Source organism: Pseudorca crassidens, chromosome 14 (genome assembly GCF_039906515.1).
Source record: "Pseudorca crassidens isolate mPseCra1 chromosome 14, mPseCra1.hap1, whole genome shotgun sequence".
NCBI classification, from domain to species: domain Eukaryota; kingdom Metazoa; phylum Chordata; class Mammalia; order Artiodactyla; family Delphinidae; genus Pseudorca; species Pseudorca crassidens.
This window is the reverse complement of record NC_090309.1, coordinates 33519239-33787244: the sequence shown is the minus strand read 5'-3', so window position 1 is coordinate 33787244 and position 268006 is coordinate 33519239. Positions and strand designations below refer to the sequence as shown.

Sequence of the window (268006 nt, the reverse complement as noted above, 5' to 3'; positions counted from 1 at the left end):
ATTGGGCAGAAATGGCCAGGAACTGGCACCCACCTCTATATTCAGTCATTAGCAAGAGCATGGCTTCAGCTTAAAAACGGAAGTAGAGCCTAAAGATGCTGCCAGGTGGCGGCTCTCAGTCAACTGCACTTCTACTACAGAACGGTAAATTCTTTCTTAAAGGGAGATCTGAGGGGCACATTGCCTGAACTGCTGTACACCTAACCATCAACACCACAGTAGCACCACAATCCCATGATTTGTTCAACAAATATTTACTGAGTCCCTATTAAATACCAGACTCTATTCTATGTCTTATAAGTAGAGCAGTGACAAAAAGTCTTTCCTTGTTATGGAGCTTACATTCAAATTTACAGCTGGGAATACCTCCCCCTCTTCTTTTCCTCCCCTTTCTTCCACTTTACTTTCCTCTTCTTTTCCTTCACCGAACTTTTTTCTCCTATAATTACTGATTTCAACATTTAAAACTTCCAGATGTATGCTTGAGTATTGCTGCCAGAGAATGCTCAGATGGTGAGATTTTCTATCTTGAAACCAAGGGTAGGAGTTTTTAGAGGATGAGGAATTGATGCCATCACCATCTCTACTGTTTGCCTAAATAACTTCAATAAATAAGCCACTTCCTCTTTTTTGCCTTGTCTTTCTTCTTTCCTTCCTTCACCCCTGCCCACCACCCCGTGTCAAGGAGTACTTGACTGATTTGAAACATTCTGGTGGGATGCGAATATTTAAATAGGTTTTCAGCTCATGAGTCATTCTAAAAACACAGAAAAATGATATTTGTTCCAATACTGTCTTAGCCCCTTCAGGCTGCTATAACAAAATACTACAGACTGGGTGACTTATAAACAACAGACACCTATTTCTTACAGCTATAGAGGATGGAAGTCCAAGATCAAGGTGCCAATATGGTCAGGTGAGGGTTCTCTCCTTGTTGCAAACTTCCAACTCTTTTTTTTTTTTCTGAATTTTATTTTATTTATTTTTTTATTCAACAGGGTCTTATTTGTTATCCATTTTATACATATTAGTGTATACATGTCAATTCCAATCTCCCAATTCATCCCACCACCACCAACACCCATGCTTTCCCCCCTTGGTGTCCATACGTTTGTTCTCTACATGTGTCTCTATTTCTGCCTTGCAAACCAGTTCATCTGTACCACTTTTCTAGGTTCCACATATATGTGATATTTGTTTTTCTCTTTCTGATTTACTTCACTCTGTATGACAGTCTCTAGATCCATCCACATCTCTACAAATGACCCAATTTCATTCCTTCTTATGGCTGAAAAATATTCCATTGTATATATGTACCACATCTTCTTTAACCATTCGTCTGTCGATGGGCATTTAGGTTGCTTCCATGATGTGGCTATTGTAAATAGTGCTGCAGTGAACATTGGGGTGCATGTGTCTTTTTGAATTATGGTTTTCACTGGGTATATGCCCAGTAGTGGGATTGCTGGGCCATATGGGAATTCTATTTTTAGTTTTTTAAGGAACCTCCATACTGTTCTCCATAGTGGCTGTATCAATTTACATTCATTCCCACCAGCAGTGCAAGAGGGTTCCCTTTTCTCCACACCCTCTCCAGCATTTGTTGTTTGTAGATCTTCTGATGATGCCCATTCTAACTGGTGTGAGGTGATACCTTGTAGTTTTGATTTGCATTTCTCTAATAATTAGTGATGTTGAGCAGCTTTTCATGTGCCTCTTGGCCATCTGTATGTCTTCTTTGGAGAAATGTCTATTTAGGTCTTCTGCTCATTTTTTGATTGGGTTGTTTGTTTTTTTTAATAATGAGCTGCATGACCTATTTATATATTTTGGAGATTAATCCTTTGTCTGTTGATTCGTTTGCAAATATTTTCTCCCAATATTTTGTCAGTTGGGTGTGTTTTACCAAGTCATTATGACAACCTCATGTGGCCAGCGAGAGAGCCAGCTGTGAGGGTGAAATGCAAGTGTTTCCAGCTGCTCCTCACTAAGTGTTAATAGCTCCCTTAAACGTACCATGATGGGGAGTTTCTTCATGTCCCATCATCAGTGTTTAATCCTCTCTTTTGTTTGGGGATTTTGCCCCAGCAGGTCCCCTGAGGATTCAGGAATTCTAATGCTCTATTTCCCAATATTCCCTAGTTCCTCTCTCTCACCCCTTCAAAGGAAGAGTATCTGGAAAAGCTTCCACTGCAGTCAGTGGCCTTGATTCCCAGGACCACTGAGAAGCCAGGGACATTTATTTATTTATTTATTTTTGTGGTACGCGGGCCTCTCACTGTTGTGGCCTCTCCTGTTGCGGAGCACAGGCTCCGGACGCGCAGGCTCAGCGGCCATGGCTCACGGGCCCAGCTGCTCCGTGGCATGTGGGATCTTCCCTGACCGGGGCGCGAACCCGTGTCCCCTGCATCGGCAGGCGGACTCTCAACCACTGTGCCACCAGGGAAGCCCAAGCCAGGGACATTTTTAATGGAGCTCCACAACTGCCTTCTGAAGGCTCTGGAGCAGCATGAATTCATCTGGACAGCAGAGACACATTTAAAGAAATGCCAAAGTGTTTTATTTCTTCACGAATGATATCTTCACCATTTCAGTGAACATTTTTTTCATTAGTCTTTGCTTCGTAGGGCAACATTGGTTCAGTTCTCACAACTGAAATTCACCCAACTGCATGATGAGTACATGGAGATTCATCATACTATACTTTTTAATATAAGCAACAGAAAAATACAGTTTCAGGTAGTTTCCAATATAAGTTCTTTTTTTAAATTAATAATTACATAATTAAATCGAAATGTGATTTTTAAGGAGAAAAAAATAAGGGAATGATGTAAGTTCCTTCTGAACTTAAACGATGTGTTTGCCATCTAGCAAGTATTTGGATTGGAAAACTTTTGTCACCTTTCACATTTGATAGTTGCTCTATCTTAGCCCCAGCATCACACTCGCTACTCAGGATTCATCACTGTTCTTCAAGGGGCAGGAGGAGACATTTTCTGTAGAATAGACTGCTTGATTTTGCCCCATATTCTCCACCCATCCAGATGGGGGCCATGTTGGAAGTGTCAGTACTTAAAGCACTAATTGGAAACAGAAAATATAAACACCTGTTTCAGAAGCATAATTTAGAAGCCACGACTCCTCACACTGCTTCTAGTTCCCTGTCTCTGAGCTGCCAGTCCTTGAAGCTTATTAAACTACATAAAGTACCTACCAGCAGGCAACCAGAATCTTATGCATGGACTTGCATCCAGCCCTCACATAACCTTTAAGGGCCTTATTCATGGCATCTCATTTATTGAGCACCTACTATATGCAAAGTCTTCTGTTATAAGACTCCATGTGGTAAGAGACATGGAGATGATTTGCCCTCCTCTCTCCTCCTCTGAAGTTCCCAAAACAAGTTGATGTGTCTACTTTGGGGCCACCCTTGAATCTTTGTCACTAGGAGAACTTCAGCAACATATCCGGTTTTTCTTGGTGGTTCTGTAGAATTCCCACCTCTTAGAGCTTTAGTGTCCAAGTCTTGCAAGTGGTTGTTTAAAAGACCTAATCATTTCATTTCTACTTAAGAACTAAAAGTAACCTAGCTGGTTATTAACCCCAAACTGCTGAAACAATGGCTGTATTAAATAACCCCATTAATAGAATATCATGCTGCATTTCAATATACTAAAACAACAAGAACAACAAAAAACCTGTTTTATTTGGACTTGAAGGTCTACTGTAAAAAAAAAATCTCAAGAAGAAAATTAATTGGACCATTGACCAGGTTATGCATTCTCATGTGTTCTTACGTGTGCGTAAGAAATTCTTCAACTTCTGTTAAAAAAATTAAAGTAAGTTCCTCATTGCGATGCAGTTTTGATACTAACTATGCAGAGTTAGATCAAATTTTAGCTAAGGACACAGTAAGCAGACTCCCCTCACCTCAGACACCAGCCCAATCTCCTGGGTTCTTTGGCCACTGCATTTCTGACAAACTGGCCACAAATTTGGAGGTTTCCACTACCCCCTCAGTCTCAATAATTCACTAAAATAAACTGACAGAAGTCAGGAAAGTGTTATGATTTCAGTTTTATTATAAAGGATCCAAATCAGGACCAGCCCAATGAAGAGACATATAGGGCAAGATCTGAGAGGCTCTCAAACACAAACCCTCCGTGTCCTCAGAACAGGTCACCCTCCCAGCACATCAGTGAGTATAACCAACAAGGAAGCTCACCTGAGTTCCAGGTGTCCAAAGTTTTTTATCGGGGCTTGATTACATAGACACAAATGATTGAATCACTGGCCACATGACTGAACTCAATCTCCAGTTCTCCTCCCATATGGCACTGATAGGGCCTGGCTCAAAGCCCCAACCCTCTAATCACATGGTTGACCTTTCCAGCCTAGCCAACCTCCATCCTGAAACTATCCAGGTGCCCACCATGAGTCACCTCATGAGCATAAACTCAGGTGGGGTCTGAGGGGTTCACCAAGAACAGCAAAGACTCTCCTCCCACTTGGGAAATTCCAATAATTTAGAGGCTCTCTCCCAGTAAACAGAGACAAAAGCCAGCCAAATTCTTTGTTACATAGCACTAATAACAACTAATAAATAGTTCAAATAGTACTTGGAACCCAAGTTTCAAGCAAGGCTGGAACTGTTTACCGAAACTCTCTTCTGTTGACTTCGTATGACTACTTTTAGCAACAGTGATAGGACAACAATCCCAAGACCTGGCCTGGTGAATTAACTCATGATGAGAAAGTACTTTTGGCTCCTGAAGTGAATGGAAAAATGGGTATGCTGCTAATTATAATCGTGGTTCAGTAACTGGGCTAATTTAGATGGGAAGTTTGGGTTATCCAACAGTTTCCACGGGAGGATGAATTTAGAGGAAAACTTCTGGAGAGGCAAAGCTCACACATCCCATAACTTGGGCTTGGGGAATAACCGAGTGAAGACTGCTGGTCAATACAAGGGTCCTCAATATAATGGGAATTTGGAGTGTCCATGCCTGGAACTCAAGCCCCAGAAGCCCTTATCAAGCCAATTAACTTAGAGGATTATAAATCACAACAACTATTTGAAGAAGTGTTGAGTCCTTTCCCTAAGAAAGGCTGGGACGCTACAGGCAAAAGGAACTTGGAAGGTGAAAAAATTATCCAGACAAACTCAAAAACCTGTTTATGCTAACAAAATAAACTAAAACACGGAAACAATTATCCTGATGCAAAAGAGACTGAAAATGTTTGAGCAGAGACATTTGTAGTAATTTGCACTATTTTGGACTTGCTCTATGCCATGACTTCTGCTAAATGGAAAATAAATAGCTCTCTGTGGAGAGGACCCTACTTTTTGGTAAATCTTCTGTAAAACCCCTGTCCCTAGAATGAAATATTCGCATCTCGATACAAGAGATAATGAGCTTGAAAATCCAAATTACCAAAATTGGCTTAATCTCAACAATATAATTAATGTCCCACATTCAGAAATTAAGTACTTAATATAAAAGAAGCGTAGGGTGTTACGACGTTCTATTGCTTGTTTTCTTTGTTTTACAGGGTGGGTAGTAGAAATTTCTCATTTTCATTAGCAACCGCTCTTGATGTGTGTTTCTTTCATTCCAAATGGGAGAGGAATCTCTGTTTTTATGTCTTATGTCAATAGCGTATTTTTCCTTTCATATTAAATAATAAATGATATCTCACTACCTTATTATTATCATTCCCTCAACCGCCTGTTAGCCTCACTGAGCAAAAAGCTTGAAGAAATCAAGTCACACTGAATCTCTTCCCTTGGCAGCCGACACACAATGGCCCTGGGGGAGCTTCCCCAGGCCTAGAAGTATAATGTGCAGATCAACATAGCAAGGAATTTGATCTGCGTTCAGATCTTGCACTTCTTCTGTAAATTCGTCAGCTAGATTTCCAGTTCTTAAGGACACTGACCTCTTTTCTCCTTCTCTAATTTCTTTTTCAGTGCCTGGAACATTACTATAACCCTGTCTAGTCGTTGATTAGCTAGTTGGTATTAAGTTCATCTTTTTACCTATTACATAAAGAAAAGCCTAGGAAATGTGTAAACTGGTTAGTATAAAGAAAGAAATCTGACATCGTTTTCCTCTCAATGAACAAAAACACAGTGGAAATGTTATACTAACAAAGTTATTAGCAGGAAGAAGCACATCTATATTTTGAAGGAAAAAAAAATGCTCTGTTCAATCGGTACATCTAAATGTAATGTGTATAGAATTTCAGGAAAAAATATGTAGCTATATTAGGTCATGGCATTTGGGTGAATTTTTTATTCTATTTTCCAATAGAATTATTCTTTTCTGTGAAAATTTTATATCATGCTAAAATTAAGAAATACAAAGAAAAATCCAGACAGTTACAGTGTTGTCCATTAAAAATGTCTTAACTCTTTAATTAGAAAATTTTAGAATAAAGTATTCCATTTAAAAATAAATGGACGGGGCTTCCCTGGTGGCGCAGTGGTTAAGAATACTCCTGCCAACGTAGGGGACACGGGTTTGAGCCCTGGTCTGGGAAGATCCCACATGCCGTGGAGCAACTAAGCCCGTGTGCCATAACTACTGAGCCTGCGCTCTAGAGCCCGCGTGCCACAACTACTGAAGCCCGCACGCCTAGAGCCCGTGCTCCACAACAAGAGAAGCCACCGCTATGAGAAGCCCAGGCACCCCAACGAAGAGTAGCCCCCACTCGCCGCAACTAGAGAAAGCCCGCGTGCAACAATGAAGACCCAACGCAGCCAAAAATTTTAAAAATAAATAAATTTTAGAAAAATAAATAAATAAATGGATGGGGGGAAAGTCAGCCTTTAGAAACTTTACACTCTGAAAAGGGAAGAAAATTATATTAATAAAAATAATTTTTACCTTTGGTTTATTGGTAGCATTTATGGCTATGACAGCTTCAGAAGTCTCAAAAATAGACTTTGTAAAGGCAACTGCAGCTACAGCCACACTATTTTAGATAAAGTAACCTTTCTAAATAGGTAATATTTACTTCAAGCCCTTAACGTAAATCAGTGAGTGAACAGTTTAGCTGAATATTGAGTACATATGTTTGTCTTTTCTCTGTTTAAATGTTTGCCTCAACCCAAATCAATTCAATTATGCTTACCCTGTAGAACTTGGCCTAGATCAAGATAACATGATAGACAAGAAAGACAGGCAAAGATTCCAGACTTATGGCCTAAGGAAGAGAGGAATTTGTTGAGATGACCATGTTTATGAGGCCAAGTCCTACACCTCTATATTAATTTGTGAACAACGGTTATACATTGACTTGTGTCCCCCACCCCAAAAGATGTTACAATCCTAATCCCCAGTACCTATGAAAGTGACCTTATTTGATAATAGGATCTTTGCAGATGATCAAGCAAATATGAGATCATTAGGGTGGGTCCTAATCCAGTAGGACTGGTGTCCTTATAAAATGGGGGAAATTGGGACACAGAGTCAGAAACATACACAGGGAGAAGGCAGAAATCAGACTGATGTATCTCAAGTCAAGGAGCACCAAAGACTGCCAGCAAACCACCATAGGTTAGGAGGGGGGCATGGGACAGATTCTCCCTCAAAACCCTCAGAAGGAACTAACCCTACCAACACCTTGACCTTGGACTTGTGGCCTCCAAAACTATGAGACAAATTTCTGTTGTTTAAGCCACCCGGGGACTTCCCTGGCGGTCCAGTGGTTAGAACTCCGCACTTCCACGGCAGGGGGCACAGATTCCATCCCTGGTCAGGAACTGAGATCCCACATGCTGCACAGAACTGCCAAAAAAAAAAAAAAAATGCCTTGGGCAGTTCACTCAGGCCCCTTTCCAGTCAACCCCCCAGACTGGGCTCCCAGGCAACTAGTACATTTTTTGTCACTATAGATTGATATCACTTGTTCTAGAACCTCATATAAATGGAATGGAATCATGCAATATGTATTCTTCCTTCTCTGCCTTCTTTCACTCGGCATTTTTTTTTTTTTGACATCTATCCATGTTGTTGGGTATCAGTGGTTAATTCCCTTTTATTTTATGGATGTATAACAGTTTGTCTATCTATCCAGCTGTTAATGGGCCTTTGTGTTGTTTGATTTTTGGTTATTATGAATTAAAAAGTTATAAACATTCAGGTACAAGTCTTTGTACAGACATGTATTTTCATTTCTCTTCAGTAAATATGTAGGAGCAGTACTTCTGGGCCATATGATAAATTTATGTTTATGTTTTTAAGGGACTGTCAAACTGTTTAAAAAGTAGCCATAGGGCTTCCCTGGTGGCGCAGTGGTTGAGAGTCCGCCTGCCGATGCAGGGGACACGGGTTCGTGCCCCGGTCCGGGAAGATCCCACATGCCGCGGAGCGGCTGGGCCCGTGAGCCATGGCCGCTGAGCCTGCGCGTCCGGAGCCTGTGCTCCGCAACGGGAGAGGCCACAACAGTGAGAGGCCCGTGTACTGCAAAAAAAAACCAAAAAACAAAAACAAAAAGTAGCCATAGAATTTTATACTCCTACTGTTCCTACAAGGGTCAGCAAACTTTCTGTAATGGGCCAGAGAGTAAATATTTTCAGCCTTGTGGGACATGTAAAGTCTCTGTCACACATTCTTTGTTTTATTTTACAACCCTCTAAAAACATAAAAACCATCTTGGCTCAGGAGTGATACAAAAGCAGGCCTTGGGTTTGATCTGGCACCACTGCCAATTTGTATCAGTCAGGGTTCAAGCAGGAGCCCTGGGTGATACAACCATATATAGATGGCCCTTCATATCTGCAGGTTCCACATCCGAGGATTCAATATAAAAAAAGAAAATTTTTTTTAATTCCAGAAATTTCCAAAAAGCAAAACTTGACTTTGCTCCCCACTAGCACCTGTTTACATAGCACTTACATTGTATTTACAACTATTTACATAGCATTTACATTGTATGTCATATTATAAGTAAATTCAGATGATTTAAAATATAAGGAAGAATGTGTGTAGGTTACATGCAATGTTATATGTCGTTTATATCAAAAAATTTTGAAATTAAAAAAGAAAAAATGTAAGTAAGGATTTTAATAATGATTGAAAATATGACCCATATGCTAGAACTATTCAATCACACCTTGAGGCAGAGACAGCATCAGGCAAGGTGTGATCAATCTTTGAAGAATGAGTGAACTTTTTAGAATATAGTACAGGGGCTTCCCTGGTGGCGCAGTGGTTGAGAATCTGCCTGCTAATGCAGGCGACACGGGTTCGGGCCCTGGTCTGGGAGGATCCCACATGCCGCGGAGCGACTGGGCCCGTGAGCCACAACTGCTGAGCCTGCGCGTCTGGAGCCTGTGCTCCGCAACGGGAGAGGCCGCGATAGTGAGAGGCCCGCGCACCGCGATGAAGAGTGGCCTCCACTTGCCACAACTAGAGAAAGCCCTCGCACAGAAACGAAGACCCAACGCAGCAAAAATAAATAAATTAATTTAAAAAATAAAAATAAAAAATAAAAAAAAATTTAAAAGTACCTATGGTACTTAAAAAAAAAAATATATATATATAGTACAGCTGGCCTGGTTGGTAAAGCCTATCCACGTGATAAAACAGGATGGTTAGGAAATAAAGCCACCACTGTGGATACACAAATGCAGTGATTCTCAAACTTGCGTGTGCATCAGATTTACCGGGGAGGCTTGCTGCAATACAGATCATTGCTCCCTCTCTCCTCCCCGCAGAATTTATGATTCAGCATGTCTGGAGTGGGGAGCTGAGAATTTTCATTTCTGGCAGGTTCCCAGGGGACACTGATACTGCTGGTTCCAGCCTGCATTCTGAGACTCACACAACTCATGGTATTTAAGTGAACTCTGGCAATATATTGCCGATCGTATTTTAACAGATGTAAATTCATTTTGGTTTCAGGATGTAAATAACTTCTCTCCCTGATATTGATTACTATTAAAAATAATGGGGGAGATGTTTTCCGAAAGACAAATCTTTTTGCCTATCTGAAAAGTTATTTAAAACCAGTCGAAAGACGTGAAGCTCAAACTGCTATCTGGGGACTCCCAGAGCATATATAAGCAGTCATGAAGAAAATGATACACACATTTAATGTTGAATGAGTTACTATTAAAAATCAACCTGTCTTGGGGCTTCCCTGGTGGTCAGTGGTTAGTACCCTACCCTTCCACAGGGGGCCCAGGTTCGATCCCTGGTGGTGGAACTAAGATCCCGCAAGCCACGTGACGTGGCCAAAAAAAAAAAATTTTTTTTTTAAATCAGCCTGTCTTTACCATTTAGCCTTGTCTGGACTAAATATTCCTGGGCTACAATATAACTCAGGCCTGAAATAGATTTTAAAAAGATGAATTACAGGGCTTCCCTGGTGGCGCAGTGGTTGAGAGTCCGCCTGCCGATGCAGGGGACACGGGTTCGTGCCCCGGTCCGCGAAGATCCCACATACCGTGGAGCGGCTGCGCACGTGAGCCATGGCCGCTGAGCCTGTGTGTCCGGAGCCTGTGCTCCGCAACCGGAGAGGCCACAACAGTGAGAGGCCCGCGTACCGCAAAAAAAAAAAAAAAAAAAAAAGATGAATTACAAATCGAAACTGAAACTTGTTTTATTTCCCCATTTCCATCCCTGTTTATTCATTTCTCATCCTGATGGATCTTTCTTTTTCTGCCCTTTCTTTATTATTATTATTTTTTATTCAATGACTCTACTTTACTAAATACCTACAAATACTTTTTCTCTTTTTGTAGGGCCGCTAAGTACTTCATGTCAAGTGTAACAAGCAGGATCGACTGTACAAAGGAATCTATTCTAAATAGCCAGACTTAGTGGATTTGAACTAAATCCAGTGTGTTCTCTACGCGGCTCCAGATAATTTTTCCAAGCTAATGCTATTATGATGTCAAGTGGAAACGGCTCCCCTGACCCCACTTCATCTTATGAAATTATCACCCTCTGTCCTTATCTAATAATGGGTATAACACAGTTAAGTTTTCTGTGTTTAGCCTACCCACTCATTCAAACAGGAATAGTGAAAAGTCATTGGGGCAGGGCTGAGCTATGAAAGAAATATCAATTCCTCGTGTTTAGAGGAGCCCAGAAATGATGTTGATTTGTCAGCGTGAGCTCTAGTGACTGCATTTTCCCATTATCAAAGCCAGCTCACAGAAGCTTAGTCTCTCCTGGGGGAGAGGAGTCACTGAAAATATAATACTTTATTGCTTTCACATATTTGATGTCTATACAGTGACTTGGTGGATTTTATGAGACTCACATTGATGTGATTTGTCAGACTCCAGACAGCTAACTCTTACAGAGCCATGTTGAAACCCAGGCATCTCAGTTTGCTGGAGACGGACGGGGTTCTCGGGATGCAGGACTTTGACTTTTAAAATGGGACAGTCCCAGGTGAACTGGGGCAAGTTGATCATCCTAATAGATCTAGCACATGCGGATGCTAAAGCGTCATTTCTGAAGGTTCAGATGCCTTCTACAGCGCTCTGAAGCCCCACCAGAGGAGATGGCATTCATGTGAAACCCAGAGCACTTGAATAAGGAAGGTAGTTTCTACCTCCTGACTGACCAACCTGAGGACTCTAGCATCACAAGTGTCCTCCCAGAGGAGGTGGCTCCTGTCATCCTGTCACTACTTGTGGGTACACAGCTATTTCCTCACAAAATTTTTAGCCATATTTTAGTCTGCCGTTGGTGCTTCTCACCAGAACCGATGGGGTCAGAACTTCAGCTGCCTCAGTTCTCCCTTGTAAGGTGAGGCTGATAATACCAAACACTTTAGGTTCGCTGTGGAGAGTAATGAGGTAACGAATGAAAGCAGCTAGGAGCGTGCCTGGTGCACACGTGTCCTGCAAATGTGAGGTTCACCCTTCTTTGAGTTTCTACTGATACCTATAATGGAGAGGAAAATGAATCTTTTAGAAGAGGCAACCTCTAAATGATCACTTCCTAAAGCCTAGGATTTATTTTTGTCAGCCTCTTTCATCTTTTTTTAAAGTTTTCTCTTTAACAACTTTATTGGAGTATAATTGCTTTACAATGGTGTGTTAGTTTCTGCTGTATAACAAAGTGAATCAGCTGTACATATACATATATCCCCATATCTCCTCCCTCTTGCGTCTCCCTCCCACCCTCCCTATGCCACCCCTCTAGGTGGACACAGAGCACCGAGCTGATCTCCCTGTGCTATGCAGCTGCTTCCCACTAGCTATTTTACATTTGTTAGTGTATATATGTGCATGCCACTCTCTCACTTCATCCCAGCTTACGCTTCCTCCTCCCCGTGTCCTCAAGTCCATTCTCTATGTCAGCCTCTTTCAATGGAAACATTCTGCGAGAATATTTTAACTGAACTTGTATATTGAAAAGGTGCTGGTTTACTATGGTAACAGATTTTTTTCCATCCTACATACATAATCTGAAACAGACCCGAACAGAAGATACAACTTAGGGCACAGAAACCTTGAGATCACTGAGATGACCCAGATTGCACTTAAAGGGTTTGCCTCAAAGTATTAGACGTAAGAGACACTCCCTGACTTATTTACTATGAACAATAAATTGGTGCAGTGGGTGGGAAGTTTTTAAAACACTTTTTTCTATGAAAAATTTCAAACACGCACAAAAACACAATAGTACAATGGAGGGAGTTGTTTTAACATAGCTGAAGTTATATTGCAACACAGGGAGCAGAGTGATTAAAGGAAAATGTTTGAACCTAAGCTTATGCCTCTAGTAATGAAGTAATAATTTATTTAGTAGTCATAGGATTCTGTTTAAAGTGTCATATGGTACTCTCTCTCTCTTTTCTTTTTTTTTTGTTTTGTTTTTTTGGGGCGAGGGTGATAGTGTTTTTTGTATGATACTCTCTTATCAGCAGTGATTAGCGCAAACCACAGTAAAAAAACAAAACAAAACAAAAAAATTTTACCTCGTGACTCATACTTTATGTATGACCAAGAGAAAAGTTTTCTAAAAGAATCCTTACCATTTGCAATGAACTTTGATTCATTCACTTATTCCTCCATTTGTTCAGTATATGTTTGTAATGTTATATAAAATAGGTGGAATAACATCTGTTTAGAGAACAGGGATGTAGAAAAGAGAACAAATACCCCATTTGTCTCACTTGATCTCCTTTCTGAAGATCTAACTAAAATTATGCAGGAGACATAATTTCTTTTCTGCCATAGGAAGCCCACAAACCTGATGTTCATGTAGCCTGATTATTATAAAGGAAACTTGGAGTATTTTTCTTGAGAACTGGAGAACCGAGGCACATATGTGTCATTTAGATCCTGTGACCTGTCCTGGGTCAAAATGCATAATCCTAAAGGGACTGCAGAACTTCTGCCCCCAGGCAACAGCCTCCACTCCAGTGCTCTCTTATGCCCTCTCCTGGTGGATTTTCTGCAGCAAAGTATACATCCAGGCAGCTCAGAGTCCCAAATCCTAGACAATTAAACATATCCTTTGCTTAAGCAGTGGGCAGACTACTTGAACTTCCGTTCACCCTGGACCCAGCAGAAAAAAGAAAAGGAAAAGGATAAGGAAAAAAGAGAAGAAAACATTTGGCTATGTCTAGCTTTGGTAACTCCAATTAAATTAGAATTAGAATTATTTCTCATCAAGCCATCTACCACTTAGTCTCTTTTTCTTTTCTTTTCCTTTTGTTCCTTTTTCAAGAAATAAACACAAAATAGCTCATCAAAATAGCAATGACTAAGGGGTTGGGAAGAAGGAGCCCAAGTTTGATGTTGCTTTGTTTCTAACAGAATGAAAAAAAAATTCTAAACCCAAACCCTATAATTCAACCCAACTTGTCGTGACCCTCTGATTAAAGCATTTTTTAAAAATAACAGATAGACGTAGAGATCTGCACTGAGATAAGGATGGTTAGCATAGATCAAAAGGAGTTGTACATATGTCAGTTAGATTAAGGGACAGGATGTGGGGAAGCGGTGGGGTCCATATCCAGTTACTTCATGCAAGAGTACATTTGTTGAATGCAGGTACTCTAACGGGAGCCGCACATAGACGGAAACTGGGGAAATGAATGGAAGGCGACCTATAACGGTTAGAGTGTTTGTTCTAATACGGATCCAGGACCACATTTCTCGTAATTGGTAATATTACTGTAATGTTTTATAACTGTCTATCTTGCCCCGCCCAGGATAGTAAATTATCTTTGAAGCTTTCATCTGGCATTTCTGAGAGGTCAGCATTATGTGGTAAGTACTCTATAGCCCACATATATAAACTTAGTCATCAGATATAGACAGACTACTTCCCCAAGCCTAAGAGAAGGAAAAATATTTAAAATCCTCCCCCTCTCCACACACACACAAAGATTCCATCTATGGCATTTTAGGGAACAAAAGGGGCAAGTAATGTAGAAGAATGTCAATAGCAATGGATCCCGAAAAAGAAGAGTCAGGAGGCTTTATGGTGAGGTGGGGCTGGGAGATGAGAGGATGAGAAGGAGAAATAGTAAAATGGGAAAGTCACGCCGTGTTTATTTTTCTGACAGGGAAATTTGCAATAGAAGAGTGTTGCTAAAGAGTATAGTTAATGCCACGTATTTCTTTGGGATGCCATTCATACATTACGTTTTATAATGAAGATGATCTTGGCTAACTGAGGCCAGGCTATAAATCAGAGAAGTTAGAAAGCCATGTTACAGAAGTTCTGTGCAGCTTAACATAGGGGTTGCTTCCTTATTTAACTTAGTCACCAAAATCTAAAATTCTAGAGCTGGAAAAGACCTTCTCATTTACCTCCACCACGCTTAACTATTCCTCAGCTTAGTAATACTCAAATCGAATCACCTTTTAGCTGAAACGATTCCACACCCTTGATAATCCAACAGGTCAGGACTAGAGTGAGGGGACTGAAGTCCTTGCCTGGGGCACAAAATTTAAGCGAGATGCCGCAAACCTCAGTAATCAAGATAGACAAGATTTTAACTTCCTCTACGCAAATCCCATCTCTGTTGGATCCTGTCTTTATTTAAAATTTTGATACACTGTTCATCATGGATTTTTTGCACTGATTTTTAAAAAATATTATTTATCTTGATTACTGAGGTTTTTGACACTCAAATTATGCACCCAGAGGCCAATGCTTCACTCACCCCACAGTAGTCCTGGACCTGTAAACCCATTCCACTACTTATATAACTCCAAGTTCAGAAATTTCTTTCTTACATCAAACCCAGAGTTTCTCAACTTCAACACTATTGACATTTCTGGCTCAGATAATTCTTCGTTGTGGGATTTTTTCCTGTGCATTGTAGGATGTTTAGTGGCATTCTGGGCCTCCACCCACTAGATGCTAGTAGCACCCTCCCTTTTCCGTCTCCTTACCATCATTGCCAAATCACCTCTGGTTGAAAGCCACTGATCTAAGCAAAGTCACCTCATTTCTTCCCGTTCTCAGGCGAGACAGAAAGCAGCTTTTCATCATCCTGTAAATAACAACCCCATGAAAGTCTTTGCTTTGTAGAGTGTGTGTTTAATTTACAACCTGATTAGAGTGACGATAATCATATTAGTGTGTCTAGACTTACGAAGGTCAAACCCCTGGCCTCTGCAAGGTTTATTCCTATCTTATATCTGACATCTCAGTAGACCACTTGGCCATCTGAAGCAGTAGCTTCTTCCAGAAGTTCAGAGATGCCTTGTAATTATAAAACCCTTTGTCAAACGGCAAATTCAACTCTCTCATTGCATTAGGCCAGAGAGATTCGTTACCCGGCAACCACATTTCACTCTCTTCAAAGTGAATTCCATCTTGGAATTTATCAGTAACTTTTTTGTAAGCTATCGTATCTTCTTCCATCTCAGAAGCTAAGCCTCTAATGAGTCAGATTACGTTAAATAATTCAGCAGTTCAACTTCCTCTGTGATCTCAGTTTTGTAAGTACTACAATTTGAGGAGGCCATTTTGCTTATAACAGCAGGAAAGATATGTAGTAATTTTCTTTCTTACTATTCAAAGGCCAAATTCATCACAAAATTTTTAAAGCACAGAGTCAGACTTGGAAGTCAATTTACACTTGGAAGGTAAAAGTCCACTTCTGGACACCGGTTTTGTAACAACACGCTGAAAAATCCCATAATCGTCCATGCACACTGCAACGTGAATCATAAATAGATCAATGAGCTAGAAATTGTTCCCAATGATCCACCATCTTCCGCCTTCACCCTCTACTCTGTTGAACTCTCATAAAATTCTGGGTCCATGTGTGTTTTTTCTTCCAGGTGGGAATGATGTATGTTGGAGTCAACCTACATTAAAGATAATGAGTCTATATATTATACCAGTCAGGGTTGTTGGCTGCAAGCAACAGAAACTAATTCTGGTTGATTAAGCAGAAAAAAAAGCATTCGTTGGTGACTTGTGAAATAGTTCCAGGACTTTCCAACGTGATTGGAACCAGGCAAGAAAAGGAAACCAGATGAGGGAAGCTTTGCCGCAGGTGGACCCCAGCCAAAACACATCACCTAACCCACCTAGTAGGGAAACCACCACCACTGATCCACCATTGAAAACTGGAAGCCACAGATTGCCTGGCAACCACAGACACCGGACTTTAGATGATGCTCCTCCTGCTACCACCCCCCTGGCACCTCTGGATTCTCCACTGTCTCTGCCTCTTTAATGTCACCAACTCCCAATTCAGAGTCTCTAGCAGAGGCATCTGTTTAGTCAGGCCTGGGTCACCTGCCTGCATTCTAGCTGCAAGAGAGGATGGGACAATGTCTGGACTTTTCAGCTTCTAAAATAGGAGGCAGGTCGCCAAGGAAATGACAGGTGTCCATTAGAGGTGTGGTAAAGGGAGGTGGTTAATAATAACAGATGAAGTTTTGGTCTCTGAAGTCGGACTATCTGAATTTGAATTTATGCTCTATTACTAGTTACGTGACCTTGGGCAAATTACTTAAACCTTTAATCATTTCTCTTTCCTTATGAGGATTAAATTAAAATATCCCTGTATGTACAGTATATGGTACATAGTAAGTAGTTCTATCTATCTGTATATGTGTGTGTGTGTATAGACACATATGTGTGTGTATGTGTGTGTATATGCCAGCATGCAACATTGATAACAGAGATAGAGTTCCTCCACCTCCATTCCCTTCCCTCTTTTATAAACACCTACCAGATACTGAGACCGTACTTGCCTATCTTAGACTTTTCATTTAGTTTAATGCAGAACAAGGAAATTCAGTTTAACTTTGGTCTCCCCAGTTAAAGCATACGTGATCTAGCAGAGTGAAACCAATGAAGGAATAATTATAATTCAACATATGCTATAGTAGCATGAAAATGAAATTTCAGAGAAGGATAGGATTAATTTTATCTGGGGAGCTAGAAAAATCATTATAGAAGGAACTTCCCTGGGAACATAATGAATGGGTAATAAGATTTTTCCAAAGAGTTGAGAGAGAAGGATTTCTACCAGGCAGCGAGAATACCCTCAGCACAGCTGTGTAAGTGCAGGGTGTGCCTGGGAATTGGGAAGAGTTCAGAAGGACAAAAGCAAGGAATTGATGGGAAGGTGGGAAAAGATGAACTGGGAAAGATAGACTGGGGCCAGATGGTCCAAACCCTCAGGGTCACACCAGAGTGGTATCTTTTCTTCTGCTAACACACATGCCAGCAAGACTGCTAAGAACTGATCAAAAGCCCCAGCAATGTGTCTCATCACTGCTACCAACATGTTAGGTCAATATTTATTCCTGGTAAGATTTTTAATTCATTATTCAGAAGTTCAACCTATCAACTGAAAAAAGATGCACAACTAAAAGTTGAGAATTATATTTTATTCAGCAGACTTGCTGAGGACTTAAGCTTGGGATACGGCCTCTCAGATAGCTCTGAGGGAATGTTCCAAAGAGGTAATGGAGGGGCCAGGATATATTGGAGGTTTTGCAACAAAAAACGGGTGGTCAGAACATCAAAAATTAATTACTGTTAATTAAAGAGAAAGCAGATATCTCAAAGTAATGAACTTAGCACTTTTCCCTGTAGGGGAAGATGCGAGAGTCTGGGCTCATTGAAATCATTCCTTTGATATGCACCTTAACTACCTAGGACCACTGTCCTGCTTTTCTCCATCCTGAATCCCCTCAGGGTGGGTGCACAGTCGGGGCGGCTGCAGTGGTTGACAGTTTGATGGTTGCCCCATCCTTTGTTTACTGATATGGCAGGTGACATTTTTCGTCCACAAACCCCAGGGACTAAGGTTGGCTTAAGGGAGACAGGGGAACAGGCAAAGCTTGTCCCAGTTCTTCATTTTGTTAAGTCTTCCTGTCCCTCCTAACCTAGGTCCCCAAGGCCACCTGGAAGCCTCTGCCTGTACGGGACACCCAATGCTATACTGCCAGAGGTTTCAGGCTCTCGCTTGTGCTCCCAGCTCCATGTCCTGCCATTCTTCTTCCCCCACCACTCATCAGAGCCCCGATTTCTGTCCAGGACGAGATTGAGAATGGGCCAAACAGCTAAACCAGCCTCCACGGCAGCCCTGGTCCATGGCCATTCTTAGTAACACATTGTGCTCATCGCACAGGTCTCCCCAGAAACACGATGAACAGTTCTCCAACCTCAATTTCTGTTTGCTCCTAGACATACATTTTTCCCAACCTCTCTTCCGCCCACCCCTGCCACAGTTAGAACAGATGCTCTCATCAGATAGAAGAACTTCTATCCACCACAAAATAAGGGTGCTCGAAAGAGGATTGCTCCAGAAAGTCTAAAGAGAGTGGCTGCTTCTTCGTTTCTCCTCAGGAAATGGAAGCAGCTTTGGGCTGGGCCTGAATCTGCTCTTTCCTTCTGCACCTAGAGTTGGGTCTCAACTTCTCCAACCCTATGAACCAACAGATCTGAGCCCAGTGGCTCCAGCCTCCGCAGGACTGGAAATGGAAGGGTTTGGCCCCTTGCTATGAACTGGGGCTTCAGCACACTGATTGCAGAGCCGAGTGGGTTTCTTCCAGCTTTTGTTTCAGCTGCCAAGAGCCCGGGGGCTCATGACCTGGGAGAAGCTCAAGAATGTCAGGGAGGAGGGGTGAGCCCAGCAAAGGCAAGGAGGCCTGGGGCTGAGGGCCATCCGCAGAGCTCAGGCTGAGAGGCCTCTGTGCTGCGGGGCCAGTCTCTTTAGTAACCTATTCTGGTAAGACACGAGGGATGGATAAAAATGAGCCATTATACACGAGACAGATCCGTTCCTCCAGTGGCAATATATTTTCCTCACATGCTTTTCTCTTCACAGCAAGTAAATGCATGTGAAGCCAGTGACTCTGAAGTCGGTCATATTGAATTTACTCAGTTTTCCTCAAGTCTTCAAGCGTGAAGTGTTACAAACCTTCATATGTACACTGGGGAAAGAAAGGATGAAAAGAAAGCTCCAAGGCAAGGCCTAAGGAAAAGCCTGTGAAAGAAAACGGTAAGATAAAGCAACACAATTTCAAATCTTAATCTCTTGAAATGGTGCCTTGAAAGCCACACTTTCCCCATTTCTGAGTGGAGCCTTCAAAACTCCGTGTCAAATCACGTTATAACCTTGCTTCTTATCTGTTTGTGAGAGATTTCAAGGGCCAGTAATTCCCCCAGATGTGGCAGAAAAGTTCACAGTAGAGATTTGCACACTTGACTAAGCTTCCTGCATTGCTTTTTGTGAGGACTGGTGAAGGAGAGAGATTCGTTCTCCCTTTCAGAACTAAATCATGCCACCGCCAAGGACACAGTCTCGAAGCCAACTCCCTTGGTCAGATACTCTCCGGGACAATGACTTAATACTATATACTCCCTGCTTTGGTCCAGCAAAACACGTAGCCTGCGAGAATGTCCCTGCATTTTTTTCTACCTCATTTTTTTCTTCTCAAGTAAAAACTAAGAGACAAGACCCCTCCTATGAGGCACGCCTTTGGGTGCCCTCTCCCCAGACACTCTCCTGTGATACCCCATCCCATAACCAGTGATGGCCTGGATATTTGGGTGCTGGCTGGAGGCTGCGGTGATGACAGTGCAGGGGGGCTTAGGAGAGAAGAGTCACGGAAACACTAATAGCTGTGGAGAGAGGGTGTCACCTGCCATAGGAAGGGCGGGAGACAACTTATCTTGTCTTCTCCTCCCGCCTGGTGGCACTCTGACCGGCCTGAGGCTTCCACAGGAAGAGGCAGGCGTGATGAGCTCTCAACAGCATCCTCAGGACCAGGCGTCCCAACACAAGCGTCAACTGGGGTCAGGCAGGTAATGTCAGTGAGTGACTCACCTCAGTCGGTGAGGTGTAAGGCTGTAAAGATGGCTGGAGTCTAGAAGAGAAAAGAAAAAAAAAGAAACATCTACTGTGTTATTTGTTTGTTTGTTAGAATAAAGTTAACTTTCTGAAACAAAACCAAAATTAGTGCTTCTTGGCAAACTAATATACTTTCTTGTAGGCATGACATTCATCATTCCCTTTTCCTCTTGACTGTCCAGAGGCTCAAAGCTATATTTTGTGCTTCTCTTTGATTTTTTGATTTTCCCTTTGATTTTTTTCCCTCTCCTTCCCATCCTCTTCCTCTCCCATACACACACACACACACACACACACACACACACACACACACACACACACACACCTGCTTGGTAGTCTGTAAAGATGTGACATAGATAACATAGGAGTAATACTGGTTAAGTATTTCAGAGTTCTTAATTCCTTTTTATTAAGCATTAATATATGCCAAGGTCCTGTTTTTTATTTTCTTCTGTTTTATGTATTTTCATGCAAAACTCTCTCCTGAATGTCCAGACTCAATAGAAAAGACTGTTAGGTTAATTCTAAATTCTGGCTCTGCCAGTGAACTCCAAGGGATTCTAATTTTAAAAACATCCTGTTATCTTCATTTTCAGGACTTAAAGTATCTCCCTTTGGAAGCTTTTTCATTTTGTTGTTGTTGTTGTTGTTGTTGTTTTCTTTCACGCACTATCATCTCTGTCTGCAAGCCAAGGTCATGAATAGAGATAATATATTTTAGGGAGGGGCCGTAGATCAAAAATTAATCTCTACCAAAGTTAATTCCTGCATAAATTAAGCTGAATGTGTTTTTCAACACCATAAATCCTGTGTAATAGGTATAAATAAAACATGAACGTGGGTTTCCTTATTTATAACTTCGTATCTATGACACTCCAGTGCAGAAAGGGCAAATTTGTTTTTTCTTTTTTAGAGCTGTGGGGCTAGCCATCTCAAAGGTGGTAGCAGACAGTGTAAAATTAGATTTCCTCTCTATGGCTGAAACAGCTAATAATCAGAAGCTCACAGAAAAATTTCCTCTGTGTACTTGTGCAATACCTCATGACCCTCCTCTCGGAACCAGCAAACCGGTAGAACTGACAGGGATGATTTGAGAATGAGGTGGGAGAGAAACCAACATCTCTGGGGACTGGGAAGTTTGTTCTGCTCCATGAAGTCGGTGGCCAGGTTGTTGGCTTCAGGTTATTCTGGGACTGTAATTCAGTTCTTAGAGAATCTGTGAGGTAGTATGAAAATAGGGCGTCAGGATAACCCAGTTGATCATCCTGTGACCTGCAGGGGGCGCGCTAGTGCCTCATCCGCTTTACTTGGCCAGAACGCACACCCCACACCCCTCGACTGTCTGAATGTCCACTGCTAACAGTTTTTTTTAAAAATTTTTATAGAAATAGAGTTGATTTACAATGTTGTGCTAGTTTCAGATGTACGGCAAAGTGATTCAGTTATACATATATAAAAATATATATATTCTTTTTTTACATTCTATTCCATTATAAATTATTACAAGATATTGAGTATAGTTCCCTGTGCTATACAGTAGCTCCTTGTTAGTTACCTATTTTATATATAGCAGTGTGTATATTTTAATCCCAAACTCCTAATATATCCCTCTTCCCTTTCCCCCTTGGTAACCATACGTTTGTTTTCTATAACGTCTTTACAAAACATAAATAGACTCACAGACATAGAAAGGATCTGTTGATTAAGAAGAGAAATGTAGAGTGAAAAGCACTGCTAACAGTTTTGCCTGGGAAATTGTGCTCTACCTACCCTCCCACCAAAGCCAGGGCAGCCCGTAGCCAATGAGAGCACAAGACGCTCACCCCTTCTTCTCAATTCTGATTTGACGTTTATACTCCAGGACTGCGTTGTCCAACAGTAGCCATGACTCTTATGTAACTATTTACATTTTAATTTAATTTAATTAAAAATTGTATGTCAGTTACACCAGCCATATTTCAAATGCTCGATGGTCCTATGTAGATAGTGGTAACTGTACTGGATTGTGCCAATTACATAGAACATTCCCCTCAGTACAGTAACTTCTACTGAACAGCACTGCTCCAGAGTCTAGCCCTATGGATCCCACAAAGGCCTATCCTGCTTCCATATCTGACTTCCCTGCTTCCCTTGTATTTTTTTATTTATTTTCTTTTTTTTTAATAGTTCACAGATTTTATTCTAACAGCTGTAATTATAGTGCTTGTTTGTCGAAATGAAAACTGAAAACAAGTATACAAAACGGTTGATTATTCATTGTGTATTGAAAGCCGTAAGAAGTTCCATGACGCCAAATAAACCAGTTGGGAGGTTTTCCCCAAGACAAAGTTTAACAGCTCCAGCTTCTTCCGTGTTTATCCAAATACAAAAGAAAAAAGTAGAGGTTATCGTTTTCGATGGCAAATCTGACGCTTGCAGGCTGAGGGAGTGAAAGCACATGTAGACAGGGGCTCCGAGGGGCTGGGGCTCAAGGATGACCACCTGCGCCCCTGCTGGTGAGACCCCAGAGCCCGGAGCAGGCAAGCAAGGGGACTGCAGGGCTCCCGCTCAAACCAGAGCGTTCCAACCAAAGTGCCCATGCTGACCCAAGAAAAGGCTGGGGTTCCTCCTAGGGGTCTGAGAGTGGTGGATGCAGCCTCCAGCCCATCTCCTGGGAGGCCATGTAAGCACAGATACAAACACAAATGCTGCGGTGTATGGGATGACCCGAGACAGAGCAAATCACAGGGACTCTACTGTGACCATGCAGAATGGATCATGGCTGGTTCTGCCCCGTTTCACGTTCCCAATGGGAAGCAGACCACTGGTGGACTCAGGCCATTACTGCAGAACCTACACTAGGCACATTGCTCCCTTCTGTGTGTTCAAGTCTTCTCCTTATCTTGTATTTGTAACTGTTTTTAAAAATGCACTGCGGGCTTCCCTGGTGGTGCAGTGGTTGAGAGTCCGCCTGCTGATGCAGGAGACACGGGTTCGTGCCCTGGTCCGGGAAGATCCCACATGCCGTGGAGTGGCTGGGCCTGTAAGCCATGGCCGCTGAGCCTGCGCGTCCAGAGCCTGTGCTCCGCAACGGGAGAGGCCACAGCAGTGAGAGGCCCGCGTACCACACACACAAAATAGGAATACAGTTCAATTCAGAGTAGCCGCATTTTTTTTTAATCAACGTGTAGTTGACTTACAATGTTGTGTTAGTTTCAGGTGTACAACAAAGCGATTCAGTTATACATACATATATATCTTTTCTTCTTCTTCAGATTTTTTTCCCTTATAGGTTATTACAAAACATTAAGTATAGCTCCCCAGACTAGCCACTTTTCAAGTGCTTGCTGTCACCGTATTGGGTATTGCAGTTCCAACCATGGCCTTAACTTAAAATCTGTCCATCTGTCAGTATATCAGGAATGAGTTCCATGAACAAGGACAAATAAGTTTGTCTTCGGGGGCCTCATGTACAACTACTTGATCTCTAAAAACCCCTCAAGCTCTAAAATTCTTAAGCTCTGTGATGTCTGTTTCCAAAGTCTCCTCCAGCTGATTTAACCAGTGTGACCTACTGCCTATCAAACCAGCAAGATTTGAGGTAGTGAGCTATCCATTCGTGTGTGTGTTTGGGCCTGTGTGCAAAAGTCGGCCCGTTTTCAGATGGCATAGGCTGTCTGCAACTGGGAAAGGAGACTGGCCTGTGAAAAGAGTACAGTTTGGTTCATGGCTTTTAAAGATAATTAAATTAATTTTTAAATCATTTTTTAATTTAGTTTAAAAGCAGTGAGCTTTACCCATCTGTGTGTAAAATTTAACTGTATATCCACACAACTATTAAGTAAATATATACATACACACAGGGATATTCATTGCAATAGTTTTTAATATAGCAAAATATTGGAAATTAATTTTGTCTACACAAAGGTAGCTATTAAAAAAATAATAATAAGAGGCAGTTCTACAAACTAGTGGTTACCAGTGGGGAGGTGGGGAGGGGTAATATAGGAGTGGGGCAGTAGGAGGTACAAACTATTGGGTGTAAGATAAGCTATAAGGATGTATTGGACAACACAGAGACGATAGCCAATATTTTGTAATATCTGTAAATGGAGTGCAGCCTTTAAAAATTGTATTAAAAATTGAACATGCATGAAAATAAAGCCATAAATCAACTAAAAAAAATGAGGCAGTTCTAGACTGAAGTGGAAAGATCCCCAAGAAATTTTATAAAGTGAAAAAAACTAGATGCAGTACAATGTATACTCTCACGTATAAGGGGAAAAGAAAATACACGCACATGTTGCAAGTGCATAGAACAGTTCTGGAAAGTTGCAAAATCAACTGGTAACAGTGAACAGGTGGATGTCTGTGAGGAGGGCAACTATATAGTTTCCTAAGGAATAGAAGAGGGGAGAGATTGACTCTTACTCTTGCTGTATACTTTTTCATACACCTAAACTTTGTGCATATATTATCTACACAAAATAAAGTACAAATGATTAATTTTAAGTGAGATTAGAAACAAAATAATTTAGAACAAGTGTTTCCAAACAATTAAACGTGTCCACCTTACAGACGATTTTAAGGTCAAATAATATTGCTCACGTGGATGCCCTGCACAGACTGCCATGGAGTAGGTGTGAAATAGATCATCAATAAGCGTGAATTAAAACAAGAAAAATTACAGCTACCCTCATTTACATTAAATAGTGAAGTCCTTTAAAACCTATGGCTTTCCAACTGTCATGACACTATTTCTTTGGAAGGAGCGTGATGGGCTGGAAAAAAAGAAGCCGGTGGGATTAGGTGGGCTAGACTGGAATCCCACTCAGCCACTTCCTAGATGGGTCACTTTTGACAAGGTGTTTCACTTCCCTTTAAGCTCCACTCCACATTTGGGAGTGAGGCGGGGAGGGGGGTGGGAAGTCTGCCAATTTGTAGATTAACCGATTCTGTGCATGGGTTTAAAAAGACAGAGCCACATACAGAAAATCTCACCCTCTCTTAGGAAAGCCAAATGGGACACACTTTAAATGTTCTCAGCGTTGCCCAGATATATGCTGCATTCACTTCTCCCTCTTGCTTTCCCTTACTCTTCTCCAGTGGAGCTCCTTTGCCATCAATCAGGCATCCAGCCTGGGGATTTGTATCAGAACAGGACACTCCATCTGTATGATAACGGCTAGGTTTGTCCGTGGAAAGAAGGAAGAAGTAGATAAAGCAAGTGGGGTGAGACAAGGAGGGCAGTGTAGAACCACCAGTTATCTGGACAAGAAACTTCCTAGTCACCAGCCCAGGAGAAAAGAAATCTGGATAGGTGGATAGGACAGTAATGAACTCTCCTCCTACAGAAAAGCGTAAAGGAAAGCCTCTGGATTCTCTTTTGCAAAAACATTTCATCTGGTTCCGGAGTATCTCCCCTGGGATTTACGATGGCCCTGGGTGTGGCCCCAGGTATGAGAAGCAACCTCACTGCAGAGGCTCTGCCTGTAGACTGGTCCATAAGGTCATGCAAATAAACATATTCTTCAAAGGCTGTGGTCTGAGACCACACAAAATGCAAGGTGTTCGCAAATTGGAAATAACAGGATAAACTTTAAACAGTCATATTAGTTACTTTTTTAAGAATCAGCTCAGTATGTTTTCAGGTGAAATATCTCTAAATTTAAAGCAATGGGCCCAATTTTTAAAAATCCGGGGCCCAATTTTGAAAAAATTGCAGTAAGACCTCCATTTTTAATGTGTTTCTCAGACTTGTGAACACCCTTTGGAATTTCTGGAATGTATTCACAGTAGTCCCCCACCTTATCCATGGTTTCTCTTTTTGAGGTTTCAGTTACCTCGGTCACCTGAGGTCTGGAAACGTTAAATGGAAAATCCCAGAAATAAACAATTCCTAAGTTTTAAATTGCATGCCATTCTGAGTAGCATGATGAAATCTCACACCATCCCTCCCCGTCCTGCCCAGGGGACCCCAACCACCAACATCATCTGCTCCTGATTTGTAACCATCAACATCATCATGTCTTAATGATCCAGGATCACCCAAAGTCGATGATCCTCCTTGATGTATTTTTATGTTTTGTTCTGTTTTGTTTTTTTGCGGTACGCGGGCCTCTCACTGTTGTGGCCTCTCCCGTTGCGGAGCACAGGCTCCGGACGCGCAGGCTCAGCGGCCATGGCTCACGGGCCCAGCCGCTCCGCGGCATGTGGGATCTTCCCGGACCGGGGCACGAACCCGTGTCCCCTGCATCGGCAGGCGGACTCTCAACCACTGCGCCACCAGGGAAGCCCCCGTGATATATTTTTAGAAGGTCAGTAGTAGCCTAACGCTCCGTCACAATGCCTACATCATTCACCTCACTTTATCTCATCAAGTAAGCATTTTGTCATCTCACAACATCATGAAGTACAGTGAGTCCAGTACAATAAGATATTTTGAGAGACCACATTCACATAACTTTTATTACAGTATATTGTTATAACTGTCCTATTTTATTATTCGTTACTGTTTTAATCTCTAACTGTACCTAATTTATAAATTAAACTTTATCATAGGTAGGCGTGTATGGGAAAAAACATGGTATAATATATATAGGGTTTGGTACTATCCACGGTCTCAAGCATCCACTAGATAAGGGGGGACTACTATATTACTTTTTTTTTTTTTTTTTAGAATTGTATTGAATTGTCAGGACACCCAGCTGGTGTCTGGAGCATTGCTTGGTGGTGTGGAGGAAACCCCCTTCTCATGTTGGAATCGGTAACAATGCTTTTAGTAAATTAACAGTAAGTTTATCCTATAATTCCCAACTTTGAAGATATCCTACTGAACCACTTGGTTAAAAATGCAGACTCCTGTGCCGACTCCAGACCTACTGCAAGCGCGTTTCTGGGAGGGTAAAAATTTGCATCAGTAGCTGTCCTTCTCTCCCAGGTGATTCTTACATATACCCAGGTCTGAGAAAAGGACCCCTCTGGACGGGCTGCACAGGCTACTGCATAGCTGTCAGCTAAGACAGATTCTGAGGGCCGACCGCAGTCCATCACCTTTGATGGGACTCACAGCAGAACGGGCTAAGAGCACCAGCTCTGAAGTCAGATATGCTGGCCTGAATCTTGGCTCTACTGAAACCACACAACTCAGATGGCATTCGAACGCAGCCAGAACTCAGATTGGGACTCAAACCCACTGTCTTTTAATTCAGCCCCCAAACTTTTTGGCACCAGGGATTGGTTTCGTGGAAGACAATTTTTCCACAGATGGGGGGGGTGGGTGGGTTGGGAATAATGCGAGTGGTAATGCGAGCGATGGTTCAGGCGGTAATGCAAGCGATGGGGAGCGATGGGGGCAGGCAGATGAAGCTTCGCTTGCTCGTCTGCCGCTCACCTCCCGCTGGGCGGCGGGATCCCTAACAGGACTTGGACCAGCACCTGTCCTCGGCCCTGGGGTTGGGGACCCCAGGTGTGTAATTGAAATCACACACCTGGTCTTAGGACTTAAGAAGTTCAGGTTCTTTATGTCTCAGCGCAGAAAGAATTCAGCAAGAGGCAAAGTGATAGGTAAGAAGTAGATTTATTGAGAGATAAACAATCCATAGACAGAGTGTGGACCATCTCAAAAGGAGAGAGCGGCCCTGAAATAGGGGGTGGTTAGTTGTTTTATGGGCTGGGTAATTTCATAGACTAATAAGTGGGAGGATTATTCCAACTATGTTGGAGAAGGGGCAGAAATTTCCAGGAATTGGGCCACCGCCCACTTTTAGGCCTTTTATGGTCTGCCTTGGAACGTTCATAGCACCTGTTGATGGGGCATTTAACTAAGGTATTACAATGAGCATATAATGAAGCCAAAGGTCTATTGGAAGTCGAATCTTCTGCATCTTGAGCCTAATCAGTTCTAACCAGATTTTGTCGTGTTGTCAGTGGCTATGTCATCCTTTTCAAGGTTGTGCCCTGCCCCTTCCCTCCTGTCTCACTACAGTTAGTCCACTACATAAGAACCTTCAAGTTGCAAACTTTCAAAGATGCTAATGTGCATTCTTGTGTCCAATCATGGAAGTTAGTTCACGTATCTGGCGTACATTGTCACTTGTGTGCATCCTCGACAAGTGGGGTTGTGTTTTTGTGTACTTTCCTGTACAGTACTATATAGAGTACAGTAGTACAGTGTCTTTATTTCAAGCCCAGGATGTCGGGAAAGAAGCATAAAAGCACAAGTGATGTAGCTGGTACTGCTAAGAAGTGCCAGGTGTTGTACCACACTACTGTACTTTTTAAGGTACTGTAATGTAAGATTAAAAATGTTTTCTTTACTTTTTGTGTTTGTTTTTTATGTAGTATTTGTGTGAAAAGTATTATAAACCTATTACAGTACAGTACTACATAGCCGATTGTGTTTGTTGGGTACCTAGGCTAACATTGTTGGACATATGAACAAATTGGACTTATGAACTCGCTCTCGGAACAGAACTCGTTCGTATGTAGGGGACCCATTGTACCACTTTACAGCTGGGTGACCAAGAGCAAGCTACTTAGACGCTTAACCTTTGTTTCCTCATCTACCAGGTAGGGTTAATGATTGCACATAACTCGTAGGGTTGTAAGGATGCCATCAAGGGAAGTGATAGTTAATTCTATGTGTCAACTTGACTGGGTGACAGGATGTCCAAATAGCTGGTAAAACGTTATTTCTGGATGTGTCTGTGAGACTGTTTCTGGAAGAATTGGTAGGCTGAGTAAAAAAGGTCATCCTCACCAGTGCAGGTGGGCACCACCCAATCTGTTGACAGTCTGAATAGAACCAAAGGGCGGAGGGAAGGTCAACTTGCTTTTTCTGCTTGAGCTGGGATGTCCATCTTCTCCTGCCTTTAAACGTCAGTGCTCTTGGCTATTGGGCCTTTGGACTCAGACTGGGACTTTCACCATTGTCTCCCCCCTTTCTCAGGCCTTCGGGTTGGGACTGGAACTACCGCACCAGCTCTTCTGGGCTTCCAGCTTGCAGAGGGTAGATGGTGGGATTTTTCAGTCTCCATAATCATGTGACCCAACCCCTCATTCTAAATCTCTCTCTATCTCTATAGATCCTATTAGTTCGGTTCCTCTGGAGAACCCTGACTAATACAGACTTCAACATATCTTTTTTAGGGGGGCACAGATCAATCATTTATTACATGACACATGGCGACAGCCAGAGAAGATCAAAATCTGAGGAAGAGTTAGGAGCTGGAAGCCATGGACAGAGGACCAAGTCAGGCATCAGGCATCAGGCCGTGGATCGTACTTCCTGAAGTTAAGGGTTTGAAGGAGAGTGAAGGCGGTTAGATATGAGCTGCTATTTCTGTCTGTCTCCAGCCGAGGAAGCCAACTGCAATTCCAAAGAACACAAAGGGAAGCGCTCTAAAATGTGCCGCAAAATGCCCAGTTCCTGAGCCAGACGCTGTACTGGAGCTAAAAAAAGAAGAAAGTGGGGGCAGAGGGTGGCTTTGTACTTATTTTCCTCCAGTCCCAAGGGAACAGACAGTTTTAGCTGGAGACTTTTACTGCCGAGATTCTAGCAAGGTTTTTCAGAATGCTCCAGTCATCAGCACATCCATTATTGCTTGGGAATCCCAATTTCTTAGGCATTTTCCACAACCCATTCAGACTCCGTCAGCAACCAAATCCTCCTACAGGGATGTCTCTTGATTTAATTTCATCAGACCTGAATGACTTGGCTGGAGCCCTCAGGATGCTTCACTTAGACATTACGCATTCAGAGTGAACATCCAAAAACATTCTGACGCACAAGCCACATCTGCTGGGCATTAACACAAAGATTCTGGCCCTTCATGCTTAGAATTCCCTTCTTGGCATCCATATACGTGCTTTTAAATGCTTTGTCGGACAAGCCTTGGCTATCGCTCATGCTGATGCTTGTGAGGGGGGCGTGGAGAGGAGAGGGTCTGGATGCTAGCATTAAAGCCGAGATGCACTGGGGTCCTAGAGGTGAAAATGAGTGGATTACACCCTGACACATGACCATCGATGAACCTGATTGCACACAGTGACCAGAGGGAGGGAATATCCAGAAATAAAAGTAATAATAATAATTGCTCCTTACATTTTCTGAGCATTTACTAAGTGCTCTACAAATATTATATAAGCCTCTCAGAGATAGGAACTTATTGCCCCCATTGTAAGGGTGAGAATACTGAGGCTTGAAGGAGTTAAGTGATTTACCCACTTACAACCAGTTAAGTAGCAGTGACTGAAACACAGGCAATCTGACTTTGAAGCCAGCCCTACTCTCACTATTTTTTATTTTGTTCTATAATAATTGATACTTACACATACACACACACACACACACACACACACACACACACACACACATATATGGCACATATGTTACAAAGTGTAGTAGTGACGTACATACTCATAAACCCACCATGCAACTTAAAAGATGTGTCATTACCAATATCTTTGAAGTGAGCCACATGTTTCCATATGTCCCATCTCCTGCCTACCCCCAGCAGAAACCACCATTCTGGGATTTTGTGTTTATCACTCTCTTTGTGTTGTAAAACAGCTTTTATCTAATAGGTATATATCCTTAAAATTAAGTTTAGTTTGGTTTTGAGCTTCAAAAATGGGGTTATATTATATACAATCTTCTGTGACTTGCCTTTTTTTTACTCAACATTATGTTTCTAAATTTCATCCACATTTACTGGTTAGCTGCCCTTTCATCATTTCCACTGTTGGGCTCCGTTTGTTTAAATAGACCACAATTTTTTTTTGGATGAATAAGTGTTTTATTCACATTTTAAATTATAATTCACATTTAATTGCATGGAGAAACAAGGATCTTATATTGAGAAAGATAATTCAGGATAACCTGCTTGAAACTAATTACTAAGTTCAACCTATAATCTCTATGCAATTTCTTTTTTTATTGAAGTATAGTTGATTTATAATGTTACTGCTATACAGCAAAGTGACTCAATTATACACACATATACATTCTTTTTAATATTCTTTTCCATTATGGTTTATGCCAGGATATTGAATATAGTTCCCTGTGCTATACAGTAGGCTCTTGTTGTTTAGACCACAATTTATTTATACATTCTTCTATCAAGGAACATTTGCATTGTTTCCAGTTTTTGCTGTTACAAACTATGCTGTTATGAACAATTTTGAACTTGTCATCAGGTACACATGTACAAGGATTTCTCTAGATATTGTAGGGCCAAATTATTTTCCAAAATATTTGCATCAAAATACACTCTTCAAGGAGTTCTTGCTTGTCCACATTTTCACCAGCGCTAGGTATCGTCAGTCTTCTTCTTAGTGTTTACTAAGTTGGTGGGTGTGTAAAATGGTGTCTCACTTGGTTTCAATTTGCATTTGTATCTTATTATTATTATAAATCATATTCAGACAATGTTTGTTTACATTTACCTCAATTTAGCCTTCAGGTTTACTAGGTATTTTTGCTCATCACTCCTGCTTATATTTCTGACCTTGCTACTGAGATAAATGTTGCTTCTTCTTGAATTATATCCTTTAGAAGTTCATGTTGTTAAGAGCCATTGGTTGTAAATCCTCTCATTCTTTGCTACTCTGAAGATGCCTCTACTTATTCCTTGTTCTTAAAAAAAAAAATCTGGAACACAATCCTATTTTGACAGTATGTTAACCAACTTGAAGATATTCTTCTATTGTTGTCTGTTTTCCTTTGTTATAATTGAGAAGTTTGCCATCAGCCAATTTGTCTTTACTTTGTGGGTGATCCTTTTTCTCTGGTTATTTTTGAGATCTTCTCTTGGGCTTTGGTATTTGGTAGAATCATACGGATATGTGTCTAGGTGTGGAAATTTTTATCCTGCTTGATACATGTTGGTCTAAACTCCACTTGATCATGGTGTATGATCCATTTAATGTGCTTTCGGATTCTGTTTGCTAGTATTTTGTTGAGGATTTTTGCACCTATGTTCATCAATGATATTGGCCTGTAGTTTTCTTTCTTTTTGACATCTTTGTCTGGTTTTGGTATCAGGGTGATGTGGCCTCATAGAATGAGTTTGGGAGTGTTCCTCCCTCTGCTACATTTTGGAAGAGTTTGAGGAGGATAGGTATTAGCTCTTCTCTAAATGTTTGCTAAATTCGCCTGTGAAGCCTTCTGGTCCTGGGCTTTTGATTGTTGGAAGATTTTTAATCACAGTTTCAATTTCAGTGCTTCTGATTAGTCTGTTTATAATTTCTCTGTATTAGTCTGTTTATAATTTCTCTTTCTTCCTGGTTCAGTCTCGAAAGGTTGTGCTTTTCTAAGAATTTGCCCATTTCTTACAGGTTTTCCATTTTATTGGCATATAGTTTCCTGTGGTAATCTCTCATGATTCCTTGTATTTCTGCAGGGTCAGTTGTTACTTCTCCTTTTTCATTTTTAATTCTGTTGGTTTGAGCCTTCTCCCTCTTTTTTCTTGATGAGTCTGGCTAATGGTTTATCAATTTTGTTTATCTTCTCAAAGAACCAGGTTTTAGTTTTATTCATCTTTGCTACTGTTTCCTTCACTTCTTTTTCATTTATTTCTGATCTGATCTTTAGATTTCTTTCCTTCTGCTAACTTTGGGATGTTTCTGTTCTTATTTCTCTAATTGCTTTAGGTGTAAGGATAGTTGTTTATTTGAGATTTTTCTTGTTTCTTGAAAACAAGAATTGTATTGCTATAAACTTCCCTCTTAGAACTGCTTTTACTGCATCCCATAGGTTTTGGGTCATCGTGTTTTCATTGTCATTTGTTTCTAGGTATTTTTTGATTTCCTCTTTGATTTCTTCAGTAATCTCTTGGTTATTTAGTAGTGTATTGTTTAGCCTCCAAGTGTTTGTATTTTTTACAGATTTTTTTCCTGTAATTGATATCTAGTGTCATAGCGTTGTTATTGGAAAAGATACTTGATACGATTTCAATTTTCTCAAATTTACCAAGGCTTGATTTGTGACCCAAGATATGATCTATCCTGGAAAACATTCCATGAGAACTTGAGAAGAAACTGTATTCTGTTGTTTTTGGATGGAATGTCCTATAAATATCAATTAAGTCCACCTTGTTTAATGTGTCATTTAAAGCTTGTGTTTCCTTATTTATTTTCATCTTGGATGATCTGTCCATTGGTGAAAGTGGGGTGTTAAAGTCCCCTACTATGAATGTGTTACTGTAGATTTCACCGTTTATGGCTGTTAGCATTTGCCTTATGTATTGAGGAGCTCTTGTGTTGGGTGCATAAATATTTACAATTGTTATATCTTCTTCTTGGATCGATTCCTTGATCATTATGTAGTGTCCTTTGTCTCTTCTAATAGTCTTTATTTTAAAGTCTATTTTTTCTGATATGAGAATTGCTACTCCAGCTTTCTTTTGAGTTCCATTTGCACGGAGTATCTTTTTCCATCCCCTCACTTTCATTCTGTATGTGTCCCTAGGTCTGAAGTGGGTCTCTTGTCGACCGCATATATATGGGTCTTGTTTTTGTATCCATTCAGTCAGTCTATGTCTTTTGATTGGAGCATTTAATCCATTTACATTTAAGGTAATTATCGACATGTACGTTCCTATTACCATTTTCTTAATTGTTTTGGCTTTGTTTTTGTAGGTCTTTTCCTTCTCCTGTTCTTCCTGCCTAGAGAAGTTCCTTTAGCATTTGTTGTAAAGCTGGTTTGGTGGTGCTGAATTCTCTTAACTTTTGCTTATCTGTAAAGATTTTAATTTCTCTGTCGAATCTGAATGAGATCCTTGCTGGGTAGAGTCATCCTGGTTGTAGGATTTTCCCTTTCATCACTTTAAATATGTCCTGCCAGTCCCTTCTGGCTTGCAGAGTTTCTGCTGAGAGATCAGCTGTTAACCTTATGGGGATTCCCTTGTATGTTATTTGCTGCTTTTCCCTTGTTGCTTTTAATATTTTTTCTTTGTATTTAATTTTGGATAGTTTGATTAATATGTGTTTCTCCATGGATTCTTCCTGTATGGGACTCTCTATGTTTCCTGGAATTGATCGACTATTTCCTTTCTCATGTTAGGGAAGTTTTCAACTATAATCTCTTCAAATATTTTCTCAGACCCTTTCTTTTTCTCTTCTTCTTCTGGGACCCCTATAATTCAAATGTTGGTGCATTTAATGGTGTCCCAGGGGTCTTTGAGACTGTCCTCAATTCTTTTCATTCTTTTTTCTTTATTCTGCTCTGTGGTAGTTATTTCCACTATTTTATCTTCCAGGTCACTTATCCATTTTCTGCCTCAGTTATTCTGCTATTGATTCCTTCTAGAGAATTTTTAATTTCATTTATTGTGTTATCACTGTTTGTTTGCTCTTTAGTTCTTCTAGGTCCTTGTTAAACATTTCTTGTATTTTCTCCATTCTATTTCCAAGATTTTGGATCATCTTTACTATCATTACTCTGAATTATTTTTCAGGTAGACTGCCTATTTCCTTTTCATTTGTTAGGTCTGGTGGGTTTTTACCTTGCTCCTTCATCTGCTGCATATTTCTCTGTCTTCTCATTTTGCTTAACTTACTGTGTTTGGGGTCTCCTTTTCACAAGTTGCAGGTTCATAGTTCCCGTTGTTTTTTGTGTCTGCCTCCAGTGGGTGAGGTTGGTCCAGTGGCTTGTGTAGGCTTCCTGGTGGAGGGGACTGGTGCCTGTGTTCTGGTGGGTGGGGCTGGATCTTGTCTTTCTGGTGGGCAGGGCCACGTCCAGTGGTGTGTTTTGGGGTGTCTGTGAACTTAGTATGATTTTAGGCAGCCTGTCTGCTAATGGGTGGGGTTGTGTTCCTGTCTTGCTAGTTTCTTGGCATGGGGTGTCCAGCACTGGAGCTTGCTGGCCGTTGGGTAGAGCTAGGTCTTAGTGCTGAGATGGAGATCTCTGGGAGAGCCTTTGCAGTTTGATATTACATGGGGCCGGGAGGTCTCTGGTGGTCTAATGTGCTGAACTCAGCTCTCCCACTTCAGAGGCTCAGGCCTGACACCAGGCCGGAGCACCAAGACCCTGTCAGCCAGACAGCTCAGAAGAAAATGGAGAAAAAAAGAAAGGAAAAAAAAATTTTTTTAATTATTAAAATAAAATAATAATAAAAAGAAGAGAGCAACCAAACTAATAAACAAATCCACTAGTGATAACAAGTGCTAAAATCTATACTAAGATAAACATAAAATTCAGAAATAAATCAGTCACAGACAGCAAACCCCAAGTCTACAGTTGCTCCCAAAGTCCACCGCTTCAATATTGGGATGATTCGTTGTCTATTCAGGTATTCCACAGATGCAGGGTACATCAAGTTGATTGCGGGGATTTAATCCACTGCTTCTGAGGCTGCTGGGAGAAATATCCCTTTCTCTTCTGTGTTCGCACAGCTCCCGGGTTCAGCTTTGGATTGGGCCCCGCCTCTGCGTGTAGGTCGCAGGAGGGCGTCTGTTCTTCGCTCAGACAGGACGGGGTTAAAGGAGCCGCTGACTCGGGAACTCTGGCTCACTCAGGCCGGGGGAGGGAGGGGCACGGAGTGCGGAGCGGGCCTTAGGCGGCAGAGGCCGACGTGTCGTTGCACCAGCCTGAGGCGCGCTGTGCGTTCTCCCGGGGAAGTTGTCCCTGGATCCCGGGACCCTGGCAGTGGCGGGCTGCACAGGCTCCCCGGAAGGGGAGGTGTGGATAGTGACCTGTGCTCGCACACAGGCTTCTTGGTGGCGGCAGCAGCAGCCTTAGCGTCTCATGCCCGTCTCTGGGGTCCGCGCTTTTAGCCGCGGCTCGCGCCCGTCTCTGGAGCTCCTTTAAGCAGCGCTCTTAATCCCCTCTCCTCGCGCACCAGGAAACAAAGAGGCAAGAAAAAGTCTCTTGCCTCTTTGGCAGCTCCAGACTTTTCCCGGACTCCCTCCCGGCCAGCCGTGGCGCACTAGCCCCCTGCAGGCTGTGTTCACGCCGCCAACCCCAGTCCTCTCCCGGCGCTCCGACCGAAGCCCAAGCCTCAGCTCCCAGCCCCGCCCGCCCCGGCGGCTGAGCAGACAAGCCTCTCGGCCTGGTGAGTGCCGGTCGGCCCTGATCCTCTGTGCGGGAATCTCTCCGCTTTGCTCTCCGCTTTGCCCTCCGCACCCCTGTTGCTGTGCTCTCCTCCGCGTCTCTGAAGCTCCCCCCTCTGCCACCCGCAGTCTCCCCCCGCGAAGAGGCTGCCTAGTGTGTGGAAACCTTTCCTCCTTCACAGCTCCCTCCCGCTGGTGCAGGTCCCGTCCCTATCCTTTTGTCTCTGTTTATTCTTTTTTCTTTTGCCCTACCCAGGTACGTGGGGAGTTTCTTGCCTTTTGGGAGGTCTGAGGTCTTCTGCCAGCGTTCAGTAGTTGTTCCACATGTAGATGTATTTATGATGTGTTTGTGGGGAGGAAGGTAATCTCCGCGTCCTACTCCTCCGCCATCTTGAAGGTCCTCTCTCCCAGCAAATGTTTTTAAAGAGAACAGGCATGCTCTTCATGCCCTTCCTTCCACCGTGACCTGGAGTGTGCATATCTGGAGCCCTAGCAATTCTTAGATCATAAGAACAAGGGCCCTAACTGAGATCTCAGAGGATGCACGGACCGGCAGGAAGCAGGTCCCTGACAAATTTGTGTTAAACCTGCTCTGGATACCTGCTTCCTGACTTCTTTTACATAAAAACAAATAAAACCATGTATGTTTAAGTCACTATGACTTTGGATTCTCTGCCAGGTGTGGCTAAATTTTGTCCTAAGTGACATAATCATTGCATCTTGTTTCCTTGTGTGTTTGGTAATTTCTTATTTTGATCTTTTTTTGGTTTTACATAATCTGTGGGAATCCTGAAAGCCTGAATTAATGACAGCTTCCTCCAAAAAGGATTTGCATTTACTTTTTCCTGGAGTCATGTGTCCTACCAACAGGGATTGGCTTTAAACTTCTTAATGAGGGCATGGGCCCTGGCAGCAGGCTCAGGGCTTAGCTTCCAATCCCTACGTTTGGGGCTGACACTGGCATTGATCCTCCAAGCCTTGCAGTTTGCTTCCCTCTCTTGATTCTAGTTTTAGCTCATTATGCATGTATGTGTATGTTCTATTATTTTGTTTTGTTGTCATTGGAAATTTCCCGCTGTTTCTTGTGAGAGTTCAATGTATTACAAAGCATGTTTCATCTGGATCTAATGCCATTGTAGCAGAATATTACATCAGGGCATCATTCTGCCAGCAGCATCCCAGTTTCACCCTTAAGATGTGCTGCAAAGGCTTCACATCTGCTTGGCCCACCCAACATTTGGGTGCAAATTTGGTCCAAGCAGAACTCTTCTGGAAGCTAGGTTAGTACCACTTTCTCTGACCACAGACTTGACTCTTTTATTTGTATCAGGAGTTCAGCTCAGTCATTAATTATGTTTTTTAGCATTTCTGACAGCTCTTTCAAATTACACAGGCTCATTTCTCTGTCTGCTAAGACTCTGATACATCTCCAGGAACATGTATAATAAAATGTTACTAATGGGATCATATACTTATTACAATATGTATAATATCCTGCGGCTTGCTTCTTGGTTTAAGAACATATCCTAGTCCATCTCAATACTTACAGTCGCCTCATGCTTCTTTCATAGATGCAATACTATTCCATCATATTACCACAGTGTTTGAACAATTGGATAATTGATGGACATTTAGGTTGTTTCCAATTTTCTGATATTATAAATAGTGCTGTGCTGTAATAAACGTGTGTGTGTGCGTACGTATGTGAGAGTCATCTGTAGAAAGGATTTCTAAGAATAAAATTTTTGTTTCAAAGAGTATGAATATTTCACATTTTGAGGGATGTCACCAATTTGTCTCCCTCCAAAACTGTGTTAATGTAATGGTGCTTGTGACAGAAACTACTAATGCCAATGCAGTGTCCATTTCCCCCTAATTCCTTAGTAAGAGATTCCCTTTTTCGTTTCAGAGTGGTGTTTTGCCTAACTAAAAGCTGCATTTCACAGCCGCACTTTCGTTTAAGTGTGACCACGTGACTACCTTCTGGCCACGGAACTGTGAGTGCAAGTGTTTGTGTGGAACATTCTGGAATACTGCTTACTGGAAGTAATGCCACTCTTGGCCCTTCTGCCTTTATTCCTCCTTCCAACATGCATGGTGGTTGGATGGCTAGCATCCCCCTAGCCATCTTGGACCATGAAGTGATGAGAATAGAAACCATGCACTAGGCATTGTGGAGAAGAAAGAAAGGAGGCAGAATCATGGAGCACCACCCTACAACCCTAGACTGCCTACATCTTGACTTCCATTGTATTGAGAATAAACCCAGGATTTCGTGGTCTTTGTTACGTGCAACTGAATGCAATTCCTAGATGACACCTTTCCTTCCAAACATTTAACCAACAGGCCAGTCTTTACTGAGTACTTGCTATGACGAGCCCAGTCATGTGCTGTGGATTACTATCACAGTGCCCTTGCCCATCCCCAAATTGGGCTGTCATTCTTGGAGGGGTAAGTGCCACCAGGTGTGTGGCCTTGTACATTGACTCCCCATCCTTTCTCCCTCAAAGGTGATCTCAATCCACAGGACTAACTGAGCAAACTTGACATTCTCATCTTTGGCTCAGATCACCTAAGGAAATCAGTCTATGGACGTGCACACACAGACACATACACAGACACACACACACACACACACACACCAGTGCATACAGAAAACCAAACAGCTTCTCGCAGGATCCACAAAACTTATCTTCCAGTCTCAGGAGTTTTCCAGAATAACCCTTCAGCACTCTTTAAGACAGGGGTCCCCAAGCCCCAGTACCGGTCCGCGGCCTGTTAGGAACAGGGCCGCACAGCAGGAGGTGAGTGGCGGGCGAGCGAAGCTTCATCTGCCGCTCCCCCATCGCTTGCGTTACCGTCTGAACAAACCCTACCCTCCCACCACACACCCCAGCCCAGTCCGTGGAAAGATTGTCTTCCACGAAACTGGTCCCTGGTGCCAAAAAATGTCGGGGACCGCTGCTTTAAGAGACGTCCTGCCTGATGACTAATGTGACACGTCTACGGAATAAAAATGTGCAGAGTTAATAATTCAAAACTACTATTGCATCAATGCAATTCTTGTTGGTTTGTCAATATGAACTTTTTCAATTAGACAGTTTTATTGCAGTGATGAATATCAACAGCACAATTAAGAGACTACTGTCCTAACTTAAGGTTGGCTTTGCCTAACAATCCGTATTTGCTATTGAATAAATGTGGTGTCTGTGGCCTTCCAAAGACTGAGGGGCCTTTATCAGCAGCTGAGCCTCTCCTGTCCCTGGTGAGGATCTGGCAGGAGTGACCTTGCCGCCAGGATCCTTCCTGACCGTTGTAGTGGCCCATCACCTCCCCTCCCTCCCCGGGGTCTTCTCTACTCTACGTCAGGAGCCCCACCCTGCTGGCGACAGGTGTCACAGAGAGCGCCTGACAAGTAAGCTCTGAGTCCCAAACCAAATCTCACTTTTCCTGGTAAATAAAGACAGCAAATAAAATTCCTTTTCAATCTCCATGGGGTCCTATAGAACTTGTCAAATGGGAATCATGTGTGGCAAAAGCTCAGTCAAACCAAGGGGATCTCTGTTCTGAGTAATCATTCATCGCCACCTGAGTCATTTTGCCTGTTTGTAGGGGAAGGAACAGAAGTCTGGGGACTGAAGCTCACTGGCCTGGCTGGGCCTGGGCTCTCCTGAGCTAATCGGGATGGTCAGAGAGAAGGAGTGCTTCCATCTCATGACCCAGGCTGATAAAAGAAATGAGCACATGCTGAGGTCTGGTGAAGTCATTCTGGCTTAGCCATGAGTTAACTTGAATTTTATGTCAACAAAAACAGCCCGTTTGGGGTCCGTCAAGCATACGGTGTACATGTACTTTAATTATTAAAGAAAAGGGCACATTGACCAGAAGTAAAGATGGTCCATGTTAAAAATAAAGATTAAATGCCTCCCTTCTGGGACACCAATGCTGGTACTCCTTCCGTGATAAGACTTCCTTTCCAGGTGCCAAGGCCATATGGACCCACTGTGTACGTGCTGATATGGTTTTTTTGTTGTTGTTGTTCTGTTTTGTTCTGTCTTTTTGAAACCTTGAAGGAATATATCCCTGACTTGTTCAATGTTCTTTGTTCTGACAACATAGAAAACTGTGCTGGAAACCATGCCTCTCCAGAGGACTTCCTCAGTCATCTGAGAGTTTGTCTCCCAGGCTATTGTCCTCCATTGGCTCAAATAAAACTTTCTATTCCGATTATAGATTGTTTATTGATTATTTTCATCAACAAGGCCCAATCATAGGCCCACAGATTCTAAGCAACGTGAAGTTTGGGGTGGTTCCCACAGCAAAGTCAGGCTGCACCCGCAGAGAAGCAGGCCTGCAGCTGGGTGGCCGGGACCGCAGATGTGTGTAGAAGGCTGGGTCACAGTATGCCCTGTGGACCCCGAGCTCCGGCATCAGACCTGGGGGCGGCAGCCTTACAGAGACTGCTTAACCAGCTTCCACAAGCTGTATGGTCACATCCCTGAAACAAGCCCTAGTGACTTCGCTTCTCTGATTGAACACCAACTGATACCCACCCCCAATCCCCCTAATAGAGTCCTCTTTAATATAAGTTATCTAGAGTCTATTTCTGTTGCTTGCAGCCCCCAAATCCCAAACCATACACATTGCATAATGCATGTGAAAATGTTTTCAAATTATAAAGCACTACATACATGCATGTTCCTGTTCCTTTTGCTAGTATAGACTGTGCTAGAAAGATGAAAACTCTAGGGTCAGATGGACAGATGCACATCTGAACTCTGCCAGGTAATACTTGGATGACTTTGGATGAAGATACTTACTCTTTCTGAGCCTGAGTTCCCCTTTGTAAGATGTGGGTGAAAGTCAGTAGTTAGCACGAGTATCCACGCATACAAGAAATTCCCAAGCTGTCTCTGGCTTAAAAAAGAAACAAGTTCATTTGTCTTCAGGCAGCAGTGAAAGTAAACAGGCTGGGGCAGGCCGTCGGCAGAGGGGGGGCTCCCCGGCCATCAGGCCCCAGGCTCCCCACATTCTAGGCTGTACCGTCTTCCTCAGGGTGCCCCCCTCCCCATGGTAGCCACATCTGCCTGAAAGGGAGGCCGACAAGTGTAATCTTCATTATGTGTTGTAATAAAGACTGGGCTCCTGTTATTGAGGAAGGGGGAAATCGTGGGCACCGGCTGTCGTTAGGTGCGGTGGAAACCGGTGCCAGTGTACCCGTGAGGGGTAGTTTTCCTTCTCCCCTCCTGCCCTTACAGTGCTCCCTGCTCCCTTATGCTCCCACCAGAATCCCTCCCAAAGTCTCCCTTCACTCTGATAACAGTTTTGTTTTTTTTTTTTTTTGGCGGTACATGGGCCTCTCGCTGTTGTGGCCTCTCCCGTTGCGGAGCACAGGCTCCAGACGCGCAGGCTCAGTGGCCATGGCTCACGGGCCCAGCCGCTCCGCTGCATGTGGGATCTTCCCGGACCAGGGCCCGAACCCATGTCCCCTGCATTGGCAGGCGGACTCTCAACCACTGCACCACCAGGGAAGCCCTGATAACACTTTTTAACAGGACTTATATCCTTAAGTTAAAGTGGCAAAATTGATGGGAAAAAAAAAAAGCACCAACAGCTTCCACCAATGTATCAAAGAGGTGAGGTTCAGAGTTTGGGTTCTAGAGATGGACAAACCATGTTTCCACTTCCTGCTTCCTGGCCGTGGGGCTTTGGGCAAACCTCCTAGCCTCTTGAAGACTGTCCCTCAATTGCCAATGTCCACAACGACAGTGCTGACCTCAGAGTTCTGTGGTGAGGACTGAAGAATCTAATGCAGAAGGGGAGACACTTAGTATAGTGCACAGTAAATATCACCTGCTATGATTGTCAATATTACTATCTTTATATATGTTATCTCGGTCAAGTCTCTCTAGAAGCAAGCTAATGGTTTTCCCTCCTCGTTCACCCTTTACGGGCTTCTTCAGTTTCAGTAGCCTGAACAGTGAGAAAGAGAATGAGGCTTCTGACGTTTCTCCTAAGAAGCTTTACTGAGCAGATCTGGGAAATCCAGAGCAAGCCTGATGGCCCTTTGCAGATGAGTAGGGACTGTGGCCGCGAGCACTCCCGAGACTTCTGGGTAGTCCTCTTAGCCTGTGACCACCCCCCCCACAGGAGCTCAGCACCCCCTGGGCGGGTGTTAACATTTCCCCCCATCTATTGTTCCCGAGTCCATCGTTCAGAGCCATTGTTCTGTGGCTGTGAGGACCAGGCCAGCTCCACTCTTACTGCAGGCACAGGCTTCCTCGAGTGTGAATGTTATCTGTCACCAGATAACGGATGTGCTCAGCCCAGGTCAAACACTTGCTTATCTGCAGGCTGCTGAGCGCCAAGTCTCTGCTTCTGTTCCTCCAGGTCGTTTATTTGCTACCCTTATCGCCTCTGACCATGGTGTGGTTTGCACACCGGATCTCAGATTCTGGTTTGTGGCCTGAGAGGTGCCCTGCTTCTAGGGAACTGGAGTGTGGAGCGGCCTCCTCGGGCAGCGCAGGGAGAAGAGCCCTGGGCCAGGGGTCAGGACACGCAGCACCCAGTCTGTCTCTAAATGATCGGATTGGGCTCAGCGGTCTCTGATGCTTCTTCCAGAGCCAATATCCTGATTTACTACAAAAGGCCCAGCGTGAGCATTCTTAGGGCCTGTGGATGAGGAGTGTCGCCTGCCGTATCAGTAAACAACGGATGTTGCAGCCATCAAGCCCTCAGCCACCGCAGCTGCCCAGACTGTGCACTCTGAGGGGATTCAGGATGGAGAAGGGCAGAATACAGGCCCTAGATACTTAAGGTGCATGTCAAAGGAATGAGTTCAATGAGCCCAGACTCTTGCACCTTCCCATACAAAAAAAAAGTGCTAACTTCATTAATTTGAGATGTCTGGTTTTCTTGAATTAACAGTAGCCTTTTTTTTTTTTTTTTTTTTGCGGTACGCGGGCCTCTCACTGTTGTGGCCTCTCCCGTTGTGGAGCACAGGCTCCGGATGCGCAGGCTCAGCGGCCATGGCTCACGGGCCCAGCCGCTCTGCGGCATGTGGGATCTTCCCGGACCGGGGCACGAACCCGTGTCCCCTGCATCGGCAGGCGGACTCTCAACCACTGCGCCACCAGGGAAGCCCAACAGTAGCCTTTTGATGCTCCAACAACTGGTCTTTGTTGCAGAACTCCTGTGTATCCTGGCTACTCCCTTACCTCTTGGGGCAGAGTCCCTCAGAGCACGTGAGAGGCTGCCTCGTGGGCTTGAGTCCTCAGAAAGTCCGCCAAATAAAACATCATTCTCAAATTTTAGGTGGTGGGCTTTCTTTCAGTTAACAGGCCAAAGAAGAAACGTTGAAGAAGATTTAAAATGAGGAGCAGGAAGTGGGAGTGTCTTCAGCCTCCTAGTGAGGGAAAACCGTGAGTTCCTCTTGACCGCACTGTGGATTTGATGTTGCTTGTTTTAGCTTGTGTGGTCCACGGCGCCGAAAGTGGGCAGGTGGAGGCCTCCCGCTCATCGACTTGTTCATTCAGAAATAGCTTGCAGGGAAATTCCCTGGCGGTCCAGTGGTTAGGATTTGGCGCTTTCACTGCCGTGAGCCCGGGTTCAATCCCTGGCTGAGGAACTAAGATCCCGTAAGCCACAAGATGCGGCAAAAAAAAAGAAAAGAAAGAAATAGCTTGTAAAAACAATGACTATATCCCATGCAGATCCCAAACAAGGTGGGGGAAAATTCTAGAACGATTGCAGGAAGTTAAGTAATGGCATAAAGAACTCCTTACTTTAAGAAATACTTCACGTTACAAACAACTTACAGAATGAACTGGTGGGGGAGGTGGAGGCATATACTATTAATTTACTTTATAAGATGATTCCTCACTTTATAAAAAGCCAGATGTCTCCTCTTGGAAGTCAGCTCTCATGGTGCACTAAAAGTACGGTTGACACTATAATAAAGCTAATTAGACAACTTTTGAGTAATAAACCCATTGTGTAAAACAAACATAGCCATGTTATGCAGTGTTATATACGAAGTGTTTTGGGGTTTTTTGTAATAAACACACTCACATTTGGGGGATAAATTTCTGTTAAGATAATATCTTTCTCAAGGTCCAATGTGACTTGTGTGCCTACTGTGAATTGAACAGTGAAGATTTTTCAGGTGCACGTGAAGGCAAAATCCATTTTCTTCTGTGATGAAAGGTCTGCAGTGCCCACCTTTTTCCACAAGGCGGAAGCGTGCCACAGGGTAGGTAGTTACAGCAAAGGCCTGGGGTTGGGAATGCATAGCCTTGGGCGAGAGTGCCTCCTTCCCCGGGGAAGACAATTCACTAAAAGTTGAGCAGAGGCATATCTGATGGTGCCTTGGCAAACCGAAAGCCCAAAGTACAATATTTGCCAGGAAACTTTTGGCTGTTCTCCTGCAGAGAAAGGATGAAATCATTTTGTGTGATGGGCATTCCTTAGACAGAAACAAATTATTTTTCCTATGTAAATACAAAATTTGTCCACCTAAGTCATCAACAAATGTGATTTTAGGTAGATACCAATACACACTGAATCATAAACATATTGTTTTCCCTTCAAGTTTCTTCTGTGAATTTATAGAAATGCATGAGTTAAAATAATTCATTCATGTTCTAGTGCTTGTGTCTTTGGACAAGCCCTGGATGGAAAGAGCGCTTAAGACTTGAAGTAAATTGTTAGTAAAAATAAATTCCCAAGAAAAGAAATTTAGGGTAGAAAATTAGAGTTTGGCTCTTTGGTTTTTTTTAGGGAGAATTTCCATTTCATATTTTTGTACTGGGCTGTACTTCCATTGAATGTATGTAAAGGATAATAAAATGATTCAACAGGTCAGGAAAACAAGTGATTCTACTGTATCTTGTCTATACCAGCTGAAGGAGAAACCAAAGGGCCTATTAGGTGCCAAGACCCAGATCTGGCCTAAAGCAACATGAATTGATCACTCCATAGTTTTCACTTCATGGGAGAACTTAGCCGGGGGGACTTTATGCTTGACTATGTGGCAGAATCCACTTATGTCTCCTAATGCCCATTTCCCTGTCTTCCTCGGTACCAGAGCTCCCAGCTGTCAGCTGAGTATATCACTGCAGAGAATAAAGTCTATGTTTCTCAGACTTACTCTGTAGGTGTAACCAAGCTGTGGCCAGTGGGATGAAAGCAGAAGTGGTTCTTTAAAGTGGCAGGGCATTACTTTCCTGATGGTTGAAATGTGGATGTGATGGTTGGAGCCGGAGCAGCCACACTGGGTGTTGAGGAGAAAGGTGGATCATGAGGAGGGTGGAAAAACAAGAAGGAGAAACCCAGGTCTCTCATCATTATGGAGCCATCATAGCAGCCTGGACTGCCTACCTAGATTTTTATAAAAAAGAAAAATACAAATATTTTGTGTTCTTAGTTACCTGTAGCTGAACCTCTACATCAATAGAGGTATTTTGAGAAAACAGGTCAGAGGTAAGATGGAATTTTTACTCATTTTGTCATTATCTCATAATTTTTATCACCAATCAACGCTTAATTGAACATTGTGTGAAGGACAACGCTGGGTGACCTGGTGTTATCCTTAAGGATGGAGGTGGATCAGGACACCATAAGCAAAGGTCAGTTGCTAAAAAAAAATCCGTCAAGAAAATTGCTCCAGCACTACTGTATAAATGCCGCTATATGTGGTCACAGCCATAGCTGTGTTTTCCCTGGGAGCAGAGGTTGTGTTTATCCTGACTTTCTCTTTGTGATTTAAGAACACAAAGTCAAAAGCCTGTTCCTCCCTTCAAGGCTGATGTTTGATGCAAAACATGCAAAACCCATGCATACTGCATTAATAGCTGTGGCATTGTGAGGCCAAGATGCATCTGCTCCCTCTGTGCTGCTCTGATTAAGAACCCTTTTCTGATTCTAGGTTGAGGACGGGCAGGTTATTTTCCCTCTAGATCCCTAAACAGTGTCACAGATTCTAAATAAATGAGTTCTCGTGCTGTCCCTTGTCCACGCTAGCCCCACAGGGAAGATGGAGTGGGGAGTCCACGGGCCAAAGGATTTCTCACCACTCCAGGGGTGTGAGGTCAAGTGGGGCAGGGGACATCTTCTAGCAGCCTTGAGTCCTTAGCAGGCTGGGTGAGGGACAGGACTTCTGTCAGCAAGTCCCAACAGATCTGAGAGCGGCATGTGCCCAATGCCCAGGCGCTCTGAGGAGCAGGGTCAGGCCCTTATAGGGACTTATTATACGACTTAGAGGGCCTGCTGGGTCCAGCCTAGCTCTAAGGGAGAGTTCCGTGCAAACAGGGGTCTGGCAGCCTCATCTCATCCAGAGTAACACGGTGGGGCTGCACAACACGATGACATTCCAGGAGGAGGCTTCCTGGGCAGAAAGCAGCAACCAGTCCCTTTTAGACAGAGCTAAAAGCCAATGGCCCACTTATTTTCCAAACTAGCCATAGCATCTGAATGCAGATGGTGGTATTATACTCACGTTGCACCAGCCAGCTTTATAAAATCCAAAGGCTACATGCTTCACCTACGTCAGGGGACAATCTGGTGACCAAAGGAGAAACATTTTTCCATGAAGCAGTCCTTGCCTGGAAGGGCCTAGGCCCCATGGTGAGAATTATTCCTGGGGTTCCTTACCAAAACATTCCATAATTTACCACCCCACCTAGCAAAGTGCCACATGTTAACACAAAAGAAGAGTGGAGACAAACTTGCAGTAAGAATGTGCCCGATGTCCAAGGGACTCCCTGAAGACAACAGAGAAGCATGTTTTAAAGAAGTGTTCCATCACCAACAATCTGACAATATTATAAGAAAAAACACAAACATTAATGACTCAATTCAAAAATTTCTTCCTCTGAGTAGGAAGAAATTTGAGGAATACCATATGCAATTTATTTTGTATATATTTTCCTTTTAAAGGACGTACAATATAATGAAAAACACCTACATCTAAGTAAGTTTAAAAGAACATTCAATGAATATTAAAGAAATAAGAAGAAATAAGCGATAAGAATAAGCGATAAAGAAATAAGCGATAAGAAAGCATTGTATCAGTTTCATTGGCAGTATTTTTCTCAGTGGTATAAGATAACCTCACAATCAATGACATCTTAGATTTAATGAAATTCAAGTGTTTATTGTTTTTGACTTAAGCTTCTCTACTTATATCACCAACTATAAGTGTTCTAAAAGAATTTCACAAATTTTTCATTTTTTCTTTGAAAATTAAAAACAAAACCCATCAGGGATAGGCTTTTTTAAAGTTCAATTTAATTTTTACTTTCATAATTATGTCCATAGTATTGCTCTATAAACACTTTGGGAATTTCTTTTGAAGTTTAATTTTCTGAATTTAATATTCCAAACAAGTGACTTTCCAAGAACCCCCGAAATCACATGAATTTTATGAATGTTTTAGGTGATTCTCTCTTGAAAGGGGGGCGGTGCTTAATTAAAGGGTGATGAATTCAATTCCTCTGAGCTTAGCTACAGACATGGTGGGCACTGGAGAAACAAAGTGACTTAAGAGGTACCTATTAAGCATTTATAAAGCAAAAAAAGGGACTGTGTTGGCTTTATTACTCCTGTTAAAAGAATCAAAACTTCTAGGGCTTCCCTGGTGGCGCAGTGGTTAAGAATCCACCTGCCAATGCAGGGGACACAGGTTTAATCCCTAGTCCGGGAAGATCCCACACGCCACGGAGCCACTAAGCCCATGAGCCACAACGGCTGAGCCTGCACTCTAAAGCCCATGCTCTGCAACAAGAGAAGACACAGCAACGAGAAGCCCGTGCACTGCAACAAAGAGTAGCCCCCGCTCTCTGCAACTAGAGATAGCCCGTGCGTAGCAACGAAGACCCAATGCAGCCAAAAATAAAATAAATAAATTTATATATAAAAAAAAAGAATCAAAACTTCTACAGATTTCAAAAACAAAATTTATTCACAAAAATATTAGAAAGTTTGACAAAAAAACAAGGCTACAAAAGCCCCACAATCTTATACATCTCAAACAACATAACCACAATCAACAACCAGAAAGTCTCAGGAATTCAACTCCTGTTTTTTAAGTTAAAAAAGAGGTCTCTGTCAATCATAGTATTTCATTTTATGAGTTAAATGGTCGAAAACAATGGCCTAAATCTTGGCTGATCATGTCATTTTGGTATTTTATAAAGTAATGTTCTTTACAGAGATTTACTGACGCTGAAATGTCTCAAAGTGTATTTATTTATGAAGGTTAATTCACAATAGTCTTACCAAGGCAAACTATTTTAAACCAAATTAAGTCACTGCTACAAAACTGTAAACTCTAAAATGCAACACAAGTATTATTATAGAATATGGAACTTTGGGGATACAAAATGAATTTAAAATAATTAAATACAGAAAACTTTCAACTTTTTACTAGAAATAGAGGGGAGAGGAACAGAGTTGGCACTGGAGACTCTGGTGCCCCCATGTGCAACAGCAAACCACCATCCAGTCCGGTCGCTGGAAACACCATGTGGCCTTCACCCGGAGGGATGCTGGCCCAGAGGTTTGCATCTGGGTCCTTTTTTCATCAGGCAAATCCCACTTTGTTCAATGAGACTCAGAGGATCCCAGAACGTAGTCTAAATTCTCTGAGTGTTGCTTTGGAAGGTTTCAAGTCCAAAGTCTTCAGATCAAATTTTGTTGAGTTTTGTAACAATCAGTACTCTTACCATTTGATCAAATGAACTACAGATGCACAGACCCCTCTTATCTGGACTCCAGTCCAAACTTGAAATGGGCTGGGTAGACAATGTAACATTCTGCAGAAGGCTGACTGAACCTGCAACTCCCATCTCTACACCCTCGGAATCTTTCTTTGACCGCTGAATTGGGTATTCGCTGAAAACAAGATCAAAGTGGTAAGAGGAGATAAGTCTTAGCATCCGTCATTTTATTCTTATACATATACTCCAATAACTATTTTTATTTCTCACTTGACTACTGGAACTGATAAATACTTAAGGCATCTTTCTAATAATGAGTTGTACGGAAATAAGGAGACAATATTTCAACCTCAATCCCAGCCCCCCAAAGTCTCATAAAGAAGCATTCAATCTACTAAAAACGTTTAAACATCATTTCTGTTCAGCATGAGTAGGTATCTTTTCTTTTACTATGAAAGTCCTAGGTTGATCTAGCATTCTTTAATAAATTGACTTGGTGCTCTAGACATCATTGCCTCAAAAAAGAAAACAGTGATTCCTAGAACATTTGATTTTCTATCAGCTGAAAATATAAATTTATAAAATGATAAGGGCTGAAGGGTAACAGCTCATAACTATGACTTGGTCTAGATTTGAGAGAGGGAAAAATGGAACACCCCTCCCCCATGGAGGGATACAGGGGTATTCCTCCTCAGAAGGTCTTTTAAAGCCTGTTAGGTATCAACTATGATACTACCTTTATTTCAAAAGTGCTAATAAAGACCAAGACTTTAAAAGGCATGAAGCAACTCAGAAGCAGAACAGAAACAGAAGTAGTGATAAGCAGATAACATTCTATTCTTTCTTCCTCACAGACCCTACACCTTCTTTTGATTTTTTTTTTTTTTTTTTTTTTTTTTTGAGGTACTCGGGCCTCTCACTGTCGTGGCCTCTCCCATTGCGGAGCACAGGCTCCAGACGTGCAGGCTCAGCGGCCATGGCTCACGGGCCCAGCCGCTCCGTGGCATGTGGGATCTTCCCGGACCGGGGCACGAACCCGTGTTCCCTGCATCGGCAGGTGGACTCTCAACCACTGCGCCACCAGGGAAGCCCCTTTTGATTTTTAAAAGGAATAACACATTCAGACGGATAAACAGGTTACAGAACATTTTTCATGTCTCTTGGCAGAGGCTGCAGTTATTTAGTATTTAAAAGATAACATCAAGATTTTTTTTCTAATCCTCCATATCATCTATTAAAGTTTTAAGAGCTCACTGAAAACTAACTGGAAACTGGCAGAAGGGCTCCTGTACAACCAGGGCTGCAAGAGAGATACACAAGTAAGTGGGAAGGGAAGAAAAGCGATCAGGTCAGGACCTGTGCCCCTGGGAGGGGACTCAGGAAAAGGGAGAATACACAGGCGGACGCCCGCCCTGGGGAGTGACTGATGAGAGCTACAGATTGGGCGCCCCCAGTCCCCAGATCCTACGTTGGGGAGACCAGCCCCCTTGGCTGGTTGGAGGGCCGCTGGGACCAACAGGAAGGCTGTCAGAAGCCTAGGCTCTGTTCGTGAGGAGTGTCCACATGCTGGCTTGCCCCCAAGGCAGGGAGGAAAGGTCTGCCCTAGTGGCTGCTGGATTTCCCACAACTGCCTTGGCGTGTGCCCCAGCCCAAGAAAAGCGAACACGCCAGCCCCACTGACTCCACGGCACAGCACGGCACAGGATCTGGGGCAGCTATGATCAGGGAAAAGACTCGATCTTGGAACTCAGAGGCGAGCGGCCCCAGGGCGGAGGCCGGTGGGGCAGCAGTGCCTCTTGCTGGCTCTTCACTCAAGCAGCACACCAGAAGCGGCCTGTACCTCTGACGGCGGCCGCTGCCCCACACAGCTCACCCCTCCCGACACAGGCCAAGAGTCTACACAGGCCCCTCCCGCCCTGCAGTGTGGCTCCACAACAGCGTGGGGCAGAGGGGGCTGGGGACAGTGCTCAGCTGTGAGGGACAAAGGGGACTTGCACCCGTGGATACACCTGAACAGAGCAAGGGAAAACAACTGTGGGCGCCTACACAGGCAGCGCATTAGAGACAGCTTGGACCTTGGTCCGTGGCCAACACAAGCCGAGAGCCCGCACGGGCCGCACCTGCTTCAGCACCTTCCCACTCCAGGGCAAGGGTGCCGGTGGAGGAAAAAACACACTAAGAGAATAAAGCTAGTTTGGGCCGACCCTCCTGGCTTCTGTTCCAGCAACTTGGGATCAGATCCCTACCCTGATAGGGCAATAATGGCCACTGAACAGAGGGGACATCCCACCTCATACGTGGCTCCAGCTCTAGCCCCTCCATCTCCAGCTACATCTCCGACCAGGGTGATAGCTGCCAGCACACCCCAAAGATGTAACTTGTGTCCACGTCAAATCCAGCTCTCTCACCAAAGAGCCTCCCATATGAGAACACCCCTTTAAGACTTAAATAAGTAACTATTTCAACTAAATTCATAGAGGCAGAGAAAGTTAAGCAAAATGAAAAGGCGGAGGAACTGCACTCAACTGAAAAGGCAAGAGAAAACCCCTGAAAAAATAAATAATGAAACAAATAATTTACCAGATAAAGAATTCAAAGCACTAGTAATAAAAATGTTAACTGAATTAGGGAAAAGAATAGATGTACATGTGAAAAATTTAACAAAGAACTAGAAAACATAAAAAGACCCAATCAGGGACTTCCCTGGTGGCACAGTGGTTAAGAATCCACCTGCCAATGCAGGGGACACGGGTTTGATCCCTGGTCCGGGAAGATCCCACATGCCGTGCAGCAACTAAGCCCGTGAGCCACAACTACTGAATCTGCGCTCTACAGCCCGTGCTCCGCAACAAGAGAAGCCACCGCAATGAGAAGCCTGTGCGCAGCAACAAAGGCGCAATGCAGCAAAAAAAAAAAAAGACCCAATCAGAAATTAAGAACTCAATAGGTGAAAAAAAAAAAATACAATAAGGAATGAATAGCAGTAAGTGATACAAAAGAACACATAAATGATCTGGAAAATAGGATAATGAAAATCACCCAATTAGAAGAGCAAAAAGAAAAACAAATCTTAAAAAATGAAAACAGGGACTTCCCTGGTGGCACAGTGGTTAAGAATCTGCTTGCCAATGCAGGGGACACGGGTTCAAGCCCTGGTCCGGGAAGATCCCACATGCCGCAGAGCAACTAAGCCCATGCGCCACAACTACTAAGCCTGTGCTCTAGAGCCCATGAGCCACAACTACTGAAGCCCGCATGCCTAGAGCCCATGCTCTGCAACAAGAGAAGCCACCGCAATGAGAAGCCCGCGCACCGCAACAAAGAGTAGACCCCCCTCACCACAACTAGAGAAAGCCCACGTGCAGCAATGAAGACCCAATGCAGCCAAAAATAAATAAATAAAATAAATAAATTTATTTAAAATAAATGAAAACAGTTTAAGAGATCTCTGGGATAACATTAAGTATACAAACATTCTAAAGGCAGCAAGAGAAAAACAAAAAGCCACATACAAGGGAATCCCCATAAGGCTATCAGCTAATTTTTCTGCAGAAACTTTGCAGGTCAGAAGGGAGTGGCATGATATATTCAAAGTTCTGCAAGGGAAAATTCTGCAACCTAGGATACTCTACCCAGCAAGATTATCATTTAGAATAGAAAGGGAGATAAAAAAACTTCTCAGACAAGGAAAAACTATAAGAGTTCAATACTAAATCTACCTTAAAAGAAATGTTAAAGGGTCTTTTCTAAGTGGAAAAGAAGAAAGAATCTATAGGAAAGAGAAAAGCCCACTGGAAAAGGCAAATATATAGTAAGGGCTGACGCTCAAACACAATGACAAGGCTTTTCCTGGAGACCAATCAGGGTCCTCATGCTCTGTGTCCATTCTATCATAGTGATGTTACCTGAACTTGGGCAAGTCAATTATCAGGAACCGAAAATAAGAATTTCAACCCTCTTCCTTTCTTCTAGAGGTACTGCTCTAATGGCTGAATTATAATATTTCACAAAAGCCTTTGGTCAAAGTTTTTCTATTTTTTAAAAAAACTAGCAAAAAGCATGATTTCAAATATATGAAAAGAATTGTTCATAAGCTACTCTAATATATGGAAGATGTCACTAAAATACATATTTGGTGTGTCAAAAGAATGTTAATATTTACAAAGTATAAAATAAGTATATGAGTAAAAAAAAGGCTTAGAGAGTAATGCTTATGTAATACCATGAAATTTAAAATCATATCAAAATGAACCAAGTCAAAGGAGGAAAAACAGACAAAAAGTTTAATCGAATCCTACTTTACACCCACAAGTAACTTAAAAAGGAGCACTGTGCACTGGTAGGAACTTACTACTTCCAGAGGTGCAGGCTGCCGGCGCCTCCCGCTGTCAGGAAGAGCTCTCTGTTCTGTGGTAGGTGTCGGACCTGCCACACAGTTGATTTATGAGCCTGAACAGAATGAGAGGCACACAAGTGGTTTATAAGTTTATATGATAAAGAAAGACTATCCTACACAGAGAACAGATTTGTGGTTGCCAAGGGAGAAGAGGGGTGAGGGAGGGATGGACTGGGAGCTTGGGATTAGCAGATGCAAACTATTATATACAGGATGGTAAACAACAAGGTCCTACTTGTATTGCGCAGGGAACTATATTCAATATCCTGTGATAAACCATAATGGAAAAGAATGTGAAAAATAATGTATACATATGTTAACTGAATCACCTTGCTGTACAGCAGAAATTAACACAACATTGTAAATCAACTACACTTCAATAAAATAGAGGAAAAAAAGACCATCCTAGAAGAGAAACCTGTAAAAAAAAAAGATTTTTACCTCTATCACTTCAACAACAATTTCAACAGCTTCTATCACTTCAATTATAGTTACTATTATAAAAGTTAACTATTTTCTGGCACTTCTCTTTATAATGGCTACAGAGAGTTACAGGGGCTCATCAGGAATTAGGAAAAGAACCATTCCTCTTTACTGCTTTACAAAACAAAGTTCTGCTGGATTAAAAAAGATTATCAGATTAAAAGTCTTAACATTTAACCTTATAGTATCATACAAATTACACAAATAATTTAAATATCTCTAGCTCACTCTAAGGAGGAAAAAAGCCTCAAAATACAAAGAAATACTTCTTCCTAAAGGGAAAGAAAGGATAGATTGAACTTCTTTTTAATAAACTTTATTTTTTTAGAGCAGTTTTATGTTCACAGCAAAACTGAGTGGAAAGTACTGAGAGTTCCCATAAACAGAATGAATTTTAATGTAAAGCTCTCAAAGTCTTACCTTCAATTTACACTATTTGACTTGTCTAGTCTTCAAAATAAGTACCGGGAGGACTTATAGACGGTGTTTATGGTTATAATAAGCCCGGGCCTTTATCAGTCATATTAAACAAAAGGATAGAAATGGCAACTGGATGAAGGTTAACAGCTTGTAAATCAATCCTAATAATGCTACATTCACTGTGGAGAATTTAACAAGACAGGGAGAGGGAGAGAGAGAGAGGGAGGGAGGGAGGGAGGAAGGAAAGACTTCTGCTTTACGGAAGCAATGAGACCAGCCAACTTGAGCTAAGCCACACATAAGACACTTTGCATTTTAGTTGATGATCAGTCTTGACATTTGATTTTAATAGTCTTTTAAGAGAATTACCATTAGCAGAGAAAAACACATATCTCAAAATGCACACTTTAAGTGTGTGAGAGTCCTCAAGTGATTAGGTTCAAGCTGTTAAACCTTAATTTGTTTTGTAGCTTAAACTTCTCTTTTTCTCCTGGAAGTTGATAAAAAGCAAAAAGAGGGGAAATGACTTGTTAAAATATACCAGTCATGTATTTGACAGATTTAGCAATTACTGGATTAACTAAACGTAACAAAAAAATTTTGGAGACACACTATAATTTCCCGTTAATGAAACATGTGTTGCACTTGTATTTGGAACAATTTAGTAAGTGCTTTATGTTGTGGACAGATACTTCTGAAATGACAAAGGCAAACAATATTATAGTGTATAGTTAGTTACCTTAAGAATATAGTTCATCAGGCAGTAACAGTAATTTACATGCAATAATAATTATTTTAATAATGAAATAAGACAAAATAGGAAGGTCTGGGAAGTACTACTGACTCCACGACATAGGGAAAGGGAGCAAGGGAGTGAATTTTTATTTCCTGAGCAACTTACATATTTTAATCTTATGGAAACTACAAATCTATAACTGATTTTTCTTTATTTTTATATTCAAGAAAGCTCAGAGTGACATTTCCAACCCATCTCTTGCAAATGACAGGATGTTTCAGCACAAATTTTATGCAATGCCCTTACTCCAGACATCAACTTCAGTTTTTTAAACCAGTGTTTTCCATTTGTGCAGCTTTCTTCATCAATTTTTCTAATGTTGTAATACCAAATGTTTCCCTGTAAGCTACCTAAAATACTATTGGGAACAAGGCAAAGTATGCATATATGTATGTATGAATAAAAAAATTTATATTTACATTGCTACTATGTACCAATCACAGTGATTTGCACTTTAAATAATCTCATTTAATATATCAAACTGGAATATAAAATGTGATGAAATGACATAATGTATATATGTTGATATACTTTGCAAAGTATATAATTAGTATTGAATATATACTGGCATATACCTAAAAGTATATAATTAGGTATTACTACAAATATATATTTATTAGGAAACACCAGGCTAGGTTTTGTTGACCAAATTCCTAAACCAGCTAGTTTTCTTGCGATTGCTCCTAAACTACAAAATAAGAGTCATTACCAACTGAGGCCTTTATTATAATCAAGAAGTCTAGCAGAGAGTGGCACAACACTGTAAATCAACTACACTTCAATAATAATAAAAAAAAAAGTCTAAAATTGACGAACTTTAGAAAAGTACTCTTTGCACAGAAAAGCTTGTCAAGATCCTACAATATATTAAAAATAGTTCCCTTCATACAAAAACCTGGAAGGAACTTGGTGACGCATTCTATTTATCAGTCTAAAACAAGCTATAGCGAATATTCCTCTTCATAGAAAGACATTTCCCTCGTATTTACCTTTTCTGAAACAGAAGCAAAACCTTTGGTTGGATGCTGTGTTCTCATGTCAAAAACATGAAACTTTCCTTCCAGAGACGTAGCTACTAACTTATTCATACTTATGTCTTTTCTGTCAAACTCCAAGCTACATACCTGAAAATAGAGAATGTTTATTAGTGATCATTCATTTAATAATGATTAATTCAAGAGGTTCTTTCAAACTAAGTAAAACAACTTTAACATTATCAGTTCATGTGAAAGCATTTTAAACAATCACTTTATCTTTGAATCCATATATCAAATACTTGTAACTATAAAAATTTCTTCTTGGTTAATAAGATCCACAAAATCATCTAGGGTACCCTGTTCTCGTGGGTACATTTGAAAAGCCATAATTTAGCTTTTAACTGTTATTATGTAATTATTTTATAAAGTTAAGTCAAGGCTGACTAGAGAAAACAGGAGGGAACCACATTCTTCACTAAAGATGTACAACCTGGGAACCAAAAACCTGAAAGTACTTGGGAGGCTATTACAAGTTCAAGCTTCCTGATGTTAGCAGAAGGCCTCTTACTAGGTCATTTTAATACTACACTGCATGGTCCACAGGAGTCCACAGATGGGCCACAGGCGTAGTGACTCACCTGGTACATCACACCACATCTGGGTGTGTGTTCACTTTCTGATGAGAGCATCCCTGATTTTTATCAGACCCTCCAAGGTTAAGCCCCAAAAGGTTAAAACCATACATGCACAGAGGGGTTTTACTGAAATGAGTTATTAGAGGAGCTTTCCTTTTGTAGTAGTTCAGGGTGGGTAAAAACACATTCAGAGAATCTGGAAAGAATCCAAATGTACGTTACCCCATTTTTTATATTTGCCTCCCACCGTAAAGACATATTTCTGAGATCAAACAGCTTGATATCTCCGTTGTCATAGCCAGCACACACTACACGTTCCTCTTGATTGTAAGCACTGCCTGGAAATCAAAACACAACATTTCAGACCTTCATAAATGCTCATATGAAGACTGCTAAAAAAAAACTTACGAAACTACACAGATAACTTGTATCAAATCAGGTGAAGAAATCACATTAGGTAGAATCTCATTTTATTAACCCTGACAGGACATCAAGATTATTAATTTGGTATCTAATATTGTTTACAAGAAAGAGCTCATTCATTGAGATTGTACACTCAAGGGATACATAAAAGTGTTTATTGGATTTCAAATTCTCTCTATTCTCTATTTGCAAAGACTAACAGTTCAAATGGTAGTAGGATTTGGTAGAATAAATACAGCTAGGCTTCCATTGCTTTCTTTGGCAGTAACTATATTTGAATGCCAATAGAAACTACTTTAAACTTATTTATATTTTGCAAAATGTTGTTCTGGTGTTATCTCGTCTTTGCAAGGAAACCTCAGATAAGCTGTGGTGCACTGTGATGTATTTTTAGTTGTATGGATGACTGCACCCAAAGTAAATCTATAATCTGCAGTGAAACACATCCTGCTCGGATCCAGGGATTTTTTTTTCCAGAGTACCTCTTGCTGAGGAAAATGTGTTAGGTGAGAGGGAAGCCCCTGTTAACTGTGCCAGGCTCTGTGGGCATCTTAACCCAATGCCTTTGTTCTCTGCTGCTTGCAACTCCCTTTTTCTTATAAACTCCAGCCCTGCATTTCCACTGTAGGCTCCACCGAGATGACACGACAGCATCTGAAACTCATGATGTCTAAAACTGACCTCACCATCTTCCTTTACAAACCATCATATCCTCTGTGGTACTTCTTCAATTAATAACATCATTCACCCTACATTCAGCCTCAAAATTCAGTCACCTCGGAAATAATCCTTCCCCTTGTTCCTCATCTCAAAAAACCTGCCAAATTTTATTTCTTTTGCCACAATATTATCTTCTGAATCGACCCGCTCTGCTCCCTTCTTATTGCATCTAACCTACGTGTTTCCTGGAATATTGCAAAGAGCTTCGGAACTCATATTCCCTCTGCCACTCACCTCTCTCCCCTACATGACACCAGTTCAGTTTTCCTAAAGCTCTGATCACATCTCATCCTTGCAAAAGCCTCCAAAGGTTTACCACTACCTCCAGACCATCGAAACACCTCTGGCCATGGCCCTGTGCCATCTTTAAGGCTATTCCTACCACCATTCCTTCTCTGTACTTTCCTCCCAATGCTTGCAATCCCCTCCCAATTTCAGTGGTTCAAATGCTACATATCCTTGGTCTGAGGTTAGTATGTTCTTCCTCTCCAGTTATCACTCCCTTGGGATTCCTTCTGCATTTATCCATGCTTCTGTGACCTTTTATCACTCCTACCTCATACTATAATTAATGTAGATAGCATGCCCTCTTTATTAAAATTACAAGCTTCTTGAGGCAAGAATATGAGTCTGTTTCACCTTTGTATGACCACAGCTATGCACATACTTGGCATTTACAAAAACAAACAAACAAAAAATGGTCAAATCAATGGATAAATGTTCTTTCTTTAAATTTAATGTCCTACATTTAAAATGGAACTTACGTCCCTTAGATCAATGATAAAAAGCCTTTAATGGACCCAAAGTTAATTACTTTTTAATTACTACATATATTTTTATATGATGATTCTAAACACTAACTCTGAAATTTCTGCACAAGTGTGCATGTCTTCAGTTTATATTATTGCTTGTAATATATATACACACAGAGTAATTTTAATATACACACACAATGAAATCTCCTCTCAATTTCAGTGGTAATTTATTTTTAAAATCGGAAATCTAAAACTTTCCTCTGATTAAATAACAATTCAATTTAAAAATAACATAAAAAGCTAAACAGTTCACATATATCATTTAATCTCACTTTTATGTCTGTTAACTACACTGGATTATATAAGAAAATAAAGGTTTAAAATGAAATATGGCCCATATCCTTTCTTCCTTCTTTTTTTTTAAATCTTTGGCTGCACTGTGTGGCATGTAGGATCTTAGTTCATGGACCAGGGGATCAAACCTGTGCCCCCTGCACTGGGAGGGCAGCGTCTTAACCACGGGACCACCAGAGAAGTCCCGGCCCATATCCTTTAGTAGCAAAAATGATTGTAATTTTGGTGCTCAGTAAGAGATACAAGGGCAAACATCAATTAGTCCTACAAGATCAATATTCATTTTAAGTATATTACTAGAGGAACATGGCTAACAACTTTATAAGAAATAATTCTGTAATGGCATAACTATTTTCTAGAAAATAAACATACTCTGTACATAGCAAAATGTAGGATTTGTTAGGTTACCATTTGCATCTGAGGCTCTACTTAGTTTCACTAATGGCATTTGGTTCTAAACTAGGTCAATATTATCAAGTTAAACAGAAGTACACAATAATAGCAAACATTTTTGAGCACTTAATATCTAAGCACTTTACATGTACTAACTGAATCCTCACAAGAACACTATTATTTGTTACTTCCATTTTATAAATGAAGCAAGCAAAAAGCAGAGAAGCTTGATAACCTGCCCCAGGACACACAACCAATAAACAGCACAGTGAGGATTCAAACCTAGGCCCCAGAGGCTGCCATTAAACACCATGTCTATTTGCCTCAATAAACTGTCAGATAATCCACAAAACAGACTATAAAGAGACTATCAGGACTTTCTTGAAGCACTGTCCTTTTTACCATCTGATACTTCAAATGCAAGGGTACTTTAGTAATTTACCAAATGCCACCGTCCAACAGTCTCTCTTGTTTTCTCCTTGTACAGGTTCCATATTAGCAACAGGGTCATCTTTTTGCCTTGGGTCCCACACCTTCACGGTTCCTGACATTAAAAAAAGTGAGTTGGCAAAATTCAACAGTGAATGATGACATTTCCTTCTGCATTCTCTTCATACGGCTTCCTATGTACATGAAGATATTATAGATGTTACAGTATCTGAAAAATATTCACATTTTTCTGACTTCCAATTGGGCAAGTTGCACTTAATATCAGAGATATAACCCACGTGTTACTGCCTGATTTGGTTTCCGATTACTAGATACACACAAAAGCCAACAACTGTTCCTAAGTCATCATCAACAAGGTATGATTGACAAGGCAAACACAAATGTTATGTAATTCAAATCATGTCTTACTTTCTTGGTTTAAGACTAAAACAAATGTAGTATTTATTTAGAATAAAGCCGGCGTCATTTTAATGCTGTTTCCTTACTCTTCATATAATCATTGCCATTTTTCTTATGCAGATGAATAAAGTAATTTTTACGTCTACGATTTCTTATTTGGAGTTTTAGAATACCATTTCATATACAATTAAGTTTAATTTCCCCGTGGCAATAAAGAAGAAAGAAGGAGTTAATAAAAGTAACAAATAATTCTTCTCAATTTAATTTCAACTCCCTCATTTTAATGCAAATTACACGATAACTAACTAGCTAGTGTCACTAACTTTGAGAAACACAAAGACATAATAAAGTGGCTAAAAGGCCTAAGTGAGAACAGGAAAAGGGTAAAAAAATTATTAAAAAAGGATACTAAATCCAGGAAAAGGGAAGATATTCCACTAGACTTATCAGGGATAAAATAAAGTTGGTCATTAAAAAGGCTGCTTCAAGGAGAAATAAATTTCCTACAAATGTGATGAGTTACATCATTCTACAGGGTTCATACAAATTGATAACATTTATATTAAGTCTGTAACAGTTAAATGAGAAAAGAACACAAATAGACAATTCACAAAGCAAAATTAACTAATAAACAAATATAGAAAGAAGTTAACACAAGTCGGAATGGAATACCATTTTATCTCTAAAATTAGGGGGGAAAAAAGGAAATCAATGCTGGTAGGGTAGACTGGAAAGCTACCTCATCTACTGTAGCTGATAAGGTAAACAGGTACTTTGGAAAGTTTGACAATTTTTTTAAATCATAAAGTATGATTATTCCAAAAGACCTATATACATGATAATCTTTTCTTCATTATTTTAAAGTCACTCTCCCAAAATAAACAAAAACTTAAAGCAAATCGAATGCTCATTAACAGAGGCATGGCTAAGGACACTGTGACACATCCACAGGATGGAATATTATGAAGTCATTAAAATGATAATTATGAAAACCACATGGAAACAGCAATATTTACCTAAGGACAAAACATTAAATAAATAAGATACAAAATCGTATTTACACTGATAATACATGTAAAATTGTATCTATGACTGGAAAGGAAAACAAATCTAATAGTTATGCTGGTGTAGCAGACTGTTATTTTTCCTTCTATATTCCACACTGTTTCTATGATTGGAAAAAAAATACCTGATTTCTAAAACACAGCTGCTCTTGAGAAACTATTAGAAAATTAAATTCCACTTTTCTTTGGAAACAATTTCCTCATGGTCTTGAGCAGCCACTAAAAAACTAGCTGAACCAACTAAGGTACCAAATCACTTACATATCCCTTGTGAAGCAACAAAAATTCTGACTCTGTTACATTCAGAACAGCTCAGGACACCGAAAGACCTTCCCTTGTTCGTCACTGCAGGCGGGAAAAGCAGAGTTGGAGCTCTTGGAGCTTTCTACAATGCTCAGCGGAAAGACCACAGAACTGCAGTGTTCAAGCAGCTGTCAATATGACCATTTTCACAAGTACTAATTCTGCTTTGCAAAGAAAGAAAAAAGCTGCCACCCACAGTGTATCATCAGCTGCCTCAAAAACCTGTAGAGACATTTTAAATCCTCAAGGTTCAGGGGAAACTATGGTTGTTAATAGTTGAACTAGCTCAAAACTAAAATAGTTAAGTGCTATGCCTCTAACTTGAAATACCCCCGAAGTCTGAAACAACTGAGGGCTATGCAATCAAACCTGCCTATCAAAAAAGTAGAATGTTAGGTTTAGGGGATCAAGGATTGAGGAAGATTTCCACATAGAATATACTGTTGCACAGAGACTTACCTAAAAATAAAAAAAGTAAAATACACAGCATATTCTGACTTACCGTCTCGGCTGCCGGTCACAATTTCAGGTGCCCCTTCCCCGATTCCGAGTCCACCTACACCATCTATAGTATTTATAATTTCTTTATGGCCCTGTACAGAATATACTGGGATCTCTGGAGCTTCCAAATTCCTAAACAACAGAACACAGCTTCTTACTTACACATGCCCCAAATGTTTAGTATACTACTCAAATTTAAGAATGCATGCCATATTGAGATTTCTGTTTAAAAATAAGGGTTTTGCAGTTAAGGTAATTTACACACTTACGTCCACATTTTCCTCTCCACTTTAGCTTCTGTCAAGGCCTCAATGAGAGTTGTCATCATTCAACTTGGAATTCTAAATCCTGAGCCCACTTTCCTCAGTGGTCCTCAAAGATGATCGATCTAGGACCTCTGCACATGAATTACCACGTATGCTTGTTAATAAATGCAGATTCACGGGCTCCTCCCCAGACATAACGAATAAGTATCTCTGGGATGGGGCCCCAAATCTGCTGACTTTCTGGTACACTGAGGTCTGATAATCACTGCTTTAAATACAGAGTAAATGCAAAGTGATTTAGAATATTTCCAAAGTAGTCTTGGTAGTTTGATCTTGGGATCTTTTGAGAGATTAAAATATGAGCAGTGTTTACTTTGTATACCTTTCTTCCTTAATAATATATTATTTTCTCACTGAGTTCCACACTGATTTTCAACTAGTTATGTTTTTCAGTTTATCATCATGCTGGTCACAATAAATATTATAGTCAAACTGGATCAAGTTTGTCTAATTCTAGGTTAGTTAAGTGAAGGGAATGCAGGAAAGTACCCACTCCTATGTGTGTCTGAAGACTACACTACAGGGCTGGGTGAGCGCCTGAAGTAGGTTATGCTAATACACCCTTCTCTTGCCTCCCAGCCCTTGCCCCCCTCTTCTGCTTTTCTACTGGAGCCTCCTTCCACATTTCTTTTTAACAAGTCAGTTTTTAACAACTTATATTTCTTCTTTTTTAATGAACGTAGCTCTTCATGACACGTAATCCCAATTTATTACTGGGCCCAGATTTATCAGTAAAATCTTGCAAATCAAAATTTGAGAAGTTCAACCTAGTTTAGAGTTGATGTTTATCTTTGTGGCGTAATTGTGAAAGCATCAAGAGACTAAACAGGACTGAGGTTCTATTTAAAAGAACTGTTTCCACAGACTTTGAAACATCACTTCTTTTAACATGAAATTATGACTCACCAATGAAAATAAAGCAGTAATACGTGCACTAGACTAGGAAGCTCTAGTAGGGAGATAGTCAACCGTTATATTTGTTGCATATTCTTGTGTTGAAATATATTTATTTTAAAAAATAATACTCAGACTGGTCTCTCTCCCAAGTTCTTTGAAAGTTTATGACAGAGCAGGTAAAAACTAATGCATTCTAATAAATGCTAACTTAATTATTAAGTAGTTAAAGCAAGGGGAATTAAAATAGCTTCATTCTATGTTATATTATGACTCTAAGACAGATAAATATATCGATGTAATTTAATTACAAATAGCAAATTCTAAGTTAGAATCAAGAAAGGTCAGAATAGAAAACATAATGTAGGGAAGACAGCTCCTCTAGAACATTACTGTATACTTTACATGATTAAGAGATATTGCTGAAAAGTAATTAAGAGGAATTTCAATTTATTCAACTCTAATTTAAATATGAGGAAATAACTCTAGGTAAAACACGAAAATTAAAAGCACTTGGGGGATTTCCCTGGTTGCGCAGTGGTTGAGAATCCACCTGCCAATGCAGGGGACACGGGTTCGAGCCCTGGTCTGGGAAGATCCCACATGCCGCAGAGCAACTAAGCCCGAGTGCCGCAACTACTGAGCCTGCGCACCTAGAGCCAGTGCTCCGCAACGAGAGAAGCCAACTTAATGAGAAGCCCGTGCACCGCAACGAAGAGCAGCCCCCCGTCTGCCTCAACTAGAGAAAGCCTGCGCACAGCAACAAACACCCAATGCAGCCAAAAATAAATACATTTATTAAAAAAAGAACATTATAAAAGCATTTGGCACACTTGTGATTTTGCTCATTCGAAACAGGTTTATCTTGATTTACTCAACAGATGTGTTCCTAAAAACTTGTACTCAGCTAAAGCATTAAAAGAAAAAGTTTTAATGAATTGAGAGTTCTATGTTAAAAAATTAAAACACACAAAAATACAGTGTTTCATTCTGTAATGCCAAGTATCTTTTAAAAATGTAAATGATATCTAATGTTTTAGTGTTATACACGAGCATTTTTATATACTGTATCCTTCATGGTGGAGGGGAAGAGCCCTTTATTTACAAATATGGATCTTAAATGCTAGCACCAAACAGCATGTGTGGAAATAAATATTAAAAACATTATTTGAAATAGCTAAAGAAAAATAGGTTAGTATTTTAAAATGGATATTGAACATGAAATCTAAAAATATATATGAGGTAACTGTCATATTCTCATAAATAGTTAAAATTTAACAAAAAACATTTCAAAGTTAGAATTCTTTCAGAGGAAGAGTAACACAACTATCAAAAAAATTGCTTATCTCATGTCTTAACACTGATGAAATAATCTTACCATATATGAAGGTTTCCAGCAAAATCTCCAGTAGCTAAGTATCTCTGCTGTAAAGATGTGGCACCAAATGTTCCACATTTAATGGGTTTGGCCTTTTCAATCTTGATGTAAGGGAAAGAGAGAGGATACATTATTTATGTAAGCAGCTATCCATAATCCACGATATTTATGGCTCTATTATGGGAATTAAATAAGGCACACAATAAAAAAGGCAATTAAAACGTTTTCTGATTTAAAAAAATGATCATGCTTTTCCTTTAGTCATTTTTGTATAGTTTAAAAGTACAAGCAGACCTCAGAGATATTGCAAGTTCGGTTCCAGAACACCACAATGAAGCAAATGTTGCAATAAAGCAGGTCACATGACTTTTTAAGTTTCTCAGTGCATGTAAAAGTTATGTTTATTCTATACTGTAGCCGTGCAACAGCATTATGTCTAAAAAGACAATGTACATACCTTAAATAAAAAATACTTTATTGCTAAAAAATGCTAACCACTTTCTTTGCTCATCCATTAAGAAGCAACTCCTTATCCATTAATGTTCTCTCATAAGATTGCAGCAATTCAGTCACATCTTCAGGCTCCATTTCTAATTCTAGTTCTCTTGCTATTTCTACCACAACTGCAATTACTTCCTCCACTGAAGTCCTGAACCCCTCAAGGTCATCCATGAGGGTTGGAATCAACTTCTTTCAAACTCCTGTCCATGTTGAAATTCTGACCTCTTTCCATGAATCACTAACGTTCTTAATGGCATTTAGAATGGTGAATCCTTTCCAGAAGGTTTTCAATTTACTTTGTCCAGATCCATCAGAGGAATCATTAGCTATGGCAGCTATAGCCTTACGAAATGTATTTCTTAAATAATAAGACTTGAAAGTTGGAATTACTCCTTAATCCATGGGCTGCAAAATGGATGTTGTGCCAGCAGGCATGAAAATAATGTTAACCTCATGGGTACATCTCTATCAGAGCTCTTGGGTGACCAGGTGAATTGTCAATGAGCAGTAGTATTTTGAAAGGCATTTTTTTCCTGAGCAGTAGGTCTCAACAGTGGGCTTAAAATACTCAGTAAAATATGTTGTAAACAGATGTGCTGTTATCCAGGCTTTATTATCCCATTTATAAAGCACAGCCAGAATAGATTTAGCATAATTCTTAAAGGCACTACGATTTTCAGAATGGTCAATGAGCACTGGCTTAAAATTAGAGTCACCAGCTGTATTAGCCCCTAACAAGAAAGTCAGCTTGTCCTCTGAAGCCAGGCACTGCCTTCTTCTTTCTAGCTATGCAAGTCCTACGTGGCATCTTTTTCCAATAGAATGCTGCTTCATCTACACTGAAAATCTGTTGTTTAGTGTGCCCTCCCTCATGAATTATCTCAGCTAGACCTTCTGGATAACTTGCTGTAGATTCTACATCAGCACTAGCTGCTTCATCTTGTACTTTTATGTTATGGAGACATTCGTGTGTTCACCGGAGAACTTTTAACTTCCTTCGAGGACTTTTCCTTTGCGTTCACAACTTGGCTAACTGTTTGGTGAAAGAGGCCCAGCTTTTGGCCTATTTCGGCTTTCAACATGCCTTCCTCCCTGAGCTTAAACATTCTTAGTTTTTGATTTAAAGTGAGAGACCTATGACTCTTCCTTTCACCTGAACACTTAGAGGCCGTTGAGGCGCTAATTTCAATATTGTTGTGTCTCAGGGAATAAGGAGCCCAAGGAGAGGGAGAGGGACGGGGAAAGGCCAGTCAGTGGAGCAGTCGGAACACATACAACATTTACCAATTAAGTTTGCAGTCTTGTCGGGGTGTGATTCGTGGCACCCCAAAACAATTACAACAGTAACATCAAAGTTACAACAGTAACTGATCACAGATCACCAGAACAAATATATTGTGAGAATTACCAAAATGTGACACAGACACAAAGTGAGCAAGTGCTATTGGAAAAATGGTGTCGATAGACTTGGTCAACACAGGGTTACCAAAACCCCGCAATTTGTAAAAAATGCAGTATCTGCGAATGCAATAAAGAGAAGTGCAATAAAAGGAGGTATGCCTGTATGTCCAAAGGATGAGTTTTGCCTTTCCTCTCACCTCGCTAATGAGACATTCAAATGCTGGCACCTCTAACACCTTCACTGGTTTGCAAATATGCAGATTTCAGCATTTAATGTGGTATTCTTCTTTAAGATCCTCAAAGAATAAGGACAAAATGAAGGTATTATTCTTTCCAAGTGACTAAAGAAACAAAAATGCTTATGCGTCTCTTATAGTTTTCCCTGCAAAACCCTATAAACTGAGAATGGTTATGTCCTCTGAGACCCCTTCAGCACACAGAGGTTTGTATACCTGTGTGCACCAAAGGCACTGCTGTCAGCATGGATTAGCCAATCTTTTGAGGTTTCTTTAATTTGAAAGGCTATTGGGAGTTCCCTGGCAGTCCAGGGGTTAGGACTCTGCGCTTTCACTGCGGAGGGCCCGGGTCCAAACCCTGGTGGAGGAAGTAAGATTCTACAAGCCACACAGTGCGACCAAAAAACAAAAACAAAACTATTGGTCCAAGTATTATATATAACAGTTGACCCTTGAACAGCACAGGAGTTAATCCACATATAACTTATAGTCGGCCCTCTGTATCCGAGGTTCCTCTGCAACCGTGGATTCAACCAGCCTTGAACTGTGTAGTACTGTAGTATTTACTCTTAAAAAATACCTGAGTATAAGTGACCCGTGCAGTTCAAACCCATGCTGTACAAGGATCAACTGTAATCACATCAGTAAAACAACCACATGCAAACTCCACCTGCCCAAGTCACTGAATCAGTCAGTCTCTCTTGGAGTCTACCTGTCCGGCTGCCTTGGCCCCCGGAAACTCTAGGCAATATGGAATTGAGGGCTGCCCCACACCACACTCTAGATGTATAATAGCACCTTCCACTTACTGTCAGCCTAAACAGGGCAAAACAATTTCTCTTATTTAGTTTCTTACAATCTTTTTTTTTAATTTTTAATTAATTTATTTTAATTTTTTTATTCCTAACATTCACAAAAGTAATACGTGTTCCCTATAGAAATTCAAACAAAACTGTGGAATCTAGAAAAATGGTACAGATGAACCGGTTTGCAAGGCAGAAATAGAGACACAGATGTAGAGAACAAACATATGGACACCAAGGGGGGAAAGCGAGCAGGGGGGAAATGGGAGATTGGGATTGACATATATACACTACTATGTATAAAATAGATAACTGATAAGAACCTGGTATATAAAATAAATAAATAAATAAAATTAAAAAAAAATTCAAACAAAACCAAAGACTGAAGGATGAAAAGTGAGTTTCCCTTCGACACGCCTCAGAAGTAATCCCCACTCTTCTAGACCCTTTTCTACACATGGACAACCACATATGGATTTGTTTTAATATGCAGAGGGTCATAATATAGTGTTCGTTAACTTGATGTTTTTTCACTTAGCAGTATATCCGGATGAACTTTTTTCCCCTCCACAGAGCTCCCCAGTTTCTAGGGCACCTCCTCTTGTAACCCTTCAGTTGCTGAGCCGATCTTCAACCCCCCACTCCACCAGGTGGGTCCGATTCACATACTTTGTGAAAATAATTTCCCCGCCACTTTCAATGTTTGGTTGGGCAATTCCACATAGGATATACATAGCAATTTTCAAAGAAGAAAATAAAATTCACGTAACACAAACTATAACTGAACTTTTCCTTCATGATTCAAAAGCCATCAACATATGCTCCAGGGCTTTGGAAACTCCCACCTTGCTGAGCTTTATCACTGTTTGGGATCTGGATAAATTAGCAGTTACTATGTAGCCTGGTCTAAAATAAAGCATTCACAGCCTCCTTGGAATTGTCCGGTAAACTTTGATTAAATTGTGTTTAAACAGTCGCCTATAATAACACGGTTGTAAAAGACCGTATTGATGAGAAGCACAAAACCACAGAATGTTATTTTTCTCCTTTTTAATATAGGTGGTCCAGGAGAGCATCAGTTATTCACTACACCAGAAAACTGATATTCATTTATTTCAGCTATTTTTCCAATTTTATGAAAAACCTATCTCACAATGGGGCAGCATGGAGATCAAAATCTTGTCAATTTAACAAAGCAGACAGTTTCCAACTCCAAATCACTTATGTTCTCCTCACCATCCCCTCCCCCAAATAAAAGTACCTGAAATAACATATTAATAGTGATATAGCGGACTTCCCTAGTGGCGCAGTGGTTAAGAATCTGCCTGCCAATGCAGGGGACACAGGTTTGATCCCTAGTCCGGGAAGATCCCACATGCCGCAGAGCAACTAAGCCTGTGCGCCACAACTACTGAGCCTGCGCTCTACAGCCCGTGAGCCACAACTACTGAGCCCACGTGCCACAACTACTGAAGCCCATTGCCTAGAGCCCGTGCTCCGCCACAAGAGAAGCCACCGCAATGAGAAGCCCACGCACCGCAATAAAGAGTAGCCCCCGCTCGCTGCAACTAGAGAAAGCCAGCACGTAACAACGAAGAGCCAACACAGCCAAAAATAATTTTTTTTAAAAAAGGAAAGCTTTGCTTAAAAAAAAAAAAAAGTAGTGATATAGGTAATCATCCTTAATTAACTAATTAATCACTGTAGCTAATCACCTAATCACACTATTAGAACACACTTTTTTTTGGCTAAACTAATTCAGACTTCCAACTGAGGCCAACTGATAAAATAGCTACCCACCTCTTCCTCCCATTTGTCTCCCCCAGCACCAAGTCACTGATAATGGCTCCCATGATCTAAGGCAGAGGGTGAAGACAGGCCTCTCAGGCAAGAAACAGGCGGGCCCTGATGGACAGGAATATGCTTCCAGGGATTCGGGTATTAAGAGCTGCAGGAGGGCTTGCACCATACACTGATATAACTCTCTGGGAAAATTCTTCCCCAAGTAGCCCTGGGAAGACTGGTCACCCATTTTCTTCTCTTCCACCAGCTAGAGCATTCTGCTTCCTGTAATTCCACTGCTATCCCCGGGAGCCTCTGGTCGGATCTCTATTCTTCTTAGGCCATGGAAGAGATAAAAGCTGACCCCTACTTTTCAGTCCCTACAGTAAGCACACAGTTCTAAGAGTTTAGTGCTGCTAATAAAAAATTGGGAAGCAAAAGCTTTCCTGTTATGGCTTTACCTAACTTTTGCCTTTAGGCCCTTTGGAATAGAGAAACCATGCAACTGGAACCACTGATCTTCCAGTACCAACATAAATTCTCTTTCTCTCTCTCTCTCTCTCACACACACACAGCTAATGGATATGTTTTACTCAAATTTAGGTTTTCTTCAGTAATTTTTTTAGCTTGTCTATTAGGAAATACTAGCTAATAAAAACCAATAAGAAAACCTGGAAATGAGGATTAAAAATTTTATGTATGGTTACTTCTTGTGACCTAAAGATCAGAGTATGTATAATATAGTCAGATTTTTCTACTGGGAAAACCCTTCCTTGTGCAGAGATGGAACTGATTATTGCAATATTTCATGGTATTCTAAAAACAGCACCATAATGTCCAGATGTTCTGACACCTGAACACATCTGAGAATTCCTACCTTAGGAGAAACCAAACTGGGAACCATTCCATTACATGATGGGCCCTATACTAGTTTCACATTTGTCATCGCAGATTCTAAAAGTGGGTTTTATTGCAAATACAATGAATGAAATGAAACAACATGTATCTACATTTAGAGGCACAGACTCACAAGAGTAGTACAAAGGCCTGTGGTATATAAAATGTACAAAGCCCTTTGAAGTCTGACCTTGCCTGTCTCTTTGACCTCATTTCCTGTTTCTCCCCTTCCACACTCCAGCCACACCTGCGGCTTTTTGTTCTTCAGATTCACTGAAGTCATTTCTACCTCAGGGAATTTGCATTTACTGTTCCCACTGCCCCGACTGCTCTTCCCTCAGGTCATCATGTCCTCTCCCAACTCAGATTTCAGTTTAAATGTTACCACCTCTAAGAGGCCTTCCCTACCCTTCCAAATCTGAAGTGAAACCCCCAAATCACTATCACTTGCCCTCTTTAATCTTCATTTCACTTATCAACAAAATTCTTGTATTCATTCAATTACCTATCTCCTCCCTTTCTAGAATGAGTACCAGGGGAATGGGGCCGTGCCCAACTTGCTCAACATGTAGATGGTGCTCAACATTTGTTAAATGAAAGTATAAATGAACATGGATTAATCGCTCAGTCCTAGCGCTGGGGAGAGAGAAACCACTGCCAGAGGTCATGCTCCTATTTCTCCCACCATGTTTTCACCTGACAGACTGTACAGTTTCCGGTGTTGTTTATAGGCAATAATGAAAATGGCACCCATACATGGAACACTAATGTATCAGACACTATTCTGGATGCTCTTCTGTACTAGACCATCCTTTCTCTTTCTAACACATGCAACTGCAAACTAAGTGTTTGAGACACCCCTTTCCAGATGAGGGACAGGCTCGGAGGACTAAGTGACTTGCCCAAGGTCCCCAGAGCCAAGTAGATTCCAAGCTCCTTCTACTAAACTACGTTGTCTCCAGGCCTGTATGTAAATCAATTAAATAAACATTTTCTTATGTAGCCCCCATTCTGTCAACCTGAGTCATCAGAAGTACCAAAGAAATGTTCCAATCCTGAACTAGACTGGTGAAGTAAATGAGGCCTGAATTAAACCTACTTTCAGATTTGTGTCCTTTGGTTTTACCTTCATTCATGTCTTTATTTTTTTTTTTACATCTTTATTGGAGTATAATTGCTTTACAATGGTGTGTTAGTTTCTGCTTTATAACAAAGTGAATCAGTTATACATATACATATGTTCCCATATCTCTTCCCTCTTGCGTCTCCCTCCCTCCCACCCTCCCTATCCCACCCCTCCAGGTGGTCACAAAGCACCGAGCTGATCTCCCTGTGCTATGCGGCTGCTTCCCACTAGCTATCTACCTTACGTTTGGTAGTGTATACATGTCTTTATAAAATACAAATATATGGTATTCATGCTTCCCTGATTCATCCTTAAATCAAATCTCTTTTATCCTTGTATACTTATATCAAAGATTTATAGGTACTAGTGGTCTGTTCTGCAAGAATCAAATTAAACTCAAAATATAGAAAGCTACTGAAAAATAAACTCAAATGTATAAGCATCTTGTCATCTGCACTGCAGCGAGGGCTGCACTTTGCTCAGAAAGGCTGAGCTATGCTGGCAAGTGGACTTAAAAAAGCAGAGGTGTTTGCTCTTTCCTTAGACATTCATGGAAATCATAATAGTAGCTAAATTAAGAGGACACTGGAATGAAGCTAATTTTTTTTATAGTTCATAAAAGGGCCCCCTCCCTGTCCCTGTTAAATCTTTTACCTTTGGAAAAGGAAAGATGCAAAGAATTCAGCAAACACTTAAAACTTTTCTTGTTGGAAAACTGGGTAAAAAAAATAAAGATCTATTTTGCGAAATTTGTCCCACAAAGAAAATTAGTATATATTAACCTTTGCCATATGATACTGAAAATGACCATCAGTGATGAGCATATTTGACCTAGCTGTTGGTTCTCTTTGCTCTAATAAGTTAACCTGACTAAGGAAGCCCAGGATCCATAATTCCCAGCAGAGCTATTTTTGTTCTGTCTGTGGGTGGGTCTAGTACAGCTTGTCAGTGTCTCCTCCGCCACATCCTGGCACCACTTAATTAACGTTAAAAGGTTTAGTCACCCAAATGTTAACAAGCAGTGAACTCTGCTGCACAGGGGCTAAAAAAGCAGAACTTTATTAGCCTATTACTAATTTTTAAAGTGTAACCAACCCCAACTGTGATTCCACTTTGCAGGGCCACCCCTAGTCCTTTGGGCCAATTAGAAAAACAGGTGCCCGCTATGGGCTGAGGGAAGTCTCACACACGCAAGGCTTGATGAGAGACAGAGATGGATTACAGCTCTCTCTTGAACCCTTGGCCAGACACCTGTGTGCACTTCAACAAACTGCTTAACCATATATGAAGGCCCTGCCTTCACTCCCTATCTATCTGCTTAGTAACAAGATAAGGAGGCACCAACAAATACCCATTTGCTTCCTTCATTTTATCTTGGACAAGGCTTGAATTCTACAAGGATATGATCAAGTATGGTTCCTAATATTTTAACAAATAATTCATCTAGCCCAATGATAGTCAACCCTAGTACTTATTAGAATCACCTGGTGGAAGTTTAAAAAATACCGATGTAAAAAAAAACAAAACAAAAAACCGATGTCCAGGACTCACTCTAGTCTAGAGGTGAGAGTCCCAGTGCATCAGAATTTCTAGGGGTGGGACCAAGGCACGAATATTTTAAAACACACAGACACACACACACACACACACACACACACACCACAATAGCAGCAATACACATTTGGGTGCTCCTGATGCACAGTAAGAGTTGAGAATCACTGAGATTGTATTTAACCTATATTCTTTCCACTGCATCATCACAGCTAAATACAATGTAAGCTCTCAAATTTGTTTGTGCATTTGTTTTATCCTCTCTTTAGACAGTAGGTTCTTTAGGAGGAGGGACTCACCTTTCAAATATCTTTGGTTCTTCTTTAGCGTAGTACCTTGAAATGACAGGTTCTCAATGGACAGTTTATGGTAGAAAAAGAGAAGAGCCAAAGGATATAGGCAAAAATATAAAAAGTGGTTACTCCTAGTGTTGAGATGGCTGACATTACTTTTCTCCTTTTTCCTATCTATATTTTTGGTATATTCTATCATGAACACACATTACTTTCATTAAAAAGCAAAGTTATTAAAAAAAAAACGTGCTAGAATCTTTCAGAATCTCTAGAATAGACAAAGAGCACTGTTTCTCTTTACATAACAAGTGTATTCCTGAAATGTACCCAAGTCATACAGCCTTATAAAAAGAAGTCAGGAGTCTATAGATACTCTCTGGTTAAGCTTTGACTAGTATTTGTTCCTAATAATTCACTTTTCTTTCTGCAATTCCAATGTTTCCTATTTGTTCCAACTCCTGACCCCAAGTGATTAATGATCATCAATAAACCAATATTTAAATGTCCCAAGTTATATTTTTTTACAGACATAAATTTACTCATTCTTTTAACAAGTAATTTATTGAGTGGCTGCTTCTTACATAACACATTAAAGAAAGAACTACTGTCCTTACTCTCCGGGAGCTTACAATCTAATTAGAGATACATGGGACAGAATGATATATTTCTGGCACAGATAGTAAGTACCATAGGAATGCAATGTGAAGAAAAGTTACTTTGTGTTGACTGGGGACTAAGTGATGAACAACATAAGGAAAGGTAGAAAAGAACAAGCCATGTTTAGGAGTAGAGTGCCTGGCTAGAGAAGACAAACTGAACAAGAAAAGTGGCATTCATAGAAATTTAAAGTGGGATGAGCCTTATGTACCTTCGAATGTAATCCTTCCTATTGCAAGTGTATTCACCCTTTACCTACCAGTTTAAGCCCTAAAAGCCGTAACTCCTCCAAGCAGATTCTCTCCATAGCTTTTGGTCCCTGGAGTTACAGACTTCCCTGCAGTCTATTAGGACTCTAAACATCTGAGTATGACTGATCTTTTTTTTTTTCCAGGCAACCCAAATAAAGACATTTAAAAAACTGTAAACAGGTATAAAAGTGTTATTTAATATAGTTATTCTCCAATTCTTTCACTAGTAATCTTTTACAAAACTTGTAAACCTGATCGTGCCACACCCTGCTTAAAGCCCTTCAGTGATGTCCCATTTTTCTTACAAAGAAAGGCATAAATCTTTTAAATGACCTACAGCTCTTGCAATGTCTGGTCCCTGCTTACTACTCTTTTTGTTTCTGAAGGAGATAAATGTGTCACCTATCGCTGAGCTGCTTCCTCTGGAGCTATCCTCTACTCCTAATTTGGCCTAGTTAGCTTCTACTCAACCCAAATCTGTTTTTTTGTTTTTGCTTACTCTCAAAGAACCGTGTTCCTTTAGGTTAGAGAATTCATCTCGGTTTGTGTTTTATGTATCATTGGTTTGATTCTTTAACTGATTCTCTCTCTCTCACTAGAAAATAAAGTCCATGATATCGGGGACGTTGTCATTTACATGCCTGGGAATACCAGGCAATCAGCTGATACTTGTTGAATGAATAATTGTTGTTAGATTGTCTCCTCCGATTACATAGCAGGCAGTCCAGTGCCTGCTTTGGCTCTGCTTGTCTGAAAAAGCATTTTACTAACTTGTACCTATTAAGAGACTCTCGACAAACAACTGCGCGCTGCCCAGAAAGGCCTCGAATTTAAACAGGAAGTCGTTACGTCACTTCCACGGGCCTCGCGCTAGACTGGGCGAGTGGCTCTGGGGTGGCTGGAGGAAGGGACCCGCGGCGCGCGGATGAACTAGCCCGACGAGAATTCAAGTCTCCAACCAAAGCGTTTTGCCTCTGAAGTATTCCTCAATCTCGGTCAGCTTAGCTTCTCCCGCGCAGCTCGAGCGGAGCTCTGGGGGGACGCTGAGCAAACGCTTTGGCCAAAAGGAATACAGACTCCCCCCCCCGACCCCCAAGATCCGCACTCTCCCCCCAACGGCAGTCCCAGATCTTGGAACTGGGCAGTCTCGAGCCGGCACCTACCTCCCGAAGCAGCTTTAGGTCCCCCTGCTGGATCTCATACAGCTGAATGACGCCGGTGCCGCGTGCGAAGTTGCCCATGGTCACAAATTTGGCGCTGCAGGGCACCCACTTACAGTCAAACACCGTGTAATTGAGGCCCTTCTGGATATGGGTGATGATCTGAGGCTTCTCGAAGGCCGACATGGTCCAGCCGATTGATTTCGCCTCCGCCAACAGGCACACTGCCGACAAACCTTGACAAAACACTAACCTGGAAACCAGACTCCAAACGTCAAGAATAGTTTGTCCCTCCCGCTTGCCGTACGCGCCCGCAGACGCCCTAGCAAGTTGGTTTTAGGTGTCTCAGATAATGCCGGATGCTCTACTGAAGGCACAGAAGATTTTTCTTCACCAACAACACAGACTTGTTTATGCCTTTACCTTTTACCTTTAGTACATATACAGGTTAGAGATTACAAAAATTTTGGCTGCGAGCGGCGGGGCAGAGGGCGACCATAAGAATCAGTCATATTTTTGGACAGCCCTTCCCCCTGCCCAACAAACACACACAAACTCCTGCTCCAGGTCCCCTGCCTGGGACTTCTTAGGAAAGGGGGCGGAGCCCTAGGGCTGGTTGGCGAAGGCTGGGTCCTGCGAGGCGCGCCTGCGCTGTGCAGCCCAGCACGTGTTCGAGCAGCAAGCTTCCGCTGGAGTTTCTTGAGGATGCAAACCGAGATGGAGGCACAGAGTCCCTTGGCCGAGGCCGGCTTCACCCAGGTCACCCGAAAAGGTGGCCGGCGGGCGAAGAAACGGCAGGCTGAGCAGCTGTCCGCACCGGAGGAGGGCGGGGACGCGTCCCGCATGGACACCGAGGAGGCCCGGCCTGCCAAGAGGCCCGTCTTCCCGCCCCTCTCCGGGGACGGGTTTCTGGTACTGGCGGGGACCGAGGGACAGGAACGGGGCAGGGGCCAGAGGCGGGTCAGGACGGTGGCCTCTGGGTGATGTTGAAGCTTCTTCTGGCATGAAGCTCTTAGAGAGGTGACTCTCCTGATGTTTAATTCGTCCAGTTAAAGGGGTGTTTTTGATAATCAGCTGTTGTTTCATATCTCCACCCACCCCCTATTCCTCCAGACAACTCCTGAGTTGTGTTTTGTTGTATCATAGGGTGGGAAAGAAGAAACCAGAAAAATTCCAGTCCCAGCTAACAGATATACTCCCTTAAAAGAGAACTGGATGAAGATATTTACACCTATTGTGGAGCATTTGGGACTTCAGATACGCTTTAACTTGAAATCGAGGAATATAGAAATCAGGGTGAGGATAATGTTAACTATTTTCAAATGTACTGCGGTTTCTCTTTTCTACGGGGATGAAAAGGTATGAATAGACTTTCCTTAATGAGGCTTATTTTGAATGATTTTCTTCCAGTTTTCTAATATATTTTAGTGTTTGAACCTCTCAAATGCCTTCAAAATTTGCATACAACACAATTATTAGTTGAACTCATAAGTGCGGTCTGAAATCATACTAAAATACCAGCTGTGTCTTAGAAGACTTTTAATAATGTTCTGTTTTAATTGAGAAAAGGCTTAGTAAAGAGGTTGTCATGTTTCAGAAGTATTTAAATAAGCAACCAAAGTATTTGCTGCAGTACAGGTGCTATATATTTTAGTGGTATTTTTTTGAAAAAAAAAAGTATTAAGTGTAAATTATGTATAAGTGTGTTTATTTACTTTTTCATTTGTTCATTCCATGATGTCAGTCTAGGAGTTAGACAAAAGTAGTAAACTTTGGGGTATTTTGGTTTTTTGTTTTTAATTATTTATTTATTTATATTTGGCTGTGTTGGGTCTTCGTTACTGCATGCAGACTTTCTCTAGTTGCAACGAGCGGGGACTACTCTTCGTTGCAGTGCACGGGCTTGTCACTGTGGTGGCTTCTCTTGTTGGGGAGCACGGGCTGTAGGCGCGCCGGCTTCAGTAGTTGTGGTGCATGGGCTCAGTAGTTGTGGCACACAGGCTTAGTTGCTGCGCGGCATGTGGGATCTTCCCAGACCAGGGCTCGAACCCGTGTCCCCTGCACTGGCAGGCAGATTCCTAACCACTGTGCCATCAGGGAAGCCGGGGGGGGGGGTTCAGGGTGCCAATTTTGTATCAAAATCAGTGACCAAAAGTAATTATATCTTCCTTTTTAACGATTCATTATCAGGACTGGTATAGACTCATCTCTGTTGAAGGACTAGAATAATGGAATAAAGCAGGGAGGCACTGGTCTAAATAGTTGGCAAAGTTTAAAATACAGAACTTGACAGTAGAATTCCTCTTTGTTCCCATTGGCACTTTCATTCAGGTTTGTATGGCTTTCTGCCAAAACCTCTTGTTTGCTTATAAGTGTCCTTTACCTCATTGCTTTAAACCTCCTTTCACCACTCCATCCTCTATGCCAGAGCCAGATTAATTTTCTCAGACCACACTGGTTTTATTGATATCTTGGTATCTTCAGTAATTCTGAAAGATAAAAGTTTTTGACTGAATTTGCCTTTCAAGTAGAAGTCTCATTCCCAAGTTCTCTCACCATCTCTTTGAACATTTTTCTGTCCGTCATTATGGATGGATTTGCTCTCTGAAGGCCCTCTCCTCCCTACTCCCTTTTTCTTCCTCAGTTTCATCATCTTTCAGGGTCTAGCTCAAGTTCTTTCTCCTTTACCGTCAGTCCATTTTTCAGTCTTGTCTTCAGGGCCTAAACGTTTATTGTGCTTAACTGTCTTATGAATTGCAGCACCATCAATTTGGATTCCACTGACATTTGTTGATACTGCTTTGTGCCAGACACATAGCAGTGGTTTGGCAGGCACTACGTCATTTTGGTCTTCAGGACAGCCCTATGAGGTAGATGACATACCCCATCTAACAGATGTGAGGAAACTTGCCAAGGAGTTTCTTGGCCAAGGTCATCAGTGCTAGTAGGGACTCTTCCATTCCAACCTCCTTATTTTACAAATGAGAAAACTTAAGACCTAGAGCATTCATGGGACTTGCCTAAAGTCACATATAGAATTGCGACTGGGATCTAGTTTTATATGTGCCATTACACAACCCTGTATGGCTTCAAATTTGTCAAATATGTGGTCTCCTCAACTCAATTGTGAGTGTGTGTGGGGGAGGAGAAATGATGGTTTTGGAATCAGATCTGTGTTCAAATCTTATTTTTTTACTTTTTGGTACTTGAGTTTCCTCAAATACAAAAGTATTTATCTTACTTAAATTTAGGTTGACACGAAGATTAGAGCTATAGTGTGTCAAGCACCTTTGTAGTACACATCATTTACAGGGATGGGCATTTTATGAATAGCACCTGTATCTGTGATTATGGAATAAACTCTTTGAGGGCAGGATCCCCTGCTTAAACCATTCTTGGTAATTAGTACTAGAGTTGTGGCTTTGGGAAAGAAAAATCAGCACAGGAATGATGGTTGAAGTCGGGAGATTAGATCAGGACTCCCAGGGAGACTGCATTGAAGGAGAAGAGAAGAGGACCAGCTTGGGTGGGATGGGCCGAGGATGGAGGTCCTTCAGAATGGGAGCCATTGGAGGAATCTTGCTGGTAACTCCAGAGTCAGATCAGCCTTGGAGTACAGTAAGTCATTTGACAGTCTTTGGGGGGCACTGCCCAGTTCTGGAGTTAGCAAAGTTTTGTTTTGAAAATTAAACACGGTACTTACCAAAAACTGGGTCATAGAGAATATATTGGGGAAGAGTGGTAGCGAAGGAAATTATAATAATTGGAAAGGTCAGTCCTAGTAGTTCGTTAGAATATTATCTTTTTCATTCCGAGCTATAATTTGTGCTCCGTAGCCACACCTTTTTTTTTTTTTTTAAACAGACTTGTAAAGAAACCAAAGATGTTAGCGCTCTGACAAAAGCAGCTGATTTTGTGAAAGCCTTTCTTCTTGGGTTTCAGGTAGAGGTGAGTGATTTCATGATATCTGAAATGGGGGCTTGGAAAATATGCCATATGACTGTTTTGATGGATTTGGGCTTTTTTTTGTTTTGTTTTTTAATTTGAGTGTTGTAGTTCTACAATTTATGAGAGTTAGCTTAACACTCATTCGCAGGTGCCTGAATGGAAGAGCTTCACAGTGTGTATTTCTGTATTGTAGGACGCACTTGCCCTCATTAGGTTGGATGACCTCTTCCTAGAGTCTTTTGAAATTACAGATGGTGAGTGTATGGTGGTCTTTTCATATGAACTACTGGATGGTACTTTTCTGTTGCTTTGTCTTGTACCTGAGTCTCAGCTTTCCAGTCACATCAGTTGAGTTGTGTTATTAGCAGCTTTTCAAAAATGTGTTTTATGTCTTTCAGTAGGGAAATTTGGCTAATGATTAAACTTCCCATGGAAGTGGGTGATGCTGGGATGGCTTCCCTCCTGAGGTCTTGCTTTTCTCATTTAGTTAAGCCCTTAAAGGGAGACCACCTGTCGAGGGCAATAGGAAGAATCGCTGGCAAAGGAGGAAAAACCAAATTCACCATCGAGAACGTGACACGGACGCGGATAGTTCTGGCTGATGTGTAAGTATGTGATCTTGAGAAAATTATTGTCATAATTTATAGTTGATTGTTTGCTGGTTTCAAGAAGTGATAAAGATTGTATTTTACGTATAACATAGCCACTAAATCTTTGTCAGGATATGGTTCTGGATGAATAGTTACCTACTTTGAAAACAGATTTCGTTGAGAAAATCTTAGATATTATAGCCTTTTTCTCAATTAGTAATGAAGGAAATGTTTAGAATCACTGTTAAAAGAAATTATATGACAGGTGAAGATTGAAATAGTATCTCAGGAGAATCTATTAAATCAGTAGAGGAGAGCAAGGAGTAGGTGTGTTGAATGCCATCGTGAGACTTTCCTTTAAAAAAGAAAAACATAAATGTATATACACACACATGCACGTATATATAAAGGCCTTTCATAAAAGGAAGGTGACCATTGCACATTGTGGGAAAAACTAGAGAGCAGTTATATGTGAACATCAATAAGATGATACAGGCTTAAAATAAGGGTGCAGGAAGTCAAGCTGGGATTACCCTTCCCTGCCGGAGGTTGAAGCCGCTCTGTTGCCAGTTTGGGGTTACTGGCAGATGGCGCAGAGATTATATAATGCCGTGAAGTTGGGAAACGAAGCAGTTGACTGAGAGGAGGAGGGACCTGCCTACTGCTAAATCCAGAAATAATTTTATTTAAAATCATCTCATCTTTGCTCTGAACCAAAGTACTCACCATTATTTTCGAATCTGAATTTTAGACTATTTTTTATACTGTAAATAGAAAACTGTTAACACTATATTGGTGGCCCTGTTTACCTGAAGACAGGTGTGTTATAATTTTGACCTTTTATGACTTAAGCCTGGAGTTGGGACCACGGAGCCATGGGAAAAACTCTTTTGAACTAGAAATTTCAAAAATTGAAATGTTTACCACACTTTAAAATATCATAAACAGCCCTAAAAGTTTTTGTTAATTTAGAAATTTTAAAATAACTGATTTGCTAGTCCAATTATGGTTAACGCATCATATTAAGTTTATAATTTATAAATGTATCAGTGTATTTCTAAGGGTTAACTTAAAATTTACTCATTGAACTAATTTTTTAAACAGCTGTATTACAGTGTGGTTTACATACAATTAAAGTCACCTGTTTTAGGTATGTAATTCAATGGGTTTTTGGCAAATACTCTGCAGTCCTGTGATCCCACTGTGCTCATTTCCATCAACCCAAAAGTTCCTTGTGCATCTTTGCAGCCCCTCCCAATTCCCAGGCAATCACTCATCTCATTTCTGTCACTATGGTTTTGCCTTTTCTCGAAATTCATATGGGTGGAAATACACAATATGTAGTCTTTGATACATGGCTTCTTTTAATTAGCATGTTGTTTCAAGTTTCTCCATTTTGTTGGGGGTTAGTAGTAGGTTTTTTTTCAGTGCCAACTACTGGCAAAGAAATGTACTGTCTTGCAGTTTTTGCTGTAAATAGGCTAATTGGAATCCACATGTTCAACAATTTATATTAGTTGTGATACAGCCATAAGATAGACTGTTATGTACCCATAAATGTTATTTTTGATGAGTTGCTGAAAACCTGGCAAAGATCACAGTAGGATGTGAACAAAATATAAAACTGAAAACCATTTGTTCCAGATACATTCAGGATATCAAATGGGAAAGAATGTGACCTATATGTCCTGGGACCTGTATGCCATTCCAACCACTGCCCCATTGCTTTGGTTGTTTTAGCAGCAAAATTACTCACACTGTATGTATCCTTGCTTCTGTATCTCCTCATCTTTCATGCTGTACTTCACAGAATTTTGTTTTTATCGAAGTTACACATACACATACTTTAAAATAATTCCTCCTGTCTGCTTCCATTTCCCCCTCCTCTGAGGGAGGAAATTTCAAGTCTTCAAGTTCAGCTAGCTGACTTGTAAAAATTATTTTTCCTCTGTATTTCCAAATATCTTTGTATAGCAGCTTAATTTTTCCCCCTCAGATTCACTGTTGCTTTTCTCCTGTGAAAGATGAAGATTCCTCTTTTGGACTTCCCCACCTCCGCCCACATGCTCAACCTTTCCAGCGCTCCCGTTTGCTTGCCCCTCCCTTTACACTGTGGGTTTGGTTCGACTCAAGCTCAGTATTACCTGAGCATGAAATCGGTGCTCAGGGTATTAACAGCTGAGCCAGGTGGTGTACTGTGGTTACTTTATCTGTCCTCTGCAACTTTGTTGTCACATGAAGAAATAATTCTTATGTTTCTGTGTGCTTTCTCAATATTTCAGTGTACTAATTGAATAGAAAGCCATACATTGTCTGTATCTCCGCTTGGTGGACTCAGATGCATCAGACATTTTAGAAATCTCTCCTGGAACCTTCTGTTCCAGAAGCACTGCTACCCTCTGCCTGGCACACAGTTGCCATCCCGGCTCCTTCTTTCACCATTGCCCCTTTGGTGTTTGAATCCCTTGGTTCTTGGATTCTTTGTCCTGCGTCCTCCTTGTTTTGGTGGTAGGTAGTCCTGGAGCTTGCTTAGCACAGGAAGGACATTTTGTGAGACCTGGTTGGGAAGATGTCTTCTATTCTGGCCGAGTATACAAATCTGTTGTAAATCATTCTCATTCAGAATTCCTTCCTGCAACTTCATCTTCTAATCCTTCTATTCAGTTTTCTTAACATCCTGTTGTCAATTCATGAGTGCCTGGTTTGGGGGTTTGGGGGTTTATTTTGGTTTGTTTTTCTTCTTTTCTCCCTAGAGTTTCTGTTTCTGTACTGCTTTATTCCGCTTGCTGGTTGTGCCTTCTACTCTTTTGCACTGGGTGCTTTCCTCGGATTCTGGTTCCTCAGTGTGGGCGTCATATGTTAAGGGTGGGGCCGTAAGGAGCAGACTAGAAACCTGGGCTCGGGATGCCTGTGGGTGGGCTAGGGGCGGGGGGCTGGTGGCCTGTAGGCTTCACTTAGGATGATTGCCAGCCTGTTTCTTTGGGGAAGCCCTGATGTCAGTATCTTTAGTCTTTCCCAATGAGCAGGCCAGGCTCCCCAGAGAAGTATTCTCCAGTCTCTCTGCTGACAGACTCTGGGAGCCCAGTCACGAAGACAGTTGGAAGTCTCGCGGCTCATCGTGCAGACGTTTGCTTGACATTGCCCCTGTTTTCGTCATGGTGCTCCTACTTCCACTGTGCCTCGTGCCCCTGGTCCAGCCCCCAGGGCTTTCACCTTCTGCAGTGAGCAGCCCCACCCCTTAATTTTACCAGAGTTACAGAGGGGTAGTAAGGTGGTTGCCTGGTTGCCCAGAGTGGGGAAGGAAACCTGGGGATCATCCTGAACAGACTTAACTGATTCTCTTGTTTTTAGCCTCGTTTTTACCCCAATTTCAGAAATGCCTGAGCCTTTGGAAGGGAGAGGGTTCTGTTTGACGTCCCCCCTGAAGATTTTGGTGTCAGTTTACTAAGTTTACTGATATTTTGGAAGATGGGCTCAGAAAAGCAAAATGCTATGTTCTCAGTCTAATTCGAACTATTTGGCAAGGAATGCCCAGTAAAAAGGTCTGGATGATCTCCAGAGAGTAGTGAAGAAATTTAGAGAATCTTAAATCTTTTTTCTTTCTTTTAATTTATTTTTATTTATTTATATTTGGCTGTGTTGGGTCTTCGTTGCCGCGTGCAGGCTTTCTCTAGTTGCAGCAAACGGGCTTCTCATTGCGGTGGCTTCTCTTGTTGTGGAGCACGGGCTTTAGGCACATGGGCTTAGTAGTTGTGGCTCGTGGGCTCTAGAGCGCAGGAGTTGTGGCGCACAGGCTTAGTTGCTCTGCAGCATGTGGGATCCTCCCGGAGCAGGGCTCGAACCCATGTTCCCTGCAGTGGCAGGCGAATTCTTAACCACTGCGCCACCAGGGAAGTCCCTAAGTAATCTTCAGAAAGCTTTGCAGTTAAAATACAAATATGTTTTAACTAAGTACAGTATTACCTGCATCTGGGTACTTTAATATTCCCAGCTCTGCCAGTGCGTCATCTCGGACAGGTGTTTTGATTTCTCACTAACTTGTTTCCTCGTATGTAAAGTGGGAATAGCTTCTGCCTGATAAAGCTCATGCAAGGATTAAATGAGAACATGTATGTAAAGCCCTAGCGTATTGGAGAGCACTCAGTGGATAGGAGCCATTATTCACCAAGGGTCTTAAAGAACTGAGTTGTTTTTTAATTTTTTATGTCTTTCCCTCATAATTTTTTACTGGGATGTAATGCACTTATCATTCCCCTTCAGAGTGGTTTTCGGTATACTTACAGAGTTGTGCGGCCATCACCACCACCTTTATTTAGGCATCTGTATCTATCATGAGTGTCCAGAGTTTCTGGATCATGGGACTTCGTTAAGGAAATGCTTTTTGTTGCTAACCTGTCTCACTTTATCTCTTGCAGGAAAGTTCACATCCTTGGTTCTTTCCAAAACATCAAGATGGCAAGAACTGCTATCTGCAACCTCATCCTGGGTAACAGCAGTTTCTTCCTATGTTGTCTTCTCTGAAGGAAAAGAACAGGGAATTTAGGAACTCAGATCCCATTTGCAGGTCACTTTAGGGTCAGGGTGATGATAAAGGTAGCAAGCAGAAACTCTTGGGGGCTGGCAAATGTGGGCCCAGAGAGAAAGCAGGAATCTTTTTGCTTGGATTCCATCTGCAAACCCGAGAGAAAGGGTTTATTGGATTACATTGCTTACATCGTCGCCGCGTCCCCTGATGAGGTGCGCTAGGGAGCCCTTCCAGAATAGCAGGTAGCATTGTTTTAGGTTCAGCCAAAGGGGAGCTGCTGAGCAGCATCAGTCAGTCATCTTAATTGATTGACTTAGTCCCATTTTCAAACCACATGCGGTCAGAGCCATGGGTTGTAGCGCGTGCTCGAGAAATGTGTGGGATCCACCGCGGTGCCCAGGTCAGTTGTGCCCAGGTCTGACTGGCTGCTTTTCAAAACGTTTTGACAACTCGGAGTCTTTGGCTGTTAGGATTTAAAATGTGCTTTGGAGAATATTTATGTGGTTTCCTTTATGGTTCTTTTGTCGATTTAAGGTAGATCCAGCGGAAAATGTCCCTGTCCTTTGTAGAGTTGCAGACCATTTTCCATGTAGCATCTATATGTATACGTGTGGATAATCTTTTTTATTTTCTCCTGCAGGAAATCCTCCATCAAAGGTTTATGGCAATATCCGTGCTGTGGCTAGCAGAGCGGCAGACCGATTCTGATTTCAAATCAGAGACTTTTTACCTTGTCTTTGAATTCTAGAGAAAATGCCTTTCCCCTCTACAAGTGGTCACCAGACACCATGTGAAGAACTTTTCAGTCGTGGATACCATTATTTATACTAGCACATTAAGTATAATTTATTTTTTCCGTTTTAAATCACATATCGATTTGCATAGTTTATAATCCTCTCATTTGGAGGGAAACTTATTTAAAAAAACAGTTCTATATTAGCTTCCAAGTTTTTTGTTTATAAATTTATAAAAAGTTATTTCTTCTCTATGAGTTGTAATTAAAAGAATTATCTCAGAAAACCTCTCTTGACTTGTGACCCTTAATACTGGATGGTGTGTGAATATTTTAGACCCAGGTCATAGCAGCAGTTTGGATATACTCTGTGGACCAAGGAAGGCTAATATTTGTACCTATTTTTGCAGTTTGTAAAATTAAAGATTACATCACAAGGTTGATGTGAGGAAGTTGTTTTATTTTTTAAATAAGTGTTTAATGAAAGCAGTCAGACCTTACCAGTGTTTGGGTGTACTTCTTCTAAGTAGTAAAGGTGAAATATGATAAAAGAATATTTTTACCCCTAAGAAAACTACTATATTCTGCAAATGTAATAGATTGTTTTAACAGGTGTCTGCCTAAATGTTCTGATTTATATTATGCATTTTTTTAATGAAAGGAACCTACTTCATTAAACTGATGTTATTCTCTTGTACATTTCTGCAACCCTTGACCAAAACTTTAATGATAGGAGTATTAGAAAGTACATGTAAGAACTAGAAAAAGTGTTGTTTTAAAGTATTGCTATTAAGCTTTCTATTAGTTACATGTGCCACTATCCCAAACTATTTTGTACATTGCATTGGGATTAGATATACTTAATATTACAGTGGGAATCCAGTGGGAAATTGCTGGAAATGTCCCAGCAGTAATTTTTTTATCCTTTGGCAACACAACAGCATGGAGAGTGTATGTGTATGTTGATATCATTTTACTCACATCCTTTTGAAAAGGAATTTGTCGGGACTGCCTTATTCTGGAGCCTGCAAAGGCTTCAGGAGGTACTTGCCTACCCGCCACGCTTTGTCCGGGAAGTTATATGCAAAATTGTGAGTGCTTAGGGTGTACTTTTCTAAGGAATGGGTCCACAGTTTTAATCAGGTTTCCAAAGCGCTTGGCTGAGATGAACCATCGCTACGTAACCATAAATATTTTGTGCTGATTCTTAAAGAGCATCATTTTGATTGGAAAAACACGGGTTTTCTATGTTAAAGTGAAGTAATCTTCTGGTATTTACTTCCTTTTGAAGATTTCTTATGTAGTTAGAACTATCAGTAATATAAGAGCAAATATATTTCTTGGGCAGTTGCTAAAATTTGGGATACTGAACTTTTACCGTCTTGAGTTTTGGGCCTCTCCCTGGGCAAACATCCCCAACCCCCAGGGAATCAGCACTGCTTGGGGCTTGAAAGGGAAACAAAATGTTAGAGGAAACCCAGCTAATTCCTGGAATGGAATAATGAAGAAAAAATAGAGGTAATAAATCTGACTATATCACAGTGGTAGTTGCAGTGGGAGTTAATCTTGACCTGGATCAAATCACTTCTTCAAATTCTTCTCTAAGGCCTGGACATGAAATCTAATAACCAAAAACCTCAGCAATGCTTATCCGTATTTCTGTGGCGTCTGTCATGCTAACCTGTGATTATTTTAGTGTCTGCCTCCCACCCTAAAGCCTCCGATCTTTAGATTCTCAGTATCTAGTACAATTTCGGACACATCATGTAACAGTTTATTAACATATTAATTGCTACTTGGCTGGGGAATGGGCATGAAAGAGGAGTATTTTCTTAGATATTCAGTGGCCGGTAAGGGAAGAGAACTTGTTTCCTCCTAGTCGTTCCAGAAGATTTGGACTCCAATTCTCATCCTATCTAGAGAAGAAAGCTCATGTTCATTGAGCATCTGGGAAAGAGACCTGATTTTCCTGATTCCAGAACCATGGGACAGCATGCTTAATGTTAGATTATTGAGTACACGGTGACAGTGTACATAACCATCCTACAGCTTGCAAAATGCTTGGATTATACAAATGTTAATTACTCATTTGGTGAAAGAAATCATTCAGAGACACCAGTAATCTGAAGGAGGTTTGGGAGCAAACCTGAGCAAGGACTCGCTAATTTGATCTGGCTAGCTGATAAATTTATAATGCCCAAGGTTAGTAAAAGGTGGAAGTGGCAGTGGACTTTAGCTTAAAATGTGAGCTAATTTAATGAGTGATTTTTGAGCATGTGGGAATTTCTGAAGACTAAGAATTGTTTGAAGAACTTCCCTGGTGGTGCAGTGGTTTAAGAATCCGCCTGCCAATGCAGGGGACACTGGTTCGAGCCCTGGTCCGGGAAGAGCCCACATGCCGCACAGCAACTAAGCCAGTGCGCCACAGCCACTGAGCCTGTGCTGTAGAGCCCGTGCGCCACAACTACTGAAGCCCGCACGCCTAGAGCCCATGCTCCGCAGTAAGAGAAGCCTGCACACCGCAGCTAGAGAGAGCCCACGTGCAGCAGCGAAGACCCAATGCAGACAAAACAAAAATCCATTCTATAAAACAAAAATTGTTTCAAGACATATATGAGCTTGAACAGCATTTCTTTCTAAGTCCTGGAAAGTATCCAGAAAGATTTCTACCATCTTGTCTACTCTTTCTTTTAAACTGTGGTAAAATAGACATGATTCACCATTCTAGCCATTTTGAACTGTACCGCTCAGTGACACTAAGTACGTTCTCATGCAACCATCATCCACCATTTCCAGAACTTTTATCTTCCCCATCTGACAGTGTACCCATTCAACACTAACTCTACCTCCCCCTCCTCCTGGCCCTTGGGAACCACCATTCTACTTTCTGTCTCTATGAGCTTGACAACTCCAGGAACTTATATAAAAAACACAGTATTGGGCTTCCCTGGTGGCACAGTGGTTGAGAGTCCGCCTGCAGATGCAGGGGACACGGGTTCGTGCCCCGGTCCGGGAAGATCCCACATGCCGCGGAGCTGGGCCCGTGAGCCATGGCCGCTGAGCCTGCGCGTCTGGAGCCTGTGTTCCGCAACGGGAAAGGCCACAACAGTGAGGCCCGCGTACCGCAAAAACCCCCCCAAAAAACAGTATTTGTTCTTTTGTGACCGGCTCTTTTTTCTTAGCATGTCTTCAAAGTTCATGTGTGTTACAGCATGTGTCAAAATTTCCTTTTATGGCTGAGTAACATCCCATTGTATGTATATACCACATTTTGATTATCCATCTGTCATGGATGTTTTGGTTGCTTTCAAGTTTTGGCTACTGTGAATAATGCCGCTATGAACACGGGTGTGCCAACACTTCTAGTCCCTACTGTCACTTCTCTTGGGCAAGTATCCAGAAGTGGAATTTCTGGGTCATATGGTAAATCTGTGTTTAATTTGAGGAACCATTATACCATTTTTCCACAATGACTACACCATTTGATATCCACACCAGCAATGCACAACAAGCCTTCCAGCTGCTTCATATCCTTACCAACGCTTTTATTTGGCTGATGGCAGTGCTGACGGGCCTGAAGTGGTATCTTGTTTTAGTTTGCATCTCCATAATGACTAGTGATACTGAGCATCTTTTCACGTGGTGGTGGCAATTTGTGTATCCTTCTGGAGAAATACCTCTTCGCGTCCTTTTGCCCACTTTTTAATCAGGTGGTTTTTGAGTCGTAGTCTTGACATATTCTAGATAGCAATCTCTTAGCAGATACACGATTTACAAATGTTTTCTCCCATTCTGTGCATTGCTGTTTCACTTCGTCATCTTTTCTACTCTTAAGACCATTAGAACTAGGTAAAGAAAGGGAGACCTAGGGTTTAAAATGTTAACTATTGGTTTAGGCCTAACTAACCTATACTCCTAGTTCAAAGAGCCAAGGAATCCAGTGCACAGTATCTCATAACTAGTGCATGCCTGACAATATGGGTGTTTTGGGTATAAAACACCGAGAGCCCATAATTCACGTGGGCCAGGTACATCATTTCCCGTCACAAGAACCTCAAGTGCTTATTACAGCGCAGGCATGGCGTGGGAACCCTCCAGAGTTGCTGAATGAATAAAAGTCTCAAAATTATACTAATGCTTACCTTTTATGAAGTGAGAAAGTAGTGGATAGAATTTAACATCACAACCTGTAGAAACAAGGTGTCTCCTATTACCTAATTCATTGATTACGTATTCATTAAACACTAAGAACTAGGCAGAATCTAGACAACCAGGTCTATCAGTGAACAAGGGACAGAAATCCCTGCCCTTGGGGAGCTTTCATTCGTGTCATTTCCATAACCGGGGAAGACAAATACAAAATGCTTAAGTGAATCATGTCAGAAGAGGTTAAATGCTATGGAAGAAAACAGTGGGGTAAAGGAGAATCAGGTGTATTAGTGTGTTTAAATGGTGGCCAGGAGAGTTCCTGTTGAACCAGGACACGGCTGAAACCCTTGGAAGCATTCCCTGTGGGTAGCCTGGGGGGTGAAGAGACGGTGCACAGGCCTACAGAGGAAGCACGCCAAAGGCTTGGGGAAGCACGGAGGCAAAGGAGGCTGGAAGCAGAGGGAGGGTGACACACCGGGTTCTGCAGGTCACTGTGATGACTTGTGTTTTCACCCAGTGACAGAGCAGACTTACTTATGGCTCATAGTCAAAGATCAAATGTCAACTTACTAGAGTTTTTAAAAAATCTGAAAGAGTGAAAAAAGACTATCCAACGGCCGGGAAAGCCTGAAGACCACTGTGAATACACTCAATCAAGTTTCAAATATTTTATTTTCTTATTCATACAGTATGAAGTTTTCTAAAGATCCCACAACATGATGTTTCATGCAGAAGAAAAACTAAACATTCAACATAAACCATCCCTCCCCACCCACCCACGCACGCTAAAAAAAAAAAAAAAGAAAAAGAAAAAGAAAAAACCCTCAGTCCCCAGTAAGGAAATAATGTTTGCACTATTTTTCTGTAATGCCAGCCAAGATATGCACAAGCAAGAGAAATAGAAAGCATTTGCTAAAATATTTGTAACAAATACTTATGTACAAAAAATTCACAAAAGACTAGTTCCCCCCCTTGAAGCAGAGCACATGGCAGTTGACACTGGAACAGATCAAACCACTGGCTGGGATTATAAGCCACGTACTGATCCAGAGGAAGAAAGTTACATGTAGTGGAGATTTTCAGTTTGAACATTAACATTTCCAAAGTTTGGCAACATTATGTTTTAAAATTATGCAAATTATGTAAACAAGAGGTACATACTTTAAATCGATCTACATGCAAAACTCCATGTCATGCAAGGACACCAAGCACCGGGATTTCTCTCACAGACAGAGCCCATGGCGTGCAGCACTCAGCTGAAGGAACAGCGATGGCAGGCGGGTGTGCCCAAATTAAGATTCTTTCCTCTTGATTCAACCTGCCTTTTCCCACTCATGATTATAAAACCAGTTTTCTAGAAAAACTATATAGGGAAAGACTACAGTCCTACAAAGCTAACCAGAATGTCTTCTTCCAGCCAATAGTACCTTTGCAGAAAAGGGAAGGGATAATATCAAGTGGTGGAACATGGTAAACTACTTTTATATCACACAAATTTATTAAGTTACCTGTTACGTATGTGGGCAAATCAAGAACACCATTATGCACTCTCTATGCCTTGTGGTAAAGAAATTTAAGAGGTATAAGTTTGGATATAATTTTGCTCTTCTGTGGCATATAGATTAGTAAGGTTTCTCCCATGTAAGTCATAAATAAGTATATGTGGGTGTAGAGATACACACATGCACATTAAATATCACCAGTTTTAGATTAGCTGCAAGTCTTTTGAAACAGAGAAAGGAAATTTATGGTTTAAACGTAAGCTTAATGACAATTTACCACCCATGTAATGAAACAAATAAACGGATATCCTAAGCAGTTACATGATTATTTCAGGAACTCTTCAATAAGTCATGTCCGAGATAAATCAGGATTGCCTCAGATAGCTTCTGTCCTTTGCGAATAAAATCACAACAAACTGACACTTACTCAGGGACATCTAGTGAATGTAATGGCTCCTAGTTATGAAGTAACAGAATGAGGTGGCCATAAGCTCTGTGCTGTTGCTATATGAACACAAGAGCAGCAGCGCTGAACTATACTTTCTGCTCAAGCAGAGACGTCGTCAAAGCTGCGCAGCAATGAGACACAGTCCCTGGAAATATATCACAGGTATAAATAAAGTCACAAACTCCTTTGTTACAAAAATGTAATCAAGGTAAATAATAAGATGTTAACAAATGCTTTGTCAATCTCTCAAAAGAGAAAGGGCAGGACAAGGAAAATAGCTGGCCTAACACCTGGCTCAAATTGTACAATCTTCAATCTATATATAAAACTGTGTGAAATAAAAGTAAGGATGTTGAATGTTCTGCTTGGCACTTTTGTACTCTATCATTTTGCTTCTGAATCAAGTATATTAAATTAAAGCCAACCTACTACACATATAGAAAGCTACATATATCTATATATAAATATTTACATATGTATATATAGATACTTTCTTGTTATAAAAGATGAAGAAAAATAAATTAAAAAGCCAACCCCTTCCCTTTCTTCACCACATTGATATGCTCTTTTCATGCTGCTGTCCTTCAGCTTTAAAGTGCTACACTGAGTTATTGAGAGAACAAGAGTTCAATAACACTTAGTTGGCTTCATGAGGCTCATGTTGGAAAATGTGGCTTCACAGAGAAAAATACTTCCATTTAAATACACAGAGAGCATTGCTGGACGTCTTGAGCAGATCTTCAGAGATGGAGAAGAAAGCAAAAGTGTTGGGTGGTACTCTTTACAGAAGAGTCACACGTCTACCACCATCTTTTTGTGAATATCGAGGCCGCCTACAACCTGCAACAGAGAGAACAAATCAAACTTGACCAGGTTCGACGGACTCCCTTGTACTAGTCTAACCACCTTACCAAAACTACAGCTTAAAAAACATACTACTTTAGCCATTTCCAGAAGCTGTTGTTTTTAAAAACCTGCATTGTCTTTTGTTAGAACTTTCGTGGCTTCCTTCTCCTAGGATAACATTTTCTTGTGTTCTAGCACTAGGGCTGGCAAATTTTTCTGTAAAGGGCTAGGCAGTAAATATTTCAAGCTCTGTTGGCCATGTATAGTTTCTCTTGAATTCTCTTCTCCCATTTTTTTTTTTAAACACCACTTTAAAATGAAAAAACTTTTTTAGTTCAAAAACATACAAAACAGGCCACATGCAGGATTTGGCCCACTCTTTCGTCTGTCGTTTCGACATGGCCTTTAGTAGTTTAATATTAAATGATAACCAGATGTTACCATAAAAACTGTCAGAAACCAAATGCAGGCTTCACTGTCAGTCTGTTCTACAATATATCAAAAAGTAATAAATGAATAAAATTTTCTGCACATTACTTTCCCATGGAGTCAAATACTTGTAAAGTTGTTACAGACACCTCAGTGAATACTGACATGGCCATGTGAAGTGCAATTACCTGTATTATTATTTGGGGCATAAGTTTTATTAAGTATAACCTATATAAAGAAAGTAAACCATAAATGTTCACAGCCTGATGAATTTTCAGAGCGAACACCCAAGTAAACAGCAGCCAGGGAGGGCATCACTGGGGCTCTTCCGTGGCCCCCTTCCCGCACTGGCCACCTCCCTCCTCCCAAGCCACCGCCCGCCAGAGGTGGTCACTATCATGATTTAACACCATAGGTTACTCTGGTCTGCTTTTATACATTTTATAAATGAAATCTTTTGTGTCTGGCTTGTTTCACTCAGCGTTGTTTGTGAGATTCATCCGTGTTGTTCTGCATAGCTACATCTGTATTATTTTTAAACCTTAAAAATTTTTTTTTGAAAAAGAAAGCTTAAACAGCCAGCTAGTTCTACAACTTCTGTTATGAAAACAGCAGTTTGCTATCCTGCCCTCAAATTTCTTTTTACTTAGAGGCAATCATTTAGAATTTTCAGCTGATTCTCAGTATTTACCTATAGGTGTCCAAATAACACCCCTACATTGCTTTTTCTTGGATTCAAAGTTTTAGGCATCATCCACTGACTTCCCACCACAGAAGATGAAGATTATACTTTCACACACACCTCTCCCTTCTGTCTCCTACCACATATACTTCCCACCTCTCCCACGCTTCAAAAAATTGTATCTTTTTTTTGATTAGGCAGAAATTCAGCATTTTATTTATGACTATATAGAATACTACTTACAGCAGAAGAGAATTGTGTACTATAGTTACTTTTTCTTTCCTGCACATTTGTTTTGCTACAGTTAATAACTGATCTTTTTCTTTGCCAGGTGTTCTATGTATTTATCATTAATTCAACCCTAAACTTTGTTCTAAACGCACTTAAATATATTATGTAATTCTATCAATTTTACTGTCTTGAAATCACTCCCAGAGCTTTCCAACCTGCTCCCATCCAGGCCTGTCATCTATGGATCCTCCTTCACCATCATCCTAGAGATTTCCTTCTTTCATGTTGGACCTTCTGCTTCCTGGATCCCACATTGTCTTCTTTTTATGATTTATAACCTTTTTATAGTGGGAGCACATCCTCTAGTAGTTTCCCAGAAAGGGAGGCCTTGCATACCTAAAATGTCTTTATTTCCACCACCTAGTTTGAGTTTACTGAGAGTTCTCACTTGAAAATAACTGTCCCTCAAAATTGTGAAGGCAATGCTTCCATTGCCTTCCAGTTGCCAACTCTGCTGAGAAATTTGCCACCATTATGATTCTTTGTATGACACCCTTCCCCTACCCCTCTACTTTAGCTCTTTGGAAGTTTGTAGAACCATCTGTTTGTTTTAAAATTTCATGACAATGTGCCTAGGCCCACATTTTTATATACTATGCTGGGTACTCAGTAAGTCTTTTTGGTCAAAGAAGCTCATTACTTTTGATTCTGACATATTTTCTTGATTCATTTTTGACATTTCCTTCCTTGCATTTTCTTTCTGGACCCCTAGCATCTGGGTGTTAGACCTCCTAGAATCTACTTCAAAGTTTAAATGTCCGAGAGCTCTTTTATATATTCTCCAATTTTTGTTTCAAAAATCCAATATATTATATCCCTGAGGATAACCATGACAGATTTTTGTTCTACTTTGAAAGTTGTCACTGGCCTTGCATAGCCTGCTTCTCCAAGCTTCTTTTTCAGGTGTTATCTCATCTCTATAATCCATTTTAGAGGCTTTCCTTGAATGTCTGGTGATCCATGGCTCTCTGCTCCTGTGGAAAGGGCACTAGAGCCTCCACATACAAAGTGGGGCTGTTGACTGTGGCCTGCGCTTTGAGTGATCAGTTAAGACCATTTCTGGAGATCAGATTTCCCAAAGAGGGCTGTCCCACCTCTTGCCTGGAGGGTACAAGTCTAGCTGCCAGGGAATCAGGTTAGGGAACTGAGCCTTTCAGGGATTCCACTTATAAACCAAGTTGCTTCTCAGCTTTCCAAGTTTCTAGCTTAGAATTTTTACTCCTGTCTGCTAAACCAATTAACCATTCAACTTTATAAGTTGCCAAATCTAGTTAACTATCCTCTCTGCTATTCACTTGGTCCTTGTGGGTTTATAACCTTTTGTTTTTAACCCATTTAATTTCAGTGGAGGTTTGAGAGGAAGCAAAAGTAAATAGATGTGTTCAGTCCACCAACTTTAATCCTGTCACTAATCATTTATAATATTTGTGCATGGTAAAGTATTCTGAAAATGTTAAAGTAGGTATGTAGTATGTGATCTTATTTAAAATAACTTCCTTGGGACTTCCCTGGTGGCTCAGTGGTTAAGAATCCGCCTGCCAATGCAGGGGACACAAATTCAAGCCCTGGTCCGGGAAGATCCCACATGCCATGGAGCAATTAAGCCCATGCACCACAACTACTGAGCCTGCGCTCTAGAGCCCATGAGCCACAACTACTGAGCCTATGCACCACAACTACTGAAGCCCATGCGCCTAGAACCCATGCTCCGCAACAAGAGAAGCCACTGCAATGAGAAGCCCATGCACCACAACGAAGAGTAGACCCCGCTCGTCGCAACTAGAGAAAGCCCATGGACAGCAATGAAGACCCAATGCAGCCATACATACATACATACATACATAAACTGTCTTTCTCTTTCACTGTTATAGCTTAAGAAATCAGAATAAAGAAAAATCAATGAAGCCAAAGTTAAGAGCTTGATAAATGTTCCAAAAAGTTGGCTTAATACACAAAACATTTTTCTTCATTCCTGAACTATGCCCTCCAAAAATACAAGTAAAGGCAATTTATCACAAAATGCTGAAAAACAAACTCAAAGCTTAGCTTATGTCTTCAGTGTAAATAGTACCATTTCTATACCTAGGGATGTATTTTAATTTCCTTTCACTGGTAAGTGATTTACATGCAAGTTTTAGTTTATATTTACTAAATGCAAGTAGTCTTCACTTATATACATCCTTTCCATTAACACTCCAGTCAAGAGTTTCCCTTTTTTGTTTTGTTCCCTCAAGTCTTGCAATTATTCTTTTTTCCTTCTTTCGAAAACTGGCTGCTACCTATGATGCCACTACCAGCATGGTCTCAGGTCGCACACAATGCGATGTCCGTCCACGGGAGTCCTTCAGCAAGTACTGGCAACAGTGAAGGAGGAAGGACTTCCCTGGTGGCGCAGTGGTTAAGAATCCACCTGCTAATGCAGGGGACACGGGTTAGAGTCCTGGTCTGGGAAGATCCCATATGCCGCGGAGCAACTAAGCCCATGCACCACAACTACTCAGCCTTCGCTCTAGAGCCCATGAGGCACAACTACTGAGCCCATAGGCCACAACTACTGAAGCCCAAGTGCCTAGAGCCTGCACTCGGCAACAAGAGAAGTCACCGCAATGAGAAGCTCATGCACCGCAACAAAGAGTAGCCCCCGCTCGCTGCATCTAGAGAAAGCCCGTGCACAGCAACAAAAACTCAACGCAACCAAAAATAAATTAATTAATTTATAAAAAAACAGTGAGGGAGGAGACACAACGGAGGGACAGGACACAGAGCAGTACCACCTGGCACGGGTTCCAAATCTCAAGGCTCAAGCCTATCTAATCTCTTCCAAAAAGACCTCGAGTGTTCTTTAAACTAGAGCACCACCCTACTTTTTGAAACAAAATGCAAAGATAGTATTCCCTTGAGATGAAGAAAGATCCTTAAAGGATCACGTGAACTTCTACTTAAATGCTGAAGTAGATACTTAAGTCCTTATATAACACACAAAGTAATTTGTTTTCCCTGGTGTCATCTAAGTAAAAAATGAGAAGAAGAGGAAAGTCTTTTATAGAAAGATTTCCCAGTCATGACTGAAATTTTTCAAAACTTTTTCTTTGTTATCTTTGCCTTTCCTTTGCATTGCTCAGTATCTCTAGCTTACAGTTAAAACTGCTTTTAACACATCAAAAAGTTAGTATCTTTGCTTTAGGGGCAGGAGTAAAGAAGAGAAGTAGTAAACTGGAAGCTAAGCCGTTGCCCCAGTTTCCACCTAGAGCTAGTTGTCGAGGCCTTCCCACAACTGTAGCCCCTGCCTCTGTGGAGCCCTTGCCCCAGCGTACAAGGACTACCCATCAGTAGCTTAGAAAAATAAAATCACCCTTTTACAAGGCCTAGCTGCTGAGTTTAAGACGGACAGGGACTCCATTTCTGTTGTCCTCATGAAACCAAGCCTCTGGATTCCTAGCTGAAACTCATGAACTCATATTTCCCACAAAAGTATTTTCAAACAACCTAGCTGTTCATTTGGGAGGCTACCAATAATAAGTAAAAGTTACTAGTACCATTCTTGTGGCATTTTATCAGACAATCACTGAGAATAAAATCAGTAACACTTACAACAAAGAACATTTCAAAACCTTGAATATGGAGCAATTAGGCAAAATCAAAAGTAGAAATGTCTAGGGCAAAATAAAGGAATTCTCTATTAAGTGGTATTAAAAATGTTTTCATGAAGTGTAACTAATGAATGTACTTACAGCACAGAATTCTTCAAAGGATATTCTTCCATCTCCATCCTTATCTGCATTTATTATGGTTTTGTCCACGATTTGCTGTAACTGTGTATCTTTCAGATTGTTCCCCACCATCATCTTCAGCACCTGGAAGAGTTCCCCATTGGAAATATAGCCATCTTTATCCATGTCATAGATACGGAAAGCAACTAAAAAGAGAGTAAGGAAAATCAATGGCAAAATCAAAGGCAATCACAAACGAATACTTTCAATGAGAGAGAGAACAATAAGCTGCCAAACAATTAGAATTCTACTCTGAGGACAGCTCCTTCCTACACAGAGATGTCTCTAGGTGAAAATGGTTAAGAGTATATGGGCTATGGGACTTCCCTGGTGGTCCAGTGGTTAAGATTTCACCTTCCAATGCAGGCGGTGGGTTTGATCCCTGGTCAGGGAGCTAAGATCTCACATGCCTCATGGCCAAAAAACCAAAACATAAAACAGAAGCAACAAATTCAATAAAGACTTTAAAAATGGTCCACATTGGGCTTCCCTGAATCCGCCTGCCAGTGCAGGAGACACGGGTTCGAGCCCTGGTCCTGGAAGATCCCACATGCCGTGGAGCAGCTAAGCTCGTGCACCACAACTACTGAGTCTGCGTTCTACAGCCCGCGAGCCACAACTACTGAGCCTGTGTGTCACAACTACTGAAGCCTGCGTGCTAGAGCCTGTGCTCCGCAACAAGAGAAGCCACCACAACGAGAAGCCCATGCAGTGCAACAAAGAGTAGCCCCCGCTCGCCGCAACTAGAGAAAGCCCATGCACAGCAACGAAGACCCAATGCAGCCAAAAAATCAAAAAAAAAAAAAAAAAAAAAGGTCTACATTGAAAAAATCTTAAAAAAAAAAAAAGCGTATATGAGTCATGGAATCAAGACTGCTTTGGCCAATTAGTGTAGCCTAGTGGTAAGTTATTTACCCTTCCTAAGCTTCATTTTCTGCACATATTTAATTGGGGCTAATAATAGTTCTAACCTCTCAGGTTCTTTACAGTACCGAATGAGATAATATACAGTCAAAGACAGCAAATGCTATTACTATTATTCTCATTTGTATCAAAAAGAGTTCGTTTGCAAAGGATGTTTGCATATAGCCTGCACCTCAGAGAACTGTTATAAATACAACATCTCTCTAGTTAAGAGCTGAATGTTTTAAAAAGATATCAGATGTTCCCTATGATAGAGGCAGCCTATGTAAACCAAAATAGTGGACTTCTGGCTAAATAATTCTGAATACAACGAGTGTAAATAAAGTTAACCTAATCATATTAGAGCATTTCTTCTCACTTTCATGCCAACATTTTATAATAACTATAAATGGAATATAATCTTTAAAATTGTGAATCACTATATTGTACACTTGTAACTTATAAAACACTGTACATCAACTATACTTCAATTAAAAAAAATCTCTTATCTAAGACATGTAATTCATATGGCTGTAGAAGGAAATTCTATTTTCCTTCTATCCAACTAAAAGCAACAATGACACATCATTAAAAAATGCAAACTGCAAATGTCCAGAAAGGATTTTCTCCAGAATGTAAAATTTTTGTTATGTTTACTAAGGATCTAGAATAAAAGACATCTTTTAGAATATTTTAAAAGGAGGTTATAATGCAGTATGGGGTAGTGGTCTTAAGAGGGAGAATGAACTCAGTGAAGAGAAATACTTACACCTCAACTTCTGTTCCTTATCTCCTTTGACACTGAACTGAGAGACTCCCTCAATGAACTCTGAATAAGAATAAAATATGTTTACAAATCAGAAGTTTCAATTTTTTACAAAGAAAAACAACACATACCCACACACACACACACACACACACACACACAAACCCCTACGTGCTGACAAAAAGATATTTTCTTGCTGCAAAAGAAAATATTACTAGCTGTGTTTAAAACTGAAAAAGCCAAATTTGAAACTTCGTAACAAACGAGGTTCTATATATATACATTTTAATCTGAACCTGGAGTTCTCTAAAGTCAAATCAATTTAAACAAATATTTACTTACGCTACAGAGCATAACACTCAAAAAAAAAACCCATATTCTTTAAGCTATTTAACTCTTTTTTCTTAGAATATGACAAAAGGAGGCTTTAAAAAAATTTACATTGTTTGGCAGAAAAAAAAAAATTTTGGATTTCTGGCTCCAAAATTCAGAATCATTTAAATAAACTGTGGGATGTTTCATTAACAAATGGTCATTTTTCTTCACTGCCTGCTAAACACTAAATCATAACCAGTTTTAAAGCCCTTCACTTATAATCCAATTCCTCAAACTAAAATAACAAAATCTGTTGATTCCCTGGTGAAATGAAATGTTTATTTACTTTAAAGTGTAGAATCAAATGGTTAATATTAGCAAAAGCGCTACTGTCTTCGTAAAATCTTAGATTAACTAAATTAATCCTTTCTATGATAATAGTCATATCCTTATTACTTCAGCTTACTTTTTATTGCTGACTTAGTATTAAGTCTCATTCTTTTATAAAAGGTTTTAAAAATGTAGCTTCTAATATTGTAAGTTTCCCTAAAGTGAGATTAATTTTCGAACAACAAAAGAAATTCTAAATCCCATTTTTCAGATTACCTTAAAGGGCAATTTGATCATTTATGACCCCAAAAGTAAAAGATCTTATTAGCCCATTAAGGTTCATATATCACAGACTTTGAGGTTTTAATGTAATCTATCTTTATAAGAAAACCAGTAATACACATTCAAGAAAAACTAAATTTTTCAGACATTTTTGTACACAGAGCTGTAAGATGCTATTCACAGATTATCTAACTGGTAGTTTAAAAAAAAACTACTTCCTTACCTTTAAAGTCTACTTCTCCATTCCCATCTGTGTCAAATATATCTATTACTCGCTGTACTAAGGGATTCTGTTGTAACTCAGGCAGAGACATGAACTCTTCCACACTCAAAGAACCAGAATTGTCCAAATCGAGCTTCTTAAATCTCTTTCCTAGCCTTTTAATTTCATCAGCATCAACTAAAAGCAAACAAAAAGAGGCAGCAAGATTTAACAAACGATTTTGTGATAATTATAGGAAAAAAATTCACCACTTATCCAAGAGTTTAATTTCCAATTTAAAGAGTTGCATATACGATTGACTAATTTCTTATAACAAAGAAAATATATCATAAAATTTTTTTTGTTACCCTTTTGTTTGTCTGCACCTGCCATAACATACAACCAACTGTATGCTGAGTAAGATATTACAAGATTAACAATGCTAAGCTGATCATGGAAGTCACGTGGTTTTACCAGGCAGACTAAATCAATCTCTATGTACCAGGCACTCTAATTTTCACTTATCTTGTAAAATTTTAATTTAGTTTATTTCTAGCAGTTCGTGGTTCAAAATTTGAACATGGTTTGAACACAGTTCAATATTCAAAGCCTCCCTCCAACGTTGCCAGCTTCTTGAATATTCTTCTAAAGATATTCTTTGCAAATATGAGCAAAGAAAACCCAGCATTTTTAGATTTTAATCCTTTAATTAAATTTTTAAGAAAAAATTTTATAAAGGTTAAATTTTTAAAGGTTACTATCCGTTTACAGTTATTACCAATATCCTAAAAATCAGGCCCAGATCTTTAAAACAGATCAAACCCGCCTTGGCAGCACCATCAAGTGCTTCAGCTTTGCACTTCGTACAAGCTAAATATAAAGAATTCCAACTTTTGGCACCAACTTTCATCAAAGATTTTTTTCTGCTACTTGGGATCATACTCCCTTAAAACAGATGAACAAGGAAAAACAAACAAACCTCACCCTTTTGACTCATCTTGTGACTCAGAGATACTGTTTTTCATATGTTTTGCCAAGCTGAAACTCATGTTATTTTTCCACTTTTTGTAAGGATACCTTTGGGAGGATTATCTTTTTTAGTAGTTGGAAGTGCCTACATATTCAATTTACATTATATTATACAAAGTATTGTAATAGTTAATCTTATAGTCATACATATATGTATGTCTCTAAAATTTAAGATATTAAAAACTTAGATATTTTAGTCTGAGTTTATAATATAGGTATATATTATAATAATATAGGTATATATTATAATAATATAGGTATTACTATGGAATGTTTACATGGAAAACAGCAAATTAAATTGTTGAGACCATACCCAGATCACTGCACCCTTGAATATACTCAGGAATAAATGTGAAATCTAGATGGTTTCCTATTTTAACAAGTGATTTCAAGAATATTATTACCACATAAAATAATTAAGAAGTTGCCTTTAGAGAGCTCATGTTGCTACAGTAAGTTTAAATAAATATTTCCAACTGGACATATTAACGCTAGAGAGTATATAATATTAATAGAGATAGAAAGGTTGCTTATTCATTCATCATCTTCTCAGATGAAGAAACATTAACCACCTCTCTTTATTATACATATATTTTTTATCATTTAGAAAAAAAGAATGTAAGAGATTCCCAACAGTAGCAAAGAGATGCAGGCCTCTGGCTCTTCAAGCACTGTTATTACTATACACACACACCAAGCTGCTACTCCACTGTTAGGTGATTTTGAGGTTTCTCACCATGAAAAGGAAAAGGAATAAGCAGAATGGTAGAAAAATAAATTTTCCTCAAATTTTAGCCAATTCTCCAAATTTGTAAAGCAGTAATAAGTAGCAACAAGACTACTCCTTCAGGAAATTCTTTTAATAGCCACTTTATAAATAATTTATTACCTATTAGTCCATAAACAATTTAAAACAAAATAAAGCAAGTCTTATCAAATCCTCCTAGTGATAATAGTATCTTCAAAGAAACAACTAAATGCAATGTGGGATCCTGAATAGAATTCTGGAAAAGAAAAACTTTCCAGTGTCACAATTTCTTTTTTCACTAAAATATACAGTTTAACAGTACTGTAAAAATATTAATTTCTTGATTTTGATAAAGATAATTGCACTTTAAGTCTGTGAGATGTTACCATCAGAGGAAGCTTGGGTGAGTGATATTTGGGAACTCTATGATTTTTGCAACATTTTTGTAATTTTTCCTTAAGCCTCCTCCTATTTGTAACAACTCTTAATTTTTCTCCTTGTGTTTCATGACTTTGAAACTTCTGATCCAGTATTTTGTAAAATATCCCTCAGAGTGAGTTGCTGATGTTTTTTTCATGATTAGAATGCTTTGGGGCAAGAATACCATAGAAATGATATGTCCTTCGCAGTGCATCATTATCAAGGGGTTCATGTCAACATGTCTTTTCACTAGTGATGCTAATTTTGATCACTTGGCCAAGGTGGTTTCTGCCAGATTTCTCCACTATAAATCTACAATCTTTCCCTCTGTATTAAAATATATTGGGAGGGGGCTTCCCTGGTGGCGCAGTGGTTGAGAGTCCGCCTGCCGATGCAGGGGACACGGGTTCGTGCTCCGGTCCGGGAAGATCCCACGTGCCGGGGAGCGGCTGGGCCCGTGAGCCATGGCCGCTGAGCCTGCGTGTCCAGAGCCTGTGCTCCACAACGGGAGAGGCCGCAACAGTGAAAGGCCCGCGTACCGCAAAAAAAAAAAAAATATTGGTGGGGGAATACTCTGAGACTATTCAAATATCCTACTTTCTCCTCAAACTCTGATCTAATTGGAGCATCATCTAGGTAGGTCTTGTTTGCAAAATTTTATTACTGTGGTATTGCCTAATAATGATTTTCTTTTTCCCTCATTATTAACTGGACTGTTCCTGTCAAAAAACAAAACAAAACAAACCTGTCCCCTTTCCCTATTTGTTTCTTTATTCAATTATTCGTATCAGCATGGATTCATGGGTACTTATTTTATCCTATGGGTTAAAATCCAATGTCACATTACCGGTTAACCAAATTATTCCAGCTTTCTTCTTTAGGTACTACCTCAAGCTGGCTCCTGTGTGACTTTTCAACAATCCCCAATTTGAGCATTTCCTTATTTTCTGGCACCATAAAATGTTCCATTCTCATCCTGACTATGTATTTAAGAAGATATGCCCCAATCTCGTTTGTATGGCAGGATATTTAGAACTATGCTATAGAATGAAAACTATAGATCCCTAATAAGGGATCTTAGAGGTACTGTGGAAAGAGCCCTCAGATATGATAAAATTACCTATGGAGAAACATGTGTTTTTTTTTTTTAATTTATTTTTATTTCTGGCGGCTTTGGGTCTTCGTTGCTGCACGTGTGGGCTTTCTCTAGTTGTGGCGAGCGGGGGCTATTCTTGTTGCGGTGCGCAGGCTTCCCATTGCGGTGGCTTCTCTTGTTGCGGAGCACAGGCTCTAGGTGCGCGGGCTTCAGCATTTGTGGTGTGTGGGCTTCAGCATTTGTGGTGCGTGGGCTCAGTAATTGTGGCTCGTGGGCTCTAGAGCGCAAGCTCAGTAGTTGTGGCACACGGGCTTAGCTGTTGCACGGCATGTGGGATCTTCCCGGACCAGGGCTCGAACCCGTATCCCCTGCATTGGCAGGAGGATTCTTAACCACTGTACCACCAGAAGCCCCGAGAAACATGTATTGAATAACCTTGTAAAGACTAGCACAAGAATGAAGCCTTATAGTGTTGTCAATAGAAGCTATTGGGTAGTTTTTCAACATAAAGATTAATTTAAAAGTTTTAAAGTCTTCTGTAAAATTCATCTTCTACAAAAGTAATGACTGTATTTCCAATGTTATCCCAAATAAGAAATCAAAACCACTAGGGGGCGCAGATAAAACCTTCATAAGCAGCTCCAAAAAACTGCCTAATTTTGTAACCTTGTGATTACCCTAGCAGTCTAATATTTATATTCTACACAGAATACTTTAACAGAACAAAGCAAAGAAAGCTCCCTATTAATACTGAAAGAGAATCAAAAGGGCATATTATGAAAAATGGACATTTGTGCTGTGTCTTTTCCTTACAAATGAAAAACTTTCATCCACTTTAAAAGGTCTAGGTTCTAGAGGTATATCATAATTTTCTAATGCAAGAGGCAACACATGCTCTTGGTGTTTCTAGATTAAAATTATGACACACTTAAAAATTATTAATTATCAAATATACAAGAGCTACACATCAGCACCAACAAAAGAATTATCAAGTTGTAATCAAAACGCTAAAAAGAAATTTTAAACCAACTTTGGGAAATAACTGATATTCCAAAAAGGCATTATTAAATATACAATTCTACAGGTTTTGACAAACATATACACCTACGTAAGCAGCACTGCAATCAAGACAGAAGCACATTTCTATCATCCCAAAATGTTTCCTAAGGTCCTTTCCAGTCAATCACAAACACACCGCACCCCCTCCCCACCACAACCCTAGGCAACCACTGTCCTGCTTTCTGTAACTAAATTCTGTCTAGAATTTCACATAAATGGGATCATAGATACGTACTCTTGTGTCCATCTTCCTTTTCTCGTTAAGTTTTTGACACTAATCCAAGTTGTTTCATATGTCAGTAGCTTCTTCCTTTTTATGGCACAGTAGTATATATATAGTCCATTGTACGGATATACTACAATCAGTTTATGCATTCATCTGTTAACAGACATTCCTATTGTTTCGTTTGGGACTATTAGGAATAAAGATTCTAAGAATATTATACTTAAGTCTTTTTGTAAACAAATGTTTTCCTGGAATTGCTGGGTCATAGGGTAAGCATACATTTGACTTTCAGAAACTGTTAAAAAGTTTTCCAAAGTGGTGTACCATTTTACACTCCCACTGGCAATATCTGAGAATTCCAGGAGCTCTACACCTCCTTGCCAACTCGTGAAATTGTGAGTCTTTCTAAGTTTAGCCACTCTGCTGGGTGGCAGCACTATGCAATTATAGTTTCAGCCTGCGTTCCTCTGAGGATTAATTATCTTGAGCATCTTTTTCATGTGATTATTGGCAGCTGATATATCTTCATTTAAGTGACTTCAAATATTTTACCCTTTTAAAAGGTGGGCTGTCTTTAAAAAGTTGTCTGATTCTCTCTTTATACTGATTAGTGCAAGTCCTTTGTCAGGTGTAGGCATTTCAAGTATCTTCTCCCAGCTTATAAGCTGCCTTTAAGGAGCAAAAACCTTCAATTTTGTGAAACCCATTTTTTTCTTTTATGATTCATGTTTTACAAATAAACTAAAAATCCTTGCCTATGGTGGTCGTGAAGATTTTCTCTGATGTTTTCTTCTAGAAGTTCCATAGTTGTGGCTTTTATGTTTAAATTTTTGACCCATGTTTTTTGTACAAGTAAGGGTAAACTTTTATTCCAGTTATTTTGTTCAAAAGGCTCCCCTTACACTGGTACCTTTGATGTTTTTGTCAAAAATCAGTTAACTGTATAAAGTAACATGTTGTACACCTTAAATTTACACAATGTTACATGTCAAATATCCAATTAAAAAAAATTTTTTTAATCAATCAATGGACTGCCCTGGTGGCGCAGTGGTTAAGAATCCACCTGCCAATGCAGGCGACACGGGTTCAAGCCCTGGTCCGGGAAGATCCCACATGCTGTGGAGCAACTAAGTCCATGCGTCATAGCTAGTGAGCCTGCGCTCTAGAGCCCGTGTGCCACAGCTACTGAAGCCTGCACGCCTAGAGCCCGTGCTCCACAACAAGAGAAGCCACCGCAATGAGAAACCTGTGCACTGCAACGAAGAGTAGCCCCCGCTTGCAACAACAAAGACCCAACACAGCCAAAAATAAATAAATAATTAATTAAAGAAAAAAATGTTTTTATCGAGTATAGCTGAATAAAAGACTAGAGTTATTTAAAAAAAAAATCAATCGAATACACACACATGGGTTTATACCCTCTACTCTGTTCTACTGATTTATTTATCTTATGCTAATACCACAGTTTTATGTTTTAGTCTTTAAATCAGGGAACACTGTCCTCACACTTCGTTGTTCTTTTTCAAAATTGTGCCAGCTCTTCTAAGACCTGGGTTTTCCCATATAGAATTAACAATTATTTGGTAATTTTTATTAAAACCCTGCTGAAAATGATTGGGATTGTCTTGAATCTACAGATCAATCTGAGTAGAACTGATACCTTAACAGTGTCAAAGTCTTCCAATCTATGAATATGGTACCTCCCTCCATTTACTTAGGTCTTTTTAAGTTTCTCTCAGTGATGTTTCGTAGTCCGGTGTATAGATCTTACATATATTTGGTTAAATTTACACTTGAATATCCCAATGTTTTTATTCTATTATAAATGGTATTTTTGTCAATTTCATTTTGTTTTCAATTGTTCACTGCTGTTATAGAGAGATTCCACTGCTTTTTGTATATTGCCCTTGTATCCTACAATCTTGCTAATAAGTTCACTTCTTATTTCTAGGAACAGGATTTACTAAATACACAACCATGTCATCTGAGAATAAAGACAGCTTTACTCCTTCCTTTCCAATCTGAACGTATTACGTTTCTTCTACTGGACTTAATGTACTGGCTAGAACTTCTAGTACAGTTTTGACTACTATTGGTCAGAGTAAAAAACTACTTTTTTCCCCATGGAAAGCATTCAGTCTTTCATCATTAAATAAGTATGATGTTAGCTATAGGTTTTTGGTAGGTGCCCTTTATCAGGTTGATATAGTTCCCTTCTGTCCCTAATTTGCCAAAACTATTAATCATGAGTGGCTACTGAACTCTGTCAAACAAATGCTTTGCTACAACTATTAAGAAGATGTTTTTTCTCTTTTATTACATCAATATAGTGAATTACATTAATTGATATTTCTAGATAAAATCGTACTCCTGGGATAAACTCCACTTGACCATGCTTTACTGTCCTTTTTACATATTGTTGGATTTGACTTACAAATATTTAAGGATTTTTACACATATGTTCATGGTGAATACTGGTCTACAGTTTTCTATAATGTCTTTGGTACTGCTATTGGTATAACGCTAGCTTCTATTTTCTTAAGGATTCTTTATTTTTTTCCATTAAATGTTTGCTAGAATTTACCAGTAAAGCCATCTGGGCCCTGGAGTTTTCTTTGTGGGAAAGAATTCAATTTTATTAATAGATATAATGCTATTAAGATTTTCTATTTCCTTTTGTGTCAGTTTTAGGAACAGGCATACCTTGAAGATATCGCAGGTTTGGTTCTAGACCACTGCAAAATAGCAAGTCACATGAATTTTTTGGTTTCCCAATGCGTATAAAAGTTATGTTTACACTATATTGTAGTCTATTACGTATGCAACAGCATTGTCTAAAAAAAACAATGTACATACCTTAATTTAAAGGTAAATTAAATTATGCTAAGTTTAATTAATAAATTATGCTAAAAATGCTAACCACCATCTGAGCCTTCAGCAAGTCGTAACAGAAACATCAAAGGGGCTTCCCTGGTGGCACAGTGGTTGAGAGTCCACCTGCCGATGCAGGGGACACAGGTTCGTGCCCCAGTCCAGGAAGATCCCACATGCCATGGAGCGGATGGGCCTGTGAGCCATGGCCACTGAGCCTGCGCATCCGGAGCCTGTGCTCCGCGACGGGAGAGGCCACAACAGTGAGAGGCCCGCGTACCGCAAAAAAAAAAAAAGAAACATCAAAGATCACTGATCACAGATCACCATAACAAATATGATAACAATAGTGAAAAAGTTTGAAATATCGCGAGAATTACCAAAATGTGACAAACAGACGCAAAGTGAGCAAGTGCTGCTGGAACAATGGTATCAATACACTTGCTTTATACAGGGTTGCCACAAACCTCCAGTTTGTTTAAAAATTTTTAAAAAGCCAAGAAACAGTATCTGTGAAGCACGATAAAGTGAAGTACAATGAAAAGAGGGCTGCCTGTATTCGTTTTTTCAAGGAATTTGTCTTGTTTCATCCAACGTGTAGAACTTATTGGAATAAAACTGTTTATAAAATTCCCTAGTTATTCTTTTAACATCTGTAGGTATGTAAGTGATGTCAGTTGTTTCGTTACTAATATTGTTAACTGTGTTTTCTTTCTTTCTTCTAGAATGCTTCTTCAAAATGTGAATGCTATGTACCACTAACTTCCTCCTACCTTAGGTAAAAGATACAGTCAAAAATGATTCACCACCTCAAAACTCACAAAGGCAAATGAATACTGTCCAAAGATGTCACAAAAGAAGCTACACACTTAATCCTAAAAATACCTTCTTACAACTGTCTTCAAAGCTCACTGAGTTTCGGGAGAAAATCTGTAATAGAAAAGCCATGTAATGTAAAAAGTTGGAAGAAACCTTGGAGATGAAAAACTCCAGATGAGGATAAAGACCCAGAGAGTTAAGTAAGTTGCTCAGCCTGTAAAGCTTGATGGCAAAAGCTGGGCGACGGGATTTCTTGAAATACTTTCCGATCTAATTTCTTTCCTTGTTAGTTACATCAGAAGAGTTAACATAGAAGGTTAGGCTAAGAGATACTAAACACTGCTGTTCCTCAACCTGCACTCTTGGGCCAAGTATGGAGAAAAGGGAATAATAAGAATATTTCCACTTCAGGTAGATAAAAATCAAACAACATATTTTTAAGATGTTCTCCTACTGGTTTTCCTGCTGAAGGTGTTTGTATTACTGTTGTTCTTCTCTTTTCGGTTTATTTACATTGTGGTTCAAATGAGAATATGCAATAAGCATATATTTATAAGATCATAAAAGCACATCTTCAAGTTTTCTCACTAAGTTATTAATAACCCTGGCTTGAAAGTCACACACTTTTTTTCTTTTAACCTAAGTATACCGTGTAGGTCAGTAACATATCTTAATCAAAAGATATGGCTCTCAAAGAGTTCCACTGTTTTTGTACGTCAAATCCAACCCTAACCCATTATATCACATTCTCCAAGCTTTTCTTTTATCTTTTCCTATGATATGCTGCAGTTAAACATATTAGTTGCACTTTTCTTTAGCTTTGTTATCAGTCCCCACCACCAACTCCCCCCAAAATATGGTATTTTCACAAAAGCATGCATATTCAAGAGTCTTCTTTTACTTTCAGCCCCATTTAGTCAAAAGACTTATTTATGGCTGCTCGAGAGCTCAATCTGGTTTATCGCCAAGAATGTAATACTGCATCCCCAGTCTCTGCTTTTTTCCCTTGCTGCCTTGCCTTTTACCTTAACATTAAGAAATTCCAGCATACAATTTATATAATGACTTTTACTTTCTTCTTGATGACATCTTCCACGGACAATTCTGGCTTCTTGCTCTAATTTGAACCACCTGCTTTCCAGGTCCCTGGCATAGTTGTTATCCCGGGATCTTCACTGCTGTCTTAAGAGATTTAGTTTCTTGGATCTTGTTTCATCTTTTTTCTCTAACTGCTCCTTCATTTTTCTGGGTACATATTCAAGAAGGTATGAAAGGTAAATTTGCCAAGTCCTTACATTTCTGGAAATGTCTTTAATTTGGCCTCTCACCTGAGTAATCATTTGGTTGCTATCTAGATTTAGGAACTCAGAACGAACTTTGAATTAACTGCCCTATTGCTTTCTAATATCTATTGCTGCTGCTAAGAAATCCAATGCCAGTAGACTCTTATTCTTTTTGAGGCCAACCTTTTCCCTGTCTAGCAGCTCTTAGGATTTTCTTTTTGCTCTTGGACTTTTAGAACTACAAAAGAGGTTGACACCAAATGGAGATCTTTTTTCATCTAAACTTCCCGAGTATCAGAATGCTCTTTCAATCAGAAAATACGATTTTTTAGGTGAAGAAAATTTTCTCCTACTATTTCACTGATTATTTTTGCTTTTATTTCATGTAATATAACTTTTGAGATGTCTTTTAGACAGATGCTATTACATTCTGTATTTGTTCTCCAAGTTCCTCTTTTCTTGCGTATTTTTCCATCTCTTTTGCTCTAACATTCTGAGGGAGATCCAAGAATTTATACTTTTGCTAAATGGCTAGCTAGGCTTTCTTAAACCAGCTAAAGTAACTGTCTTCTACATACCAGCTACAAAATTACTCAATTTTGTGGTAGACTGTGAAATTACTACATGCCATGGACTTCACTGCTGAAACTACCAATTTGTTAAGTGCTACCATGATGCCAAAATTTGACAGTATGGATAAAGAAAACAGAGCTAGCACTTCACTTTTCTTAAGACTACTCATCTAAAAACCTGAAATTTTTAGAATACAGTAAACAATCCAGGCATTGTTTTTTAAAAAGGTACTGTGATGGCAAAACAAGGTAGCAACTTCAAGCCTAGGCGTTCAAGTTCGTGCACTATACTTCATTACTCAGCAATAAAGCTTTACTGAAAGAAAACAGAATATAAGTAATTCTCAGTGGACTAGGTGAAATAAATTAGAGTTCAGGATCACTAATTACTAAGTAAATGATAAATCATGGCTGGTAGATTAAGCAGCATGAATTATTTGATACATTTATGAAGATTTAAACCTAAAGTAACAAGTGTACAAGTCAATTTCAAAGTTAGTGACATAAAATTTTTATGGATATTAAAAGTTTCCTCCAAAGATTTCTGAGATGATAAATAAAGATTTGGGAGTAAACCAGAAATTACTCTTTAGAACACACATCACTGAAAAATTCAAGTGAACTGGAGGGCACGAGGCGCTGGCGGGACGTGGGCCTGCAAAACCATGAGCGAAGCGGGTTCGAGCCCTCGACGGTGGGCGCGAGTGTCCCGCCTGCTCTCCTTTAGCGCAACCCATCGGCTCCACAGGAGGCAATTATGAAGCCCCTTGATCATAAGAAGCTGGATCTGGATGTGCCATATTTTGTAGATGTCGTAAGACGACAGAAAATGTAGCTGTTTATATCTGGGAAGACCTTCAGAAATTTCTTCCTGCAGGAGTTCTTCATAAAGTAAAAGTATATGAGGGCTTCCCTGGCGGCGCAGTGGTTGAGAGTCCGCCTGCCGACGCAGGGGACACGGGTTCGTGCCCCGGTCCGGGAAGATCCCACTTGCCGCGGAGCGGCTGGGCCCGTGAGCCATGGCCGCTGTGCCTGCACATCCGGAGCCTGTGGTCCGCAACAGGAGAGGCCACAACAATGAGAGGCCCGCATACAGCAAAAAAAAAAAAGCATATGAAACTGACAATAATATTGTAGTCTATAAAGGAGAATAACTCTTAGAGGTTAGTACTATAGAATGATTTAATTTCTTTCCATATTTGAAGAAGATCTTCATCCCCTTGGACAATTAAGAAGTCATCACATAATTGTTACATCTCCGAATTGTGTTCTGGAGCACTTGATTTACCGGAATCATTGTGAGTAAGACCTGTTTTAAACTCAAATCTATCTTAAAACCAAATTGTAATGTATTCTGAGTATCATTTAAAGAGTGTTTCACCTATAGATTAAAATCATTTCAGCAACAAAAGAAAAAAATTAAAGTGAGTTAAGCTGGTACATATAAGAAAGAAAACATAAAAGAATGCAGAAAAAAATAAATGTAAAATATTTAAAGCAAACTCAAAAAAAAAGAATGCAGAAATGAAGGAGGAAATCAAATTAACTTTAGATTAACCTTTTCAGTGAAAAAGTTTTGTTTTCAAAACAAAGAAAAACCCTAGTCTAAGTAAAGAATATGAACATGTAAACCTCGCTGAGACAACTGACTGTGAGCAGAAATTAACAGCACAAATTGAAGTCAATATCTCTATGTTTTCAAGTCACTTGTAAGTATTTAAACCAGAAACAAAACTGATTGAATGAGACTGTTTACTCAAAATGAGAGCAGTGTCCTAATGGCTAAAGGTGTCTTCAAGGTTTCTACAGATAGTTCATTATGCAAAGGGAAACGTTCCTTCAGAGGCTGCCAAGCTCCTCTTGGTTCACCTTCTAACGAAAGAAAATTGAGAAAGCTCTTCAGATAAAAGACTGTTTTAGTCTTTCATCTACATTCAATCTACAAAATAGTCCCTCTGTTCACCAACTTTATCAAAATTATTCAGAATTATACTGGTTTTATCAACAGTAAAAAAATATTAGTTGAATCTGACTTTCCACTCATACTTCCTCCCGTGCTCCAAACTAGCCCTCTGCTGAACTATCTAACCTAGTATCTTGCACTCAGCCACTTTTCCAAATTATCATGCCAAGTTACAACCACAGTCTCAACTTTGAGCAAATCACCCCAACAGAGTATACATTTCCTACTCCAGACAGGCTAGCCAACAGACAGAAACAAAGTCACAATGGCCTAAAATAATTTAACTCAACAAAAAGCAAACACTCAATTAAGAGACAAAAAAAAAATCAGAGAATACCTAACTATGTCTTAGACAAGTCCAGTTTTGCCTAAAATCATTCATGTAGACAAACATAACATTAAACTTGTAAGAGTTACTATAAGAGAGGCTGTACAGTATTGTTATTAAAAATATAACTCTAGAGCACGACTGCTTGAGATTAAATCATGGTTTTGTTACTCTACCTGCTGCTGTGTGATCTCAGGCCAGTTATTGATGCCTGTTTTCTCATCTATACAATGGGGAAAGTAACAATATCTCTTTCATGAGGCTACTGTGAGGATTAAGACGGTAAATAAATGTATGTGAAATGCTTAGAACAGTGCCTGGCATGTGTTAATGCCATGTAAGTACTTGTTATTATTTATGAAAACAAGTGGGGTGATTGGTAACTACTGGGTTTTTCTAAAGACACAGCCTTTAAAATTATCCAACTAGCTGTCTCTACAGTCCAGCTCTGAGCTCTTACTAGCTTATTCAGTCAACAGATACTTACTCAGTATCTGCTCTATGCCAGGCATCGCACTTCCACTTCCACTGTCAATACCTCAAATCTTTTACGGGTGAAAATGAGTTCAACCGCCTCTTATTATTAAGGCTTGCTGTACTGCATGCCATACTTAACTATAATTGAATAATTACTTCTCCTTGATATTACTCTTAGTTATTTCCCGCCTCCTTTTTCCACTCATTAAAAAAAAAAAACAACTTTATAAAGGAAACTTTCAAACACGTACAAAGGTTGAGAGACTCATAAAATGAATCCCACATATCTATCACCCAGTTTCAACCACTGACACATTAGAATCTTATTTATACACCCACTTCAATTATTTTAGAGCAAATCCCAGACATACCATGTCCTTGTAACTGTTCAGTATTTATCATCTATCTCTAAGGTATTCTTTTACACCACAATATTATTACAACTAAAACATTAATTATTAATAATTAATTCCTTGATATTAAATAATCAGTGCTCAAATTTTCCCAAATAGCACAAATGATTTTACAGGTCTTTCCACTCCATCAGATTTAGCAATTAGGCAATGTGTCAATAAAATGAAGGTGACCATGGGAATTCCCTGGCGGTCCAGTAGTGAGGACTCTGTGTTCTCACTGCCAAGGGCCCAGGTTCGATCCCTGGTCGGTAAACTAAGATCCCACAAGTCACACGGTGTGGCCCCCCCCAAAAATAAATAAATAAAACAAAATAAATAAATACAAGGAAGGTGACCTTAATAACAACAGTGTCAGCAAAGTAGTAGGAGATGAAAGCCAGATTTGAGCAGGCAGAAATAAGGAAATGGAGATCACTGTATATGCTCATGCAAAGCTCAAATATGAGAAAGAAAGGAGAAGAACGGGGAGGCACGCGCAGGATCAGGATCAAAGGGGAGTTGATTATGTTTGTAACGTGAAGAAAAATGAAGACGCGGAGACACAGGTAAAAACAAAGAGAAACTAAAAACATAAGGTCCTAGAGATGAGAGGGGATGAGATCAAAAGCACAAGTGCCAAGGCTGACCTTGAATAAGAGAGGTATAACCTAAACTCTGATATTGAAAGGAAGGAGTTATTAAGCATGAGTACGAAAATGGGAAAATTTCCGTGTGTGGCAGGCAGGGGGTGATGGGGTGAGGAGGTAATGAGGTTAACACTTAAAAATGTTCTCGGTTTTCTTAAGCATTCGGAGATGAAAATCACTGATTAAAGGTAGGGTACTGGAAAGAATTATGCAGGGGGTTTAGATAAAACATTGAAGATCTGGATGGAATTTAAGGAAACTGAAAGGGACAAATGACCAGACAGGTGAAAGAATTAATCAGCATTCAAATCTTACGTAGATTTCAAAAAACAATTTCAAACATCACCCCTTCCATGAAGCTTTTCTTAATTTTCTTAACCAAAGGTAATTTTCCCTCCTTGGAACCTTTGCTTCTATTGCTCATAATGGTTTGTTTCCACTGTAAAAATTGATGCATTTCTTCTCTTTATCCCAGTAGCTAGACTGTAAGCATTCTGTGGGTACTTATCTGTGTGTCACAGGGTTAAAAACAGTACTTTACAGCATACAGTTTAGAATCTTACTACCGTTTTAAAAAAGAGCATAATTTAAATACTAAAAGAACATATGAGACAGTAACTACTAAGGTGAGAGGACTACTGAAGGCCTCACAGAGAACACAGACCTGAGCTAGGTCTGGAAAGGAAGAGAAAGCACAACTTGAACAGGGGAAGTGTAAAAAGTAAAGTGCCTCAAGGATTGGTTTTAACATTTCATACATGGTAACAGCTGTTTACAAACAACACTAAGCTCTCCCATTAATAAAGAAGTTTTGCAAATGAGCAAAACAAGACTTACTACAATGTGTGGGTGGGGAAAAAAGTGGTGGTTTTAATGTGAATACGTTCAAATTCATCCAAATCATGTATAAAATATATTCTAGTAAACCAATTAGAAAATAGAGGAAAACTACATTTTTACTGGATGACAGAAGAATTCAGACAGATTCATATCTAGTTGAACAATCACTGACAAGTACAGATCTTTAGTGACAAGGCTCAAATTTCATCAAAGCACAGATGAAGTCCTAAGAAAGAAGACTTACTAAGTTCTAAAGATAAAATGGAAAGAGATAGCTTTTAACACTGTATGAAATCTATTTCAAATACTTACTATTTAAAAAAACTTGGCTTTCACCATCCTGGATGTAGCGAGGGGAACATCCATCTTGCCTTTTGCCCTGGTACATTTTTCTTTGCAATCAGGTAAATGACCCTCAGTCCCAGATCTTAAAGGAGTGCAGAAGGTAAGAACCTGGGACATCTTGCCCCCTTAGGACCTCTGTTCCCTGACCAAGAAACAAAAACTAACCTCCTAGTACCTCATACTTTTCAGAGCTGTACTCCCAACAGCCTACCCCAACTCTATTTGCAGCCTGAATCCTAGCTAATTACAGGCTTCTACACCTCCTTCTTGCCCACTAGCAACAGGAGGAAAACACCACAGGCTCAAGCTGAACAGTAAGTGGCAAGGCACAATTCTGAGCAGAACTCTTTCAATTCTAAAGAAACTATACAACTGACATGTCAATTATGGCACAGACAAGAATTATAGATCTAGATAACACTCGGAGCACTAGTCTGTAAGTACTCTATCTTGACCACATTTCAGAGGTCAAACAAAAACAGCCATAGACAATGTGAGCAAATGGGCATGGCTGTGTTCCAATAAAACTTTATTAAAAAAACTGTAGGTAAGGCAGTAGTTTACCAACCTCTGGTCTAGAGAGTCATAATTAGGTTTGGTTTTGGTCAGTTCTAACAATACACTGGATACAACATTTTATCTTCATGTTTAAAACAGAAATACACACCTACATATGATCAAAATTATATAAGAAATTCATAAAGGAAAGCCTGGGAGGAAACAGTAAAATAAAATGTAAATAGTAGTACGGATGGCCAAACTATGGGTCATTGGTCATAGAGTATCACCATAAAAAAAAAGTTTAAGAAACTGTAGAAATTATAAAATGGAAAATAAAATGGATTAATAAACAAGTAATTTAAGCTTATGGTAACTGTTCTAAAGAAAATAAACAGGGTACTGCCCATGTCAGAGAGAATCTGAAGAGAGCATAGAAAGAGAAAACATCTCCGAAGAGGGGACATTTTATAGGAGACATTTATGCTGAGATCTGAAAGACGATGAAGTTGCTCAAGAAAAGAGCTGATGGAAGAGCATGTATCCAGAGCTCATAAGCAAGCAAAGGTGTTGATGAGAATGAAAGAAACTGACAAGTGTTCTGGGAAAATAAAGGAGACTAATGAAACAATGAGCAATGGGGAAATGGTTTTAATAAGACAAAAAAGAAGAGACATCTCATTGCAAAGTAAGATGTCTCCAAACAAGGCAGGACCAGCTTCATCAAACAGGGATGGCAGAAAGGGCAAGGAAGGTTCAGAAGACTTTGGGAATTCTGGGACCTCAGGACGGTATCTAAACTTACCAGCGTCCCCATTCCAATTCTCATGATCTCCCTCTTCCTCAATCATTGTACTTTCACACAAGAGACCTTTTGATTTTTATTTAAGCTCCCTGGTCCTCTGATCCTTGAATCAAGAATTTCTAAGATTGTCATTTTCTTTCTTTATGTTCTCCAGTATAGTCAGAACAGCCAGCCCACCCACACTTCTTATACTCCTCCTCCCCAGAAACGTCTTGTACGATAGCTCCTTAGTCTCTCAGTTTTGCCTTCAATAAGCACTTCATTTTACATAACCACAAGTTAAGTAAGTTAACTGTTTACTTGCAGCTTTGTTAATCTGAAAAACTTCAGTTGGGTTAAGCCACTGAGATTTGAGGGTCGGTTTGTAATTACAACATAGTGCAGACACTAATAATAAAGAGGTCTATAAAAAAATCTTTCCCTATTCTGGTAACTCAGAAACACTCTAAGTCAAATTCACTGCCATTTAAAATGGTTAAGGGCTAACTTCGCTATATAAATTTATAGAGGCGTAAGATTTACATACATACATATATAGAATGTGAAAATAAAAGAAGTTCTTGATAAGAATATTTGACTTACAGTGTGAGCACATTTCCAAAGGATAACTTGCCTCATTTCCCTGGAGGAAAAAAAAAAAAAAATTAGTCATAAAATTGGCACAAATGTCTTTAAAAGATTGAACTTAAATATTCTGAGTCACAAAACATCGGGAAATAAGCCATAAACGAAATGTGTCTAGATCTATAAATATTTTTGATGAAAAAATTATACAGTATGATAGAAAGAGCTCTTGCATTAAACAGGCCTGAGTTGTGGCCCTGTCACTTAAGATTTATGCAAAGATTTGATTAAAATTTATTTTAAATATTTTTAACACCCTAAACATACTGTATATCAAATTTTAACACACTACAGACTGTCAGTGCACTAAGCTGTCTTGCTGGATGAACTCATTTTTGGGTAGAGCTCAGAATAAAGCTTCTCCTGCCATTTCTATTTAATTGAAGAGTTTACTGAGACTGCAAAGCTGTTAAGAAAACAAAAATCCTTTTATACCTGCATTGAAACAGAATGTTCTGTACGCTATGCAACAAAAATAAGAAAAATATTAATAGGAAGGTAGGTCCAATGTAAGACAGCCAGCCACTTGAACTCCAAATTTTTCTTTTCATGAGAAGTCTTATCTCATGGATAAACTCTAATATAATTCGCCTGAACTCCTAATTTACAAAAAGTTTACTTAAAAGTGCTCTAGAAAAACTACAGACCTGACCCAACGCCTACATTTAAAATTCTTGATGACTGGGTCCAGGGAGGTCAAGTAAGCTGGTGAAAGATCACACCATTTGATTAGCAATGGAACCAGAAGTAGTTCTAAATCTAAAACTGTAAAAATTCCAGGTATAACAGACTCACACAAAGTAAAAATCATGAAGAAAATCTTTTTAAAAGTCTACAGAGTTTAAAGTAATACAAATTGAATTTTTAAAGTTCAACAACAGATTGAGTATACCATGCATCCTATATCCCATCTATCTAATCTTGACCCTGTCTAGCAGCAAGTGTACAATGGGATTAACATTTAAATATTGATATTTGAATATACCTATGTATCCTAAGAAGTTATTAAGTGCCACCTGAAATAAGAAGTACCATTTTAGTGTGGCTGGCTAGCTTTTAAACTCTTAAAAGTATCTCTTATTCTGAGTAAACTTAAGGTCTGAGAAAAGTTTATCAGTAAATTAGCATCTTTAATTCCTATCTTGCTGACAATAATTAGTCTTTTCCTTGAAAATTATAGCAGATAATTTAACTGGTTAATCTAGTTTTAGGTCACTTTAAACATCAAATATATATTAAAACAGAGACAGGAGTAGCAAACATTAATAAAAATGACATTATTAATTAGCAGAGATGGAGTTCTACTTATTTTGCACCTTACTTAATTGACCTTAAGATTCTTACCATGATTCCTATCTTTTACTGTCTCACATATTCTTTCATGTCTAAATTTTTTAAATACCCTTTAAAAAATATTATTCCAGGGCTTCCCTGGTGGCTCCCTGGTTGAGAGTCCGCCTGCCGATGCAGGGGACAAGGGTTCGTGCCCCAATTCGGTAAGACCCCACGTGCCCCGGAGCGGCTGGGCCTGTGAGCCATGGCCGCTGGGCCTGCGCGTCCGGAGCCTGTGCTCCGCAACGGGAGAGGCCACAACAGTGAGACGCCCACGTACCGCAAAAAAAAAAAAAAAAAAAAAAATTAATCATAAAAATACTCAATCCAAAAAAAGGCAGATAAATAGGAAGGATCAAAAATCAAATGAGGAAAAAAATACAAAGTAACTAGCAAGATGGTAGATTTAAATCCAAGCATTTTGAGAATTATATTAATTACGTTCAACGTAAATGGTCTAATAATTCCAATTCAAAGAAGATACAACTATATACTATCTAAACGAAGTCTACTTTACAGATAGGCTGAAACTAAAAAGACAGGAGGAGATATACCACACAAGTAATAATCAAAAGAAAGATACAGTGGCTAAGAATACTGGACAATGTAGAATTCAGAACAAGGAATATTACCAGGGATAAAGAGGACTATTTCATAACCTTAAAAGAGTCAATTCATTAGGAAGATGTAACAATTCTAAATATATTGTGATATATAATGAGAAATATCCTAGCACAAGAGCTCCTTAGAATGTCTCAAGTGTGGAGAGCTATAAAGATTTCTTTTGTTAATGAGGTGACTATAGGAAAGGACTAAAGGTAGGGGTTGGTGGCCAGAAGAACCAATCATGTGATTAGAGGTTGGACCTTCCAGTCCCACCTTCCAATCTCTAGGGAAGAGAGATAGGCTGGGGGTTAAACCATTCGCCAATGATTTAAGCTGGGCTGGAGACTGAGCTCAATCACCACTGATAAGTGATTTAATCAATCATGCCTATCTAATGAAGCCTCCAGAAAAACCAAAAGGATGGGTTGGAAAGCTTCTTGGTTGGGGGGCATGTGGAGATGCAGGGAGACTGGAGCACCTGGAGAGGGCATGGAAGCTCCACACCCCTTCCCATGCACCTTGCCCTAGATATCTCTTCCACCTGGCTGTTCCTGAGTTACATCCTTTTATAGTATGTCAGTGATCTAGGCAGTAAAATGTTTCTCTGAGTTCTGAGTGGCACTAGCAAATTACTCAAACTCAAGGTGGGGGTTGTTGGAACCTCCAATCTATAACCGGTTGGTCAGAACTTCAGGTTAACAACCTGGACTTGCAATTCGCATCTAAAGGAGCGGGGGAGGGGGCAGTCTTGTAGGACTGAGCCCTCAACCTGCGGAAGCTGATGCTATCTCTAGATAGTGTCAGAATTGAGTTGAATTGCAGGACACCCAGCTGCTATCTTGAGAATTCTGTGGATGTGTAGGGAAAAATACATTGTAACTGGGTCCCAGAACCCTTTCATATATAGTTATCCCTCAGTATCTACCGGGAATGGGTTCCAGGACCCTGGCAGATACCCAAACCCATGCATTCACTTGGATCATGTAGTATCGATGCTACAGTATTTATTGAAAAAAAATCCCTGTATTAGTGGACTCACACAGTTCAAACATCAGTTGCTCAAGGGCCAACTGTATATACTTAATAACAGGGCTTCAAAATTAAATGTGTCAAATACAGAGAACTGAAAGTTAAACAGACAGTCATATTTGGAGATTTTAACATTTCTCTCACAGTAAATAACAGAAAATAAGTAGACCAAAGGAAAAAATAAGTTGTGGAAGATCAGAACAACACACTATCAACCAAGATGTCCTAAAACAACAAAATATTCTTTTCTACTGCACACGAACATTCACGAAGACAAACATTATTCTGAGCCTAAAAAAAAGTCTCAATAAACTTTAAAGGTTTGAAACCATACAGAATATATTTTTTCATTACAATGGAATTAAGCAAGAGAGGTATTTAGAAACATCCAAATATTTGAAAATGAACAACACAATTCTAAATAACCCATGAGTCACAGAAGAAATGATGAGAGAAATCAGAAAATATTCTGAACAGAGTAAAAACGGAAGCTATCAGAATTTAAAGGATGCAGGTTAAGCAGTCTTTTGAGGAAAATGCTATTACAAGGGAAGTCCAAAACCCAGTGATCTGTTCCCACCTTAAAAAGCTAGAAAAAGAATAAATTAAACCCAAGGCAAGGGGAAAAAGAGAAAAAAAAGCAGAAATTAATGAACTAGAAAATGGACAAACAGAAAGAAAAATCAGTAAAACCAAAACTCATTTTTTGGAAAAGGTCAATAACTAACACCCCAGGCAAATCACTAGAGATTTTACAGACATTAAAAGAAAAATAAATGGATATTCAAAAAAAGTATGAAAATAAAATTTATAACTTAGATGAAATGGACAAGTTTCTTGAAAAATAAAATCTACCAAAACTGACTCAAGAAAAAAATAAAGTTGAACAGCTCTATTGCTATTAAAATAAACTGAACTGGAGTTTAAAAAGAACACACAAAACCTTCTTAACAAAGAAAACTAAAGACTTTGATGGCTTCACTGGTCAATTCTATCATATATTCAAAGTCTGAAAAACATACCAATCCTATACAAATTCATTCAGAAAGCAGAAGGGGAAGGAATAGTTCTAACTCATTTTATGAGGCCAGCTTACCCTGACAGCAAAATCAGACAGTGACATTACAAAAAAGAAAACTCTACTCCAATATTTCTTCATGACCATGGATGGAAAAATCCTTAACAATATTTGATGAAATTAAATCCAGAAAAATATTTTAAAGAATAAAAATCATGACCAACTGAGGATTATCCCAGTAATGCAAGGTTGGTTTAATATTCAAAATTAACATGGTTCATTATACTAACAGAATAAAAAATGCCATACCTATGGTCATCTCAACAGATAGAATAAAAGCATCTGACAAATTTAAATACCCCTTCGCAACAAAACAAGAACTCAGTAAACTAAGAATCTTCCTCAGTCTATAAAGGCTATCTACAAAAAGCCTACAGCTAACATCATACTTAATATCGTGAAGGAATGCCTTCTCCCCAAGATCAGGAACAACATAAAGTTATCTGCACCAGTGCAATAAGGCAAGACAAAAGAAATAAAAGACATACAGATTGGAAAGAGGAAGTTAAACTGCCTTTACTTGCAAATGACATCATTGTACATGTAGACAAATCCTAGACAAACTACAAAAAAGCTATGAGAACTAATAAATGAAACAAGGTCACAGGATACAAGGTCAGTATATAAAATCGAATGTACTTCTACATTCTGCAAGCGATGAAAAATGAAATTAGGATCCCGTTCACTTAGAAAATCATCAAAAATACAAAATATTTAGTAAAATATGTGCAAAGATTGTACAATGAAGACCATGAAACATAACTGAGAGAAATTCAAGATGATCTAAAAAAACAGAAAGCTATATCATGTGCATAGATCAGAAGACTCATTAAGATGGCAATTCTTCCCATACTGATTAACAAATAAAAAACAATCCCAATTAAAATCCCAGTAAAATATTTTATAGAAGTCAATACACTGATTCTAAAATGTATATGGAAATGCAAAGGATATAAACAGCAAACAAGCTGAAAAAGAACAATGTTGAAGGACTTAAAACTTGAAGAATTATTATAAATCTAAAGTCATCAACAGAGTAACAGTGGTACAAGAGTAGACATAAAGTTCAATGGAGCAGAATAAAATGAAAAAAAAAATACATAAACACCCAGAGTCAAGTGATATCTAACAAAGATGTCCAGGTAATTCAGTGAGGGAAAACCTCTGCAACAAGTGATGCTAAAACAAATAGATAGCAGTATACAAAAGAAAAAAAAAGAAAAAAACCCCCAAAGATCTGAATAGATATTTTACAACAAAAGATATATACATAATAAGCACACGAAAAGATGTTTCACACCATTAGATATTAGAGAAATGAAAGTTTAAACTACAATGTGATACCACTACATGTGCAACTAGTGTGTGTTTGTGTGTGGCTAAAACTTAAAAACAGAGATACCAAGTGTTACTGAAAATGTAGAACAAATGGTTGTGTGCGCAGAATCCCAGGATGTCCTGAAATTTCCAGCCTCTGGTATATAAACATCTCCCAGTTATTCAAACACTAATCTAGGTACCGCTGCAAAGTGATTTTGTATATGTAATTAAGGTTCCAAAACAATTAATCTTAGGATAAGATTATTCAGGTTGATCTGTTCTAGTCATAAGAGCCTTTTAAAAAGAGAAAGGGGAAGTCAGAGATTCAAAGCCAAAGAATTCAACACCAGGGAGATGGAGTGAGTCTCTAAGAGCTGAGAGTGGCCTCCAGCTGACAGTGAGCAAGGAAACAAAGATCTCAATCCTACAACGGCAAAGAACTGAATTCTGCCAATAACGTAAATAAGCTTGGAAACAGAATCTTCCTCAAAACCCCCAGATAAGAACTCAGTCTGGGGCTTCCCTGGTGGCGCAGTGGTTGAGAGTCCGCCTGCTGATGCAGGGGACGCGGGTTCGTGCCCTGGTCCGGGAGGATCCCACATGCCGCGGAGAGGCTGGGCCCGTGAGCCATGGCCGCTGGGCCTGCACGTCCGGAGCCTGTGCTCCACAACGGGAGAGGCCACAGCAGTGAGAGGCCCGCGTACCGCAAAAAAAAAAAAAAAAAAAAAAAGAACTCAGTCTGGATTTCAGCCCTGTGATCCCTGAAGACCCCATGCTAAATTTCTGACCTACAGAACTATGAAACAATAAATAGGTGCTGTTTTAAGCTACTAGGTTTTTGGTAATTTGTTACTCAGCAATAGAAAACTACCACCCAGACATACAGTACATGTAGCTAAAAGGAAAATGTTGACATATCAAGTGTCAACTAAAAATGAAACTCTTATACATTGCTGGTGGGAACTAAAATGAAAACATGGCCACACAAAGATTTGTACTCATATGTTCATAGAAGCTTTATTGTTAATAGCCTAAACAAGACACAACCTAAATGTCCATCAGCTGTCAAATAGATAATACTGTGGTGTATCCAAACAACGGAGTGCTACTCACTAATGAATAGGCAAAGACTACTGATACACATAACATAGATAATTCTCAAAAGTTACGTTAAAAGAACGCAGATACAAAAGGTTACATGCAGCATGATTCCATTTATAAATCCTAGAAAAGGCAAACTATAGTTACTGAAAGATCAGGGGTTGCCACGGATCGGAGGGTGAATGCAATGGGGTACCAAGTAACATCTGAGGGTAACAGGAATGTTCTACATCTTGATTGTGGTGATGCTTAAAAAACTATATACATTTATCAGGACACATTAACTGTACACATGAAATTGGTAAACTTTATTATATGGCAAGTTATACCTCAATAAAGGTGATTTTTATAACTTAATAAGGAGTCCCAGGTATAATGGAATTGTTTCAGAACACATAAATTTAAGTCTCTAGTTAAGATAAAAATCTTATCACTTCTTAAAAAATAATAATATAGTTTCCAGTCATGCTATTATTCCAAAACCATATGGGATCTTTAGTTTCATAAGACACATATGCATTTCAAGATAACAAATTATATATTTTTCAGATTATCTTGTAGTATCATGAGGAACCAGAAACTATTTATTAGTAATCTTGACCCTTATAATTTTTTTCATCTGTTATTTAGTCCCTTTCTCAGATTATAAAGTCCAGGATGGCAGCAATCTCTTATTATCTTTTTATATCCCTAGCCAGATTTAACATTATCCTAAATTTACTGAAGGAAGAGTTTTACAGGTGCATGTAAAAATCTACATAGCCTTAAGGAACTTGGTTTAAGTGGAATTTTAAGCATCAATGTGTTGAACAGTGAGCCTGTCACTTTGAGGAAAATAACTGACACATGAAACATGAAATATAGAAAACCTCAGCAAAGAAATAAAAGATATAAAAAAGAACCAAATAGCAATTTTAGAACTGAAAAACAATAATTGATACAGTAACGCAGTAAGTAAACTCAACAGAATAGAGCTGACAGAGGAAACAGTCAGTAAACTGGCAGATGGAGGAAAACAAATTACCCAGTCTGAACAACAGAAAGAAAAAAGACTGAAAAAAATAATCTACAGAGCCTCAGGGAACTGTGCGACTATAAAAAAGATTTAACGCTTGTCTTCTACTTCTGAGAATAAAGAATATCTGTTTTAAAAGTTACTAAGATGGTCTGATTTTATCCTAGAAAAAAAACTGATTTGTGGTAATTGGCAAACTTTGTCTTTCAGCAAATAAAGACATTTGGATTGATTCTAACTTTTTCCTCAAGTCCATATTATTCAGCATTTTAAAAATAAATTTATTATGCTTATCAATTGTGGTATACAAAAAAATCAGTAAGAATATGAAAATATGTTCTAAAGAAATTTTCTGGCAAAGAAATGAAAAAAATATTTTTGGATCTTTTTATCTCATTTTGTTTAGAGTTTCTTTGATCTTAAAGTGTCAAGATGTGAGAAAACCAAAATAAATTTTATAGATGCATACTGTAAAGTTTAGAATATTTTCAAAGGGCATGCTGTCAGAATATTTAGACATTCATCTTTATCTAGCAGACTTTAAGAAGTGACAGCATTGTCTTACTTGGTTATAGACTCTCCTTGTGAAGTATAAATATTATTTCAGTAATAAGAGTAACTGCTTGCTTATCTGAAGTGCATATAAATGCTTAAAAGATAAAAGTGAGCATCAAGGAAAGTAAAAATCTAAAGTTTTTTAATAACTGAAATTTTAAGAATTTGATTCTCCCAATATACCATTAAGGATAAGGTAGGTTTTTATAAATGTTCCTTATCTGAGTTAGCTCCTCCTAAGTATCTTTTTCCTAAATGTTTTTTTTTCAAATTATGAATGGGTCCTGAATTTTATCAAATGCTTTTTCTTCATCAACTGATATGATCATGTAATTTTTCTTCTTTAGCACGTTAATATGGTGTATTAGTTGATTTTCAAATAGTGAAGCAGCCCTGCTCCATCCCTGCCTGCAATGAGCCATAAATTCTATTTGCTTATATTTTGTTAAGGACTTTTGCATCTACATTGATATAGTAATACTGACCTACAGTTTTCTTCTTGGGATTTTTTTTTTTTTTTTGTATCAAGGCAATAGGGCTAAACTACCTAATTCATATTGGGTGAGATGTGGTGGTCTGTATTTTTCAAGAAACTGGTCCATACATCAAAGTTGTCAAATTTATGTTTGTAGGGCTTCCCTGGTGGTGCAGTGGTTGAGAGTCCACCTGCCGATGCAGGGGACATGCGTTCGTGTCCTGGTCCGGGAAGATTCCACATGCAGTGGAGCGGCTAAGCCCGTGAGCCATGGCCGCTGAGCCTGTGTGTCTGGAGCCTGTGCTCCGCAACGGGAGAGGCCACAACAGTGAGAGGCCCGCGTACCGGGGAAAAAAAAAAAAAAAAAAGATTTTTAAAATTTATGTTTGTAGAGTTGTTCATAGTATTCCCTTTATTATCTTTTTCATATCTGCAGGGTCTATGGTGATACCTTTCTCTTTTTTAAAAATTTATTTATTATTATTACTTTTTGGCTGCATTGGGCCTTCGTTGCTGCGCGCAGGCTTTCCCTAGCTGCGGCGAGCAGGGGCTACTCTTCACTGCAGTGCATGGGCTTCTCATGGTGGTGGCTTCTCTAGTTGCAGAGCACAGGGTCTAGGCACACAGGCTTCAGTAGTTGGGGCTCGCGGGCTCTAGAGCACAGGCTCAGTAGTTGTGAAGCACAGGTTTAGTGCTCCGCGGCATGTGGGATCTTCCCGGACCAGGGCTCAAACCCATGTCACCTGCACTGGCAGGCGGAATCTTAACCACTGCGACACCAGGTAAGTCCAATACCTTCTATTTCATTCCTGATACTGACAACTTCGTTTTTTCTTTAATTTCTCTCAGTCTTGCTAAAAGTTTGTCAATTTATTGATCTTTTTGAAGAACCAGCTCTTTCATTGATTTCCTTTACTGTTCTTCTGTTTTCAATTTCACTTTTCTTTATTCCCTTCCTTTGGGTAGATTTTTCTTTCTTTTTGGTTCTTGAGATAGAAGCCCTCTTTCTTCCTCTCTCAGGAATCCAATGAGACAAGTGTTAAATCTTTTTTATAGTCCCACAGTTCCCTGAGGCTCTGTAGATTATTTTTATCAGTCTGTTTTCTTTCTGCTGTTCAGACTGGGTAATTTCTTTTCCTCTATCTGCCAGTTTACTGATTCTTTCCTCTGTCTGTTGAGTTTACACACTGCATCAGTTTACACACTGCATCACTGTATCAATTATTGTTTTTCAGTTCTAAATTGCCATTTGGTTGTTCTTTATATCTTCTATTTCTTTGCTGAGGTCTTCTTTATTTCATGTGTCAGTTATTTTCCTTGAAATGACAGCCTCACTATTCATTTTTGAGAACGTGTCTGTCAAATACTCAAGTGTGAAGGACCAGATTTTGTCAGTTGTTTTCAAGCAATTTTGGTGTTCTATGAAAAAGATAGCTACTTCAGCTTAAAAATCACATAAGTGCTTGTTTTCCCTTAAAACAACCACCATAAATTACATACGCAGAAGTGATGATTTATACATATCATTTCGTCATACAGGGTATTAAAGATACATGTAGTGGTTAGATTTGATAAAATTAATACTTTTTACTGCTTTACCAAGGATATTGTGAAACTGGTATTTTTTAAAACTGCAATTGCATGGCAGTGAATACAATGATTACTGGTACAGTACAGTGTCACTGTTCTGATTCATGCTAAGGTATCAGCAGTTTTACCAGCCAGTGCTTTTGCACCATCAGTGCAAATGTAAACAGAGTGGATTAAACAAATATTATTTTTGTGTTATAATGAAAACATTTTGGCCTCATGGACCCCCTGAAAGAGCCTTGGGGATTTCCCGGGTATACATGGACCACTCTGAAAACTACTGATCCAATCCAAAGATCATATTTAAATTTTGCAAATTGAGAGTATTAGCATTTGAAGAGAAATTCACCAGTGAAAAAGAAAGCAATCCAATACAGCAACAAAACCAGTAGACTATGGATCTATTTTCTATTTGTTCTAATACTTTATTATGGTTCCATAATAATATTCTATATTATTCTACAATACATATGTCCCAATAGCATTCTTTATAGAAAAAAGAAATATTGGATCATGTATCGTATTCAATAGTCATGTCTCTCTTTAGCATACTTTAAGTCGGAACAATTCTTCAGTCTGTTTATATCTTTCATGACTTGTGTCCACCGCATCGGCAGGCAGACTCTCAACCACTGCGCCACCAGGGAAGCCCCCTTCAACATTTTTTACTTTGCTTCCTCCTGCAGGGAAAGATTTCTTTTTCCTTCCTATCTATATGTACTTAGGTATTTCAGTATGGACTTAATGGATTTTATTTCAATGGGTTATAATCTTTTATCATTATCTAATTTGATGTTTAAATTGTCCCACATTTGGCCAGTGGGAACCTTCCCCTTCAGGCTGGTTCCTGTGTCCTTTTAATATATTCCCATCATTCTATGGGCCTTCCTAACCTTCTGGCACAAGACGTTCCAAGCATACATTGTACTTTCCCTGCCCCAGTCCTGAAATCAGCTATTTCTCCAAGGAGCCCAAGATTCTTTTAGTGGAGAATGGTTAATGGTACCACTTGATGAAGAAAAGTTCTTAATTTTAATGCAGTCTAACTTATTTATCTCTTATTTTACACTATGACTAATTCATAACACACCAGATTATTCTTTTACTGAGCTGCCTGAATATAAATATAGCTTTACTATATGAATTTATAACTGTTTATATTGCTTTATTAATATTCTGAAATATTTTTCTGCACGTAAAGAGCCTGCTATTTATACCCTTTAACAGAACAATTAGTGAGGAGAGGGGGAAATGCCCATCCATGTGTCATACAACATGCTAGGCACGATCAAAGTATAAACACAGCAGATTCTCAAGTCCCTCAAACATACAATTTTGAAACTGTAAAGGGGCTACGGACATGCAGGTAGATATATCCAGCAAGTACAGAACCTGGGCTCAGGGGCCAGATCGTGACTAGAGATACGATTTTGGAAATATCAGCATACAGATAATAGCCTTCACCACTAAAAGGAGAGTCCATTAAAAAAGGGAAAATGAAATAAAAAATAGGAAAATACTAACACTTAAAAAATTATATGAGAAATTCACTAAGAATAAAGCAAATTATTAAATACAGAAAGAGAATCAGTAGAATACGGATCTATTTTAATAGTTTAATATTCCGTCATGGCTTTATCATAATCTATATTATTCCATAATGTTTTCTTAGACTATAATAGAGCATATATAGTATTTTGTTTCTATTATGGATCATATTCTTATATTGTTCTAGAAAGCATACAAGGAAAAATTTTAAGAGGGAGTTAAGAGTCATAAAGGAGACAAATAACAATTATTCCCATTTTGGGGTGTAGGTTCAGACTTTATAAAGTCATACTATTAAAAGCAAGGTGTAGGACTTCCCTGGTGGCACGGTGGTTAAGAATCCGCCTGCCAATGAACCCCAGGGGACACGGGGTCAAGCCCTGGTCCGGGAAGATCCCACATGCCACGGAACAACTAAGCCCATGTACCACAACTACTGAAGCCCACGTGCCTGGAGTGCACGCTACGCAACGAGAAGCCACTGCCGTGAAAAGCCCGCGCACCGCAACGAAGAGCAGCCGCTGCTCGCTGCAACTAGAGAAAGCTCGTGCGCAGCAACGAAGACCCAACACAGTCATAAATAAATAAATAAATACATTTTTTTTTTTTAAAAGGCAAGGTGTAACCTTAATTTGCTCAGTAACAACTCTTAGTTATGCAGATTGCTACACAAAGAGTAATTACCAACATTAGCCCTACAAAACTATCTCTAAAATGATCTTAATTGAGGGCTCTTTTCATCTGGTTTTATTCTAACAATGAAATTACTTTTCTTCAAATTAAGACAATTTACATGAAGTTCTAAAATCCTTCAGCTACTTTAAATGTACCAATCTAAATTTCAGTAACTACTTTAGCTCAAACTAAACATGCAATTGGGATTTTTTTTTAACTTTAGTTCTTTTAAAATTATTTATTATTTATTTATTATTTACTTATTTATGGCTGCACTGGGTCTTCGTTGCTGTGCATGGGTTTTCTCTAGTTGTGGCGAGAACGGGCTACTCTTCATTGCGGTGCACGGGCTTCTCATTGCAGTGGCTTCTCTTGTTGCAGAGCATGGGCTCTAGATGTGCAGGCTTCAGTAGTTGTGGCACACGGGCTCAGTAGTTGTGGCTCGCAGGCTCTAGAGTGCAGGCTCAGTAGTTGTGGCACACGGGCTTAGCTGCTCCATGGCATGTGGGATCTTCCTGGACCAGGGCTCAAACCCATGTCCCCTGCATTGGCAGGCAGATTTTTAATTTCCTTTAGAATTATTTTATTAAATCATAAACATACAACTGCTTCTTAACTCTACACACATACAAAGTTTTTCAAGGAATAACATTCTATCCTATTGCACTATGATCCTGGCTAATATTGTTTCAAAACTTTGAGAAAAACTGTTAAAAGTATTTCACATGTTACCACTTACACATTTAACATTATCTAAGAAGGAATGCTCCTGTTGCAACAAAAAATAGAAATGAGGTTTTTCCTCTCCTGGTAACAAGGAAAATAAAGGGAAGAGTGAACAGGCTAGGGAAGCAGCCTGAAAGAGTTAATCAATCCTAGTTATCTTGTAACTGTTACTAGTCTGTATTATCTGTAACTAGATTTGTCCTTCACAAAGCTAACCTCTAACACTCTGACTCTGTGTGAATTACATCCTGCACCTAACTGCAGGCGGATTCTTAACCACTGCACCACCAGGGAGGTCCCTGCAATTGGGATTGACACGTACACACTGCTGATAAAATGCCTTTCCATGAAAACAAAGAAACAAACTAAAAATGCAATACAATAAATGTTGTTACTCTGTCGAGTTCTAATAGATTTTTTTAAAGGTAAAAACTGATGGATCTAGAAAACAATCTTTAAAAGTTAGCTTTGTGAACATAAACGTGGATGGAAAAAGGAAAGTTAACATCACAGAATACAAAAAAAAAGTATTATGTGCTGGGTACTCTGTTAGAGACTTTATATACCTTCTCATTTATCCTCCCAACAATCTTCTGGGTAAATGGGATGTCAAGGTTAAACAGTTTGCACAAGGTCACACGGTTGGTAGTGGCAGAGATCAAATTTGAACTCAAGCTAATATAATTCCCATAGTATTCTTACCAATATATCATAAAGCCACACGCTTTCTGTATTATACAAGAGAAGAAGTAAGTTAGTGAAACTGTTTTCATCCCAACTTAGAACACTTAAATTCAAGTGGCTTGTTGCTGACAACTCACACAAAGCCATTTAAAAATGTGTTGTTCATATATCTAACACAGTAGTAACAATCACAGAAACATGACAATGAGAGGGTGTGAGATAGGTGGAGACAGCTGAGAAGAGGAGGAGTAAAGGGATGGAATACTTTACATGGAAACAAACTGTCCAACAACTTCTTGTAGAGAACAATACTAATTTGGTACTATATTTTAATTTTAAAACACACACAATCCCAAAACAAAACTCTAAAGTCATAGCATTTTCAGTAATTATAATTGAGAAAATAATCTCAAAACAGGAAATAAAGTCCTAGCTGTGGAAGAGTTCTGGATTATGGTAAGAGACCACCCTGCCTATGGCCATAGGATATAGTTTTAGTAGAGAGAAAGTATATGGGGTTATGGAGGTTAATGTTGCTAAAGCAAGGGTGTACATGAAGACAAAGTGATAGTGGAACCTAGAGGGACAATATGACACAGGTACTTAAATTCTGAATGAAAAACTGTAGTATCCAGAAAGACGTCAGATGATAACAATGAGAAGAAATAAGGAAGGTTCAGTCAGAAGAAATGACTTTGCAGGAGAAATTAGAAGTAATAATCTGTTAGGTAGCCAAATCAGGCCTACCACCTCAAGTATTTGTTTTTAACTGAGATATAAGTAATTGACATATAACATTATATTAGTTTCAGGTGTGTAACACAATGACTCGATATTTGTATATGTTGCAAAATGATCACCACAATAAGTCTAGTTAACACCCAACACCATATACAGTTAATAATTTTTTTTTCTTATAATGGGAACTTTTAAGATCTACTCTCCCAGCAACTTTTAAATATGCAACACAGTATTAACTATAGTTGCCATGCTGTACATTACATCCCCATGAGTTGTTTATTTTATACCTGGAAGTTTGTACCTTTTGACACCTTTACCCATTTCCCCCACCCACCACCCCTTGCCTCTGGCAAACACCAACTCTTACCTGTTACGGGTAAGTTTGGTTTGGGGGTTTTGTTTCTGTTTCTGAGATTCCACATATAAGTGAGATAAGGTATTTGTTTTTCTCTGACTTATTTTAGCAAAATGCCCTCAGGGTCTGTCCATAATATTGCAAATGGCAAGACTTCCTTCTTTTTTATGGCTAATATTCCATTGCATATACAAATAGATATACCACAATTTCTTCATCCATCCATCCATGGACACTTAGATTGCTTCCATGTCTTGACTACTGTAAATGCTACAATGGATGGGGATGCATGTATCTTTTTGAGTTAGTTTTTTCATTTCTTTTGAGTAAATACACAGAAGTGGGATTGCTGGATCATACAGTAGTTCTATTTTTAATTTATTAAGGAAACTCCATACTGTTTTCCATAGTGGCTGTCACAATTTACATTCCTACCAACAGTGCACAAGGGTCCCTTTTTCTCCATATCCTTGTCAACACTTGGTATCTCTTGTCTTTTTGCTAACAGTCATTCTAACAGGTGTAAGGTAATATCTCATTATGGTTTTGATTTGCATTTCCCTGATGATTAGTGATGTTGAGCACATTTTCATGTACCTGTTGGCTATCTGTACGTCTTCTTTGGGAAAATGTCTATTTAGATTCTCTGCCCATTTTTCAATCAGACTGTTTTTATGCTATTGAGCTGTATGAGTTCTTTATATATTTTGGATATTAACTCCTTATTGGATACATAATTTGCAAATACTTTCTCTCATTTGGTAGGTCTCCTTCATTTTGTTGACGGTTCCCTTTGCTGTGCAGAAGCTTTTTAGTAGTCCCACTTGTTTATTTTTGTTTTTGTTGCCTTTGCTTTTGGTGTCATATCCAAAAAAATCACGACCAAGGCTGATGTCAAGGAGCTTATTGCCTATGCTTTCTTCTAGGAATTTTATGGTTTCAGGCTTTATGTTCAAGTCTTTAAACAATTTTGAGTTGATTTTTGTGTATGGTGTAAGATAGTGGTCCAGTTTTCCCAACACCATTTATTGAAGAGACTGTCCTTTCCCCCATTTTATATTCTTGGTTCCTCTGCCATAAATTTATTGACCATGGATGCATAGGTTTATTTCTGGGCTCTCTATTCTGTTCCATTGATCTATGTGTCTGTTTTTATGCCAACACTACAGATTTGTAAGGGTTTTGATTACTACAGATTTTGATTTGTTTTGATCACTACAGATTTGTAAGGGTTTTTTTTTTACATAATAGCTTTATTGAGATATAATTCATATACCATACAATTCAACCATCTAAAGTGTACAATTCAGTGGTTTTTAGTACATTGACAGAGCTCTGCAGCCATTACCACAATTAAATTTAGAGCATTTTCATCTCCCCCAAAACAAGGTCCATATCCACTGGCAGTCACTCCCATTTCCCAGCTTCACCCCAGCCATAGACAATCACTAATCTAACTTTGTCTCTTCTACATATTTGCCTATTTTGGATATTATATATTAATGGAATCATACAATATGTGTTCTCTTGTAACTGGTTTCTTTTACTCAGCAGAATATTTTCAAGATTCATCCATGTTGAAGCAAAAATCAATACATTTCTTTTTACGGCCAAATAATGCTTCGTTATATGGATATACCACATTTTATTTATCCATTCATCAGTTAATGGACATCTGAACTGTTCCCATTTTGGGGGCTATTCTGGAACATTTGTGTACGTGTTTTTCATTTTATGTCTTATGAGTATATACTTAGGAATGGAATTACCAGGTCTTATGGCAACTCCATATTTAACATTTTGAGGAACTGTTTTCTAAAGCAGCTACAACCATTCACATTCCCACCAGCAATGTTATGAGGGTTCCAATTTCTCCACATCTTCAACAGTTACCTGGTCTTTTTGATTACAGCCATGCTAGTGGGGTGTTAAGTGGTATCTCACTGTGGTTTTGATTTGTATTTCCCTAATGACTAATGATGTTGCCCATCTTTTCATGTGTTTACTGGACATTTGTTTGTCTTCTCTGGAGAAATGTCTATTCAAATCCTTTACCCATTTTTTAGTTGGGCTGTCTTTTTATTGTTTAGTTTTAAGAATTTGTTATATATTCTGGGCAAAAGTATCTTATCAGATCTACAATTTTGGTTATGGTAAACTTGGTACAGAAAATATTTGTGTTAACGAGGCTGACAACATGGGGTGGCAGCTATGTATTGGTGAGGGAAGAGGTACAGTATAACATCAGAAGCCAGATATAATTCTCACTGCCAATGTTCCCATCAAAAATCTGGGACTTTTGTTCCGAGTACCAAATAAAATATTGATGAGGCTGTTTTTAGTACTATAAGGCCTATCCTCTGGTGATGTAAAGTAAGCTAGCCAGCTAATAAAAACTCAGCTGCCTGAACAAGGAATTTGGTCTTTTTTGTGGTATGCAAGAAACATGAAAAACACAACGAGACCTAAGAAAGAACTTGCTATGAGACTTGCAAGAAAGTTTTTCCTTTCTAATAAAGAGAACTTGAGTAAGTGTCCCCTGCTCTTCCTCAGCCAGATGGTAGTGTCAAATTATGACAGCCCTCTCCTGACATGCAGAGCTGTAAAGTACACTGGACTTATGTCTCTGATGAAACTGATGAACTGCTAAACTACCCTGTAACTGTCTGGCTCTGGGCTTCTTATTCTGTGAAATAATACATTCCTTATTATTTAGGCCACTTTTAGATGGGAGGATACTGTTACTTGTAATCCAAAACATTCTGATACATTTTCTACTTTGTCAATAAGCACATTACTGGATGGACAGAGCTATACAGAAATTAGAATGAAGTGATTATGAAAGCTAGATCTGCCTAGAACACTACATACTAGTTTTCAGTAGTTTGATTTTTAAAAATGTAAACAGTATTTTGCACTTTATCAAACATCTTAGGTACTAACTTACCCAATACCCACCAGAACTCTAAATCAGGCAGTCTGTGGCTATTTTACAGAGATATATATATATATATATAAAATCCTCCAGTATAGGTCTTCCAATTCTATATCCCATGTGTGTTCTACCACATCATAGTATGACTCTTAGTATCAAATACAATGCATTAAAAGCAATATAATCAATAAACCATAATGGAAAAGAATATAAAAATAGTATGTCTATACGAGTAGTATAACTGAGTGACTTTGTTGTGCAGCAGAGAGTGGCACAACACTGTAAATCAACTACACTTCAAAAAAAAGCACCATAATCAACAACAAAATGATTGCAGTATTCTTTCAGCACTTAAATAACTGCTTGACATTATACAACTCTATGAGATGAGTAATGTGACTAAAATGAATAATAAAATGTCCAAAGAGCTGCTATATGTTAAGTTTAAACTGGGCAAGCAGAGTGACCAGAAGAAATCTAGCACCTTCTAATAGCTCTACTGAAGCACTTACAGTGTATTAAAAATTTTCCCTCTACATGCCTGACTCAATCTATGCTGTGAAGTCTCTGGGGCTATTTATTTTTTCCTGACATCTCTGCACCTAACACTATGTTTGACATATGTAGTATGTTTGCTAAATTAAGAAATCAAAGATTTAGAGTCTCAGCCCCCCTTTACCAGCTGTTCTAGAATACATCTAGAAAATGTTAAGATAAATCAGTTTAAGTAAACAAAATTAAACGTTCTTTATAAATTTTGAGTGTTATTTATGAAAAAGTTTGCTTACCATTTAACAAATGAAAGTAACACTCACATATAACTGACACTTTACTCAGATATGTAAAAAGAATCTTAAAGCATAAAAGAGTCCTATAACTTTTAGAATCAACAGCAATTTCCTTTTTGGTAGCTTTCCCGTTGTGCCTAACACACTTGTGCTTTCTAAGTGTTTATTCACAGAACTTTCAAAGACATCGCTATCCCTAGACGACAGATATAACTAATTCAGTTGCACCTCAGCTTCCCAAGCCACCAGGACAAGTGCCTACCTACCCATCCTGCATTCGCATTTACATTCCATGGGAGATACTACACAGGGAACTGGCTTTACCAAGATGAATAAAAATGCATGCTCTGCCCATGGCTTGGCAGAGGAGGCAATGACACACAATGAAATATGGGGTGTACTATAATGACAGTTACTTACAAATGGCCACTGATTGCCTGGAGGAGCTGGGAAATGCAACTGGGACAGGATCTTGATGTTTGCCAGACAGAGAAAGCAAGCGGAAGGACATTCAGATGGAAAAAAAAGTACATACAAAGGCACCAATAAGTAAAAAATGATGAGGCACTTGAGAACCAAGTAGTTTGACTTGGTTACAGCATAAGCCTGGCTAGAAATAAGGATCAGAACGTGAGTGCCATGAAAAGGAGTTTAAATGTTTAATTCTGAAGATATGTCACTGACTTTTAAATAAGGTAGTGACACTAGATTTCCTTTTCAGAAGAAAACCTAGTGGCAGTATGGAAGACAGAATGAAGAAGAACTTGGGAGGTAAAAAGAGCAAAGCCTCAAGTAGGCTATAGAAATAGTCCAGGTGAGAAATAAATGAAACTGCAATGATGCCAGTGGCAGCGGGGATAAAGAAGAATTTAACTCAAGAGATATTTGGGGATCTAAATGACAGGACACACTTACCATAACATGATACTTATGTTCCTGAAAAATCTCCATGTTCTTAAAACTACACATTAAAACAAACAGTCGCACATTAAAAATAACATGGCTTAAGGAAAAGAGTTGGAAGCAAGACACTCAAAACCTGTGCAACTCTGTAACCAGAGTATTAACAAAACCAACAAGAATCCTAATAAGCATATTAACATAGTTAAAGATGTGCTAAGTAACTAATAAGCCTGGCACTTTCTAAAGGCACAGCTCAAACAAAGTACAGCTGTCCCTCAGTATTCACAGGGATTGCTTCCAGGACCTGCCACAGACACCAAAGTCCGCAGATGCTCCAGCCCCATAGTCGGCCCTCGGTATCCACGGTTCGCATCTGCAGGTTCAACCAACCCCCACGCTCGCAGTACTGTAGTTATTGAAAACAATTCAAGTGTTAAGTAAGTAGACACACGTAGTTCAAACCCACGTTGTTTGAGGATCAAATGTAATAGAAAAAAGTGTAAAGGGTATTTGAAGCTAAGTTACAGAAACAAAGAAAAAATGCACAAACATCTGGGGGAAACGTGCAATAAATTCTTTCAACACAGATAAATGGCCAAAATCAGTCAAGAGGAAGAATGTGGTATATGGACAGAGTACACAGAACTCTGTCCTTCAGCAGCTTGCTGCTGTCACCTGTGTTGGTGTACTTTAGATTCAGCTGCCACTGCTTACGGCAGCAAGCATTGATATGCTGGGAACGCTGTTAAGTACATTTTCCTCTTTATGGGCAGTATGTGAGCCAGACTGGAATGCCTCAAAAGCCCCTCGAGTGAGTGACTAAGCCTCCCACCTCCAAACCAGGTCAGGAGGTGTTCTGTGTCATACTTTTAGTACAGACTGTAACTGATGATTGCTTTAGGTACTAGTGAAGGGGAGTAAAACATATACACCAGGTTTCCAGATAGGAGTGAATGGACAGATACTGTTTCCATTAAGAAAAATTAGGGAATAATGAAGCATGAATATGAAGATAATATAATGCATGTGGTTTTTGTTATGCTGAGTTTGAGGCGTCTTACAGACATCCTTATTTAGATAAATATCAAGTAAGCAGTTAGAACTCTGGACTAGAGAAGAAGAGAATGATGTGGGCTGAAACTATGAATCATCAGTACACAGGAGATGATGAAACTTTGAGAATAAACAAAGAATTCATGCATTTACTCAGTTCACTCATTCAATAAATATTTATATAATATATACGAGCCTACACTGGCAGTTAGGGGGGTATAAGAGGGAAGAAGACAGCCATGATGCCCACTCCCACAGAACTCACATTATATCATGGGGAGACAGAAAACAGCCAAACACCCATAGAGCTAATTAATCATGTGCTACAAAGACATAAAAGGTACTAAAAGAGTATAACACAGGAACATGGCCTGACCTGGCATGGGGGTGGGAGGCTCAGTCACTTACTTGAGGCACTTTGGAGGCATTCCAAACATAGTCCATGCAAAAGGCTCTGAGAGTAGAATAAACAGATAGAAAAACAAACATAGCATAAAATACTGAATAAACGTAAGGTTTAAGTGGCTATAGTATAGAGAAAGCAGAACATGGTGGAAGAAGCTGAAGTAAACAGCAAGTAGAACGAATGAAGTCTACAGGCTATGCTAAGGATTAGTCTCTACAATGTATGAGAGTTTAAATGGGAAAGTGATACAATCATATTTAAGAGGGCCCTGGACCAAAGCCAGATGAGAGGCAAGCAACAAAGATCAAAAATGGTCAGAGAGGTAGAGGAGCCACTAGCAGAAAACGTTACAAAAGCCAGAAGAGGAGAGAATTTGAAGAGTTCCCTACAAGGCCCAACATAACAAAGAAGTCAAGTAAGAAGAATGAAGAACCAAATACATTTAATGAGTGATTTCCAGACACTCTCTATTGTCACCACTATCTCAGGTGCTGTGATTCCCATTTTACACATGTACTAAACAAGGTCTAGAGTTTATAGCATTTGTTCAAGGTCACTTAGCTAGAAAATGGCAGAACCAGAATCTAAAGTCAAATCTTCCCAACTCCCAACCTCATGCTGATAATTAGAAGAGTACTGCCAACATAGTAAGTTTCAGTGAAATGCAGATGCGTTATCATTCTAGACCAGTGCTGTCTAACAGACATTCATGCAATGCTGGAAATCTTCTGTATCTGCGCTAATGCAGTAACTACTAGCCATAAGCAGCTACTGAGCACTTGAAACGCAGATATTGTGAAGAACTGAATTCACAATTTTATTTCATTTTAATTAAAGTTTAAATAGCCACATGTAGCTAGCAGCTACTGAACTGGACATCACAGATCTAGACTGTAGAAGACTGAAAAACAGAAAATAAGCAAATACAGATGAGTCAAAAGTACGATGGTAAAGAAAGAATGACAGCTAGACAGGAAGGCAGAGCTGAAGTATACCTGTTCATTCATAAATTCACTATTTGAGAAAGATTACTATGAGCTAGTTTATAATTCATGAAATTCTATTTATTAGGAAAACAGTTGCAACGTGAGCACACATAAAATCACAGATTTCCCTTATTTACCTATTAGCACTTGTTTTTCCTGACATTCTAATTTTTATTAAAGATTACCTTATAAGCAAATAATTAAAGACTGCCTTACAATCTGGCATGCAATAAGCTGGATGCCAGCTTACTGCATGCCTATAATAGGAGGTTGCTTGTGGCACTGCACTCAGGAGCATATGAAAGAAAACCATCCCTGAAACTAGATAAAGTATAAATAAATAAAAGTGCTAACAGACAGCTCTAACAATGCCAATGGTAAAGGTTTGACTCTTTTTGTAGGTGGCTGTGCTTCACACCCTCATCCCTAGGTTTTAAACTGCATACCTAATTCTTTTTTTTTAATTAATAAATGTATGTATGTATGTGTGTATGTATGTATACATGTTTGGCTGCATTGGGCCTTCGCTGTTGCATGCGGGCTTTCGCTAGCTACGGTGAGTGGGGGCTACTCTTCGTTGCGGTGCGCGGGTTCTAGGTGCACGGGCTTCAGTAGTTGTGGCATGCAGCCTCAGTAGTTGTGGCTCGTGGGCTCTAGAGCACAGGCTCAGTAGTTGTGGCGCATGGGCTTAGTTGCTCCGTGGCATGTGGGATCTTCCTGGACCAGGGCTTGAACCTGCGTCCCCTGCATTGGCAGGCGGATTCTTAACCACTGCATCACCAGGGAAGTCCTGCATACCTAATTCTAACATACAAGTAAAAATGAATTCTCTGTATTGTTCACAAAAGTCAAGAGAGACCTGGCTAGAGCACAGTTGAATTTAATAATGCTCCCAGAACACAAGTCAAGTGCTATCTCATTTACAGAAATGTTTTCTGGGATAGCAATGGGGCTACCACGTGGCCCTCCTGATGATACTGGTAAGAAAGGGTTTTAACTAACAAAACAAAACTCTGAGAAAGTAACCTATAAGAACCTATGACTTGCTGAATTACCTGTACTAAACTTTAAAGGATTTCCTATAGAAATCTTCAAATGTTTTAAATATTTTTATAGTACAAGACTATAAAAACCAAAGACAAACCCAGAAACATTAATTAGTCACATTTCATTTCAAAATTTCATTCCTGCACCAGATCTATACATTAGCTATAATTACTGTCAACCCATGACCACAAAGTGGATATGGGAGTCCAAGGAAAAATGAGGAAAGGGAGAAAGTGAATATGGACTGTTGAATAAAAAGTTTATTTGGAAGGGCAAAAGTGAGGAAGAAATTTTAATCTGGCAAGCTTGAAATAAAATAGATGCTTTCTCCACTACACTTCAGAGATCATTTTCTCTTTTTAATTTAAAAAATTGTTATCCATGTTGTTAATAAGGTGCTAAGTGGAAAAGTAAGTACAAAAAATGTTCTAGTAAAATAGTATTTTCCCTAGAGTAATTTCATAAGAATATTGACATAGTTCAGACCCTAGCTGAAGTACCAACCTCAACCATTATGAAATTGCTAACTAATTTAAAAAATTATGCTGAGTTGTTTTTGACTCAATGCTTACCTTGGAATAAAACTGCCTGTAATCTGTAAACTACAGCATGACATCATTAAAAATCTCTTTAAGTCTGACCTTTTTAATCTTAATAAAAGCTAAATTATAAAAGATTAATAAATCCACACACTGGCATAGCTTAAAAAAAAAGGATGGGGGGAACACACCAAAATAAACTTCTTGGAAGAATATACAAGAAACCTAACAATGATCAACACAAGGAGAATGGATGGCCAGGAAAGACTTTCCACTGTATACCTTTCAGTGTGGTATTATTTTTTAAGCAAATGTATTGTGTGCTTAGAACTTTAAAAAAGTTTTAAGAGTATTAACCTTCAACTAGATGTTCCCCTTACCATAAAACCTGAACTCAGAAAACAGTTCCTTTTAGAACTGTAATTTGATCAGAAATTACTAACGCAAAGACTGACAAAGTATTAAGCTATTTTCTTGTTAAAATTCCTGTTTCCTAGATTAATTTCCTAAGTCCTGGGTCCACCTACTATTTAATAAGGTTTACTTAATACCCTGTTAACTGCCTATCAAATCTTTCAAAATCTATACTGTAATCGTTTGTTTTCCATACTCCTCACCCTCAACCTCACCTCATTCACCTCAGCCTCATTCTCAACTTCAGCAGATGATCTTGCCTCAAACTATCCCCAGTTGCTGAGGTGATTTTAGGTCACCTAGTTTGAACTCCATTATTAAAACATACCTGTCGTCATGGCCTACTCTCCTCACCTTGTTTTTTTCCCTCTTTTTTGATGTCCCTCCTTTCCTTTTACCCATCTTCTTTCTACCACTTCTAGGGCTCATTCCACTAATCATCCTCTTCCTCACAGATCCCTCTCCCTGCTTCTCTTCTAACTCTAAAGAATACTGACATTGGGACTTTCCTGGTGGCTCAGTGGTTAAGAATCCGCCTGCCAATGCAGGGGACACGGGTTCGAGCCCTGGTCCGGGAAGATCCCACATGCCACGGAGCAACAAAGCCCGTGTGCCACAACTACTGAGCCTGCGCTCTAGAGCCCGCAAGCCACAACTACTGAGCTTGTGTGCCACAGCTACTGAAGCCCATGTGCCTAGAGCCCGTGCTCTGCAACAAGAGAAGCCACCACAATGAGAAGCCCGTGCACCGCAACGAAGAGTAGCCCTCACTCACCACAACTAGAGAAAGCCCATACGCAGCAACGAAGACCGAACGCAGCCAAAAAATAAAAATAAAAATAAAAATACTGACATCTCCTATCCTGCAAAGAATTACCTCAACTGTAAACCACTAGAGTTAACTTTTCTTTGTCCATTTTTCCATAAATGTCTCAAAACCGACGCTCACTGCCTCCACTGTCTCATCAGCACTTACTCCTTTATTCTACTTATTTGTCCACATGTTCCTTCTTCAAACGCTACTTAATTATCTATCATATATCAAGTATTTGGAATATAACAATGAAAAGACAAAGACAAGGCCTCTGCATTCTCAGTTTACATTTCTTTGCAATTTTATTTTCATTACCTAGGGCTTAATTGAAGTTGCTGTCTCAAAGATTATAACCTCTATAATAGTTTTCATTTTTATCTCCTTCTCTCCGATGTTAATGGATGAGAAAAATCTCTCTTGTTGTCTAAGGAGACTCATTATACCCTCCTACCTCCCTGGGGCCCTCAAACTATTAAGAATTCCATCTTTTCTCTTTGAGTCTTCAACTGCTCCCTCCTTCCTGGCTTGTTCTCTTAACCCCCAAAATAAATTCTTCCTCAAACCTAAGTTTTCTAAATTTCATCATCTCTCCGTAAGTCAAAGCATTAAAGAACAGTCTATACTCAATCTCTGGCCACCCATTTATTACTCAACTCACAGCATCCTGGCTTTCCTTGCTACCAGTACAAAATTGTGTTTTTCTGTACTATTGCCAAAGTCACCAGAACTCTTCTGATCCCTCCAAAAGACACTTTTTTTTTTTAAAAAAAAAGGGAACCCTAGTACACTGTTAGCGGGAATGTAAATTGGTACAGTCACTATTTATTTATTTGGTGGCATTGGGTCTTTGTTGCTGCGCGTGGGCTTTCTCTAGTTGCAGAGAGCGGGGGCTACTCTTTGTTGCGGTGTGTGGGCTTCTCATTGCCGTGTCTTCTCTTGTTGCAGAGCACGGGCTCTAGATGCGCGGGCTCTGTAGTTGTGGCGCACGGGCTTAGTTGCTCTGCAGCATGTGGGATCTTCCTGGACCAGGGCTCGAATCCATGTCCCCTGCATTGGCAGGCGAATTCTTAACCACTGCGCCACCAGGGAAGTCCCCAAAAGACACTTCTAAGTTCTTCTCTTTCCTGATCTCTGCAAAATCTAGACACTGCTGACTCCTTCAAATATGACATCACTCTGCTAATTTTCCAACTACCTATTTATTCTCAGCCAACACTGACAGGTTCCTCATCTCCTACCTGCCTCTTAAATGCAGTGTTCTTTAGGGTTTGTCCTCTTCTCTTATCGTTTTATATTCTTTCTCTATGGGATTTCATTCAGCTTCATGACTTCAATTACTACCTAGAACAAATACACACAACACTCAAATCTTTAATATAAGCCCAGATTTCTCTTCCAGATCCAGATATAGCCAATTACCTGTTGGTCATATCCACCTAGGTGACCCATGACTACTTTATTTATTTATTTTATATAAATTTTTTTATTTTTATTTTCGGCTGCGTTGGGTCTCCATTGGTGCACGCGGGCTCTCTCCAGCTGTGGCAAGCGGGGGCCACTCCTCGCCGCGGTGCACGGGCCTCCCACCGCCGCGGCCTCTCCTGCTGCGGAGCACGGGCTCCAGGCGCGCAGGCCTCAGCTGTCATGCCGCACGGGCCTAGCCGCTCCACCGCACGTGGGGCCCTCCCGGACCAGGGCCTGAACCCTTGTCCCCCGCATTGGCAGGTGGACTCCCAATCACTGCGCAACCAGGGAAGTCCCCCCATGACTACTTTAAATTCACCATGTCCAAGGCAGAAATCATCACCACTCCTCCAAATCTACTTCTCCTGTATCTCCTAGACAGAGAATGTGCATTTCTAACAAGGTTCCAGATGATGCTGATGCTGCCAGTTCAGGATCCACATTCTGAGAATCACTGCTCAAACATATGCTGCCCCTTCCTACCTCCAGGCCGTCAGGTTCCCACATTCTGAGAATCACTGCTCAAACATGCGGCCCCTTCCTACCTCCAGGCTGTCAGGTTCCCACATTCTGAGAATCACTGCTCAAACATGCTGCCCCTTCCTACCTCCAGGCTGTCAGGTTCCCATATTCTGAGAATCACTGCTCAAACATGCTGCCCCTTCCTACCTCCAGGCCGTCAGGTTCCCATATTCTGAGAATCACTGCTCAAACATGCTGCCCCTTCCTACCTCCAGGCCGTCAGGTTCCCACATTCTGAGAGTCACTGCTCAAACATGCTGCCCCTTCCTACCTCCAGGCCGTCAGGTTCCCACATTCTGAGAATCACTGCTCAAACATGCTGCCCCTTCCTACCTCCAGGCTGTCAGGTTCCCACATTCTGAGAATCACTGCTCAAACATGCTGCCCCTTCCTACCTCCAGGCCGTCAGGTTCCCATATTCTGAGAATCACTGCTCAAACATGCTGCCCCTTCCTACCTCCAGGCCGTCAGGTTCCTTCTGCTAGCTCCTAGACCATGGTATCTATGCAGCAGGCACTGTTAATATTTCACAACACTCTATCTTATTGAACTTAGACTCGTGCAACATAGCATTCTAAGCAGTAATTACCAAATGATGAGAGAAGACTAGAGATGAAACAACAGTCAACCTAGAAAGCTGGATGTTTCTTGAGGGCGGAATAGCATTCTAGGGTATCCCTCGAATCAAATCTTACCCAAGTACATAGGCTCTTGATAAATATTTGCTGAGTGGATGGCAGTATTATCTATCCAGTCACCCAAGCCAGAAGCCACAGCAAGATTCACCCCTTCCTTCCCCATAATCCAAGTCACCAAGTCCTATCTTCTGCCTCCTAAATGTGTCTCATACCTGGTCCCTCCTCTACATCTGCACTGTTATTACGTTCTTTCAGGTCCTTAATATCTCACTTTACAGTAATAATTTTTTAATTGGTCCCCATGTCTACATTCAGCTACCCTATTTTATCCACACGACCATAAGATTGATCCCTCTAAAACAGTAAATGAGACGATGTCATTCTCCTGCTTAAAAACAATAACTTCCCACAGGCTTTAAGGAAAAAAATATTAATTCCCTCATGTGATATACAAACCCTTCTAGGATCCTGCATCAATCTACCTGACCACCCTGTCTCTCCATTCCACCCTACCCCCCTACCCTCCAGCCATGCTGAACTGGCTTATATATTCATTCCTCAGTGGCTTTAAACATAAAGCTTTCTACCTAGAGTGTCTTTCCCACTGGCTAAATATTCATCCTTTTAAGCCTCAGCTCAGGCACCATCTCTTCCATGAAGCTTTCTTTGAGTGACATTCATTCATCTCTCCATCCAATCCCCACCTCAGTTTGGATTACACCTCTCCCCTGCCATGTGCTCTTACAGCACCCCATGTTTAGTTTGTTAATAGCACATATCACACTGCATAATAATTGTCTTGTTCACCTAGTTGATTAAGTTCCTTGGAAACTATAATTATGTCTTCTGTTTGTATAGTCAATGCTAGGTATATTAACAGACACTCAACTAAAATTTAAATAAATACATTCCATGCTATTCTCTAAACAGTGGCTCTCAAAATTTAGCACAGATCAGAGCTACCCACAGGTATATAAATCTAGACTGCTTGGCCCCAGCCCCGGAGTTATAGATTCAGCTGGTTCAGGGTGGGACGTAACAGGCTCCCAGATGATGCTGATGCTGTCCAGGAATCACATTTTGAGTGTCAGTGCTCCAAATCTATGTTCTCTCTTCCTAGCTCCAGGATTTAGAGTCTTTTCCTAGCTACCTCCAACTCTGCCTACTGCAATGCTAATCTTTTTAGACCCAGCTCAATTGTCACCTCCTTCATAAAACTTCCCCTAATCCCCAAAGAAACTGATTTTGCTCTTTCCTCAATTTCTGTCCAGCTTTGTGTATATTATTCATATGGTAACATGCTAACTTTCTTTCACACCTATTGGCAGTTGTCTCATGTTCTCTACTTAAATGAAGGCAGGAAACCTGCCTTAATCATTTTGATATCCTCCACAACCTGGCAGAGTAACCAGTGAAATGCAGACGAAACCTACAAGTATTTGTTCATCTAAAGGAATCCCTGCAGACTGCCCTGACTCTGGGCCCACGGTCTGTCTGACTCGCTTAATCCTCCTGGCCCAAGCTGACTTCTTACACTGCCTTGTACTTTTGCTTGCCTTACAACCTATGACAGATGCCTGATCCTCGCACACTTGTCTGTCCCTCTCTCATTGCTGACTGACCCTTAGTCAGCTTCTTTGCCTTGTACTCTGAACGCTTTTATTTTCTTAACCACTACGGGACATAGTAAATGGAGAAATTTTCTCTTTATGATTGATCTGAATTTTAATTCTGCTGGCCATAAGACAGGTTGCTTGCTTTTTTCTGAAGTAGCCTTTCTTGGTCAGAGAATTCAAACTAAAATATGCTGTGTACAACTCCAAGTGCAGTTATTGTAGACAGCAATAAATGTGTTTTAGGTTCTATTTACAGATGGTGGAGATAATTGTAATACAAAGTTTAAAAACACAAAAACATAAAAAAGGTCACTTATGATATGTAAGGTTGGCCTAAGAAACAAAGCTTAAAAGAATAGCTAATTATTTATGCACTATGTTCATATATGCATCCAAAACAAAATTTGTATTACCTATTCCAATGAAAAACAGATACCCAAACACCTGGTCATATTTCTGAGTTACAGTAATGACATAGTAAAAACTACATCTGATACATAAAAAGTTAACTGTTTCTAAAAATGCCCCTACAAAATTTACTCCTTCAAAAATTACTGAGAGACTGTTTTCAATCACACCGATCTAAACATTCTACTTGATTATTTTATTCTTATTTTACCTCTGTGTGTAACACTTAAGTACTCTATCTAAAACTATACATACCTACCTAGAGAAAATATTGTGATGATATAGTTATTTCAATAAATAAACATCCATTTATTTAATCATAGACAACTGACCAGTAATGGTTCAAGAAAAATTCTTTGGAGCTCAGTACTCACATTTTTATATGCATATGCATAATTTTCAGCCCATCTGCTCAACAGTTTAATATGACCCAAATAGAGATGAAGGGATATAACAGGAAAAAAAGAAGTAGGCTACTTGTAAGGTAGCAAGTAAAATTAATACCTGTCAAAAAAGATTCTTGATAGGCTCAATTCAATCTCTAAGCCTTTTTACTTTCCCCTTACTTGAATTAATCAGATATTCATAAATTAAAATCTGCTGACAAAAATGTATGTCCATAACACTCAGTAAAAGTTATAAAGATTTTCCAAAGTGAATGAAAGTTTTCAAAACTGTATGCCCAATTAACAAGATAAATGAACCAGATCACTCCAAAGTCCAATTTATTTGAATTAATCAATATTCCATATGGCAGAGTTGAGCTACAGTCCTGACACTTTCGAACCAGTGCTATATTCAGCAGACCAACGTAATCCTAAAAGTTGAGGGGCCACTGTCACAACAAATTATGTCCTGAAATGTTATTGAGAGGACGGCAGGAAAAAAAGCCAAGAGTGAATCAGAAAATAAATACTAAAAAGGAAACTGTAAAGAAGAGAGAAATAATGACCTGGAAGAAAAAAATCTCATACGGTGATTTTAAAATATTTTTGAAAAATAAGGAAGCACTGAGTATCAGGAAGATAAATTTAAGACCTAAAAGAGAATTTTCAAAATTCAGCGTGTTGTTCAACAAAAAAAAACTATTTGGAAAGCAGATCATTCTGCTATACACTGCATAAACAACAAGACTAGGTCACTGTTCCTCAAAACGTATCATTTATAAATAAAGGTAAAAACACTGGACAAAGATCTTCAAGATCTGGACCTTCAGGTAAAATACATGTATAGAGAAGTTGTATTAAAGCACTAAAGTTCAATTCATAACTCCAAAAGATTATGCAAAAAAAAAAAAAAAAAGAAGGCTGCACAATGAATGGCTCCGCTCTAACTTGTTTTCTGTAAGTCTCGAAAAGCCTAAGTTTTGACTCGGAAGGCCAAAATCGTCTCTGAGCTGCCTCCGAAGTTGGCAGGGTAAAACTTCCTCTACATATCAAAACCACTAATCATTTATTAAGTCTGCTCCTAATCTGAATTTTAAGGACACTAATAGGTGCGCTTAATCATTTGTCCTGTTTTAAATAAAAGCTGACTTACTTGACTAATGTCACTTTCTTCCCCCCCAATCACACAAATTGATCCCAAGTTGCAGTCCACAGAATTTCTCTCTTCACTCACCCACCGCTCTATTTTGAAATGCTTAATATCTACATACAAGGTGAAATAAATGCAATTACAAGGTGCAAGACATTACGCCAAGCAATCCGTCGAAAAATCTTCGGACAACTGTTTAAAGACTTGTAGAAAGAGCCTAACGACCAAATCACCTGTTCGGATATCTGATATAGATGAAAAAGCACTGCAAACTTTTTCTACTATGCATGCAATTCTTGATTACAAAGAGGAAACTGCACCGGCTAGCCGGAGCGAGAAAACCGGTAGGGTAACAGGCTAAAAGGGCGTCGTTGATTTCTTGGCTACAGTGACAGAGGCGGGAGACACACCCCTAGCGTCGGTCGGAAACACTACAGCAGTGAATTCTACCTAGGGATTAATGTGAGGCTAAGGAAAGACAAATTTAAATCGCCATGATTCAAAAACAATCAGCACAGGAGAGACTTACGAAGGTAACAAAGAAAACGAAAAACCCTTGGCAGTAAGTAAGCACTAAAAAATAAGTATCTCCGTTTATCACAAACCAAATTTAGACTTGTTTTCATGAATCTACACCCTAGACCTCTCCGGTTCGCCACTGCAGAGTAAAGCAGCAGCGAAAAACAACCAAAAAACAAAACACCTCGTACGTTTGCAAACAGCAGTGAAATAAACACGAACTGGAGAGGGGGAAGTAAGGCAGAATTCCTTCCAAGGCTCGTTGCTTGAAAACAGAGTATGAGTGGGAGAAAGAGCAGCCCTGGAGAGAAAGTGGGTCTTATATAAAGGGCCATTTGCCACACATGATTTCCACAGGATTCCGGAATCTCCCCGAACTTGAGAGAGTGAGTCTGGGGGTGGGGGGGGGGCTCCACGTGGAAGAGGGTCCGGAGAAAGGGAAGGCAGGCCGAGCTGAGAGCTGTCCGGAGCGGACGGCCCAGGCAGCGGGGTGTCGAGGCCGGGGCGGAATCCCGGGGGCGCGGGGGGGTGGTGGTGCGGAGGGGCGCCCCGCGGAGGCCCGGGGGCGGGCGGCGGGGCCCCGCCGTGCTGTCAATAGGCCGCCCGCCGCCCCCGGGCCGCTGGGGCTCTCTCGGGTCTCTCGAATTTTCCACCGGGGGAAGCCGCCCCGGGGCGTCCGGACTCGCCCCCGCCCCTGGAAGCGGCGGGCGGGGAGCGATGGTGCGTGGGGAAGCCAAAGGCTCACCATTTTGCTGGGCGGTCGGCGGCTCGCTCGCGCGGAGGAGTGTCGGTGCTCAGACTGGCTCCCGCAGGAAGCTGCGGCGGCGGCGGCGGCGGCGGCGGCCCAACTACGGTCGGCTGGGGCGGCTGCGGCCCTCGGGACGCCCGCGGGGGAGGGGGTGCGGGCTGGGGGAGGGGAGGCGGCGCCGCGGAGACCGCGCCGGCCGGGTGACTGGGCACACGCGGGATCGGGCAAGGAAAAGAGAAATTAAGGTCGAGATTCAGAGAAGAAGAGCGCGGGAGGAGAGACGGCGAGAAGAGGGAGAGACAGAAACGGGGGGGAAAAGGGGCCAGGAGGCTCGGGGGCTGCAGCCTCGCGCTCGTGCTCGCGCCCGCGCAGGAGCCGTAACGGACTCACTGCAGTGGCTCGCGCTGACCCGCAACCTCAAGGCACGAAAAAGGGGGAGGGCGGGACAGGGAGGGGAAAGCGGAGCGCAGCGGCGCTCTGGGCGGAGGGCGGGGGCGCGCGCGGAGCCGGCAGCGGGGGCGGGGCTTCTGCGAGCGCCGCACATCCGGGAACCCGCGCGCCGGCTCGGCGGCGGCCGCCGTGGCGGCGCTCTGGCGAGCTCTGGTTGGGGAGCTCGGAGCGCGCCGACCACGTTCGCCCCTCCGCCGGTCGCCCCCTGCGTGCGGGGCGGGGGGAGCGCGGGGGTGGGGGCGCGGACGTTGGTGACGTCGTGTGGCGGAGCCCTTCCTGTCATGTGGCTGCAGGCGGGCGGGGTGGGAGGGTGAAGGGGGGAGAGGCAGGGCCGGGAGCAGAAGGAGGAAATACGAGGGTGCCCGGGGAGGGAGGAAATGCGAGGGGTGCGCGAGCACCGGGCGAAGGGAGCCCTGGACCCTGGAGTGGAAGCCTCGTTGGGGAGGAGGAGCAGATGAGCGGCCTTAAGGTCGGAACCACCCAGGTTCCTCACCACAAAAAAAAAAAAAGACAATCCCGGTCCTGGGGCTAGAGGGAATCAGTTTGCACTCGAAGACAGGTATCTTTGCACCAATGTGATGGCTTGGACCCCCTACAGAATGCATGTCGCATCTAGACAGTTGTCACCCCGGTGCAGCACCCGAAGGCCCACACTCCAATATGGGTTGGCAGTCAGGAGCCGGGTTGGAAAGACAGGAGAAGAGCCAGAGTTGGCCGCAGCTTGAGGCGCGGGGAGTCACAGGACAACCGAGTAGAGGGGCTGCTTCCCACTGCCGCAAAGCCCTTGTCACCCAGCTCTGGATTTTCCTTAAACCCTCCAGGCTACCTTTTGACACGGGGAGGCAGTGTTTGTTTTGGAAAAACGCTATAAAACAGATTGACCACTTGTCCCTTTAGTCGTGCTGTATCCACTGTGGTGGCAATTAGCATTCCCGGAAAATTCAGACAGCGGTGGGAAATGGAGTACAGAAAAGCATAAGGAGGAAAGTTATGAAAAAGCTGCCAGGAGAGGTGTGATAAACATAATGAAGAAAACATTTTGCAACAGTTTTAACCACTTCTTTTCAAGTCTGGATAATCTCCTGCGTGTGTGTGTGTGTGTGTGTGTGTGTGTGTGCGTGCGTGTGTGTGAGTGAAATAGAGCAAGAGATGTTTACTGAGTGGTCAGAAACTCCTTATCGACAAATCCTTTTGAGTAGTTTTATAAAAAGCTATAGTGTTTTTAAAGGCAGTCTGTTAAAGCTCCTTACGTGAGAGTTTTATTCTTATGCGCTGTGATAAGCACTCATCTTTTGTAACAGAAGCTCAGTGATGTGCGCTAGGTCTCCCCACCCCACCCCCGTTTCTTTAAGAACTACTTTGTTTCCGTGTCAGAATAAATAAGGAAAAGTAACTTTGATGACAAGCTGTATCACACAGTGAATGTATCAAGGAAAGGCCAAGAAATGACCCTGTTTCTTCCACCGTTTAATCTAAGAGTCTTGACTTAGATATATTGCTATTTAGATTCTAAAATGTATTCCAAAACGGGGAAATCCCTAAGGCAAATTGTCATTTACGTTTTCTAGGTATATTATTTTTAATTAGTTTTGCATCATATAATTAAGACAGGCTCATTTTTTTAAAGTGCAATATTTTAAGCATTCCTCCCCCTCAGCTCCACATCTCAGAGATAATATAATCACTGTAACTGCGTTTGTGTGTCCCTCAGACATATTTAGTGAAAATCAAATTTATCATTTTGACTGAGGATTAAATACTAAGAAGGAATTTGAGCTATATGGGATGCAGTAGGTTTAGAGTAACCCATAATTTTGTCATGATTTGAGCCAATTCAGAGTATAATCAGTTAACAGATATCTATTGTGAACCTAAATCAGGAATTCAGGAGCTCAGCACTGTGAAAGGTTGGTTAGCCTCTGTGACTGATGAAAGCAAGAGACACAAGGCCAGTTCACTTGTTTCTTCCCATCCTGCAAAGGTACCAGAGTTCACCACTTACATTCTCCCAGCTTTGTGTATACTGCATAAAATACAGACACGTAGCAGGTAACATCTCTGACACTGAAACAAATTATTCGGAATCCATTAAGAGAGGTAAATCCAAAATGCACCTTTAATATCCTTGTTTTTCCCCTGAGGTCAAAAAAGAAAGTATGATAAATAATCACTCTCCTTTTTGTCATTTTCCACTAAGGCAACAGGTACCAAATAGCCCTGCCAAAAACGCACATGTTTTTAAACAATTAGAAAAGTGAAGAGGCAAAGGACATATCTAATAAGTGGATTGTTATTCCTAGAAAACTTAGCAACCAAAAGATGATTCTTGGGAAGCATTATGGAGGTGAGTTGGAAGGAGAGACACTTAAGATAGAGTTACCAGTTACAAGAATGGTAACAGCTAGACATGCAGTAATGAGACGTACCAATGGTGGACAAAGGAAGGGGTCAACAGGAAAGACATGGAGTAAAAATGGACTGACTATGCAACCTAGCAGGTGTAGGGAACAAGAAGAGGGAGAAATATAAGATGACTAGTTTTAGTTTGGATGACAGAAAATAGTGTTACCGTTGAGAAAAATAAAGAAATCAGGAGAAGTTTGATTACTGAGTGAAAGAGATGAGATTGGATTTTAAAATGCTAAATCTGTGTTGCTGGTGAGATATCTTTGTGGAAGCACCCAAGTAGAAAGAAGCCGGAGGTGCAGGGTAGAAAGGCAGAGAGATGTGGGAATCAACTGGAAAATAGAGATTGTAACTGAAATCTTCAAATGTCCCCTCACTTAGTGATAAGAAAAAGAAAGGACCCCAAGATCGTAATAAAGTTGCTAAGTAGAAAAAAATTTTTTTAAGTTTTAAGGAAAAGAGAGAGTAATGTTTACAGTCATATTTGACCACAGCAGCTTTAGGCTTCAGTATCTCCATGGTTATCTTTAAGAAGTTAGATATGTCACAGGTAATTTTATCCAGATCGTTGTGATATCCAGAAATCTGCCTAATAATAAAGTACTGATTGCTGTTATTTACTTATATATCATATATAAGAGTGGCAGAGGAGCTAAATTACCACTTCTGTAGTTATTTAAGACATTCCAGTGCAGTATTACCCTAAAATACCCACTTTCATTCATGATTATATTGATTAATGTCAACGAGAAACCACATTTAATTTTATATGCGTACATGGGAAGAAAATGCCAATTGAAAAAGAGACTCAATTAAAACAACTTATCAGTAATGTCTGTTCCTTTTTAGTACACGTCTGTTAACATACATTTAGAGGAAACGTCTACCTCTCCTCCTAGATAAAATATATATGTCCCAGCTCAAGAAGCCAAGATTTAAGAATATTTTGTACCTTTCTGCCACCTAGTTTCACACACAATTCTCTTTACTGTGGGCACCAAGGTTGCATGGGGAAGAAATCACCTTCCTTCCCAGAATCCCTTTTTATACTGAGAAGAAAGCAGGGATGCCAGCTAGCCCCCTGCTCCAAGGTGTGGTTGAGCAAAGGTTCCTTGGCACCTGAGATGGCAAGGGAAGTGGCTAGCTCCCCTCTTGCTAAGCAGCAGAGGTTTGAGCCAAGGATTCTGAGTTCCATCTGGGAAACTCATTTCTCCATAGAAACCATTTCACAGAGAGTTCTATAAACAATGGCCTTCTTAACAAAAGCCTACTTAAATTATAATGTAGCTGAAACTCTGTATTTGCTATTAAAAACACAATGATAGAAAACAGTGCTGTTAAAAATATATAGCTTTATGAATTAATGAGTTTAAGGGAAATGTATACCAAGTGCTGGATGGAATTTTTTTTTTCAATTTTAAGCATAACTACTTTTTAAATTATGGAGCATATGCAACTTTAAAGAGAATTAATAATATTGAATCTGTTCAAAATAAAATCTTCTCTATCATTTACTTTTCAGATGAAATCCAGATTAGAAATATTTCTTAATTAGGAAAAGTTTCCAAAAATTATGTGGTAAATTGGCTGTATAAGTTATTCCTGTATTATATACTGGACAAAAAAGGAAAGGAGGTGAAGGAGCTTCCAGGGATTGATTCCTGAACCTCTTAAATCCACATCTAATTCCACGTGCTGAACAAAAAATCCACAGTGTTTTTAAAGGCAATATGTTAACACCTTTTACATGATGCACTTTATTATATTTCTATACTGATTATTTTTCTATATGATAAGTACGTTACAATTGAGTAATTATATGCATAAAGATGACAGTTGAAACCATGAGAAAGAGGACAGAAATCAGAAAGCATAGAAGCAATAGGGCCAGACCAAGGGCAGAACCAAAGGTAACATCTACATTTAAGTGGCTGAAAGAGAAAGAAGTGACAGAAAAGAAAATGGACTAGGCAGAAGGGCAGGAGACCCAGCAAGGATGCTCAGGAAGCCGAAGGAGAGGGGTTCGAGAGAAAGGGGTGGTCCAGCAGTGTTGTCAAAGAGGACCAGGACAGATGGAGTAGCGCAGGGAATTGGTTTGCATTCATACATATCCACTGAGATGTCCTAGAGTGTGTCTTGAAATAGTTTTTCTGAATTAGAATTCTCACTTATTTCTTTGCTCTCTTACACATAAAAATGAGGACCAAGAAAAAGCCATTTATTTGGACTCTGATAGTATTTCCATTTCACTAGTTTACGAAGAGTATTTACCTTATAGCATTTACCTAAACAGTATTTACCTAAACATAACAGAAAATATGATTTAAATGAAAAACAGATATAACACTAGAGAAAACCTGTTTGTCATACTTGTTAACTCTCATATATACTTGCACACTCACATTATCCCCACATGCTCCACACAAGACCCTACTTCTGATCCCACCTCTGGCTCAGTCCACTTCTGAATGAATTATGAATTTTCCGTTTATGAATTTTGGGTAGTTGTTTAAATCTAAGTCTGTGTTGTGTAGTGTGGTAGCCTCCAGCCACTTGTGGCTGTTTACATTTAAGTTAATTAAAATTGAATAAAATTCAGTTCTTCTGCCTCATTAGCTACATTTCAAGTTCTTGATAGCTGTATATCTAATGGGTATCATACTGGCCATCACAAAAAGTCCTATCGAACAGCACTCATCGAAGTCCTTTACCTGAAAATATTCATCACCAACCAGTAAATAATGTTTGTTTATTAGGAGGGTAAGCAAATTTCAAATACAAGTTAATTGAAACTAGCTTAGGTGCCCTTGGCATTTGAACAAACATGTAATAGACACACACACACACACACACACACACACACACACACACACACAAAACAGAAAAGTATATCTGGACAAATGAAAATGTACTAATCTCAGGAAAAAACTGCAATGTGGATATATTAGAAAGAGAGAGAGACTGAAAAATTAAAAATTTAAAGATTATTGTCAGTACTTATACTGACAAAAAATGCATATATTCTATATTAAAATGTTTAACATAGCTTTTTCAACATCTAACTGTATTGCAACAAACATAAAAAATTTAAAGTTATAAAAATATTTTTAGCAACTGCATAGAATTAATAGTTAATTTACTTTGTTTTCATTAAAGACATTTTTAAAAATTTATTTATTTATTTATTTTTGGCTGAGTTGGGTCTAAGTTGCTGCGTGTGGGCTTTCTCTAGTTGTGGCAAGCAGGGGCTACTCTTCATTGCGGTGCGCGGGCTTCTCATTGCGGTGGCTTCTCTTGTTGCAGAGCACGGGCTCTAGGCACGCGGGCTTCAGTAGTTTTGGCTCATGGGCTCAGTAGTTGTGGATCATGGGCTCAGTAGTTGTGGCTCACGGGCTCTAGAGCGCAGGCTCAGTGGTTGTGGTGCATGAGCTTAGTTGCTCCGCGGCACGTGGGATCTTCCCGGACCAGGGCTTGAACCCGTGTCTCCTGCACTGGCAGGCGGATTCTTAACCACTGCGCCACCAGGGAAGCCCAAAAGAGTTTTATTTTTTACTGTAATCTGATCTCCATATTTTACCCACAGCATTAATACAGATTTCAGGTAGCAATCAGGACACTATAGAGAAGTTTTAAAATGCAAAGCAAATGTATAAGGGATAAAGTATGAAACCTGTCATCTCACAGAGATTCCTAAGAGATCTTTAGTAAATAAGGGATCAGGGTTTCAGTTTTATAGTCCATCTAAAAATAACATTCCTTAGTGCTGAATCAGGACTTTGAGCATACAGCATACTGAATCCTCTTCTTTCAATGACCGGGGTTTTTCTCAGGGAATTTTCAAGGTAGGCCTTGGCTTCCAAAGGAAAGGAAAGGAGTAAGCTGGCAAAACAAGATTGGTTTGGCATAGAATATCCATTCACTGACTTAACCCAGCTGATATATGAAAAGGTAGGCACACAAGGATCAGGCTAAGCCCTCAAAAAGGGAAGAGTGTTTTGCAGATTATAACCCACAGGTACTAGGGATTACTCATTTTAGATGGCAGATCTCAGAAGTGCCCCCAGACTTCTCCTGGGAGTGAGGAGGCAATGCAATGCCATTGCAGTGCCATTAAGGGAAAACCATGCCCTTACGGTATGGTAAACCATACCTGGGGCATAGCTTAGGATGGCATTTCCTAGACGGATGTGTGGAGAGTGGGGAACTCTGAAGCTCAATACGAGGCATTAGTAACCTGTCCTTTACCTCCATTGTTTCCACTAGAGGGAACTACTCTGAATGGTCCACTTTTGAGCAAGCCTGGTTCTCGCTTTTGCGTGCCACTGGACCCTGGGTAATTGTTTAGTGACATAAATGGAAGAGCTTAATTCGAAAGGGCCCCTGGGGGAAAACCATTGGATCAGTAACATGGTTATTACGGAAAACGTTTTACATACAGAAAATTACAAAAAAGAAAAATCATCTGTAATCATGTTAGCAGGAGATATCATTATTTATATTTGGATGTGTATCCAATCTTTTTTCTATGTATATACACAGGAAAAAAATTATGTATGTATAATATATAAATGTATATGATATATAAGTATATTATATATATGTTAAAAATTGGGACCTACTGTCTTATATTTTTCTACTTACTATTTTGGAAATGTTTCCCACAACTATACATATTCTTCAAGAATGTGATTTTTAATTTTTATATATTCATTAATGTTAATGTATGCCATAATTTATTTAATGACTCCAAAACTTAATTTTGATTTTGGTTGTTTTCAGTTTTTCCTATTACAGACAACAGTATATTAAACATTTTTGTAAATCTTTGTGCACATCTCTGATTGTTTTTTTAGGATACATTCATAGTAGTGGAATTATAGAACGAAAGGGTGTAAACATTTTAAAGGTTTTGTATCATATATATATAGAGAGAGAGACAGAGAGAGTCTCAGATTACTCTCAAGAAAGTTTGTACCCATTGTAGACTCCCACCAGCAGTGCACATTTCCCAACAACTGTACAAACTATGTATTGAGATTTCTTTTTTTTTTTTTTTTTTTTGCGGTACGCGGGCCTCTCACTGTTGTGGCCTCTCCCGTTGCGGAGCACAGGCTCCGGACGCGCAGGCTCAGCGGCCATGGCTCACGGGCCCAGCCGCTCCACGGCATGTGGGATCTTCCCGGACCGGGGCACGAGCCCGTGTCCCCTGCATCGGCAGGCGGACTCTCAACCACTGCGCCACCAGGGAAGCCCTGAGATTTCTTTTAAATGTAGGTTTTTAAAAAACTGGCACCTCATCATAATTTGCATTTCTTAGTTTACTGGTAATATTGAACATTTTTCTTAAGTTTTGATCTTTTAACTCAACTGCTGAGAATATATTCCTGTGACATACCTGTTCATTGCTCACTTTTCTTGGGGAAATTTGTCATTTTTAGTGATTTATAAAAACTTTTTGTATATGAAGGATATGATCCCCTTATCATGTGTTAGGGTGATTCCCCCCAAGCTTGTAGTTTGACTTTTGATTCTATTTGTGGCATTTTTAAAGATTATTTTTCCATTCTGCATATGAGGGGGAAATAACATATGGATGACAATTAAAATGTTCATACCTTTAATATATAAATATCCTTCTAGTTAAGTAAGAACTTTTTTCATATAATTAATCTATCTTTCCTATGCTGAACATTATAGAATATATAATCAATGGTTAAACTGGAAGGTAGACTAGTAAATTACCAACCACTATTTACTTACAGAGTATGTGTTAATTAAGGCTGACTTGAAAGTGGCTACTTACTCTGTTTTCTATGGAATAGCGAATCCAATTCATTCAAAACTTCATTTGACCTTAAGGAGAAGCAAAACTGATCTGTCAATCATATTCTTCAATGAAGAGGAAAGTAACGTATGAAAATGTTGCATCAAAGCCACGTAATGAACTATACATGCAACCAAAAATTAAATCTTCAGAGACTGAAAATAGCTGAAGATACCTTCTGAAATTGTCAATGACCTAGGGTCAACTGTGTGCATTATTTTGTCATAATTTTGTATCAGTTGCACACATAGCCTATACAATGTATATGGTTATAAAATGGTATGTGGGATACACATTACTTTATGTTTTTTCTCTATCAAGTACATACACTACTCAAAAAATTACACAAAATTGTATATTGTATTTTTCTTTCTCTCCATGGTATCCTAAGTAAGGTAAATTACAGAAAATTAAACCAGCCTATTATTTGTACATAAATGTAACTGCAACATAGTTCCTCTACATTTACATTTTATGAATACATGAAAACAATCTGCTTCAACAAAAGTAACATCATAACTAAATATAGTCATAAGCCCAAGATCCATTCTGGGTAGTTAATTCGCATTCTGTTTTTCTGCTGGAATGGGTTCTTCCTTGTGCAATATTTTAAATTAGAAATATCTTTTGGGGACTTCCCTGGTGGTCCAGTGGTTAAGAATCCTCCTTCCAATGCAGGGACATTGGTTCGATCCCTGGTCGGGGAACTAAGATCCCACATACCGCGGCACAACTAATCTCTAAAGCCCATGCACCACAACTAGAGAGAAGCCCACGCGCCCCAATGAAAGATCCCGCGTGCCACAACTAAGACCCAATGCAGGCAAATAAATAAATAAAATTTTTTTAAAGAAATATCTTTTTTATAAAAAAAGAATTGACTAGTTATTTCAGTTTTCCTTGTAATGATTAATTTATCATAGAAATTCGCTTTTTCAGGACAAACTGGTTGGAACAAAAATTTGAATTTTTCACTAGCATATTCTCTATAATGCTGTTCTTCCAGAAAATGTAAGAGTAAACAAAAAGGCATATTTCATTTTTTAATTTTTTTGCGTTACGCGGGCCTCTCACTGTTGCGGCCTCTCCCCTTGCGGAGCACAGGCTCCGGATGCGCAGGCTCAGTGGCCATGGCTCACGGGCCTAGCCGCTCCGCGGCATGTGGGATCTTTCCGGACCGGGCCACGAACACGTGTGCCCTGCATCGGCAGGCGGACTCTCAACCACTGCGCCATCAGGGAAGCCCAAAAAAGGCATATTTTAAAGAAATAAAAATATACAATGTAATGTTGTAAATTAAGAATATTCAGTAAATGAACCATGCCTGCATATTCAAGACTGTATCATTAAAATTGAGTATGCTTTTTAAAAAGTAATTTCCTCTTTTGAAAAGAATTTATGAACATATATGAGATACAAAAAATTTATAATACTATAAAATAGAACTTGTTCCATAAAATTGGCAAATTAAACTAGTGTTAAAATTCTCAAGGTCATAGCTTGAAATTGCAGTGTAGATATATTTTATGCATTTTGTCAGATTGGGGAAGTTGACTGTATTTCTAGGAAAGTGTTTTAATTAAAAAGTTGTATATTTTTGAGTAAGGCTGAAATGTTTGGTAAATAAGTTTCGTCCAGTGAATTCTGTTTTCTGTGATTTTAAAGAGCATCTTCAGGTCTTCATAAAATCAGATAACATTCTCTTAACTACTCTGAGTGACAAATCAAAAAGAAGAGAGATGTTAACATACAAGCAGATCACCTTTGCCCGGAAGCAATTGAGTTTCAGGACCCATTCCACCCTAGACACAAATTTTGTCAATGATGATTGTGCTTAGTCTCTATTAGCTTTTTCCATTTTTTTTCTTAAATAGCTGCTCATATTAGTTCCAAGACACTACTATAATCATTAATTACTTCTTCTCAGCAGACAAGACTCTCTCTTTCACTATCAAAGCATTTACAATTAGCAGGATCTTTGTCCTCTTCCAGCGTCAGCATCAGTAGCCTTAGAAGCACAGTTTGCCAAGAAACAAAAGGACTCTGCAAAAGGCAGTGGGGAACAGTGAAGAGTAATAGAAGGAGGAAACAGTAGAGCCTCCGGTCCAGCATAACAACTGCATCCAGGTCCACCCAGAAATCCAGATTCTAACTGTACTCTTCCTGTTCACCACCTCCTCCTTTCTCGCCCCTACGCTAATCTCAAGCTCTGAGCTTTGATATCCTCAACTTACACTCTCTTCCAACCCACAGTCAGTCCCTGGGTCTCCCTGTTTCCTTGTTTCCTTTTATGGGATTCTATAAAACACTAAAATTAGCAATTAGGATGTATCCACCCAAGAGCCAAAGGATAGTTTTATTTGCAGAAAGCAGGTTACAGAAATTTCTTTAAAATTGATTGCGATGTCTAAATGCTGGGGAAATACTTGGCTATGACTGAACAAAACCTGTCCGTCATGCAGTTGAATAAATTGCAAAGTAAGAGCACAACCCACCATGATATATTTTAATCTGCTATTCACTACAAAACAACCTTGATGCTATAGAAGAAAGACTTTCTTCTAACAGAGAAGGCTGAAACCCTATGGTCCTTTTAAACTGTGACTATATCTCTCATTTTTACCTTTTCTAAGTTATGCAGCAATACAGGAAACTCTTCTTAATGATATAGGATAAAGAAGGGTTTGATAAAATGAAAACTTTTTGCATAATAGTAGTCATTTTAAGTTAACTAAATATGTCAAGATCTGATTAGTAATGGATATTTTCAGTGTAGACTAAAACCTCATTAATCGGGACACCAGAGATGTTGAAATTCATCATTTGCCTTTAGCAGATGCCTTGAGGAAAAGACTGGTCTTTGGAGGATGGAGACAAAGTGGTCCTGGTGCTCAAAGGGTGTGTGTTTAAGAGTAAGGACTTAGAGGGTTGAGATCAGGAAAGGGGGCTCAGCAGACTCAAATCAACTAGTGGCTGAAGTGCGCATGTTTCTGTCATAGAATGAATAGGCGTTGGACAGGCAGGGTCTGCAGGATGTTTACACAGTGGTGGGTGGAAGAATTAGGCCCTATAAAGACTGAGTTTAAGAACTGTGAACCCCAAAAGAGTGCTCCAGTACCAAGCGTTGGTGAAGCAAGGAGGGATCTGAGCTTGGCTGTCTAGCAGGGTATAGAGAATCATAGGTGTTACTGGAAGGGCATGGGAATGAGTATGAACAATTTGTAAAGATACAGACTTAAGCACTTTGAAACTCGTACCATATTTTTAATCTTTTTAGTTGACTGAAAATAATTTTGTGGGTCTAAGAAGAGTGGAGGTTAAGTTCTGGGCCTGGAAGTAGAACTCAGGTCTGTGTGATGCCAAAACTCAAGCTTTTCACCACTATGTTATACTGCTGTTTGGTGCATAACCATGGTGTATGCCGGTGTGAGTGTGTGTGTGTGTGTGTGTGTGTGTGTGTGTGTGTGTGTATGCACACATTCACCGTTTTTATGTGTTTGATTTTCCTTTAAAATAAAATAATAACTAGGCTTCCCTAGTGGCACAGTGGTTAAGAATCCACCTGCCAATGCAGGGGACACGGGTTTGATCCCTGGTCCGGGAAGATCCCACATGCCGCGGAGCAACTAAGCCCGTGCGCCACAACTACGGAGCCTGTGCTCTAGAGCTCGTGAGCCATAACTACTGAGCCCACGATCCACAACTACTGAAGCCCGCAACCCTAGAGCCTGTGCTTCGCAACAAGAGAAGCCACCGCTATGAGAAGCCCGTGCACCGCAACGAAGAGCAGCCCCCGCTCACCGCAACTAAAGAAAGCCTACGCGCAGCAACAAAGACCCAACGCAGCCATAAATAGATAAATAAATAAATAAATTTATCAAAAAAATAAAATAAAATAGGATCTAAATGCTGGAGAGGGTGTGGAGAAAAGGGAACCCTCTTGCACTGTTGGTGTGAATGTAAATTGGTACAGCCACTATGGAGAACAGTACAGAGGTTCCTTAAAAAACTAAATATAGAAATACCATATGATCCAGCAATCCCACTCCTGGGCATATATCCGAGAAAACCGTAATCTGAAAGGATACATGCACCGCAATGTTCATTGCAGGAGTGTTTACAATAGCCAAGACATGGAAGTAACCTAAATGTCCATTGACAAATGAATTGATAAAGAAGATGCAGTGTATGTATACACACACACACACACACACACACACACACACACACACACACACACACACAATGGTCAGCCATAAAAAGAATGAAATAATGCCATTTGCAGCAACATGGATGGACCTAGAGATTATCATACTAAGTGAAGTTATTCAGACAGAGAAAAACATATCCTATGATATCATTTATATGTGGAATCTAAAAAATGGTACAAATGAACTTATTTACAAAACAGAAATAGAGTCACAGATATAGAAAGCAAAGTTATGGTTACCAGGGGGGAAAGGAGGGGAGGGATAAATTGGGAGATTGGGATTTATATTTACACACTACTTTATATAAAACAGATAACTAATAAGGACCTACTATATAGCACAGGGAACTCTACTCAATACCTGTAATGACCTATATGGGAAAAGAACCTAAAAAGAGTGGATATGTGTAGATGTATAACTGAATCACTTTGCTGTACAGCAGAAACTAGCACAACATTGTAAATCAACTATACCCCAATAAAAAAGTTAAAAACTAATAATCAAATAAAATAAGGTAATTCTGTCTTGTAACTCTTTTGTTCATGTAACACACTAGGCTTTGGAGAGCTCTGGTAACAATGGTTCCAGGGCCCCAACCCTAAGCCTAAGAAGCATATTTAAACAAAGGTCAATTCCCTCCATAAAGAATCATCCCAGAAGGCCATACTAAAGCTACCAATGACTTGAGCCTTTAGTCTGTCAGAGAGCAAGCCCAGAAGTTGAGATGAGGGAAAAGACAATGGTCCAACTTCTCTGACTTTGTAAAAACAGCCAAATCATGGATACATTTGGGAACATTCATGACCACAGACTCACCAACTTTTTCTCATTTGGAATTTTTTTCTTATTTGGAATGGGGTATTATGTAGAAATAGCAGAAATATAATCTTCTCCTCTGTCTTCTCAACTAGTGTTTCTACCTAGTAGATAATCATATGTAACAGTAAACTTTAAAAAAATCACAACTTTGTTTATACAGTAAATAAATGTGTTTCCAAGATACACAGGAAGCAGATATATGAAGAAAGTGAATTTTTAAACTATCTTTTTTTCATTTTAAACCCAGCTATGGTTTCCTTGCTTGAACACGTAGCCCTCCATAATACTGTTTTATTTTTATATTTCATGTTTGGAGTTTGTGATTATATAAAGTACATCAGAGAGTGTATTTTATTAATATGGAAGTTGGTGAATCAGATCCAGGTCCTTAAGTTTTGTCCAGAGTTTTGCTCTGCATTTGCTCGCTTTTTTCAGGGGAGCAAAATAGTCCTTCCCTCCAATTCCTCCACCATGTGGATGGAGTAATCACAACAAATTTGGGGGTCCCTGTGTGTTAGTAGGGTATAAATATTGTTGAAATGAACCGCAATTTTAAAAATGGCTTTAGAAAAATAAAAATAGAAAACATGCCTCTCAAGATCACAATCCCTACCTGGGATGCATTTTCACATCCCTAACATGAAGGATTTAGAATAAATGAGGACTAAGCCTCATTCCTTCCAGCTCTAAAGGTCTATGCTTCCATTGTTTCTAACAGACCTTGTGAACCTGCCAGAACAAAACCCAGCAAACTCCAACTGCAGCCTCGGAGAGAACAAAGAGGCTCCTCTTTATTTCCTGGGCTCAGTAACTATTTCACTTCAGAATCTCATTTTAGTGGCTGCAAAACTGGGACCTGCCACTTTCATTTCAACCAGGATCACATGGATCAAAGTCAGAGAGAATCGGGCATTCTTATTCAGGATATACACCTGAAAATAAATTTAAAAACTAAAGCTAGGGAATATACTGATAGAAAAAAGTTCCCATGACAAAATAATTTTTTTAAAAAATATTTATTTATTTGGCTGCACCAATTCTTAGCTGTGGCGTGTGGGATCTAGTTCCATGACTAGGGATCGAAGCTGGGCCCCCTGAACTGGCGGGCGGATTCTTAACCACTGCACCACCAGGGAAGTCCCCTGGAGCTTTTTTAAAGAAGGAAGTCTACTACTAGATTAGACTCTAATGTTCCAAGAGAATCTTTGGCGTAGAAATAATTTACAATGCCCGTACTACTAGAAGAGTAGGTGATAAATGGGAGAGAAAACAGTTTGAAAATCTTTATAAATAAAGGTCTCCTAAGAAAGCACACACACAAAAGGAGAATTAGTTAAAATTTCATGTAATCACTTAAGGTATTTAAAGGCTCTGTTGTCTTCCTTCACTTAAGCCCGCATAAATTTCTAGAGTTTTAAAAACTCAAAATACTTAATTTATTCTGTATTTATTTTATCTGTATTCAATTATTACGCAATGAAAATGTTTCCTGAAGATTCCATCAGTGACACAGTGTGTGCATGGCACACATGCCATAGTATAAATTGTTCTTAATCGATGCTATCAAAAATAAATCGAATCCACAACCTAAGAACCAATCTGGAATCTAACTTCTCTGTGGTGGAATTAGGTGTGTTTTAATTCCAGGTAATTGATTAGGTCTAATTACCGAAATAGAAAACTTCTAATTTGCCAGCAGTCAGTGTTATAACTGGGGTACACCACCGGAAGGTAGCACTGGAATTAAAGCATAGACCTGAATGTTAATTCACCCACGTTCTGCCTACTAGCCCCATTCTCCTCCTGAACTACACCCCCATGTGCCTTTTGCATGCAGAGCTCTCTTTGAAGCTGTAAGAGCTTCATGCGTGGGAAATCAGGGGATTTAAGCTGCCTTATACAAAAGCATATGATTTGGAGTCCAGGGGATGCTGAAAATTACTACATATTAGTAGTCTCCTTCTGGGGAGCTCATCTGAGTATGAGACCCTCACATTTTGCATTCCTTGCACCTAGGGTGTTTAAATTGGTGGCCTCAGTCCTGTAGCACCAGGGTTTGTTTTCACACTTACTTAGTTCCCCTGGATTTTTTTTTTAAACCTACTTTGACAAAAAAAAAAAAAAAAGGAGCAAAATAGGAAAAGAAGGCAGGGGCGGGGAAAGAATAAATCATTACACAGCTCTCAACCTCCACGGGGAAACAGCAGTACAAACCCACAGATCCAGAATTGTCAAGCAATGGGGCTGTTTGTTTACAAGTCTTAGAATCAGTTATGTAACTAGATGAGTTAAGGAAATCAAGTGAGTGTTGGAAGGGGAGGGAAGGCCAATACTTTCTGAATTAGTCAAAAGACTTGTCTCTGAAATAGATTCATAAAGACTTTCTGTTTACTTAATTTTAGTTTCTTTATGAATTTCATTTTTGAGTTAATTGTACCAAAAATACAGTGTTTCTATGCAGATAATGACCCCTCATTCTTGATCATTGATTTTGGATACTTGAAAGCACTTTCCCACCACGGGATTTGTAAAAGTGATAGCAAGCATTTATAAGGGAAATTGGAATAGCTTTTTATCCACTGACCTGGAATTCCTCTGTCTGATTTAGCAGGAGGACGTATTATATGACCAATGGATTAATTCTAATTCCTCTCCAACCCTCACCCCGTAACTTCTTTTTTAAATTGGTTATTTGTTTTATTTTTTAAATTCTGCGACCATATAATGTTTACAAAATGAAGACCTTTAAACCTATTTCTTTTTCTTTTATTTATTTATTTTTGGCTGCACTGGGTCTTCGTTGCTGCACGCGGGCTTTCTCTCATTGCTGTGAGCGGGGTCTACTCTTTGTTGCTTTGTTGCGGTGCGAGGGCTTCTCCTTGCTGTGGTTTCTCTCTTGTTGCGAAGCACGGGCTTTAGGTGCGCGGGCTTCAGTAGTTGTGGTGCGTAGGCTCAGTAGTTGTGGCTCTCAGGCTCTAGAGCACAGGCTCAGTAATTGTGGCGCGCCGGCTTAGTTGCTCTGCGGCATGTGGGATCTTCCCAGACCAGGGCTCGAACCCGTGTCCCCTGAGTTGGCAGGCGGATTCTTAACCACTGCACCACCAGGGAAGTCTCAAACTTATTTCTATATAAATAAATTTGGGGGGGAACTGAAACAGTGTAAAAATTTCAACTCTAAAGAGAAGTTAGAAAATCAAATGATTTAAATAAGTCATTATATTGGACTATAAATTTCATAAATAAGTTACTCTCAACAAAGCTCTTAAATAAAAAAGTTTTTATGATCTTTTAAATACCTGCATTTATATTTAATACTCTTTAAAAGTATGATTTTTTCCCTGAAATCTTACAGCCAGGATTTAGTGCTATGAGTATAATTAATCAACTTCTAATAGCAGGTTAAATTCAAACTACTGAGGTTTCAGTCAGTAAGTTTATGGAACATTGTTTTTTTTCTCATCTAGCTAACTTGTCCTTCAAATTGAGTTGGTTTAGTGTTATATGTTACTCCCTGGGGAAAACCCTAAGGGAATTGTTGGAGAAGAATTATGTTTTTCACCAGGCAGACAAAAGATGAATTCAGGCCCTCAGAGGATCTCCTCGGGGTGTTTTCTGCTAATGGTGCCAGAGCCCCATGACCAGAAGGGAGCTGCACAGCTGAGACATGGTACCCAGAGGGCCGCTTAGCTGTTGCACCTGCCACAATAGACACTGAGAATAGGGATTAAGTCCAAGCCAACCTTTCAAGGTAGTATATGGGGAATGGCTACTTTGTTTTCATTTAATTTGAGTCTTGGCATAGGGCAGGATATTTGGTGGCCTATGTCCTTCTACCTAAGTTAAAGGTAGGGTTGAGTTGATTCATTGTCTAGAGAAAAGAGGAGTGCAACCAACTACAATAAAAGACCTCTGCTCATGGGTAATATTTCAATAAACATGTGTTCCCAGTCCAGGAGCATCACTGAGTCTCCGTAATTGGGGGTCTGATATTTACCAGCCTCCAACAGTGATGTGAGTTTGATAAAGGGTCTCCACCCATTTAATTGTGAGTGACTATTAAACAGGAATATGAGTCAAAATGAAAGGACAAAGATGAATATCTACTTAAGACTGACTTCTCTCAATTGCTATTCAAATTCTTAGGTACTTCTGCACTTTAAGGCCATATCATTCCAATAATAGGCAATGAAGATGATTTATTCCATTTACGTGGAGGTAAATTTTGTGCATATTTATACATTGTATAGGTTGTTAATCACTGTTTAAAGATAGTGATAGTGTGCCTACAACTGTTTAATTATCTTTATCTTGTCTTGCCTGCTGTCCAAAGACATAAGAAAATATATTATTATCATGTAAGTGATAATCACAATTATAATAATGCTTTACCAATAATGCCTTAATATAAATAATGAGCTTAACCTTTCAAAGCACTCTTAGGTATATGAGCTAATTTATACATCATTAGAGCTCATTATTCCTTATATACATTTTTCTGAGATGTGAAATGGCATCTTGTCTTCACAAGATGAAGATGGGATGGATTTTAGACATCTCAAAAATTAAGTATACTTTATTTCTATATGTGTATTATGCTTCAATACAAAGTTTAAAGACTTTGATAATATAACATGCATTTTGATTCGGTATCAGAAATTACTAAGACTGAGTGGGCTAAGTCAATTCTCAAGAAAGGATATAGGTAGCTTTTATTTTTCCTTCAATAAAAATTTATAAAAGTGTCTTTTTTTATTTTTTAAATTTTTTTTGGCGGTACACGGGCCTCTCACTGTTGTGGCCTCTCCCGTTGCGGACCACAGGCTCCGGACGCGCAGGCTCAGCGGCCATGGCTCACGGGCCCAGCCGCTCCGCGGCATGTGGGATCTTCCCGGACCGGGACACGAACCCGTGTCCCCTGCATCGGCAGGTGGACTCTCAACTACTGCACCACCAGGGAAGCCCCAAAGTGTCTTTTTTAAAGTCATAAACTGTCTATACTTCAAAATAAGTTTTACCACATGATTTGGAGGTGCTCTTGGGCTCTCTGGGGATGGGACTGAAGTTCTGTTACAATATCTTAGTTTAATTTTTAAGTTCAGAGAGAAGATGGGGACAGAGAAGAAACGCATGTCTGTACAGAGCAGGGGAACTTTTGGTATAACTTCTTGGAAGTGGCTGTTTCAGGTGGTGAAAAGAGCATGGACTGTCCAGTTGTGTGGGTTTCAATCTCTGCTCTGTTATTTAAGCTCACCGAGCCTCGGTTTCCTCATCTCTAATACGAGAATGTGGCTTTGCAGAGTAAGTGCTCAATACCATTACTGCAGGCAGGAGACATCAACCAAATGACCCCTTGGATGTCCTTTAAATGCTAGACTTAAATCACTGTAAAATAGACGAACCAATTCCCTTTCAATAGTGAGTAGTTGAAAACATCCCCAAAGATGGCAGAATAAGCTATTAAAATGGGTTTTATAAAGGAAAAAAAACCTTCTTCCTTTGGCTTTTATCAACTATAAATGAAAGCTACTCTATTCATAGTCTAAAGCCGAGGAAATAAGCTTTTGTAACATGCTAATATTTTCACCTCACGAAAATAATTGTTCCTAGGAAAGACAAGTGTTCCTACACTTAGCCCTACTGTTTGAAGTATAAGGATTTGTTATATTTTTTTGCCTGAATCGAAAAACCAAGGACGGTTTGAAAAACTTTAAGCAGTGATCAAGTGCCATGTAATTCTGAGTTATGAACTATCTGAGGACATTAATGGAGCACGTTATAAATATTAATTAGTTTTTACCAACACCCTGTGGTAACAGCTTTATTACCCCTCCTCCCCTTTTAACAGGCAGGGAAATGAAGATTCCATGAGGCCAAGCGCCTTACCCTGGGGATATGAGGAAGAAGTTGCCCAGCCAGAAAAGGGAATCAGAGAAGGTTGGAATCAGAGCCCTGTGCGTTTCCAACTTAAGAAGAGACTCGTTCCTTATGTATAAAAACATTTCTGCTTCTCTTCAGATTGATATAGTTGAGGGAAAGTGGTTTATGTGTCCTCCTGAGACTCTCAAAAATGTTAGCTATTTGTTTCCAGCACCTGCAATCACAAATCATGTGTTGGTAGTACTAACACTTCCAACTTTGAGATCTAAATTTACTTACTAAATTTCAGATTGTTCCTATAAATGGATTAAAAATGGAATTTAATAAAACAATAAAAATCAAAAGCAACAAAGAAAATAAAAGATTTTCTCCCTAAGCAGATAAGTGATTTACATGTTTATTGTGGTTTTACTTTTAGATATTTGTCTCAACATTGTAACTTGTAAGGTAACCCACAGATTATTTTACAATCTCCTCTTCTGAGTGTTTAAAGGGCACTCAGTAAAGACTTACTGGTTGAAACACAGATACCCCTCCCAGTTATAGATCGACCAGTGACTAGTATAGAAAGTTTTATAATTGATAACACAGTGTATACACAGCTACTTATTCAAATATTCAGTTAATAAAGCACATTTACTGGTTTAACCAAGTAAGTTGTGATTAGAAGAAAGAGCCAGAATTAGCCATTATGACTTCAACTCAGTTAACTTTGATAAATAAACACCTCGTGTGATTTCTTCTTCAAAAGATAAAACTTTGACAACAGGAGTCTGATGTATGACTTTTAAAAAACAGAAAGAGATTGAATGTGTCAAGAGTCAGAAAAACATACATTGTCCAAATTTTGTTTTCCAAAAAATCACTTATCCTAGCCAAGAGTAAATAACAGAGGGTCCTTGATCATCAGTATTGGGTAGTATGAAAGATGGAAATCACCATCACTGGGTAGGTTTTTTTCCATAATAAACTACAATATTGGTTTATGTAGCATCCATATAACTCTTTTCTGTTATACTTTTGGAGTTGCCGTGTTCAAAGTAACACCTGGAAATTGTTGACTATAATACAGAAAAATAGAATTGAATTTGGTCTTTTTTTTTTTTCTCCTCATTTATTGAATTTGGTCTTATGAGCTAGGATTCAGCGTCGAGGTACTGCAGCATACTTCTGAAAATAAGCCTTGCAAATGTTTTCCACTAGAATATTTATGGATATAGTAATTTAGGCAGTCATTCCCTAGAGTAGATTATGACATGCCAGTAGCTGAAAGATGAGAATAAAACCTAAAGTGTCCAGTTGCAACTAGAGAGAGCCATAAAAAACCCACATTAAAAATATTTTTAAAAAGCACCTTTTTTTTTTTTTTAGATTGGTACTAAGTTAAAAAGATCCACACATTTGGGAAATTGTCTTTATGACTTTTTCTCACAGACCACTTTCCTTCCTGTTTGTCGAATAAAATAAATAACGCCTGAGATTTTAATTTTAGTTTCTCAAACAAGACAAAACCAGTTGAACTGCTTTATATTGTCTCCTGAGCCAGGAATTGAGGTCAACCGTCACGAAAAAATAACCACAATTTGACTTTTTGTGTTTTGTAGGTTAATACCAGCAAAGAAGGGGGTGAGTTGTTTATATCCTTAAAAATAATTTCAGAAGAAATGAAAGTCTTCAGCTCACTATTAATCATACTATTTTCCACTTTTTTTTTCCGGTGAAGAGTTTATAAATGCCAGTAAAGGCCTTATTTTGTAGAAATTACTGAGTTTAAATACATGTGAAATGCCATTGCTTCGATAGATAGCTTCATAGACAACGAGATCAAAGCTGTTAACATACATTTCAAGAGCCTTGGCCGATTGATGTTCTTACAACCGTCATATTTTAGAGACCTTTCTAAATCATGAGTTACATGAAATAGAGTAAAGAACCTAAGAAAAAATTAGGCAAGATTGTTTCATTGAGCTGTCCCTTTCCCCTCTGGGGCCTATTAACTACTACACAAACAAGGCTGCCTCTTATTTCGTCTTATTTGGCGTTGGTACACACCTCTAAGTGAGTGGAGCCAGTCCTCTAGAACTGGCTGTCTCCTCTTGAACAGTTTGTTATTCATATTTCAGTCGCTTTTTTTTTCATGCCTCTTTTTCACTTCATGACGTCAGAGTATCTGATACTGATCAAATCAATGGAGGTAGCCTAGGGTACAAGCATTTCAGAATAGGATGTTAATGCAGTACTGGGTATATCTCACTCACTGGCACAAGCTTTTTGATGTTGGAGCAGAAAAAAACTGTTCAGAAATGTCTCCTTGCCTCCCTTGCAGGGTTATAGTGGTTTACCAGGCCAAGAATTAAACAGAGAAGAAAGGAATCCATTTTTAAAGGCACATCCTTTAGATGACAGATGCAGAAGCCACATGTATTGGCATTTCATTACTTAGAATCTTATTCGAGTATCAACGTTTACCTAAACACAAAGGAGGAAGGAGCCAAAGATTCAAACTGTGTTTAATTTGGACTCACGTAATTCATGCTTGGGAAAAACTTAGGGGTACGGAGTCTTCTGCCCATTCACGTGAAACACCCATTTACCATTAATAGGGATAACCATATTTGTTGAAAAGAAAACCTGTCCTTTAGAACTTAGACCTTAGGGACAGAAAGATGTCCCCAGCTAATAGCTGATGGGAATTGTACAGTCTCCAATTTGCTCCCTGCTGACCTGGCATCACTGAATTTGGAAAAGCAGAGCCAGGTTCACCCGGGGGTAGCAGAGAAGAAAACTGTTTTGAAACAAAAAAAAAAAAAAAGAAAGAAAGAAAGGTGATTATACTTCAGGCTTTTAAATTGAGTCACAGAAGTCCCTGCCTAATTATATCATGAAAACAAGCTCCAAGTTCCTAGGAAAGAGAAGGTAGTGGTAGATTTATTCTTGTTTACTCCTTTCAACCAACCACACTTGAAAAGGTTTTCTTAAAATAATGAAATTAGACTCATCTGATTAGATGAAATATTTCAATTTGGAAACCAAATGACGTTTCATTTTCAAGGATTCATGGTAAGGGAAAACAGATGGGAAAAATAATCTTGACCCACAGAAAATCACAAACCTTGGGTTATATCCTATCACTAACCTTCTTGACCCCAGATGTGAACAAGAGGCCAGCCAGTCACTGAGGCAATACAGTATTAAAAAACCGTTGTGGGTGGAGCATATTGGGAGGTGCTGAGGGGAGACAAGAAGTAACGGAAAAGCATAGTTCTTACCTTTAAAAAGTGTATGACGGGGCTTCCCTGGTGGCGCAGTGGTTGAGAGTCCGCCTGCCGATGCAGTGGACACGGGTTCGTGCCCCGGTCCGGGAAGATCCCACATGCCGCGGAGCGGCTGGGCCCGTGAGCCATGGCCGATGAGCCTGCGCGTCCGGAGCCTGTGCTCCGCAACGGGAGAGGCCACAACAGTGAGAGGCCCGCGTACCGCAAAAAAAAAAAAAAAAAAAAAAAAAAAGTGTATGATGAAGTCTAAATATTAGTACAAAGCATGTGGATGTTTGCATTCACTTTCTCGCCTTGACATTTTCTCTCCCCTTGGAGAGGATAATAAACTACAGGGTCGGGAGGAGGAAGACTTGGGCTTCTCAGTAGTCTCTCAAATGGGGTGTAAACAGATCTCTGAACAATCAGAGCCCTTCACTAGCTTCAGAACAGGATAAGGATTAAGGATGGAGAAAGAAGATAAGTGTAACATTTCTGTCTTCTGCCCACATCAACTGAGGTGATGGAAGATGTGACTGCCCAAGAGAATTAAGGGTAAGTGGATGGAAAGAAAGGCCTGGTCCTGGAATTAGGGAACCTCGGGTGATGAGGTTGCATCACAGAGAAGAGTTCGATTATTTTTATGCATCTGATTAAGATTTGACTTGGGAATATCATTGTAAGGTGGAGATCTTGAGATGAACTGAATATATGTGAACCAAACTGTACAACTTAGATTGATACGGAAAGAACTTTTTTTTTACTTGAAAATATTTTTATACCAATTAAATAGAAAATCCTCTTCTCCCATCTAAAGAGGAATAAGAGGGAAGTCTGGGGCTTGGAGCCCTGAGCTCTAATAGTTGGTGCATTAATTTGTTTCACTCTTTGAAGTTAGGAAGTTAGACCCACATTGAGGTGTCATGGAGGAGCCCAAGAAGCTTCAAGGTCGTCCAGTCTGTCCTGCCGCCGGTACCACCTAGTGGCAGCCAGGAATATGTGTAAGTATCTTTTTAAAAATTGCTGTAAAAACTTACAAAAAGCATACATCAGTAGAACTCATTGTTAAGACCAGTTTAAAAACTCGCGAGAATTCAGAGTAAATTGTCAAGGGTCCTTCTGTTCCCTCTCCCAACCCCACTGCTCTTCCTTATTATTCTTATTAATAGTAACCTGCCTTTGCTATGTATTTCCTCAAATCCCGACCTCTCTCTCTGTCTCTCTCTCTTTCTCCTTCTCTCTGTCTCTTTCCCAATCTGTCTGTCTCCCTGCACTTAGTTTTTAAAAACAGAAATGGAGGGGCTTCCCTGGTAGCGCAGTGGTTGGGAGTCTGCCTGCCAATGCAGGGGACACGGGTTCGTGCCCCGGTCCGGGAAGATTCCACATGCCGCGGAACGGCTGGGCCCGTGAGCCATGGCCGCTGAGTCTGCGCGTCCGGAGCCTGTGCTCCGCAGTGGGAGAGGCCACAGCGGTGAGGGGCCCGCGTACCGCAAAGAAAAAAAAAAAAAAAAAAGAAATGGAATCAAACTAAATATTATGGGGTGATTTTTTTCCACTTCCCAGATATCTTTTTTAATTGAAGTATAGTTGATTTACAATGTTGGGTTAATTTCTGCTGTGCAGCAAAGTGATTCGGTTACATATATATATATATACATTCTTTTTTTAAATATTCTTTTCCTTTATTGTTTATCATAGGATATGAATATAGTTCCCTGTGCTAGGACCTTGCTGTTTATCCATTGCATACATAATATCTTACATCTGCTAACCCCAATCCCTCCCCCTTGGTAACCACCATGCAGATGCTTTGGAATTACTCTCATAGAGTCCACCTAATTTGTCAGGTGTGAAAATGTAGAGCTCAGGAATCTACATTTTAACAAGCATCTGAGATCACTCCGATGGCCTGTGAGAGGCCCTTGCAGATTATTAATGCAAAGCAAATAATCTGAAAAAAAAAAAAAAGAAAAAGCAGAGAACCTTTGTTCCTGGAGATGGCAGACACTGGAGAATGTGCTTACGCCCATAAGGGATGCCTTGATTTAGTGGTTGTTGGCGCTCCTGAGAATAAATGGATACTAGCCTAAGCTGAAGAAGACCACGGTGCAGTGAACTCTGTGAAGACTCTCACGGAGCACCAGGCTATGTATACAAGGCCTGGACTCTTTCTTTTTCAGACCAATTGTCGTCAACGCCCATCTGTTTGTTTTGTTCCAAGAGTCACTATTTAGCCAGGCCCAAGCTGTTTTCATTAATATATTGCATTTCTGACAAGCCTCTCCCTGGATGTTCTCCAAGCATTTTAGCAGCTTTCAGCCTGTCTTCTCTCATTCCCTGAGGGAGGAACAAGTACAAGTTCACGCCAACGCATTCGAGAGGCATTGCTCAGAGCAGCTCCTGGGGCACCAGATGCAGGAGGGAGGGAAGAGTGGGATAGCTCCCAGCCCCCTCTCCTCTGTTCCATCTCCTTTCCCCACCCACCCTGCCAAATGCTCCCTGGTGTCTTCAGCAGGTGGCTCCCACCCCTGCCTTCAAGTCTGCTCAGGCAATTTCCCTCCTGAGATAAATGAGCTCCGAAAAGATTCACGGGCTCTAGACAGTGTGGGACTGCCAAGAACCACATGTATCTGGCCAAAGTGAAGGCTCGAAACCACTAAGCAAAGGGCTCTTGCAGAGACAGAGGTGGACACGGCTTAGGCTCCTGTGCAGAGGTGGGACTTTCAGGCAGCCAATGTCCACCGGGGGCAGAGCTCCAGTTCTCCAGGGTCCAGGCGCTCCAGCCTCGGCCACGTGGATCTGCCTAGACTTGCCCTGACTTCTCATTCCTGTGACCTTCCTTCTGGTAAACGCCTCTCAGCTCTACAGACTCTGATTTCCTCAGATCCACTGAGGTTAACCCAGTTGAATTAACCCAGTTTCTGATTTAGGTTCTTCTCTGACCCACATTTGCTAGGTCCTGCCTTCTCAGGCGTGGTCTCCTTGGCCTGCCTGGTCTTCAGCCTCGTGACTCCAGCCTTGATGAAGACACAGAGGATCAGCAGACCGTCTGTGGAAAACACTGAACTCTCCTCTGATTGTTTATGAGGAACATCTGACTTGTCAGTTTTCCGGAAGGATTTATATAAGTGAAGGAAAGAGGAGAGGACTGCACTGGCACCTACCCCTTGGAAGTCTGTTCAGTGGTCTGCCCTCTGGAATTGTATTCCCTGATGCTTTGTGGAGATGGTTTGACCCCGGCAGCTTGATTTCTAGTCTCAGGGGCCCTTCTGCATCAGTGTCTTCAGGTTTTGAAAAAGTAAACATACAGTAAAATGAACTCTGTGTGTGTATGTGTGTGTTGCGTCCGTTTCTATGAGTTTTAACACCTTTATAGATTCATGCAAATACCACCACTACCAGGATACAGAACAATTCCATCCCCTAGGAAACTCCCTCATGCTGTCCCTTTGAGTATCCAAGTTTTATTTTAAGGCCTTAAATCTCATAAAGATCACTAGGGAAAGGTTAAGCTCCATAGCAAAGTTAAAGAAGATAACCTGTGTTCAATATTTGAAGGGAATGGTCATTCAGGACTGAGTTCCTTCTACAGGATGAGGACAGATTCTCACAATCCCAAGTTCTAAATGGGTTCTTAGGTTGTCTTCCCAAGGAAGTTGGCTCAGCTCTCCCTTCCTACTCAGACAAGCAAGAGCTACTTAGCTCATGGGCCATGTCTCTCTGTGGACAGCCTTTTCAGTGGGAGGGAAATGTCAGCTTCTGGGGCTGTCAGAGATCAAGGGTTCATAGACTTCTTTTTTTTTAACATCTTTATTGGAGTGTAATTGCTTTACAATGGTGTGTTAGTTTCTGCTGTATAACAAAGTGAATCAGCTATACATATACATATATCCCCATACCTCCTTGACTTCTAGTGGAGGATAAATGTATTGGAATCATTTGGGTTTTCATTCTGCCTCTTCCACTCACACTAGCTGTGATATTAACCTCTCTGAGCTTAATATCCTCATGTTAACAATGAAGATCTTATGTATATTATGGGGTGGTTTGAAGGATGTCACAAGATCCTATACATAGAACATCTGCCACAAAACAGGCGCACAGTGAATGTGATTTTTTGCGTTTCTTTTCCCCATTTAATCCATCCCCCCCAGCCCGCCTCTAAACAGAACCCTATCCAAACTAGCTCAGTCAGCGTTTATCTTATTTTTAAGCCCATAAGAGAAAAAAGATGGCTTAATCTTTCTCCTAACTCATCCCAGGATTTTTAACTTTCCCTGGCAGGAAATGATTTCTTAGAACTAACTTAAAACAATTAAAACCAACTTAAAACACTTTTTCTTTTTGGAGTAGTTCCACTATAGAGTCCTCAGCAGAAAAAGAGAGTAGCTGGCCGGGGCAACTCAGATGCTGTAGAGAAGAAAAGGCTGGATTACGTTGTGATAATACACAACCCCCAAATCTCAGCAGTGTTTTACAATAGTTTCTCATTCTTCCCCCCTCCAAAAAGAGGGATTGATGTAGCTTAGAGGAATGGATGGATGGATAGATAAGTGATAAAGCAATGATAGCAAAATGTTAACTATAAAATCCAGGTGATGGGTTGTGGATTTCGGTTGTACACTTCTTTCAATTTTTCTGCCTATTTCAACATTTTTCACAATAAAAGTTTAGGGAGAAAAGTTTACTTCTCACTTATGCTCTAGGTCCAGTAAAGTTTGGCTAGGGTTCTGCTTCATGTCTTCTCACTCCAGGATGCGGGATGATAGATCATCTTGAAAGCGGACGGTTGCCATGGCAAAGGGAAAGAGAGCTCTGCTGGGTATTGCACAGGCGGTCGGCTGTTTCAGCCTGGAAGCAACATACATCGTTTCAGCTCACAACTCATTGGCCTGAGCTCCTCTCACATGGCCCTACCCCAGTCATGAGAGTGCAGTCCTGTCATGTGCCTAGGCAGGGGAGGGCTGGAAACATTTTGTGGGTAGCACAAAATGACGACCCTGACATAAATAGACTCCTTCAAAGCACTGCACACCTTAACCCCGTCATCATTAATAATACTAACATGAAAAGGCATCTTCACTTCAAGAAACATCAGAGAGAAGACTCAGATGCTTTTTCTTACTCATCTACCTGCCTTCTTTCAGTTTCCTTTAAAGGGAGCAGGACTAACCCATTGAAGGCTAATATATTCCAAACTCCTTGGCTTTTTTTTTTTTTTTCCCAGCCAGTCAGCCATCCAGCTAGCTCTTTCTAGAATCTCATCACTTTTTTTACTGAGTCAGCTCATTCTCACTGAGTCAGTCAGAAAATGTGGAAGCCATCCAGAGAACTCCAGAAAGGCAGAAGTTAGATGGAAGCTGGTGACGCTTTTCAGAAACAGGGTCATCAAAGAAAATATCTGAATAAACACGATTTCAAAATTATTCTTGACTCTACACTTTAGAGGAGTCAGGAAAGACTTCATAGCTGACGTGACATTTAAGTTGGCACTTGAAGGCATCTGCTAAGAAGAAAATGGAGCAGGGCATTCCAAGCAGAGGGTACAGGCTGTGCAGTGTCAAGGAGACAGTCCCAGCTCTGAATACCTGAAGGAGAATCAGAAATCCACCGTGGGCAGAGGCTAGAGTGCCTGTCAGGATTACTATTCCAGCACAAGAGTGAGGCCAAAAATATTGTCATATTTTTCATTGGTCAGTAAATGGGGAATAAAATACCATACTTGCTAAAAAAAAAAAACAGAATTAGTCTTATCTAGTGCTCGAACACTAGTTCCTATGACTTCAAGTAGTCAAGGTCCTCTTCAAGTAATTTGCTGTGCAGAGAGCTATAGGTTTCTAACTGAATACAGAGTTTCTAGAAATGGAATGCTTTTATTTATTGACAATAATTTAGAATCATCTATATAGACTTAATCAATTCACAGTAATTTTGGGGGGGGAAGTCATTGATCTAGTAGACTGCAAATAAAGGAAGGCAAAACCACCGGTTAAAAAAACAAACACGGCGGGAGTGTGGGCACAGGATGAAGTCGTTTTAAATAAAAAGCATCAGAAGGAGGGTGATGAGGAGAAGAGAAGGAAGGTATTTTGCTTGTGACATTATTTAATCCTAACACACTCTGAAGTGGATAGTATTGTCACCATTTCACAAACGAGAAAACTGAGAGTCAAATAAAGTCATTTCTTGTAAAATCAGCTGTTTAAACTTGAGCCTTATTTTTCAAAATCTGAGACATTTTTCTTCTGTAAAACGGACATATGACATGCGTTGCCTACCTCACAGAGCTGTTGGGAGGATTAAAAGACATAACAAATAGGGACTTCCCTGGTGGCGCAGTGGTTAAGAATGTGCTTGCCAATTCAGGGAACACGGTTCGATCCCGGGTCCAGGAAGATCCCATATGCCGCGGAGCAACTAAGCCCGTGCGCCACAACTACTGAGCCTGTGCTCTAGAACTCGTGAGCCACAACTACTGAGCCCGTGCACCTAGAGCCCGTGCTCCACAAGAGGAACCGCCACAATGAGAAGCCCGTGCACCGCAATGAAGAGTAGCCCCCCGTCGCTGCAACTAGAAAAAGCCGGTGTGCAGCAACAAAGACCTAACACAGCCAAAAATAAATAAATTTGTTTTTTAAAAAAGAAGAAATAACAAATAGAACTTTTGACATCACTCTTGACATTTCTCAGATTTTAAGTTCTCTGATTCTGTCCGGATGTTTGCATATTATTTAAGAACTGGGTCTTTGTAAAAGAGACTCTATGGGCTTCCCTGGTGGCGCGCAGTGGTTGAGAGTCCGCCTGCCGATGCAGGGGACACGGGTTCGTGCCCCGGTCCGGGAGGATCCCACATGCCGCGGAGCGGCTGGGCCCGTGAGCCATGGCTGCTGAGCCTGCGCGTATGAAACCTGTTTGTGGAGAAAGTCTTTCCCTAACATACCTTAAAATACATTACTTCAAACTATTTATTTTTAAATAATTAAAAATATTGTCTCTACATACATTCTCCTTCTCCTTCTTCTCCTTCTCTGCCCCCTCCCCCTCCTCTTTCCTTCTTTTCCTTCTCTTTCTCCTCCTCCTCTCCTTCCTTCCCCTCCTCCCCCTCATCTTCTTCTTCCTCCTTCTCCTTCATCATCTTCTTCTTCTTCTTCATTTTTTGTATAAGACCAGAGCACAAGCTTTGACCATCACCCATGCATGGAATATTCTTTTAAACACCTTCAGTTTTCCTCTTTGCATTTTTAATACTTTTGTTTAAAAATGTATTTTGTCCTCTCTGACTTTTTAAACAAAATGTACCAAGTAATAATGTTATGTGCCAGTCACAATTTTATCTACATTAACGTATTTAATCCTCACAACCACTCTTTAAAGTAAATATTTTTATTATCTCCATTTTCCAAATGAAAAACTTTAAACTCAGAACTTCCCTGGTGGTGCAGTGGTTAAGAATCCACCCGACAATGCAGGGGACAAGGGTTTGAGCCCTGGTCTGGGAAGATTCCCACATGCCACGGAGCAACAAAGCCCGTGCGCCACAACTACTGAGCCTGCGCTCTAGAGCCCACGTGCCACAACTACTAAAGCCCGTGCGCCTAGAGCCCGTGCTCCGCCACAAGAGAAGCCACCGCAATGAGAAGCCCGCGCGCCGCAGGGAAGAGTAGCCACCTCTCCCCGCAGCTAAAGAAAGCCAGCACGCAGCAACGAAGACCCAACGCAGCCAAAAATAATTAATTAGTTTTAAAAATGTAAGCGCAGAGATATTAAGTGACTTGTCTAAGGTCACACAGTTAACAAGGATTTGAATTGCGGCATCTTGGCTCCAGAATCTGAACTCTTAAACACTGGGTCATGATGAAACATTTGGGAAAATAATGGATAATCTTCCTAAATAAGAGTCATGATGATGTATATCAATTTTTATTTGATATCCACAGAAACTATTGTGGTTTAATTCAGGATTATGTCCCTATCTATTATAGTTTTTGACTTATTTTATCTTCTTTCAACATTTTTTCTTGGTCCTCTCTCTGTGAAAAAAATTTATTTTCAGTATATCTGTCTCTACAAATTGCCTTCTTTCCTCTAATTATTCTGCATCCAATTTCCTAAGAGCCAGACACTAGATCACCTTATAAGTTAGAACCGTCTTTAAAATACGAGTCATGAGGCTTTGAGTGAAGACCCAAGCCTTTAGTGGATGGACTTGGTGACATCTGTGACAGAGATCTTTACTTTTTGGCATGTTTTCTGTTCTCAACTGGGATCTGGATGGCTTAGATGGTTGGATAAGTGACTTCTCAATAAGCAAGGTGTCACAAAATAGAAATTCAAGGCATTTCTACTCTCCCACCTGTTCCAAAGTGTTTCAGTCATCATAATAATTAGAAGGATGGCCTAGTTCCTCAAGCTTCTGGGTAGCCACCCGATGCTTAGAAGTAGAGAGACATGGCTACAACTTGTATAAAAATAGCCTTCCAGATGGCTGAGGGGCAAAGTTACAACTCAGCAGCTTGATATAGCTGAGCACTTGAATCTGGAAGTAGGAGGAGAGCTATGCTGAGAAGTAGCCAGAGAGACTGGGCTTGAGTCCAATCATAAGTAGAACAGTAGATGCCAGGAGAGATCACTTAAGGTGGCAGATTAGCTGTTAAGATTTCCTGTTTACTTCATCTCCATCCCCTCCCCACCTCCCTTGATTCAACCTTACCTCTTAGCCTCAAGGGAAACATACACACATGCGCGCACACACACATTTAAACAAAATAAGGAGAATAAAGTAGAGGTACAAACCATAAATCTTAATGTGCTTTTGAAGTCTACTAGCCGAACTCATCTTAGCCACAAGAAGAATGATGGTGAGCAGTTGAACTCACCCAGTGTGTCTCCGGGACTTCGATGCTCCAGCTTCTGGGCTGGGGCTCTTCGGTGGGAGGGTGTGTCCAGTGACATGGGCCATGTTTCCCCCAGCCCTGCCTTAAGTCATTCCCAACTCAAAAATGGAAATGGGCAAAAGCCGCAATATTGCTTCCACCCCTCAAGGCAAATACTAAGACTCTGATGGATGAGTCACTAGCTTGAGAGTCCTTGTTTCCCAAATGAAAATATTTACTCATCAAATGTTTCAATAGGCTAAGATATGTAGTTTTCACATTTGCCCACCTTCTAATAACTGCATTTCCACTGGATATTCTGGAATAAAACTTAAGCCTCTGTCTATGGTAAACCCATTGCTTTAAATATCTCAGTGTTTGAAGAGTGTTGGCTTTTAAAATACAGTAATTAGGAGCAGATTAGCACTTATATTTAGCAACAGTTAATAGACACTATCGTTTTTGAAAAACAAGCGAATTGAGAAGCATACTCCTCTCTTTTAACACCGCTCGTGATTAGCCCAAATCCAAGGCATTACTGTGCCCTGCTGGCAGCACAGCCTCATTGCAGGTAAGTAACACAGGTGCAGAGGGTTTGGGGCCAGCCTTCCACATTCATTTCCACAAGAAACTGTTTCTTTGCAATAGTCCCATTAACCTTGCATATTCTTACATGGAAGGTTCACAAGGCAACAAAAAAACAAATCCCCAACTAACTTTTTCCAACCCAATAGGATCTGTGCTTCCAAGTGAACATTACAATATTGTTACTTTTCAAGAGAATGTTTCTTTGCTTCTTAGGGAATTCATCCTCAATCTACATGGAGTACAGGCTTTGTGCCAGGTACCTTGCAGTGCCTGGGAGCAGGCAAGGAGGTCTCCATCCTGATGCACATGCACTGTTACAGCACCACATCCTAAAGCTGCTCAGCTATATAGCTGGCTGATAGGGGTGTGGTCACCCTGGAAGGAGGAATGGAGAGAGGATAGGAACAAGCATTTTTTGATTGTCCACCAAGAGCCCAAGCCTGTGCTAGCTTTGTTGCAGCCGGTAGAGTATTCCCTGTTTAATGGTCAGAATTGATCTATGAGTTAAGTGTGCTATTTCTACTCCAGGTATATCCCCCTCACCCTGCAACATAGATGGCGGTCTTGTAACAGAGAAGAACAAACCTGACTCCATATTGGATCTATTCCTTTAGCTCTAATCCTTGTGCTCTGTTGCCTGTGCTTGGTCATGCTGGCTCTGCACCTTTGGTAAAAGAATGTTGCCTATAGTCTGAAATATACAGGATAGCCCATTCTCAAGGCACTGACCTTTAAAAGTGTAACACTTTCCCAATCATAGAGAGATTAAAAAGTTGCAGAAGAGAAAATAACATTTGTTTTGTTGGAGGTTTACAGGAACAGCGTGACCTGACCTACATGGACAGTTGCAAGAACAAAGGATTCCGGCACCAAGAAGTTTGCAACAAACAGCCACACCGCCTCCCCTTTCAATATAAAAGATGCCTGAATTCTAATCTTTGGGACAGTAGTCCACCATCTACCTGGTCTGCTGGCTTTCCGAATAAAGTCATTATTCTGTGCCCCTCCACCTCATCTCTTGATTTACTGACCTGTCGTGTGGTGAGCGGTACCTGCCTGGATTCAGTAGCAATCTTAGTAGAGCTGGCCTGGAGCAGAGGTCCACCTGCTAGACAGATATTGCCCAAATTAAGAAGGCAAGTCAGGGATGATTTTCAATGCCTTTATTAAGAAATATCAAAAGTTGATTATAGTTCCATACACAGTTTTACAAAGTTCAAGTGGAGGGGAATGTAGGGAGGCCATCAGCATGCCTGTTTGGACACCACAGTCACTTGCCAAAGAGTTAACCCTGTCACTTTGGTCACCTTGTTTAACAGTGGTCCACACAAGGCTCATTCCCACTTCCACTAGGCCACAGCACAATACCTTACATTATTTGAGTTGTAATATGTTACAAACACTTCTTAAATATTTGTCCTTTTCTTTCGTCATTATTCTTCCCTGAAATAGCCGAGCTGTTTATAGAAAGCACAACACTTGAGTCCCATTGACTGCTGTTTGCATCACATTTTCACAAAGGCTACTTTGACACAGATGGAAAACATCCCAAGTTACATGTTACCCTTGCACACTTGGGATGGAACCCAAGCACACTGTTATTTTTTATTTAACATTGAACAAAAAAGAGGGAAGCACTCAACTTGGAAACAAAAGAGCACAGTCATTCAGTGGAAAAGTTAAGTGTGGGACACAGCCTGCGGATTCCACGGAGCTCCTCCAAGTGGCCACCAGCATGAGCAAGAGCAACTGGAGGCAGGAACACCAACACAGAATACAGAAAGGGAGTCTCTTGGGCAGGGTACATCATGACCTTTTATGTCAGGGACATCGCATCAGAGGGGAATTACACATTCAGAATAATCAGGGCTAGTAGATAATTGGCACCCAATGGGAGACAGCAACGGAGTGGTGTGCCTTGGTGAAGGCTTGTGCTGGGTTATCTAAAAGTGGATCTTTGAAGAGACTGTCCAACAGCATCAGAAAGCGCCATCTTTAGAGGAAGGACTCCTTGTTCACCCACATGAGACTGCGGGTCTCATTTGGCTTGCATTCGTACTCAATGACGGAGAAGGGGCTTCCCCACTGGCAGTGATCTCGCTTGTGGTAATTGTAAAACTTGACCTGCCACACCGTCTCGAAGGTCCCAATGTCAGTGAACTGAGGGAAGAGAGACATGCCCCATCAAAACCTCATTCTGCCATGAGCAAACATAAGAGTTGATGTTCGTGAAAGAGATATAATAGGGAAGAACAAATCTGACTCCATATTAGATCTGTTTCTTTTACTTCAACCTTTGTATTCTATTGCTTTTGCTTTGAGTTAAGAATGTTGCCTATGGCCTGCAATATACAGGACGGCCCATTCTCAAGGCTCTGACCTTTAAGAGTACAACACTTTCCCATTCATATAAAGACAAAAAGTGCAGAACAGAGAATAACATTTGTCTTGTTGGAGGTTTACGGGAACATCGTGACCTGACCTACATGGACAGCTGCAAGAACAAAGGATTCCGGCACCAAGAAGTTTACACCAACCAACTCCCCCTTCACCCCTGCCCCTCACCTGTTAGCATAAACGAAGCCTGAATTCTGACTGGGGTAAGATGGTTCTCTAGGACATTAGTCGGCCACCTTCTCAGTCTGCTGGTTTTCCAAATAAAGTTCCCCCAATAACTTGTCTCCCGACTTACTGCCTGTCATGCAGCGAGCATAGTGACTTTAGACTTAGTAACAGATGTACTGTGTAATGAGGTGTAATCTGTGTCATCACTCCAGGCTCTTGTGGTCTGAAAACTTAGGCCCTTACTCTAATGAACTATCTTCCTTTATTGTGAGAGAGATTTTCCTGAAAAGCTGTCTGTAAACCATTTATTTCTCTGTAAAATCTTATTCCCATCCCACTCATGGCATTTGTTATCATATTGCCTTTAATACAAATAACTCCCCAAATGTATCTGTTTCCCATATTTAGGTTCTGGAAACTTCTCTTAGAATCTCAGAATTTCAGAGGTTGCCACAGAAGGGAGATTGGGAAGAGAAGAGAGGGAATGGTGTTTAATGATTGTCTTTGGTTTCTTTTACGAAAAATAGCTGTACAAAATAACATGTGCACAACAACACGAAACAAAAGCTACAACTGCCCTCCATCACTAATTTCAATTCCAGGGAAAACTATGTTATCGGAAGCATTTGTTTGTTAAAGACCCTACTTTAGCTTTCAAACACTATTGAGTGTTTATAAGCCATGCCCATGTCTCAGGTTCTGATTTTACATTACACCCTATGTGAGTACCTACTGTGTGCCTCGTACATAGAAAAATTTGTATAAGGCATGATCCTTTGCTCTCAAGAAGTTTGCATTCTACTTCCAGAAGGCAGGCCCTGCAAACACTGCACGGAATTCTACGGAGTCCTGAGCACACAATTCTCATGTAGCTGAGAAGAGGGCACAGAATACCCTAGAGGCCATTGGGCAGGGGCTCAAGTGGCCTGTAGGGTAGCCTGGCCCTGCCACTGCCTCCTGGAGCTATTTAGGGGATGTGGCAGTAAACAGCATGATGCCTGTCGTTATTTTCTCCTCTGACCCACCCCCCGTCATGGGAAGAGGCCAGGCCTGACTTAGCAGGGTTCTTAGACTTGTCAGGAGCCAGAAGACATCGTGGGGGAGGGCTGTGAGCAATAGGAGCCTTATGCTTGCGGCTGCTACAGGAGGAGGGCGATCAGGCGCTCCCCAGAGAGCCTTCCAAGATGCTCTCAAAATCATAGCCTGCCCCATTGCCTCATCCTGCTAATCGGACCCTAAAACAAGGTATGGCTTGCCTTTGAGAAATCTGCTTGACCTGAAACAGTAGGTGATGTACCTAGAGTCCACAAATCTTCTCCCAGGTAAGAAAATGAAGGATCTCTTTTTAGAGAGTCGTAGCTTAAAGACCTGTGAACATATATGCAGCTTTATTCACAAAAGCCCCAGCCTGGGATCAACCCAAATGTTTCATCATTCACCTGGTGATAGACACATTTTGGTACATCAGTAAAATGGCTTTCTACTCAATAAGAGAACATACCGATTCAGGCAGCAACAGTGATGGATCTCAAAGACATGCTGAGCAAAAGAATCTAGACCCCAAAGAATACATGTACTATATGATTCCATTTATATCCATATATTTTATATCTCCATATAATTTATAGTGATAGAATATCATCTATGCTGACAGGAAACATCTGTGGTTACCCAAGTTACCTGGGGTAGGAGGAGGGAATTGATGATAGATGAAAATGTGCAAGAGGGAACTTTTTGGGGTAATGGAAACATTCTACATCTTGATTGGGGTGGTGGTTACAAGAGTATATGTATGTGTTTGTTAAAACTCATTGATCGGAGGGTGGGAGGGAGGGAGATGCAAGAGGGAAGACATATGGGAACATATGTTTATGTATGACTGATTCACTTTGTTATAAAGCAGAAGCTAACACACCATTGTAAAGCAATTATACCCCAATAAAGATGTTAAAAAAACCTCATTGATCAGTATACTTAAAATGGGTACGTTTGTTATATGTAAACTATACAACAAAGTTGATTAAAAATTAGAACTATGGATTTTTAGTGAGCACCAAGGAAACAGGTATTCTGAACACTGCCAGTGGGAACTGAATTACATAGCCTTCCGGAAGGGTAATTTGTATCAAGTAAAGGTGTGAACATACTTGGGTCCAGTAATTTCACTTATAATTTACCTTAAGAATACCACAGGGTTTCGAGTAGTGAAAAATTGAACACTAACTTTCCATCCTTAATTAATTATGGCATATGTGTATAGTGGAATACTATGTAACAATTCTAAATGTAAATATTTACTAAAATTTTTCTAGTATATTCTATATTGTCACCTGAACTAAGCAGAGTACCAACAAGACTGTCTAGTGTTAATTCCATTAAAATTACACATGTGAATGCTGATGGAATAAGTTTTATTTTCTTCTATGTACTTATTTGTACTTTAAAAATTTAATGATTGAATTTTACTTTTATAATCAGAAAACATGTTAAGGCAAATTGTAAGTATTTACAAGTATTACCAAATAGCTAATATCCTTAATATAAAATATTATATGAATTAACTAGTAAGAACTACTAAGAACATTTGGATAAAACTGGACAGTTCATTAAAAACTTGGCTAACATCTGAAAAATATTCAAATGTAATATTATTAGTAATTAAAGAAATACATACTTTACAGAGACATTATTCACCTATCAACTTAGCAAACATTTCCAAATACTGGAAGCAATTTAAGCATCCAACTTTAGGAAATTATTATGAAAATGGTGGAATATCTGTACTATGAATTTATATAATCACTAAACAGGAATTTAGTTTTAATGATGAAAGAAAATGATTACAATTTTAACAGAAAAAAGATTAAAACACTTTATATACATTATGAGTTCAAATACACAAAATAAGATGTACAGAGAAAAGAAAATGAAAAAATATTAACAATAGCTCTCTAAGAAATTGTTTTTATATCTTTTCTACTTAGGTTTTCTGCAATAAATAGTTACTTTTATAATCAGAAAGAATATTTTAAGTGGTGAAATGGATCTATCACCCCTGAAAAATGAACATATATATCCCTTGAACCCTAGGGATTTAATAAATTCTATTAAGGATACATATATGCTAATGAAAATATTACAACTTTGTTTACAATAGGGTAATGGTGGTAATAACAAATTGATATCTCATTTTACAAATCACCAAGATGACTTATTATTATTTTTGACCAGCACAGGACACTGTACATTTTAAGTGCAACTGAATTAAATTAAGTTATAAAAATATTTTACAAACACCAGCTAAACTTTTGAGGGAGCAGTTTGATATCAGGCTAGGTAAGTGGGAAAGACAATACCTTTTCTGAAACAGATATAAATAAAAGTTGGTCACAAAAACAAACAAACAAAGATGATCACGACCACAGGCAAAAAACAAAACAAAACAAAAAGCCTTAAGGCACTACACTTACACCTGAATGACCTTAAAATTAATAAAGTCTCAATCTAAGAGTTCTCAGTAACACGGAAGACCAAAATAGAAGTCTGTTGACAGCAAGTCACAGCTAAAGATATGGGATGTTTAGGTGCTTCTACTTTGTTTCTCTGTTATTAATGTTGGACCCAAGGTCTTATTAAAGTAAACTTAACTGCTAAATAGGCATATGTCTTCCTCTCTCCCACACCTTAGTTGTTTTAACTTCCCATTAACCTTCTTCCTATTCTTCCTTCTAGAGTTTTATTTCCTGGGCATCTCTCTACCTAACTCAGGATTTCTTCTCTTCTGGCTAAGAACAGATGTGCTATCCAAAGCTGACATTACTCTTGAAGAACAGAGGAAGCAACTACAAGCTCTCCATTCCCTCCCAACCCATCTGTGCCTTCCAAGGAAAATTTACCCGGGCAGGCTCCCAGGTTATGCAATTATACATGGTATAATTCTGTGCATTTAATAGTTCTTTTTTTTTTAATACAATTACTTTCACATATGTCATTGCACATTGGTGTTGTGACTGGTTGTAACATCTCCATTTTAAGGATGAAAGAACTAATATTCAGAGAGGTTAAGTGAGTTGGCCTAGGTCTACACTGTGCAGCCAGCTAATGCTAGAGGCAGGTCAAGAAGCTAGGTTTCCTAATTCCCATCTAGACACTATAATCAATGTACCAAATTATTTATATAAGCAAATGAGCTAAAAGGTACTGAACGGTTTTTCTTTTTTCTCCCTGAGTGAGAAGAACATCTATGAACTGCCGTGTGTAGAGTGCTTTAGGACACTACTATGGACTGAATGTTTGTAGCTCCCCAAAATTCATATGTTGAAGCCTAAATCCCCAACGTGATGGTATCTGGAAGTGGGGCCTTCCAGAAGTAATTAGGGTGTGAAGATGGAGCCCTCATGAATCGGATTAGTGTTCCCTATAAAAATAGACACGAGAGGGATGATCTCTCTCTTTCTCTGCTTTCCTTCATGTGAGAACACAGCAAGAAAGCAGCTGTCTGTGAATCAGAAAGATTGTTCTCACCAGATACCAGGTCTGCTGGAGCCTTGATCTTGGACCTCCAGCCTCCAGAACTGTGAAAAATAAATATTTGCTGTTTAAGCCACCCAGTCTATTCTGACACTGACACTCTACTACATACCTGGACATTTTATTTGCCTCAGTGTTCTTATAAGTGGCAAGGTTTGGTAGACTTTTATTTCACAACCCATGTGAAAGAGAACCCATCAGCTTCCAAAGAGAGGAGACTCATTTGTTTTGCTCAGTAACAAATGAGGAATCTGAAGAACTCGTGTTAAACAATTTCCATGGTGGTCTTACAACCAGATGCCCTAGAATCCCCAGAGTACTTCTCTCTACTCACCATTCCACCCAAATCCACTGGAGACATGTGAAATTCACCAAGAATAGAGTCACTTAGAAATCCACTGACTTGGGAGCACAGAATGAGATTATATTGATAGAGACATGACGTTATTTCCTTAGTAAATAAAATCAGTATAAATAAGCATCTTGGGGCTTCCCTAGTGGCGCAGTGGCAAATCGAGGCAACACAGCTTAACCATCCATGTTACAAATAAGTTTTTCACCAACCATCGTTTGCCTTTTAATTTAAATTGGCTTTTAAGGAAAATTTAACTTTGTTTACAATGTTTAACAGGAATTTTACATTTATGTCATCAAAGCTTTCCATTTTCACCTTTGGGTTTCTTCCATTTCTTTAAGGTTTTAGATTAATTCTGTTCATTTTGATTTTTTACGAAGTTGACTTTTTACAGATAACCCTGGGATCCATCTGAAATATCTTTTTGAAGTATGGCATCCAGAAAGAACAGCAGTGATGTTTCCCCCAAATAGCCAATTACCCTAGCATCATTTAGCCAATGATTTATAAAAATCTGACAAACTACTCTGAGGTAACCTTAGACTCATAAGAAGTTGCTTTGGTGCACCTTTAATTCAGCTTCCCTTGCTGGACTCACCTACTTGATTAACTGCATTTACTTGGGGATCTCAAGACTTCCTTATTACCTGTGAAAGTGGTTGTGTCTGTAATTTACAATACTTAAGCTTGACAAAAGTCATAAAATAGTGTTAAAACATATGTAAGGCTTTCATCACTAGAATGAAATTTTCAATTAACGTTATACCCGCTGACTTGATCAGGAAACCTTCTCTAATTTCAATTAATAATAATTCTAGGACTTCCCTGGTGGCGCCGTGGTTAAGAATCCGCCTGCCAATGCAGGGGACACAGGTTCGAGCCCTGGTCCAGGAAGATCACAGATGCTGCAGAACAACTAAGCCCGTGCGCCGCAACTACTGAGCCTGAGCTCTAGAGCCTGCGAGCCACAACTACTGAGCCCACACACCACAACTATTGAAGCCCGTGCACCTGGAGCCCGTGCTCCACAACAAGAGAAGCCACCGCAATCAGAAGCCCGCGCACCACAACAAAGACCCAATGCAGCCAAAAAATAAATGAATAAAAATTTTTAAAAATAATACTAATTTCAATTGTAATAGAATCAAGTATTACAGATAAAATACAAATGCATGGCCAATGCTCACACCAAAAGCTGTGCGATCACTGTTGGAACAATCGTTCACCTGCTTCTTCTAGAGTGGAAATTATATTTAAGAGCCTAGGCTTTGCTGCTGGGACTCATAACACGCGAAATACCAGTTTAAATCTTTTGGAAAATGATGTACAGTATAAACATATAAATCAAGTTTGAATAAGAGGAAAGTTAAATCTCATAAAATCCAAAACTATGGGAAAACCAAAATAGACTGTCAACTCTATGGAAAAAATAACCGTCTTCATTTTAAAAGAAGAAATCATAACAGAAAATGAAAATTTTTAATGTAATTATATTTCTACACAATGGAAAATAAAAATAAAGCGATAGTGAGAGAAATATGACAGATATGACAGATTGGTTACCTTTATTAGGAGTCTGAGTTTTTTAAAAAATAATTTCCAACAGAAGTATTGATGAACATGAAAGAATAATATACACAAGAAGAAACAAAATTAAATTAACAAGTAGAAATGTTCATTCTTGTGATAGTGAAACATAGAATAGAAAATCTATTTTTTAAAGTAATTCTCAATGATGTCATAATTTTAACAAAGCCAGTAGACTTTATTGCTAGTAACATTGTAAAATAGTATGTACACCTTAAAAAAAAAAAAAGAACCACCAAAAAGGCCATATGTGGGAACAGCCATAAAGATTCAGTTCTTTTGACCAAGTATTTTTACTCAGATTGAGGTAACTATATGCACAAAACTTTACATTATAGCACTTTTTATGATGGGACAATCAATATATCTAATATCTGGGTAAGAGTGTAATCATTATGATATATTGTGATAGTCTTATGTCACCCTTAAAATTATAAAAATGAATATGTAGGAAGTTGTACAAAATATGTATTAAAAGCTATTGCAACTACAGAATGTATATATGTGGAAGGTAATCTGAAAATGAGCCATATCAAAATGTAGGGATTACTGGTGCTTTAAAAGTTTATGCACATTTCTGAACCTTGTCATGATATTTTACAATTTTTTAAGAAAATCATGCAAAGCCCTTGAAATGCTGGGATGCATCCCCACACTTCTCTGTGAGTCTGTGCCCAACCAGAAAGGAATCCTACATAAATTTGTGGGATTTCAGTCCTATTTGGTGTGATCCTAAATGACAGTATTTGAGAATCTGACTTTCTTCAGCAAATAATTAGTACCACACCCCTAAAGGTAAGTTTGTAATTTTCACACCATGTTAGGGCTGACCGTGGTCTTAGTCATCAGATAGTGGAATCCACCTATTTGCATTGAGGAAACACACCCATTGAACGAAGGTTTGCCTGGAATCACAGTTAATTACAGAAGTAGATGGCATCCCAATACCTTCATACTTCCAGTTCTAATTCTGACATTCTAGACGTTTCCTCAGGCACCCATAGCACTGATGTTTCCCTTGGTAAAGAATGTAAATTTAATAATCCAGGAACTTCCTGCTTAATTGATTGCATTTACCTGGATATTTCAATGTTTTGGTGTTGTCTGTGAGAGTGGGGTATGTCCATACTTTTTAAAACTTAAGTTTGAAATATTGGTAACTTAAAAACATTGTAGGATAATGATGAAGGCTAGCTGAAAGCTTCACCACTAGAATGAACATTTGAATTTAACATAAGAGCTGCTGACATGATCAGGAAACCTCTAATTTCAATTGTTTTCCTTAGAATCAGCCTATTACAAATAAGATACAAATGCATGGCCAATGCTCAAACCAAATGATGTGCGATCATTGTTGGAACAATCAACTATCAATCACCTGCTTCTTCTGGAGTGGAAATTATATGGAAGAATCTAGGTTTTACTGTTGGGACTCAGGATTCATTAGTTACAGCATGGAGATCCTTGTCACTACAACATCCTCCCAACGCATCTAAAGGCTCTCCAACCTTTTAGCCGTGCCTGGACAGGCAATCCAGACTTATGGTGAGTAAGAAAATCTTTCGTTTCATGACTCGGTCTAAATCATTCTCACATTAAAAAAATACCTTTGTTTCATTCTCATTCAAAATTATGTAGAAGTTCTCACTTTACAGATCCAATTAAGAAGTGTTTAATTGAGTTCTTTCTAAAATAAGTTAATCTTCCTCCCTAGGGTTCTGTTTACACCTATAGCAAAAGAAGTATGACTCCACCCTTCTAAAACCAGAGCAAGTTATACCTCTGGTCCCCTCAGCCCATACTGGTTCCAGGGAGAAGGTGGGGAGGTCTGTTCTCCTGCTCTGTGACCATCTGGAAGATGGGGTACAGTCTCATCTATGGTGACCACTCCTGCACTTGACCCAGTGCTCAGTACCAGTTCAGTGAAAGAATGAACAACTTAAAGTTAGCTCACTGGCCCTTGGGCTCTCATTAAAATTCTGACAGATGGCCAATAGGCACATGAAAAGATGCTCAACATCACTAACTATTAGAGAAATGCAAATCAAAACTATAATGAGGACCACTTCATACCAGTCAGAATAGCCATCATTAAAAAGTCTACAAATAACAAATGCTGGAGAGGGTGTGGAGAAAAGGGAACCTCTGTACGGTTGGTGAGAATGTAAACTGGTGCAGCCACTATGGAAAATGGTTTGGAGGTTCCTCAAAAAACTGAAAATAGAACTACCACATGATCCAGCAATCCCACTCCTGGGCATATACCCAGACAAAACTATAATTTGAAAATTATAAATGCACCCCTATGTTCATAGCAGCACTATTTACAATAGCCAAGACATGGAAATAACCTAAATGTCCATTGACAGTGAATGGATAAAGAAGATGTGATATATATATATATATATATATATATATATATATATATATATATATATATATATATACACACATACATACATACATACACACAATGGAATATTACTTAGCCATCAAAAAGAATGAAATAATGCCATTTGCAGCAACATGGATGGACCTAGAGGTTATCATACTAAGTGAAATAGGTCAGAAAGAGAAAGACAAATACCATACGATGTCACTTATATGTGGAGTCTAAAATACTATACAAATCAACACATCTATGAAACTGCAGACTCACAGGTATAGAGAACAGACTTGTGGTTGCCAAGAGGGAGGGAGAGTAGGGGAGGAAAGGAATAGGGGTTTGGGATTAGCAGAGGCAAACTATTATATATAGGATGGAAAAACAACAAGGTCATACTGTATAGCATGGGGAACTATATTCAATATTTTGTGACAAACCATAATGGAAAAGAATATGAAAAAGAATATATATATCTATATATATGTATAACTGAGTCACTTAGCTGTACAGAAGAAATCAACACAACATTGTAAATCAACTATACTTCAAGAAAATTTTAAAAAATAAACAAAAATAAAATTCTAATAACTTTATTTTTTTATTAATTAATTTATTTTTGCTGTGTTGGGTCTTCATTTCTGTGCGAGGGCTTTCTCTAGTTGTGGCAAGCGGGGGCCACTCGTCATCGCAGTGCGCGGGCCTCTCACTATTGCAGCCTTTCTTGTTGCGGAGCACAGGCTCCAGACGCGCAGGCTCAGTAGTTGTGGCTCACAGGCCTAGTTGCTCCGCGGCATGTGGGATCCTCCCAGACCAGGGCTCGAACCCGTGTCCCCTGCATTAGCAGGCAGATTCTCAACCACTGCGCCACCAGGGAAGCCCTCTAATAACTTTAGTATTTGCAGTTCTGCTTCGAGTTAATGTTTCCTTTCAACTCTAATTACATATGCTATTCTCGATACACTATGGTAGAAGGACACTTATTTGATTTAAAAGAGATTTATTTTGATCCACCAGTCCTTTGTTGGATGTGTGATCTTCAAATATTTTCCTAGAAGTCTAAAAATACCTTTTAAAATGTGTTTCTGTAGAAATGGATGATTTCCTCAGAAAAACAACTAAAATTGACTCAGTAAAATCTTCAAAGCCCCCCAAAGGCAAACATTATGGACTAAGTTGAAAGTTAGGGATATTCCTTCCAAATACCATTATTTTGGATCCTGACTTGTATGGGGAAATTCTGTCAGACTTTCAAGTAACAGCTAAATTCTATGCTATGTAAATTGTTTCAGAGCACAAACTATGAAAATGTGCCCAATTCATTTTATTAAGTTATTAACCCTAACACCACATCTTAAATGGTGAAGAACCTTCTAATTGTCCTTTGCCTATCTCCTACATATTGCTACTAGACCGATTTTAACAACATGCAAATCTTGTCACATTATCAGGAACTGGAAGTCCTACATTGAAATGTTTTTAAAAATGGGGAGTTGGTGGGTGAAACTTACATAGAGAATTATAAAATCTGACAAAATATAAACAAAAACTATTTGAAGGCTTTAAAAAGCAACTAAAAGCAGGACAGAAACCAGAGTTACCCTTGAAAGATCTCAACTATAACAGTTAAGAATTGTCCCTGCGGCTTTTTTGCTTGAGGTTACTCCCCAATCCCCCGGCAGTTCTGGCCCAAGTAAATGGCAGCTTTATCTGCGAAAAGTGGCAGAAGACAGTGTTCAGGGATGGCAGAGCAGCTGGAAATTTAGGGAGAAAATCCTGGAAACAAGAGAGCTACGGAAGAGGTGAGACCCAAAATCTGACTATAACTCTGCCATAATTCTTCCCTAACTGCTTGTATGGGCTGGTGGGAGGGGGGCTTTTTCTGCTTGAAAAAGCGGACAAACCAGTAGAGTCTTTTTTTTCTTTCTTTTCCAAACAACAGAAGTTTATTGTCTCACAGTTTGAGAGGTTAGATGTCCCAGATCAAGGTGTCAGCAGGATTGGTTTCGTCTAAGAGAAGACTTTATTCTTGAAAGAGAAAATTATGCTGAATAAGATTTGTAAGTTCACTTTTTTGTTTGTTTGTTTTGTTTTTTTAATTGAATGCATTCCCAAACCTGAGAAGTTGGAGTCTTACTGGTTTGAAAGTATCAAAGCAAAGGGCTCAGGACTGGCAGAGCAGCTGGAAATTTAGAGAAACCTCAGGGTGGATGGATCCCAAAATCTTAGTATAAACTGTCCAATTCCTTGGCTGACTGCTAAACTCCACTGGAACAAGGGAACCAGGCTAGAAAAGCAGCAACTGGAAGTTGAAAAAAATTAAGCAGAGATATCAGCTGCTACCCTGCTGAGAAGACAGAATTTGTAGTTTGAGTCCAGCAATGTTACCGCATGCTAGAATTTAAAAAGAGACTAATCCTCAGAAGAATAAAAGAAACTAGAATCAATAATATATTATCTACAATGTTTAGTTTCTAATCAAATATTATCAAACATGTAACAAAACAGGAAAGCATGACCCACATTCAGGAAAAAAAGTCATTCCTACTCTAAATGGGGCCAGATACTGGATCTACCAAACAAGTATTTCAAACCAGCAATTATAAACATGCTCAAAGAAGTAAAGGGGCACATGGTCTCAATGAGCATAGGGAATCTTGAGCGATGCAAACTATAGAAAATACAAATAAAAAACTCTAGAGCTGAAAAGTACAATGACAGAAAAAATTTCAGAAAATAAACACAAGAGTAGCCTGGGAATGGCAGAAGAAAAAAAATCACCGAGCTTGAGTATACATCAATAGAAATGATCTAATTTGAACAACCAATTTTCTTTTCTTTTAGAAAACTGGACAGGACTGTAAAGATCTGTGGGATAATACCAAGCTGTCCAATGTGTAATTGAGGAACTACAAGAAAAGAATAAAGTTGAAAAGAAATCTGAAACAAAATAACAGTTAAAAATACCCAAATTTGGAAGAACACTAACTTACAGATTCAAGAAATTCAGTGAGCCCCAAGAAGAAAAGATTCAAAGAAATGCACACTTTGGTGCATATAGTCCAACTATGGAAAACCGAACTGTACAATATACAAAGAGATCATTTTACTCTGTGTGTATATGTGTGTGTGTGTGTGTATAGCCTCAATTAAAATACCTTAATGCAAACAAAAGAAGGAAATAAATAATTAAGATAGGATCAGGGGACTTCCCTGATGGTCCAGTGGTTAAGACTCCAGGCTCCCAATGCAGGGGAGCTGGGTTCGATCCCTGGTCGGGGAACTAAGATCCCACATACCACAACTAAGCCCATGGGCTGCAACAAAGACACAGCACAGCCATAAATAAACAAACAAACATACAAATAAAAACTAACTTTAAAAAAAAGATAGGATCAGAAATCAATGAAACAGAAAAATGGGCCAGTGGAGCATATGAAAACAAAGCTGGGTTTTTGAAAAAGCCAATAAAATTGATAAATCTCTAGCTAGACTGGTTGGTGGGGGGGGGGGCATGGCAAATTATTAATATCAAGAATGAAAGAGTGGACATCATTAGAGATCCTAAGACATCAAAGAATGGTGGAGGATTATTACCAACAACTTTGTGCCAACAATTTGACAATTTAATTGAAATAAATGAATGATATCAAAGACCAATTACAAAAATTAACTCAAGGGACTTCCCTGGTGGTGCAGTGGTTAAGAATCTGCCTGCCGATGCAGGGGACACGGGTTCGAGCCCTGGTCCAGGAAGATCCCATATGGCACAGAGCAACTAAGCCCGTGTGCCACAACTACTGAGCCTGCACTCTAGAGCCCACGAGCCACAACTACTGAGCCTGCGTGCCACAACTACTGAAGCCCTCACGCCTAGAGTCCGTGCTCCGCAACAAGAGAAGCCACCGCTATGAGAAGCCGGTGCACCGCAACGAAGAGTAGCCCCCGCTCGCTGCAACTGAGAAAGCCTGCGTGCAGCAACGAAGACCCAATGCAGCCAAAAATAAATAAATTTATAAAAAAAAATTAACTCAGGGCTTCCCTGGTGGCGCAGTGGTTGAGAGTCCGCCTGCCGATGCAGGGAACACGGGTTCGTGCCCCGGTCCGGGAAGATCCCGCATGCCGCGGAACGGCTGGGCCCGTGAGCCATGGCCGCTGAGCCTGCGCTCCGCAACGGGAGAGGCCACAACAGTGAGAGGCCCCAACAGTGAGAGGCCCGCGTACCGTAAAGAAAAAAAAAAAAAATTAACTCAAGAAATAAAACCTGAATAGCCCAATATCAATTAAGGAAATTGAATTTGTAACTAAAAACCTTTAGACAAAGTGAAATGCATGCTTTTATTGGTGAATTCTATCCAACATTAAATAAGAATAATATTAATTCTATACAAACTCTTCCAGAAAACAGTAGAGTGAACAACTTTCCAAATAATTTTATGCAGCTAGTATTATTACTCTGATACCAAAAACCAGACAATGACAAGAAAAGAAAACCATAGACCAATATTCCTCAGGAACACAGATATAAAATCCTCAATAAAATGTTAATGAGGGACTTCCCTGGTGGTCCAGTGGTTAAGAATCTGCCTTCCATTGCAGGGGACGTGGGTTTGATCTCTGGTCGGGGAACTAAGATCCCACATGCCATGGGGCAACTAAGTCCGTGTGCCACAACTACAGAGCCCGGCCGCAACGAAGAGCCCACGTGCCACAACTAAGACCCGATAAAGCCAAAAAAAATAAATAAATATTTTTTAAAAAATGAAAAAAAAAATGTATCATACATAGAAAAGCTTAGGGATTCTACAAAAAAAAATCCCGAACAACTATTAGGACTAATAAGTGAAATCAGCAAGGCCTCAGGATTCTAGATGAGTATAGAAAAAAATCAATTTTATTTCTACATACTAGTAATAACCACCATTTATAGTAGCATTTAAATATGAAATACTTAATGGTAAATTTAACAAAGTACGTATAAAATCTGTACAGGGAACACTGTAATACATTATAGAGATGAATGAAAGAAAACCTAAATAGGCAGATATATTCATGTATCAGAAGGTTCAACAGTAAAGTGTCAAATCTTTCCAAACTGGCATTTAGATTTAATGCAAACCCAATTAATACCCCATTTTTTGGAGAAATTGACAAGCTCATTCTAAAATCTATATAACAATGCAAAGGGCCTAGAATAGTCAAAATAACTGAGTAAACAAAGAGGGAAGATTTAGGCTATCTGATTTAAAGACTACATTATAGACCATGAAACAAAATTGTTTGGGCTCTTCTAGGTCTTTTGCATTTCCAAATTTAAAAGATTGATATATAATTAAGTATGTAACGTAACTGGAATTCTCATACATTGCTGGTTGAAATATGAAATGGTACAGCAGTCTGGATATTTCTTATATGGTTAAACATGTACTTACCATGTGACTCGAATCTCCTCTTAGGTATTTACTCAACAGAAATGAAAACATCCTCACTCTAAAACTCATACTCAAATATTCATAGCAACTTTATTCATAACCTCAAAAGCTGAAAACACCCCAGCTGTTCATTTATTGGTGAAGGGACAAATCAACTGTAGTATATCCTTCCCATGGAATACTACTCAGTGATAAAAGGAACCAACTATTTATGTGACAACATTAGGCTACAATGACGTTATACAAGAACATTATGCTAAGTGAAAGAAGTCAGACACAATGCTACAATTCTATTTACATGAAATTCTAGAACTGTTAAAACTAAGTTATGGAGACAAAAAGGTCAGAGAGGGCTAAGCCTGGGGCCATCGATTACAGATGGGCCTGGAGGAATTTTTGGGGATGACAGAAATGCTCTATATTTTTGTTGGGGTGGTGATTATACAGTAGTTAAAATCTATGTAACTGAATACTTTAAATTGGTGTATTAATGTATTTACATACAATTTGTATGTAAATTGCTTATCAAAGTTGACTTACAAACCTTCAATGAATTCCCACAGGCATTAAGATAAATTCAATAAGGAAAGAAGGTCCTGTAACATCTAAACCCTACTTTCCTCTCCAGCTTAATCTTTACTTTTTTTAATTTTTAAAATTTTTATTGGAGTATAGTTGATTTACACTGTTGTGTTAACTCTGTCTTAATCTTGAGTCAGTCTCTGCCTCACTGTCTGCCCCAGCTATACAGGGCTTCTACTCATTCACTGAAACACATTCTGCTCTCCCCCAGCTGTTGATCCTTGTACCTCCTTTTTCCTCAAATGCTCCCTCTTCCCTCAACTCTTACATGTCTTTAGTTCTTTCTCAAGAAAGCCATCCCCTAAATCTTGAGCTAGACTAAGACCCCTGGTATATATCCCAAGGGTGCCACTACTGTTTCAGTACATTTTGTCTAATAACAATTATCTACTTTATTATTGACAATCATGTATAAAGTATGTTTTCCTCCTCTAGATAAGAAGCCCCATGAAGCCAGGGATATCTATTTTGTTCACCACTCTTCTCCCAGTGCCTGACATATATAGGAAATCCTTATATATTTGCTGATAAATCAACCAAACAAACAAAAATTTTAAAACCCTAAATGAAATATTAGCCTATTGAATGTAGTAATATATTACAAATAATAAATGACATTAAGTAGTGTTTATTTTAAGAAATAAATGGAAGTTTAGTATTTCAAAGTATATTTTATATTTATTCCATTAATATATCAAAGAAGAAAAACTATCTCCATAGATGGGAAAAGGAATTAGAAGAAATTCACACACCTCCCAATTTAAAAAAAATACCTCTTAGTGAACTAGAAACAGGATGCTTTAACATAATAAATATTTGAAACTAACGTTGTATCGAACAGTGAAACCCTGGAGACAAGGATTACCACTATTAGTAGGCAACATTATTCTAGAAACATTAGCCAACGCAGGAAGGCCAGAAAAAAAAATCAAAAAATGACACAATTATATGTAGATTATGACTGTCTACCTGAAAAACCCAAGATCGTCGAATGAAGAATTTTAGTAAGCAAGTTCAGTAAGGTGACCAATTACAAAATACACAAACACGTACTGTCAAAGCAATGTATTTAAAACAATGCAGCTTTGGCATAAGTGTAGACAGATCAATGGAACAGATTACAAAAATGTAGGGAGAGACTTAAATTTTTGCCACATAAGAAATTACTATGAAACCGATCACTGGAGAAGCATGGATCATTTAATTAATTGTACTTGGACATTATGAACAAATATATTCGAACATGAAACCATGAATTGAAATAATGTTTCGTATTTTCTTTTCCATGGTTTCCACTTGCCTTGGCACCACACTCCACAATCCCAGGCAGGCCTTACCGGCATGGTGATCTGGATGGGCTGCCGTTCTCCACTCTTGGTTGGGGCCACACCTTCTGTTTCATATGTTCCTGTATATACGATTCTGTCCCCATCAGGCTCTTTAGACTTCAGTTCCAGCGGGACAAGCACACCACCAATGGAAATGTTCCTGCAATGGACTTGAGTTGACCACATATGGTAGGAATTAGCTTAGGCGCCCTGTCCTGGTCTGGACCACAACTCCAGGCAAAAACCCCATAGGGTGTGGCTAACAAAGACACTGTGGTGTGGTAGAAAGTTCTGAGAGTTTAGGGGGCTTGACTTCCCCAGTTAACCAGTCATGTGACCCTAGGTCAACTACTTAATCTCTCTGGACTGACATCGGTATTCTCATCCAAAGTACTTGCACAAGGCTGAGTTATACTCTGTCAATGGTCTTCCTCTTTAGTTTCTCATCTGTGGAGCTATTAAAAACCTACCTATACCCACCCCATCTCAAACCCCAGAGAACAGGAGTCAGTTGGTCTGGGGTGTGGTTTGGGCACTAGAAAATTTATTTTAAGGTTGCATAGGTGATTCTAATGCACAGGTAGGATTGAGAATCACTGAACTAGTTCTCTAATGGTTTTTTCTTCTGTTCCAACAATCAGGGGTCCCATAATTTGGGGTACTCTTCCTCAAGCCAGCCACACACCAAAAATTCTCACTGGCATCATTTCTTCATGTTAGGGTAATGGTTCTCAAAGTGTCATCCCTGGACCAGCAGTATCAGTATCACCTGCCAACCATCAGAAAGCAAATTCTTAAGCTCCACTCTAGATATAGTAAACTAGAGTTTACTACATCTAGGATGGGGCTCAGCCACATGTGTTTTAACGAGCCCTCCAGGTGATTCCGACGTAGACTCAAGTTTGAGAACCACTGGGTTAGGGCACTGAAAAACTTTGATAAAATTAAAGTGTAACCCAAAAAAATAGTTTTATCATTAACACAAATTTGTTTTTACATTCACTTGAAAAATAGAGAACTATCTTGAAGGAAATAGAACAGATAACTTGGTAGAAGGGGTTTTGCCAGGAAAGAAGGGAAAGAAAAAGTCTGCATTATAACCAGATGCACAGAACACTGGGGAATGTGAGGATAATGGGTGCTTGGAGCTATCAGTGATGGGGACAAGTAAATGGACCAAGAGCATTAGACACACCTCAGGTTTGGCTCTAGGTCATTCAGTTGGAGCCTGGCATCTAGAAGGCCAATACAAGTTTGTTGAATTAACAACTACTGGAGGACACTTAAGCTATAAAAGGTGCCAGGTGGAGTCAAAGCCCTCTCCACCCCACCTCCCAAGCTCAGCCAAAGGTAGATACAGTATAGGATGGTTTATTTCCTCTTTCCACACTGGACTTTACACCATGCTTACGTGGAAGCTGAGAGGTAAAGGGTTCCAGTCCTGGATACTTCCCCATAAGCTACTGCACCCTCCTACACTGACTTGCCAGCCAGAGCCTACTGGATGCATCAACCTCTGGTAGCAGAGAAGAGATAAACCTGCCACGAATAAATAAGTATAAAAAAACCATCCTTTTGTTGTCAGGATGTTGCTAATCACCAGGCTGAACAGACAATTCGGGAGAAAAAGAAAAACACCAGGCAAGGAAAACCGGGAAACTAGGCCTAAGCAGAGGAGGCTGCCTTCCGTCTTGGTCTTCCAGTTCCGGGGTCCCAGGCTCATAAGGGTTGATGGAGGAGTGGGGAGCATCCCTCAGGGAGCCCCAATAATCACCCGCCCCCGACTTTACACCTCATTCCTCAGCCTTTCTCCTTCCTTCAGCCTCACAGAACGGGGCAGAGGACCGAGATTGCGGTAAGTGAACCCCGCGGCGAGCTTCTCCCCTCTGCCCCACCCCGGCCGCCTGCGGGTCCGCGCCGATGGCTGCACAGAAGGGATGAAAATTCTACAAGGAAAGAAAAAGCCCCCAACCCCTGGCTTCCTGTCGCTGTTTTAAACATCCCACCCCGCGAGGCGTGGAGGGAAGCGAGAACAGCGGAGACAGTAGTGTAAGGCAGAGGACGGGACCTAGGGTGCAGGGAGCTGACCTTATACCCGCCCCCCACTTCCTCCCCGCCAACCTCCTGGGCCCGCTGGGCGCGGTGCGAGGCAAGAGTTGCCCAGGAGAGGCTCAGGCTGTCCCGGGGGCCTCGGTCCACCCCGCGTACCCCAAGTGGGGCCGGTCAGCCGCTGCGCGCGCCCGCACTCACTCGACCTGCAGCGTGGTGGGCTTAATCTTCACCTCCACCTTGTAGGAGGAGCCCGTGAGCAGTTTGATGGTGCGGTTCTGGCCGAAGCGCTGCCCGTCCACCTTGTAGAAGACCGGGCCGTCGTTAGGCTGGATGCGCAGCGCGATGGAGAGGCGCACAAGGCCCGGCAGGTCCCCCATGGCTGGGCGCGGGAGGGCGGGCGCGGCGGCTAGGGGGGGCGGAGGACTGCGCTGGCTGCGACCCGGCGGCTAGAGCGCGGTGGGCGGAGAGGAAGCGAGCGGAGGGAGAGGGAGGTGGTGGAGAGAGGCTGCGGCTAGGAGCCCGAGCCGTCGCGGCCGTCAGCCCCGGCTTCCGAGGAGCAGCTCCCGAGGCTGTGACCCCCCGCCCCCCTTGGCGAGGAAGCGCGCCCCAGGGACAGCTCCGAGGTCCCGAGCTCCACCATCCCCCGCTTCCCGTGCCTCGCCCTCCGCGCACCAAGAGGCTCGCTCCGGCCCGCAGGCCGCGGGCTGCTCAGCGCAGCTGGGTGGGAGAGAGTTAATCCTGTTTACGCACTACAATCCCCTCCAGCTGGGGAAGAGGACATTTTGACTCCTCCTAGAGCGGCGCGGGGCGGGGGGAGGAGAGGATTGGGAGGGAGTGGGTAGGTCCTGGGTTTAAGTGGCACTACACCAAAGGGCGACACCTCGGAATCTGGACACCCCCTCTGTCAGCGAAGGACTGCGGATACCATTGCTTGCAGATCGAGCCCCAACCAGGCAGGAGGAGGCTGAGAGGCGAAAGGGAGACGGGAAGCGGGGCTGGAAACCGTTAGCCAGTGATTTTAATCTCAGGAAACATGTCTTTCCAAAGCTTAGGGGACATGGCTGAGGGAAGGCGCAATTCCATCTAATGTGGACTGCACGCCATGCTGAACTAGGAATGTGTGCAAGAAAAAGAAAATAACCAATATATATTCAAGGGGTTACATCTTATTTCCATTATGCATGTCCTTGTCTCAAGAATGACACCGTGTAATGAATCACATATATTTACACAGATCTTGTAGGATGAGCTATTAATCCTGTCACAGGTAACTGGCATGTCTCTAAGGCATACATAGGTGGTGACAGTGGCCAAGGGGAGGGATCGGTCAAAAGATTAATGGCAGGGCACCCGGTGCGACACCCGCAGGGTTTAGGTTTGCATATTAAGCATGAAGTCAGTTGACAGCTCGCGATTTTGGAGACAAGGGGAAACCAAGGGTGTTATGGCTCCACTGGGAATGACTTCGGATAGTGGAGCGTGGTCACCTGCTTCAGCACCGCCTGGTGGATAGTACCAGGGCCGGTGAGCACACCTGGGGAATGGAGAAACGGGTTAGTGAGGACGAATGGGTAGGGATGCGTCTATTTGGTGGTTTTTGTTTACTCAAGGTAGTACTACTTTTCTTTAGAAATAGCGTCATCTCGAAGGTGTGATTTGTCTCTTGGAAATGGTTTTCTCATCTGTAAAATGGAGGGAGGGAAGCAGATGCTATCTTTTTTGGTAGGGTTGTTGTGAGAATCAAATGAGAGAATGCACATTCCAGTGCCTGACTCTAATATTTGCAATTATTATTAGGTGGAAATGCAAATGGTCGATAAGCATATGTAAGGATGCTCACCATCGCTAGCAGAAGAGCCAGAGGAAAGCAAATTGAATCAGTAATATCAAACTATTTGGCCTATCAGCTTGGAAACATTTTAAAAGACTTAAAATTCAATGTTGGTAAAGATGTAGGGAAATCAGCCCTCTTAGAAGTAATCCGATGAATTTATTAAATTAAACCATATATATGTGTATATATCTATATCTGTCTATCTATATATCTTGAGTCAGAAATCCTACTTTAAAAAAACCTGCCCTTCAAAAGAAATAAAGGCATCATTACATTGTATATAATTGGATATATGTAATTGTAATATGGGTGTTTATTGCAGCACTGATTGTGAAAATCAAAACCAAGCATAAACTGAATGCTAAGCAATGAATAAATGGCTGGAACAGTTCTCATACACCCATACTATAGGATTTATGCCACTGTTAAAAATAAGTTGTATGTTCTATTGGCAAACATGTATATTTAAAACTATTAATGATAAAATTGGGGCAGCTACACAGTGGCAAACTGTGGAAGCCTGAGGGCAGGCATTTGTGCCTGTGTCATTCATTGCTGGATCCCTAGAATACACAGAGTAGTGCCTGGCACATAGTAGGTGCTCTGTAAATATTTGTTGAATTGAATTTCTGTCCTTGGTGGTTTTTTTTGTTTTTTTTTTTTTTTCTGCGGTACGCGGGCCCCTCACTGTTGTGGCCTCTCCCGTTGCGGAGCACAGGCTCCGGACGCGCAGGCTCAGCGGCCATGGCTCACGGGCCCAGCCGCTCCGCGGCATGTGGGATCTTCCCGGACCGGGGCACGAGCCCGTGTCCCCTGCATCAGCAGGCGGACTCTCAACCACTGCGCCACCAGGGAAGCCCCATTTAACCATTTTAAAGTGTACAGTTCTGTGGCATTAAGCACATTCACTGTTGTGCAACCATCACCAACATCCATCTCCAGAATGTTTTCATCTTCCCCAGTTCAACCTTTCTTTCTCAGTGAATGCTCAAAACAGTGGCAGAATGTCTGGCTGTAACACAGTATTATAGGTTGTATCTGATTGGTGAGGTGTTTAATACTAGGCACATGATAATAACTAACACATGTCTTTTAACATGCAGGTGTTATGGCAATTTTAATAATTTTTTTCACAAATGCAATAATGTATTTTTAAATGCACTTTAGCTGAAAACCACATAGTGCACCACCAGATAATTGATTACTATAATAATTATATTTGCAGACTCTTACATAATTCTGTACTTTTTTCTTTTTAGTATGACTTATGTTTCCTATTCTTTTACTTACACCACAATACTACACCTGAATTAGATGGGATTCATTTGCAAGTGGTTGCAAGTAAGGTAACTCAATTCTAACCAGTTTAGGGAAAGACTGTCTGGGTATATTATGTAACAAAAGGCAGAGTGGATGAAGCAATATATAGCAGAGGGAAAGGGTCAACTGGACCTCAGGAATAACTGGAACTAGAATTTTTAGAACCAAATGTTTGGAGAGAGAGAATCATTTCCCAAAATAAGGGGTGCTGTTTCCCAAAGAAGGCCCAGTGAAGGTGATGGGCAGGAAAAAGAAAACAAATACAAGAACAAAAATAAATGATGGAGGGGTATTTGAGCTGAGAGGGTCTAAGTCTGGTGCCCAAACTCTGAGCCTAGTGCCTGGTAACCCTGTCATCATGGATAGCCCTTGTCAAGTTAGTCAGATTCAGCTCCCTTGACCCTGCCTAACTTTGTAGAAAATATGACGATGGAGTTCAAAGACCAAATGGGAATTTTTGATGATCTCTTGAAGTTTATTCTGCATTTAGAGTTCTCTGATTAATTAAGAAACAAATTGAATAAGGGAAGTTAGAACAACTGGGTGTTTCCCACTTCCCACCCCTCGTCTCTCTTCTCCTCCTGCACACGTGCCCACACGCTCAGGTGACTGAAACCCCTTCACACTGGAACGGAATGCACAGTCCCAGTCACTTTCTAAATGTATAGGACGTGTTTGTGGACATAAAGAAGTTCCAGTGCCCTGAAACCACAGAATACAATGCAATGATTTCCTGCTAATGGCTGGCCTGGCTCCAAGCTTCTGTTAGGATCATGTGATTGACTTGGCAGAGTGATCATTATTTTCTTGCTTTTCCTGCCTTATGTTTTTCAAAATGTCATCTTGAACAATCACAGGACCTGTAATACTGACAAGTAAGAAGCAATAAACAGTGGGATAGATTGTGCATTGTCACTTAAAGCACCATATACTGTCTGCAAAGATACTGAAAAGAGTGATTGAGGAGAACTGGAGAGTTACACAGCAGGTTAAGAAGCAGTGAATAAACTTTTTTTTCTTGAGAGGGAAAGATGCTTTAAACCACAAAATTCAGAAAATCTGACCAGTGTTTTATGGAAAATAATGTGCAGGAAAAAATTCCCCCTCTTCTTTTACTAGTTCCATATGTGACACACAGACATTCCAAAGGCTGGAGTTAAGTCTTGGTTTCAGGGAGTGTCTTAGTACAGCAGGGTTCGTAGGCTGGGCACCCAGACAAGGGGTTGGGTTTTGAGTCAGAGCAGAGGAGTCTTGAGAGCAGCAATATGTGAAGGGTTAGTGTTAGGAGCCCAACAGATCTTGGTCTAACATAGGTGCTGTATTAATTAATATGCATGCATAAAAAATTACCCCCAAACTGAGCAGCTAAAAACAATACATACTGATTATTTTACAATTTCTGTGGGGTTAGGATTCTAGGGTGATTTTATTGCAGAGTCTCCTCTCCCATAAGGTTGCATGCAAGCTGTTAGCTGAGGCTGCAGTCATCTGAAGGCTCGACTGGAAGAGGAAAATCTGCTTCCAAGCTCACTCACATGGGTGTTGTCAGGAGGCCCCAGTTCCTCTCTGATGTTGGCTGGAGGCTTCAGTTCCTTGCCATATGGGCCTCACCACACAACATGGCAGAGATCTGAGAGAGAGAGCATGCATCCGAGACAGAAATTTATAGTCTTTATAACTTCATCTTAGAAATGACGCTTAACATCACTTCTCCCACATGCTATTGTGATATGGGAAGGGACTACACATGGCCCATGAACTAAGAATGATTTTACATTTTCAAATGGTTGGAAAAAAAATAAAAAGAATAATTATATTTAATGACATGTGAGAAGGACATGATTCAAATTTTAGTGTCCATAAATACACTTTCCTGGAACACAGCTATACTCACTTGTTTAGGTATTGTCTACGGCTGCTCTCACTCTGAAATAGCAGAGTTGAGTAATTGCAACCAAGACTGTATGGCCTGCAAATTCTAAAAGATTTACCATCTGGCTCTTTGCATAAAAAGTTTGCCAATCCCTGATTTAAAAAAACATTTAAAATAATGTCCTTGTTACTCATATTGGCAAAAGAATATGAAGAACTTTAAAAATTGATAGTAGAGTATATCTTAGGGATTAATATTTGTGTAATGACATAGGAATAATATATTAACTCTTATAGGCACTCTGATATTTCTACGTTCATTCGGCATATATCCAATTCAGATATTTAATGGACAATGTGCTATACTTCAATAGATAATGGGAGGCATTTTTAAACACTTCTGGTGTTTGATGAGAACAAATTCTCCTTATTTGTTGTATTTAACATCGATTTAATCTTTATTTTTTAAAAAATAATCTTTAAATTGTCATCTATTTTGTATAAGTTGTTAACTTTTTAAATATATGTATTACAGAAAAATCAGAGTATAATATCAAAATCAGAATATAATAAAAGCAAAACAAAGAAAAAATGTCTACAGTTTCACTTACCCTGTGGAATATAATCACTGTATATTTTAGTGTATATATTTATATATTAGGACAGAAATTGTAACATTTCCTAGATCCTTTAGTTTGATACAGTACATTTTACATATCCAAAAATATAATATAGTATACAGTGTTTCCCAAATGTAGTTTGACTGCCAAAACTCTTTCCTCAAAAATAATATTAATATCACCGAGTGCACTAGTGTTCTATAAATGAGTGTTCCCATAAGTATTGAGAGATACTGTGTTGGATACACATCTGAGGATGTTCTCTTTTAAGTGTCATTTGTTGAGGGTCTAGAATAGACTCACATCATCTACTAGTAAGTTTTAAATAAATAGAATCAACCTCTATTTTGCTTTAATTATGTGTAATGTACTTAGGGGGACTGTGGCCTCCCGTCCAGTGTGGACTCCTCTTCTCTCCTCTGGGTCACCCAGCTCTCTTTGGTGGGATGAGAGGCAGGAAGGGCATGGAGGCAGCAGAAAACCACAGTCCTAAGCAACTGATACCCAATCAGGAAATCCACCAGAATGAGAGTCAGCCCAGGGTTTCTTTCTCACAGCAGTGGCGATAGGTGTGGGGCAACATAAATTCATGAACATTTGACTGTGACCACACAAAGGAGGAAAAACAGGTGGCCCAGTGGTTTGAAACACTCCTTTTTATCCACTCTGCTTTGACTGTAACAGAACCACCGCACATCCATTTGCACGGGCTCTCAGGCCCTGCCTGATTCCCTGCAGTCTTAGTGGGGTTGCCAAATACAGTGCTCCGTGCTGGCCAACATGCAGGGAAAAAAAGCAGTTTGGAGATGAGTCCTAGGGAGATGGTGATTTTCACTGCTGCGGGCTGAGGGCCACCAATGTTCCCGTGCTTTTTGAGGCCTGAGCATTCTACTTGAACTATGGGAACTTACTAGTGTCCTCCTAATAAATACTTTTTATTATTTAAATAACTGAAGGGTAGCAGGATTTGCCACCCCCAGATACGGCACTTTGGCATAATGATTAACTTGAGTCGAAGGCATCTGAGAAGAACTGATACAAGAAAAGCTCTCTGCTCTCCCCTATTTGCCTAAAAGTAGGACATAAGTTTATAAAGATGTACCCCACTCCTCTCTCTATCAGGAAGGTCAGAAGTTAACCACCGAGACTATTCTAGACCCTTATCAACCCAGAGAAGGCACCAGAAGAATCTACATAACGAACCTAGCTGAAATTAGCTCTTATCCACTATTGACTTTCCCATATGTTTGCCTTCCCATAATCTGCTGCCTGCCCCTAGAAACTCAAAGTCTTTTTCTTTAATCTTGTCACTTTACTAGAAAATTATTGTTCTTTGCTAAGATGCTATATAAGCTCTCTGTGTATTCCCAGGTACAAATGTGATATGCCTGTCAATAAGCCTCTGTTTGTTTTTCCCTTGCTAACCTATCTTTGTCTGTCTAATTTGCAGGATCCCAGTCAATGAACCTAAGATGAGTAGAAGAAAATGAAAATTTCCTCCCCTGCATAGGTCAGAGTCAGTTTTTCTTACTGGCAACCAAATAATAATAAAGTGTGGATGGGTGTGGGGATGGTCTAACCAGGGAATGTACACTAATGTTTCAAAAGTAACAGTTGCTATTTTTCTTCATTTGTTGTGTCTATATTTCCCACAATGAATAATGAATATTGTATTAATGTATTGCTTTTATGATACAATATGAAAATATAATCATAAAAGCAATAATGTATTGCTTTTATGATACAATATGAAAAGATAATCAAACTACTTTTACAATTGGGATCAGAGACAGAGATGGGGCCGGGCAGCTGGGATGCATTGGTGACCACAAGTGATTTTAATTTAGATCTGACCTTTTCGGGAGTTAAGGAAAAAAGTTGAGACAGGAAACACATGGGTTATTTAGTCTGATAAAAAGAAGGACACATATTTTTCTAAGAAGACAAGGTTTTTCCTGGCACTGAACTTGAGGATGAATTTTGTATGTGTGGGTTCTTGTTTAAGGTACACTGGGTAATCTAATAGATATCTTAAGATGTGTTTTTGCAAAAGACAGAATGTTCTTAAGATGATTTTTTTAGATTAGCATGCTGTAAAAACTATGAGACATCTTAATATGGTGGAAACATTTCTTCCAGAGACCAAAATAATAAGATCGAAGTAAGTTTCATTCTCCAGATATTACCCGATACAAGTAATAGGCCCTGGCCCCCACGCTCACCTACCTCAGAGCCAAATTCAGAATTCATTGCTTCTTCCAAAGTAGATCCAAATTCACATTATTATAAAAAATGGACATATTTGTGGTTGGTTTGTGATTCACATCCCTCACCAAACAGCAAGAACTTAATCAAACTCATCCAGTAGAGTTTGTTCCTCTTTCCAGTTACTCCATTTTGTCCTTTCTCTTCCCCAGATTACTACAAATACTCTCTGTGTTCCAGGTTTAGCTTTTGTCCTCAGTTGAAGACAATCCAGCTCTTGTCTGTCTTGTTCAATAAGACAAAAGCCTAGTTTGGTTAGTGGAATAATTTCCTTTTGTTGTTCTCAAGCAAGACCCTTAATGCCTTACCAACCTACCAAGAAATGAGATCTGAAAGTCTTCTGCTTTTGACATGATGGTGGACCAGATATCTCCTCTTACAAAAAAACCAGAACTCACAAAAAGCACAATTTTTATTATAATACTTGTATCACAGCAAACAGAGAACTTTCCAAAGGAAAAAACAAAACCTCAGTGACTCTCGTGCCTCTGAGAAGACAGAGTTGAACAGGAGGGAAATGAAATTACAATATCAGCCCTGCAATCCAGAAACTAAGCTGTTAGGTCAGTGGCAAGATGGAGGAGGGAGAGGAAGGGAGGGATGAGCCCAGGACTCCTGATGGTCCAAATATGGGTTAAAAGTGGTTGCAGGTTCGCAGCAATCCCAAACTCCTGGAAGACGTGAATAAAAATCATATCTGGAGGAAGCATCCTCAACTTGGGCCACAGATTTTAAACAGATGAATATCAACCCAATGTCAGCTTACAATCAAAGATCACCAAAGCCATCTAGATAAAAGAAAAGAATGAGATTCCATACAAACAATAAACAACAAATTTAGACTACCAAGAACTCCAGATATTAGAATATCAGACAACAACTATAAAATAACTATGGATGAAATGTCTAAAGAAACAAAAGATGAAATCACGATGATGTGGTAGGTCAAAAGAGACTATAAAATAGACTCAGGTGGCTATGAAAAAGAAGTTTAGAGTCAATGAGACCAAGTAGCAGCAATCCCTTTCCAAAAAATATTTGGGGATAGAATCAAATATTCACCAGCAGTAGAATGGATAGGTTTTGGACAATAAAATACCATACTTCAATAAAAACTAGAGCTATATGCAATAATATAAATGCATCTCTCAATGCCAAACAAAAGAAACAAGATCCTCAAGAAATACAAATAATAGGATTCCATATAGTTCTAAAACAAGCAAAATTAAGCTACAGTAATCAAAACCGTATGGTACTGGCATAAAGACAGACATATAGACGATAGAAGAGAATAGAGAGCCCAGAAATAAACTCTTGCATATATGCTCAAATGATTTTCAGTGGGGCAAAGTATAGTCTTTTCAACAAACGGTGTTGGGAAAACTGAATATCCACATGCAATAGAATGAAGTTGAACTCTTAACTAATGCCATAAAAAATTAACTAAAAATGAATCAAAGCCTTAAATGTAAGACCTAAAACTGTAGAACTCTTAGAACAAAACATAGGGCAAAATCTCCGTGACATTAGATTTGGCAATGATTTCTTGAATATAACACCAACAGCTCAGGAAATAAAAGTAAAAACAGATTAATTTGACTACATCAAAATTAAAAACTTCTCTGTGTCAAAGGACACAATCAACAAAGTGAAAAGGCAACCCATAGAATTGGAGTAAATATTTGTAAATCATATACCTGATAAAGGTTAATATTTCAGAATATATGAAGAATTTCTACAACTCAACAACAAAAACTCAAATAACTATTTAAAAATGGGCAAATGACATGAATAGACATTTCTTTAAAGAAGATATAAAAATGGCCAATAAGGTGCAGCCACTGTGGAAAACAGTAGGCAAGTTCCACAGAAAACTGAAAATAGAACTACCATATGATCCAGCGATCCCACTCTTGGGCATAAACACGGACAAAACTATAGTGGTTAGAGATACACTTCTGTGTGTGCATTTACATGTGCATATAAATTACAAAGGAAAACACAGTTATTATCAAACAGTCAAGATAATGGTCATCTCCAGGAAGAGGGAGAAGTTTATGCTATGGAAGGGCATATGTGGTTTCTAGGCTGCTGAGAATATCCTATTTCTTGACTTGGGTGATGGTTACACACACATTCACTTTGTAATTTTTCTTTAAACTGTTCCTATGTTTTATTCATATATATAAAAGTTTTAATGTTTTTCTTTAAAACGTGTGTATACATATATACATATATATGTGTATATATACACAGTAGTGAATAAAACATAGAAACAGTTTAAAGAAAAATTACAAAGTGAATGTGTGTATATATGTATATGCATGTATATATGTATATGCATGTACATATGTATATGCATATGTATATATACACATCTATGTATACGTATGAGTTTATTTCTTTTTCCTTCTGTAACAAATTACAACGAAGTTAGTGGCTTAAAACAACATAAATTTATCTTACAGTTTGGAGCTCAAAATGTTTCTTCTGATGGCTCTGGGCGATCCCTTTCCCTGCCTTTTCTAGCTTCTAGAGGCCACTTGTACTCTTGGCTCGTGGCTCCGTCATCTATCTTCCAAACCAGCAACGTAGCATCTTCCAATGTCTCTCTCTGCTTCTGTCATCACATCGCCTTTTCCTGATTCTGACCCTCATGCCTCCCTCTTACAAGGACCCTTGTGGTTACACTGGGCCCAACTGAATAATCAGGATAATCTCCCATTTCAAGATCCTTAATTTAATCACACTTGCAGGGGTTCTCTTGCCATGTAAGGTAATAGGATCATATTCACAAATTCCAGGGATTAGGCAGTGGACATCTTTGGGAAGCCATTGTTCAGCTTACTGCAAAGTGTTTAATTTTGGGGGGTCAATTTTTGTATTTTTTATTAAGTTTTGAGATTTCTTCATCTGTTTTAGTCTTAATACAGAAGTGATCTGCAAATGTTTTCTCCGGATATATGCCTTATCTTTTCATTTTCTTAGTGGTGCCTTTTGAGGACCTCAGTTGTTAATTTTGAAGAATTCCAATTCGTTTTTCTTCTGGATCATGATTTGCTGTCATATCTAAGAAATCTTTGCCTAATCTAAGATCTCAACAAAATTTTTTCCTATTTTTCTTCTGCAAGTTTCTTTTTTTAAATTAATTTATTTATTTCTTTTTGGCTGCCTTGGGTCTTTGTTACTGTGCGCGGCTTTCTCTAGTTGCGGCGAGCAGGGGCTACACTTCGTTGCGGTGCGCAGGCTTCTCATTGTGGTGGCTTCTCTTGTAGAGCACGGGCTCTAGGCACACGGGCTTCAGTAGTTGTGGCTCGTGGGCTCTAGAGCGCAGGCTCAGTAGTTGTGGCGCACAGGCTTAGTTGCTCTGTGGCATGTGGGATCTTCCTGGACCAGGGCTCGAACCTGTGTCCCCTGCATTGGCAGGCAGATTCTTAACCACTGGGCCACCCGGGAAGCCCAGCAAGTTTTTTAGTTTTAAACTTTACATTTAGAGTTATTATCTATTTTGAGTTAATTTTTATATAAGGTGTGAGTCATAGGTCTTAAAAATTTTAAGGTTTAACCATATGGTATCATTTATATGTGGAATCTAAAATATGACACAAATCACCTTATCTATGAAACAGACTCACAGACATAGAGAACAGACTTGTGGTTGCCAAGGGGAAAGATAGAGGTGAGGGAGGGATGGATTGGGAGCTTGGGGTTAGCAGATGCAAACTATTATATATAGAATGGATAAACAACAAGGTCCTACTGTATTGCACAGGGAACCATATTCAATATCCTGTGCTAAATCATAATGGAAAAGAATATGAAAAAGAATATATATGTATAACTGAATCACTTTGCTGTACAGCAGTAATTAATGCAACATTGTAAATCAACAATACTTCAATAAAATACATTTTAAAAATAAAAATTTAAATCTTGAATGAATGATGCAAAGACCAAAATATAGTGAGAATTTATCAGCTGCAGGGGTGGTTAGTATTGGATGCTCTATACTAGCAGCCTCTTGGCCATAGTATTCCTTCCAGAACACCTAGGTTTCTGTCTTCAAGTATGACAACTATACTGAAGATAAAAATTATATTTGTGTTCAACAAAACATAAAAAATCCCTAAACAGTGTCCCAAAATAACAACAACAAACGAAAACACCTTCCTTAGAAACCAGTTTGTGATGATAAATATTCTTTTCTCTACCACATTTTAAAATGTTTAAAAAAAGGATTTATTACAGACACTGAACAACAATAAGACCAACTTACATTGTACTCTTTGTTTGAGGAGTTATCTAAGGAGACCTGAACTGAACAGTATAATTTTTTTCTATCCTGGTGATATTTAAATCGATGTCTTAGAATATTGCTTGTTTGGCTGGTCCCTTAATGCATCTCTTTGTTTATGTGTCTCTTCTCAGGTTTCCATGATGGAAAGAGATTTCCCCCTTATTATTATATTCTAATATTTTGATCTTATTTGGTTGAAATTTGGGAGAGGAGGGAAGTGAAATAGGAGTTCTCAAAACACTCTGGACCTTTAAATGCTTAAAAATTATTTTTATGTCTACGTCTTCCTTTTTGATGTTGTCCACTGTGTTTGCTTTATACAAATAGTATAAAGCAAATACAGATAATTTCTAAATGAGCACTCTCAAATGCTAAATGCTACAGGATCAGAGATGGGTGAACATGGGTCCTGGCACTAGGTAGGTCTGGGTTTCAATCCCAGCTTTGGTGCTTATCAGACTTTAGAGAGTTTCTTAGTCTTGCTGAGCCTCAGATTTCCCTTCTGCTAAATGGAGAAAATTATACCTTCCTTGGATGCACAGACTAGGTGCTTTATAAACCTAGTTATTTGGAGGAGGCCATGGGGCTTGAGAGGAGGCAGAATTCGGGGCTGGATCCTGAGGGATGGATGGGATGCTTTCTCTGACTTTTGCTTTTCACCAGCTTCTTCGTCTCTGTGACAAAGTAGCATCCCTCCTCCACTGCCTGCCTTTGCTGTTACCATGGTGATCCAGGTTCCATTTAGCCAGAGTTTGTGACAGGACAGATTGGTTTTGCGATTTGTGAAATCTCACTCTCTAAAATAAGGACCAGGCAGTCACGGCAGCAGTAACAACATGGTGTTGGGTAGAGCTTCTGCAACCTCTCAGTCACGCAGTAAGTGGAGAAGCTATTGTCAGCCTGGGTTGGTGCTGTCTTCTTTTTAATATATATATTTTAATTTTTTTGGTTGCGTTAGGTCTTTGTTGCTGCGCGTGGGCTTTTCTCTAGCTGCGACGAGTGGGGGCTACTCTTCGTTGTGGTGCATGGGCTTCTCATTGCGGTGGCTTCTCTTGTTGCAGAGCACGGGCTCTAGGCGCACAGGCTTCAGTAGTTGTGGTGCGTGGGCTCAGTAGTTGTGGTGCTCGGGCTTAGTTGCTCCGCGGCATGTGGGACCTTCCCGTACCAGGGCACGAACCCGTGTCCCCTGCATTGGCAGGCGGATTCTTATCCACTGCGCCACCAGGGAAGTCCCGGTGCTGTCTTCTTATTTTTTTTTTTTAATTTTTATTGGAGTATAGTTGATGTACAATGTTGTGTTAGTTTCAGGTATACAGCAAAGTGAATCAGTTATACATTTACATATATCCACTCTTTTTTAGATTCTTTTCCCATATAGGCCATTACAGAGTATTGAGTAGAGTTCCCTGTGCTATACAGTAGGTCTTTATTAGTTATCTATTTTATATGTAGTAGTGTGTATATGTCAATCCCAATCTCCCAATTTATCTCTGCCCCACCCTTATCCCCTGGTAACCATAAGGTTGTGTTCTACATCTATAACTCTATTTCTGTTTTGTAGATAAGTTCATTTGTACCCTTTTTAGGAGGGGCTGTCTTCTGGACTGATAAGATATAGCAGTTGAAGTTTGCCATTAGCTTTTGTTTCACTTTCCTTCAGTTTCTTTTTTACATCACATGCCTTCGTGTTCTGCCCTTTCTACCATCAAAGGCCTGCTCTTAGCTCATTTGTTCTTACTCAGCTGACATAGTAGAAGTCATGTAGTGGGCCTTAAACTTAGAGGTTTCTTAGAATTGGTTTCAGAAAACTTTTTATTATGGAAAATTTCAAACATTAAAAAGTAGACACTACTCATCACCCAACCTCAGTAATTATCAATTCTTGGCCAATGTTTACCTCTTTGCAATTTCACCCTCACCCATATCTTTGAAGCAAATCCCAGAAATTGTATCACTTAGTCCATAAATAATTCAATAGAATCCCTAAAAGATAAGAATCGGTGTGTGTGTGTGTGTGTGTGTGTGTAAAACAGGACCACAATACCATTTACAATGACCTTGGAGATACCCTTCATCACTCTTGGAGAAATTATGGAGAATAAAATTATTGACTTGTGTTTCTTCTCATGAAGGTTTAACTGCAACAAGAATTTCTTTCCTGTAATAAAAAACTAGAAAATTAAACAAAATATATGTGACAACTATTGCTAGACAGTGGATGGCAGGCAGCATAGGACTGTGAAATACACAAGGGGAGCCCTATGGTAGAGTCCCAGCTTGCCGTCTGTGGCCACTTCCAGGCTGTGGTGCAGGAAGGAGAATGGAAACAGAGCCTAGTGGACACACTGGATTGAGGAGCAGAGATCAGAATTATTGGAGACTGGCTAGAATTTGCAGGGCAGAATATCAGTGAGGGGGGGATTGGCAGGGGGACCGGTGGTGGGGAGAGAGAGAGAATGAGGATGCTCTGGATATCTGCAGGGCAGTCGCTGAGAATCTTTGGCTAACTGATCGTGTGGAGTGAAATTCCATGAGATGAGGAAAGAACCACCAGAAAGCACTAGGTTGAATAATTCCTGGAACTCACACAAGGCTGGGAATGGTTTGCATTGCTAGCAACCAGAGTGGAAAGACCTTGTAATAGTTGCAGCTCCTTTGTTGTACATTACCTTTGATTTGGTGAAAATAAGCAGTTAATGGGCCAAAGTCTATAAAAAAAAAAAAAACTTGTGTAGATAAGTATTGTCTGAATTAGAGCCCTGATACAGAGCCCACCCTATGATAACCGGTTAGCAGGAACCGTCTTCTATTAAATCTCATCATTCTGAGTGATATAAAGATAGGCAATGCTGTAACCCTATCTTTTAAGTTTATTTCTCAATGAATTTTAACAATTTTTGGATCAGCTGTAAGCTTCTCCTCATCTGTCCATTTGTTATATAGGAAATAGAAAAAAATATGTCTTTCTCTGCTTCAATATATGTACTTTTAGCTGTTATCTAACTACAATCAGAAAGCTTAATACAAACACCTTAAAAGCCGTTATTTTTTATCAGCATCCCTCCACTCAAAATTATTGATTGGTATTCAACAACTTCATAGGGAAGACCAAGATGATTAATTACTTTTGGTATATTACTTTTCAATCTTCTGTCTTAGTGGGATCACTATGATTCTGTGTTGTTTAACATCCGCCTATCTACTGCATCCCACTCCCAGCTTTGTTCAGGGCCTTTTTTTTCTTACTGTGGCATGTTCATGTCCCTAAGAGCATCTAGAACACTATCCTTCGGGAAGCAGATAATAGAGCTATCCTAGTAATGTCTGCTTTTGTACTCTTCTAGTTCAAAATCACTATTGCCTATGATATACAACCTTGATTAATCATTCACATATTTATATATATGGTAGAGTGGACCACCAACTGTTTTCCAAGAAGAATCTCTGTCCTGGCATAAAAAAACCCTGCAACCACCAAATGCAGAAGTGGTATATTCATCTGTAAGGTGTGAATTATTTGTGCATTTGACTGGAGTTAGCCTGTGAAGATGGAAGCAATATTAATCTTTTTACACAAAGGATAATATGCAGTGTCATAGTTGTGTACCCTGCTCTTTTCCACTTAGCAACATACTCATTCATCCATTCATTTATCATTTAAATATTATTTATAGAGTTCTTAATATGTGCCAGGTCCTGTTCTAGATGCTGGGCATGCAGCCTGCCTTTTGATGTTTGTCTTGCCACCAAGAGTAGCTCCTGGCAATCCAATTGGCAGGACTCAATGGGAACTGAGTCTAGCAGTAAGGTTACTCTGTTGATGGAAACAGGTCATGGAAAGCAGCACACAAACTTCTTTGGGCTCATCAGTGATCCAGTAGGGAGTCCAAACATAGTTTCCATGAACAAGGTCAGGGTATGTGTGATTCATCTTGAAAAAGAGACTTTTCTGCCCTAGTTCCCCTCCTGTCTCTTTATATGATTCCAGTTATGTCAGCCCAAGGCTTGAGTGCCCATTTGCTGCTCTCTCAGTAAACAAGACAGATAACAAAAATGTAGTATGTAGTGGTCCACATTTATGCAAGGAAGTAGAGCTGTGAGGAAGCAAACCCAGGATCAGCTCCCCAGGCAAGTCTGCTACTCACCCTTTACTTACACACATGCACTCGAGGGGGAGACAGACAAAACAAATTGTGTATCGGTAGATGCTATGATGACCAAGAAGGAGAAAGAAATAGAGGATGATGCAAGGTGCTACTTTATACTTTGAGGAGGGGAGTCCTTGTATACTTGTTATTCGCACACCGGTAAGTATATCCGTAGGATTTTTGCTCAGAAGCAGATTTGCCGGGTCAAAGAATATGAGCTTTTTGGAATTTTGATTTAGCCAAATTTCCTTCTGTAGAGTTTGCTCTCCTTTATACTCCTACCAGCCACGTGCCTATTTCCCTACATCTTCAGCAACACAGGATGCCATCTAACTTTTGACTCTGAGCCATCTGATATGTAAAGAATTGCATCTCATCTTTTTTCGGGTTCACACATTTTTCATGAGTTTAAGAATCATTTGAACTTCCTTTCCCATGACCTGTTCATGTTCTCTAACCATTTTCTATTGTCTTTACCTTATTTCTTTGTGCAAATGTTTAGTACATCAAGGAAATAATTCTTTTGCCTGGGATATGTAATAAAATATTTTTTTCGATTTGACACTTTTTTGCTTTGTATGTGATGCTTTTTTCATACATAGTTTTTTTTTTAACTTTTATGTAATTTAATCTATCAACCTCTTATGGCATCACCACTGTGGGATTATAAAAATAATTTTATCTCATGTTTTCTGAGAGGAAATTCCAGATATCATTTTTAGTATTTATATTTTGATCCATCTCTGGAATTTATTTTGACATAAGGTGTGAAATGTAGAATATATATATATCTGTAGAATATATATATCTGCTTTTTCTATATGTCTATCATCACTTTGATTTATTGAATAACAACTTGATATAATTTCGGAGCATATACATCTGCTCTTAATTGGCCACCTAGAATATACACGCTTTAGGCCTTTGCCAAAGATTATAACCTCAAAATTTTACTGCTAAACTTTTATCTTAAGCACTTTGATGGAAGATGATTTACATGGAAGATTGTTTAAAGGATATTCCTCTGAGATTTTATATAGGTGTGTGTGTGTTCAAGTTTTATTTCTGCATTAAGACAGAGAGTTTTATATATAACTCCTATTGTTTTTTTTTTTTTGCGGTACGCGGGCCTCTCACTGTTGTGGCCTCTCCCGTTGCGGAGCACAGGCTCCGGACGCACAGGCTCAGCGGCCATGGCTCATGGGCCCCTCCGCGGCATGTGGGATCTTCCCGGACCGGGGCACGAACCCGTGTCCCCTGCATCAGCAGGCGGACTCTCAACCACTGCGCCACCAGGGAAGCCCTAAGAAGGTGAGCCCTTTGAAGGTGAGCGTTTATTTCCTTACCTCAGATTTGTTGAGAGATTTTAAGAAATTGCTATACAAAATCCAAGATTGCATTTATCGTAGAGATATTTTATTCAGTGACTTCTGTATAAAAAACACAGTAAGCATTTTTTTTTTTAAAAAATGAAGAGTCAATGAAGCTTTGTTTCTTCTTTTGAAATGGTGACTCTTTTTGGGGTGGGGTTGATGTGAATTTAATGATTGATTTCTCTTGGCTGCCAAGCGCCTGAGGGACGGTATGCCAGGTATTGTGTGGAGCTTGTAGGCTCTGGAATGAGACAGATCTGGATCAAATCCCATCCAATTGTCCTTATGAGCTGAGCTGCCTTGGGCAAGCCATTTATTTATTTATTATCTGAGTGTTCTCATTTATTTTTATGAATAATGTTTGTCCTTTAAATAATTTTTTAATTGAATGATAGTTGATTTACAATGTTTCAGGTGTACAGCAAAGTGATTCAGTTATACATACATATAGATTTTTTCCATTATAGGTTATTACTGGATATTGAATATGGTTCCCTGTGCTATACAGTAGGTCCTTGTTATTTATCTATTTTATATATAATACTGTGTATCTGTTAATCCTGAATTCCTAATTTATAGCTCTTCCTCCTTTCCCCTTTGGTAACTATAAGTTTGTTTTCTGTGTCTGAGTCTGTTTTGTAAATAAATTCATTTGTATCATTTTTTAGATTCCACATATAACTGATATCGTATTATATTTGTCTTCCTCTGTCTGACTGACTTCACTTAATACGATAATCTCTAGGTCCTTAGGCAAGTCACATAACTTTTCTGTGCTCACTGCCTCACCCGCAAGCCAGGTATAATAACCAGTTGCCTCGTTAGATTGGGAGGATTAGATGAGGTTAAAATAAATGAAGTGTTAGCACAATGCCAAAACATAGTAAGCGTTCAATAAATCTTAGCTTATTATTATTATTGATTCGTGTTGATCAAAGTGTTAAGAAGTATGCCATTTTAAAAATGGTTTATAGCATTTGGAAGATTAACGTAAGTCTTAGATGCATTGACATCTGTCCTTCCCAGGAGGAGCTGAATTATTTCTCTTTTGCTATTGTCCTTAACATCCTAGAAACCAGGGGCTTGAAAAAGATCAAACTGTCAAAAAACAAACAAACAAAGCAAATGTGAGTGAATCCTGTTCATTTCATAGAATCATAGAATCTAGGTGTCAGAAAGGAATTTAGATGTTATTTGGTCCAGTTTCCCTTCCCAGAGTTATTTGCTAAATATTTAAATAAACCCCAATTTTAACTTTTTTCCCCTATAAATGAGACTAAGGTGTCTTTTTTTTGGCGGTACGCGGGCCTCTCACTGTTGTGGCCTCTCCCGTTGCGGAGCACAGGCTCCGGACGCGCAGGCTCAGTGGCCATGGCTCACGGGCCCAGCCACTCCGCGGCATGTGGGACCTTCCCGGACCGGGGCACGAACCCGCGTCCCCTTCATCGGCAGGTGGACTCTCAACCACTGCGCCACCAGGGAAGCCCTACGGTGTCTTTTGAAAGAAATGGGAAGTCAGTTTGAATCGGAACGAAATGTATATTTATTATTTCTAATTTGTCAAATATTTACAGAACCAAATCAGGATCTGATATTTCACTTGGTTTAATTCTTTTGGGAAACAATTTCCTCCATCTTTCACGGGAGGTTAGCTGCTAGCGGGTGGGAGATCTCACAGTGCTCCTGGCACCCACTCAGATCTGGTACCCACTGTGGTCCTGCACAACCAGGCAGTAATCAGCAACCACTGCCGCTGCTGCAGAGAGGACGTTGTGCTGACCCGGGAATAACAGCTCTGAGTTGATGATGTCAGTAACTTTTAAAATAGCTTATTTAAAAATCTCTTCCGTGACCTCAGCTATACTTAATGCCACTTAGCTCATCTAGACATGGGCAGGAAATGTAAGAAGGATAGGTGACAACTGGAACTCCAAGCAGCTATATCTTCAGAAGCCCATTTTAGGAAAGAACTTGTCTGAGCAAGTTGAAGATTGAAGATACACTTGGTATCAAGTGACTGTGATGTAGATATAGAACTTGTGTATCCCCAGCCCTGCAAGTCTGGGGAAAATCTAGCTATACAACAACAGTTGTACATGGTATTTCTCAAGCTCTGCACATACCTTCTGTGATGGGAGCTCTGGCTCCCTTCTCTGGTCCCCTGTGTGTTTTGGAAATTCTGCAGAAAATGATTCATGGGGACTCATGGACAGCTCTATCAGTTACCGTGTGTTTCCCCCGTTGGCCCTTCTTAGCATTCTCTCCTGCAGCTCAGGCTGCCACCGCAGCAGGCCATGCCTCCCTAGGTCTGCTGCATCCAGGCTGAGGATTCGTAATGCCAAAGGTGCTGATGTCTGCACTGAGAGCACGTCCCCCACTTGCATAGCCACTTGCAGAGGGTGCCACTGCCAGTCCCTGACAAGCTGTGCTTAGTCTTCTGGAGCCTTCAGTGTAGCTGAAGCAACTCCAAACCAGAGGGCATATTTATCTGTTCATTGGACACCAAAGCTATACCCCCAAATCTCCAGCAATCTATACCTGTTACTATTAAAATTTTTACAGACCATTATTAAACATGCTCTTATTAAAAAATCGACAGTTGATTCCACAGCACCTAGATCATCACAGAATTCAACAACTTTTCAGCCTAATAAAAATTCCAAGTTTGGGGCTTCCCTGGTGGCGCAGTGGTTAAGAATCCTCTTGCCAATTCAGAGGGCATGGGTTCAAGCCCTGGTCTGGGAAGATCCCACATACCGGGGAGCAACTAAGCCTGTGCGCACAACTACTGAGCCCACATGCCTAGAACCCATGCTCTGCAACAAGGGGAGCCACCACAATGAGAAGTTCATGCACCACAATGAAGAGTAGCGCCCTGCTCGCTGCAACTAAAGAAAGCCCGCACAACAACGAAGACCCAACGCAGACAAAAATAAATAAAAAAAAAATTAAAATAAAGTTCCCTTTAAAAAAAATTCCAAATTTGTTCTGCAAAAATTAGCACATAAAGTTTTGAACTGGTTCACGTCCTGTTTTTTTCCCCACTTATTTCTATTGAATGCCTTTATTTCAGTCTATACATGCTTTGTAATTCATTTAACCAACATTTTATTCTTGCACATTTAGATTTCCCCCTAACTTCTCATTACAGTGGTCCCTTGGTACCCGTGGGGAATTGGTTCCAGGGACCCCTCTCAGTTACCAAAAATTGGCAGACACTCAAATCCCTTATATACAATGGCATAGTATTTGCACATAACCTATGCACATCTTCCTCTATACTTTATTTTTTTTTAATACATTTATTTATTTATTTTTGGCTGCGTTGAGTCTTCGTTGCTGCTCGCGGGCTTTCTTTTTAGTTGCAGTGAGCAGGGGCTACTCTTCATTGCGGTGCGCAGGCCTCTCATTAGGGTGGCTTCTCTTGCTGTGGAGCACGGGCTCTAGGCGCGCGGGCTTCAGCAGTTGTGGCACACGGGCTCAGCAGTTGTGCCTCACGGGCTCTAGAGCGAAGGCTCAGTAGTTGTGGCGCACAGGCTTGGTTGCCCCACGGCATGTGGGATCTTCCCGGACCAGGGCTCGAACCGGTGTCCCCTGCATTGGCAGGCGGATTCTTAACCACTACGCCACCAGGGAAACCCTTCATGTATACTTTGAATCATCTCTAGATTACTTATAATGCCTAATACAAAGTAAATGTTATGTAAATAGTTGCTGGTGCTTAGAAAATTCAAGTTTTACTTTTTGGAACTTTCTGGAATTTTTTTTTCTGAGTATTTTCTATCTGCGGTTGGTTGAATCCTTGGATTTGGAACCTGTGGATATGGAGGGCCATATTATAAACCACACTGCACAGAACATCCTCATGGCTATATTTCCCCCTCACAACTATAATTATTTCCTTAAGGGGGAAAATTCCTGATTGCTGAGTCAAAGGAGTTGTATTTTTTTAAGGCTTTTGCTATACACGATCTAGTCGCCCTCTGCAATGGTGGGACTGATTTACACTCCTACCACGCTCTTGACAACTCTGAGTAAATCATTAAAATAAATGCTTTCTTCATTTATATGTAATTACTGCAAGAATACATGCACACTGTAACAAGTTCAAATCATAAGTGATTAAAGTGGAAGGTGAAAGCCTTCTGACTTCCCCGACTTCCTAAAACATTTGGGGTTGTGTTAACAGTTTTTTGTTTGTTTGGTTGGTTGGTTTTTTAGTTTTTAGTTTTTTGCAGTGAAAGCACAGGGTCCTAACCACTGGACCGCCTGGGAATTCCCAAGGTTAACAGTTTTGTGTGTTTCCTTCCACTTTCCTGAGCAGTGCACCTAGAAGAAGGCAGTTCTGAGACTTTGGCATTTACCTGCTCTGATGTGATGAAAAAGACCCTGTTGAAATACAAAATCACTGCTTTTAATGGAAAACACTTAAAATATCAATTCACCCTCTTTCATTTCCATATTTGTTTCATTCCTTTCTGTACTGTTTAAAATGTTTACTGGTTTGTACTATTTTGATAATCCAAAAAAATCCATGAGTATATTTACAAATATGTTAGAATTGGGATGACCTCTAAGGGATGTCGCCTGTTCCCCAAAACTATAAAAAAGAAATTTGTTATATTTATTATAGTGTATGCATATGACAGAGTGCTGAGAAAACTGTTCGAAATTTAGTTGAGGGGTTTTCTGTTGCTGTCCAGAGTTAAGGACAAAGGATCATACTGTAGCCTGTTCCCCTAACCTGCAAAAAGCAGGCGTTCCCTCCCTCAGATTAGGAGAGGACAAAATGGCAGGCACATGGGCTAAACTGAGCTTGCCACCTGCTTTTAAGTGGCCTGCAAGCTAAGACATTTTAAATAGAAAAATCAAAAGAAGATTAATATTTAGTGATACACGAACATGGTATGAAACTCAATTTCAGAGTTCACACAGAAAATTTTACTGGCACATAGCTACACTCATTCATTCATTCACATATTGTCAATGGTGACTTTTGCGCATTTAAATTTTGAGAGGTACCAACCATATTGTTCCCCAAAGAGATTTTTACTAATTTATATTTTCACTAACAGTATATGGAAATACACTCATGCTCTCACCATTATAAAAAAAAATTTAAGTCTGATGGGCAAAAATGGTACATCCTAATTGTTTGAAGTTGCATTTTATTTTTTAATTGAAGTGTAGTTCATTTACAGTATTGTGTTAGTTTCAGGTGTACAGCAAAGTGATTCAGTTATACATATATATGTATATATCTATATTCTTCTTTTATTTTTCTGATTCTTTTCAATTATAGTTTCAAAAGATATTGCATATAGTTCCCTGTGCTATACAGTAAAACCTTGCTGTTTCTTAGGTTGCATTTTAAAAATTACTACTGAAGTGGGAATTTTTTCATCTTTATTGGTCATTTATACTTATTTTGTGAAATGCTTTTTCATATCTTTTGACCCTTTTTTTCTCTTGGGTTTTTTCCTACTAGATTGGTAGGAGTCCTTCTTGTATTATGAAGAGTAATTTTTTGTATTTCATACTTATTTCAAATATTTTTCCAGGCTACCATTTATGCTTTCACTTAAAAAAAAACAAAACCCTAGTATTTACTAAGCACTTACTATTCAATACATACCAGATACTCACCTAAGAGCTGTTCATACATTACCTCATTTACTTCCCATAGCGAGTTTGAGGTGGAGACTATTATTTTATTTATTTATTTATTTTTTAGGAATTTATTTTATTGAAGTATAGTTGATTTCCAATGTTGTGTTAATTTCTGCTGTACAGCAAAGCGGTCCATTTATACATACATATACATTCTTTTTCATATTCTTTGCCATTATGGTTTATCACAGGATATTGACTATAGTTCCCTGTGCTATATAGCAGGACCTTGTTTTTTGTCCACTCTATATATAATAGTTGGCATCTTCTAACTGAGGCAGGGACTATTATCACCCTAGTGTTAAAAACAAGGAAACAGAGTCTTAGACCACATGGCTAGGGAATAGTCGAGCTGGGATTAGAACCCAGACAGCTGGGTCTTGTGCCATAATCTTCGCCACTCTTCCATACGGCCTTCTTTGCAGGCATCACCCAACATCTCCTGTCATCTTCACAATAGTCCTAGAGGTGGGTGCCTTTGCTATCTGCATTTTACAGTTGAGGAAATGGAGGCTCAGAGAGGTCAGGCCATTTGCCCAAGGTGAGAGGTAGAGCTGGAATCTGAAAGTGAATCTGTCTCCAAAGTCTGTGTTCTTATAGTTTCCCAGCATCTCCCACTTTGAGGACCTTTCCCAAATGGAGGAGCTCTCAGCAGGGTTGGCTGAGCTCAGAAGGGCTTGGGAAGACCTTGCTAGGAACTGCAGGAGTCACAAGCCTTTGTGTTCAGGCCTCCTGAGCTCCTTTAAGCCCCGCCCAGTTTTCTGACCTTGCTTATTTAGAAAACTCCCTTCCTCCGTCCTAAACTTGCCCGTGCATCACAGTGGGATATGGCATTTATGCGCTGGTCAGTCTCTAATGGGACCCTTGAGTCTGTAGGACACTTGTATCTCACAAGGCCCCTTTCTCCTTGTTCTGGACCACATCCTGCCTCCTACCTACTCTTGTTTTTGGAAACAAAAATTAATGTGAGAGCGCGTGGGTGGTGCTTGAATACACCATCTGTGTGAAAGGAGATTTCAGGGTCTGTGTTATGGGCAGCCTTCAAAAACAGTCACCTTATGGTGAGAGCTGGAGCAGGCATGTCAGGCCATGGGATGGAAATCATGTGTCAAGGACGTAGAACAACAGAGCGCTTGTAAAAGAGGCAAACAAGCTCTACTCCCATCAGTGATCGCCCGGCTCCTGCCTGAGTATTGAGATTGGAAAGGTTGGGGAGATTTCCTAGGAGAGCCGTCCGTGTGCTGTACTCCCATCCCACTTCCCCATCCCCCATTTGGAAAGGGAGGACATGCTCCCTTCCCCTTGGACCAAGTGGAGAGGATTCAGGGGTACTTTCAGAGTGCTCCAAACTGGAAGTGTTTAAAGAAGGGAGCCCTTGGGTGGAGTACTTCTCACTAGGAGGCAGAGATGAAAGAAACGCACTGGAGCAAAGCTGCAGTCTCTCTGCCTGGAGGCCCAAGAGCTTGGATTCTGGGGCCAGACGCAGACTCCTTGAGGGGAAGCCTGCCTGGGGTAGCTTAAGAAGGATCCTTTCCACAGAGACCAACAGGAAGGATGAAGGGACCCTTTAAGGACAGCTTATCTGGTGAAACTCCAGAGGCTGCGGGGTGATGGCGGGGAACATCCAGGAGGAAGACCTTGTCCACATGGACGGGATTGTTGCCATCATCAGCAATGGCGGAACCAGGATGTACATCTTGGGAGAGAAGGAGCCAGGCACAGTGCATCTGCCGAGCGCCAGTGCCAGCTGGTAGCTGTGCCAGTCAGGCAGGACCCAGTCCAGGGCTGACACAAATGGGCTCAATGCAACTGAATGAGTGAACAGCGCTGCTCATGGTGAGTGAGTCCACTGGAAAGGAATCTGCACCGTAGGGCATCTTTCATGCCCTTTAGGTTATCATGAAAAGCAGAGTTTTTCAAATAGTTTTAATGATGTACAAAACTGAGGAATTAAGGCACAGTGCCTAACAGTCTCTCCCCTCCCCCTAAGCCCAGGAGCTAAGGCAGATGTCCCAGATGTTTGACCCAGGGTCAGGCCTGATGATGTATCTTTCGCCATATCTACCTCCCCCTTAGATCCCGGAGAGTCCAGAAAAACCTGACCTAGCAAATAAGATTGGAGAAGGATAGGGCGAAGAAGCTGAGCAGAAACTTCCCTCTCCACTCCAGGGTTCAAATTGGGGCTGGGGAAACTGTAAGTTAAACAAAAATGTTTGGAGTGTTTAATATTAGACTGGACTATAGTTAATACGATTTATTAATCAAGTTAATACGATAGGCTGATTTGGGTTGTTTGTTTTAAAAGCTAAGAGTTCTTGGGAAATACGTGGAAACTGCCCAAGATTTCACCCAAGGGGCCGAGAAGGAACTAACTGATTGTCAGAGTGGAGCTTTGGGAAAAAGAATAGGTACTTTGTGATTGTACCCTACTGGGTCTAGCTCCTTCAGGAACATGTTACAGTTGGCACTATCAAATCTTTTCAAATGTGCTGATTTTTTTTGTTTGCTCGTTGTTCTTTAAGAGAGAGCTCTATATCTTTCAGTGTCAGAGTTGAAATGAGCTCTATCCCTGTTCATATCTTTCAAGCCCATTTCAAGGAAGTAGAAAAAATGTTAGATTTACTAGTGTTTTGTTTTAAAAGACCAGAAGCCTACTTGCTTGGGATAGTGGCAAGGAAATGGAAGCGAGGAGCTTCTGCAAGGTTCTGTTTGAGTTGCCGCTTGGTAGTTGTTTGGGGAACTCCTTTGGGCTGCAGCTAGCCTGTGAAGGGTCTATTGTTCATGGCAAAAGGCACCCCCTCTGGGCCTAGCAACCTCAGGATCACGGTGCTTAATTGGAGGAGGGTACTATTGCATACAAGAAAAAGGCATCCCTTCCCCAGGGCAGCACTGCTGGAGGTCTTGTCAGACACCTTGAATCTCGCCGCTGTGGCAAACTGTGCGCGTGTTCTATGAGCCTGCAGCTCCCGCTCGCCCACCCTTTCATCCAACAATTGCCCCTATCTACAGGCAGCAGTAGCATTGCCCCTTCTCCTCCTTCAGATCCACTCTCTGTACAAGGAGTGAGCTGACAGTAAGTGCCCAGCAGCGCTGTTCCACGGTGCTTGTTTTCCTGCACTTCTCCGAATGTGCTGGCAGGACTGGGATTTGGTTGGCATTGACCTTCAGCAGTCCATACTTCCAATAGCTGGTCCTCTCAGCTTGGCTGTATTAGTGGGATTCTTCTGGGGACCTATCCTCTTAGTTTTTGGTTGTCATTGTTGGTGTAAGACCTTTATTTAATGATATCTCTAAAAATCTGAAATTTGAGTGCTTTCCATCTTTAGACAATTAGAGACTTACACACTGCATTAAAATCTTGAGATCACAAAGGTACACTCTTCTAAAAAGCAGTGTTCTCTACCTCCATGATCTTTACAGGGAGAGGAAGAACTGACAAAATGAAGTTTCCACTGCAAAACAGTCCTGAATGAATTTAAAGCCTTTCTGAACAAATAGGATGTAAACCTAACAATACGGAAATTTTCCCGTCAGAATCTCCATTTGAATGGGATAAAAATTAAGAAGGTGAAGATAAATCGGAAATGCTTTCTTTTTATCACAGTATTGAATACATTTTAGAATAGTTATAGATTTACAGAAAAATTTAGATAATACAGAGAGTTCCTAAATGCCCTCTACCCAGTTTCCTCTATTATTAACATTTACATTAATATGGCATATTTGTCACTATTCATTAACTGATATTGATACATAATTACTAACTAAAGTCGATACTTTGTTTAGATTTACTTGGTTTTCCCTTAATGTCCTTTCTCTGTCCTGGATCCCATCCCATGTTACATTTAGTCCTCATGTCTCCATAAGCTCCTCTTAGCTGTGATAATTTCTCAGAACTTCCTTGTTTTTTGATGACCTTGACAGTTTTGAGGAATGCTGGTCAAGTATTTTGCAGAATGTTCCTCAATTGAGGCTTGCCACATGATCAGATATCAAGAGTGCATACTTTCAACCTGACTTAACACCATTGATGTTGACCTTGATCACCAGGCTGAGGCTGTGTCTGTCAGTTTTCTCCACCATAAACTTACTCTTTTTTTCCTCTTTCCATGCTGTACTCTTTGGAAGGAAGTTATTATAAGCGGCCCATGATTAAGGAGTGGGGATTTAGCCTCCATCTTCTTGAGGGTGGAGTATTTACACAAATTAGTTGGAATTCTTGGGATAGATCTGCCTTTTCTCCCTCATTTATTTACCTGTTCAATCATTTATTTATCTATTTTATTCTTTGGGCTATAGTCCAATAGTGCTTTATCTATTTTGTTGTTTGAATTGTTCCAGCTTTGGCCATTGGGATCTCTTTCCGTTGGCTCCTGTGTCCCTTTGACGTAACCCATCATTGTGGTTTTATTTATTTATTTAAAAAACTTTTAGCACTTCCTTGCTTTCTGACACTACAAGATGCTCCAGGCTCATCTTGTATATTTCCTGTCCCAGTCCTAGAATCATCTGTTTCTCCAAGGACCCCTAGTTCCTTTCATTGGAGATAGTGTATCAAGATCTGGGCACTAGTGTCTTGATCAGTTTAGGTTGCTGTGACAAACTACTGCAGACTGAGTGTCTGATAAACAACAGAGATTTATTTCTCACAGTTCTGGAGGCTAGACATCCAAGATCAGGTTGTCACTGTAGTTGGGTTATGATGAGGGCCTTCTCCCATGTTGCAAACTGCTGTCTCCTCATTTTACCCCCACATGGCAGAAGATCAGAGAGAGAGAAAGCAAGCTCTCTTGTATCTTTTTATTAGGTCACTAATCCCATTCATGAGTGCTCTACCTTCATGGAGTAATTACCTCCCAAAGGCCCCATCTCCTAATACCATCACATTGGGGATTAGAATTTTGGAGACATATAAACACTTAGTCCATTGTACTGTGAACGCTGCTACCAGGGTGTTGTTGCTTCTAGGCTCTCAGTTGACAGAGCAAGGAAATATATGTGAAGCAAATGGGTATATGCATATATATACTTTTATATTTCTTTTATCATTTCCACATGAATTCTGTGTCTGTTGGGAAGAATTGCTTAATATGTGCTCTCAGTTATGCATTTTGAGCTGGAGGCCCATTGGGCAGCAACTAGATATTCTCTAATGGGTTTAAAGAAATCAACAACTTAAGGCTTTTCTTTCATTGGGAGATAATTCTCCATGGACCTCTTGTGCTTCCTCACAATTGGCAAGGAGAGACACTATCTTTTCAAGGATGTTTGTACAGTGAACAATAACCTTGGGAGATGGAGATAGGATCTCTCTGCAGAGCAAGGGCAGATTTGTTTACTGTCCAGTGTAATAAGGATAATGTCTCCTTCTGAGGCAAAGTTTGGGCAGGTTTGCTTGTAGTCCATGGTCAAAGATTGGGGCTCAGTAAGCTCCTGTATGTGCAGCATCCCTCTAGGCTGCTCCTTCTTTTCTCACAGCAACTGGGGACAAGAGGAACGACACAAACATGAAGCCTATCCTGCCTACTGTGTTGTGAGTAACAAAGTCCTTTGTCAAATTGTAAGGTCCGGAAGTCTTGTGTCTTCCAGCAGCTTCCACAAAACTGTGCAGACTAGTTGTAAGCTTGCACGTAGGTACACCTCAGACTTTTCTCTGGTTCTGACACCTTCATTTAGGTTGAGTACTAACAGTATTCCGATATTTCTCAGCTAGATGTAAGCCTTTTTTGGAGTTACCAATGCTGAAGAATAAGTTTTTAAAATTTTAAATTAAAAACATTTAAAACGTTTCAAAATAAAATCATCACTCACATACAATAAAAGGAAAATTTTATTTAGCTCATGAATTAAAGTGGGAGCCGGCCAGCTGTCACAACTGGTTCAAAGGAGAAGTCAAAGACAAATTGATATGGAGTAAAAGAACGGTAAAATCAATTTACAAATGGACAAAAAACTGGCTTTTTCCACAGGGAGTAGGGTGGGGTTGAACCTCCACCAGACAGAATTTATTTGCATGTCCATAGACAAGAATTATTTGCATTGTTATCAGGTATCCACAATTTATAGAGTTGTACAACAATTCAAATACATGGAAAGCACAAACTCCATAGAATCAGATAACCTGGAAAGGTGTGCTGTAAATGATGCCTAGTTTTCCACTGGAGACATGCAGTAATCTTTTTTGCTTATTCCAAAGTCTTAAATATTCTTTACACCAATAAAATGTACTGTAAGAATTGTTTCCAAGGTATTGATCCAATGTGAGAGAATTAAAAGGAGGACAGAAAGAGAGTTTTAAAAGTAAGCCTAGAAATATACACATAAAAAAGATATTGGAAGAGGTTCTAATTATCTGATCTGGGAATAGAATCCATCAGAGCAGAAGAGCATTTGCTCAGACTCCATCCAGTAAGAGAAGGAAGTCCTAATATGTCATTGATTCAGACAGTTCCCTCTAGTGACCACTAGGGGTCGCTAAGCAGGCATTTGGACCCCTGACCGGGGAGGCAGGGGTGGCAGCATCTAATCCAGCCGTGGTAATGCTCACCTGATTAACACATCTGGGAAGCTCATTGGTGGCAAGAGATTTTTCCCTAGTCCAGGGCCTGGCACATAGTAAGTATTCAATACATATTTCTTGAAAAGAATTATTCAGAATGCAGGGGGTGCTTTTACACTGTAGGCATCTAAGAGATACGATATTTCAGAGTAAGGATTCGTTAAGACTTCTGGTCATATTAGGACAAAAGGAGAAAACATTATAAATTAGAAGTCACTAGGTTAATCAAACTAAAAGAGATACATTTAGCCATGAAATTAGACTTGGTAAATCTGTGAACAGTTTCCATTGCCTGTACAAACACCAATGCAGCAAAATACTTGTGTCAATGCGGACCTGGCCGTCCTCCTTTTCTTTGTTTCTGTGTTGCTCAGATGCCATCAAATGTTGATTCTTCCACTCCTATCCCCCAAAACTTTCCAATTTCTTACTGATTTTGGTGCAATGAGAAACTGATGGCAAGTCATCTATAATTCTAAGGAATCGATTAGGATAAGATGAAAAGCGAAAAATAGAGGGGCAATGACTCTGGGTTAGATCCACAGCTGGAAGGAGGGAGGAGAGCGAATCAGGAGGCTCTTAGAAAACCCCGGGAACAGATCTTCTCTCTGCCCTTGACTTTCTGGCTCCTGATACGCCTTCTGTGGACATCTGTTGTCTTTGCCTGCCTAGGGGCCCTTCCCTCTTCTACTGTTAAGAGTGCCTTGATTTTACCCTGGGGGGATGAGGCCCTCTCCGACTGGATGGGGCTGTTCGTTCATGTGCTCCCCTCATCGGATGGCTGAGGGGTGAGCACTAAGCCAAGCTAGGCCAACCAAAGGCCCGGTCACTGGAAACTCTTGTAGAGCCTGAAAACCACCGGACTTCTTTCAACTTGGTGTCTCAAAGAGACCGTCCATTACTTCTTGCTTTGTAGAATCCCACAGCTGTGCTGTTTTCCATCCTTTCAGAGACCTGAGTCTTTATTTTTTCCTTCAAGTCCATGAGCCACCCCACATTCATCTAGTAAATTCCTATTTGCCTATATAAGCCAGAGTTTGTTTCTTCGTGACTGCAGCCGAAGAATGCTGACTGATGTAATGGGAGAAGGAAACTAGTCAAAAACCTAGTCCTATGTTACTTCTATAATCTCAGTTGAACTTATCATTGAAAAGGACTCGCCGTAAGGAAATGGAGACTGCTTGACAATGAGGCATTACTAACGTTTATGGACACATTATGTTCTAGACACTTTTCTAAACATTTACAAGTATTCTTATTTAAGAATACGTACCTAAGAATGACCCCATTGAATAAATGTTATTTTTTCCCATTTTACAGATGAGAAAACTGAGGCACAGATGATGAAATAACCTGCCCATTTTCACATGGCCAGGTTAACATTCTCAAAGTTTATTCTGTAGAATACAAGTTTTTCAGACGTGTATTAGTTTCCTAGGGCTGCTATAACAAGGCACCACAAACAGGGTGACTTAAAACAATAGAAATGTATTGTCTCACAGTTCTGAAGGCTAGAAGTCTGAAATCAACTGGCAGGGCCATGTTCGCTATGGCTGCTTTAGAGGAGAATCCCGGTCTGCCTCTTCTAACTTCTGGTATTTGCCGGCAATCCTTGGCATTCCTTGGCATGTAGAGGTATTCCTCCCATCTATGCCTCTGTTTCTCTCTGTGTGTCTCACTCCTCTTCTCCTAAGGACACTAGTCATATTGGATTAAGGGCCCACCTACTCCAGCATGACCTCATCCTAACTGATTACATCTGCTATACATTATTCCCAAATAAGGTCACATTCTAAGGTACTGGGGGTTAGGACTTATTTTGGGGGTCGGTCATTTTTAGATATTCATGTTAAATATGTTTTTGAGGGGTTTTTTTCCACTTTAACTTGTCACAAGAATGTTGATAGCGATTGCTCAAAAAAAGAATTATGTGGTCAAATAAATTTGAAAAACACAGGATTAACCACCATTACAGTAGGATTCTTGGCTGTAGTGCTTTGGGAGGGTCTTTAATTTGTTAAGCTGAAAGGGAGCCAGCAAACTGGGACTGTAACACACAATTTCTCAAACATGTTTGGGTATGAACTTCTTTCTACTGTGGGGTTAGTGGTGTGTGTGACACAGATCACAGGCCCGATGCGAGGTAGCAGCACCCTGTTAAGGACCCTCCCTACTCTTCTGGTCCTTAAGACAACTGCTTTCTTCTCTGAGCATGAGTTTCCTTATGTCTAAGATAGAGGCAACAATATCCTTTCCCCTGTGGGTTTCTTATAAGAACTATGCTAAATGAGGTAGGCTGAAACACACCTAGGAGAACACCTGGGACAGAAGTAGACATTCACTTAATAATAGTTGCCTTTGTTATGCTAACCAGACAGTTCTGAATTTCTGGGCATTTTGATTCAGCCTTTCTAGATATAATTCCTAAGCCAGGAAAATTTCCACCAGTAGGGTTTTCTTGTTCATTTTCCTTTTCCTTTCACCATTTTTTTCTCTTTAGGAGAATTATTTCCTTTATGATAATAAAAATTGACCTTAGGTAAATATTCGACCCAACTGTACTTTTGACAAATCTCCAATGTTAGCAAAGAATGGGTTGTTTCACTCTGCAGTTCCTTATTCTAATCTTCCACCCCGGTGAGGGGAAGAGGATGTGATCACGCGATTGCCAGCAGAGGGGAAACTGTGAAAGGGCCCTCGCTCTAGAAAAGCAGCCCACAACGGCCCCAGCTCTCAGAGGAGGGCGAGCTTCTGAGGCGACTTCTGCGGCGGGACTCGGCCATCTCTTTGTCCGTCCGACATGGAACCAAAGCGGATCAGAGAGGGCTACCTTGTGAAGAGGGTAAGCAAAGTGCCACCTGAAAGGGTGTCCCTGGAGATAGGGTGGGGGAGGATTGGAGTCCAGCTTTGCACTCTCTACCTGCTGAACCTATTGGGCTGAAACGGGAGAGCATCGCAGCCTGTAGAAGGTTGGAGTGGTGCGGAGAAGCCAGTACGTGTTCCATTGCCTTCTGGTTCTTAAAAGTGAATGAATCCAGCTCAGGCGTCAGCACAGCTTGATTTTGTGGGGCTGAGAATTCCAGACGACAGGGTCTGGAAATCCTTCAGGATCTAAAGCATCCTTTTCAAGAGTCACACATGTGTGTTATGCTAGAAGACTGAAACTCTTCTTCTATAGAGGTTACTAGGCGAAACTATTCATTTGTTATTTAAATTCTTCTTCCCCTCTTTTTTTGTTTTGGAAAAGAGGAAGAAGAAAATATTAAAGATGAGCGGATATAATGATACAGTAATGGTAGCTTATTCATCCTTTTTTTATTGGACTGAAATCTCTTCACTCACAGTTCTTAGTGAATTTGTATAACGTGCTGTTAAGGTGGTAGGTAGATTAACCATTTTAAAGATTAGAAAACAGAGACACAAGTTTACTCAAAAATGCTTGGTTTCACTGGTGTGGCATCAGGAAATTGAATTTCATTAGCACTGCTGGTTTTTCTCCTGATGGTGGGTGTGTGCTGTGTCACTGTGATACTCCCCAAGAGGGTGAGTTCACACATAGGGCTCGTTGGCATCCTGTGGACAACACCTATATGAACATGTAACTCACACCCACCCAAGTGAGTTCAGGGCGTTAGAAGTGAACTGAACTCAGTACGTTCCAGTTTTTAATTGAATGAGAGCATAATGGGACTCTGTTTTAGGCCATCCATGCTTTAACATTTAAACCTGAAAATTCTACTAAGAGGAGGTTAAACTGCTCACAGTGCTGCCTGATTCTGTTTTGATTTAAATCTGGAAGGGGCCTTAGACCGTCTGACCTCATTCCCTCATTTCCACAAGAGTAAGCGGAGACCCAGAAGCTGGGTGACTGCTCCAAGTCACATGGCTGTGACAGATTTGGGACCAGAAACTCACTCCCTGACTCCTGGCACTGAGCTCTGTCCAGTACACTGGGATTTTCATTGAGTAAATTCAATCTAAGTTAGGGTTTGTAATGTGTCTATGGTCGTGAGAGTTACGAGTAGATGCCAGAGAATAAATGAGCCCTCAGCTGGTATTCTTTCTAGCTAGCCATATTTTGAAACATCCTTTGGAAAAGACACATGTATATACACAGAGGTGTACGTAGACTCTTTGCAATAGGCACTAATACTCTCTTGAGAGCCAACAGTAATTAATGTTGACATTTCTTTCCTGGTCACTTAGGCTAGTATCCTGAGAAGAACAGGTGAATGGAAATATTTTCTGCAAAGGTTTTTTGTTTGTTTGTTTTTTTAAAAAAACAATTTAAGCATTTTGTAATTAAAATTGCTGTTATATTGTATACTTACATTTTAAACTCTATAAATTACAAATGATTAAAAGACTCAATCTCTAATAAGTGAATCTGCCCCACTAGAATATGACGATGAAAGAGTTAGGGTTGGCAAGCATATGGACTTAAATTAATAAATTTTTAAATCAGTGAGAGTAATTCTCTCAGATCATAGCCTGTAAAAGTCAGTCTAGAAAAAGTACCTAGAAAAAAACATGGTGAAATTTCATATTTATTTTTCCAGTTTATATCTCCCATAATTTTCATGTCTACAATTTACATCTTCATACTTTTTGCATTTTTCTCTGGGGCCTTTTGAACCCTCTCTGTTATAATGTGTTAGGATTCTCTAATTTGTTATTTTAAAGAAATACTTGATTCAGAGATTCCCTTTGTCAGCTGCAGAACTGAAGTCAGAATTTCCCAGTAAGGTGCTAAACTTCCTAACTTCTTTAGACGTCATTTTTTTTCTCTTTCAGATACTTCATATACATGGGTTAAAAAGTATTTGTCAGGAACCTAGCACACAGTAGATGGTACCTAAGTCACAATGATTATTAATATCAGTATTGCTGTATGCTTCAGTAGATAGGCAGTCCTCTCCTAGACGCTATTGGTCATATGCCCTGCTTCCTGGATTGGTTGCCAAGTTAATAGTGAAGAAAAGAGCATGAAGATCTTTCTCTGACAAGTCTGGGAGATGCCTTGACTATAGTCATTGATGTTAAAGCACGACAGGCGATAATATATGTCTCCCTCGGTTCACCTTTTTTTCTTACGCAGTTTAAGATATCTGGGTGGTAATAGAGAATATATTTCTCCTTATTCTTGTTTTATGAAATAATTTTATTGGATATAAAGATGTTTTGGGTGGAAAAAATATAACATTAGAATATACTAGTACAAGGATTTTGTCAAGTCAGTAATCTTGGGCTCGGTAGTCAATGGTATCGACTATATAATGTTTCTGCTTTTCTTCTGTGCAAGATAACTGTCCACATTTCACAATTCAGGTTTCCTCCTTTGCCTCCCTCCTGAGATCTTTAAATAGAGTTGATGGTTAAGAGCAGGAGGGAAAATACATGATTCTGTCATTTTGCAGCTTTTTCATTCTAAAGAAGACCCGGATTTTCTTGCCTCAAAGTTTTGCCACTTTGACTTCAAAAAAAAGAGCACTTAGAGCCTGCCATGTAGCAGCTAGCCACTGTATGAACTCCATCTCATTCAATCCTATCCACCCTATACCCTTATCCCCATCTTACAGATGAGAAACTGAGGCTCAGAGAGAATAAGTGGCTTGCCAGTAAGAGGACAGCCTGGGATTCAAACCCAGGCTTGCCCAACCACAAAGCCCACCATCTCGTTGATCCCAGGAAGCCTTCTGAAAAGCAGGCTTCCCAAGCCAGCAAAAGGGAGGTGAGATGAACTTTGCAGAGCCAGAGTGGGGCCTGGACAAACTGTACTGTGGGCAAGAGTGTGTGTAGTGACCTCAACCTCCCTTTTCCTCTGATTAGGGGGTTACTTCCAGCTAATAAACATATTTTGGAGGTCCTTGAAAATATACTACTGATTTGGATATGTTTATAATCATAGCTTAAAAAAAGAGAGAGGAGCAGATTACACGCAACCAACAACCTAGACTCCACCAAGTCACGTCACCAACCAGTCTCATTCCTAGAGGTTTATGCAGCCAACTGTCGTTTCTATGACAACAGCCAGCATGTTGAGTGGCAGGGCTGACCCAAGGAGTGTTTTAGGAATTTAGGTAGCCTGTGAGGCTGGGGGAAAGCACAGGAATCGGGGTGGTGAGAAAGAGAAGGACAAGAGGCTTGGTCAGGAAAGAAAAGGGCTGCAAAAAAGATGATGTTCTGATAGAAGGAGGAAAGCCTGGGGCAAAACAGAGGGCAGGACTCAGGGGTCTCTGCCCAGCAATTCTTTTGAACGGCTACCTTGTCTTCCAGACACCATGAAATAATCCCTCTTGATTCGCACACATTGATTCATTGTCATCAGAGTAGCCAACATATGTAGAGCTTACCCTGCAGCAGGGACAGATCTAAGCATTTAATGCATTAATGCTATATATATATATATATATATATATATATATATAGTGGGTACAACTATTACCCTTACTTTACAGTGGAGGAAAGTTAGGTACAGAGAGGCAAAGGGCCTTGCCTAAGGTCACACGGCTATTCAGTGGCCGAGATTGACTGGAACCCAGCAGTGTGGTCCCAGTGTCACAGAGAGCTGTGCCTAACCGTGTTATACGTGGCCCTCATGGGCTCAGATTGCAGTGATTTTCTCTTCCAAAGCACTGTTGCTGTGATGTGTGGTGCCCAGGAGAACCTTAGGCCAGAATGACTTCATAGTATTGCCTACAAGACTGTGTCATCTTATCTGCCTATATGGTTACCATTTTTTGAGCACCTACTACAAGCTAGGCATAGTGATCAGCCCTTTAAGTGTATTATCTTATTTAATCTTTAGAACAATGGGAAATTGGTAGTATTATTATTTTCATTTTATAAGTGAGGAGACTAAGTTTTGGAAAAATGAAGTAGCTTGCCTAAGGTCACACAGCTTAGAAGAGGCAAAGTTGAAATTTGAACCGAAATCCCTAAGACTCCAGAAAATATGCTGTTAGACACTTTGTGTCATTTTTCTATTGCTAACCTAATATGTTTTTATTGAGAACTTGTCCAACCTGGAAGAGTTTTTTTATGTAAAAAATATTCTACTGAACAGATTCGTTTCCTTGCCTTCAAAGTATTCAAACTGGCACAAAATGACCATTGATCTGGGATGTTATACAAGTGATGTCATAGATCAGGTTGGACAACTAGATGAAGCAATTTATGATGTAGCAGAAATAAGGACTTCATAGAAGCAACACCAACTTAAAATAACATGTCCCATGAGTGTGGGAGAATAGATGATACTCACTCACAGTTCTGCTTTTGTTCAATATGTCGTTTTGACCATCATATAGTTTTCCTTTAAATTCTAGCTATATGTCAACATAGGAAAAGAGAAGTTTGAAGAAAAGGAGAAGTGAAAGGAGGTGTCTTCACTTGGTGGGAGATGTCTGGGAGGGGCTCGGCACCACAATCAAGCTGTCCCCTCCCTCGGCAATGAGTCATGGCTTCTTTCTGTGAAGCCACACATGCGCAGGAAGGCCTGTCTCAGTTTGTGCATTCATCACACCGCCCTGGAGTTGCAGGTCCAGGTCACTCTCTCCCCTGTTAGATTGTGAACATCTTGAGAGCAAAGATGGCGTCTTGTTCATGTTTATACCCCAACACCCAGGCCAGTGTCTGAAGCATGGGAGCTGCTTTATCTTTCATTATTTGTAGAGAAACCAAAAAAATCTCGGGGGTTCATATTATAGTAACTTAAAAAAATAATTTCTAATGGGGTCATTTTTAGGTATTCATGTTAAATATGTTTTTGAGGGGATTTTTTTGCAGTTTTGTTTTGTTTTTGCTTGCAGGTGAAGCCCAAGTGTTCAGATGAAGGCAAGGGCATCTGGAATTAGAAGACTAAAGGCATAATAGTAATAACACGTTTTTAGAACAGATGTGTAGAATCTGAGGATTGAAAGGAATGTAACATATTTTGATAAGCATTTAACTGAACTTCTCATCTGTGGCCTGAATTTCTTTTACTACTCTGTTCACAAGCGTGCTAGAAGACCTCTTGTGCCAGGGAACTCACTAATTTAACTTTCTCCCTTAAGTTATGCAGCAAACTGTTTTCTTCTGAAACTTTCACCTACTGAGACTTCAAAACAATCGAAATGTTTCACACCCTTGAAGACAGTCCTTATCTACCCTGCCTGTCCCTTTCTGGGCTAAAACCTACCAGTTCCAACAATTTCCCCAAGAGAGATGCCATCCTGTCACTCTCTTTTGAACAGCCTTCACTTTATCTGTAGCTTTGAGGTTTCCTGAGGTCAAGTTCATTCTCCAGGTGCAACCATAAGCACAGAATTACAGGGACTAGATACTATTTATTGGGTGCTCCCTATGTTCTGGATATTGCCCTAAGCAATGTTCGTGGATTATTTTATTTAATCTCCCAATCATCCTAAGAAATAGGTGATAGCATTATCCTCATTTGCCAGATGTAGAAAACGAGGTTTAGGGGCTTCCCTGGTGGCGCAGTGGTTGAGAGTCCGCCTGCCGATGCAGGGGACACGGGTTCGTGCCCCGGTCCGGGAAGATCCCACATGCCGCGGAGCGGCTGAGCCCGTGAGCCATGGCCGCTGAGCCTGTGCGTCCGGAGCCTGTGCTCCGCAAGGGGAGAGGCCACAGCTGTGAGAGGCCCGCGTACCGCAAAAAAAAAAAAAAAAAAAAAAAAAAGCCTGGGCCACCCAGCTCCATGGTCACCTACCGGTGATGCTCCATTTAAAGTTAGAACGTTACTTTCCTATGCTTCTATTTATATAGCCTACAAATGACTTTAGTTTTTTTCATAGCCCACATCAAACTGCTGACCAATAGAGCTCCTTTTTTTTCCCCACGCGCCCATTTTCCCAAATCTTCACCAATACATTTTATAAATCTTTTAAAAAAATGTATTGAAGAATAAGTTTATATTTTGTTTAATTTGCATTTGTTTAAATGCTGTTGAAGCAGTACATTTTTATGTTTATTGGACCCAAGCATTTCTTCTTTTGAGAACTGGCTGTTTCTATTGTTTGTCCATTTAAAAAAACATTGAGAGGGTTTGTATATTTATTATTAATTCTAAAGGGTTAAAAAGTATATTAAGGGGCTTCCCTGGTGGCACAGTGGTTGAGAGTCCGCCTGCCGATGCAGGGGACACGGGTTCGTGCCCTGGTCTGGGAGGATCCCACATGCCGCAGAGCGGCTGGGCCCATGAGCCATGGCCGTTGAGCCTGCACGTCCGGAACCTGTGCTCCGCAACGGGAGAGGCCACAACAGTGAGAGGCCCGCGTAACCCCCCCCCCAAAATATATATATTAAGGATATTAACCTTTAATTATATGATACTATATTATAAATATTCATACCTTTTAATTTGCTTTTCAGTTGTTCAGGGTTTTTGTTGTTGTTGTTGTTTGTTCATTTGTTTTTTTACTGTACAGAAATTCAATTTTTTTAAGTGGTCAAATATCTTGAGCTTTAAGATTTCTTCTTTTGGTATCATGCAACGTCAGACTCTTATGCACTAAACTAACCAATTCCATGATGATGTACAGTGACTCACTTGGAAACTTTAAATTTGACTCAACATTTAAAACCTGCCCATTCTGACATGTAATTGTATAGGTTTTGTCCTATAATGGAGGAAAGCAGGCATATGCCACATATATATTTACTTACATATATAAACCTTATATATTTATAGTATCATAAAACATATTATTATATAGGATCATATTATGATGTGATTTACAATTTATATGTTTTATGATTTTATGTACACACATATACACATATATGAGGTTATATATATAGCTGGCTAAGCGGCCTAAAAATTGATTTAGATTCAAGAATGACTCAGTGAGAACCAAAATGAAGATGGCATCTAAGGGGAATGGAAAGAACATAAAATTAGGAATCAGGAGGCCTGGATTCTAATCTCAGTCCCACATTAACTGGTCAGGTGTACTAGGCCCAGTCACTTAAAGTGGCCTCAACTTTCTTACGTGTATGATGAGGCTGTTGGTAGATGATCCTAAATGCCTTTCTGGCATGGGCAGTCCGTGATCACACTTCTGGGTTTGCTCTTGGGTGACCACCAAGAAGGTTAAGGACAGAGAAGGGTAAATATAGCGGTCATGGAGAGGAGGTGCTGTCAGGTTATCCAGGGAGAAGCCAGCAGGTGCAGAGGAGAGAGATGACCCAGAATTCCATCATCCTAACCTAACTAACCACTACCAAGACTGGAACAAAGTCCCACTTTATAAGCTGTCCGATTTCCCTTGTTTTACCAAGTATCAGCCTCCTCAATGCCCCTGAATCCCAAATGACACATCCTCCACCCAGTGAGCTGTCAGACCCTGAGGCTGCATTTGAATTAGTAAAGCACAAACTCATTTTGAATAGTTGGCTCCGGAGTAGTTTTATTTTATTTTTATTTTATTTATTTATTTATTTTTGCGGTATGCGGGCCTCTCACTGTTGTGGCCTCTCCCGCTGCAGAGCACAGGCTCCGGACGCGCAGGCTCAGCGGCCATGGCTCACGGGCCCAGCCGCTCCACGGCGTGTGGGATCTTCCAGGACCGGGGCACGAACCTGTGTCCCCTGCATCGGCAGGCAGACTCTCAACCACTGCACCACCAGGGAAGCCCGGGAGTAGTTTTATTTTAATGGTCTACGGAAGGAATATAGTGCTGGCTGACGTCTCCTAATTTTATCCCGGTTCCAAGGTCAAAAGCCCTGAGTGACTCTGGCAGTTATAAATCTTTGATAGGTCAGAAATGGAATATAAAATTTGAGACTTGAAAGGCATTTCAGCAGTCATCTAGTCCAACTTCTTACTCCTAGCTCTGTGAATAGATCTTTTATTAATTTCATTTATTTAAAAGTTTTTAGACTTGTCTATAGATTTCCCTAAAAGCACACCCCAAATTTTAGTATGTAGTAGTATCATGTGTTGTTCATTTATTTATTAATTTTTCCCAATTATTTTGAACATTTTCAAACCCACAGAGAAGTGGAGAAAATAGTATGACTACCTATATACTCTTTCCCTAGGTTTATGAATTGTTAACACATGGCTACATTTGTCTTATCTCTGTATTTCTATATAAATATACACACATATTTTTATGCTGAGATATTTGAGAATAAGTCAGCTTATCATGCTCCCTCATGCCTAAATATGTCAAAATATATCTTCTAAGAATTAGAACATTCTCCACAGTTTTCCAAATTGGATGTACCATTTTGCACTCCTGCCAGCCACGTATGGGAGTTCCAGTTACGTCCTTGCCAAGTCTTGCTCTTCTCAAGCTTTCAAAATTTTAGATGCTCTAGTGGGTGTGCAGAGGTATTTCATTGTGGTTTTAATCTGCATTTCCCTGATGGATAATGATGTTAAACACTTTTTCAGAGATTTTTTTTTAATGTAGTGCCTCTTCCAGTCTTTTGCCCATTAAAAAAAATAGATTATTTGTATTTTTTCTTATTGATTTGCAGGAACTCTTTATATTCTGAGTTTCTCTCTGATAGATGTAAAACAGAAGGACATTTGATTGAAATTATTTCATGTGTTGGCATAGTGTCTGACCTTGCCCATTTTTTCAAAAAGGGAAATAATTCAGTGCTAGCATGAATAATTATTCTGCATGTTCAGAAAAGAGATAGTGTGTATTAATTTAACACTTTTTTTTTCAGTCACTAAAACAAAGGAAACACTTGGACAAGCAAAATGATAGTCCCACAAGTATTTATCTTCTTTGCATAAATAGTCTTCCTTTTGGGAAACTGGACCTTTATATAGAGGCTGTTTGTATTTTAAGATAACCAACAGGATCTTCTGGGAACTGGATGATAACCCCATTTTGTGGTAGTCATGACAGGGTGACATCGTGGGTTCAAAGATAAGAGGCATAGAACCCTGTTCTCTTCCTTTTCCAAAACTCTCCCAAAATATAGATAAAAAAGAGAGACTTCCTTGATGTAGTCAGAACGGTTATCTGTTGATAAAGGGACAGTTGGCATTAATCCAAACTGAAAACTTTTTAAGTAAGGATATTCCTAAAGGCTACACTGACATGACAGCATCATGCTGGCATTAGAGACGGTTCTGCAGGTGATTTTCATACCTCTTAGCCATGCCTGTACACAAGGCTGTGCTCTGAGTTACAAATGCGGGTCGCCTGTGTCCACACTGGCCAAAGCTAGGCTATTTATCAAGCCCTTTGCCACCTATAGAAGAGTTTTAGAAAACATCATTACCCAGCTCTTTCTGTTGTCATTACAGGGGAGCATGTTCAACACCTGGAAACCCATGTGGGTTGTGTTGTTAGAAGATGGAGTTGAATTCTATAAGAAGAAAAGTGATAACAGCCCCAAAGGAATGATTCCCCTGAAAGGAAGCACTCTGACTAGCCCTTGCCAGGACTTTGGCAAAAGGATGGTGAGTTGATGTCGTTAACCACCATGAATATCTTGTCAGGGGCTGACCCTTGAGACCATGCATAGCCTGCAATGTGAATGGAGCTTCCTGGGCCAGTCCCTCTCCACACCACCCACCCTCTACCCTGGGCATTTGGGTCTTTCTTGGCCAAGCACTTCCAGAACAGGGTTGGCTCAACTGCTGTGCTTCATAAGAGACCTCAGCCCCTTGAAAGGAGTCATTCCTAATGGGATGTGTTTTGATTTCAGTTTGTGTTTAAGATCACTACGACCAAACAGCAGGACCACTTCTTCCAGGCAGCCTTCCTGGAGGAGAGAGATGGCTGGGTTCGGGACATCAAGAAGGCCATTAAATGCATTGAAGCGGGTCAGAAGTTTGCCAGGAAATCTACCAGGAGGTCCATCCGACTGCCAGAAACCATTGACTTAGGGTGATTTTCTTTTTTTAAAAATTATTTTTTAACATCTTTATTGGAGTATAATTGCTTTACAATGTTGTGTCAGTTTCTGCTGTATAACAAAGTGAATCAGCTATACATATACATATATCCCCATATCTCCTCCCTCTTGCATCTCCCTCCCTCCCACCCTCCCTATCCCACCCCTCTAGGTGGTCACAAAGCACCGAGCTGATCTCCCTGTGCTCTGCGGCTGCTTCCCGCTAGCTATCTATTTTACGTTTGGTAGTGTATATATGTCCATGCCACTCTCTCACTTCATTCCATAGGGTGATTTTCTATGTTTGCTTCCCTTCACTCTTCCCTCCTCCCACCCTGCTTCTTGAGGAAATCTCACAACAGATCCTGCTCCAAGGCCTGCTTTGGTCACCTCTGAAGGCTGTATCCACCCTTCCAGGTCCATAGTACTGGCCCTTGGTTTACTAAGATGTTTACCTGGGTCTGAAGGAGTGATTGTGGCTTCTCTAAGGTCTAGCAGCTGAGGAGAGGGGGCAGTGGAATTTAAGTTCCCTCATTTTGGGTAATCTTGGCAGAGAGAGAGATGGGGGATGGAGAGAGAGAGAAAGAGACAGATAGAGAGAGAGAGATGCATCATTGTATATATGAAGTAGCCATAATAAGTTACTCTTAAAAGAAAGCTTCAGGGTCTATAGGTAGGTAGGAAAAGGCACGGGCTGTGTGTCCTAGCAGGTAAGGTTTCAAGTTCAAGTTCACACATTCAGCAAGGGTGAACACCTCTCCTAGCCGGAAGCCATTTGTGCCTTGGCCTAGATTAATGACCTCTGATGTTGACTGGCCTGGAATTGCAGGTGATGGTTGTTGCCTAAAGGTGGATATCACATGAGCCCCTTTCTCTAGGAGTCTTTTTACTTTTTGCTGTTTTTTGCTTTTATGTGGAACATATCCTGTAACAGGAGCCCTGCCAGGAAGAATTCCATATTGGCTACTTAAATTCCATATTGGTTTACAAAATGGGTGAGGGGAGTCCTTAGGAGGGGACTGAAAAAAGTCCTCTGCATGCCTCCTGCAGGACGTGGCAGGTCACAGGAGTCTGATGAAATTTGTGCATTGAGCTTAGAGAGAATGAGCACTCTCTCTCACCAAGAAAGCTTTTTGGTAAAGACCCAAGAGGAGTTGCCTAGTCTAGCTGTAGCTGCTGGGTGGGGTGGTCAAGTGACCACATTTCTAACCACAGCTGTCAGAGCTAAGTGCGAATGATGCTTGTGCTACGTGGAGCCACGAGATCCATGAACGTGGCCTTGGGTTTTGTTGCTTGCAATTTCTCTGATAAGGCTATCTTTAGTTCATTACTTCAAGGACAAAAATGAGAATGTCTCGCTGTTTTGCTTTATCTCCTAATTTTTAGGATAAAGGGATAAGCTTAGTCAAGACATTCACTTTCTGGGAGGCAAATGTCTATACCAGATGGTCTCTTGAAGGACACAAAGAAATGGGACATGAGGATTGAGCCCCAAGAACATTTCATCTTGGGCACCTAACTGGGGGCAACTCTCCGTCTCAGACACTAAAAATTAAACCAGCAGAGTTTAGTGAATTTAAGAGACGTTAAGTACCTTCCCAGTACGTTTTGCTGAATGTTGCTCAGGCCACAAAGTTATGCGATTATGAACTCTGCCGTCTAATGATGTACTTACGATCTACTGGAGAGATTAGGCTCAGGGTTCACCTGGGGAGGGGAAGGCTTGTACACAGGAGCAGCCCCTTGAGGGGGCAAATCCCAGAGAGGACTGGCCATTCTGGAAAGCTCTTACTCACCCATGTGTTTTCATCTGTGCAGTGCCTTGTATTTGTCCATGAAAGACACTGAAAAAGGAGTAAAAGAGCTGAACCTAGAGAAGGACAAGAAGATTTTCAATCACTGCTTCACAGGTAAAAGCCCTTGTGAGTCTGAAGTGGGGCTTCTGGGGCAGGCGGTATGGAGGCCTCGCTCAGCCTCACGTGTGGGTGATGGATGTAGAGCATGGGGGCGGGGAGTGGGGTCATGGAATGCAGGCTGGTGGACATGATCATTGAACTTCCCCAGCGTGGAAGGAGAAAGAAGGGTGAAACAAAACTTTGTCGTTCAAGATAAAAATCTCAGAAGTTCCAGCTATATGAATCAAAGGGTCATATTTTGTTTTCCAGTAAATGGCAGGATGTTGAAATAGACACAGAGGTGAATAAGGTGATAAACAGGAATCAATGTAAAATTTAGGTGGAAACATTCGGGATGTCTGAGGCTGCACAGCGTGAGGCATTAGGCATTATGGGTTTGGGGAGGTGGTGTAGTGGTTTAAAACATGTTCTTTGGAGGCAGACTTCCTTGGTTCAAATTCTAGCTCTTCAGCGTACTATCTGTAAAAGCTTAGGCCAACAATTTAGCCTCTCTTCACTTTCCTTGTCTATCAAATAGGGATAATCGTAGTGCACCTACATTAAGGCTTGCTGTAACTGTAATGTGTTTAGAACACACTCTAAGTACTATATGGTACAGGCTCTCAATGCAGTTATTATGATTAAGGAGTCACACGACTGCACAGACGATCAATTCTGTGTGTTCAGAAAAGAGGAAGAACTCAGGGGTAGTTGGGATGAATAGAAGATGGTGCCTAAATTCTACTCTGAAAGATGGGTAGAGTTTCTTTAAGTGTTTGTGGGAAGGAATTCTGATGAGGATAGTTAGGCTGAGCAGATGGTGAGGACAAAGTTATGGGGCTGAGATTTCCAGAATATTCATCAGGGAAAGAAAATGACCAGCCTGGTAGGACTGATGGTTCCTTAGGGGAAAAAAAAATGAGAAGTACAGTTCGGGACTAGGTTGTCAGATGTCAGACATGGCTGACTTATGGTGGCAATAGAGGTCAAGAGAGGAAAACACTGAGAAGATACAACAGATGGAATTCGAAGGGCTGTCCAATCAATAGATAATGCACAAAAACGGTAGAGGTCAATGTTCTGAAGGTGGAGGATAAAGGGTGTGATCTGGGGTAATGGGGGGAGGGGGTGGGTAGTATCCCAGGGGAATTCAGCCTCAGAGAGTCAAGGCAGTAGTCCATTAGCATGAGAAAAGCCAGGGCTGAGATTTGGAATCCAGATACCAAGAATAAGGCAGGGCCCTAACTCAAGTAGGACGGAGGTCACTAAGACAAAGCCTCTAGAAAAAGAAACCAAGGGGAAGTTCTGATATAGGTCTGGGCACAAGGTCCAGGTCAGACTTATTTCCTGTGAAATGCCTTACTGAGTCCCAGAGTCCTGGGCTTAAACTACTTAAGTTCTCTCCATTGAAGGTCAGACCGGATTCTAGAAATTCAGGTGGCTTGAGCCTTCCTGTGGGACTCGGGTGGTCTCAGCGGAGAGACAAGTCTGTGGCAGAGACTGGGACCCAGGCACTGATGACATGTGATGGAGGACCTTGAATGTCAGGTGATGGGGAGATTAGACTGAAATTGTCTTTTGAGCTTCGGCATGCCTAGCTGAACACATATGGAATCTAGGATTAGAACACGTAAGTGAAGGCCCATTGCAGGTGTTAACTCGGGCCTAAGGTCACTTAAACCCTCTGAGTCTTAATTTTCTCATTCTTAAAAGAGGTCTGTAATTACCGCCCTACCTCTTTTACAGGGTCACTACAAGGATTAAAGTCAGAAATGCAGTATTAACTAGTTTATCCTTCTAGAGAAAGAAAAGTGGGCAAAACATTTTGTATATGAAATTCATGGAAGGTACACTAATCAACTGCTTTCACTCTTGTTTCAAGGATGGCATATCCTACTGCTCTTGCTTTGATGACCTGGGACCTGTTATGTTGGCTCCCTGGTTGGCTACATTTGTACAGACTACGTGTGTGTGTGTGTGTGTGTGTGTGTGTGTGTGTGTGTGTGTGTGTATAAAATGTTTGAAAGAAATTTGTTTTATTTATTTACTTATTTTTATTGAAATATAGTTGATTTACAATATTGTGTTAGTTTCAGGTGTACAGCACAGTGATTCAGTTATACATACATATATATATATATATATATATATTCTTCTTCAGATTCTTTTCCCTTATAGGTCATTACAAAATATTGGGTATAGTGCCCTGCACTATGTGGTAGGACCTTGTTGGTTGTACAGAATATTTTTCATAAAAAGTTTCATTATAACCTGCTAATAATCCAGTTGATGGCTCCTTGCAATCCTCTCTTGAGGCAGAAGGCTGTTTGAAGGTTTGAAGACCTTGGCTGTTTGAAGACCTTGGCTTCTCAAGGTCTCTGCTAGACCCTTGTCTAAGGTGTGACATTCGGTGCAAGGGACATCGCCAAATTCGAATTTAGGACATACACGTACTGTCATGGTGTTTTCTGCTTAAAAACTTGCAATAGCTCTTCACTGCCAAATATTCTAATGTACCATCAAAGCTCTCCCCACTCACACTGGGCCTTCCTCTCTCTCTCGTCATTGTTTGCCTTCTTTCCACCAACTCCTCCCCCCACCCACCAGCGGGGCTGCTTCATGCCTGTGTGAGTCTGTTCACACTGCAGCTCCCTCAGCCCCTGCTGGTTCCTCTTGGCCCCTGCCTGAGTAGATGGTTGGCAAACATCCAGTCAGTGTCACTTCCTCTGTGAAACTTTTCCTGATGGCGCGCACGCACGCGGTAGCCCTTCCCCCACCCACCCCTCCACGCCTTCCTGCAGATTTGACCCAGCAGCTCCCTGTATCCATCCACAGCAAAGCACTTGTCACAACACTTATCACGCAGATCCCCTTTTTAGATTCCCTGAGGAAGCCTCCCCAGTACCCATCACAGAACTTAGCTCCTAGCAGAAGTTCTAGGTCATTAATGGAATAAATGAGTGGGTTAGTAAAAACCATTTCTTTATGTACGCCTTGTTCCTTGAGGAGCATGTAGATGTTTTTCAAAACATTTTACATGGTTCCTTTTGTTTCCAGGTATCTGTCCCGCGGATTTCATTTTTCCTTCTTGGAGTAACAGGGAAGATGAGACAAGTCTGACACTTGGGTCATCCGGAGCTCTCCAGGGGCAACTGTCAGTGGCTTGTTCTTTGGTAAAGAGAGCTAACATTCCCTCTGATGGTCCCATCCAGGTAACTGTGTCATCGACTGGCTGGTTTCCAATAAATCTGTTCGGAATCGCCAGGAGGGCCTGGTGGTAGCCTCCTCCTTGCTCAACGAAGGGTACCTGCAGCCTGCTGGAGACCTCTCCAAATACGCGGTGGACGGAACTGCTGAGAACCCTTTCCTCGACAACCCTGACGCCTTCTACTACTTTGTGAGTGAGAGAGCTCCCCACCTACTCCTCCTGGCTTGGGGGCTGCTCTGGGCGGGTTCTAGGTTGGTCTCAGTTCATATCCGCCGTGAAAGAAAGAGGCCAGCCCTACAGCGTTGATCCATGTCCCTGACTTGACAGCTGTCCCCCTCCACCATGCCTGTCACATCCAGTGAGATTGTTTAAAGGAAAATATTGTTCACTTGAATAGTTTTCTTTATTTACTTTTAAAAATTTGCTATATCTATTCTTATTCTAAGCAAGAATTCTTTTATAAAAACTTATTAGGCCCAGGGGCTTCCCTGGTGGCGCAGTGGTTGAGAGTCCGCCTGCCGATGCAGGGGACACGGGTTCGTGCCCCGGTCCGGGAGGATCCCACATGCCGCGGAGTGGCTGGGCCCGTGAGCCATGGCCGCTGAGCCTGCACGTCCAGAGCCTGTGCTCTGCAGCGGGAGAGGCCACAACAGTGAGAGGCCCGCGTACCACACACACACACAAAAAAAAAACAACTTATTAGGCCCAAGTACATGACAGGCACCCACCTAGACAAAGGAGATACAGTAGTGGAAAGAAAAATAACAGGCAAAAATTATGGCCCTCTGGGAGCTTCCTTTCTAGAGGGAGATGTGTAAAATCAGAATGGGCCAGTTTTATATTTCCAAATAAACATTAAAATATGTGACTCAATACAAAATGTGTTCATCCAGGTTCCTTCCCCCTGCACCATGAGTATCCCCGGTGGCATGCTTACGACAGATTGGGAAACACTGTATTGCACAATACGGACTTAATCTTGGGTTACATGAGAAATCTGGCAAAGTGGATTTCTAGGGGGATTCTGGCAATTTTGTTTCTATTTGGGGTCAGAGCACAGAAATAAGGAAGCTGCTTATAAAAATGAAGTGACTGTCACAGAGAGAGTTTCATTTCACTTTGGGGACGTTCCCCTGTCAGAATTTTTTTTTTTGAGAATTTTGATCTGGTTGTTTATAGCCATTTAAATGTGGGACTCTAAAAATACCCAGCACAGTGGCTCCTCTTCCTCTGTGTGATTCATTGCTCTCTTATAGCTGAGCAAGGCCCAGTTCCCTCCTGACCTCAGAGGATGTGGCTGGACACGTGCTCTTGGTCTTCTCAAAATGGAGGAGCTGAGTGGCAGAGGGCGTTGTGGAGATTGTGTCGTGTGCACAGTGTCTTATAAACTAGCCAACTCTGCTTTCAGGGATTTGGCCATAAGATCCCAAGAGAAGAAAGGCTTTGAAAAAAGATGTGCTGAGCTAGACTTCCAATATAGCTTGGGGAACCCAAGAAAATGAAAGGATATTGATAAAAACCACACTTGAGCGGAGACAAGAGAGCATCTAGCAACAAGAAATAAGCATCTAGATGGGACTTTCCTGGCAGTCCAGTGGTTAAGACTCTGAGCTTCCACGGCAGGGGGCGCTGGTTCAATCCCTGATCAGGAAACTAAGATCCCACATGCCACGCTGCAAGGCCAAAAAAAAAAAAACCCAGAAACTTTAAAGTTCAGGTTGGAATAAACCAATAAACCACAGGGGGAAGGAGTGGCTGGAGGGGAGATGGAGATGGAGATGGTATAAGTAGCAATATGCCTAAGACTGGGAAAATAAACTTGCTCTTTGGTTCCCCAATAGCCAGACAGTGGGTTCTTCTGTGAAGAGAATTCTAGTGATGATGATGTGATTCTGAAAGAAGAGTTCAGAGGGGTCATTATCAAGCAGGGATGTTTACTGAAACAGGTGAGTGGTCACTACTCTTCCATTCTAACCTTTCTCCCTTACCAAGTCCTTTGTATTCTAAATCACCAAATGGTGTTTTGTTTGTTTGGTCAATAGTCAATTAGAAAATGACACCCACCTAGTGAAAGATAGATAGATAGTTAAGTAGATGATCAAAGGGGCATTAGGTCAGGAGGACTGAGGTAGACAGGGCAGAAGCACCTTAAAATAGGGAAATTCGGGACGTCCCTGACAGTCCAGTGGTTAAGACTCCGCGCTTCCACTGCAGGGGGTGTGGGTTTGATCCCTGGTTGGGGAGCTAAGATCCCACATGCTGTGCGGTGCAGCCAAAAAAATTAAAAATAAAGAAATAAAATAGGGAAATTCTTCTTCTATCAATGTTTCAAGAAAATGCTGACCCTTTCATTAGCTGGAGGATATCAGCTGGCTAAGAGATGCCTTCAAAAGACAGGGATGTTTCATGGTGAAATTACTTCCATTGACCTATCCCTCCTCCCTGCAAAGTAACCAGGAAATAGGAACAGGCCATACCCAGAAGAGGAACATCATAAACCACTGAGAGCACGGAAGTACCATTTCAGACTGTGGGTAGGTCACGGTGAGACCAAATGCAGACCAGCTCTGCAAGAGCAGCAGCAGACAAAGGTCAAATCTGCTCAGAGGGCACAGACTCAGTCATGACCAGGTGTCCACCAGTACTGGCCACTGTCAGTCTGCAAGGCAGGGGCTGGGGTGAGCTGAAGAGCTCTGGTTAGTTACCGGGCTCCAAGGCACGGGATGCCAAGAGGTAAGAGAACACAAGGGCTGGAGCTGAGTGAAGAACTCAGGGCCAGCACCTCTACGGGAAAATATGCAAATATTCAGGGTGAAACAACTGAGGCTGGTATATGTTGTCGAGAAGCCAAAGCTGCTTTTTAAGGCCAGGGTCTTGCCCTCGTGGCTGTGCCGTGAGCTGTCTTAAAGGCACTTCTCAGTACGTAGCAGAGAGAATCTGGTTGCCGTAAGGAGATTTCCAGGCATTGTCTACAGGTCCCGTGGGACTGAGAGACTTGACTTATAATAGGACCCTGAACTTCCAGGGTGAAGAGAGAAGAACCAAAGTTGAACGTATATTTATACTTAAAAAGGAGAACGTTGATATGGATTTTGAGTTTCACTAGGGGAAGTAGGGCATTAGTGTGGAAAACTTACCTTCACATCAGGTTTTGAGAGAACGAGGTCCTAGGGAATAATACAGCCACGGTTTAGAAAGGATTCTAGACGATTCTAATAACTTTTATGACAGGGTGCTCACTGACTAGATTAAAGGACGAGCATAGGAGCAGGGCCAGCCTTATACAGGGAAGGATCGGGCAGCTGCCCATAGGCAGAGCTTGTCCATCACCTGATTTCTCATTTGTTCTGACAAACGTTCCTACGTTATCTGGCTCTTTCATTACAGGTGCTGAAAGGTGGCTGTTAAAGCAGGAATCACTTGGGGGGGAGGAATTTCATTGTTTCCTTTTTGTTGGTGTCTTCTATAGTTCTAGATTGTTATCAGCCATGAAGGACTTTTCTTGAGTTAGTTGATCTGACGAGCCTTAATTTAGAGCGGAGCCCTGAGGAAACTGAACATGAAGGTTGAAAAGGGGTAGACAAAGTCCCAGCTGGACTGGACTTGTGTATCCGTGGATCTGGAGGAAACGGCGTGGGGCAGAAGCCTTAGTGTCCTCAGCCCATGGGCAGCATCAGCTAAGGCAAATTGCAGGCACTCATAACAAGAATTCTAGAAACTGACGCTTTACAAAAGCCATTCTGTATGTGATACTGCAGATAGAAATGTTCTCTGTTCTCCCATATGACTCTACAGCGTTCCTCGCTCCATGCTTCAGGCAAGTTAAAGGTTCTTTGGAGCTGAGCTCCTTGACCAGACGACCTGCCAGATAACTTAGACCCATTCCTGAAAGCTCTCTTTAGACTCTTCTGACCTGGCATTATGAAGGAGACACAGTTTGCTAAAATCACAAACGTTTCATCACTTTCTACACAAGCGCAGTGAAAAATTTTGGAAAATTTGTATATGTGCCTCTTAGCATGTGGTACTTCAGAAATAGCAGACAATATTCTTCATATTGGCAACATAGAAACTATGTATTTTCTAATCTAATTTTTTTAGCTTCTGGAGTTGTCATTTGAATTTACTGTGGGAAATCATAGGATCAGGTTTAACCTAACATTTTAAACAACTGCTATCAGCTAATTGAAATAACTGGGTAATTCAAGGCAATTACAAACAGATATGAAGGGGCTCCCGTGTGCCAGGCACGGTGCTGGGCGTGGGAGAAACAAAGATAAACAGACACAAATCCCGCCTCAGAACCCACAGTCTAGATGATGTCAATGGTTAATTCTATGGGGAAGGGCCAAGTCCTATTCTTCATCATGTCTGTCACAACCACTATTGCTTCCAATTTCCATTGCTGCTACCCATTGTTAGTCCCTAATGATTTTATGCCAGGATTGTTGCAATCATTTCTTGATGATCTTCTTATTACCATATTATCTTACCCCTGGCTTATCTTTCATCTAGCCAGCTGGTCCATCCTGTATGTTGTCACCATATTAATCTTCCTAAAATGTCACTGTAATCTTTTCGCTTCCAACTCAAAAGCCACCAATGAAAATACCCCCATGTTTCAGTTTTTACTGTTTGCTTCCACTTTTCCAAACTTGCCTCTGCTGTTCCTCATGAGCCCTGCCTTCTAGCCTGACTGAATATGCCTTGGACATTCCCACCGCTGCTTTTTTTGTTGTCAGTGGTCTTCCCACCCACCTCTTTCTCACCTGTATAACTCCTGTGTGTCCCACGTGGATAAATGTAGGTTTTTATGAGGCTCTCTTTGACGTCCCAAACCCACAATTACATACCCTTCATTTAAATCCTTTGAAACCAGGACCTACTGTATAGCACAGGGAACTATACTCAATATCTTGTGATAACCTATAATGGAAAAGAATCTAAAAAAGAATATATATACGTGTGTGTACATAACTGAATCAATTTGCTGTATACCTGAAACTGACACAACATTGTAAATCAACTGTATTTCAGTAAAAATTTTAAAAACCCAAAAAAAACCCCAAATTAACTTTCCAAATAATAAACAATAAATATTTAAAGAATTCTTTGAAACTCATTACCTATACATGTTATTTGATTTGGACATTTGCTATTTTATATTTCCACATAGGTTATAAACTCTTGGAAGCACAGGGCCATGTCTTAAATCTCTTGATAGCACCCCATTACCTAACACAGTACACTGTACATAGTACTGTCTTGTATAATTCTAAAGCTGTAAGACAATCTTAGAAATAACTTAATCCATGATTTAATAACATCTATCTACTGCTATGTCTCTGACAAAGGTCTGGGTTGTAGCCTGGTTTCTCCTGGAGTTAGGATTTCATCTTTATTTTTTTCTTATTTCAACTCAACAAGACTTATCACGTAGGTACTAGGTGTACTGACTGATGCGAAGAACTCATCCTTTCTTTTTCTGTGTTGATCTTGGATACAGGGGCATAGGCGGAAGAACTGGAAAGTGAGGAAATTCATTCTGAGAGAAGACCCTGCGTATCTGCACTACTATGACCCTGCTGGGGTGAGAGCCTGTGCTCGCTAAACCCATCCCACTAGAAGCCTCTGCTGCTTCTATCCACTGGGCTTCCCAGGCCCCTTTCTGCTCTGCTGAAGCCCCTTTCCTCTTCACGATCCCCTCTTCTTTTTCCTCACCCTCCTCTACCTTGTCCTACCCCTTCTTATTGCAAAGATCTGAGATCGTAGGCTTTGAGGCCAGCAGAATCACAGGGATGGAAGAAAATATCACTCTATGGTCATTTATTTGGTCAACTCAACAGAATTTTCTTTGTTTGCCCCAATCTGATATTTTCAGAGGAACTCAACCAATCCAACACTGTGCTCTTGGCTTGATATGCAAAAAAGTGATAATTCCTCTTCTAGGCCTACTTCAGTGAGAACATTGTTTGAGTCCAGCCATTTGGGCTGTTGATTATTCAGAAGAGGGCTTTTTCCTCAATACAATGAGCATGTCTATCTGGACCGGGTCCTCAGCCTCTGCTTGCAGGGCAGGGCTCTTCGATTCCCTCCTGTGGAGGTTCTACTACTATGCCTGTTGCCTGGGGCCAAAGGGCTCTGGAAGCGTGTGGTCCTTCTCTCATGGGACGTGATGATTGAGCTTCACTGCCTCCTCTGCCTGCCACTCTCCTCCGGATGTGAAGCTCAGATTGACCTGTGTCTCGTCTTGCAGCTTCCACACCCCCCCGCTGTGTGAACTGAGGGATGGAGGCTCCAGAAGGGGCTCTCTTTCGTCTCTTTCTGCTCTTATCTACTCCACAGTGAGTCTGTGCGGCTTTTGCACCGACAGCATAAAGTATACCCATACATTTTACTTTGGAAACATAACGAAGGACTCCTCTCTCCTTTAGGGGGAAGATCCCTTGGGAGCGATTCGCCTGAGAGGCTGTGTGGTGACCTCAGTGGAGAGCAACCCAGATGGTAAGAATGAATTTTTGTGGGAGAGAGGTGTGTCTACCCAGGCTCCCTTCCCACACCTGGGCACCCTGAGTCAACAGCACTCACTCCATCACTCCCTCACTCAGGCATGAATGAATTTACTGTCTGAAAACTTTAGAGAGACCCAAAGCTATTCTCTCCCAACTGCTGCACTGGCTCTCCGGGCTTCGGGGACTTGGAGTGGTTTTGTGGATGCCTTGAATAAATCCTAGTGCAATGCTGAGAAAAATCCATCACCTCAGAACCGGCTTAGATGGAGACACTTGTTACCTCCTGATGCCTGAGACTGAGCCATGACGTTCCTTAAAGGGGACCTTTTACAGACCAGGAAATATCCCACAACAAAAGGAACATTTGCGCCGTGAGGCGGTGTGGGGAACAGGAACTGCTCCTGGGTTATAGTTAGGTCTAGGCTAGTTAGTGAGTGGCACAACTTTGCGTTGAGTTGCGTAACTAATCTGGGCCCTCCCATCTCCTCCGAGAATGATGGAGTCGCACCAGATGACCCTTGGGTCCTGATCACAAGTCTATGATTTGGTGATGAAATGACCGTGTCTCCTCAGGTGTAGGGAGGAGTGGTGTCAGTGGGAAGATGTGGTTCAGACATCCAGACCCTGGTTTCTCCTTGTCATTTTGGGTTTATGAGGTTATAGAGGCTGACAGGAAAGCACTGCAGCTGCAAAAGCTGAGATTTTTACTATTCCTGGATCTGCTCACTCGCCTCTCCCCGTAGGGTCTTCCTTAGGGTTGGGGTGGAGAGCGTGCTGCTTTGCGATCTGAGATGGATGTGTTTTAAGTCTTGTCACAGTACTGGAAAGTGTGCTGCCTTCCGATCTTTCAGCGAAGAGTCTCACTTAGCCCTTGATAAAAACCAGTTCAGGCTATACTGATGGCACTGGTGGTGAATCTGGGGTTTTTTTGATGTTTTAAAAAAATATATTGAGGTCAGCTCTTGGTTTATGTTGTGAGTGGAGGAAAGATACTCACTGGACACTATTACAGGGTTAAACACTATTTGTGTGCAAAAGTGAGAAATTTAGTTTGCTTATAAACTATAAAATGTTTCTCCTTGAATGTTTTACTTCTTAAACACACATACACACACAAGCACAAAATCATACTACATACCTGTATATATAAGCACTATATAGATAATCATATAATGAATATGTATGATCATACAGTGATAGTAAGTTTGAAAATCACATATTTAATTTTTTTGGAACGCTTGAAAAATGGGGACTTCATTGCTTGCAGAAGGAGGGTGAACTAGGGACCTTTCTGGTGCCCATGCCCACCGTCACTTTTTCTCTCACCAGGCAAGAAGAGTGAAGACGAGAACCTCTTTGAGATCATCACGGCTGATGAAGTTCACTATTTCTTGCAAGCGGCCACCCCCAAGGAGCGTACCGAGTGGATCAAAGCCATCCAGGTGGCCTTCCGGACGGGGAAGTGAGGACACGCCGGCGACCTGCACCACCCCGCTTCCCGAGGGAACCTCATGGATAAGCTCGGTCCAGGACCTGGCCACTTCTGCGACAGATCAGCGAGAAAGGGCCCAGGGGTGGGACATTGTCATCTTCGGGGGTCCTGAATGTAACTAACCACGTGCTGCGTGATGTTCGCCTACACCGACCGCATTGCTCACTGAAGCCTCTCTGCCGCTCTCTGTGTCCCCCAGGCAGATATAACAAGCTGTGTGGCCTGGGGACGTTGCTTACCCTCTCCAGGCCTCAGGTTCCTCCTCTGGAAAATGAAGGAGTTGAACTAGGAGAGCCCTGAGGTCCTCCCTAGCTTCAAAAGCCCCACGATTCTAGGACCCATGGCAGTGCAGCCGGAGTCCCTCTGTGGCCTTCAGAACCTGAAACAACTCTTCCCTTTAAAACTGTTGCCCACCTGTACTAAGAGCACTAGGTACAAACCTCTTTTTTTCCCTTTTGCTGCCTTCCCTTGCTCTTGGCCACAGGATCATATATCACGGTCAAGGAGAACCCTCTTCCTTCCTTGCCCTACCCAGAAACTTCCTGAGAGCCAGCGCCGCAGTGGTGGCTTTAGCTTGAAGCCTTGTGACGACAGCCTGGAAAATTATGTCTTCTGAGAAAAAGACCCGAGGAAACCAGGGTCCTCTCCACGTCCTGAAGCTGCCCAAAGCAGACGTGTTCCACTCGCACTGGAGACTGATCTGACTCGGGGCTATCTTTGTTCCTTTCCAGAGCATTTCTCTACCATTTTTTCTAATTAGGAGCAGGAACTCCAAATCTGCAAGATTCTGTTTCATTTGAGTGTTTGCAGAAAAAAGTGGCCAGAGGGGTTTTCTCTATGGGGTCTCTCCATGGGTGAAGGGGCTGGACAGCTGCCCGCCTGAAGTGTCCCCCCAGCTCCAGAGGGTGGAGGGGCTGGATCACAGGCCGGCTGATTGGCTGATGAGTTTATACAAAGACAGCTCTGAAAGGACTTACATCTAGACAGCACGTGGAGGTGGCCGTCACATTGTGCCATGCCTTCAATTCTTGAGTTAAAGATACTGTGGTTGTGCCTTAAAGCAGATGCTTTAAGGACAAGCTGTCCGGTCTCCTGCTTGGCCTCTGAGGGGCCTCATGGACCCATCAGCAGCCAGCGGGATCTGACCTAGATTCAAATTGGGTACCTGCTTCCAATTTTTGACCCCGTCCACCAACTAGTGATTCTAAACCAAAATTGAGAAGGAAATCTGGTATGTTGTGCAGGTGTATTTTCCAACTTCAGATTTTTAATTTTAAGGCCCTAGTAAGGAAAGGAGAGTAGAAAATTCTTCCTGGTTTTATCAGCTCCTCTCTTTCCCTCCCCCAATTCTACACAATATCCTTGAAGCTATTCCTACCTCCAGACTGTTTTCTCAATGGCCGAGAGATGAAAGACTACCTTTTCTCTGATTCTTTAGTAAACTGTATTAGAACATGCATAGTAGTTTTCCTATATTCAGTGTTAAAAGTATTTATTAATATGGAATCAGTTTTGAGTTTTGAAATAAATGTTACCATGTTTAGCGTCTTCTTGGTACCATGACTCTGATGTTTTGCCTGACATTAGTGACTCCCCCTTTTTACCACCTACTTTCCCTTACTGAGGATAACACCATCTGTCATCTCCCAAGTTATCCCAATGACTTTGCAATTTTTTAAAAAACAAAGTGTATTCTAGGGAGCAAGATGATAGGGAAAATAAAATATGGGGAAAATAAAGATAAGGCATAGGGAAAAGGAAGATATACAGACAGTATATCTTCCTATTCCCTAAGTCTTTATCAGTAATTTAAAATTTATGAGACCTTGATTATAATGTTTAGGCAAGCAAAAGAGTCTATAAATGACCATTATTTTTAAGAATGCAGAAAATGATTTACATTAGAGGAAAAGAAGTTTCTAAGTATGGTTGTGCAGGGTGTGCACTGCTTAACTCCAGGGAGCATTAGTCACACTGTGGTCTAGGTGATTGTCACCTCTTGGGATTTGCATTGTCCAATCTGCACATTTATATATTGTGGTCTGCAGAGAATTCAAAGCATCATTATGGCTTCCTAACAGGGGCAACTGGAATGAAGGTGTCACTTGCCAAAGTAAATACTTAGAGTATAGTTATACATATTATGTCTGAACCCCTTTGGCTTAGAAATCATATTCAGGCCCCTTCAGCACAGAAATAAGCAAACCCACACGGGGCTGAGCCCCAGAGAGACAGAGATTGCCCTCAGTGATATGGGTCAAGGAAAGTACTACCTGTCAATTCCATTTGAAGAACATTAGAAGCTGGAAAAAGGGCTGCTCAGCATTTACCCAGGGTTCCAATTTAGAGTGGGGAGAAAAATAAATTGGAAGAGAATCATTTATGGGAGAATTAGGAAAGAATATATAAAGGGGGGAAATGGCTTCTTGCGTCATGTGACTAATAGCAAGTCAGAAAAATAAAGCATTAATTCTGATAAATCTAACACCCTTTTGGGAAAAAAAAAGTAGAAGGAGGCCTTGTAAGGTGAGAATCTTCCAATCAGGTGGAGAACAGAGTACTAATTTAAGGAAAGACGTTAAGTGTCTCATAGACAAACATACAGTGACTAAAATCCTACCAAAGGGAGATGGCTTTCAAAAGCAGAATGAGGAACTTGCTTAGCTGAAAATAACAACCAGTGTCCCAGGACTTGTTTGTAGACGTTCGAGAACGCTAAACAGCACATCCCCATCATTTCCTGTGGATTTCAAGGGAAGCCTCCTATGGACAAACCCTCCTCCACCGCCAGCTGCCACCCCACGTCACCCTTAGGGTAAAAAGGAAACCACAAAAGGAATTATTTAAGATTTCATTGTGTGTTCTGCTATGAATGAGGAGTTTCAGAACTGCATAGGGTGCTGGCCCCCATGTTTACTGCAGCATTATTTACAATAACCAAGATATGGAAGCAACCTAAGTGCCCACTGATGGATGAATAAAGATATGGTGTGTGTATATGTACGTATGTGTGTATATATATAGTGAAATACTACTCAGACATAAAAAGGAATGAAATCTTGTCATTTGCGACAACATGGATACACACTGAAGATATTATGCTGATTGAAATAAGTCAGAGAAAGACAAATACTGTCTGATCTCACTCATATGTGGAACCAAAAAAAAATGAACAAGCAAAATAAAACAAAAACAAACTCTTACATACAGAGATCTGATTAGCCGTTACCAGAGGGGAAGGGGGTTATGAGATGGGCAAAATGGGTGAAGAGGGTCAACTGTGTGGTGATGGATGTTAACTAGACTCATGGTGATCACTCTGTAGGGTATAGAGAAAAGAGAATCCACTTGTTGTGGGCTGAAAAAATCCAGAGAATATAAATTACTACTTGTGAAGAGACTGATACTTTGTTTTTATTTTAATATATCGTAGGAAAACATTAAAGAGCAAATGCATGGCCATTTTCCTTTGATGTTCTCCAGAGTTTTACTTTACACTGTAATGCTGTACACCTGAAACTTATAAAAGAAAACAAAACTGCACAGGGTGAATTAGGAGATACCACAAAGGAAAGGGTGGAGGAAAAAGAAAGTTAAAAGAAGCTCGGTTACAAGAATAAACTCCACTTGAAATGATGGCCCTCAGTGATTCTGGCCCAGCTTCAGGGCAAAGGGAAGGTAAATTCAGATTTCACTGGAGGAGAGAAATGAGGATGGGAGAAGAGTGCTTATGACGCCACATTTGCTACTGGACTTTGTTTGACCTGCACTAAGTTTCAGGAGAAAGACGCACACGGGTGTTTCTGGGGCAATCAGGTGATACACTGGGAAGTACAGTCATCCTGGAGCCTGGGACCTGGGTTTGAAAGCCCTGTCTGCGGCTTACTGTGTTTGCAACACGTCCAACTATTGGCTTCTTTATCCCTAGAATGAGAATCATAACGTCCCCCTAATAGGACTGTTGTTAGGACTCAGTGGAAGAATACCTGTCAGTCCCCTGGCATGTGTGGGTACTCAGCAAATCCTAGCTTCCTTCCTTCTGACCTTTCTGCCATAGAAGCTGTTCGTGGTAATCCAGGTTTTCAAGGCTCTGTAGCAACGGCTTTCAACTTTCGAATAATGTCAGAACAGCCTGTGGAATTCTTTGTCTGAGCCTCAGTGTCAGGGATTCTGATTTCCTAAGTGTGCAGTGGGATCTATAAGTTTGCACTTCTACTTTTCAACAAAAACGAGACGTGTAATTTTAATCAACATTAAAGTTAAAAACTACCAATAAAGTCCTTCAATCCCCACTGCTTCTAGTGTAGACATTGAAGCAATAGCCTAGCTTTAAAGACTTTTCAAGAACCGGCCTCCACCTACCTTTCCTAACCGATTGCTACTTTGCCCCCCTAATCTCCACCTGCCCTCTCTCTGGTCCTTGGGAGACCAGCACCCCCAAGGGCACCCCTGAGACATAGAGCACCCTGCTCCCTGTCTCTCTCATTTTTTTTTCTTTTTTCTTTTTTTTTGCGGTACGTGGGCCTCTCACTGTTGTGGCCTCTCCCGTTGCGGAGCACAGGCTCCGGACGCGCAGGCTCAGCGGCCATGGCTCACGGGCCCAGCCGCTCCGCGGCATGTGGGATCCTCCCGGACCGGGGCACGAACCCGCGTTCCCTGCATCGGCAGGCGGACTCTCAACCACTGCGCCACCAGGGAAGTCCGGCTCTCTCATTCTTATTCCTCCTTCAAGATCCAGCTCGATGCCGTGCCTTAGCTCCCCACGCCTCTCCCTTGTCCTTCTCTCCAAGTCCATGGTAGACCTTTCACCTCTGAAATTCTCCATCATCTTTTGAATCAAGCATTTAGAACAGTTGCATACTGTGTTGCTTGAAGTTACCAACCATGGTTCCTGATTTAGGCTTTGTGTTCTTTGGGGTAAGAAACGTACCTGTGTCTTACAACTCTTTCAATCCCTCCTAATACCTAGTTGAGTGGTTTGCATAGCAGGCACACTATAAATAGCTGTTGGTTAAGTAATGTGAATGAAATAATCACTAGTCACAGTCAGGAGGCTCCTGATACATCGCCTTGAGCTTAGGGAGATCACTGAAGCTGTAACAGCAAACAATTCCTGTCTGCTACCGCCATTCTAAGGACTTTGCAGACATGAACTCAGTTAATGTTCATAATAACTCTAGGACATTTATCCCACATTATTGCCATTTTACGGATGAGAAAATTGTGGCCCAGAGAGGTGAAGGGACTTGTCCAAGGACACACAGCTAGAAATTGTCAGAGTTGAACTTCTAGCCAGCTCTGGTTGACCCCAGAGTTCATGCTTTTAACCCCTACTTCAGACTTCCCCTTCATAAGAGCTGAAGTTTAATTAGTGCTGACTATGAGTGCTAGGAACTTGGCTACATACCACACAAGTTTTTCACTTAATTTGTACAACAATCAATTTTTTAAAAAAAACTGGGAGATATATTTGAGTCCAGGTTCTGATTTTAACTTGCATCATTTCACTACAGTTAGTAGCAGTTTATGGTAGAATGACCCCACTTAGAATTAACCCAACCATGTTGTGATTCCATATCTGCCTTTGTCTAGATGAAGGCTATTTTGCATCATCTTTTCCGAATTAATCTGCTAAACTCTTGATAAATATTAGCTTCCTTATACTTAATCTACAGGTAATGGAGAGCATTATTATTATTATTTTTGTTGTTGTTGTTGTTGTTTTGTTTTCTTGGCGGTACGCGGGGCTCTCACTGTTGTGGCCTCTCCCATTGCGGAGCACAGGCTCCGGACGCGCAGGCTCATCGGCCATGGCTCACGGGCCCAGCTGCTCCACGGCATGTGGGATCCTCCCGGACCGGGGCACGAACCCGTGTCCCCTCCATTGGCAGGCGGACTCTCAACCACTGCGCCACCAGGGAAGCCCAAGGGCATTATTTTGATTGGAAAGAAGGGCGGCAGGGAAAGAGAGAAGTTGCATGCTATAGAAGTGATGCCATTGGCAGAGAGTGGAGGAACAATTGGAAATGGGGTAGACATTTGTTGGGCTGCGTCCCCAGTTTGCAAATGAAGGAAACGAGGTTAATCATATTGCTCAAGGGCCCCAAGCTGGTCGCCCAGTGAGATTCAAACACAGGTCAGCCTGGCTTCTGAATCCTGGTGCTCAAGTGCTCTGCTCTGTCGTGGATATATCTGGCTCTGACCACCATTTGACTCTCTATCTTGTTGCCATGGGAACACTCAGCTTACTACACCCACCACGCATGCTCTGTCAGCTGCAGCAACATTTCCCGTTAGGCCAGGGCCACCCTCTAGGCTTTTCTTTATCTAAAGGGAAACCTCTGTGGTTAGATACAGCTATGCAAATAGCTCTGCCCTCTTGATATTGGTTTTGAGGCTTCTGAGGATTTTATCCTCTAATGTGGCGAAACATTTTCCTGAGTTGATTACTGTGTACGTGTCTATATGTGTGTGTATATACACACACATATATACTTGTGCGCTTATTTGTGTATTTAAACTTTTTTAACCTAACTGTACTGATATCACCGGGTGTATCACCGGAAAAACTGCTATGTGGTCAAAAGCCATGTTTTGTCAATAATAAGAAAACAAAACATAATAAAAAGGGGGACGTTTTACTGAAGGCATGTGGTTGACAGATAAGCACATGGAAAGGTGCTCAGCGTCATTAGTCATGAGGGAAACGCAAATTAAAACTGCAATGAGATGCCAAGGCAGGCCTAGTAGGATGTCCAGAATTACAAAGACTGACCACTCCGGGTGTGGGCAAAAGTGCAGAGGAACTGAAACTCTCGTAGGCTGCTGGTGGGAAAATAAAATATTTGCAACCACTTTGGAGAACAGTTTGAGAGTTTCTAAGAAACTTAAACATATGCCAGCCATTCCACTCCTGGATATATTTCAAGAGAAATGAAAGCATATGACTATGTAAAACGTATACAGGAATGTTCGTAGCAGCTTTACCTGTAATAATCAAAACCTGGAAACAACCCAGATACACAATAAAAGGTTAATAAAGAGACAAATGATGTATATTTATACAAGGGAATATTACTCAGCAATAAAAAAGAAATGAATATTCAACATGGATGAATCTCCAAATAAGTGTGGTGAGTGAAAAAAGCCAGACAAAAAAGAGTACCTACTGTATTGATATAAAGTTCTACAAAATGCAAATGAATCTACAGTGACAGAGAACAGTGGTGGCCTGGGGACGCGGAGGAGGGCAGAGAGGAGTGGAGGTGGATAAGAATTTCAAAGGGAAAAGGACATTTTTGAGAGCAACGGATGTGTCCATTTATCTTGATTGTGGTGATGGTTTCGCAGGCACATACATAGGTCAAAACTTACCAAGCTGTGTACTTTACATGTACGCAGCTCCTTGTATGTCAGTCTTATCTCAATAAAGCCATGCTTCGCACATGAGAGGCTTCATATTTGGGGTTTGGCAGACACAAGTGTCCTGTAGCATGAGTAGCTGCTCGTGACTTTTTTAGCTGGACCCCCCTGCTCTCAGCACTCCTGAGGGGCTAGTTCAGAAGTCAGCGGAATTTAAAGCACCTTCCCTTGTTTCCTTTCCTAGTGGAACGAGGAGCAGCTGAGAGTACAATCTGGATACCCAGAATGCTTTGGGAGTGTTCCAGCGAACGCAGATTTCTTGCTCTTTGTATATTAAGCGGGCAGCTTCCTAATATCAAGTGTTTAACTTGATAACCTTCCTAAAGCTGTAAGGCCAGGCTCCTGCCTTCCTAAGAAGTGCAGTGAAGCTGCCTGAGATTCTCTTTGCTGACTCTGGAGCTTGCCTTACTGGAGGTGGGCCTTCTGGGCTTCAGCTACCGTTGCCGGGGGTGGGGCAGGAGAAGGGAATGGGCAAATGCGGAAGGAAGTGGTTGCAACTGGACAGAGTCAGGGCACCACTAGGAAGCTTTCTCTGAAACACCGCATGCCCTCTCTCCGCCCCCAATCTCTTATATTGACCTGCTGTCTTGTGACTTGTGTCTTTATTTTAAACTGTAATATAGAAGAAAGTTCCTGTTATTTTGGAGTGCTGATCAGTTGGGTCTCGTCCAGTCAAGTGTTTCCTATAATTCCCATAATCAAATTTCCCTTTGAATGGCAGCTCAGAGGAAATACATTGTCTGATGTGTGCAAATCTGTGAAGCTGAACACATTTCCAAGAAAGGCCAGAATGACAGAAAAAATGATGGGTTAGCTGATGAGCTCACATTAAAATTGAAGTGTGGTTGGCTTCATGTTCAGACAAGGAAGACTGTAGTTCCTTCTAACAGGGCACTTTTGACAGAAGATCAACCCACTGAAGTCGAATAATTTTAAATGACTGTGAATTTTTCTACCCCTACTACAGAAGGGAGTTTTATCTCCTAGTCAGTAGGCAGATCAAATGCCAGACCTCCTTCACAAGTTCCTTGCATATACATCTGTAATATAGGGAGCCTTGCATATGCATCTGTAATATAGGGAGGCTGGCACCAACATTGCACTGTTGACCTGAGGATTAAATGAGATCATGGAAGTAAAATGATTTAGGCGGGCATGGATGGTCAACATACAATAGTTTAGCAAGATGTTAAAATGGGATTCTTTTTTGCTCTATTTGGCTGATGCCCTTAAAAAGTCTAGGTACTCCCACATCAAAATAACATAGGGGGCTTCCCTGGTGGCGCAGCGGTTGAGAGTCCGCCTGCCGATGCAGGGGACACGGGTTCGTGCCCCGGTCCGGGAGGATCCCACATGCCGCGGAGCGGCTGGGCCCGTGAGCCATGGCCGCTGAGCCTGCGCGTCAGGAGCCTGTGCTCCGCAACGGGAGAGGCCACAACAGTGAGAGGTCCTCATACCGCAAAAACAAACAAACAAACAAAAACAACAACATGGGACTTGCAAAGGAAGGATGAAAGCCAGATGTACGACAGTTTGCTCTTCTCCCATCTGGAAGACCTAAACGAGAAGAATTTGGAGAGATCAGTTGGAAATCAGGGAGACTGCTTCTTTGGGGAAAGCACTTGCAACGCAATGGAATTTTCCTTTTGACTCCATGGAGGTGGCGTGAGGGTATTTCCCTTCAGCCTAAGTAGACCATGAAAGGCTTTAAGAAGTCTCTGACCTTGACCTGTATCCGATGGAATCCATGTAGCCCGGAAGCTAGTGGCAGATCACGCCTGGAAACAGCCTAAGTCCAGAGGCTGTGGCTGGTGTGCCCTGGTGGCAGAGGCAAGGAACAGAGGCTACTCTGGAATCAGCCTCTACTGGATTGTTGGGGCAAAGCCTGTTTGAATGAGTGCGTCCCAGTGTGGGTCACAGGCGAGAGAGGGCCACGTGGGGCTTTAAAAGATTCTGCCAGAGAGGACTGCCTGAACAGGAAGGATATGACCTCAACAAATGGAATGGGCCATCGGATCCTCAGGGGCTGAAGGAGAAAATGTAGGCAGCCAACCATGGGAACACACACGGCCAGCCTCATGAGAAGTGCATCTTAATGCTGCTTGGGGTAGATGGGGGGCAGTGTCTCTGGGAACCCACCAAAACCTCCCTGAAGAGGCAGCTTTGAACTTGCACAAGTTGAGAGGAGAGTAACACAAGATAAGGTTGGTAACAGGAAAGTA

General features: G+C 40.5%; 4 protein-coding genes and 4 long non-coding RNA genes across 16 annotated transcripts; 5 read left to right on the top strand and 3 right to left on the bottom strand.

Annotated features, from left to right (window-relative positions):
• Positions 1-35364: 35364 nt before the first annotated feature.
• On the bottom strand, positions 35365-47362 carry LOC137206162 (uncharacterized). Its single transcript, XR_010934490.1, has 2 exons — positions 45497-47362; positions 35365-44771 (listed from the first exon to the last, which is right to left on the bottom strand). It is a non-coding gene; the product is annotated as an uncharacterized lncRNA (long non-coding RNA).
• Positions 47363-48279: 917 nt separating this feature from the next.
• DNAAF10 (dynein axonemal assembly factor 10) lies at positions 48280-75696 on the bottom strand. Its single transcript, XM_067704864.1, has 8 exons — positions 75393-75696; positions 64732-64832; positions 62135-62265; positions 59859-59960; positions 56994-57109; positions 56149-56283; positions 53416-53513; positions 48280-49239 (listed from the first exon to the last, which is right to left on the bottom strand). The coding sequence occupies exons 1-8, from the start codon at positions 75573-75575 to the stop codon at positions 49032-49034; spliced, it is 1074 nt and encodes a 357-aa protein (XP_067560965.1). The 5' UTR covers positions 75576-75696; the 3' UTR covers positions 48280-49031.
• A 306-nt stretch (positions 75697-76002) lies between these two features.
• On the top strand, positions 76003-85622 carry PNO1 (partner of NOB1 homolog). 2 transcript variants are annotated; one of them, XM_067704868.1, is made up of 7 exons: positions 76003-76301; positions 76536-76748; positions 79254-79337; positions 79531-79591; positions 79825-79942; positions 84343-84413; positions 85093-85622. In XM_067704868.1, the coding sequence occupies exons 1-7, from the start codon at positions 76095-76097 to the stop codon at positions 85158-85160; spliced, it is 822 nt and encodes a 273-aa protein (XP_067560969.1). In that variant the 5' UTR covers positions 76003-76094; the 3' UTR covers positions 85161-85622. The 2 variants fall into 2 exon arrangements, with proteins under 2 accessions (XP_067560969.1, XP_067560970.1); XM_067704869.1 differs by having other exon boundaries at positions 76006-76301; positions 76536-76685.
• Positions 85623-89987: 4365 nt separating this feature from the next.
• On the bottom strand, positions 89988-203205 carry PPP3R1 (protein phosphatase 3 regulatory subunit B, alpha). 3 transcript variants are annotated; one of them, XM_067704865.1, is made up of 7 exons: positions 202626-203197; positions 200385-200535; positions 117104-117143; positions 100122-100298; positions 98975-99034; positions 97264-97448; positions 89988-92124 (listed from the first exon to the last, which is right to left on the bottom strand). In XM_067704865.1, the coding sequence occupies exons 1-7, from the start codon at positions 202802-202804 to the stop codon at positions 92077-92079; spliced, it is 840 nt and encodes a 279-aa protein (XP_067560966.1). In that variant the 5' UTR covers positions 202805-203197; the 3' UTR covers positions 89988-92076. The 3 variants fall into 3 exon arrangements, with proteins under 3 accessions (XP_067560966.1, XP_067560967.1, XP_067560968.1); XM_067704866.1 differs by lacking the exons at positions 200385-200535; positions 202626-203197 and adding an exon at positions 149309-149448; XM_067704867.1 differs by lacking the exons at positions 89988-92124; positions 97264-97448; positions 98975-99034; positions 100122-100298; positions 117104-117143 and adding an exon at positions 182762-183773 and having other exon boundaries at positions 202626-203205.
• Positions 159269-171722, top strand: LOC137206161 (uncharacterized). The gene is made up of 2 exons (XR_010934489.1): positions 159269-167236; positions 168867-171722. It is a non-coding gene; the product is annotated as an uncharacterized lncRNA (long non-coding RNA).
• Positions 172618-175471, top strand: LOC137206160 (uncharacterized). The gene is made up of 3 exons (XR_010934488.1): positions 172618-172707; positions 173047-173153; positions 175109-175471. It is a non-coding gene; the product is annotated as an uncharacterized lncRNA (long non-coding RNA).
• On the top strand, positions 185257-190882 carry LOC137206159 (uncharacterized). Its single transcript, XR_010934487.1, has 3 exons — positions 185257-185500; positions 187911-188108; positions 189882-190882. It is a non-coding gene; the product is annotated as an uncharacterized lncRNA (long non-coding RNA).
• PLEK (pleckstrin) lies at positions 201867-259910 on the top strand. 6 transcript variants are annotated; one of them, XM_067704861.1, is made up of 12 exons: positions 201869-202230; positions 209524-209583; positions 219951-220094; positions 234998-235227; positions 244663-244818; positions 245067-245248; positions 247074-247165; positions 250363-250547; positions 252200-252304; positions 255865-255948; positions 256793-256862; positions 258200-259910. In XM_067704861.1, exons 4-12 carry the CDS (start codon positions 235186-235188, stop codon positions 258334-258336), a joined length of 1053 nt encoding a protein of 350 aa, XP_067560962.1. In that variant the 5' UTR covers positions 201869-202230; positions 209524-209583; positions 219951-220094; positions 234998-235185; the 3' UTR covers positions 258337-259910. The 6 variants fall into 6 exon arrangements, 5 of the variants coding, with proteins under 5 accessions (XP_067560962.1, XP_067560963.1, XP_067560961.1 ...); XM_067704862.1 differs by lacking the exon at positions 234998-235227 and adding an exon at positions 220624-220663 and having other exon boundaries at positions 201870-202230; XR_010934486.1 differs by lacking the exons at positions 234998-235227; positions 258200-259910 and adding an exon at positions 253828-254175 and having other exon boundaries at positions 201867-202230; positions 219951-220109; positions 256793-256826.
• Positions 259911-268006: the final 8096 nt, after the last annotated feature.

Bases quoted from the DNA above. Each gene is read 5' to 3' on its own strand.
- PLEK (XM_067704859.1), top strand. From the start codon at position 219,984: ATGGGCCCCTCCGCGGCATGTGGGATCTTCCCGGACCGGGGCACGAAC. The intron at 245,249-247,073 runs GTGATTTTCTTT...TCATCTGTGCAG, and splicing joins CCAGAAACCATTGACTTAGG to TGCCTTGTATTTGTCCATGA. The intron at 256,863-258,199 runs GTAAGAATGAAT...TTCTCTCACCAG, and splicing joins AGTGGAGAGCAACCCAGATG to GCAAGAAGAGTGAAGACGAG.
- PPP3R1 (XM_067704865.1), bottom strand. From the start codon at position 202,804: ATGGGGGACCTGCCGGGCCTTGTGCGCCTCTCCATCGCGCTGCGCATC. The intron at 97,449-98,974 runs GTAAGTATTTCT...CTCTCTTTTTAG, and splicing joins TAAGGAACAGAAGTTGAGGT to TTGCTTTCCGTATCTATGAC. The intron at 92,125-97,263 runs GTAAGTACATTC...TCTCTGTTGCAG, and splicing joins CCTTTGAAGAATTCTGTGCT to GTTGTAGGCGGCCTCGATAT.
- PNO1 (XM_067704868.1), top strand. From the start codon at position 76,095: ATGCAAACCGAGATGGAGGCACAGAGTCCCTTGGCCGAGGCCGGCTTC. The intron at 79,943-84,342 runs GTAAGTATGTGA...TATCTCTTGCAG, and splicing joins CGGATAGTTCTGGCTGATGT to GAAAGTTCACATCCTTGGTT. The intron at 84,414-85,092 runs GTAACAGCAGTT...TTTCTCCTGCAG, and splicing joins TATCTGCAACCTCATCCTGG to GAAATCCTCCATCAAAGGTT.
- DNAAF10 (XM_067704864.1), bottom strand. From the start codon at position 75,575: ATGTCGGCCTTCGAGAAGCCTCAGATCATCACCCATATCCAGAAGGGC. The intron at 56,284-56,993 runs GTAACGTACATT...CTCTATTTTCAG, and splicing joins AGGCAAATATAAAAAATGGG to GTATGTAGCTTGGAGTTTGA. The intron at 49,240-53,415 runs GTAAGTTCCTAC...TCTTGTTTTCAG, and splicing joins AGCCTGCACCTCTGGAAGTA to CGAATACCCAATTCAGCGGT.